Source organism: Tiliqua scincoides, chromosome 2 (assembly GCF_035046505.1).
Source record: "Tiliqua scincoides isolate rTilSci1 chromosome 2, rTilSci1.hap2, whole genome shotgun sequence".
Classification (NCBI taxonomy): Eukaryota; Metazoa; Chordata; class Lepidosauria; order Squamata; family Scincidae; genus Tiliqua; species Tiliqua scincoides.
The window spans coordinates 57,557,834-57,846,191 of NC_089822.1; the positions used below are offsets into that span (position 1 = coordinate 57,557,834).

Below are 288,358 nucleotides of genomic sequence, written 5' to 3' on the forward strand. Positions count from 1 at the left end.
GCACTTGAACTACTGCACCACATTGAATGTCTGTACCACATTGACCCTCCAGCCGGAAGGGTGCTAGTCAGATGGCCTCATTCCCACTTCTGTGCCTCCCACAATTCCTCCATGATATTATTTCCTTTACAGAGCAATCCTAGGCCTGTATACTCAGAAGTCCGATTTTGTTCAATGGGGCTTACCCCCAGAAAAATGTGCAAAAGATTGCAGCCTTACTTTTTTAAAATCCCTCCTCAAAACCTACCTTCTTCATGAACTCTGACCCAAGTCCCTGGTCCCCATTCTGCACTGTGACTAAACTTATATGTAAAGAATTTACATATACCTCTCCAGTCTTTCAGAACATCCACTTTACTCACTTTCTCTTCTGCTTCCTTCGTGTCCCTTTTAGATTGTGAGTCTTCAGGACAGAGACCTGTCCAGGTTTTTACCCCCACTCCATGTAAAGTGCCATGTACATCAACACTGCTCCATAAAGGAATAAGAATAATAATTAAAGTGGAGTCTTGGGAATCATATTCTATGTTAAGCACATGATTAGGGCTAACTTGTTTGTTTTTTATTCAGAAAATAGAGCTAGATTGGGTCTATTCACAGTTTGGGGCTGTGGAGAGGGAAAATGGGTGATTTAACCCTCTGTCCCCTACCATGGTCCCAATCTGGATAATATCTCCCTGATAGCTATTTGCCCTGAGGGGGAAAAAGGCATTGGCACCCAAAACATCTTGGTGTGCACTAGTGTGCTGGTGTTCTGTCTGCTGTATATTTAAAATGTTGAAAAGTTTTTGTTAACTAAAATGCACACTGCTGTTTCTGTGTGACATGGCAATACCCCCTTAACATAAACGAATAGAGTACCAAATGAAACCAGTACCACACGGAATTCATTTTATTCAGACCTCCTATTGTTTTGGAATGGATTAAAAATGAACAGAATGAGCCTAATTTATTTCATTTTTCAGTGCTCAGTATAAATGTCCTCCCCTACTTTATACAATATCTTCACAGGAAAAGTGCTGGATGAGGTATAACAAAACAATAAATTAAAACTTGTTTTAGCAGTCACTGAGTTTTTGGAACAACATATATTTCTTTTTTAAAATTTTAGTTCACTTTGATTTATTTTTTCTGTTGATGTTCATATTTGTTATATGTTAAAAATCAGTAAATGTTTTAAAACAATAATATTCTATATAGGATTGTTTGTGCCACTTTCCATAGTCCCTTCTCAGTTCCACCATTAAGCATCTCATTTTCTGCTTAACTAGAGGCTGCAGATGTTTAAGGCTGAAATCTTATGCATATTTATGTGGGAGTAAGCCCCACTGAGCATAGTAGGACTTACTTCTAAGTAAACATGCATAGGATTGTGCTGTAAGCCTTTCACTAATTCTACTACAGAGCAACATATGTATGTAATAATATTTCACTACCTTACCATATAGACCACTACCCCATGAGCATTATATTACAGCTCTTAATGGAACAAAGTCTTCCTTATTTTAAATTCTTTGCCCTATTTGCTAAAACTTCCTTTGCCATTCACTTGCTTTGAAAGAGGGTGCTATTAATTTCTACCAGGGGAAACACATTATGGTAATTTCTTCCACTAACCCAAAACAGTAATAAAGAATATTGTTTGGAGCTACTGTGCTTGATATAACACACCCTTGTTTTACATTTTAAATGGTTATTGAAATAGAGATCAGAGACTAAGCCTCTAGCAACATTTTGCTGCCTTGGTGTCTAAACATGTTTTTATTTTTTAATTAGGAGCAAGTTTGGGTGGTTGGCTGGCTTATATTTAAAAGCCAGTCCTTTTCTGCCTTTTAGGATCTATATTTGCAACCATTAATTACTAAGGAAACATCCTCTCTTTTTAAAAAATCCAGTGATTTCTGGTTTCCCTTAAAAATACAATAATTTTCTTTACTAGAGAAAATAGTCAAACATAACAAAAAGTGTTTGTTTTAATGACTTTTCAGTGGGTGTACTTATCTCTCTGATGTTAGCAGTTTGACTTAGGCTGCAGTCCAATACACACTTACATGGGAGTAAGTCACACTGAACTCAGTGGGGCTTACTTCTGAGTAGACATGCATAGGATTGTGCTGTTAATTGTCTTACTAGCCACTTAGAGCCCAATCCTATGCCTGTCTACTTAGAAGTAAGGCTCATTATAGTCAATGGAGCTTACTCCCAGGAGAGTGTGGATAGGATTGCAGTCTTAATCATTCCTAGGCTGATGGAGGGTGAGGCATGTAAGGTTTCCATGGAGAAATCTGTAGTGGTGACAAAGAGGGAGCCTGGAATCAAATTACACCCCATAGAGGGAGATGACATGGTATATTTGAAGTGCCTCACATCAGAGTGTGGGGAGAGAAGAAGCTATTGAAATGTATTTTAAGAGAATGTTGGAGGATGTCTTTTTTTGGTATCCAGCATGGGCTTCCAGTTTTGTGTGTCCCTCTAGGCCTATTCACACTGGAGTGCAGATTCAAGATGAATCATGATGTAGGTGCAAATCTTGGGCCTTCCCCACCCCTGCATTGTGCCTATAACTTGTATATTTTTTCATATAACCCTAAATATATTTACTCAAAATGAAATCCCTAGGTGCAGTGATTACCTGATTGGAGGGATGAGGTGGCCACTCCACCCCACCTAGGTAGAGGGTTGGGCCCAACCAGGCTGCATGGGCATGGCCATGGGGCAACTGAGGGGTCAGAGAAAGGCCATGAAGGCAGCCTTCCACCAGAACTGGTCCATCTGCAAGGTCCAGGGGCAGCTGAGCTCCAGCTCTCCTGCCTTGTATGACTGGATGCACCAGATGAGAATCAGAAGCTGGTGCCAGGACCCTTGTGCCAGAGGCAGCTTGCCTGTCCTGATACCACTGAGAGTGTTCCCACATCACCTGGTCAGTGTCACCCCAGGAACTGGTTATGCAGCTCCCCTGGTGCATGGGTGGGTGGTGTGATGGGTTGGGTTAATGCCAATGCCAATCAGAGGCACACCTATGGCCAGTCCATTCTGGCATGTGGTTTCTGGGACTGGTATCAGCATATGCTGTGAGTGTGGTGCTGGAGGTTGCAGGATGGGGGGGGAACGGACCTTGCTCTAACCCGTGAAATCCTTGTGGACACTGTGCAGAGACTGAGGTGTGGGTCAAAGGGCAGGGTGGGTTGGGGCCAGGCTGGGCCATCTCTTTCCAGTGCCTCGCATGCCTCCCTTCTTCTCTCTCAGAGAAACCAAAGCAGATGCTTCTCCTGACTAGTGTGCAGCCTGGTCAAAGGGTTTGCCCTGACTTTTGGCACATTCTGCACCCACATAACTGGTTGGAAACACCCATGGTAGGGATGAAGGAAGAGGGAGAGCAGAGACTGGCTAGAATCCATGCCCACACCCAAAAAAGCAGGGCCCTTCTTGACCACAGCAGATGAAGACTTGAAAGAATGCTCTCTCAGAAGAGGTCAGCCAAATGAAACACACATACAAGTTGCTGAATGGCAAGGGTTTGAATCCATGTGGGGACATTCACTAGCTGGAAGGATACCCTTTGCTAGTGGAGGGACTCGGACACAGGGAGCTGCAACAGCAGTCAGGCATAGCAGGGCATTTGTAGCTTACTGCACAGAGATGCAGGCTGGGAGCCAGGCAAAATGGGTTTGAACCGAGGGAGCTGCTTGCTCTAAGCAGCAAGACACTAATCATTGGGGAGGGGGGCTGCAATGGAACTCAGGGGACTACATTGCAGCTGCACCAGCCCTGGAAAGTTGGGCAGGGCTGGGCCTTAATTCAATATACGGCATTACATTGGCAATGTACAGGGTGCATACTTCAGATGTTGCTGCACTGTGGAAGTGCATCTGCATAGTATGTGTGCGTGTGATGCAAGGATTTGTGTCACAGGACCAAGTCTGATGGGGTGCAAAGGTTCTCCAGAAGGTGCAAGAGCTAAGGCTGCCGTGCCTAATCACATTCTTTGCCCCCTTGCCAGGGGAGGGCCATCAAAGGAGCCTGCCACCGCCCGCTCATTCACCCCCTTGCCTCTCCAAGCAGGGTTCCTACCTACCTGCACCTCCGGCTGCGTGTGCATGTGTGTGAAGGGGGGGGGGAGAAGTATGCAAATAGGGCGTCACGAGCAGCCAATCAGGAGCCGGCGGCGGCAGTTTGGGGAGCCCTCGCCTTCTCTTTTAGTCCTCCTCCGCCTACTTCCCACCCAGGGAGAGCTCCCAGCAACTCGCCGAGCGCGGGGATCGAACGTTGCCCGGGAGAGGCGCGCGCCCGCCGGCCCGCGCGCGTGGTGCCACCACCTCTGCACTGGGACCTCCTGCCGCTTTCCGCCCCTTTGGCTCCTTCCCCCAGGCAGGTCACGCTTCCTCCCCGCGCAGGGGCGAGCCTGGGGCTTCCCCCAGGAGCCCGCCAGCCAGCCAGCCCGTCCTTTTCCATTGACCTCTCTTGGCTGAGCTGAGGAGGTTTCCCTCCAAGGGGCTTCGCCTTTCGCTCTCCTCCCAGCGCGGAGCGAGCGGTTCCTCGGCGGTGCTGCAGCTGCTGCCGCCTGCGCTCCCGGTTCTGAAGCCCGCAGCTCCCCTCTCGCCGCTTCTTCCCTCCCACAAGCTGGGGGAAGAGGCAGCTTCGCAGGCTCCACGTCGGAGCGCGCCTCGCAGGGAGCGCTAAGGAGGCACCAGGCGCGGGAGGGGGGCTGCTGGTTCCCCTCCCCCCCGGAGTGGATGGAGAAGAAAACGGGGATGCGGCTGAGCCAGCTCTGCTGCCTCTTTTATCAGCTGTGCGTCCTGTCAAGTGGGCTCACCTCAGGTAATCTCACCCTCCTCTTCCTCTCCCCCCCTTCCTCACCCCTCTCAGGTTCTCTTCTGCAAACTTCTCTTCTTAAAATAGATATAGATCCCCAGAGGCTCGGGGATTTGGGGACCTTAGGGCAGCTGGGGCCACATGCTAGTGATAGGGAACAACGTGACACCAAAGGACATGTGAAGACTGTGGGTTGGAGAATTCTTGCTTGAGAGCTGCATCCTGAACAAGCACTGGTTTTTTTCTCCAGGGCAGTGGGTTGTGTGTGTGTACATGTGTATGGGTTATATGAATTCTTGCTTGAGAGCTGCATCCTGAACAAGCACTGTTGTTGGTCCCAGAGCAATGGGGGTGTGTATGTGAGTAAGGGCCAAATCCTATTCAATTTTCCAGTGCCAGTGCAGCCATGCGAATGGGGCATGTGCTGCATTCTTTGGTGGGGAAGGGGCAGTCACAGAGGCCTCAAGGTAAGGAAACATTTGTTCCCTTACTTCAGGGCAGCATTGCGGCTGCACCAGTGCTGAAAAGTTGGATAGGATTGAACCCTTAGTCAGTCAGTCTTACTTTATAAAAGAAGTGCTGGGGCTCGAGTCTTTCTGGGGTTATGAGGCAAGGATTCCTGAGATATTCAGAGGGAATTCCAGAGATTGGGGGGAAGAATGTAGTGCGCCTTAAGGCATTCTGTTCATGCTCAGAGACTGTTATTTTCCCCAGCCAGATTGAAGGTAACTATGCAAATGCACTATATACAAAATTGACGTTCTAAGCATTGAGAAATCAAACTTGTGGTTAAATTAAGTGTTGCTTTCAGCAACTGATGTGAAATGTGATGGGATCCCCTTTTCTGGCCCTTGAAAGCCTTTTCCAAGTAATTGTCTTCTTGGCTTCCTTAGCAGTCCCAATAGGGCAATATCTTGGTTTGTCACAGTTTTTAAGAATATGCTCTCATACAGTATATCCATTTCTACTGAATGTGTTTTGTATGACATTCAGAATATGTGTGCCTGTACTCACTGGGAATGGTTCATTTATATGATTCACAAGGAGGTCTGTGAACACATACTCTGTATAAGTGTTCTGGAAGGATAAAAGAGCTCATTAAAAGTGAACTAATGAAGCTGTTTAATATTGAGCATTGGTCAGTCTAACTCTGCAGGCAGCACTGTTGAAGCTGACTGGCAGTAGTTTGGCAGGGTTCCAGACAGGGGTCTTTCTGCAGCCCTACTTCCTCTATGCAAAACATATAATGTGTCACTAAACTATTGCCCCTCCCTTAACATTGGTCAGAACATCTAGCCCAGCACTTTATGCTAACTTGACATAACACTCTAGGGCAGTGGTCCCCAAACTGGAAACTGCTCCAGCTCCTAAAAAACCCTCCTTGTCCCAAGTGGCGCTTATGTTCTGCTAGTTTATTTATTTATTTAAACCTTTAAAAGACATAAATACAAAAGTACACATAAAGCATACAGAAAAAATATATGATACTGTAAGACAGTATCCCAGGCTTCGCGCACTGGAGAGGGCACTCTGTTCCAGAACCACCATTCAGAGTGCGATACCATAGTCTTCCGAGACTGAAGGATGCCAAGGACTGTAAGACAAGTGGACGAAGCAATGCAGTCCTATGCAATGAAACAGCACTACGGTGACCAGGGTCAAAATAGATAGCTCCCCACAAACACCATGAGTGATATCCTGTTCAGGTTCTGCTGTGGTGCTGCATTTCTTTCAAGCTGTCCTGGCCACAGGCTTGCAGAATGGTAAGCACCCCTCACTGGGGGAGAGGGCTTTTTCCAAACCCCAGATCCAGCCCATGAACCGGGGTTTGGAGAGCCCTGCTCCAGAGTTTCAGACAGGATCTCCTAGCCAGGAATTGAATCTGGGATCTTCTTATGCAAAACGCATGGCCAGCCACTCCGCTACATCCTCTCCCTTGTGAACTATGCATGTATTAGTTGGGTAATAGTATACCCTGTCACAGTATACAGTCATATATTGCAACAGTTTTTGATAATATACAGTACTTGCTGGACAAGTTCATGTTTTTCTCTTTGTCTGTCATGTGCTTCCTCACATTCCTGTGTTTGAGATTTAGGACATCCAGTCTCTGGATGCAGGACTCTTTAATTTTTTTTAAAAATGTGGATCAAAACTATACGTAAATTTTCAATGTCAATAATTTCAGTGTTTCAGTAAATTGCATTTACTTGCTTGGTGTTGTTTGCTTCCATGCCCAGCACCAAACAGTAAAATATGAGAGAAACTCTTTTGTATCTTCCATACAGTGCAATTTGTGCATCACTTCGTTGCATGCTTCACCTTGCAACTTGTGTGGTGCTTTACAGCTCCTTGTTTGTAGTGAGGTCATTGTATTGCCATGTGTGGCTTTTATACTGAGTGAAGGAATTTTCAGTACTGTATAGTATTTTCCTCATTTTGTGTGAGATATGTATTATAGAGAAATTCACAATGGGAGGGAGAAGGTAATCTCTCCTAGTACTCATGCTGAACACTGAGTCTTCAGGATCGATGCAATGTGATGAATGCTTTCTTTTGGTTTCATGGCATGTTCATAAGAGGGTTTGCCAAGTAATTGGGGAGACAGCTGTAACTCAGCAGAAGATCACATGCTTGCATATTGAAGGTCAGGCTCTGGCATCTCCAGAGAGGTTGAAAAAGCCTCAGGATCCTGAATTCAGCATATTGTAGTTGACAGTACTGCATGGAATAGATAACCAATGGTCTAACTCAGCATAGATGGCTTTCAATGCACCTGACTCTGTTCTTAATGGTTAGTAATATTTCTTCATAATATCTGAAATCACAGTCTGCATGACAAAAATGAATGTTTTAGAGCAGTGGTTCTCAAACTTCCCGGGAGATTTTCTCCCGGGGTAAGTTTTTGCGGGGCAGGGGCAGCAAAGCGACCCCCAGGATTGCGCCCCTGTGGGGGAAAGGGGGCTATTTTTTAACAAACCATACGTGCTCCCAAGGTCCAGGGGGTGTGGGAAGCCCTGCGGAGCGCTTGCAGGGCTCCCCGCTGCTTCTAAACAGTGAAAGTTCCAAGTGCGATTAAACCGGAAGTGGAATTTCCTGTTTTGTTACGCTTGGAACTTTCACTGTTTAGAAGCCACGGGGAGCCTGCAAGTGCTCTGCAGGGCTTCCCACACCCCCTGGACCCTGGGAGCATGTATGGTTTGTTAAAAAATAGCCCACTCCCTCCGATGGGGTGGGATCCTGGGGATCGCTTTGCTACTTTCCCCCTGTCCCCGCCCCTTAAAGGGGCATTGTTACACAAGCTGATGGGTCACAACCCACCAGTTTGAGAACCACTTTTTTTTAGAGTATTATAAGAGGGATTCATTTTCTTGTAATTCTTAGTGATCACTACAATGTAAAGTAACTTTAAGTTGAACTCTGCCCTTTTCCCTCTCACAAAGAAACATCAGTTGCTCTGTGGGGAAGAGGAGAAGAAGGGCCCAGTCTGATCCAACTTTCTAGTGCCTTTGCAGCTGTAGTGCAGTTCCCTTACCGTGAGGAAGCCTCCATGACTGCCCCTCCACTGCAGGACTTAGTGCATGCCCCGTTGGCATGGCTGCATCAACGCTGGAAAGTTGGATAGATTTGGGCCCAAAGTCACAGAGGTGTATTCCCACCCACCCCCTTTACTTTTGGGTTCTATTAATGCAGGTATGTAGCAAAAATTCTGTGAGCTCCCTTGATGTCTCTTAATAGGGAGGGGTAAGGTAAGATATACATATTTGAAATAAATAAATATTACTATTCTCATATTGCTGGTCTGAGGCTGAGAGACAGTTTACCTGAGGCCATCTAGTGAGGTCCCCAGTCATAACAGACTAGGGACCTGCTGATTTTTTGCTCAATTTCTAAGCTATGTAATTGCTATACTATATTGCAATAAGGAGTTCAGAATGTTAAAAAATATGTATACTGCATACACAGTAGTACTGATATGCTGTGTAGATACTGCTGAGCTGTAGGGATATGAGTGAATGATGCATTTAAGTGAAATGGACATATCCTAAGTCTGGCACCCATATTGATGTATCATTGTGGGAAATATATGACCAGAGTGGGTGGTTCTGACTACAGTTTAAAGAGGCTGGCACAGCCATAAGGTGAGGTGAGCTGTGCCCATTGACCATTTCTGTGGTTATCTCACCCCACTCTCATTTGCCCACTGACCTCCTGTCCCCACTCTGCTGTTGTATGTTTTTAAATCAAATGCTGTAGCAGGGTAGAACAAGGAAGCTGGGAGAATCCCACCTCACTTTGGCTTCTCCCAGCTTCTTTGTTCTGATCCCACTTTGTTGCTTTGTTTAAAAACATACAGCAGCAAAGCAGGGAGAAGGAAGCTGGTATGCGGGATGAGGTGGGGAGAGGCCTGCCACCAGCATGGTGGAGTAGAAGGAGGGGGAAGCCACAGACATGATGATGATGCTGTTTCCTGATTCAGAAGAGTACTGCGATCACCTTCTCTCCTTCTCCAGCAGTGGCAAATGGGTCAAAGAGGGTCACTGCTATTCCCTTTCCTCTTACATGGAAGTAGAGGAGGTGGCAGGGGTGTGTGTTCTGAGGTGCAGCAGCAGTGGGGGGGGGGAGAATTTCCCCAGCATTTCAGGTGCCATTGCCCCTTGGGCCAGGTCTGAGTTTTAAATATAGGTCTACGATTTCTCCTGTAGGTCTGCAACCTCTGGGAGACTCTGAGGAATGGGAAATTGTCTATCCAGCATTATGGAGCAGAGGACAGCAGGAACCCGCAGGAGGCAGTGGTGCAGGAGGCAGCTGCAGCAGCACTGATGGAAACTGTGGAAATAGCAGCAGCAACGTTGGTGCTACCTCTGCATTCATTCAGGGAGTGGGTAGCTCCCGTGAGGTCCGCTCAGTTTCTTCATCATCTCACGGGCAGCTGCAGCCAGTTGGGGACACTTCAGAGGATGAGGTTTCAGAGGATGAATATGAATCTCAGGAGTTGTATCACTGGTCTCCTCTTCCTCAGGGATCTAATACTACTACCCAGCTACTACCTCCTTCACCCCTTTCCTCTTCAGAGGATGGGGATGAGGTGCTGCTGAGGATACCAGCTTTTGCTCAGGAGCTCTATCTGCTACTCAAGAGGGACAGCCGCTTCCTGGCACCTGGCTTTGCAGTGGAAGAACGACTTATGAGTGAGAGGAGGAGTCTCCCAAACTCTTCCCAGACCCAGACAGAGAGATTGTGTTACTATAGTGGATCTGTGCTTCATTTCCCTGGCTCCTTTGCTTCATTCAGCACTTGTGGTGGTTTGGTAAGTTTTACAGTATACAACAGTCTCCCAGTCTGTTTTTCCTATTCTCCTCTGTTTTATCCTTTTTTCCCCCCAGAAATATCTTCCTCCCAAATTTTTTTTACTCTCTCTGTTTCCTCATTTCCTTATAGTACAATCTGATCTATGTTTACTTAGATGTAAGACCGATTGTAATCAGTGGGTTTTGATCCTAGGCAAATGTATATAGGATAGCAGTCCTAATTTATATGTGTTCACTGTAATGTTCTTTAGTCATGTTCTTGCAGCATAACCGTATACAAGTTACTCAGAAGTAAATTCTGTTCTAAGCAGTAGGATTTACTCCTGGGTAAGAGTGCATGTAAGCCATATAGTGCAATCCTATGCATGTTTACTCTTGAGTAAGCTCCAATAAATTTAACAGGACTTACTCTCACAGCCCAATCCTAACCTGCCCTGGAGCAGGTAGACGAACAGGCCTGCTCCGCATTCAAGGCAGGGTGGGAACCAGTTGCAGTTCAGCCCAGGGCAAGGGAATCATTTCCCCTTATCCCAGGTAAAGCAGCAGCAGCCCCAATGGGGCCACTCAAGAACCGAGCTGCCCCGGATTGCCCAGGAACGAGGATAGGATCCAGCACAAGTGCCATATCCTGGCCCTGCCCCCACTTACCCCCTGCCAGCCTATGGGCCCACCCGCCCACCTCCCTCCTGCCTTCTCCATGCCCCCTCAGACCCCTGTGTTGGTCTAGAGCAGCTGGCATGGATTCACTATTTGCCCACCTTGGCCTCCAGAGGTCCCATGTTGGCTTCCGGAGGCCGGCGCACATTTGTGCACCAGCCTCCCTCCTCTCCTGGTGGTGTGAAAGTGCTTTATGGCACTTTTGTCACACTGGTGGCCCAGTGCAAGGCCTTTTTAGGATTGCGTCCTCAGGTAAGTTTGTATAGGACCGCAACCTTGTTTTTTGTCTTCTCTCCCAGCCTACCTCATTCCCTTTTCTATGTTAATTTGAGAGGTCATGTCGCATAGTGGCTAAGAGACTGAGCTCTGAATCAGAATGCCCCCAATTTGATTCTTGCTTCTACCTTGAATTCGCTTGTAGGTGACTAGGAGTCTGAGGTGGCTGGCTGAAGATTATGGGGTTAGCCCCCCAAAATTGTCTTACCTCGTTATTCACTGGGGTTCTGTTCCAAAACCCCTATTGGATTAAAAAAATCAGTGGATACCAAATCAGTGGAAAAATAACTTTAAAGACCTACTTCTAGGTTTCTTGCACCTCCATTGTCACTCCAGAATGCATTGGTATAGATGTTATACCTCATTCAGCCACTAGATGAGGTGAATAATGGAATCTAGTGGAATGAAGTTATAATTGCCTAACAGCACGAAGGTAGGAAATGAGTTTTTTGTGCTTTTTTCCTTGTTACAAGGCATTTAAAGGTGGACCTTGGTGTCAATGGTGAGTCAAATCAGTGGATACCAAAGCAGTGGGTACTGAGGTCCCACCTGTATTCCAAAACTGAAATCTCTAGCACAGTGTTTCTCAACCAGTGGTACTCTTACCATCAGTGGTACTTGAGGTGGTGTCAATTGGTACCCATGGGCACTAGTATTTCTGGAGGTGGGGGCAAAACACTATGTTTCTTCAGACACCTGGCTGCTGGTGTAAAGCTGCCCCTCCTCCTTGCCTTCATAGCCAGTTTCGGGTGCAAAAGTTTTTGCAATCGTGTCCCATGACTCGGTCCCAAGTTGCACTTAAGTCCTGTTAATCAAAGACTTGAACTCCACTGAGGATTTGGAGCCAGGGACTCGAGACTCGACTCGGGACTCGAAGTCATTTTTGGCTCAATGGTCCTATATGTACAAAGTGTGTGTTCTTGCGTATTTTTTACTTTCTTGCTAAACTGAAGAACAGAGCATGCAGGCAATCGGAGTGCACACTAGAGGGCGACTAACTGAACGTGAACAAGAACCAGGAGAATGTTCAGTTTGTTTCCTTTCTACAGTGTGCAGGCTCATTGTGTGTGCTCTCTGTTCTTCAGTTTAGCAAGAAAGTAAATCAAGACATACTTATGCTTGCAACACTACTGCAAAGTCAAAGGTAGGCGCGCAGGGGGTGGGGTGTATGTCACTGTTTATACTGCATTCCCTCGGTTTCCAGTATCCATGCATGGGGGGGGGGAGGAACAACAGCAAAGCAGATTGTGTGAAATGAAGGAAGGAGAGGCATCTGGAAGGATAGTTAGTCAAAAGACTGTAGCCCAGAATTCTGAGTCTGCGTTAAGGTTTTAGTCAGTCTGACTTGAATAAGTACCTGAAGATGGATGAAGGGGGTGAGGAAATTAGGAAAAAAGCCTTCCTTTGTTATTGGTTACTTGCTAGCAATCTGATTCCCAGCTCAGTAAATGTAGTCTGAGATCTGATTAATGAAGGCTTTGATTAGGGTAAATTAATTAAAAACCCAATCCTATCCAACTTTCCAGTTTGCTGAACCAAACTTGCCAACAGGGTGTGTGCTCCATTCTGTGGTGGTGGGACAGTCATGGAGGTCTCCTCAAGGCAAGGGGACATTTGTTCCCTTACCTTGGGGCTGGATTGCAGTTGCATTGGCTCTGGAAAGTTGGATAGGTTCGGGCCCCAAGTTAACTTGGAACTTCATGGTGAGAGGAATAGGATTGCTTTTTTACTATATCTGGCTGTGTGTTGAGACCTGTCATGTCTGAAACAACCTCTGAATCCTTGATTGTAGAAGTAAATTGTTGGTAATGGTTGTTCACTAGTGATATGACTTCTGCAGATTTAATCCTGGATTGCACCATCAGACCCAGTGACGGCAATAGTGGTTTCTGGTACGAACAAATGTCCCAGGATATTTAAGGGTGGGTAGAGACAGTACTAGCAGCTGGAATGATGTAAAATCTTGGAATGATTTAAAACAAAAGCATTTTTTTCTTTGCCTTTTATTAATGTGCATGCCTGAAGAACTATATAGAATAAGACCAGGGGTGTTATTGACAGTGGCTATGTAACCAAGGAGAGCCAGTGGCATCTCAAATGCTTTTTGTGGTTTGCTGGCTGCAATATATGCAACAGTGCTACAGCTATAAAGCTTTCATTCCAAAGTCAGGTTTCAACCCAATAACATTGAAAATAGCTTGCCAGCTTTTTGAGAGAACCTGAGTTAGTATAGTTTATTCCTGTTAAAACATATGGAATTGCCAGACGATAGAAATTTATAAAGTGAAATAGGGTGAAAATACAGTATTTTCAGTCGTTAAACTTGCCTGATGCAATTAATTCAGATTCAAACTGTTGTGGAGGAAGATCTCATGGGTGATACCCAAGAATAAATTTGCTTAAACTTCTGAAAATGGTCAGGTTTTATACACCTATATAGTTGGTGCTCTTTTATATAAAAACATTTCCAGTATGTGAATGAGATTGGTTATGAAAGAATAGCCAAAACCTAGAAATGTGAACATAATTGGAAATCATGTGAATACCTTTCATTTTTACTTTGTTAATATCAGCATACTTATAAAAGTTATGTAGTGCTGATCTAGGGTTTTGTTTTTTTTAATCTGCCTTCATTCTCTCCATATTCTCAGCAAGATTTGTATCAGATTTAGTAAGGGCTAGATAAATTCGTTTAGGACAAAGATAGGTTATAGGAACATTTCCAATTTTTTAGCACTGTGTATGTACAATAGAGATAATTTGCATGCAATTTCTAGTTGCATGCAAATTTGCATGCAATAAGCTAATGTTGTTTCAAGTATTGCTCTGCTTGGTGCAGGTCGGTGAACTTATTCTACACCGTCAATGATCTTTTTCTACTGGTATCATATAATAGATTATATTGATCTATCTGGTGAACTGCTGCACACATAACTTGTGGTGATAGCTGCCAGCTGAAGCCTTTCCTCCTACATCTGAAGTCTGTCAAATCTAAACATTTCTGCAAGGGAAAAATTATGCAGCTCTACCACATGTAAGGATGGGGCTTTCAGAAAGTAAGGTGGAAGTCTCAATTTTCATTCAGACTTTTGAAATTCTTGCTCTTCCTGATGTTAGTGATTGCTGCTTGTTCTTTTTTAGAAGAATTGCTGAATGGTGTTGCCATATAGCCTTCGTGGTACACTTGGGCTTTAGAAAAATTGCAAGAAAATTTTTGTTCGTGCAGGCATGGACCTGAGTGGGAATAATCTCTTACTGAAAGGTCTCAGAGTTCAAAGGGCTTTTCTTTGTTTACTTTAATTTATCACTCATTTGAGTTGTAGATATGTTTAAACAGGTGCTATCAGATTTACCATCAGAAAAAAATTGTCCAAGAGAACATCAATGGAAATGTCAAATGGAAAGACAATGCAGAAAAATTTACTTCATTTTACCACAGAAGTCCAGGACAGTCTGAAGGTTCAGTGTGATAAGAGTCCTAAGCTTTAATGATTGCCTCCTATGAATCTGAAGGTTGGTTGGTTTTAACATGGGTATTTCCAATATTAAATGGAGAGGAAGAGGCCTTTGCTGTGTTCTTTAGGGTTAGATGCAAGGAGATAGTAATATCCTGCTCTCTTCCATGCCTTCTTGTTCCTTTATAGGTGCCCTGGAGCCGAAGGGTAAAGTCTGGATATCAGTGGTGGAGTGCAAGGAGAAAGTGCATAAAGGAGCATTGAATCAGGGTGCAAATACTTTGTAATGGTTCTGTACTTCATTCTGTTCTTGTTTCAGTGACTCTCAGTATTAAGTTGTTAGTACCTTGCCTAGTAATGCTTCAGCAAACCCACTTTGAACGGGGTTGCACTCCCCTTGCATGAATGGGTGGGTGCACAACTTGGGAGTTCTCCTGGACTCTCTGCTTTCTCTGGAGAATGAGGTGGCAGCAGTTGCTAGAAGTGTGCTCACCCAGCTTAGACTGGTGCGCAAACTGAGACCATACTTAAGCCATTTAGACCTGGCTTTATCATTTAGACCTGGCTGATCCATGCTTAAGTACTACTGCAACATGCTATATGTGGGGCTTCCCTCTAAAATTGCTCGGAAACTGCAGTTAGTGCAGAATGTGGTGGCTCGGTTGATTACAGGGGCTAGACAATAGCACTTGATGGACCACTGCTTCAGCAGCAACACTGGCTGCCCATTCGCTTCTGGTTCCAATGCAATGTGTTAGCCCTAACCTTTAAGGCCCTCCATGATCTGGGACCACACTATTTGAAAGATCACCTCCTTACATACATTCCAGCCCGCTCTCTTAGGTCATCTGAGGCATCTCTTCTAGTCCCAAGTGAGAAGGGTGGCAACTCGGGGGCCAAGCCTTCTTTATAGTGGTACCACAACTACAGAATTCCCTTCCAGGGGAACTGAGAGCTACTCTCTCCCTCATAGCTTTTTGTGGAGGGCTCAAAACATACCAGTTTTGTCTAGCATTTGGTTGTTGAGTGGATATTTGCCCTCTGAGCCTTTGAAACACAGCTGTGACTTGACTGCTTTCCTGGACTAATTTTTTTACCTATTGGCCCACTGACAGTTGTTACTCTGTTGTTGCTCTGTTTTGGTTTACATTTCACTATGTAATGTTAAAATTAATGTTTAATTATGTTTTTTTCTTTTTACCTGTTGTGGTATTTTGTTCTTTTTTTATAAAGCTTTGTAAGTCGCCTTGGGCATTTGCTTCGGCATAGGAAAGGCGGGATATAAATTTCTTAAATAAATAAGTAATCTTTTGTTGCTGAATTTTTACCATACAAATTGCTATCTATAATTTCTTCATCACTGTTCAGTTACTATGATCAGGCAGCTAGCTAAGCATGAGTTTCTCACCTGGACTACATAAGTGTCATGGTTCAGTGGTCTTAGAGACCACAGGTACTTGTAAGGACATTCTTCCCATGCTGTATGGTTTCTCTTGCCAAAAAGAGACCTGATCTGAGTGCTCTGACTCTCTTTGAGAAGTTTCCTGAACTTCTAGCAATATGGGGGGGGGGAGGGCATATCTGTGGTTCCTGTATCCCCTGCTTGATTTAACTGTGGATCAGGCCTGCGGGGGTCCCCTGTGCGGCCCCGCATGCGCCCCCCCACTGGAAGCAAGGAGGCCTCTGCTCCCCTTGCATCCGAGGGTCTTCTGAGCCCAGCAGACGCCACATGTATCTGCCTGTGGCCTATGCCAGGCTCAGAATGACTGTCACAGGCTGAAAAACACTATTTCCAGTTTTTATTAGCCGAAAACCAGATGTGACATTTTAATGTCTTTTAAAAGGCATTAGGAAGGCCAGGTCAGTAGGGTGACATATTAATATGACAATATAAGCTATGGGCAGCCTCAGCTATGCTAGCTATACTGCCGTGGCACTGTGTGGTACAGTGGTGCCAAAATGGCCGCCACTTTATCATGGGATTGGGCCTGTGGGATCGGGCTTACCCCATGTAGAACTTCAACAGCACCCATGGGTCTACTCGAATCTGCCCCAGCTACTGAGCTGGTGCAGAACCAAGGATTCCTATGTCTGGCTCTGCAGTTCAGGGGAGGGGGATGGGGACAGTGGCAGAGGCTGCCTCTCAATTCTGTCCCCCCCCCAGGCCCAATCCATCCTCTGGCTACCCATCCTCCTCCAGTTCAATCCCCTTCCCACCTTCCCCTTGCCCTTCCCTGCCCCAAAAGCTTTCCCCCACCCGGTGGGGACACTCAGTGGCTGGCTCTTGTCTTTGGCATGCTGCCAGCACAGAGGCCCAGCAGTGACTGGTGCAGGCTTCTCCGCCAGTGCTTCCGAGGGTCTCCTGCCGGTGGTGAAGTGCCTTGCAGCACTTTTGCAACACCCAGTGCTAGAGCTGTGAGCGTAGCGCCAACACCAGAGACCATAGGATTGGGCTCTAACTATTAGCCTAAATTCATCATCCTGTAAACTTAACAAGAAAGGATAGAATCTTACTTTGCTCAAATTTTATAATTAACATGAGTTCAGATCATCCTACAATTAGAGCAAAACAAACCACTAGTTGCCACAGTTTTGGTAAGAGTCCACTCTCCAAAACTGTGGTAATTTTGTTCAAATTTCATGTCCTGTGCAACATCCATATTTGTATTATTTCTTCTAGTGCTTGAATTATGTGCTAATAATTCTGCTAATAATTCTGCTAATAATATAAGTTAGTTAAATAAATACTGCTTTTGTCTCAAGCATACTGTGATCTGAATTGAGTTTATGGTATTAGTTTGTACATCTCATCTAGGAACATCATGCAGCTTGTTCTTCCCCAGTGTGCAGACTTTTCTCAGGAAATGCAGGAGTAGAGCTGCATGTAAGATTCAAGCTGCTAGATGTTCCTAGGTGGGATGTATGTCTTGATTCCAGAGATTGGTCTTGCCATACTCTCCTGGGTTCAGAGAATAGCCAAGGAGAGCCATACTAACAATATGTATTAGTAAGACTAAGATTTATTGCTTATCAGTTGCTATACAGGTATCCTCAGATATCCCAGACTCCCCACAGATACAGAAGCCCACAGATAATCAAATATGCAAGTCCTGGTCCTTAGGACCTCCGAGGGTGTTCTCTGGTAGCATCCGGAGGTGTTCTGAGGCCCAAAGAGGCCTCTGCAGACCTCAGAAAGGCTCCTAGATGCAACTGGAGAACATCTCCAGTTGCATCTTGGAGCTCAGGTCCAGCTCAATTGCAAGTTTAGAACCCATAGTGAGTTAAAACTGTGGGTCCTGAATCTGCAAATTCAGAGGCATGATCTGTAGGTAGGAAGCATTAGGGAAGAGAAACCTTACATACATGGAAGATGCATTAGGCCAGGCAACCCCACGGCACATGTGCCACTAGTGGCATACAGACACTTACAAAGTGGCACTCACAAAATCACCTGTCATGACCATGCTGGCTCCACAGCCACGAGCGCACAGCACTCCTTGCAGTTTGTAGCCCAGAATGGGAGCGACAAGGGCCAGGGCAGGGCAAAGGTAGCAGAGTGGAGGCTCGGCAGATCATGTGCGCCAGCGAAACAACCCAAGCAGGTCCGGAGAGGGCTGAAATAAGGTGGTGGAACATTCAAGATTATGTACATAAAAAGTGGCACATGGCCTGCTGGGGTTGGCTGTTTTTGCATTAGGCAAAAGAAAGATTATAACAATACCCCTTGAGCTGGTTGGGGGTTCCTGATGATTGTGAATGAATTCCCATGTAGTAGGTTCTGGGGCATGTCTGCATAGTTCCTCATCCACCAGTGAAATCCAAACGCATTGGCATCTCTGAGTCTTATCTACTTACTCTCAGGGAAGCTGCTAGAAGCTCAGCTTCTAATATGAAAGCATAACATCTTTCTTTATGTGCTGATAAATCATGTTGATGTTGGTAAATAGCTGTGAATTGGCATCAGCTCCAGGTCTTGCTGCACATGCAGGAAGACAAGTGAACTGTGAAATTGCAGCAGCTCCAGGCTTTACTGAACTGGCAGACAAGACAAATTATGAAGTTCACCTGAACTCCTTGAAATTACAGTTGTCTTTTGATATCCATCCGCTAGAATGTAGGAGAACCTTTTCTTGGTACAAGTCTGTTGGGATATGTCCACATGCAACCAGTGCAACAGGCAACTTGAGAATAGAGTCCTTTTTAAGGACTATGCATTTTGTTATCTATACACATGGTGTGCACATTTGAATTCATAGTTCCGAGGATTCTGGTTGCCACATCTCAAAAAGGACATAGTGGAAATAGAAAAGGTGCAAAAGAGAGTGACTAAGATGACTGCTGGGCTGGGGCACTTTCCTTATGAGGAAAGACTATGGCGTTTGGGCCTCTTCAGCCTAGAAAAGAGGCGCCTGAGTGGGGACATGATTGAGACATACAAAATTATGCACAGGAAGGATAAAGTGGATAGAGAGATGCTCTATACACTCTCACATAACACCAGAACCAGGGGACATCCACTAAAATTGAGTGTTGGGAGAGTTAGGACAGACAAAAGAAAATATTTCTTTACTCAGCGTGTGGTCGGTCTGTGGAACTCCTTGCCACAGGATGTGATGGCATCTGGTCTAGATGCCTTTAAAAGGGGATTGGACAAGTTTCTGGAGGAAAAATCCATTACGGGGTACATGCCATAATGTGTATGTGTAACCTCCTGATTTTAGAAATGGGCTATGTCAGATGCAAGGGAGGGCACGAGGATGCAGGTCTCTTGTTATCTGGTGTGCTCCCTGGGGCATTTGGTGGGCCGCTGTGAGATACAGGAAGCTGGACTAGATGGGCCTATGGCCTGATCCAGTGGGGCTGTTCTTACGTTCTTATGAGGAGTGAGGATGTGGACTCTGGAAAGGCCTTAGTAATAAAACTTAAAAGGATGTTTAGAATTTGTGTCAGTCCCAGATAATTAATGTATTTCTTAAATATCTGGGATTAGATATGTGCTTGGGTGGTGGTCAAGGTCTCAACCCCTGCTAACTGGGCAAATCCGAAGTGGTGGTCTTATGTTTAGCAGGGGGAGAGCAATTGTTCCTGTTCATCTCAGCATAACATATTTTCCAATGACTGCTTGCTGGTGTTTCTTCTGCATCTTTTTTAGTTCGTGAGCTCCTTTGAGGCAGGAAACTATTTTGCTGAGCAAACCACTTTGTGAATTTGTATGTTGAAAAGTGCTATAGAAGTATTCTTTATTACTATTTATCATTAATATGTTATCCTTAAAGCAGGTAGCTGATTTACGCCTTGATGTAATCTAATCAAACCCAGATAGTGTTTGATTAGAAATGGACTAAACTTAGCTTTGTGAATCATCTGTGAAAATAGCAATTTTCTGTTTTATTCTCCAAAAACTTCTGTAAAATATCATTTTCTAATGAGTCTGTAATGTATGTTATTTCATGAAGAATCCTCTATTGCAGCATTTCTCAAACTGTCAGTTGCAAACCAATTTCAGGTGGGTTGCCTAGCACCTAGTTCAGCTGCTGCTGAAAATAAAGGGTACAGAGCAAGGTGCGCTCTGGTGGGAGAGAGGAAGGGTGTTTTGCCCTGAATAGGTGGGAAAATAGGATGCTGGAAGAGGGTAGAGCTGTGTGGTTGCAGAAGGTTCCAGTCTGTGTTCTGCTTTGACTGGATTTCTGCTTTGAATGACAAGCTATGCAAAATAACTGTGCTATCACACTTGTAATGTGGGACCTTTGGCTGATTGCAGCTTAGGTTTGAAGCCTAAATTGATGATGTCTGGCAATGACTTGACTTCCAGGTTCATGACATCACTACTGGTGGGTTTTAAGACTGTCATTCTAAAAACTGGGTCCCTGTGCTAAAAAGTTTTATAACCACTGCTCTAACATTTAAAATTACTATTGTATATTTGGTGGTGGCGGTGGCAGCATGTGTGTTTTAACAAAATACAGAGCGATTTCCTTCACCTGAGTCTTTTGTTGGCCAGTCAAAAAACTTCAGATAAATAATATGCACACATAATATGAACATGTTTAATGCCTGTATATCATCTCAAGTTCTTAACTATATGTGGTACTGACATACGAAGGAAACTTTTTACAGAGTGAAATGATGTGAAATATTTTTATATGTGTCTTTGCTCTACACATTTCCTTAATTGTTGTAATTAGAAAGTGACTTTCCTTAAGTTTAGAAATGTGCTGGTTGAAAGGATAGAATCTTAAAATCACTTCCCAAAATAGTGATTATGTTGGACTTTTATGGCACTATTTATATTTCATAGCCCTTAAGATGATGATGGCACATGTCTTTGCATGTAGTTGAATAAAAAGTAAATTTTTGGACACACATTGTGTATTACACAATGTTTTTCTTGGATTCACCAATACTTAAGTCAAAATTATTTTCTGAATGAGTTCTATATCCAAAAATGTAGAAATGTGCCCAAAGCCAACTTGTTAAAGTGACTTCATTTTTTAAAATGTGACTACCTTCCAACAATTGCATGTGCTTATTTAATTACCTCAGCTGTGCTACCTTGGACTCTCACCAGATCTTCAAAGCAGAGCTGGGTCAAGTCAGGCCAGCTCTACTTGGATGGGGCACCTCTTGGGAGAAACCAGGTGTTGAAGCTATAGCTAGTCAGCAAATGACACTCTTCTTTGAGAACCATTACACAGCATAAGCTGCAGCAGGATGTTTAAGTGTATACAATGCTAGAGGTACTGTAATATTTAACACTGTAGTCCATAATTTCTTGGATTGAGAATTATTGATTTCTAATTTAAAATACTGTTATGTAAAAAATAGGCACTGCATTTGAAAAAAAAAAAAGGTAAGTGAACAGACTTCTGGAGAGAGTAAGAACATTTGGTGCAGTTACCAAGGAACTTAAGGGGGAAGTCTCTTTAAGCTTTCTCCAGGGCTTGTGAAAGCAACCAGAATGGCCAATCTGACAGGACAGCTCAGAGAGGCTTATAGTGCCTTATGGCATGATGGGCAAATATGCATACCCATTCCTCTGCACAGGGAGGCTGAAGACCATCTGCTAGCTGGTTAGTGAAATGGATTCTTGATGAATGATTCTTTTGTTCCGCCAGAATGCCTCCCATTCATGTGAATGGAGCTGGCTCACTGGGGAGCAATCCTATTCTATTTTAACCTGGACATGTTGAGTTGTATGAAAGGATTTCCTTTCATGCATCTCAGTGAGGCATTTGTCAGTAGAGACATTGCTGTGAATACCAGTGACAAAACGTCTCAGGAATATGTAGCTGCCTTCTCCCTAGTTTTCTGTCCAGTACTGCTTGTAGCAGCTATTAGTGCAGGGACAAGGAGAAGTAATGGAATGGGAAGCATAACAGATGCATCTTCTCCCTCGGAACTTTTAAAGACATAGTTGGCACTTTGGAATTATGCTTTGGCATTGGAAGCTCTTGGTCATAGTTAATGACTATAGCAGCTTTCTCCAATGTGTATTTCTCAAGAGCCTCATTGTTCCCTGAACTAACTTCATTGATAAAAGCTGATTTAATGAATTTAAAAGTTCAGTAAAACATTTGTTTCTTTTCTATATAACTTCTCACAAAAGCTCTTTGGGGCTCCATAATAATTTGTAGTAGTGTAAAGGGCTCTGGAGACCAAAAAGTTTAGGAACTGTTGTACTATAATTAATGTGGAGTGCTTCTTTGTGATAGAACATCATTAATTTTGTCATGTTACAGAAATTAGGCACACATAATGAAATACTGTTGTATTAGTAATGTAGTATGCTATATTAACTTAAATCAATCTGTGACTATTTAAAAAAAGGCTGATTTAAATTTATTTTATAATCATTTATTTATATAGTTTATTTAATATAACTTTTCCAGTTTTCTAGTTACCTTCCTGAAGATGATAAACATAAATACACAATTAAAAGATACCTACCTTAGAGAAAAGTGCACAAAATTCCAAGGACATAAGAATAGCCCCACTGGATCAGGCCATAGGCCCATCTAGTCCAACTTCCTGTATCTCACAACGGCCCACCAAATGCCCCAGGGAGCACACCAGATAACAAGAGACCTGCATCTTGGTGCTCTCCCTTGCATCTGACATAGCTACACAAGGAGTTGCTACACATGAGAAGTTTGGCGGACTGGCTGGAAGTGGAAAGAACAGGCAAAGCAAACTTAATTCCCTAGAGATCATTGTTATTGTAGATCACAGTGTTATTCAAATGTGAGGCGCGGCTCTTTAGGGTGGCACCAGGAACTCAGAGGGGAGATGCGGAATGTCCTCTCGAAGCGATACAGTCACACCCCTGGGCAGAATAGGAGCCCGTCTTCTGCCTGTCCTCTGCGCTTTTTTTAAAGCAGAAGAAACAGGAGTTGCTCAGCTGCGAGAGTGGCTGCTGCTGCCCCGCATTCTTCTCCTGCCGCCTTCTGTGTTTGCTCTTCAACTCCAACTCCCATCTGGCAAGTATAGAGCATGCTCAGCTTGCAGTCCTTAACCCTTGCTGATCCTTGTCTAGTTGCTTCCTAGTTCCCAGCCTGGGATCGCTTCTCATCAAAGTGAAATCTCTCTTTTCAACCCCCTCTGTCTTCCACTCCCCCCTTTCGATCTCCAAACCTTCCTGCTTTCCTCCCCCTCCCCAAATAAAATGCTTCCTATTTTACCAGTCATCAGGACTCTTAAAGTTGCTTCCATGCAGTTGCAAAGGGGGAGGGGAGAGACAAGCACACACTTTACTTAGCCAGGAGCAGAAAAAGGGTACTGTTTTTAAAGTGATTTATTAATCTTGTTGTTTGACTGAAGAGGAAAGGCTGTATTTTTAAAGTGATGGATCTTGCTATTTGAAGGGAATAGTTATCAGCCATTGATGAAGTGATTGCCAGCCCAATCCTATCCACACTTTCCTGGGAGTAAGCCCCATTGACTCTAATGGGACTTACTTCTGAGTAGACATGCATAGGTTTGAGCTGTGCATCTCCTAGTATAGGAGACAAATCAACTTCCTAACTAAACCCTTATCAGCTCTGATATATTTTCATGGTCTATTTTTGTTTTCCCCACCAGCGGCTGGAAAAATTTAATTTCATTAAATTAATAAAGGGTTCAATCCTATCCAAGGAGAATGGGAGAAATGACTAGTTGGATTGGGGTCTACAGGGATGTGTGTGTGTGTAATGTTGGTCAGACTGGTTGTTCACAAAGTTCATTTGATAAAACAATTCTATTGGTATGCTTACAAAGTTTAAAAAAATGAGTCCTCCTGGACCAGACAAAATCTAACTACTCCAGCATCCTGTCTCAACAGTGACCAGCAGCTGATCATTTATAAAGCATGTTATTTTGCTGTGTATTAATAATATATTTTTAAGATCTGCATTTAATTAATATGATTAATATAATTAATATTAATATAGTGAATACATATTTAATATTGTAATAAATATAATATAATATTTAATATATTAATATTTCTGGCCACTTTCTGCTTAATGATGTCACTTCCAGCCCTCAGGAACATGATGGGGAGTCATGGCCAACAGCCACGGGGGTCAAGGGAGCCACTGGCTGGGAAAGTTTGAGTACCACTGCTCTAGATGTACCTAGCTAGAAATATAATTCCTGTTGCTAGCCATTCAGGTTGTGCCGGAATGCTGGCCTTCTGCATTTACTAGGGAGTAAGTGGGTGTGCTTTCCTCAAGCCGGCACTTGGTTCCTACAGCAGAGCTGGCATGATACACCCAAGCATCCTTGTGCTTGATTTTAAGAGATCTGGGGTTGAAAAGGTCATAGGGTTACCCATTTAAACGATGAGAAACCACTTGACTCTCCATCCATTCCTTTTACCCACAGGTAGACTTGGCTGTCCCATTGATGGACACATACCAATCAACAGAAGCTGTTGCCTTCAACTTGTCTCAGACATGAAGGAAGAGCAGTCCATTTCCTCTGCATGTGGCTTTTGGGAAAAGCGTTTCAAACCTTAGAGCAACATCCCTAGGTAATGGCTTCTGTGTCTAGTATGCCAGGCCGTGTCCTTGGGATGATACACATTCCACAGTTCCCTGGGGGCTAGAAATGTCCAAACGTAGGAGGAAATAAGCAAAATATATGGAACACAACAGGGCATTCATTGCCATGGTTGATGGAGAGAAGTGTTAAAAATGGTAGACATCATTTGTTACTGAAACAGTGAGTCACAACGCAGAAAGTGTGAATTGTAGATGAGACGATTGGCTTTCTCATTCTTCAAAAAATATTTTATATTTCCTAAGTACAGGTGGTGCTTCGGCATCCATAGGGTTTCCATTCCCAGAACCCCGTGGATGCCAAACCCCATGAAATCCGTGGGTCAGGGCACCCAGACCTCCAAATGTGACTGGAGCATGTGTGGAGGGTGTTACGGGCCTCAGAAAACCCTTCAAACATGACAGGAACAAGATTCTGGTCACATCTGGAAGACATGGTGGGTCCTCAGTTGAGGATTCAGGAGCCATGGTGGGTCAAACCCGTGGATCTCAAATCTGCAGATAAAGAGAACCCACCTGTACTCATTTGTCTATGGATCCTTTTACTTCAATCATTATATGTATGATAATAACTTAAAATAGTAAAAACTACTAGTAGGGGAGGGTTATGTTAATTTTCTCTGCTTTCTCCTTTTCTGGGACAGCAATTCAAATAGCATTTTCCCACAGTGAAATAGTCAGACTTTGCAAGGGCAACAGTGTCACAAGTGAGTATGTTGGGGGGAAAAAAAATCTACCACCTGCTGAATAATCATAAGCAAAAAACCAGAGTGATACTTACATCCTATGCTCATTCAAATGTTTATTTCCTGAAGAACTAATTTTACTTTTTGCTACTTTATTCTGTTCCGAAAAGTTTATATTAATGCTTCTACTTAAGGTCTGCAGCAATATAATGCGTATTTTGGGAGAATACATTTAGAAGGAGCACCTAAAGGAGGAGCTTTTGGTTCCAGACTTTTAAAAGTTTAGTTTGCAAATCAAGTTATTTTGAGGCAAATTGAAAATAGAATTTTTATAGTCTTTAAGTAATTTGATAATACTTCATGAGATTGGTTTACTACAAGTGATTTCATTAAATTGCCTTAAAATGCCAGTTATAGTGAAAACCCTCTGACATCTCACTTGAAAAAAACCTTTTTCTCACTTGAAAAAAACCCCTAGCAAGAGGAAATCAATACAGTTTTTCTATTGAAATAAAAGTGAAAGACTTTGTTTTGCGGTTTGAACCAATGTATATCTGTACTCAGGAGTCATAAAAGCTCAATCTCTAAAAAAAAAACCACCAAATTTCTTGTGTAAATAGGAAGCCATGTCTATAGATATACCTTTCGAGTTGGGTTTACTTCCTTTTTTAAAAAATTTTTTTTTCGATCACCTCATTTCATCTCAGCTTTACAAAGACAGTGCTTTTGTAAAGACAAAGACAGTGCTTTATGATATTGACAGCCAAACCTCTGTTTGTTGCATCTGTACATAAACATTGCCTTTGAAATTTTACCTGTGAAACCCAATCCTAAACAGGTTTACGCAGAAGATCTACTGTGTTCAATGGTTCTTACTTTGGGAGTATGGCTCTATCTGATTTGATTGAGCTTTAAAAAGGCATACAAAGAGCCCAGTCCTATGGTTTTCCCTGCCATCACATGCAACCATGCCAAAATGAGTTGCACTGCATGCTAGAGTGGGTGTGCCAATTTGGTAAAGGGAAATTATTCTCCTTTACCCCTCTGTGGGTTTCCCAATTGCCATTGGGTCTCCTCAGTCTATACCAGCTGTTAGCTGATACAAGTCTGAGACAACAAAGGCTGCAATCCTATACAGTCGTGCCTTGGCATCTGTGGGGGTTCCATTCTCAGAACTCCTGTGGATGCCGAAACCCTTGGATAATCAAATCTGTGGAACTTGTTGCGTAAAACCCTCTAAAAGCAACCAAAGCGGAACTCAGGCCACATCTTGAGGATGTTCTGAGGGCCGGGAAGGCAGCCTGTTGCCTCCTCAACCCTCACAATGACTTTTAAGGCCTCTGAGAAGTCCTCCCCAGCCCTCTGAAGGCCTTCTAAAGCCTTAAAACGTCACTTCTGGTTTTGCCGAAAAAACTCTTTTTGCCTGCCTGGGCCTCACTCTCTGGATGCAACTGGAACTCTTCTCCAGTTGCACCTAGAGAGTAATGATCAGTCACTGTCTGGCTCAAGGAACGTTTGGGAATCTGCGTTTGGGGAACCACTCAGATCTGTGGTTAAATAATGCACGGATAAGAAGGCTGTACATACTTCCCTGTTGGACTTACGCAGTTGAACTTACTTTTTGAATAGACATGCGAGGGTTTGGGCTGAAAGGCATGTTGGTGGCTTGCTCTGGAGGGGATAGCATCCAGTGGAAGTCACCCATACCAGGTACCGCCCCTTCTTCCTGTGCCATGACTCAGCTGTCCCTCGTTCTGTTCCTTTCCGCCTACCCCCTTGCCCAGTTACACCCCTGCCACCAACTCACTGAGGTGGGCAGACCTTCTGCTGGTCACTGTTGCATGTGTGGTGCGCCCACTATTTCAGCCAGCAGTGTGGAAGTGCACAGGTACACGCGCTATTGCAGCTGCATTCACAATCGTTCTGGCAGTGGACCCAGCTCTTAAGATTGACTTACAGCCCAATGTATTAACGCTCTTCCCCAGTTTACTGTTATGCAGAGCTTAGCAGTAGCAGCAACAACAGCCCAAACAACTAGGACATCTTATCACCACAGAACTTCCTGCCATTAAGAACTTCAGTGAAGAGAAAATTACAAGGAGCTACTTTTAGTTCTGTGGCCTAGTGGAGAAGATGTCCTGTCCTCCTGTAACTGACATCTTGGCCATTTTCCAGCCTTTGCATCCACTTCTGGGGTGGAGGACTATGTGTGTTCTGGGCTTTGAGGAGGGGACTGTATGGGCTGTGGCTGCATCATCAGCATTTTGTGGACTAGAAACCACTTTGTTTCTATGACTAAGAGCCCAATCCTGAGTTCTGTGCACTGGCTTACTGCTGGCATGCACTGTTGCAAACATGCTGTAAGGCACATTTGCGAGCCCTAACACCAGGTGAACACTGGTGCTAGCCCAGCACTGGCTGGCACCGGGCTAGCGCCAGGCAAGCACCTGGCCTCTGCCGCTTAGCAGTCGCACAGACTGCTGAGCAGTGGAGAGGTAGGCAGGGATGTGGGGGGAGGCGGTGTTCTGGGGAGATGGAGGGCAGGGAGGAGGCATGATGGGGAAGTAGGGAGAGGGCAGGGGGGAGGGAGTGGGGAGGGAGGGAGGCGTGACCTCCTATGCCTCTCTACCCAACACAGAGGCTTTTACATTACAGGGCTATTCCCTTTCCCCGGGGGAAGGGGATGAAAGTCCCCTTCTCCTGAGTTGCCACCCACGGCTGCCTTGGGCATGCAGGATGCGGTGGCAGCCATTTTCGGTGCCACCCCATCCGTGCACCCCAGGCAGCTCAGGATTGGACTTTCAGTAAGCTCTTCTTGTGTATAAAAGTTTATCTGATAATAAATCTGTTAGTTTTTACAGTGCTGCAATACTTTTTTCAGGTTTTCTCTGCCTTCCCTGGGGTCACAGCTCTACTGTGGGGGATATACAGTCTATAATAGTAATATATGTAGTCTTGCACAGAGAATGCACACCCAAGTTAACAGGATGAGTTTCTAAAATTTTGAAAATGGCAGTCATAATACTTGCAAATTTTCCTTAAGTGGATCCTGTGTTGCCATTACATTGCATTTAGTTAACTCAGAATAAAACACACCCTGATACATGTCTTGGGGGTAAAATAAAAAAGTAGCATATAAATCTGTCACGCTTTCTGCAGGCTGGAATGCTATATGTGAGGTAATGATGGTTTCTGAATGTTGCAAGGAAAAGCCAAGTTACTAAATTTGGCATTGTCATACTTAATTATTTCCGTGTAGCTTTGTGTTTTCCAGTGTTGTAGAGAACGTAGTAGTAATTAATATCTCAGTTTGAAATGTGCTACAATTTCTTGGTTTTCAACTTATCAGGGACTTCCATGGGTTCAAGATGAGCTTTGGGACTTTGTGCCTTGGGTTTCTTCCAGTCTCTCAACATGATTTTGTTATAGCAAAATGTAAATGGCACCCCTGAGTAATTGTTGGCAAAAAAACATACAGTTGAGCCTACTTAAAAATAAACTGCTTAAGAAATAGTCCTGTGAAAAGAATAACATTTTCTGTAAACCAGCCTTAACATATGTTAAAGTTAAGCTTTTTTTAAAGATTGAAGGCCCAGTCCTATCCTTGAGATATGCCAGCGTATTTCCATGTACACAACAATAATCATATTTCCATGATGGCACAACGATTGTCCTGGCATAGAAGTCTGCTTGCTGGCGGATGCATCATGGATGCCAGTACAATGTTGGAAAAATACCATGCTGTCATACATAGCTATGTAACTTGCATGCCTTTGCAACTCTGCTGGTAGAGAAGCCAAAATAGGGTAGAGATTGGGGCATGATGTGAGAGTAATGCGGAAGGATTGATTTACATCCTATCCTGACATCTCCATAAATGAGCGACATGCCCCCTAAGTCAGAAAAATGCTATGCTAACAACAGAGCTGGCATAAGTAGGAGTAACCCATAATGAATAATGGGGCAGGAAAAAAATACAGAAAATTGCAACCCAGCACCCCACCCCTCTCTTGCCTACTTCATAACAGATTATAGCAGTGGTTTTCAGACTGGGCCATCACGACACCCCAGCCTGAACGCCCTGCCCTCTTTCCCCTTAAGGGACAGGGGAAGGGGGGAGGCAGGGAGGAGGCAGTGACGCGATCCCCAGGATCGCGCAGCTCAGGAGGGCTGCAGGGACTGGGATGCACTCACTAGTCCCTGCAGCAGCTGTCCTGGGGTGTGGGAAGCCCTGCGCGAATGCCTGCAGGGCTCCCCAGCTCATTAGAAGTGGAAGTGGAGTGAACGCACTCCACTTCCGGTTTTGTGGCATTAGAGCGCGATCGCTCCACTTGTAACAAACTGGGGAGCCCTGCAGGTGCTTGTGCAGGGCTCCCTGCGCCTCCCTCCTGACAGGCTGCTGCAGGGACTGGTGAGTGCATCCCAGTCCCTGTAGCCCTCCTGAGCGGCACAATCCTGGGGATTGCGTCGCTGCCTTCCCCCTGCTACCCCCCGCTGCCGCAAGGACTTACAGCAGTGCAAACTCTCCTAGAGAGTTGAAAAACTCTAGAGGGGAGGGGAGCAGAGCATCCCCTTCCCCGCGAAGGGACTGGGCTGCGTCAAACTCTGCTTGATGATGGGGATCACAATCCTGATACCTTTCGTTAAGTGGCACACGACTGAATATGCATAACTACAGTTTTAATGCCCCACTATTCGAAAAACCTGTATCTCTGTTATGTGTCATATTTCTCACATAACTCCTGGTACTATGTGATTGTATACTGAGAGAAGTCTTCCGTTAGCGCTTGTGTAAGAGCTCACAGATCAACCCTGCAACATTTCCCCCTTGTTTGTTGTATCCAAGTCATTGTTTCCATTATGTGTCATTGACTAGCAAGTGAAGATATTGTGTGTGATCCAATGGACCATGTGAATGTGGAAGTTTTTTACTCATCTGTTTTATCTGCAGCAATCTTGTCTCCAGACTCTTCAGAGTGGCATTTCCTTTGTAACAGCAACAGGCTGTTACTGGAAAAGGAAATTTGTGCACCCCCCTGCCATGTGCATATTTATAGTCCATTTTGAACCCTGGACATAAATTAAATTTTTTTTAATTAAGTAGGAAAGATGCAATTATACTTTGATTAGTTTTTATTGTTCTGTTTTATTTGATGTGCTTCAGAGTAGGTTAGTGATTGTAGTGATTTCCTTAGTAGATACACCAAAGCAATTTACATAACCTTGCAGCGGTAGTAAGAGAAGTTGACCTGGTTGAGCACTGATCAAGATCTGTACCTATCAAAGGACCCATTTGGTCCAACCCCTGAATTTTGAGTACTGGTGACATTGGTAATACCCAGTGTACCATCAGATAGAGGGCAGCTCAGGGCTTTTCCCCAGCACCCTTGTGCCATCTCGGCAAGCATGTCTTAAATAAGGAATTGCAGAATAAAAAGTCCATGCTTGTTTTACAATTGGGGAAGAAAACCTAATTATGGAATTCAAACAGGAAAGCCAAAGGACTTCCATCTTTCCATCTTTGGCACTGGTAAAACTGACATAGAAGTTTAAGGAATATAAGGCTCAGAGCTACATCTTTGTTATTTTTTCTATCCATAAGTGAGTTTTGTAGATCAAAATACAAAATGTACATATCAATTCTGTTGTTTACAACATATCTAGTCACTAAGAAAGAAATAAAAATGCATATTTTAATAACTGCATTTGGAATAATGTTTAATATTGGACTGCATACATATTTTAAACAGTTATTCAAGATATAGTTTTTCTGCAAAAACATTACCTTTACTTTCTGTACATTTCAAACTATGGATTAAGACTTCAGGCAGTTTTTCTTTTTGTCATTGCAAATAAAAAAAATACCTAAGAAGAACAATTTAAAAGTGCTTTGCTATGGAAAACAGGCTCTCTGGTCAATTTAAATTTTAAACTCAGTCTGGTCAATATTTCAGCAGTCCAACACACTGTATAATAAAACAAACTCTTAAAATTGCAAATAGTAACATTGAGGTTCAAGAGAAATATGACTAAGGTTACAATTTGGTATTTTAAAACCATTATATATTTGGGGGGGGAGGCATAATAAGAGCTCTGAATTTGAATTGATATCTTATGGTTCCAGGTGATTCTGCAAAATTAGATATAAATCAAAATTTTACTGAAATGAGGCATCCGTGAACTCAGGCTACAATCCTATACACTTCTGAGATTAACCCCTCTTGAGCACAGTGGGGCTTACTTCTGAGTAAATATATATATAGAATCACTGGATTGATTTCCAGTTGCCTCCTCAAATAAGGCATATTTTATTTTAAAAGAGGTTTTGAACTTGAAAATTGTGGTTACATTTGAAAGACTTACTAATTACAGAAATATTACTGTATATTTGGAAGTAACTAGTTTGGATATCCTTTTGCAATTCCTTTGCTGCATGTATATGGCATGCTGTGTGAAAAAAGTCCATTCATTGTGCTCAAAATAAACTAGCATTGATGAGTCTAAGAGGCAAGTTTGAGGTGATGAGATTTCAAACTGACAGTTTCTCTCTTCCTGGTATGTCAGCCTTTTGGATGGGTGAATTAATTGGGAACCACAAGCTGGGTAATTATTCCTGCTGAGAATCCTGTGTTAGAGTTCAGCAAACATTTGTGTTTAGTAATTCTGTACCAGCAGCTTAAGCCACCTCCTCTACCAGCCACTGTCATTATAATCTTGTTAATGTAAATTTGATCAAAAGCAAGATATCACCTGATTCATTCTTTGTACCAAATCACTTGAAATTTTGCTGAAAGGATACTGAACTTGTGCTACAAATAATTTATTCAATTTAGTAAAATCGCTTGTAGTGGTGGATGGGATTGAATGGGTCCAACATTCTGCAATTGCATGATTTCTCTTAAACAGCAGCTGACAGATATTTATACTGTTTCAAATTTGCATATTTAACACACACATGTTCAGTTTGAATATTTGTGGGTTTGAAGAAGCTTGATGCTGCTAAGAACTGGCATATCTGTGTGTGCGTGTGTGTGTACACAAAACAGGGAGCACAAGGGAAAGAAAATTGGAATCAAAAGCTGGAACCCATGTAAAATTCCAACCTGCAGCATAGCATCCACCGTCAAGAATCTTACAGGAGGAGTGGGTGAGTAAGCAGCCATGGTTCCCTTTCCCATTCATTGGTGGCCAATTGGTGTGCTCTGTTACTGTGTCTTTTGTCACTTATTTCCTTCTAGGCCAGCTGGAAAAAGAAGAGAGACAGGGAGTGCCATGACAACATTTTGTGTTTGGTTTTGAAAACCTGTAGGAGTGAGACAGGAGGCAGAGAGCAGAGGTGGCTAGGAGTCTGAGGGGGCCTGTCAAAGATTGTGAGATTAGCCTCCCCCCCAAAAAATAATTCCAAAACTGAAGTCTCTGGCAGGATTTACCTCTTCTAGAAGCTCTAGCTCTGGCTGCAGGCTTAAGCTTCAAAAGAAAATGATGCTGGCAGCAGTGGTCTGACCCATCTAAGGTCAGATCATCACACATGTCTGAGTTCCTATATACACTGAAGACCAGTTGAATGGGGAAGATTCTGGGAATGTGAAGGAAAGGGTGATGTAGGCACATGGGATGCAGAAATGTTGTCTTCAGTATACTAAATTACACAGGCCAACACACATTTTGCTTCCTTAAACGTTACGCCAATTCCTGGGTATATTTGGGGTGCTGATTCCAAAAATGTTATCCGTTTTGCCCTATCATGTCTAATTTTGGAGATATAGCATAGCCTCATTAGTGAATGGTTCAAGCAGATTCCTCATGAGGAAGCCTACACCATGGCTTCCTCATGAAGAAGCTGATTGAACCATTCACTAATGACATAACCATTCACTAATATCTCCAAAACTAGATGTGATAGGGCAAAACGGATGCCATTTTTGGAAACGGCATCCCAAATTCCTATCAAACCACCATAAAGTTTGGGGAAAACTTTTCTGACCCTCAATTTTGTAGGCCTGTGTTATCATGGCAAAAAACGCTTAAAATACAAAATAAAAATAGTTTTCATGAATCTAAATTAAACACAGGACACCAGATTCTGCACTGACTTCTAGAAGATGAATTTTCTTAGCTCGCTAAGAAAGGTATTTCCCATAGTCAACATTAGTGCATATATTTCTCATAGGATTCCCCAACCTGGCCTGCTGAAAATGTTCATTAATCTTGTTAAGTGGTCTGTGTTGCTGAGAGAGTGAAATCTTGTAGATTTCTGACCGACCTTCTACACTGCACCAGAGATCCATGTCAGAATCCACCTCAAACCACCTGCATAAGGGACCAGACACATGAGCCCAGATGATGGTCTAAAGCAGGGGTGTCCAAACATTTTGGCAGGAGGGCCACATCATCTCTCTGACACTGTTTTGGTGGCCGGGGAAAAAAAGAATTAATTTACATTTAAAATGTGAATAAATTTACATAAATAAATTTGTTAGAGATGGAACTTATATGAATGAATCAAGGTCTTGCAATAGCTCATGGCCTATAAAAGGCCTTACACAAAGCAAGGTCAGCCTTTCCTTCGCTGCCATTGCTGCATCATAGACGTGAAACAGCAAGTTGTGAAGGGTGTCCTCGTTGCACAGTTCAGGTGAGAGGTCGAACAGTTGTCCTCATGCTGACAGCAGTTTTGTCAGGCCAGCAGAGGCTCCAGCAAGTCTCTGGAGGGCCAGAGGCTCATTGGAGACTGGGGCCTCCCGGTGGGCTGGATTGAGGACCCCCGAGGGCTACAAGTGGCCCCCGGGCCGGGGTTTGGGCACCCCTGGTCTAAAGGACATAATGCATCTTTGTTGATGGCCCTCAGGTCTGGATCTGGTTAGTACTTGGGATGGAAGACTGCCTGAAAATATGTTCTTCTGAATCATAAAGAAATGATAGCAGTCCTGTATTTCTGACACCACCAACACACTGCAGAGATTTGCTCTGTAGCCTCTTAAGCAGCATTGGCCCAAGTCCTCCTGATGCCTGAGACAACATGCCAATTCCTGCCCTCATAAGAACAGCTCCACTGGATCAGGCCATAGGCTCATCTAGTCCAGCTTCCTGTATCTCACAGCGGCCCCACCAAATGCCCCAGGGACACACCTAATAAAAGAGACCTGCATCCTGGTGCCCTCCCTTGCATCTGACATAGCCCATTTCTAAAATCAGGAGGTTACACATACACATTATGGCATGTACCCCGTAATGGATTTTTCCTCCAGAAACTTGTCCAATCCCCTTTTAAAGGCATCCAGGCCAGATGCCGTCACCACATCCTGTGGCAAGGAGTTCCACAGACTAACTACTTGCTGAGTATAGAAATATTTTCTTTTGCCTGTCCTAACTCTCCTGACACTAAATTTTAGCAATGTCCCCTGGTTCTAGTGTTGTGTGAGAGGAAAAAGAGCATCTCTCTATCCACTCTGTCCATCCCCTGCATAATTTTGTATGTCTCAGTCATGTTCCCCCTCAGGCGTCTCTTTTCTAGGCTGAAGAGGCCCAAGCACCGTAGCCTTTCCTCATAAGGAAGGTGCCCCAGCCCAGCAGTCATCTTAGTTGCCCTCTTTTGCACCTTTTCCATTTCCACTGTATCCTTTTTGAGATGCGGCAACCAGAACAGGACGCAATACTCCAGGTGTGGTCTTACCATAGATTTGTACAATGGCAGTATAATATTAACTGTTTTGTTCTCAATACATTTTCTAATGAACCCAAGCATAGAATTGGCCTTCTTTACTGCCGCCGCACATAGGGTCAACACTTTCATTGACCTGTCCACCACCACCCCATGATCTCTCTCCTGATCTGTCACAGACAGCTCAGAACCCATTAGCCTATATGTGAAGTTTTGATTTTTTTGCCCCAATGTGCATGACTTTACACTTACTTACATTGAAACGCATCTGCCATTTTGCTGCCCATTCTGCCAGTCTGGAGAGATCCTTCTGGAGCTCCTCACAATCACTTCTGGTCTTTACCACTCGGAAAAGTTTGGTGTCATCTGCAAACTTAGCCACCTCATTGCTCACCCCTGTCTCCAGGTCATTTATGAAGAGGTTGAAAAGCACCGGTCCCAGGACAGATCCTTGGGACACACCGCTTTTCACCTCTCTCCATTGTGAAAATTGCCCATTGATACCCACTCTCTATTTCCTGGTCATCAACCAGTTCTCAGTCCATGAGAGGACCTGTCCTCTAATTCCCTGACTGTGGAGTTTTTTCAGTAGCCTTTGGTGGGGGACCGTGTCGAACGCCTCCAGATATATAATGTCTTATGGGTTCTCCTGCATCCACATGCCTGTTGACCTTTTCAAAGAATTCTAAAAGGTTTGTGAGGCAAGACTTACCCTTACAGATGCCATGCTGATTCTCCCTCAGCAAGGCCTGTTCATCTATGTGTTTTGAGATTCTGTCTTTGATGAGGCATTCCACCATCTTACCCGGTATAGATGTTATCCAATGGTGTGCCACCCTCCCTTGTTCTAGCTCAGCATTTTTCCCCTCTATGTTTCCACATGCTCTCTGTCATCTACCTTTTCTAATCAAGGAATGGAATGAGAAGGAGCAGTGGAAGCAAGTAGGTGAACAGAAATAGGTGACCCCCACAAATCTGCTGTCTGAGGGGACCACTTCAGTGGGTTTCATGGATGAGTCAGCACTGCTCCTAAGCATACCATTTGTATATATGCTGAGTATTATTCTGGTTATGTGGTTTTCATGGTAAATTTACATTTGCACCAGTATTGGAGCATATATGGGATACAATGGAGCAGGGGTGGTATCATGGGTAAGCCAGTCTAACACTGACCAAAGGCCATCAGAGCACCAGAGGGCCTGCCCCAAACCTTCAGTACAGTACAGGGAGCCCCTGTATCCATAGATCCCTTATCCGCAGTTTCAGTTATCTGTGAATAGGGGGCCCTCGCAAACCTCCCCCCTGCATATAGCTGAAACCACAGATATGGGGGATGCCCCCACCCTCCAGAGGCATGTCCGCGCCTGTAGCCTCTACTGGGCTCTGAATGGCCATTTAGGCAAAAAAAAAGTCATTTCCAGTTTTTTGGCAAAATGAAAGTGTTGTTATACCTTCCTCAGCCTCATAATGCCTTTTGAAGGCATAAGAACATCCGGTTTTGCCAAAAAACTAAGTCATTTTTAAAAAATCTAAATGACTGTTCTGAGCCCAACAGAGGCCACAGGCAGACATGTGCAGTTTCTGCAGGGCTAAGAAGAGCCTCCAGAGGTGAGAGGAGTGCAGCTCCCCTCGCCTCTGGAGGGCGGGGGTGTGTGTGTGTCCCCCATACCCATAGTTTCAGCAATCCACAGGCAGTTCTGGAACAGAACCCCCATGCATAAAGGGAGACACAGAAGCAGGATTTCATGGAAAGATCATGCAGAACTTTGCACCAGGGCCACCGGCAACCTACAGGAAACTGGCAAATTTTATCAGTTGTGAGATAACTAATAAATAACTTACAATTTTGAAATCATTGTTAAATGTCTGACAGCTTCCAACATTCTCTCCAAAATAGCAGCTGTATGGGCTTGTTGCTATTACAACTTGACTAAAACCTAGTATTGGATGTGGTGTGGATTTTATAAAGTGCTGCTGCTGTCTACAGACTTGAATGGAATGGAGCATAAACCCAGAGAGCTAAATTATATGCTTTGGTCTAAGCAGCTAAATACAGATGGGACCAGGTGTCCATGGATCAGATATCTGCTGTTTCAGGGCACAATTCTAATCAACTTTCCAGCACCAAGGTAAGGGCAATTCAACTCTGAGGTAAGGGAACAAACATTCTCTTACCTTGAAGAGGCTACCGTGACTGTCCTGCAACTGCAGGATGTAGCACATGCCCCGTTGGCATGGCTGCATCAGTACTGGAAAGTTGGATAGAATTTGAGCCCCAGTTATCTTTGGATCTGCCCCCTTCCTTGCCCATTAGCATTGTTAATTTCCTGTTAGCATCAATTTAATTTTTTTCAAGCATTCAGGCTACTGTCAGCCTGCTTATGTGCTACATAGCACTATAGAATGGTTATTGCGACCTGACCTGTTAAAGCAAGAAACACTTCTCCACTAAGCTTTTAAACAATGCTAATGAGCACGTAAGAGGTTGCAGATATGGAGGCTGCTATTAATACAGGCATCCTCCATATCCGTGGTTTCCGTTTCAGCTGGGGGTTCCTCGAACGGATCGATCCCCTGTCGATACTGGGGCATGCCTATATGCAGAAAGGACCTAAATTTTATTGTTAAAATGAATATTGAAGGAAAACTGCTTACAAGGCTTTTTAATATAAAAATATGCACGTTACTACTTTGACTCTTGTGTTTAATAGTTGCAAACTCTTACTATGTAATTGTTTTAAATCTGTACCTCATTTTTGGACACTGAAATAATTGAGTTTTACTTTTTTCCTAATAAAAACTTTTGCTCTCTATAGGCACTAAGAGCCTTGCAATACTTCCTTTCAGCATTCCACATCTAATAAATAAATATATATTTTTAAATGCATCCCCTGTGTACTCTTTCTAATGCCTGTTGAGCTTAGAGACTTTCCTGCAGAGAGGTTTTCTTTGAGTTGTGCCCTGGGGCAAATTCAACTTCCAAATTTATTCTGGAATTCAAAATTGCCTCAATCTGACAGGAAAGAATAACTCACATTTATTTCTGTTAATGTGATTGTTAGTGAAGCAGATGAGGGTGATTCTGTCAGTGTAAGACACACACACACAGCAGGAGATCACATTTCTCCATTAGAAAAGAAATATCACCAGGAACAGTATCATAATGTCTTTATTAATTTAACTGAAATTCTGCAAGGAGTAAGCTGGCATTTGTATTTCATGGAACAATTCTTATAAAAACTTAGTCAAAAAAAGTGTGGGGAGAAAAATATGTTACTTACATAAAGTGTGGTAAAACCCGTTTGTTATATATTAAGGCTGCACTATGTATGAATAGGGCTGAATGGTTTGATTTTTACAACTTAAATAGCAGTGAAGTTGGGGGAGGGGTTAGAAACCTGAATTGGTGGGGCAAAGAGGCACCATTAAAAGTGATGTCCTCTTGTATTTAGCACGGGGAGATCAACGGTGTCTTTTCCAACTTGGGCGCAATCCAGAAGAGGACTTTGCCTAAGTCCCTTGTGCCAGCCCAGTAAGGTCGCAAATGTGCCGTAAAGCACATTTGTGCCTCCTCAGGAGTAAGTTGCGCCGGCACACAGAAGCTGAATCCAGCCTGTGTGGCAGCTTGTGCAGTGAGTCTTGCATCGGCCCAGCTTGGCTGATGCAAGGCTCTGGGGTGGGTGGAGAGGAGGTGGGGAGGAAGCAGGTGTTCTGGGGCAGGGGTGTGGGCATGCAGACGGCCCTGGGGGCGGGTGTGCGGGGAGCGGGAGGCAGGGCTGGGATCCAGCAGTTATGCCAGATCCCAACCCCCGTTCCCCAGGAGTTCAGAGCAACTTCAAGCTACACCGCTTTCTTGGGACTTGTGCCACCTAAGGAGGTGGCGCAAGTTTGAGGAGACCCATAGGGCAAGGGCGCCTTACCCAGAGGTAAGGGAAAAAGTTTTCCCTTACCTCTGGCTGAGCCGCTTTGGGCCCCATCCCGCACTGGATACAGTGCAAGTCTCTTGGCTTGCCTGCTCCAGCGCAGGGTGGGCTTGCGCCCCTGGTGACTTTTCCATGGCTGTTGCTAGTGTCTCTTCTGTATTTTTGTTTAAGACTGTGAACTCTTTAGGGACAGAGTACCATTTATTGTTTTACAATGGACCCTCAGTATCCGCAGGTCTGTTTTTGGACCCCCCTGCCCTGTGGATACCCATTTTGGTGGCTGTGGAAAGCCCACAAAAGATGTCTTGGATGTGAACGGAAGCGCCTGTTTGCAAATCAGATATGAAAGATCTGAGGGGTATATTACAGCAAATGCCATGTGGTGGTAATTTAAAACAGCTGCCACAAGTCAACTGATTTGTGTAGGAATTGTAATATTTAGGCCGAAATCCTAACCAACTTTTCAGCACTGACATAAGGATAATGCAGCTCCGAAATAAGGGAACAAACTTTTTCTTACCTTGAGGAGGCCTCCGTGACTACCCCACAACTGCAGGATGCAGCACATGCCCCACTGGCACAGCTATGCCAGTGCTGGAAAGTTGGTTAGGGCTGCACCCTTTGAGTGGCACACCCTCTGTTGATTGCCTTTGTTGCATAGGGGATTTCTCCAACTGTTACCACGAATGTTTGTTGGTGGCATGGAGAATCTCCATGCAACAGGGTGATCTGCATGGCAAGCTGCTCTTTTCTGTCAGCCATCATATTGCTCAGCTGCTGTGCAGAAACTATTTCATCCAAGTATTCTTTGTAATGCATAGTGAACTTATTTAACACAGACTTGGGATGGATTTGGTTCTCTAGGAAGCTGTGTTGTGCAACCAGCTGGAAAATCCCTCAGTACTTTTAAAGGAGGGAGTTAACATGGATAAGAGACAAGACATTTTCTTTATCCAACAAATTCAGCAAAGTTGTCAGCAGGTGGGTAGGGAACTTTAAGAAAAGATGTTGTGCAGTTTGAGCAAGCAAGTACATCAGGAAGTACAGTTAATCAAAGACAGAGACTATTGGCTACCATCAGTGTATCATTTCTGTAGCCTTCCAAAATGGATAGCTGATGACAGAAGGCTATACTCTGAAAAGCATGATTGACTCTGCTATTTATCTAAAAAAAAGTAGTTGGCTGAATCTTGACTTTTTTTTTATATGTTTGGTTTTTATTCACGGTATTTGTGTTGCGGGTGCTGTTTGTTTGGGATGATATAGTGAAACACAAAGAACTGTTTGATGTTACTGTCAAACATTGTGGGTGCAGACAGAAAGGCACAAGCAGACATGAAATGGGTTGTAAATATGTTGTGAAGCTTTTTTCACTTTCAGAAAGAGATTCTAAGAAATATGGCCGCTTCCTGGTTACCATCCAGGAGTGAGTTATCTGCTTTACAACTCTGGTTGTAATAATTTGTCAGAGAATACTCCTAAGGTTCCCAAGGTGGTTCAGTTTTAGCTCTTATCAAATCTGTTTTAATCTAATACTATGTTTTAATCTAAAATTTCATTCTAATATGGCAGTAAGGCTTTTTTTGAAGTTTGATGATAATAATATATCATGGAAAGAGTGTGTCTGAGAGGATTATGTAGGAGCTGAAAAAAAGCATGTGCAGCTCCTTGCCACTTGAAGCATGTATGGCTCCTTATCGTTTTGGTGAAAGCTAAATACATGGTTGCTTTCTGCAGATTGTGGTATCCCTGTTCTTTCCTACTGCCATTTGGTTTGGTCTGATTTTGTCATTGCAGCAGTTCAATAGCTATTGTTGGTTTAAGTATGACTTTGTAACTCATTTTAAATGAATAACAACCCAATCCTATTCTTCTGCTTCCAGGCTGCATCTTGCAGGGGGAGACCACCATTGCATCCTGCAGGGGAAGTGGTTTCAGAAGTCTCTGAACATTTGTAAGGGAACATTTGTTTCCTTAACTGGGGGTAAGCCTCCATTGAAGTGGACTAGGTTCCAGCCCTGCGCTGGATATGGTGCAGGCTAGTTAGCCTACCTATTTCAGCGCAGGATAGGATTGGGCTGTATGGCTTTTATCAGCGCAGCTCAGCATTGCATTAACTTTTTTTGCAGCTGCATCACACTTCTGGCTCTTGTTCAGCTTGTGATCCACTAGCAGTGCAATCCTATGCATGCCTTCTCAGAGTTATGTCCTGTTGAATTCAATGGTACTTAGGTAAGTGTGCATAGGATTACAGTCTAGGGTATCTAGATTATTTTCACAGAAACTGGTGTCAAAATCCCCATTTTGTACTTATATATCTGATTTTTTTTCTTTGCACCAAGTTGCAGAACTTTACATTTGTCTGCAATGAACTTCTTCGCATAGGCAGTAGCCCAATACTTGAGCTTATCAGGTTCATTTTAAATTCTCCTTCTGTCTTCCAAACTGTTAATTTCCCAAAGCATTGCATAATTTGCAGATCTGATACGCATCACCCCTACCCCCTCATCTAGTTCTTTTTTAAAAATCTGAACAGCACAGGGCCCAAGACAGAGCCATGTCTCATGCCACCTGATTTCTCTGTCCAACTGTTTACTGACATTCATTGGAAATGGTTACTTATTCAACTTCGTGCCACTTGGCAGTACTGGTATCTCACCCTCATTTTACCATTTTATCCACAAGAATATCATGGGGGGCTGTCAAATACTTTGCTGACATTGATATACATTGTTGACATCCTTCAGTCTTGGAAGACTATGGTATCGCGCTCTGAATGGTGGTTCTGGAACAGAGTGTGCTCTCCAGTGTGTGAAACCTGGGTAAAGTAGATATGAAGGATAAGACTGTTTCCCATGCAGTAAATCCCTCCTCTCCATGTCACTGAAATGGTCCAATGGAAAGGCAGAAGCCAATACGGTTGGTTCCAGCGGCATTGCAGGAGTTGCCAGAACGTGACTGCGTTCAGCCATGAACTGCCTCAGGGACTCTGGCTCCGGATTTTGCCTAGAGGTTGACTACTGAAGCCTTTTCCATAACTGGATGTAGCCACAAGGCAGTGGAGGTTTGGGATCAGAGTTTTCCTTCTCTCAGATGAGCTGTCTTCCCAGGCTAATGAGTCCCATCTACCCAGTGGCTGTTTAGTCGCCTCTTACGACAAGTACAGCCAAACTGAGGGTCTATTCTTATCCCCAGCCCCCAGGAGAAGAAGAAAGGCAGCAACTGTTACCCTGCACATGCCTGATCTTGGAAGTTAAACAGGGTCAGGCCTGGTTAGTATTTGGATGGGAGACCACCCGGGAATACTGGGTGCTGTAGTCTTATACCATAGTCTTTCGAGACTGAAGGTTGCCAACCATAGATATACATGTCTTGCCACAGCTCCTCCCCACTGGGCCTCGTGCCTGCTTAAGGCTGATTAGTTTCCCTTGTTAAACTCATAAGTGCAGCAAGCAAAAGTCAGAGTCAAGTCCCAGTCCACAGATTCCAAGTTAGTCAGTCCAATCAGTTAAAGTTGCCAAACCAGAGTCCAGAGCCAATAAACCAAATCACAGTCCTAGGTCAGATTCCAGGTAAGCCAGTCCAATCAATGAGAGTAGCCAAATCAGGGTCCAGAGCCAATAAGCCAAGTCACAGTCCGCGGTCAGGTCTCCTCCTTCTACAACCCACCGTCCTTAGTTCCTCCAGGTGCTGTTTATATACTTCTGGGTTCACTTTAGCCTCTAGTGGCTGCAGCTGTGCAGCACACCTCCAGCTACCACCTGGGCTTTAACCCTGCATTTACTTAGAGCAAGGGGCACTGTGGACACCACACACTATCTCCTCGGTGATATCTTCCGCGATGTCGCTACAATACTACGTGCATGGTATTCCCATGATCTACAAGATTACAGCCCAATCCTGTGCTTTCCAGCGGTCAGGGGCTGCAGTGTCACCAAAATGGCTACTTCTGCATTCCATGGGGCTGGGAAGCAGTGCCAGGCTACTCGGGTAAGGAAGCTTATGCTCCCTTACCCTGTGTAATCATCAGGCATCCCTGATGGGCCTCCTTGGATCTGTACCTGCTGTTGTATTGGTGCAGATTCAAGGAGATCTGTGTTGGGTTTCCTGGGCCAGGAGGGAGGATAGGATAAGGTGGCAGGGCCTGCCACCATCTCCACCCCTTCTCTCGACCCACTTTGGCAGCTGCCCAGCACATTCTGTTGCAGATGTGCCATACATGTTTGTGTAAGGTGTTTGTGACAGTGTGCGCTGACATTGGGCTGGTGTGTGGGCCATTGGATTGGGCCCTTAGTCACTCTATCAGTGAGGGAGATGAGATCAGTCTGGCATAATTTGTTCTTCACAGACCCTTCCTGATTTCAGAAAATCACCCCATTCTTTTCTAAATGCTCACAGACTTTCCATTTAATAATTTTCTCAGGGGTCTTTCCAATTATGTAACATCTGAATATGCCAGGTAGAGTATATTTTGCCTGAAAGCCATTTTAAGATGTAAACAGATTTAAAACTAAAGTTGCAAAAAGGCAAGGCTGTTTTAGTTTATTACAGGAAACAACAGAATCGTTTGGACCCTTGCAACAAATAGGTTATCACATAAGCGTTTTTGGGCCAGAGCTGTGAAATCCAGTTTCATATCCAAGGCCTTTTAAAAGTGGGCGTGCACCCAAATTTCATGCAAAGACATGCAAATGATAACAACCAAAGAATGCCTCAATTTCTTTTCATAGATGGCAATAATTTATGTAAGAAAACCATGGATTGGATCTAAAGGGGTTGTGTAAGTGAAAGGCGTTTCTAAGGAAATATATCACAAGTATTTTTCTGCCAGAAGTACACAAATGGAGGAAGCCAATATGCACTGTGGGTTCTCAACCTGTGTTCTTGCAACAGAAAAAACGAAACACCGCTTATATATCATCTCAAAACAAGTGTTTTCCTATGCAGAGACTATTGCTTTGTAGGAGGAAAAAGAACATTTGAAGTTTCTTTATCTCCTTTTCTGTATGAACTGCGTTGTTAAAAACTTGCTATCTTAAAAAAAAAAAAAGACATAACAATGAGTTGTGTTAGAAAACTAGTGTATAGATTGTACTGTACATATTTAAATGACTTCTTGGGTCTCCCAAAACAAACTTTTAACATTCCAGATACTTCACTGTGCATCTGCTACTGGCATGCTGCCACCCACCCACACAGATTGAGTCAAGGAAAATGAAGTTTATTTTAGAATTTTCAAATAAAGGAGCTAATAAAACTGGATGGGCATGCTTCCTAAAAGACTGTGGCACCTGAGCTTTCTGCATCTCCATTGCTGGATCTGCCTGCAAAGCATCCTGTTTTGCAATGTTGCAGTAGAAGCGGCTCATAAATATTTACTGGGTTTTGCAGCAAGTGTTTGAAACAGTTATTTTAAATTATTCTGTATCCATGGCATAATGGAAACTTTATAAATAATATGCCGTATCTGTTCCTTTTTTTTTCCTCTGCAGATGGGTTTTTTACAGATGAACGAAGACTTCATATTTATTGAGCCGCTCAATCACGCTTTGGCTGTGACAGGTCATGCACATCGGGTGTACAGACGTAAAAGATCCATACATGAGGGAGTCACTGAAAAGCCTGCATCTCATAGTCAGTACTGTGGTGTTCTTTCTGGTAATGTAATCTCTATTAACCTATTTTATTAAAAGAGAAATGCTTTGTAAGAACAAATATAGTTGCTCCTGTCTTATGCGAGGGTTATATTATGAGGTCGGAATGTAAAACCAAAGTCGCATCTTACTCAATGGAGGAGCCAGTCACGTCGGAAGAACCAGTTGCCATGATCCATTTTACACTGATCTCTGTTGCCAACTGCAGTACCTTGTCAGCGTTGTATGCGATAGGCATTTCTACAGCTTCTGCTATCTTTATGGAGATTTGTGAGGCAATCATAGAGACCATCCTGGGGTCAATCATTGGGCTTGGAGATGCCCAATCAGTAATCTAGGAGTTTTGCACAAAAGCATTTATGAATTTTGTTGGTGCCCTGTATGGATGCCACATTCCTGTCCTGTGTCTGAGAGAAGGGCATGACAGTTACCTGAACCACAAGATATCATTCAGTTGTGCTTCAGGCAGTGGTGGATCCAGGGCAATAATCCTGTATGTTTTTGTGGAGGCACCTGGCTGATGCCATGATGTCAAGGCTTCTGCAGACATCCCATCTGTTTAAGAGCATGGAGGAGGGCACTTAGTGTGATTGAGATCAATGGGATCACTATTCTAGCTGTGACAATCAGAAATGCTGCCTACCTTCTGCAACTGTGGTTTATGAAGTCCTCCCTGGAGTGGGAGCATTTCAACCACATTCTCAGCTGGTAGAGAGACTCAGGGGATTGCGGAGGGACTGTGGATTATTCTACTTAAAAGAATGGACTGTGTCAGGGTCCCCTGACTTACCTGGGGAAAACCTGGAGGGAACAAGCTTGCAGGGGAGAGGGAAGCTCAGTGCAAGGAGGAGACAGGCTCCAAGGACAGCAGGAGGTGGAGTACTGGTCTAGAGAGCCAGGAGAGGGAGGAACATCAGGGTCTAGCCTTTTGGCTATCACATGCAGTGAGTGGAGGGGCTGGGAGAAGCCAGTCAGCCTTTTAACCCTCCCCTGGAGGAAAGGGCGGGGCCTGGAGGGGCTGATCATGAGCATAAAGCCCAGCTGGGCCAAGGATGAAGGCAATCTGGGTCAGGCAGCTGGAGGGAGCAGAACCCAGCCTGCCCATGAACCAAAGACTGGCTAGGAGCCAAAAAGCCCTAGCAGCTGGGGGAGAACGGCCTGGGTGATGCAACCCCCTTCCTCCCCACACTCTCTACTGAGGCCCTGGTGTCTGGGCTGTTGCTCTGGGAGACAGAACCTCCAATGCCCCGCCGCTGCCTCTTGCAAATACGAGGGTCCCCCTCAAGCCAGGACCCCACAGACTGTAATGAATGACTGGCTCCCAATGGTGAAGACTTCCTGTAGCATTCTGCCTATGTCAGGGCAAAGTTCTGCTGAACCAGCAGCCATCCACTGTGGAGAGGAATGATAACATACTGCCTCTGCTCAAGCCTGCTTCAGAGATTCAGGGCACAATTCTAACCAGCTCTACTCAGAAGTATGTCCTTTTTTGTTCAATGGGGCTTACTCTCAGGAAAGTGTGGTTAGGATTGCAGCCAAAGTGCATGATCTGCTGAAAAGATCAGAGGCTCTCTCTGCAGCTACTTCAGAGGGTGGTAATTTTTGACATGAGCCACCTGGACATCCTCTTCTTCCCAAATGTCAACTCATCCTTGCTTCATGAAGAATTTCTCAGATGATGAAGAAGCTCCTTGCTGCTGGCTGGAGTAGTTGGAGCAGTCTGAATACCAGTTTCCTAGATCTTTAGTCGATCCTAGATCAATAGTCGATCCAAATTCAAACTTGGTCTGCTTTTGCACCTTTCTGTCCTGTTCACCACAAAGAGCCAGACAGAAACAGCTGCTTTTTTAAAGCTAAAGACAAGGAAAGTATGAGCTTTGGCAAAGGAAGGTTCCTCTGGGAGATAGTTTAGGATGGTGTCTCACCATCTCCTGGAACTCAAAACTCACAGATATTGACAACCACGTGAGTTTTGCAACCATATGTTCAAAACCCATGTGGACCATTTGGAACTCACAGGTTAAAATGTGAAAAGGATACTTGGCTTATTCCATGGGAAAATAACTTATGGATAAGGAACCTCAACTGTACATCCAAATGTGCACTTATTCTGTGGCAAATGCTGATTTTTAAATGGAATTCTGCACCATTTGGTCTGGACCTCTGTTGCTAGGATCCTGACAGGACAAGTCACAAAGCAACCAGCTAACTTCCAGACATTACTTTCTCATCTACTTTAAAAACATATTTCCCTTTCCTTGTTTTCTGTTTTGTTTCTCATTCATTATGGTTTTGAATGTTGTATTTTTTCTGCTAATATACATTGTTCAAGATCTAAGCTGAGCTTGCTATGCGAAGTATGACCATTTGAAACTTACTTCAAGCTTCACAGATTATTTACAAATTCAGAGAACCCAAAAATCTGAACTGCTAGATAGCTCAGATCTAAGGTTTTTGTCTGTAGATTTGGCAAGCTTAAACAGAATGAAAATGGCTATATTAGAATTTTAAACAAAATGTAATAACATTTCAATTTACTGTTCAGCCTCGAAGTAGCAATTTGAAGTGTTAAAGATTTGCTTTGGTTTTCTTGTCTCTTTCATTATCAAAGAAGCAGGCAGAGCTGGGGTCTAATTTTCCTTTTCCCTCTCCTGGATTAAAAAAAAATGGCAGGTATGATTATAAACTACTTATATTTGCCTGTCTGTAAAACATCACTTTAGGCAGTTTTAAAACTTTTGTTCATTCATTCTTTTAGGAATTCATCGTGTTTTTCCATTTTTTCCTCCATGCATTTAACTCATAATAACATGTGGAATGCTGCAGTAAGGTATCTTTAGGAGCTGTCATTGGGTGTTTTTTTTTTTAAATCCTCCCACACACAAATGCTTTCTTGTTTTCTTTCTCATCTGTGTGGTCTGTGTTGCACTCACTCTGTGTGCCATTGTTGCACTTAAAGAGGCTCTTTAGTTTTAAGGATCTGTACTGAGAAACCAAGGGGAAGTAGAGCGATTTTAAACAGAGAATGTTGCTGGAACCAGTAATCTCTTGAAATGGAAGAAGACTATTAAATGTGACAGTTGTATACATAATAGCCTTTTTGTTGTAAATTAAAAAATGTTTAAAAAGCACTGCAAAGTACTCCAGATACATCAACATTATTAACACGGCATATATATGTTTCAGAGTAGCTGGAGTGAAGATATTTTCTCTTTATCAAAAAGAAGTTTTTGTTAGGTTTGACCAGCGCTCTTTCCTTAGAAAGCTCCACTATTGAATCTGTGATGCTTTTACATCTGCAAGAATAAAGAGAAAGAAACATGGAGGGACTTTTTCTTAGCATTCCTCTTCTGAACAACTGTGTAGCAATGCTAATGTATAAAATTATTTTGCAGTGGTTTCCACGAAAGCCAATTTTATCATCTTGAGTTTTATAACTAAAGGAAAAACGAAGGTGATATCCCAATTCTTATTTTTACTGTCCCTAATTTGTGATCCTTTTAGTTAATACCTCTGTTTTATTTTAACTTCATATGTGCTGTGGAAATGCACTTCAGAGATCTGCAATGGCATAAGCTGGATGTAAGCATAGTGGCTAAGAAACTGTTATATGAATCACAACTTCCCTGGTTTGGATCTTGCTAGGTGGACTTATGCCCCATGAGGGACTAGCCCCTCATGCCTGTACCAGACATGCAGTTATTCGTTGGGAAATTCTGCTCATGAGCCCATCTGTGAGTTTCAGCCCACGTGGGACTTGCAACCACACATTTACTTCAGTCTTGATCTTTCTTCATGGCAAAAGCCAAACCTTGCTCACCAGCTAAAGCTGGCAATGGTAATGAGGGCTATCATTCCTGAGGAATGATGAAAAGTTCATTGTGCAGACCAGTGGATAAGTCTGGGCACCCAATATGATGGAGGTCACTAGCCCACCTGTGATTATTAGGAATGCTGTCTATCTGCTGCGGTAGTAGCTTATGAAGCCCTACGCATCATCCCCTTTCCAGTATCTGTTGTTCTGTGTCTCTGCCAGTCCTTAAAGTCCCAGATACTTGTATTTTTGAGCACTGGTAACAAAGAGTCATTTACACTCAATGTCTCCTCTCTCTTATTCATGTTGTTCTGATGTTTATAAATATCTATGGCCTCTCTATAACTCTCAGTGTGAAAATGATTGTCAGTGGACAATGCCTATGTTCGCTTAAAGTCCATTCTGTGCCCAATCAACAACGTGCTCTGCAATGGCCAATATTTCAGATTATTTAACAACAGTTTATTCTTAAAACGGTTAACTGCCATATTACCCATTAATAAATATTCTGAAATGAATTCTTAGTAACATGGTTACTGTGTTCCAGTGGAACAACAGCTATTCACAGAAGTACAAAAAACATGTTAGCAAATGGGCTCTTGGATACGGTCACAAAATGGGGGACATTCAGCCAAAGGCATTTGGGGGGGTGACACCTAGTGCAGCACTAGGGTTGATGTCACCCCATGAGCTGACCCCGCCCCCTCCAGGCCATGCCTTGCACTCCAGTCACTTCCAGGCTGTCCGGATCCAGCATGATCTTGGGTGGCCCAGAGGCCCAACCCAGTTGCACCAGCCCACCAAGAGCCCAGGCTTACCAGTACCTGTATCCCTGTTGGGATCAGGCTTACCTGATGGAACTGTGAGCTGCACTCCAGCTCCTGGACTTCTTGCTGTGGCTGCAGATGCTTGTGGAGGTGGGCAGGCAAATGGGACCTCGGTTGGCAACCTGCATATTTGGATTGCTTAGGTGCTGGGAAGAGCCCCAGAAGGCCCTGTGGTGTGGCAGCTGAGGCTCCATTTTGTCCCTCATTTTTTGGTCACAACTGGCAGGGATAGTGAAAAAGAAAAAAATGGCAAACATAGTCAGGCGTCCAATATTGGGTGAAGAGGTGTTCTTCAGACCACTTCTTAGGGGTTTCTGCCTCAAGACCTGGGACATGAAACTTCTTGGGGCATGCCTGAATTATCTGCCTCTGACTCCTTGGACTTGGGCCTGCTATAGAGCTGTTGGACCCATTGGTGATCGTGAGGCTTGTGAAGGCGTAAGAGAAATGATTTTCCTTTCTCTGTGTGCGGCCTCCAGATTCTCCAACCACCACTGTAGGCTGCAACACAGCCTGTTTTGGCATGGCTGCATGCTGTGGCAGGGAAAGGATAGGATTGGGCTGTAAGTTGTGTTAGTGTATTGCATTTCATCTCTAGTTAAATAGTTAATAAAGCAGTGACCCTTTTCCACTCTGATGCGGTTGCCTCATCTCTTTATTCTGTACTGGGTCCTCAGCAAGCTGACGTGCTAATTGTAATGAAAGATTGCATCAGAAAATATAACATGTATTTGTATTATATAATCATTCTTTTGAAAATCTTTCCAATGGTATGTTGATAATCACTACAAAAACCTGTACAAAATAGTGTGTTTTTGTACAAAAGCCTTCAGAAGTGGTGTATTTTGGTTGCACTCTTATTGGTAAAAATGGCCTTACAGTGATTTCTGTGTAATCCTATTTCTATTGCAGATAAAAAAAGATCCAAGGGTCAGAAAGGAGCAGAAAGTGGACGAGGAAAAAGATATTCCTATAAATTACCTCAGGAATATAATGTGGAGACTGTAGTCGTTGCGGATCCAGCTATGGTTTCATATCATGGAGCAGATGCAGCTAGGAGATTTATACTAACAATTCTCAATATGGTAGGGAACTTTGCAACTTTCCAGCAACAAAACCATAAAAATTAGGTTCAGTAAAGCACAGTGTATTGCCTGATTGTGTGAGGCATTACTATAATGCTGGACTTAGACTTGGAAGATCCAGGTTCAAATCTCCATAATAAAGCTTTCTTGTGACCTTGGACCAGTCACTAACCAGCCTACCTCACAAGGTTGTTGTGAGGACAGAGGGCAGGAAGGACACCACCCTGAGCTTCTTGAAAGAAGGGTGGTATAAAATGCAAAATAAATAAATTATGAATGTATGGTAATATCCCAGTGCTATGTATAGTGTAGTGGCTAAAAGACTGAGCTACAAAATACTGATTTCTTGGTTTGATTCTCATCTGTATCAGGAGTTCACTAAGTAGCTTTAGGTAACCTGCTCACCATCTGTAATATGGGGAAGCAGTACTTACCTTTTATGGTTGTTATATGGCTGGCATCAGGATAATACAGCTTGGAACACTGAAAAAGTGTTATACAAGTGCTAGTTATGATTATTGCTGGAGCAGGATCCAAACTAGAACTCACACAATGGCAGTGGAATAAGACTGAACTCCCACCACCACTTCAACCTTTGGGGCTCAGTGGTGTTGCCTGTTAGATTGGCCCATGAAGTATAATAGTGTCTCATCCCCCCACCTTGTCCCCATTATATGAGTATGATATGGTAGAACAAAGAGTCCAGCAGCATGTTCCATTCACATTAATATAAAGTTCTGTGTTTTCACTGATAGGAACATGAACTTTTAATTTCAGCAAAGGGCCCAAATCCTATCCAATTTTGCAGCATCGATGCAGATGCAGTACAGCCCGAGTTAAGGAAACAAACAATCCCTTACCTTGAGGAGGCCTCTGTGACTGCTCCTTCCAACACAGAATGCAGCACATACACCATTGGCATGACTGCATCAGTACTGGAAGGTTGGAGAGGGTTGGGCCAAAAGAAAGTGTAACTGTGAGTGAAAAGATATATGTGGAACATGGTCTTCTGCCACAAAAGTAAATACGAACGTTGTTCCAGGCATGGATATTCCATTTGTGTGCTAGATTTTCCATGATCAGACTGGGTTGCAGTGTCAGGGCCACTGTGTTATAAATTCAGAACACATCAGACGACAAAAGAAAATTCCTTTCTTTTCATTATGTGATTTCAATATTTTAATTAATATTTTCTAGTAATGTTTTATTTCCTTTGTTCCTTTTTATTTTAGGTGTTCAATCTTTTTCAACACAAGAGCCTTGGAGTTCAAATGAACCTTCGAGTGACTAAGCTTGTTCTGCTTCATGAGACTCCAGTAAGAAAGTACTGCATTTACCTTTTTCCATGTAAAGCTATTTTAGAGCAAATAGCAATACAGATAAGAGTATTAATGCCTCAATAGGACATGCCATCATGAATGATTAGGGTCAAGCTGAAAAAGGTGGACACTTTTTGCTGAAGTGTTCTTGAGCCATGAAATGTACCCTTCCTCCTTTACTGAAAACTCGAAAGAGGACATATGTGTTCATTTCCCACCAACACGCACTCAGTTTGGTGCCCTCATCTTCCTATCTGATATAGCAGCAGCACTCCAGATTGAATCTCTTTACAACACCAATCATTACTGTTTAAGGGATATTTATTTATTTCAGACCAAGCAGTCTTCACTTTCTATTAACTTCATTTGCCTTCAGTGACATGCTCACATCGCTAAATCTGATTGACGAAGATTATATAATTTGTTTCCAGAAGGGGAAAGAAAATTTGAAATTAAGAAATGGTGCCAAAACAACAGTCAATGAAACTGCAGAGAGGGTCCATATGGCACTGGTCAGAGATAGGCATTTGAGGGAGGCATTTTAGGCCCCATGAAACACCTATTCTCACTAAAAATGTTTGGCTGTCCAAGTCTACTTATAATGTATTGATAAAACATTCTCATTGTGCTTTGTGTCTAATTGTGGTTATTATGTTATGAGCTGTGTTTAGAGACTCCCATTCCTTTGTGAATCTATAGTGCACTTGATAGCTCAGCCAATTTCAACCAGTGTGCAATGGCACGTTGGTGTGCCTTGAATGGCTCACAGGTGAGCTGTGGGAATTGGGAGAGAATCATTTATGAGTAGGGCCATTGGGGGATGTGAGCCCCCCACTGGCAGCACAGTGTGCCTTGTCAATTGTAAAAAAACTGATGGTATACCTTGAGCCTTTTCTTGCCTTGTCAGTGTGCCGTGATATGAAAAAGGTTGAAAATCACTGCTATAGCTACTAAAGCAAAACAATATTAAATACGAAACTAAGGCAATGAATAGATTTCCTCAGTTAGTGTCTGAAACAGTTTAGCATTCACAGAGGAAACTAATAAGATAATGTTGGCAAGATAACAATGATTTTTCTTGTTGGGAAAAAAACATAATTTTTGTGTACATATGTAATAAACCCCCAAAACTTGTTTTATAGTTGTTAACTTGACATGCATTTAAATATCTGAAAATATTTGAGAACTTTGTTCTTTGTATAGGGCATACTATATGTATAATTTAAATCATAGTATATGTAATTCTGTTCAAACACTTCTGTAAACATTATGATTCTGTTTATCCAAATCACCTGACAGAACTCAAAATATTTGGACAATCAAAAGTTTAGATGCATACAATTTCTATGTACATACGTTTTTAACAAGTTGGCTGGGATAGCATTATAATGAGCACACAGTAATTTTCATGAAAACATTTTTCAGTACTGCAATTCTGGTATAATTGATACTTTAATGTTCTCTCAGAGCAGAATTCTCTGTTGATATTTATCATTTTTAACATTTTGTTTTTAAAAGCAGGGCAGATATAACCATTGTAATAAACTAAACTTTACAACTTTCAGGTAGACATGTATATTGGGCATCATGGTGAAAAAATGCTGGAGAGTTTTTGCAAATGGCAACATGAAGAATTTGGTAAGAAAAATGACATCCATTTAGAGATGTCAACAAACTGGGGTGAAGAAGTGTCGCCAGTAGATGCAGCCATATTAATCACCCGGTAAGTTGTAAGTTTTCCCCTCTTGCTAAAGACAATGAACTAATGCAAACTTTTGCAGACACTCTGATCTGCACCTGAAATATGGGCATCCCCTTGTACTGTAGTGTTGGTTATCTCTGTATAGCTGTATTTGGTGTTCTAGAGCAGGGGTGCCCAAACCCCGGCCCTGGGGGCCACTTGCTGCCCTCAGGGACTCCCAATCTGGCCCTTGGGGAGACGCCAGTTTCCAATAAGCCTCTGGCCTTCCAGAGACTTGCTGGAGCCCATGCTGGCCCAACACAACTGCTCTCAGTGTGAGGATGACTGTTCGACCTCTTACCTGAGCTGTGGGATGAGGGCTCCCTCCACTATTTGCTGTTTCACATCTGTGATGCAGCAGTGGCAGTGAAGTAAAGGCTGGCCTTGCTTTGTGCGAGGCCTTTTATAGGCCTTGAGCTGCAAGACCTACATTCATTCATATAAGTTCCATCTCTAATAAATTCATTTATGTAAATATATTCAAAATTGAAATGTAAATTAATTCTTTTTTTTCCTGGCCCCCCCCCCCCCCCGACAATGTCAGAGAGATGATATGGTCCTCCTGCCAAAATGTTTGGACACCCCTGTTCTAGAGATTTGAGAAAGGCCTTGTTTGCCTAAGATGATGAGGTCATATGTAAACAAACATAAACATGATAACTGACTACAGTATAAGAAAACTGGAACCTACAAATGTATAGAATTTAACGCATTAAACCAGATGGAATTATAACTATGGTAAGCTAGTATGGCATTTGGAACCCTTGAAATAATGTGTTTCCAGTAGGCTCCCCCTTTGCAGAAGTGGTAGCCACAATTTCATCACTTGCAGTCTTTGAAGAGAATCTGTGGCATTCAGCATAGAAGACATTAACAGTGGTTTGCAAAGGCGTGAAGGACAGTGTCCATTGCTGAAATGGAAACGTTTCCGTCTTTTCACTATATGCATTTGGTGCAAGGCGTCCTGGACTGAAAGCTATGGTTGTGATGCTTCACATGAGTGCTGTATTCTCTTACCATTTCCTTTGCCTGAGGAGAATCACTTTTACCCATTGTCAATTGCCATTGAACTAGTAGACTAACCAATTAACTGTTCCAAATGAGAATGTCATTTCCATTATTGTGCAATATTTTGCTTTATGTTTATTCTAAACAGAGCGGATAAAGAGCTCTTTGGACTTCAGTCTGTTTGCCCTTTCATTATGACATTAGCTTTGTTTCACTTTGAAGCTCTGCACTGTGGCAGTAATTAGTTTCCATATGTATATGCTAGAGAATGAAGACTGGTGCATTTTGGGGAAGGACATTATGCAGTGGTGATTGATTCCTATCCTGTGACAGGCACTTTAGCCTTAGCAAATGCAAATATGCACAGAGGTAGGGCCTCTGAGAGGAATTTTATCAGGGGGTACAAAGTTTCTTTTGGGCCCCTTCCCGAAGGGGAAGGAGGCAATGGGGGCAGGCGGAACAGGGGGCAAAATAAGGCTGAGGGACGGTGCTGACAGCCAGAATAGTCTTTGGAGCTCAGGTGTTACAGGCTTCTTGATGTGGAGCCCAGGTCTACCCAACCATGTGGCATTGGCACTGAAATAAAGTAATATGGAAAACAAAGCACACTCCCAAGTCTCTCTAAAATATTTGAAATGTAGAAAACCCATTGCAGAAAATTAGCATCATTGTATTTAAGATCACACTAAGATGTAAAGTGTCCTGTGTGCACCACAATGAACTTCTGCAGCAGCTGTATCCCTGCAGCTGAGTCCCTGAGCTCCTACCCACTCCTTCATGGTTATTGGATCCACAAGGCGAAGAGCTACTGTATCAGGCCAGTTTCCTCCCATATTTGACACTGTGTTAAGGAAGGTCATGAATGCATTCCTGGACCTGGTGTGTATAACTTGCAGCAGCAGTTGCCACTGCATGCCCTTGGGTGTGCCCCCAGCATCATGCACAGGCAGTGAGTGCAGGTGAGAGAGGAAAAAGTCAGATTCCAGGAACTTTCTGGACCCCCTCCTTTGACTCCTGGGCCCCCTTTCTGACCCTGGTCTGGGTACAAATTACCCCCTTTACCCCCCTCTCCTAGGCCCCGCTTATAGGCATGAAAGATGCTGTCTTGTGTAAAGAAAAGATAATTTGAAATGCATATGAACAACTTGTTTTAACTTAAGCATTTTGGCAATGAATTTTCAGATAATTTGTCTTCAAAAATGGTACAAATATTGTACGCACTGTTATCAAGATTTAAAAGATGCAAATTTATAAGGAATATCCTTTCAAGTGATGCATTGTTGGTCCCCCCTTTATTAGTCCCCCCCTTTGATTTCCTGCTGTATAGCAGGGGTTATATAGCAAAAAAGCCACATATGATAAATTCCAGCCGCAAGAGAGTTGATTGAGAGTCGCAGTATTTAAGAAGCATTTAATTCCTTAAGGGCGCAATCCTAACCGGCACTCATGCCAGTATAGGTGCCCCGAAGGAGTCGCAAACATGCTGTAAAGCACATTTGCACCTCCTTAGGCGGGAGCCGCGTTGGCGCATTCAGATGTGCTGATGCGTGGATGGAGGCAGAAGCCTCCGCCGTGGCTCCCGCGCCACCGCTTGTGTCAGCGTGAGCGCGCCGACACAAGCGGCAAAGGTAGGCGTGGGGGGACATGGGGAGGACGGGAGGGGGCATTTCTGGGCGGGGGAAGGGCGGTTACACTGGGTGGGCTGGCGCGCTGGGAGCCGGGGGTGGGGCTGGGACCCGGCAGTTATGCCGGACTTGCGTTACCTGCAGAGGTGGCGCAGGTCCGAGGAAACCCATTGGGGCTCGCAGCCCTTACCCACGGGTAAGGGAAAGAGCTTCCCCTTGCCCGTGGCTGAGCCGCTGCAGCCAACAAACCTGTGTTGGATGCAGCGCAAGCCTCCTGGCTTGCCTGCTCCAGCACAGGTTAGGATTGTACCCTCAATGTGTTTAACCCCCAGTGAACATTAAAGTTACATTTTAATCCAGAAACTGAGGATTCTCAGTTTATACCTAGTAAATAATTAAAAAGCTTTAACACAAGAAGTGTTAATTTCTTTTAAGAAATTTGCCTTTTATATTAATTGTGATGGAAAAAGGAGCTTATCCAACATATTTCCAAGAGCCATATATGTCAAAGAGCTGCATGTGGCTCACGAGCCATGGTTTGACCACCACTGCCATATAGCGTAGTGTTTTTTAAAATGGCATTAAGATAATTAGATGTATATGTGGTGACATAATGCTTTGAATGCATCATTATGTTATTTAGAACTTTTTTAATTACAAAAAAATTAGGTATGGTTGACCCTCAGTATCTGCAGGGGATTTGATCCTGCAGATACCAGTTTCTGTGGATACTGGAATTCACATAAAGGGCTTCACTGTACCTTCTGGATGCAACTGGAAAAGTCTTCGATTTGCAGCAGAGAGGCCTTCTGAAGGTACTTCCAGTTTTCAGCAAAAACTGGGAGTGCCTTCTGGAGGCCTCCTAGACAACAACCAGAAGACTTTTCTGGTGACGTTCAGGAATTACAGCAAGGCAGATTCCAATATATTTGGAAATCTATATTTGTGTGGGGGGGGGGGGTCTGGATGGATCCCCCACAGCTACCAAGGACCAACTGTATGTCATTTCTTCTCTCAATCATTCTCTTACCCAGAGGTAAGTATCCACAGTGCAGACATTTCTACCTGGATCAGTGACAGCTACTTTGCTGTTGCAAGTCTGTGTTGTCCCATGCGGCAGGATTGGGCCCAGGAAGGGGGTTAGGATATCACCAGTGCTGCCAATCCAATCCCTTTCCGTAACCCAATCCACCCATCCCTGCTACTCCCCCACCCTGATTTTCCCCCTTCCTGCCTCTTCCACTGACTTAACTCCGTCAGCAATCATTGTGAGAAGCGACAGTGGGGGCAGGAAGGCACAGTCCTTCTTAGCAGCATGCTAAGTCGCACACCTTTGGAATAAGTTTTTTGAGAGGTGCTGGCTGCTTTTTGGCAGTCATAAGGCAGAATTTGAGGAGAGGTGGTAGTATAAGGTAAGTAAAAGATTGGACTTTTAGACTGCATTTTTAAGCACACTTACTGGGATTACATCCTATTGAACTTAGTAAACATGCATAGGTTTAGGAAGGTCAGTTAAAATTGTTGCAGATGTAATGTATTGTTTTAATTTTGTATATAAAAATTTTATATAAATTAAAACAAGACATTTATAAATGAAGTGATGGTTTGTGCTTGAAAGGTTATGACCAGAAAGGTATGTTTTTACATCTGATGGAACTGCCCAAAGATTCAAATATTTTGGCAGCATGTACCTGAATTTCTTTCTTTTTCTTTTTTAAAGATGTCCTGAGGTAAAATCCCTTTTCTGCTGCACATAGAAACTAATAAAGGTGTTGCTACTAAATTCACAAAATACTGTTTTGTACTTAGGAAATTTCATTTTCTTTCTACAGTAAAAATACTTATATCTGAGCTGATCCTAGCTGCAGATTAAAAATTAAGCGCATTTCAAGTTAAAATAATTAAATGGGATACTATAATTTTTATTCTGTTGATGTTTCCTATTTAAATTATAATTATGAATTCTTTCATGAATGGAAATTAATAAAACATGATCATAAAATAGCATATAATCCAAATAAGTATTTTTATTTTTTAAAAGACTTTTCCACTTAAATTATCTTGGGAGGTTTTCTGCACAATTCTCCTCTGCTTGATTTCCTTACCATTTTCTGTGGGTACCACTTTCTATATCTGCCTGTTTTTATTTGCTTCTTTAGAGAGATTCCTGTATAATAGCAGGCTTTATCTTGTGTAGCTGAATATTTCGGCTTTTCATTGCCCCATGGACCTCCTCTAGTACTGTATTTAATAGGTTTAAAAGTTTACAAGTAAAGTATAATTTATGGAAATGACAGACTAGTAGTTGTCTGTTCTTGCTTCAGATTCTTTTCTGCCATTAGTCACCTCGCTTAAGCTTTAGAAATCTATCATAAATCTCTTAAAAGTTGTACTGTGTTCCCACTTGAATAAAGGTTTATTATCCCCTCTCTCTGCTTCGTAAATCACTTGTGAACGATGCATGTATGCACTGATAGAAAAAGGAATTTGAGTGCTGTCTTATTGTGATTTTGCAGGCTTCACACATGAGATTACTCTACCTCTGTAGAGTATTAAATGACATGGAAGTTAGAAAAGAATAATGTATTTTTGAATGGAGATATTAGAAGTTTATATTAAAAATATAGGTGTGTTAAAATTCTTCTAAATTGCAGCCTGGAAACAATCTACAAATTGCAAGTCTTTGAATGAAACATGGATGTGTGAGTGTGTGTTTGAGAGAAAGAAATAGATTTAGGAGGCAATAATTTAAGGGTGTGAAGTTGTCTATTCTGTCCATGAAACCAACTGAGGGGCAGCCCAATCCTGAACTGCCGGGTGCACCCAGGTTTGGTGGTGGGAGGCTCCTCTGGAGAAGGGGACATTCGTCCCCTTCCCCCGAGTAAGGTAAGCAGCCCCACAATGGGGCTACTCACTTTACCTAAAGTGAGTAAAGGCGCTCGTGTAGGGTGCGCAGCCCTGCACAAGCGCCCTGGATCCTGCAGAGTTCAGCTCCGCGGATCCTCCTCCTGCCCGCCCCTCGGCACGCCTCCCGCCCACCCCTGCCAGCCTCCCCCCTCCCTGCCTCCCCCATGCCCCCGCCTCCCATTCCGCTGAGCCGCGGAACTTGGGCCACCACCTGGTGCTAGCCCAGTACTGCTTTGGACTGCACAGGATTGGGCTCGTAGTCATCTCAGGAGTGGACTGGCAGCAGGGTGCTTGTTTCTTCCCCTTCACCTTCTCCTCACTTCCTCACTTTGAGGATTAGAAAAGGAAGAAGAGAATTGAAGGAAGAGGAAAGAGCACACCATTCTTCTCTGTTTCCCTCTTTTTCTAATTCAAGGAGTGAGAATAGGCTCACTCACAAGGGAAATGGCATTTGGTGTGCCTTCCCAGGCCGGCCTGGATGTGATTGTAAAATAAGCAAATGTTGATTAGAAAAACTGAAAGAGGTATGTTTTTTTTTTTTTCAGTCAAGTGTTTAGGAAAGGATCTGAATTTCATGTAGTTCAACATCCTCAGCCCTGGAACAAAATCTTCCGCATCCAGCCATATTAAAACTCCTGTGTCCTCTGGTCTGAGGCCTCAGAATGGGAAAGGAAGAGGTTTCACAAAAGCCTTGATTCTCCCTCAGAAGAAGAGCAAATGTGCTGAGCTTAGCTTTCTTCCATCCTCTTACTGTTCTAGGAACAGGGTACAACTCACAGAGCTATGCCCTCTTCCAAGGAGGAGACAAAGGAAGGTAAAACACCTCAGACTGTCTAACAGCCCAATCCTATGCCCTGGCAGTGTCCAGTGGTGCTGAAATGGCTGTTGGGGCAGCCTGTGGGGTTGGGGCAGCTGCCGAAGTCTTCTCAGGGTAAGGGAAGGTTTGTTCCCAAAGAGTCTCAGTCAATGAATAGTTTGAAGTTAAGAACATAACATACATAGCCCATTTCTAAAATCAGGTGGTTGCACATACGCCTCATGGCTTGTAACCTGTAATGGATTTTTCCTCCAGAAACTTGTCCAATCCCCTTTTAAAGGCGTCCAGGCCAGATGCTGTCACCACATCCTGTGGCAAGGAGTTCAACAGGCCATAGACCTCTCAATCGATGAGAGGACCTGCCCTCTAATTACCTTGCTGTGGAGTTTTCTCAGCAGCCTCTGGTGAGGGACCGTGTTGAACACCTTCTGAAAGTCCAGATATATAATGTCCACGGGTTCTCCCACATCCACATGCCTGTTGACCTTTTCAAAGAATTCTATAAGGTTTGTGAGGCAAGACTTACCCTTACAGAAGCCATGCTGATTCTCCCTCAGCAAGGCTTGTTCGTCTGTGTGTTTTAAGATTCTATCTTTGATGAGGCATTCCACTATCTTGCCAGGTATAGATGTCAGGCTGACAGGCCTATTGTTTCCCGGGTCCCCCTTCCTTCCCTTTTTAAAGATTGGTATGACATTTGCTATCCTCCAGTCCTCTGGCACTGTGGCCATTTTGAGGGACAAGTTGCATATTTTAGTCAAGAGCTCAGCAACTTCATTCTTCAATTCCTTAATAACTCTTGGGTGGATGCCATCAGGGCCTAGTGACTTATTGATCTTTAATTTATCAACTAGGTCTGAAACATCTTCTCTTTTAACCTCTATCTGACTTAATTCCTTGGTCAGGAGAGGCCATTCGGGCAGCGGTATCTGCCCGAGGTCTTCTGCCGTGAAGACAGATGCAAAGAACTCATTTAATTTCTCTGCCATCTCTAAGTCTCCTTTTATCTCCCCTTTCCCTCCCTCACCATCCAGAGGGCCAACCACTTCTCTGGCGGGTTTCCTGCTTCTAACATATTTACTTTTATTATTCCCCTTAATGTTGCTGGCCATGTGTTCCTCATAGTCTCTCTTGGCCTTCTGTATCACCGTCTTACATTTTTTTTTGCCACAGTTTATGTTCCTTTTTATTCTCCTCATTAGGGCAAGACTTCCATTTACGGAAGGAAGCTTCCTTGCCCTTTACAGCCTCTCTAACTTGGCTCGTTAGCCACACAGGCACTCTCCTGGACTTAGTCAAGCCCTTCTTCCTTTGTGGTATACACTTCTGCTGGGCCTGTGTTACTGTTGTTTTAAGCAGCCTCCATGCACCCTGGAGAGATTGGACTCTTTTTACCTTCCTTTTCAACCTCTTTCTAACCAGCCTCCTCATCTGAGGAAAGTCTGCCCGTCGGAAGTCAAGGGTTTTTGTGAGAGATTTGCCTAGTGCTCTTCCTCCGACATGCATGTCAAAACGGATCGCAGCATGATCACTGTTCCCCAATGGCTCTGTAACATTGACATCTCTAACCAGGTCCTGAGTACAGCACAATATTAAATCCAGAGTCACCTGTCGTCTGGTGGGCTCCATGACTAGCTGCTCTAAGGCACAGTGATTTAGCATGTCAAGGAATCCGGTCTCCTTTTCATGACCAGAACACAAATTGACCCAGTCAGTATGAGGATAGGTTGTCACGGACTTTTGCTGAGTTGAATTTGCTTGGAGCAGAAGTTATAGAAAGATCTTTGCCATGGGAAAGGGCCTTACTAGTTAATATAATGGCATATTGTTGTTGTTCAGTCATTAAGTCATATCCTACACTTTGTGATCCCATGGACCACAGCATGCCAGGCCCCCTGTCTACCACTAACTTCCAGAGTTTTTCCAAATTCACGTTCATTGCCTCGGTGACACTATCTAACCATCTCATCCTCTGCCATCCCCTTCTCCTTTTGCCATTAATTACTGAAAAGCAAATCTTCAGCAATAAAGAACTCAAGTATGGACTCACTCCAAATTCAAAATAAAATAGAAAGGAAAGGTAGGGTGTGTGTGTGTGTGTGTGTGTGTGTGTAGGGAGGGAGGGAGGGAGGGAGGGAGGGAGGGAGAGGGAAAGACTGATCTTACAGATACGTACATATTGTCAAGCATTTATTAAATACTGAAAAATAAAGGTTCATCTGAACACGTTTGCAGCTTTTTCCAGTGCATTTTGTACAACTGTTCCATCAAGTAGTACTGTAGTGCTAGTAGTTAATTGCAAATAATAGCAAATCCACTCCCTTTAAAATATTTTGGGGGAGGAGTGTTGTTTCAGGAATGATGAAATATGTGCTCAAGATTAAGATGTTGCATGATGATTCTCATACAACTGTCCTGTGTAGAAATGAGGAAACAAATAAATAATAAATCATTTATAGGGGTATCTAGGGCACTGTAAACTTTTACAGGGTAGCCTGTTCTCAAAGGAATACAATCCTCATTCTTGGAAATGGGGAATGTGTTACGTTTGTTTCAGTGCAAAACAGGATGCAGTGCACTTTGCTGCTGCCAAGACTTAGCAGCTCTAGCTCCCCAAACTCTCATAATTAATTTTTGGGAAGTGTGCTTCAATCAGAAAAAAAGTCTTCCAGAACCAAAACATCTCGGCCTGCATACAATACCATCATAATAATTGTGTTGTACAGATAAAATCTATCTTGACAACTTCCATGCTATTTTTGCGTTTTTATGTTGAACGTTTGTTAAGTTCTTATGCTTATAATTCATATTACAGTAATACTAATGACAGCTATGAGGTTTTTAACATCTCTTAGTCCTTCTTCAGACTCAAATTCATTGGAGAAGTACAAAATTACCTGTACCTTAACAACACAATTGTTCTCTTGTTACGTAAATAAAACAAATGCTGGCATGTTGTAATTTAGTATTTTAATGTCATCTATTACAAGTGTTAAAGAATGGAGGATTCTTTTGTCCATATTTATTTTTCTTGCTCCCTTTGCCATCTCTTTTTATTCTGAATCCTCTGACTTACATGGTTCAGATGGAGGGAAATGATGCCACTTAATGGTATTACTCCTGTTGGGATAATTTCTGTGACTGTATCTAAGAAACCATCACCTAAGTAACTGAACTAAATCCAACACAGCCTTCTGAGGATGTGGTCTGTAGTACCAAGAGTGTCTGTGCTGCGTTCTGCATAGAAGCAATGTGTCTTCTCTAATTGCTCTACTTCAGCATGTGGATGGGAGTTCCCAGCACTTCAAGGAAACTGAAGAAAAACATATTCTTCCTCCTCTGTCCACATAGGTGTATTTATATGCTAATTCGTTTTATTTAGAATCTAAAATTGAACAATGAGATGCTATAGAGGATGGGAGGAAGGTGGAGGCAAGGATAAATAGTGGAAGCGCATGCATTTGGTTCATTTACATATACTTAAACTGCCAGTACAATCCTATGCAAGTCTCACTGAGCTGAATGGGACTTACTCCCAGGTAAGTGTGTATCGCAATGTAGCCTTAGTTTTGGTAGGGAATTAAGGGCCCAATCCTGTCCAAATTTCCAGCACTGATGCAGCTGTGCCAATGGGGCACCTGCTGCATCCTGCAGTGGGAGGTCAGTCATAGAGGAATCCTCAAGGTGAGGGAACATTTGTTCCCTTCCCTGGGTGCTGCATTGTGGCTACATTAGCACTAGGAAGTTGGATAGGATTGGGCCCCAAGAATCCATGCAGTGAATTTCAGGTGACCAAAGTAAGGGAAAATAATCAACAATTAATGAAAAACTTTATTTCAAATACTATTTAAACTAAAGGTAAATTGTTATCTGAATAACATCAGTAGGATTCTTATAGCCCATTCGTATGCATATCTATGCAGAAGTAAATCCTGTTGAATTCAGTGGGACTTATTTCTAGGCAAATCTGTGTAAGATTGCAATGTTAAAGTGTTAATTTTACTTCACTATATTTTTCTTGAAACCAAGTCCTATCATTATGAAGTCATTCAATAATGTGTAATTGAGTCACTCAATCATTAGTCCGACAGCAAAATTTTCATGATGCTTATCTTTCTACCCCAATTTTAGGAAGGATTTCTGTGTACATAAAGATGAACCATGTGATACTGTTGGTAAGTAAGTAAATAAAACAGAAAACATTGATTATAAGGCATTTGAAGTATTGCACTATAGAAATCTGTGCAAGATTGAACATAGCATGTTTGTATCAATATAACAAAGTAAAATGCAAAAACTGTGATGAGCTGCCTTGTCACAGAAAAAGAATATATGATCATATTCTGTTGGGAATTTAAGCAAAGGTTAGTCATAGTTTAACTAATGAAATCCTATTCCATTGCTCCAGGTGTTTGAAAATGGTGTTATTTATTTTACTCAGCCCATTGTGCTCAGTAGGTTGGGCAGCCCAATCCTGAGCCTAAACATCTCTATTGTTTAATGCCTAGCTAGTACCAAAGTAGGTTTTATAAGAGACTGAGGCTGCAGTCCTGTGCATGCTTTCCTGGGAGTCCGCCCCATTGAACTCAATGGGACTTACTTCTGAGTAGACATACATAGGATTGGGTTGTGAGTGGCCAATCCTATCCAATTTTCCAGCCCCGGTGAAGCCGTGCTAATGCACCACTGCATCCTGTGGTGGAAGGGCAGTCATGGAGGCCTCCTCAAGGTAGAAGAACATTTGTTCCCTTACCTCAGGGTTACATTGCGCCTGCATTGGTGCTGGAAAGTTGGATAGGATTGGACCCATAGTGGGCCAGACTCTATGTGACTAATGAAGCATTATTAACCCCTACTTCTTGGCATGGTCCCAGTTCATAGAGGCTTCAGATCCGAAAACTATTAGCTAAAAAAAAAAACTAATCTTGTCAGGGATATGAATACTTTAAGCATCTTGTGTAGCTTGGCCCGTAGAACAGCTACTGATCCACATCTCTTTTCATTGGCTGCATTCATATGATCTTCCAAACAATGGTTTGGAAAATTGTGAATGAGTTCCTTGCTTGCATACTTCATCTTCTCCTCTCCCCTTTCTTCCCCCCTCCCCACACGCAGGACTTGTTGTTTGTTAAGTCATTAAAATATGTGTAAATTACTAACCACAGTTTGATTTGTGGCTTGGAGATCATAGTTTGCTGGTGTGAATAAAGTGGCAAACAATTGTTTGATTAAAACAGGAAATAATGAATGAAGCCCCACATGCAAGAGGTAGAGAGGGGAAAAGGAACACATAAACCTACATTAAGCCTACACCATGGCTTCCTCATGAGGAAGCTGCTTGAACCATTCACCAATGAGGTTATACTATATCTCCAAAACTAGACGTGATAGGGCAAAACAGATGCCATTTTTTGAATTGGCACCCCAAATGTACCCAGGAATTGGTGTAACGTTTAAGGAAGCAAAATGTGTGTTGGCCTGTGTAATAAATGCAGTATATCAGAATAAATTTTTGCCCAGGAGGAGAGAAATATTTGCAACTAAAGGTCCACAAGGCAGCTCAACATTGTGGGTGAACAAGGCATCACTGGGACAGCCTCATGTATTCACATATTTTCTTTGGTCACATCTGAACTGTGGGAGTGGTGGTTCAGATTTTGACAAAAAAGGGTGGGTGAATGGAGGGATCTATTCCATTCCTCCGGCCATGTCTTCCCACACTTAGCTGTTGTAATCACGTTTCTTCCAGTCTGGCTCTGATTAGACTGTGACTGAATGCTAGTCAGAAGGGAGCTTTTTGAGGCTGCAATTTCTTTCCAGTTTCTGAATAATTTAGACTGCACATATGACTTTTCAATAGTGCATATTGTCACCATGATTCTGAGAAATGGACCTCCCCACACACACCCCATCACCACCTCTTTTTTTTTACTGTTAAAGTGGGTGCTTGCTGTTCAAAGCAGGGATTAGAATCATGACCAGAATTCCACCACATTTAGTGCAAGTACACAGAGGCAGGATTTCTGTAAGGTTCAGGAAGGAGAGTAACAGTGCAAACCTATGCATATCTACTCAGACGTAAATCTCATTGATGGCACTTAGTCCCAGATAAATGTGTATAGGATTGCAGTCTAAGAACTGTCAGCCCAATCCTATGGGCTCTTTGTGCTGGCTGCAGAAATGCAGCTGTAAAGTGTCAAGTAGCACACTGTGGGAGCGCAGGCAGTTGGGCTACTGGGTTGCCTGCCAGAGCAGATAAGCCAGTGGTGGAAGTGGGAGGGGATGGGGAGAGAGAGCAGAATGGGGGCAAGAAGAGGACAAAATTATGCAAGGAGGGGGAAGGATGGGGAGACTGTGGGGGTGTGTGTGTAGATCCTGCAGCGATGACGCGTGCTGGATCCTGTGCCCTTCAGCAGCAACTTCCCTGCCCCCTTTCTCTCCTTGGACTTGCACCAGTGAGGACTCCCAGCATCTCAAAATTATGATTTCTTTATCAGAATTCATGATTTTTCCTTTTTGCTGATATAGAAAATTAAAATTGAAGATTGAATTTGGAATTTAAATAGTTCAGTAGTAAGGATAAGACAGAAGGCAAGCAATATGAAGTAACAAATCTTCACACAATGTATTTATAGGGCACATGAAATAGGATTTTCCAGGAATGTTTAACAAGCTATAAATTATAGTATTTGCCAAAGGAAGTTAAAAGAAAAATGCTGAAGAAATGTCAACTGAACAATTTATAGTTATCTAGAGTTTACAAAAACTGAAACGCAGTGTACACTTTTATTTATGCTGCAAGAAGGAATGGGCATTAATGTTAACTTGAATGTACTCAAAGATTTTTACTCAGTTTAGCTTGATTCCTATGTCATTTGAAGTCACACAAGTGCACCTTAAAGTGATTCCCAAATCTAAAATACAGGTGTGCACCACTTAACTACAGGGATATGTTTTCCTATTCCAATTGTTATGCGATTAGGTCATTAAGTGAACATTCAGTCCAGTCTATTGCCTTTGTTGTGTAAACAGACACTCCCTGCCAGACACTTGCTGGTTGCACAGGCTACTGGAGATAGATTGCCTCTTCTTTGCACTAAGAGCCTCTCTGTTGTGTAAACAGACACTCTGCTGCAGGCTATGGGAGATGCTATTGCCTCATACAGGGCATCTTTATTGTGCTTTGACCACAAAGCACATATATGTGGTCTGTCGTTAAGCATGTGGTCATATGTGTGTCATTAAGCAAACTGTTGTTAAGCTGTGGATGCCTGTATATGATAGGAAAGGTTTATGCATATTTTTTCAAAGACAATTCAACTGATTTCAGTTGGAGAGAGTTAAGCATGTGCTTAACTTCCCACTGAAATCATTGAACCTTTAAAGTCCTTCAGTTTGGCTGGCATATTGTAACAACTTACCATATGGCAACACTGTTAAGCCTGTAATATCTCATTCCCCCCCCCCCCATTGTATTTTCCTAAACAGACTACATTGCAGTTCTTCACTTGGTTCAACCACTGGAATGAACATGATTCTATTTTAGAATAAACTATAAAAGATTTTTCTGTTTCCTAGAAAGAAATGTAAGTTGAATCAGTGTTTTGCAGGACCTAATCCTATTTTAGTTTTTTATATAAAGATTTACAGCACAATCCTATGCATGTTTATGCAGAAGCAATTTCTACTGAGTTCAATGGGCCTTACTCCTAGGTAAGCATGCATAGGACTGTTCTGTTAATCAAGCACTGGTAGTCTTCAACCAAAAGCATACCATGAAGAACTAGAACCTTTGTCTCTCAGATACTTGAACTGTCCTTCAGAATTTGAAGAAAAGTAATAGCAGTAAACTGCTTGTAATGGCAGTTAGTTTTATTTGTAGACTTTTGTAGACTACATTATATAAATGCATTTTGCTAGTTTGAAATGAAAAATACAGTACATACATTTGCCATTGCTCTCTCAGACACCCCCCTGTGGCCTGCCCGCCTTGGGCCCATCGGTAATGCACCTGAATCTTATTCTCACAAGCTATGCAGTTGTTGAGTTCTTCATCTCCTTTTATTGATTGTGCAGCACAAGTGTGCAGCACATGAACTGTGGCACTTGGAATCTTGAGCTTGCTATTACTGTTTGTTAAACGATTGATCGTAATTTCACATAGAGGTTTGACAAAAATTATAGTTGGGAAAGAAAACTGCGTCAGTACTTCTGATTTCAAATGTCCCCTCACCCAATTTATTTGAAATTATGGTGGTTGTATATTTGTGGTTTTACAGCTATTTCTAATGTGCTTACATTTTGGACTGGAACACATGGATGTCGTTTTGGAGCTTTGCCACTTTTGATTGGTATTCTACTGACAGGGTACCAATTTCATGGGGAAGACCCACTTGATAGGTGCTATCACAAAGAAGGATGGGGTCACATCCATTACTACTGGCTATGTGTGTGAATGGGGTCATTGTGCAGTTCTCATATTTGCTAATACATATTGTATAATGCTAGTAATTACATATAATGTAAACATATAATCAAGCTAGAGAAAAGCAATCATGTGAGATGGCCTGTTTGTGTCAAGTACTGCTTCAGACTGTAGCAGGAAAAAGTTATTGTCCTCCTGAGAATTTTAGATTTAATTAGACACATTCAAGGACCTATTTGGAATAAGAAAAACAAAATTCATGTAAGTCAGCATTTTTCAACCGCTGTGCCGCGGCAGCAGCCTCAGGTGTGCCGTGGGGCCAGAGGAGGCAGGCAGCAGGCAGCAGTTGTGGGTGGACAAGAGGGCTGCTTTGACCCTCACGCAGCAGCGGGCGAAAAAGGAGCAGCCGCAGCTGAGCAAGAGGAAGGCTACAACCCGCATGGAACTGGCATATGCTCGCTAATCTCTGCAGCAGCCTCCCCAGGGGTACAGGGAGCCCTGCATATGCATCTGCAAGGCTCCCCAGCCTTCCAAAGTGAAAGTGCAGTGATCGCACTCCACCTCCACAAAACTGGAAGTGGAGTGCAGTCGCTGCACTTTCACTTTTAGAAAGCTGGGGAGCCCTGCAGATGCTTACGCAGGGCTCCCTGCACCCCAGGGAGGCTGCTGCAGGGACTGGCGAGTACATGCCACTCCCTTAGCTATCCTTAAGAGGGCAGAGGCCAGGGCCCTCAGGCTGGAGCGTCGCGACGCTCTAGTTTGAAAAGCCCTGACATAAGTTCTAGTTTTGCTTTGTTATTTATGTGTACCTAAGCATTAATCACACATTTTTGCAGTGGATATAGAGAAACAGCCGGTCACTATAGATAACTTCATCTGGTCACTCCTCTCTGCATCGAGCTGAACTTGCTAGATCTAAGAGTGATCCTAAATCACTTCTTAAAGTGTAACAATCAGGGATGTGCGGTGGGTGGGGAAGCATGTGAGGCAGAGCCTCCCCACTGGAGTCCTTTGAAAAGCATCACCACCATATGAGGCACTCAAGCAGAGCATGTGGGTTGTGAGTGCTTGAGTGCCTCACACAGCAGTGGTGCTTTTCGATGGACTCTGGTGGGGAGGCTCTGCCTCACTTGCCTTCCCACCCTCCGCACATCTCTGCTAACAATCGTAGTGATTCTGGGCAGCAAACCATGCTGTTAAGAATCTAAAGTTTTCAAAACTACTTGAGTTGAAACAAAGAACCATTACATTTTGGCCTTGTTTCTGCTGTGGCCACATCAAATCCCAAGAAGAGGAATGCCATATGCTTGGATGTCATGATGGCTTGAAAAGGGATGTTTTGCACATGATGCGTTCCTTCACTCAGTCTGACTCCCTGGAAAAAAATATAGTCAAAGGAACTATATTTTTAGTAATGGGAGTAAGCTGTAAAGAACAGACTGAGAGAACACAGCAACATCAGACTGTGAGCCAGTTGTAAAGAACTCTATTCAATGAACAAATCATCATGTTCACAGTTGTGAGTTCTCCCAAATAATTTCCAGCTGGAGTTCTTTTTTTAAAAATGACCACCATTTCTGTCTGCCTTCTTTATTAATGAAATGGCCAGGTTTCTTTCTCTTTTACTCCAACCCCCCCCCCCACGAGTATGTGTGATAAAACATGCTAGGCTCAAATGTATGTTCTTTAATCTTATTAAAATTCTTAGTAATAGAAAAAGGGGAAGGTTGTTACTCTGACAAATGAAGCATATTTTCTCTCTGGCTCTCAAGTATCTCAGTAAGAAAAATGTCAAGGGAATACTTTCTCTCTTCTTATTTCAAGTCAGATATTGATTTGTTGCTCTCTAATAGCTGTTCAACCTCATTGCAAAAAACATTCAAATGCTAGAAGACACAAGGCACAAACATAACTGTGCCCTGGGTCAGCACAAGTTACTTGTACCAGCCCGGAAGGGTTGCAAATGTTCCGTAAAGCATGTTCACGCCTCCGTGGAAGTAAGCCATGAAGGTGCGCCAGCCTGGGGAGGCCAAATCCAGCTTCTGTGGTGGCAGGAAAAAGTACGTCCGTGTCAGCCAAGCTCAGTGGGCATAGGGGTCTGGAGGGGGCAGGTGGAGGGTTGGGGGAAGGCATTTCAGGGCGAGGGGAGGGTGGGTGGCAGGCAAACGGCAGGCGTGCCTGGGGGCGTGCAGGCAGGGAGTGGGAGGCAGGGCCAGGATCCTGCAGTAATACTGGATCCTAGGCCCCGTTCCCGGGCAGTGTGGAGCAGCTCCTGGATGCTTTGTTCGGCTCAGATCTGTGTCACCTCATCAGGTGGTGCAGATCTGAGTAGACCTATTGGGGCTGCTGCGGCTCTCCCTGGGGTAAGGGGAGAAGTTTTTCCTTGCCACAGCCCAAGCCTCAGCCAACCCCAGACTTGTGCTGGATACAGCACAGGCCCACCAGCCTGCCTGTTCCAGTGCAAGTTGGGATTGCACTGACAGTGGCTCTTCTTTAATTTAGTAAAGTACATATACTGTGAAAAATTATTGTAATGCCTAAAATATAGCAGGAATGCACCAGGGGTACTGTTAAGCATGTGGTCAGAAGCCTGGGTTCAAAGGAAAAACTTTCTTTATAATAGCTCCCATTGGTACCCCCAAAACAGGCATCCCATGATTGCCCTGTGCTGTTTCATGCTTTTATTTATCTTTTTTCACATTTTTATACCACCCTTCCTCCAAAGAGCTCAGGGCTGTGTACACAGCTGCTCCCCTCCTTTTGTCCTCACAAGAACCCTGTGAGGTAGGTGAGGCTGAGAGAAAGTGACTGGCCCAAGGTCACCCAGGAAGCTTCATGGCTGAAGGGGGAATTTGAACCTCGATCTTCCAGGTCTAAGTTCACTTCCCAAACCATTACACCACCCTGGCTCTCATGTTTTATTGGGAAGGCTGCCTATGAATGCTTGTCTGAGTCCAAGCACCCAGGCTCATTTCTGATCATTCTATAAAGATTGAAAGGTGCACCTAAGAACTGTTCTTCTTGGAACAGAAGCACACTGAGGATAAGGAATACCAAGTGGCATGTGGAAGAGCAGTCCTCATGATAGCAGACAACATCTAACTGTCTACTGAACAGAAGCTGTGTAACTTTTGTTTTAAAACAGACTCATTAGATGGAATGGCATCTCCACATGTTTTTGAAGTTGCTATCTGAAGAATGTTGCCTGCCAAAAATCACAGCCACGTTCCAACCAGCGGAGGTCTGAGCCTCTTAAAGGCCAAAAAAATAAGAAGTTGCTATGGATATCTTTAGGTAAGAGGTGATGGTGAAGGCAGTGACACAATGGCCATGACTGCACTGCTGCCAGGAACAAAAGCGATGTTTTTAACTTATCTGTGATAGTGATGACCTTATGGAGGGTCTGGGGAGTCTGCAAATCCCTCTGTAGGGCTCCCCAAGCTTCCAAGCTGCTGGAAATAGCCATTGGAAGTGGCCATTTTCCGCTATTTTAAGCAGTTTGGAGGCTTGGGGAGTCCTGCAGAGGGGTCTGCAGGCTCTTTGGACCCTCCAGTGAGCTGGCGCTGCCACAGGTAAGTTAAAAAAAACTATTTTGTCTCCAGCAGTGGTGCGATCACGTTGCTGCCTATGCCCCTTCCTTGCAAGCGCTTACAGCCGTTTCCAAACTCCCAGAGAGTTTGGGAACCGCTGTTTTAGGGTCTGGTCTTTTACTAACTGCTTATGCATCTGTACTAGGATGATTGTTCAACCAAAATGCAATGAGTTGTGGACTAGAAATCCAACATGAAGTATTTGAGTTATATCCCTCTAGAAGTGCTGTGTGCTTGACTTCCTTGCTGAAGTTTAATTCAAACCCCCCCCTCGCCCCCAAACATTCCAGCGTTTGGCTCTTCTCCCTTGAGATGGCTCTGCATGAAATGTTGCTATTTTCTCTCTGTTAAATGGTTGCTGATTCATCATTTGTGACAAATGAGTCATCTTTTTTTTTTTATCATGCAACCCCAGAGTATACAGCTCATTCATAAGTAATGTATATTATTTGTACCTTTTAAGCAAGAACAATATGGAAAGTTTTTTACTTTCCCCTTCTTCCTCTAATGGGAAACACTTGGTATGCTGAAAGAAAATGCATACTAGTTTTTTAGAAACAGAGCTGCAAGTCAAAGTCAATTTCCCCCAAGTCATGCTCTGAAGTATGAGCATCTGAGAAATACCTGTGAATAGTCAAGCAAAACAGAAACACAAGAATATAATATACATCATATTTGCTGTTTCAGTGGCTTAACTTATTATAAATGTCTTTTAGGGAAATTTATGAAAATGGAAGCCCCATTGCTGTTCTGTTGCCTCAATGCATTGAATTCACATTCAGAGAAACTGTAAATATACAAAAGAGTATTATTCCAGCCAAATAAATACTATGAATTCTAGCAGTATTTGCCAGTAACATTTATCAGTATTAGCTTATACATATGCAATTCTATGGAGTGTGAATTTTGTTTTGAACATGGCATATGTTTATAGTTTCATGGTGGAATAAAAGTGTATTTCAGATTGCATGAAATCAGCCCAAGGCAGTCAACCCTGCACTCAGTGTGTAGTTAATCAGGAACAATTTAAAGCCATCTGTGATGTGTGTGGGGCCATGTGGAAGATGGGGTTGAGCTGAACAGTCAGGTCAGGTGGAACCCATCACCTCCCCTGTCTGTTAACCTCCTCATGTGGTTCTTTAAATAACACCATGGGGGAATTCTAAAATCCCGCCTGCTTTAATCACATGTAAGGAAATTTCTTTTTAATTCTAACAGGGGAGGGACTTCTACAAAAATGCTCCTCTTTCTCCCACCCTATGGAATAATTTAAAAATTACCTGCATCATGGTGTACTAAAGACCTTTCCTTGCTAACCTGGTATGGTGTAGGCATGATTTTATAATCCAATATTAAACTGAATCAATAAAACCAAACTTTATTTATAAAACTATAATAAAACAGTTTGCATAATTTGCTTAGACGTTCCATTACTTATAAGATTCCTCTAATACTGGCTCTCAAGAATGACTTGATCCTGTGACTAGTTCATTCCTTAAATAATTTACAGCCTAATCCTGTAGTCAGGCAGTGCCCTCACTGGGCCACAGCACCAACACTGGGTGTTGTAGAAGTTCCAGAAAGTGTTTTTTTAAAACCCATAGCAAGCGGCACTGGTGGGAAGGCCTTTGCCATCCTGTGAGTGCTGTATCCCACCCGATGGCCACTGGGGCAGATATGTGTTGTGCTAGGGCAGGGGAAAATGGTGGGATGACATTCTGGAGGGGTGTTCTGGGGTGGGGAGGGAGTGAGTGAGTGGTTCAGGCCTGGGGTGGGTGGGGATGGTGGAGCAGGCTTCTACTGCATCCTATTCCCCATCCTGAACCTGAAAGCCATACGCAGGGTGCTTGATTCTGCTGCTACTTGACCTGCTAAATAGCTGGTGCAGATCTGAGTATCCCCACTGAGCAGTCTGAGATGCTACATAGGGTCTTTTGTTGGCATCCTTCAGTCTGGGAAGACTATGGTATCGTGCTCTGAATATTGTTCTGGAATAGAGTGTCCTCTCCAGTGTGCGAAGCCTGGGTAAAGTAGATATGGAGGATAGACTGTTACCCATGCAGCAAATCCCCCCTCTCCACGTCGCCGAAATGGTCCAATGAAAGGCAGAAGCCAATATGGTTGGTTCTAGCGGCGTTGCAGGAGTTGCCAGAACATGACTGCGTTCAGCCATGAACTGCCTCAGGGACTCCGGCTCCGGATTTTTCTTCGAGGTTGACTCCTGAAGCCTTTTCCATAACTGGATGTAGCCACAAGGCAGTGGAGGTTTGGGATCAGAGTTTTCCTTCTCTCAGATGAGCTGCCTTCCCAGGCTAATGAGTCCCATCTACCCGGTGGCTGTTTAGTTGCCTCTTACGACAAGTACAGCCAAACTGAGGGCCTATTCTTATCCCCAGCCCCCAGGGGAAGTACATAGTACTACATAGGGTAAGGGAACAAATATTCTCTTACCCTGAGGATACCTCATACCTACTCAGATCCAGTGCTATATACAGTATGGTTCCGCTGTGGCCACATTGGGTAGGATTGGGCTGTAATAATAATAACAACAACAACTGTATTTTTACCCCGCCTTTCTCCCCGAAGGAACCCAAGGCAGCTTACAACAGATTAAAAAACATAATTTAAAACAAATAAAAACATATTAACACATGTCATAAAAACAGCAATCAGATAAAAAATAGGTAAAAAGAGCATAGAGCAGCAGCAAATCATAAAAGAATCAGGTCTGTAAAAAATATTAAAAGATGTTAAAAAAGATGTTAAAAAGGCGGAGAACTCAGAAGGCTTGTTTAAACAGAAGGGTCTTCAGGCCTCGCCGAAAGGTCTCAAGAGAGGGAGCCATTCTCAAGTCAAGGGGAAGGGAGTTCCATAGCGTTGGTGCCACTAATTCTTGCCGCCGCCCCACGTACCTCCCTAGACGGCAGCACTTGTAAAAAGGCCTTCTCTGATGACCTAAGAGGACGAGCCAGATTGTATGGGAGTAGGCGATCTCTAAGATACCCTGGCCCAGAGCAGTATAGGGCTTTAAAGGTCAAAACCAGCACCTTGAATTGGGCCCGGAAACAAATGGGCAACCAATGTAGCTGCTGGAGAAGCGGACTGACAGGGTCGAACTGCCTACCTCCAGTAACCACATGGGCCGCCGCATTCTGCACTAGTTGCAGTTTCCGAACCATCTTCAAGGGCAGCCCCACATAGAGTGCGTTACAGTAATCTAACCTTGATATCACTGAGGCATGGATCACCGTGGCCAGGTCTGCACGATCCAAGTACGGCCGCAGCTGGCGCACCAGCCAAAGCTGAGCGAAGGCCCCCCTAGCCACAGCCGCCACCTGGGAATCCAGGCGCAGCTGCGAGTCCAGCTTGATCCCCAAGCTGCAGACCTGCTCCTTCAGGGGGAGTGCAACCCCATTCAGCGCAAGCCGATAGTTCAGCACCTGCATCGAGGATTTCCGAACCAGGAGAGCCTCTGTCTTTTCCGGATTTAATTTCAGCTTGTTAGCCCCCATCCAGATCCTCACTGCCTCCAGACAGCGCTCCAGGCCCTCAACCGCCACCCTGGAGTCTGGAGAAAAGGAGAGATAGAGCTGGCTGTCATCGGCATATTGATGGCACCCCACTCCAAACCCCCGGATGACCTCTCCTAGTGGTTTCATGTAGATGTTAAATAGCATGGGGGAAAGAATTGAGCCCTGTGGCACTCCGCACCTCAAGGGCCAGGGTGTCGAACAGGCATCCCCCAGCACCACCATCTGGGACCGACCCTCCAAGTAGGAGCGGAACCACTGCAAAACAGTGCTTCCAGCTCCCAACTCGGCCAATCGGCCCAGAAGGATACCATGGTCGATGGTATCGAAAGCCGCTGAGAGGTCCAGCACGACCAACAGGGACGCCCTCCCCCTGTCCAGTCCCTGGCGTAGGTCATCCACCAAGGCGGTTTCCGTTCCAAAGCCCAGCCTGAGTCCAATTACATGTTCCTGTCTCTACCACACTAACACACTGGTAGGGGTATCCCCTGAGAACCAGACTTGGCCCACACTTCTGCCAGATTCAGGACTGTGCAAGCTCCCTCAGGCCCTCACACTAAAGGTCTGTTGATACTTGTGCTCCTGCTGAATCACCACCTATAAGCACCACCTAGTAGTCAGTTCTGGCTCTTGGTTAAGAAGCAACATCTTGGAAGTCTTCCTTAAGGTTTCTTTTCCAAGCTTCTTCAGTGATTATCAGCTGCATTTTTCTCTCCTGGTTTTCATGTCTTCTTCTTCCTGGCAACACTGCCTCTTGAATCTCTGCAACAACCAACCAACGCGCAACCAACAAACATCATCTCTCACTGCCTCTGCTGTCCCTTTTATTTTGTCTTTCTTGGCCTCTGTAACTGATCATAAGATGCACTGCCTGAACTCTACTGACTGTTCATAGATAAAAGCAAATGAGAACTGTTGGGGAGAATTTTGAATAACCAATTGGAAGTGGTCACCAGCTGACCAATCAGAACTGCAGGTTTATAATGCCTTGACTACCAGCTAGATTGACTTAGTGCACGAAAACCTTCACAGTTCTGACATCTTTGAATAGCTGGTATATATTACTGTGACCAGCAAAACTCTTCCTTACTGCTGACAGGAAGTCCCATACAAATGTATCCACTTTTTTCAGAGATTGCACCAGCAGGCTTTAACCTCTGTTTACAAACAAAATTATCTCTGAATCCTGCTTCTTCACACCATCTAAAAGGATTAACCCCTTAAACAACTGTCCTGCTGGCGCTAGGCACTCACTCCACATATTTTTCCTGAAGAACTTTCCATGGCTAATATAGCAACTTCTGCTTCAGCTCACCCCAGTTAATATCTAATCCTCCTACTCAGTTGTCTTCTTTTTCTTCACATCTTCCTCAAAAGGCAAGCTCATATTTTCCTGCCTTCTATCCAACAACCCTTCCCTTATATTCTCTCATACTCATATTCTCTCTGCCCTTAAAAAACAAAAACATTTCCAAAGCATCTTTTTTTAAAACTTCACCTCTGGTCTTTGAGCAGACAGCATTTAGTTTACTACATGATACAAATTTACTACACCTTGTACTCTAGCAACTTTCTAACAATCTGCTTACACCAGAAATTTTCATGAGCATTACACATTCTCCTGAACTTCTCATCCTTTGATTTTTGTATTGTAGTCAGGTTTGCTTCCTGGCTCCTACTAGTGGGCAGCTCTCCAATGTCAATTGAAGAGCCCCCTGCCCCATACTCTGCCAGTGAGGCTACTAATGGGACTAGAGACCCTGAGGTCTCACAGGATGGGAAAGCCAGGCAAGGTCAATCTGTGCATGACTGTCAGTGCATGGATTGGGATAATCATTTTCTGGTTTTCCTCCTAGCTCCTAACTTCTTCCAGTCCCTGTAAAGCCTCCTTCTGATTTCAGTTTTCTTTCAAAGTAACCCTTCTCAGGTCAGCAGCTAATGTAGATTGTTAATTTGATTTTTTTTTTTTTAATTGGAATAGGATGGTATTTTGTGACCATGGCAATTTGGAAAATGCAAATACATAGAACAGGCTTTGGAAAACAATCCTTCTGAACTTTTATCTCTAAATTTCAACTGATAATTTTTAACCAGTAACCATATTTTATCCTCATTTCCTTTCATTGGCTAATGCCCAACCTGTCCAAGCCTTGATTCTACCCCTGAGCATGCTTATCTGGGTTCAGTTCCCACTGAGCTCATTGAGACTTTAATAAGGCTTTTTTCTACACGCATCAAGATTGCAGCCCTGTTCAGCCTTACTTGGATATAATTCCAACTGAGCTCATTGGAAGTGTCTTCTGAATAAATACACATGGTATGAGACTTGTATCTTTAGTGCCATTTCTTGTTCTAGTATACAAAAGGCATAAGTTCATCTTTTCTGTGACCAACTCTCCCTCCCTTTAAGAAAATTATCAGTGGAGTGCTACCATTGATTTGAAGCAGAAATGTTTCAGGGGAAAAGTTGTTAATTTGCAGTTTTGTAGAAAATCCATAGGATTGACTGGAGATAGTTTAACCATTACAGAAGATCAATTGTTCACTTTTTTCTTCTTCAAGGATTTAACGTTGGAACCATTCTGTGTTAATAAGTCACAGGAAGAAACAGAACACACACACACACACACACACACACACACAAAGAAACTCTTTTACCTAATGCTGTGATGGCTAAGCAGGAACAGCTGCTTACTTGAAGCCAGATTCTGTTTCTTAACACACATAAAATTAATAACAAAGGACAAGACTTGAAACTAGTTCACAACTGGAAGTTGGCTGATTTACATTCAGTAGCTAATGTTTAATGTGGCTTTCCAGCACACGATCGACTTTGTATAATAAGTAAGAAAGTAATAAAACTGATTAAATTTTATATTTTTTTTGCATCTAGACTCAGGTAATTTCTTCCACGATGTTGAGAGTGGAAATTTTAAATGTCAGAAACATCCCAAATATTTCACAGCTGCAACATATGGCATAAAATAATTGTGCTCCACCACAGTGTAAATGGAGAGTATAAGCCTCTTTTCCCCTGGCATGTGTCAGTAGCTGGAGTCCATGGGCTTCACCTGCATTCCTGTATGCCTGACCAGTCAATGGGAAGAAGTACCAGGTTGTTTCAAAGCTCACTGGCCTCCTTCTTGCCTGATTTGACTTTTGATAGTTCCCTTCCCTTGTAAAGGTGTGGGCCAGTGTCCTACCTAGAGGTGTGTCGTACCCTTGTAGAGGTGTGGCAGGCTGCTTTCACCACTCCGCCCTTGGCAACTTGAAACCTTGAGTAGACCTGGCTTCTGCCTTCAGATCCCTCTGGGGAGAGGCTTGGTCTTCCTGACATTCAAAGTGACAGGCACACTGGGGCCCTCTTATTGCATGTGCCCAAGATGGACTGCCCCTCCACCCTACCCTTGGCATGCTACTGGCATGGGCTGAGCTGATTGCTCTTTTGGGAACTGAGTGCCTTTTGATAGAACTGTAGGTTATAAATACTTTTCTCAATTTATTGTTATTAGGATCTGACAGCTAACAATGTATCTAAATAGCTTTAAAGCAAGCCTGTTTAGCATAACATAAGCCCCAAATGAGATCATTCGTCACTAAATCTCACCCTAACCTACTTCCACAGGACTCATGTAAATTGAGAAGTGGCGGTTGAGGGAACCATGTATGCTTTCTTGAACTTTCTTGGGGGAAGAGCAGTATAAAAATGTAATTAATGTATTTGTATGACATTTATTTATCAGTGCACCACTGTGGAACTTCCATGCCCATGCACATTTTCCATGGATTGCACATTTTCTGAGAATCACAAATGCCGCATCTCTGATGCAATATGCAGCTGATGAGTTCATGCAGGGTCGTCATGCATGATTCTCAGTCAGATCATTTAGAGTTCTTTAGAGCACAATCCTAAATTGTTCTTAAGCTTGCGCAAGTCCCTTGTGCCAGCTTCTGGGTGTTGCGAATGTGCCGTAAAGCACATTCACGCCATCGCAGGTATCTGGGAGGCCAGAGGAAGGATGTCGGCTGGACTTCCTGCGCTGAATCAAGCCCAGCAGTTGAAAGTTTGCACCGCCGGCAAGCCGCCAGGTTCAGGGAAGATGGGGGAGGGCGTTTTGGGCGCATTCTGGGGCGGGGCAGAGTAGGAAGGATGGCAGGTGGACTGGTGGGCAAGCTGAGCTCAGGAGGGGGTTGGGAATGACCTCTGGTACTTAGGCCCAGATCCAAACCCCCATGCAGTGCAGCGCAGCCTTACACTTGGCGACAAGCAATTTAGCTGGTGCAGATCCGAGTAGCCCAATTGAGGTGGCTGGTGCATTACTAGGAATATTCACAGGTTCCATTATGGGATATCAAGTAGTTTACTAGTCTTGGAATAATCCCTTCTATATTGTATAGTGTGTTTTCAGATTTGCTACTTTCTAGAAAAAGATTATTCTTGTAGCACATTTGAATCTCAAAACATGATGAATGTGAATTACAGTGATTAATTGTGCTGATTATATTTTCTAGGTATAGCATATTTGAACGGGATGTGTAGTGAAAAACGAAAATGTATTATTGCAGAAGACAATGGTCTCAATCTCGCGTTTACTATTGCCCATGAGATGGGTCACAAGTAAGTAAATGAAACAAACATTATCTAATTTATGTAGGCATACAATAATCCTGGGAATAAATTCAAGTTTAACTCCTGATTGTCTGACATAGGAGATTTGATATTCATATGCGTGAATGGTTATTTAGATAAGCAAACTGTTCCTCCTCATTGTTCATTCAGTGTTCAATGAGCAGTGTTGTAATAGTACAACATTTGTTATACAACTATTCATTATCCGATTGCAGGCGATCCCAGTATCAGCCGATCTGATTTTTCCCATGATTTTTAAAAATCTTATTTTGTTCTTTAGGGCCCGTGTTCACAGTAATTTATAGAAACACATCACAAAAACAAGCATACTGTAAAAGGGAGAGTGTAAGTCTCATGCCTCAAAATTTTGGAGATGCACTACCTATCAGGCAGCTCATGTCACATGGAAGATGCTTCTTCCTCAATCATGGTCCAAGGGGTCCTGAAGAATACTTCCTCTAAAGCAGACAGGAGTACCAAGGACACTTCTGGACCTCTATCCTACCAGGAGGAGAAATCCCAAAATTGATCCGACCTCCCAGTATTCCTTCCTAGGCACTTGAGGCAAATTCGTCCTCTGCAGCTGGAGCTCAAACTGTAAAGGAGGTGTACCCATTGGGTAAAATGGAAAATCTATCTTGCCTCCTTTTCCCTCCAACCTTACCAGTCCTTATATCAAAAATCTTGGTATGAATCTTGGTAAAGAGGAATGGCCTTAATCTGTGCAGTATGCATAAATGACAATCTGTATAACAAAAGTATTTATAAATAGAGAAGAGTGTATATTCAAAACAGGTACTTTACCACTGATTTTCAACCCCATCTCCTTAAAGAAGGGGCAGAACCAGCCAATAAGATAAAATGTTTTCCTGGCTACCAATGCAGTTTGGCCATTCATGAACAGTGCTGGATCCAACAGCGCACTCATTCTGAACATGTGGTTCTTCAGGGGATTATGACCGTCTAGAACCAGTAAACCATTCCAGACCAAAAAGCAGAGTGAAAGTACACTGTAAAATATTTAACATAGATAATCATATTCTGGAATTATATAAAAAGGGGGTGTCTCATCACTTGTACAGTTTCTCTATAAATCTTCAGTTAGTCACTCTCCAGCCAGCCACAAATACTCACACATTTGGTTCTGACAAATGACACAGTGAAATACAAGACAACTGGGATTCACTAGTATTTTCCACTTTCATTGACCTTTTGAACAGATGTTTTCAACTCTGGGCCAGTTTCAGTCTTCTGCTTTTAACAGCTAAATTGCTGTGTTTAAAATGAGGTTCTGGATTTTCAGCTTCTGTTTTCTTATCTAACTGCCACTTTGTTTGAGCAATGTTATTTGATTAGCAAGTGAGCAACAAATAGATCTTCTGCAGTTGCAGACTGGAGGTTCAAAAGATTTCTATGTTTTGGTACCAACATGGGCTTAATCTTTGTTATGGTGCTGATTATCTTCATTTGTGAATGGGAAAACCTAGCTTTTGTTTTTCTGTTTCACTGCTTCTCCTAAGATTTCCATCTGTGAAACCTGACTCATGCTGTTCAACTTCTCCTTGTTGTATCTCCAACAATAGCCACAAAACCCCTCTCTTAGGGCCAATTTAAATATTGCAGTTCCCATGTGGTTATTGCTGGGGGGAAAAAAACCTATGACCTACCACTGCATCAGAAAGATAGACAGCAATCTCTGCACAGCAGTCCAAGAATGAATAATACAATCCTGCCCATTTCATGTGCTCAGATGTTGCTGGAGAACACCAATGTATTCCTACACCTGAACCATCAGCCATGCACAGTATAAAGATCACAGTGTAGAGCTTTCTGGCCACTTGGTTCTGTTTTAAAAACAGTACCTTAATAAAATGGCTACAGTCATAACAGTGATCCAAAAAGAGCAGATTTCAAATGCCACTTCAAAACTGACAAAAGAGATGGGTTGCATGTCTGTTAAACGGCTATATTATCTCTATGCTTCTGGAGTCTGGTGTAAGGGGAAATGTATGCATTTCCCTTGTAGAGGAATGCATATGTGCTCCCAGTGAAAGTGCAGTTTCTACATGTCCCCACAGAGGAAATAAATAAGTTGTCTGTTCAGAAGTAGCCTTGGAAATGTGTGGAAAAGAATGCATGTGACTGTGGCCGCAATCCTAACCAACTTTTCAGCACTGACATAAGGGCAATGCAACTCTGAGGTAAGGGCACAAACATTGCCTTACCTTGACGAGACCTTCATGACTGCTCCCCAACTGCAAGATGCAGCATATGTCCCACTGGCACAGCTATGCCTGTGCTGGAAAGTTGGTTATAATATTCTATAATATTCTATAATTCTACATGCCCATCACCACAATTCAGCATCACTAGTAGCAGCAGCACATAACTATTTTGATTAATGGCACTTCACCAAAACATTACAGTTTCTTGTGCACTCTGGTGCCTTCTCCTCACCTTGAGCTGTTCTACTCCTGAAACATAGTGAGGGCTGTTTTGGAATCTGAGATCAGTGCCAGTGAGGATCCCCAAATGTGCCCACTACATACGTATTTACCATGGATATTTTTTTAATGTGCCTCTTACACTACCTGTTGAAAGGGATGATTCGTGCCAAGGACAGGGCATTGACTAAAACATTAATATGCCAGTTCTTTGGTCTGAGCAATGAGTCTAATTGTCTAATCAGCCTAGCAAGGCCTGAGTTTTTTGCAAAACCTAACATTTCTTTGCTTTCTACCTTGTTTTATGAGGGCTATTCTGAAAGTAAGTTCCGTTTGGCTGTTTAAAAAAGACTTAAGGAAAACAATTTTATACAGGGGGGATCCTGTATCTGCAGTTTCAATTATCCGTGGATGTGTGGACCCCTCTCCTCCCTGCATGCACCCCCTCCCCTCCCATACCCATTATATCTTTTTATATCGGCTCGATTTTCAGCTCGGTAAGTGTTTAAAATTATATAATGGGTGTGTGGAGGTCGCCGTGAAAGTGGATGGGGGCGTCTGCAGTATCTGCAGACCCCCGGTATCTGAGGGGAGATCCCACACAGATACTGAGACACACCTGTACTGCTCAAAAGTTACATACCATGACCACATTACTTTTCCATGTAATCACTATCTGAATTGAGGCATTTGATATATCCTGGGACAAGCTTTTGTCTCCCCTCTTCAGGAAAGTTGCTGCTTCTTCATGGAGAAGAATCACGCCTTTTGTTTACACCAGTGGTCTCCAAACCTTTTGGCCAGAGGGCCGTATCAAATATCTGGTGTGCTGTGGGGGGCTGGAAAAAAAATTTAAATATAAAATTTAATTTAAAATTTAAATAAATAAATTAGAGATTGAACTTATGTGAGTGAATAAATGAATGAATGGGCTCATTCATTCAACCTCTCTGGCCCTCAGAACACCCTCCAGACACAATCAGAGCAAAGTTCTGGTCATGTTCAGTTGAGTGGGCCTACATAAATATTTGTAGGCTTTCAGGGGACAAGAGGTTGGCCGTGGGCCAGAAAGAGGCTTGCTGCGGGCCGCATCTGGCCCCCGGGCCGGGGTTTGGAGACCTGTGGTTTACACAAATGCAAGCTGGCTGAACTCCCTGGTGGTAACTTTCTTGATGAGGGGAGATAAAAGCTTGTGTCAGGATAAGATTGCCTCAATTCAGGTGGAGATTACATGGAAGTGGTGCTGGCATGGTATGTAACCTGAGCAGTATTAAATGTTTTCCTTAAGTCTTGTTTTTTTAACAGCCAAACCTAACTTACTCTTAGAAAAGCCCTCGTATAGCATTCTAAAGGGAGTTGAACACTTGTCATCTTGAAACAAGAGTTACAGACTACTTTGTTAACATCAAATGCACTGTTCAAATGTTGTTAAACTTAATGATTATTTGTAATAGTTAGTAAGCTGTCAGAATGTGCAACATTATATCAGTGTTTTACACACACACAAAATTTGTTTATTTTTATCAGTTAACTGAACATCTAATGGCACCAATGTTTTCTGTTTCTAATGATACAATAACTGTATCTGAAAACATGTAACAGCTATGTGATTATGCTTGGCATTAGGACAAGGAACATAAACCTTAAACAAAACTGTTTCCCTTAAAATAGCAAGTTCAGCTTGCTGAACCTGGCGTTAGCATTTTATTTGCTTATTTTGCTTGCCATGTATTAGATACTTAATTTAAAAATCTGGGAAAGGGCCATGTATTTGTCCCAATTTATAACCTAATTACACTGAAGCTTTAAACTATTTATATTGCTTATGTATGCTGAAGTTTAGAGTCCAAATTATATTATCCATTGGAGTTACACATGGTTGGAATTAAAATATCAAAGGTACTCTGCCAGTGGTGTGTGTGTGTAAGTTCTCTTTTTTAATTTTAATTTGAAGACTGTGACAGTTGCAACTTCTTAAGAAAGAAATATAGATCAGCAACATTTGTAATCCGTCTTGCATATTGCTTCTAAAGAGTCTTAAGTGATCAGGCCTTGAGCTCTTCAAGCTTTCCTGGTGAGGCCCTATGTAGGTGCAGAGCTTCTGGATTGTCCTTCCAGATTGTTGCAATGTGCCTGCCACTTCCCACACTTGAGGACTAGTGTGTAAAGAGAAAGTGTTGTGCCTGTGTCCATGTTCCTGCATCCATTCTCTTTTATGGAATCTCCTGTGTGTGCATATTATTATTATTATTAACAGTATTTATATACCACTTTTGAACTAAAAGTTCACAAAGCGGTTTACAGAGAAAAATCAAATTAAATGGCTCCACCATATAGGGGTGGACCAGTCTCCTGTCATATTAATTAACAGTTTTTATTCAACATAACAAATTCTATCGTAGATAACAAACATAACAAATATCTAACATAGCTAGATAGATTGATTGCAAAGTTACCAGCTTTAGACTGCTTTACTGCAGTGAGTGTCTTGGAAAGATTGGGCCCATAGCTCATGAATACCCCTGAATCTTGACAACATGAAATTTGTTTCAGGATCCTTGGCTCAGAGTCAAGAGTTTGTTGGCTGTCAGTTGTGGAAGTTTTAAGGTAAAGATGGATCTAAAGAACCTGGCAAGAAAAACTGTTTAACAGATGGAAGGGAAGCTGGTTTCCAACACAGTACAGAATTCACAAAGTTTGGACTTAGGCCACTGAGCTGTGGTTGAACTACAGAGTGAGTGAGAAAGAGATTGAATTAGATCAGTGCCATAGTAGCTACACTGCACCTACAAAATTAGATTGTTAGATTATGTAATTTGAGCTACCTCTCACATATAATAATTGTACACTACTTGAGGTATATTTTTCATCTAGCCAGTTTTCTAACCCTGCTTCCTTCCAATCTTCTGTTCTTTCCCTTCCTTTCTTTCTCCTCAGCAATCCAGGCTTTGGAAACAGCATTTTTGAATCTTCTGAAATTTTGATCAGGACAACATGTAAAGTTTTCTACCTGATGGTTCAATTTGGGTCAGTCTTCTATTGTTGAGTAACAGCCATGCACAGCTGCAGCTCAGATTGGGACCAAGGGAGAGGCTATTTAACCCTTTATTCCATGCCATTTTCTGATCAAAAATTGTATATCTAAAGTGATCGTTTTAACTCTTAACCTATTTTTACCCAGCCCACAGGTATACACATTTGGTCCCTGTTACATATATGCAACATTGGGCAGAAATGGCTTTAGGTGATGTTGTAGCAAGTTGTAGCAATTAGCTACTTGGGAGGGGTGCAGTTTTTGACAGAAAATGGCACAGAGATATAGAGTTAAATAACTGCTACCACAGTGCCATGTCCCTGATCTGAACCACAGCTTTATACAGCTACTACAAAGAAGAAAAAGTAAGGCCCAAACTCTAGCGTCATGTGGTTAACTGAACATGTAGTCAGAGGCTTTGCAGTGCTGGGGGAGGGTCTCTGTTCCAGGCAATTTACAGCCCAATCCTATCCACACTTTCCTGGGAGTAAGCCCCATTGACTCAAATGGGACTTACTTCTGAGTAGACATGCATAGGATTGGGCTGTTAGCCATTTATTTAATAAACAGGATAAAAATATTTTTTTCTGACCATTTTGGAAGGTAAATAAGAATAAATATATTTCTTTCATCATCTCTTTTTTCTCTCATCATTTGAGTTAGTCTTGATGACTGTGTCAATCTACTTAGGAAGCTGCCTTATATGGAGTCAGAAAAATCGGTTAATATAGCTCAGTACTATCTATACTGACTGGCTTTCCAGGGGTTCCCAGTCCTACTTAGAGATGTTAGGGATTGAGACTGGGAGCTTATGCATGTCACAGATGTGTTCAACAACTGAGAAGTGGAAGCCTGTCTTTCTACTATCAAAATGTCTTTAACATTTTTTTTCCTCTTAAAATAAGTTCTATTTTCAATACTTTCACATTTTTAGCATGGGAATAAATCATGACAATGACCACCCATCTTGTGCAGATGGTCTTCATATCATGTCTGGAGAATGGATCAAAGGGCAAAATCTTGGAGATGTTTCATGGTCTCGGTGCAGCAGAGAAGATCTGGAAAGATTTCTCAGGTAATGCATTCAAGAAGTGGAGTTACTTAATGTCAGCTATTCATCTATTCATTTTTTTTCCTTGATAGCTATAAATTTCCAGTATGCCAAGTTCTCAGCACATTGTAGCAGCTTCTGTGTCAGATTTGAAGGAAACTGTTCTTGAGAATTATCTTGCACTCACCAGAAATCATGTTGTCAGCCATTGCTGACCAAGGCAGGAGGAACAGTTTTTTCTTAAAGTGCATCTTCCCACTTTTCCTTATTCTGCAACACATTACAAGACTTAAGTAAGCCGCTGTGTTCAATAACATTGTAAGAAATATAGAGTTGACTGTGTCTCAGTCATGTGAATAACTTGATGAAAGCTGGGAATTGCAGTTTCACTATAAACCCAACCACAGTAGCATAGCTAGAGGGGCTGCAATTTTTGCACAGAGCTTCTCCCCTCCTTTTCGAAGCCACTCTGGGGTGCTAAAGAAAAAGCTTGGGTTGCAGTGGCGTCTCTAGGGTTTGCGTCACCCCGTGCGGGATGCCACCATGTCACCTCCCGTGCAGTGGGTGGAGCAACACCCCAGGTGGTGGGCGTAGTGATGTACCATCACTCCACCCCCACTGGTTTTTTGGCTGTACCTTTTGATAGACCAAAGATAGAACACATTCTGCATGAAATTACGCATTGATAGATATATAACATGATGGTATTATTCCTCCAGATTGTGATTTTAGTGATTTTGGTCTCTAGTGGTGTCACACACACACACACACACATACATACACGCGCGCGCACACACACACACACACACACACACCCTGGTGTCAACTTACTAACACCTTACTGCAGCAGTTCTCAAACATTTAGCACTGGGACCCACTTTTTAGAATGACAATCTGTCCAAGACCCACCAGAAGTGATGTCATGGTAGAAGTGACATCATCAGGCAAATTAAAATAAATAAGTATAAATAATTAAAGTAAAACAAATAACTAAATAAGCAGAAGCCAGCCCTGTTCCACTAAGTGAATTTCCTCTGTAGTCTGCCTGCAATAACACCCCCCCTCCAAAACCAGTAAGGTTTTCAGCCCAGTGCCCAGTTCAATTTAAGAACTTCTGTTTAAACCAGATCACTGTCAGGACCCACCTGGCGCTGCAAGTTTCAAAAAGGTTCACCTTATCAGCTGAAGCCTCTGTTATTATCCTTTTTAGTGGGGGGGGGGCTGTCTTCTGGAGCACTTGTTTAGCTCCAGGTGCATAGGATCAGGACCATTCTGGTAGCCTTGCACTCTCCTTCACCTGATCTTCCACACCAGCACATGTACTTACTCATGAGTAAATGCGACCATGAGGCTTAGTTTCACTTTCCATAGGGCTCAATACATTCATCTGCTTGGAGGGAGAGACTTCCTTCTCAGGTGTTTTTGGGGGCTGCATTCATTGGTGTCTTTGGATTCCTCACAGCCTGCCCTTTCCAAAGGACTAGGGCAAGTTCGCCTACTCACAAGTAAACGTGCAATACGGCTCACTTTCATTTTCCATAGGGCTCCATGCATTTTTTGTTCTCTGGTTTTTTGGCCATAACTTTTGATAGAAATGGGTTATTTCACTCCGGTTTTTTGCATTGCATTCTGCTTGAAATTCCACATCCAACAGTATATAACATGATAGGGTTACCCCTAACCACCATGATTTTAGTGTGTCACCCCCAGTGCGCATCACCCCCCATGCGCGTCACCTGGTGCAGCCCACACCCCCCACATCCCCCTAGCAATGCCACTGTTGGGTTGTACATCCTTTTGCCAATTCTGCAGTATCCCATGGGAAAAAGAGAGGGCAACATAGTGAAATGGAAATGCAGGGGAGAAAGTAAGGTACAAAGGACTCTCACTGGAAAATCCATTCCGTGTATCAGCTGAAAACCCCATCAGGCCTCCATGGATCATCATAACAAAAATTCATCAGATACAAACTAAGAAATATCTTGCAAGCAAAAGACAATCAATAACAACCCTGTTTATTGCAGACCTAAATTAATGCTGTTCCTGGCTATTAATATGCACACTAAATCAAAAACAAGTCTTTCCTCTTCTGTACAAAACCTTAAACTCAGGAGAATCCTGCTTCTTTAAGCACTGTCTATCAAAGGATTTTGCAGAACATTCTTCACATGGCTGAATAAGGCAGTAGAATACTTGCACTTTGAAGAGAAGGGTAACTGCTACCTGAAAGGAACTAGATCATGTCTAGTTCACATGATGTCAACTAGACATCTGCAGCAGTGCCCAAACCCCAGCCCTGAGTCCATTTGCGGCCCTTGAGGACTCCCAGTTCAGCCCACTGGGAGCCCCCAGTCTCCAATGAGCTGTGGCCCTCCAGAGACTTGGTGGAGCCCATGCTGACCCAGCGCAACTGCTCTCAGTGTGATGGCTAACTATTCAACCTCTCATGTGAGCTGTGGGACGAGGGCTCTCTCCACTGCTTTGCTGTTTCACATCTGTTGATGCAGCAGTATCAGCAAAGGAAAGGCCAGCCTTGCTTTGTGCAAGGCCTTTTATAGGCCATGAGCTGTTGCAAGATCTTCATTCATTCATATAAGATCCATCTCTAATGTATTCATTTATGTAAATTTATTCAAATTTAAAATGTAAATTAACTCTTTTTTCCCCCCAGCCCTGGACACAGTGTCAGAGAGGTGATGTGGCCCCCCTGCCAAAAAGTTCAGACACCCTGCATTAGTAGATGGGGGAAAAGTATAATTTCCACTAAATTTGCCTCATGTACACTCTGTTATAGTGTTAGTTTATGCTGTTTATGTCTCTTGAGTGCCTTGTCTTCTGCTTTAAGGAGCTAGTTCGGACAATACTCTAGCCAGCTCCCTCAATTATATGGGGGAGGTGGGGTGTGCATGTTTCTCCCTCCATCTGTCCTCAATGTATGGATTAAATAGAACTTTTAAGTGGAATTTAATTTGTAGGTGGTGGGGTGATTTTAATCAACTGCCACCCCATGTGATTACATCATGGCATGCCAGATGGGAGGAGGAGAGATCTGTACTCTTGTTTTTTCCCCATGTGTTTGAGTGGACATGTTTTACTGCAGAAACACTTATCTCCCTCATTCAATGTTCTGGAACACTTTCCAGTGACTTCAGGCTCAGAAAGAAAGGGCTGTTGGTCATACTTGGCCCTCTCAGCCACCTCCCCTAATTGGAGCAAGGTTATTGGCTGCTAGTCATCCTCTGCTTCTTGGCCTCAGTTGGCCATTTAGCCTGTGCAACTGAACAAGACTTCACAAGACATCTGGGCTCTCCTCACCCAGAGTGGTTGGCAACCACATACCATCTGTTTTCCAGTCTGCCTCCTGCTCTTGCTTTGTGGGATTGCAAGACCTTAGTAAACATCTCCAACTGTTTTATCTGTCTTTGAATAGAAAATCGGGGCTCACTTCTAAACAATTGCATGCTCCTTTTTTTTTTTATCAGAACACCTGTTTTCAGTGAAAGTGTCATGGCTTCTGATGAACGGATACATTGGGTTTTGTGTGTTTTTAAAAAAATACACAAATACCATCAGGGTTCAGTTTGTTAAAAACATAAATGGTATCATTATGAATTTTTGGAGAAGTATAGTATGTGGCCTTGAATCTGACCATGCTCTCCACAAGGACTTTGGCACATGCACGCACACACACAGTTATATTCTTTTTAAAAAATTATACTTCTTGGTCTTGTATTTATTACATGTTTGCCCATCGCTTCTCTCTGAAGCTGATTTTAGAACATATTTTATGACATTGCTCACAAATCTAACCATTCAGGGCAATGGTCCTTTATTACTTGCACAAAGAGGGTGACTGTAAATTCAGAGTACCCTACTGATCAAAGAAGAACAGAATCCTGAAGCTAGATCTGGATTTAGCTCTAGAATCTGGATCTAGCCATCAGGTCTACCCATGCGTTTTCCAGATTTGGGACTGTGTGCAATACCCAGGAATTGGCTACAGATGTGCATCTGAATAAATTATGTGTACATTTAAAAGGAAAGTTTCTCTTATTAGATGTTTTGTTTCTAATTTTTTTTCCCATTTTTTTCTCCTTTATTTTTAAAAAACTGATAATTTGAAACAACATGTGGAACAGACACATTCATGGTCATAATTTGTTAGTTCAACCTTTTACACCAATTTAAAAGCATACTCTTTGTTTTCCTAATTAAGAAGAAAAAGGCACTTTAAGCATTCTTCTTTAGATATACAATTCCTTCTTTGTGGAAAATGCATGTTTTATGTCAGTGCAATAACCAGCCTTTATTAGTATTCATCATCTTCTAAAAGTCTGTGTATTGCCAGGTCAAAGGCCAGTAACTGTTTGCTACAGACAAATCCCCAGAGCATCAACTCTGTGATTATTCCTTCAAAACTGCCAGGGATGACATACACAGCAGATGAACAGTGTCAGATTCTTTTTGGACCAACTGCCTCTTTCTGCCAAGAAATGCAGGTAACAGTGATTGAAAACTTAAACTTTATCCTATAATAAATTGAGGTTTTGACCTTTTTTAACCTTCTGTGATAGAAACAAAGTGGTAGGTTAAACAATAAGGAAAGATGGGGTGGTTCTGAAATGTTTATTGGCTGCACAAAGCTATTCCAAATTGTTTCTAGCTTGTCTTGAATTTTTCAGTACCTAAGAGCCCAATCTTGAACTCTTCAGCTCCAGCAGTACGAGCGTACTGCCAGTGCTGGGTATCACAAACGTGCCATAAAGCACACTCGTGACACCCTGTGCTGAATAAGCACTGGCCCAGCGCCAGTCAGCACTGAGCTCAGCACTGGACATTTCCCAGAGCTAGGTTAGAGCTCCAGGCAGCAGTCAGGGCCTTAGGGGTGGGAGGAGGCATTCCAGGCTGGAGGGAGGGCAGGGTGGGGAGAAGAACCAGGGTGGGAGGGGGTGGGACCAGCCAGAAGGCCCGATCCAGCAACTTTCAAGTCTGCACCAGCAAAATAGCCTGTGCAGGGTTGAGAAACCCCATTGTTGGGTTTGGGGCTTTCACTGGGGGAAGGGGACAAAAGTCCCCTTCCTCCAAGAAGACCTCCAGTGGCTACTGCAGGGCCGCAGGAAGCAGCTGTGTAGCCACTTTGGTGCCACTGCACCTGGTGGCAGTGCACTTTAGGATTGGGCTGCCCAGCTGTTCCATGGTGACAAGACTGACTGTTTCACACAGCTAGTGTGGACTGGGTTTGACAATTCTTCTACCAATTCTGTAAAGAAATTTTATACTGTGTCTGTTATTTGGGCAAATATTCCCAGCTTTTTTGAATGAGGCCCATGGTAAGATTTTGAGGAAATCTGTTAAAAAAATTTTTCCAATGATATAACTGATCATAAAGGCTATCATGTCAGAAAGACAAGATTAGAGGATCCAAAACACATGGAAAGAATAATTTTAGTTCCTGTATGTCTATATTGCTTTTTTGTATAAAGGCTGTGAGCTGTCCAAATGAAAGTAATGCTGATTTATTACTGTGTGGCTGAATATTACTGAATGAAATCCTAATGTTCCTCACAGAGACATTTCAATTTGCCAGGCTTCATGTGTTTGTCTTGTAACATTTGTGATAAATATTCCTTTGTTTTCCACAGTGGATTTACCTTTGTGTGTTTTCTTGATCAAAATATATTCTACAGGGTCAAAGGATTATTCATTGTGTGTCTTAGGGTGCAATCCTAACCCCTTATGTAAGTGCTTTTCAGCACTGGCGTAGTGGTGCCAATGGGACATGTTTCTTTTCATTTTGATTCTATTGGTTATTTTCTTAAAAGATTTCTACCCTTTCCCAAATGGCATTCTAGGTGGCTAATGTAAGCCGCCCTGGGTCCCTTTGGGAAGAAGGGCAGGATATAAATAAAGTTATTATTATATTATTAATGTATTGGTAATAAATATAAAAATACAACAATAATAAATGTACAAACATTAAAATATAAAGTAAAAACCAAAACACATCTGGTAAAATAAACCCTATGGCAGAATACATAGCACATAAAATAAAACATTTTACAGCAGCAACATAAGACCAATGGAAAGGATATTAAAATCAACCAACCAGCATTTAAGAAAAAAAACAACCCACTAAAAACAACAGTAAGAACAGAATATCCATTACTTGTCCCCCCAACTCATCCACCCCTAGCAACTATTATGCTATTCTAAATAAAAAGATCTCTCACCCCTGTCAGAACAATTCTGAAGAGAGGCACTTCTTAAATCATCAAGGAGGGAGTACCACAGTTACCATGCCACCACAGAGAAGTCTCTGTTTCTTGCTGCCACCCCTTGGGGCACCTATAAGGGGTAGCACTTACATGAGAGCCTTCTCACATGATCTTAAGGGGTCCTCTCACATGATCTTATATTCTATTTCCAAGTCATAAAGTACTTTAAAGGTTAAAACCAGCAGCTTGAATTGTGCCCAGAAACAAATTGGTTGCTACTGCAGCTGCTGGAGCAGTGGCGTGATAGAGTCAAACCACTGAACTCAATGACCAGATAGGCTATTTAACAGCAGCTCATGGTTTGAGTTTTCCAACAGAAAAACTAAGGGCGCAATCCTAACCCCTTATGTCAGTGCTTTCTAGCACTGGCATAGCAATGCCAGTCGGACGTGTGCTGCATCTTGCAGTTGGGGGGCAGTCATGGAGACCTCCTCAAAGTAAAGCAATGTTTGTTCCCTTACCTCGAAGTGGCGTTGCCCTTAATTCAGTGCTGGAAAGCACTGACATAAAGGGTTAGGATTGCACCCTAAGTATCTAAGTATGTGGAACACTGACATAGCTGTGCCAATGTGGTGTGCACTGCATCCTGCAGTGGGGAGGCAGTCAAGGAAGCCTCCTCAAGGTAAGGGCATGTTTGTTACCTTACCTTGAGTCTGCATCTTGGCTAGGTCAATGCTGGAAAATTGGTTAGGATTGCACCCTAAATGAACTAAGGATGGTTAACATAGTGCCTGCATGAGGAGAGGTAGGTTGGCATATAGCACTATGTTAGAGTCATCCTTGGTTCATGTAGTTGTTCTGTTTGAAAACTCAGTGTTTGCATATTTATGAAACCAATTACACAGGAATATGTGTACGTGATCTGTTGCAAACCATCTCCCATCCACAGCATAGTTCCAATTTGGTTATTGAAGTTCCACAGCTGTAACCACAGGAAGGGTGACACCCCTTAATTTGGCATGAGGCTAATTTGAGCAGTTCCATGTGCAACATTGAGACTCCAATTTCAATTGTCATTCCCCAGCTCTCAGTCTCTCCTTTCCAGCCACCAACTCTTCTCCTCAGCAGTTCTGAAGAACCCACTCTGTCTTCACTTTGGCATGATTAACTTAACTCACTGGAATACTAGTCAATTACCTTCATTGCACTTGAATCGTTAATATGAGTGGCATTAGGAGGTAGGAAGAACAGGGAAGTCAATGCCATTCAATTTTTTGTGAGCTATTCAATGGAATCCTTCCTAATATGAAACCCTGATTCTACTTTGTCCATGGCTGGACAGGAGAAAGGAAGTATATTTGGGGCAATAGCGTAATTTTTCTTCACCTTTAAGCTTGAAGAATTTGTTCATGTGATATATTTAACAACATCTAAAACCAATTAATGAAGCATGTTTATATGCTAGCATTTAAATTGTCAATGTTTCTTTCCAGCATGTTATTTGCACTGGGTTGTGGTGTAAGGTGGAAGGGGAGAAAGAATGCAAAACTAAGCTGGATCCACCAATGGATGGGACTGATTGTGACACTGGAAAGGTACAATCTAAAATACCTCTTCTAAATAAGTCAAAGTTGAGTATCAGTTATTTTGTTTAGGTGGTGGTGGTTTTTATTTTGCTCATGCCTTTCAGAGAACATATTATTTGTGTTTTAAATTTTGATTGATTGATTGATTGATTGATTGATTGATTGATTGATTGATTGATTGGAAGATAATGATATTAACAGTACAGTAGAACCTCTTTAAGTTGACCACCCAAGGGACTGGAGGAAATTGGTCAACATAGGGAGGTGGTCAACATATGGAAAAAAAAGGCATTTAAATATTATCATGTTTAGCTCCCAGGACAACAAATGCAAGGCCAAGTTGTTATTTAGATTGGATATTTAAAAAGTTTTATTGCAAATATCAATGAGAATTGATCCTCTTGTGATGCTTACTATTTATATCCTCTATATCTATATCAAGAGACAGAGAATAAACAGCCCACAATGTGTTTAAAAAAAACCCTGAAAATGCATAAGCTTAAAAAAAATTGTAAGTTAAAAAAAAACAAACACTTGATTTCATAGCAGACAGGCAGACCACCTTGCCAGCCCATAGCATGTAGCATGTTACACAGCCCCAACAGCTGAAAAACAAACACTTTTTACTTAGGCTGCCTGGCCTCCTCAGATTCACTAAATGCCAGAAGGTGTTTGATCCGGTCCCTCACTAAAAGCTGTTGAGAAAACTCCACAGTCAGGGAATAAGAGGACAGGTCCTCTCATGGATTGGTAACTGGTTGAGGACCAGGAAACAGAGAGTGGGTGTCAATGGGCAATTGACAAAAAAGGTAGAGAGAGGTGGAAAGTGGAGTGCCTCAAGGATCTGTCCTGGGACTGGTGCTTTTCAACATCTTCATAAATGACCTGGAAACAGGGATAAGCAGGGACGTGGACAAGTTTGTGGATGACACTAAACTTTTCTGAGTGGTGAGGACCAGAAGGGATTGTGAAGTGCTCCAAAAGAATCTCTCCAAACTGGGAGAATAGGCAGCAAAATAGCAGTTGTGTTTAAATATAAGTGTAAAGTAATGCACCGATGATGGGAACCAAAGTGAAAGGACAGTGGCTTCACTATGCACAAGCAACCTCATGTCCCTCACAACTTGGTACATGTCCAGGTGCAATCGGTAGCCGGCGCAGGTCTGTCGGCTATGTGCATTGTGCCCACTTATAAAAACCCTTTTGCACACATGCTAGCAGGCGTAGGGGAGGGATTGTCACGTGGCTTCTTGCTTTTCCAAGATGGGACAAACCAGACAAAACACAGGCCCACAGTATCGTGTTCAATGGGCAACTTACGGAGGGTAAATTAATACTCTGTGCAATGGTCGAAGTGATCAAGATACAACTTACGGAGGTGATCAATATAGAGAGGTTGGTCTCCCATAGTGTATTTGCAGTGTCTGTCCATACTGTGAAAATTAGGTCAACTTAAGGAGGTGGTCAATATAGAGAGGTGGTTAACTTTGGAGGTTCTATTGTATATACCGCTTTTCAACAAAAAGTTCACAAAGCAGTTTACAGAGAAAATCAAATTAATAATAATAACAGCAATCCATTTTTACATACTGGAAAATATATTTTTATGTTTTTGAACTAGCTACTGCTAACACACTTTTTAATAGTATTATTGGGCACTTTGTAATTTTAAAAGCAGCATAAATTGATTTAGATATTCCAGACCACACATTATAAACTTATTTCTGGTAGAAAAGAACCTTCAGTCAAATTTCTGTAATTATCCTTCAAAACCATAGATAGGAAGAGAGACAGAGAGAGATCATTTCCTAGTACGAGTACGATCATTTCGTACTTCACAAAGTTGTAGTACTGTATATCAGTGCTACACTAATGTACTATATAATGCTTATATGTATAAACCTGTCACACACTTAGAAAATTTACTTATTTTCAAACAACATTTGATTTGTATAAAGGATTCTGAAATTAAGTAAGCTTTCATGACATGAACCTACACCTATGACTTTATTTAAAATTGCCCACAGGAATCATTTTACAGCGCAATCCTATCTTATGCTGGAACAGGCAAACCAGGAGGCTTGCACTGTATCCAGAGCAAGATAGGGTGCCAAAGTGGCTCAGCCAGATGTAAGGGGAAACTCTTCCCTTACCTCTGGGTAAGCCAATGCAGCCCCTGTGGGTCTCCTCAGACTTGTACTACCTCAGGAGGTGGCACATATTTGAGGAACAGGGACTCGCTGTTCCTCAGCACTGCTCAGGAACAGGGGTTGGGATCCGGCATAACAGCTGGATCTCAGCCCCACCTCCTGCTCCCCACCTGCTCCCAGGACTGCCCTCCCCTGCCCTAGAACGCCTCCCTCTCGCCTCCTCCCTGCCTCCTCCCTGCCCACCCTAGAACCTTGCATCGACCAAGCTCGGCTGATGCAAGGCTCACCCTACAAGCTGCCACAGAGGCTGAATGCAGTCTCCGTGTGCCAGCACACGTTCGTGAGCTGGTACGGCTTGCTCCCGAGGAGGCGCATGTGTTACGGTGCCAGCCTAACTCATAGTCAGGATTGTACTCTTAATCTATAGCAGTTATTTTAAAAGTTCAGTACTGTCATTTGATAAGGTATGTTTTCCATTCCCCCCTACTGTTTGTTTATTTTGAAATCTACTTACCTAGAAGAGTACAGGTCCAGCCTATTTATACATGGATTTTTTATACACAGATTTGACTCAGCACGAACGGCCCCTACAAATGAGAAGGAATGTGCTGATCCCTGGAGAAGGGGAAAAGTGCATCCCTTTAAAATCAGTTTAAAAAACTGAACAGTCCTTTAACAATAGCCTCCTTAATGAGAGAGAGAGAGGACAGCTGGCTGACAGTCCATCAATCCTCTCTCCAGGCAACCCCTCCCTTCCCCTGAGCATGTGAAAGAAAGGTGATTACTTTGCATTGGTGAAGGGAGGGGCTGAGTGAAGCGCCTTTGTAAGCGCTTGGAGGAAGACAGATTGATGGATTGTCTTCTTAATGATTCTTATCTTACATCACAAAGGTCAGCAAGGTTGTTTATAAATCACCGGAACAAAGAAACTTTGTTTTTTAAATTGATTTGCTATAGTGCGTTTTTTGCCATATAGTGCGTTTTTTGAGTGCTTGGAACGGAACCCACATGAATAATGAGGCTCGACCTGTACTTCCATTTTACATCTTACAATTTGACTAAAGGTTAAATCAAAACCTTTTATTTCTTCGGAAATGGCCCAAATTGCATGAGTCCTCAGCTTCCTTTTCATATTAGTTAAAATACAGAGGGTCAAAGACTCTTGTTCCTCTCTCCAGGAACTTGTATCTTCTGAGAACCAAACTACATGGAATTTTTATCATCTAGTTTAGCCCTGTGTATTTGGTATTTTCATTGAAAATGAACTGCTGGAGGATCCAGTTGGGATCATGAAAGGTGACTTTAACCCTTTTTCTCTAGTGTGCTTCCTGTTTAGATTAGGCCTTCTGTGGCTGCTGTTCCCTAGGAATAGCTCCTGCAGTCATCAGTGGGAGCTTCCCGCAAGGTAAATAGCAGGTGTGTATATGGTGAAAATCTAGATTGTGACCATGGTCCACATGTAACCATGGAAAGGGTTAAACTTCCTTTCACATCTCCACAGTCCTGACTAATTGTCCCCCCGTGACTGATTTTCAACCAATCCCCCCACAAGCACACAGGGGCTCAAACTATACATTTAATGTACATGTGGTTTGATACTTAGGAAGAACGGTTTCTCAATTGGATTGCTATGGGCCTGTGATGAAAGCAGATATAATGAGAATTTCCTAATACTATTGGACTTCAATAAATGGGATTCTTCTTTCTGTGCAATATATTTTCCTTTCTTTACTCTTGACCTAATTTGAAGTGCTTCTGCAGGTGTATTATACATGACAATTTCATATATATTTTTTTTATGATAGAAACTTTTGATTTGTAGTCATTCTGCAGGATGCAGACTGGCACCTCATTTTCTCATTCCATTGTGGAACACATCCAATAGTGGAAACTGATATCCTTATTTTCAGAAGGACAAACCAATTGAGTGAAATCCAAAACTAAAATCCAGAAAAAGGCCATGGGATTTTTGGTTGGTCACATATATCTGATAAGAAAAAGAAATCTTATTTCTGGATTAGTGTAATCAGTTCATTGCTTTCTAGTCCCAGAGCTTCTCACAGAATATTATAAATCCTCATAATATGTTGTCTGATGGATTTTGCATTTGCATGTCTTTTAATACAAAGATGTTTAAGAACTTATGTTACCAAATGTTTCTCAAGTGCCTATTAAGAACATTCAGAGCACCAAATTCATCCTAAATTATTGTCCTAGTTTATAAAAGCTGACTTTAAAACATGAGCATAATATTTGAGGAGAAATATTCATGAGTTGTGTTCAGACTTATGCAAATTTTTTGATTATGTACAATCATAACATAGTTGAGATCAAAGATCCAGGATAGAAAAAAAAAAGATAGGTTTTCAGTGGAAATAAAATGCACAGTGGAATCAGTGCAAGTAAGACATCTATTTTATCTCTTGTGCCTTTTTCAGTTTGCGCAAATGGGATTGCTAAACTTCCGCAATCTAGGCAGTGTACTCCACTTTGTTACATGGGCAATATGGCTGTTGCTAAAATTAAAACCACAAGCCAATGCGCAAGGTTTCAAACCGAAGCCACTATCAGGGATGCCCAAACCCCAGCCCTGGGGCCACTTGCGGCCCTCGAGGCCTCTCAATGCAGCCCTCAGGGATCCCCCAGTCTCCAATGAGTCTCTGGCCCTCCAGAGATTTGTTGGAGCCCACACTGGCCCAGTGCAACTGCTCCCAGTGTGAGGGCGACTGTTTGACCACTCGCATGACCTGTGGGGTGAGGGTTCCATCCACTGCTTATTGTTTCACGTCTATGATGCAGTAGCAGCAGCAAAAGAAAGGCCAGCCTTGCTTTGTGCAAGGCCTTTTATAGGCCTTGAGCTATTGCAAGACCTTCATTCTTTCATATAAGTATATCTTTAATATTGTCATTTATGTAAACATATGTATTCACATTTTAAATGTAAATTAATTATTTTTTCCTCTGGCCCCCGACACAGTGTCAAAGAGATGATGTGGTCCTCCTGCCAAAAGCTTTGGACACCCCTGCACTAGATATTTGAGCAGTCACTCAAGTGAATTGGTCCTGTTGCAGAGAAAATATTGTATCACAAGGAAGGGCCAGTGCTGACATGTACACTTTTAATGGCATAGGGCCAATCATATGAAGAGCAGATTAGTTATAACACTCACAGAAGTTATTAATCTACTGAAAGTAATTTTTGATATCCATCATGCTGATGTACTTGCAGGTCTCAGAAGTTGAGAAGTTGTTAAGCCTAATTCGGTTTGATAATTAAAAAAGTAAAAACAAAAAAACAAAAAAAAACAGAGCTTCAGTAAAAACAGAATGTCCCTTACAGTTTTCAGTGGCCACAGTTCAAGGACAGGGGAGCTTTTAGAATATGCATAGGAGTTCAGAGAGTGGTTTTGAATTAGGAGGAGGGGTAGCGCTATATGCACTTGTATGCGCTTTAATCCTTGCAACTTGTGCTTACAGCCTCAAGGTATGCTTACCCCGCATCTGACCCTGTTTATTTACACCACAGGTGCACATGCAGTTGTGGAACCAGAGTGGTCTGGGCAGTCTCAGCAGCAGGTCATGCTTTGAGACTGACAACAAAGAAGGCAGGATATCTTTTATTGGGGGTGGGAAGTCTTGCTTTGTTCCACTTTCCATGCCTCTGTTTAAGCAGTGAACCTAAAGGTTCACCCCCCAGTGTCAAGCATAGCAGTGTCAAGCAGTGTCTGACTTTAGGGGCAATGCTCATCTCCGTTTCTAAGCTGAAGAGCCTGCATTCGTCCATAGACAGTTTCCATGTCATGTGGCTGGCATGACTAGATGCCTAAGCGCACGGTACACCATTACCTTCCCACCGAGGTGGTACCCATTTATCTACTCACATTTACATGCTTTCAAACTGCTAGGTTGTCAGGAGCTGGAACAAGCAATGGGAGCTCACCTGTTGGGAGCAGTAGGGAGCAGTGAACCTCGAAAGGTGTAAAAACCACTTATCTTAATGTGCCTGTAGGTGCTAGATCAATCTCCTGTCCATTTTGTGATGCAGTTCATTCCAAAGAGGCCTGTTTAAATATGTAGGACAGTGAATTATTAAGTATGTGCCTTAATATATTAACCTGAAAGCTGCCATATCAAGAGGTGTTTCAGTGCATCAAACGCAGATTTCTTGACATTGAAAGGCAGGATCTTTACAGCATAGCAAATACAGCATGTTCCCCAATAAGTATGGAGTTTCCTATATTGCATAGTCAAGTAGCCTCATATCTATACTCATTACTCAGTTATCAAAAAAGGAGAGCTTTTTCCCTTGCCAGACTTAATGTGCTCCTGTCTAGGCGATGCCCTTGTGGGATGGGAAGCGTGGAGACCATTGTCCACTCCATTTTTTATTGTCCCTTCTACAAGATCCTTCAAAGATATCTGGATCCTGTACTAAGAAGAAGGGTTTACTGATGTGGCAAGAATATGCTACCTCCTAAGTGGTTCTTCTGTGGAAATAGCAGATACTGTAGCGACTTTCCTATATCAGCTCATTGAGCTACACAATCAAGAAGTCAATTTGCTTCCTGGGTGATCAATTGTATATAGTTGAAGATTTGTTTGTTTTATATGCCAATAAAGGATTCTGTTCATTAACCTGAAAGCTGACTTTTACAATAGTGGTGTAAGGCTGGAGAATGTACCAGTAGGACTTCTTTAATTGGACACGTGGAAGGCGAATGGAGTACATGGAGCACTTGTAGCAGAACCTGCAACACAGGAATCAGCAGTCGACAACGTAGATGCTCTGGGTAAAATTTTTTTAAAAAATCCACTTAACCCTTTCTTTTACACAGAGATGTGCTACATGTGAACCACTCAGGACTGGAATAGCCTTCTAGTGTGGAGGAAATTTCAGTCTTTTGCAGAAGTTACATCACATTAGGACCACAATAAATGAGAAATGTGTTGGGTTTCTGCCTCTCTGAACTTTTGGTTAAAAAATAAAAAGCATGAGCTCCCCAATCATAATCAGGATTGCATTTGGGGAAGGGTACATGTAACAGGTTACCTTCAAATGGAAGCAAGACACATGAGCAAAAACGTATGTGTTGTAACACTTTTAATATAGAATATGGCTTTGATGGTTCTGTTCTGTGAGCTCATAGTGTTATGAAGAACAGTGTCTAGGTATTTATATTAGGAACCTTTCTCCAAGAGTACTTAGGAGGCTAGATTTTGAAAGAAGAACATGCAGTGTTCATTATCTTCCTAAAAGGGGGGCAGATGGCTTATTTGGTTACTGTTTCTTTAGACTTAACACAATGTTACGGTTTCATATCTTCAGACTGGGCACAGATAACTGTGGCTTAGGAGGATACAACTTGACTGATGAATTTAGTCAGAGAAAGCAAACAAGTCAAAGTGTGTATGTCTGAGCACTTATTTCCTCTCATTACAGAAAGCTTCCTGAGGCTGCAATCCTACCCACACTTTCCTGAGAGTAAGCCCCATTGAACAAAATAGGACTTACTTCTGAGTAGACCTGGTTAGGCTTGTGCCCTGAGATTATTAGAATTGGTTATAAATGATATATTGAGCTGAATGAGAGTATAGATCTGGCAAGACCCAGTCTGTGCCTCACTGTATTGAGGACCAGACTTTGGTCTTATAACAGGATATGATTTTCTTTACCAAAATCATTGCTACTTTCACCTGTACTTATACCAGTGACAGACCAGTCTGGCAAGTCTTCTTGATTGCCATCTCCACACAATCCACTAACCTCTCCCACTCCCATTCCCACTCCCGCTTAATTCCAACAACCAACTCTGAACATCAACCAGTTCTGTCCAATTCCACTTAATTGTCCTTTTCCTCCCTCCTCTCTCCCCCTTCAGTTTTAATTGCACATTTCTGATTGACCACTCTCAAGCCTTGTGTAGTTCATTCCTGGGTGGAAGGCAATTGGATTAAACATTCCAAACAGACAAGACATCACCCTGTCCGTCACAGCAGATTAATCCTTCCACTTGTTCCATTTTCACAGTGAAAAAAGGAATCATCAAGCAAGTGTGGTATTGTGTTTAGTGTGTCTGATTAAGATTTAGGAGACATTGGTTCAAATCCCTGTTGAGCCACAAAGTTCACTGAGTGACGTGGTGAAGTCATCTTCTCGCAGTCTATCACAAGGTTGTTGTTGTAAAGATAAAATGGGGGGTGGGAAGAACTCTGTATGCCACATTGACTTCCAGCTGTATGAGTGATGAGCAGTTCCTGTGTAAGGGGGAGAACAGTTTCCTCAGGAAATCGGTATGACAGGAAGGATAACTGTGAGGACAAAAGGAGAGGAGATACTATGTACGTCACCCTGAGCTCCTTGGAGGAAGGGTAGTAAAAAATGTGAAATAAATAACTAAGGGCACAATCCTAACTGCACCTTATGCCGCCCCAAGTCCCTTGGGCCGGCATAGGAGTGTCACAAACATGCCGTACAGCATGTTTGCGCCTCCATGGGAGGAAGCTGCATTGGTGCATGTAGATGCGCGGAGGCCAGCAGAAGCTTCCACGGCAGCTTCCTTGCCACTGCTTGTGTCGGCGCACCTGCACCGACACAAGCAGCAACAATAGGCGTGGGGGGCGGGGAGGAGGTGGGGTGCCGTTTCTGGGCAGGGGGAGGGTGGGCAATGGGCGGCCCCAGGGGCGGGGCTGGGATCCGGCAGTTATGCCAGATCCCAACCCCTGTCCCTGCGGAGAACGGAGCAGCTTAAAGCTGCTCCGCTCTCGTCGGACTTGCACCACCTCCGGAGGTGGAACAGGTCCGAGGAGACCCATTGGGGCGAGCAGCCCTTACCCAGGGGTAAGGGGAAGAGCTTCCCCTTGCCCCTGGCTGAGCCACTGGAGCCAATGAACCTGCATTGGATGCAGCGCAAGCCTCCTGGCTTGCCTGCTCCAGTGCAGGTTTGGTTTGCACCCTAAATGTATCTGGGAAATACTGGTGCATGAAAACTTGGAAACTGGATGAAAATTTTCAGGCATTTTTTTTCACTCTGCATTACACACTCTCTAAATGTATGTGGTACTGTGAGGTGTCACAGCTGACCTTGGTGTGGCAAGAGCTCTGTGGTGTCAAAGCAATGGCTCGACTGCAACTACAGAGCCAAGTGATGACATCTTCACAGGTGCTGCTGATTCAGGTGAAATGGATAGCTCCTCAGCTGATCATTAGCAGGATCATTAGCAGGAGCTGAAGACTGTTAGGAGCTGTTATCAGCCCTCAGAAGGGGTTGAGATTAGACAGGAAAGGAGGATGGGAGAAGAGGAGAGGGAGGAAGGGGAAATTCAAGGACCCTGGAGGGACAAAAGAGCTTTGAAGGAAGATGGGAGCATAAAGAAGAAGGGAGGAGCATACATCTGGAGGATAGAAGATAAGGGGGCCTCCTTAGGAATCAGGATATAAAGGACCCAGTACTCCCTGCCAGGCTATGTATGCAAGAATTCTCACATATGATCCTCTAGCTTTGTACACAAATGCATTGGTTTTGTATAGTGACCCCAACACAGCACCTGTCCTCCTTCCCATAACCCCCCTGGGCAGCCTGCCCCGCACCATGATCAAGATTCATATCATATTCCCAACTGGCTGCTTTTTTGTTTGTTTGTTGTTGTTTTTTAAAGTTCAAAAAGATGGATAAGGAGTGTCATATTACTCATCTTATTTAATTTGGTTGTATGCATTGATTCATGTTTGATAGTCCAAAGAGAGAGAGAGAGAGAGAAACTCAGTGATTGTCAGTGGTTTCAGACATCTCTACTTTAGGGCAACAGTGTCTATGCAGTGCTATCTTGATACATTTGCCACATACTCCTTTTGTTACATTAGTTACCTCTGACTAGATCAGTGGTTCCCAACCTGGGGTACGTGTACCCCCAGGGGTACTTGCCAGGACCTTTAGCGGTACTTGAAAAGGAATTGAATAATGGCGGAAAAAGGCAGGTCTTGCAGGGCTGGCATTAAAATGCCTTGTGGGGCTAATATGAGGGGTACAATATATGGAAATGGACTGCCAAGGGGTACGCAAGTGAAAAAACGTTGGGAACCACTGAACTAGATTATCCTTTTGCCTTTCATTACTGCTTAAAAGTTGGCATGTATCTGCATACAGACACAGGTCACCACTTGCTACAACCCCAGTACGTGAAACATAATGTGTACAGGCAAAATGGTTCAAAAAAATGTGCTCTGCAAATATGTTACTATTTTTTTGTTTTGTTTTCCCTAGTCCAGTTCAAGAAGGAGGGGGATGTCATGGCTCCAGAATACAATATAAAATATGTGAAAATCCTTCTTGCCCTCCTGGAGTACCTGCATTCAGGGATTGGCAATGTCAGGTCTTCAGTGTCAGGCCATCATATCAGAAACATATACACCAGTGGCAAGCTGTTATAGATGAAGGTAAGCATAATTCACATTCCAGCTACTAACATTATGTTTACCGTTTGTTGTCTCACTGTGGATGATTAGCAATTTAAAAAACAAAACCCTGAGCCTTAATTTTTTTCAAAAAATACATTGTAGCCAAATACTTCAATTTACTTAGTAAGGCTACAATTGTATGCATACTTTCTGGGAGTTAGGCTCCATTGAACACAATAGGGCTTATTTCTGAGTAGACTTGCTTAGGATTGGGCTGTAAGAAGATTAGAGTGGTTCATTGCTCTGTAGTCCAACTGCATACTAATGAAACAGAATATACAAGTGAAACACAAGAAAAGAAACACAATTATAAAACTTCATAACGCATTGGTCACAGAAAGAGCGCAAACTTTTATTTTCAAAGAAGAGAAAGGAAGCGTGGCTTTTAGCTTTTTAATATTTTACATACCCTGCATTGGATTTTGGCAAACACTCAAATGGAGTGTATATTTTGGTTGGCCATGAAACATTTTCTTAAAAATCCAGGCGTTAACAGATTTCCAACTCTTCACATATTGCATATATCGCTACCAGGTATCCACCAACTTGCTAAGGCAAAAGCCCCTGGCAAGTAAAATTCTGAGCAGCACCCTCTCTCCTTTATATATGAATTTATGCTGCATTTTGGGAAAGGTAAGAAAGAGGAGTCTCTTTTGAGCAGAGGGAGAGATGCTACTGTTTCTTACCTCCTCCATATCTGAGCACAAAGAGAATACTCTGCCTCTCTCCAAGCCTCTGCATGTGCCAGAGGACTCAGGGAAGAAAGAAGGGGTTAGTGGTCACCACAAATATTGTCTGGCTAGGCAGCCAACCTTTGTAAACCCCTCATCACTACAGTGTATCAAAGTTGCTTAATTTCTTAAGAATGCCTTTAAGTAGGATCAGAGCATGCTGCCAAATGTTTATTGTATGTGTCACGTTAAAATTAACCTAAGCCAGTGATCCCCAAACATTTTAGCACTGGGACCCATTTTTTAAAACAACACTCTGTTGGGACTAGGGTGACCAGATGCAATAGAGGACAGAGTGCCTGTACTTTTAACCTTTGTATAAATGAGGGAATTTTGGCAAGTGTAGCTTTTTAAACCCTTCCATGTTGAACTGCACCTGCCAAAATTTCCTCTTCTATACAATGGTTAAAGATATAGGCACTCTGTCCTCCATTGTATCTGATCACCTTGGTTGGGACCCACTTAGCTTTACGAGACTAAAAAAAAAGTTTCACTTTACCTGCCACTCAGGCTTCTGTTTTTATCCTTTTTACAATGGGGGTGGGTGGGTGGTAAGGATTGCCTTCTGGAATGTTTGTTGAACCCCAAGTTCATTGAATCAGGACTATTCTGTGGCCTTACATTCCTCTTTGCCTTCAATAAGAGTCGAGGAACAGTCACCTACTTACGAGTAAACAGTTTCACTTTCCACAGGGTTCAATGCATTTTCCTTGTCTGCTTAGAACTTCCCTCTCATGATTTATTTATTTGAGAAATTTATATCCCACCTTTACCATGCTGAAGAAAATGCCCAAGGCAGCTTACAAAGCTCCACATTAGAGCACAAATGTGTTTTTACAATAATTGGTCTACAGGCAGCTACAGAACCCTTCACTTCCAGATGGAATCCTTCACAGCATGGTCATCACATCTGGTATCTGGATATGCTTTGTAAGCTTCCAGCAGAAGCAGTTCAGGTTGCCCAAGCCAATCCTCCTGGCTCTGTTGTTTCACAACAGCATTATCAGCTTTCTGTCTCCCAACCAAAATTTAACCAGGACTGTTTCTGCTTAGCATTCATCGGGTAACCTTTCTGCTCAACCACCAGACCACCCCTGCTTTGAAGGCCTGTATTAATAGGATCAGGACCGTTCTGGTGGTATTGTGTTCCCTTCGGCCTGGCCTTCTAAGTGGACCATGTCATGTTTGCCTATTCATGAGTAAACACACACCTGCTGCTCCATTTCAGTTTCCATAAGGCTCAATACATTTTCTTTGTCAACTATCAGTTTGTCAGCTGTACATCTCAACACCTCCAATTTGTCTAGCTGGGAGTAAAAGGAAGCATTTGCTATATTTTCATTCCTAACAGGACTAATACTGGAGTATTGTGTCCAGTTCTGGTCGCCGCATCTCAAAAAAGACATAATGAAAATGGAAAGGGTGCAAAAGAGAGCGACTAAGGTGATTACTGGGCTGGGGCACCTTCCTTATGAGGAAAGGCTACAGCATTTGTGCCTCTTCAGCCTAGAAAAGAGGTGCCTGAGGGGGGACATGATTGAGACATACAAAATTATGCAGGGGATGGACAGAGTGGATAGAGAGATGCTCTTTACACTCTCACATAACACCAGAACCAGGGGACATCCACTAAAATTGAGTGTTGGGAGAGTTAGAACAGACAAAAGAAAATATTTCTTTTCCTTTCAAGCGTGTGGTTGGTCTGTGGAACTCCTTGCCACAGGATGTGGTGATGGCATCTGGCCTGGATTCCTTTAAAAGGAGATTGGACAAGTTTCTGGAGGAAAAATCCATTATGGGTTTCAAGCCATGAGGTGTATGTGCAACCTCCTGATTTTAGAAATGGGCTATGTCAGATGCAAAGGAGGGCACCAGGATGCAGGTCTCTTGATATCAGGTGTGCTCCCTGGGGCATTTGGTGGGCCGCTGTGAGATACAGGAAGCTGGACTAGATGGGCCTATGGCCTGATCCAGTGGGCTCTTCTTATGTTCTTATGTTCTTATGACTGCTTGAAAGGAGAGGTTCTCTTGTGAACAACGTAATAAAATAATAGGGACCTCATGATGTTGTGCAGTTCTCATTTAATCTCATGGTAATTTGCAATATGTGGAATAGCTCCTATGTGGAATATAGTAAGAATATAGTTAGGTGTTATGATTAATATTGGAGGAATGTTGCTTCTTTGTAAACAAAGATATCAAGCTGAACTTTTTTTTTTAACTTATTCATATATACAGAAAAACCTTGCACATTATTTTGCTCTCCAAATGGAAAAGATCAGCCTGTATTGGTAACTGAGAAAGTGATGGATGGAACACCATGTGGACATCAAGACCTGGATATATGTGCAAATGGCAGATGTCAGGTGAAATCAACCCTTTGAAACCAATTTTCATATGTATTTGTTTTGCAGTGTTTCACAAACATTTCGAAATCTGGGCCCCACTTTTAAATTTATTCTCCTTTATGTGGCGCCCCAGCATAGCACCAACCATGTGTTCTTCTTCATAGTCTCTGGGTGGACTCACTTGAGTTCTGTGCCTGTACAGAGCAATATTCGACACATTCAAGAATGAAAGTCCTGCATATGCTTGGTTTGGGGAGAGCGGGCTACAAATGTGTACCGCTCATAATATCAGAATACATTATGAATCAAGTACTATTTCCTTGAAAGTTCTTCGGTGGATTGGAACATAAAATGAAATTTTCTGTGTATGCCTAAAGAGTACCATTTATTATGACTAGCCTGCTTTCTGGGCGCATGTGCAAAAACATGTTCAAAGAAGGCAGATACCTTCACTGAACAGGAAAACCAATTACACAAAAACAGAAAGTGTTTCTCTGCTTTTAATTTTATGTCTATTTTTTGCTCAAGTTGTGAACATTAATCAGAGTTCAGAAAAAGATGAGCAAAAATGCCCAAGGATTATTTTTAAGGCTCCAGGAAATGGTACTATTTCTGGACTTGAATGTATGTTGCTCACTATATCTCACACAATTTTATTGACAGGTAGAACAATTGCACCTTGTTTAATTTCCATAGATAGGAGAATAAACTGCACCAGCTGTTTTTAGTACATTCAGGCACATTTGTTAAAAACAGCTAGATAACCCTTAAAAGCAAAAGTGAAAGAGAGGCTGTAGCTCAGTGGTAGAGTATGTGCTTTGCATGCAGAAGGTCTCAGATCTAATCCCCAGCGACTCCAGGTAAGTCAGAGAAAAAATTCTCTCCTAAAACTACTCTAGTTAGTTCTGATAGTAGTGAGATAGATCAGTAGTGAGTCAAGGGTCAGACTCAGGATAAGGGCAGCTTCCTATGACCCTGTTCCATTTAGTAGCATTCCTTCCCTCAGTGCATAAAGGAATAGCTATGACAGTCATTTCTGAATAGTTCATTGAGACCGATGGAAGAAACCATGGGTGTCTTGAAAGTCAGTGTTCCTGTGGCTGGCTCTGCATATGTGGAAAAGAAAAGGGGAGCTAATAATTTAATTAAAGTAAATTTAATTTCTGGATCAAGTAAGAGAATTACTGTACTATAGGAGGACACAGTGAGGTTTACTTTTTAGAAAGTTTTGGTAATGTCATAGAATATTTGATTGAAGTTATTGTAATATGAAACCACTTATATTTGAACTTTAATCATGAGTAATGGAAAAGATATACTAATATTATGTTGTTGAAAAGTTATTGTGTAGCTAAACTTGGGGCCGATATGGAAGTTATGTTCCATGACATTGATGTTGACAAAGGGCAATATGTCTCTGTGTCCCTCAAAATATTGGAAGACAAAAAACAGAAAGTGGTTTCCCTGTTCCGTATGTTAAAATGAGCAGAAATGACTATCAAAAAAAAGTTAGGTCAGCACCATAGAGCATTCTTCTTTCCCAGAACTAGTGTTGTTTTTTGCTGATATGACTCAATATAATGTAACATTAAGTTCTGCTTTATTGGGAGATATATTAAAAGACATAGTAGGACCTTAAGTAGAATGTAAAATACTTCATTTTTACCCTAGAAGTTTGGATGTGATGGCATACTGGGATCTTTGGCATGGGAAGATCACTGTGGTGTCTGCAATGGTGATGGAAAATCATGTAGAGTTGTTAAAGGAGATTTTAATCACACTCGAGGAGCAGGTAAACATCTTTTTAAACTAATTAATTGTTACTGTGGAGTTCATGGATATTATTACTGTCCTGCAATGGAGAAGCCATTCGATAGTTTTCTGTCCATTCTGTTGATTAAATTATAGCACAATATTCATTGCAAGCAATGATTGGTGCAAAAAAGCGCTTTACTTTTACCCAGTCTGAAACTTATTATTGCTGAGATGAGGGTGATTAGGAACAGATGGGAACAAGTATTTAGTAAACCCCATTACATGCTTTTTGATACATAATACTTTGTTTTATTTACTATACTTGAACATAAATATTTATTTGGATTAACATCTCACCAACACTGGAACTTTAAATGAAGGGAAAAAAAGAAAATACCCAAAGAGAAATTATTGCACATATATTGATTCAATATTTATACTTATCATGAATTTAATTTCTTTTAAGAAGTTTTGAAAAGCTAAACAATTGTCTCAGTTCTAGAGGATGTTAGTTCTTAACTAGCAGAATAGTTATATGGCTATGGCTAATTCTTCAGGTGGATCCTAAAATTAAAAGGATTAGGCTGCAATCCTAAGAAGACTAAACTAGAATTAAGGCTCATTGAGCTCAGTGGGGCTTGAATAGACTTTTGGGCTGTTACAGCCCGATCCTGAGCAACTCAGCACCCAGAGCTGCAGCGGCATCAAAATGGCTTCCATGGCATCCTGAGCATGCCAGGCACCTGCTGGCATCTCCTCAGGAGAAGGGAAAATTCATCCCCTTTCCCTGGGTAAGGTAAAATGCCCCATAATAGGGCTACTCAACTCTGTACTGGCCATTTATCTGACGCAGAGTAAAGCAGCCCTGTGCCAGGAGGCCCAGCGCGGGGCTATGGATCCAACAGAGCTCAGATCCGCTGGGCCTGCCCCTCTTTCTGCCCTGCTCTCTCCGCTTCCACGCCTTGTCCCTAACCCTCCCCCAACCTGAAACGCCTCCCCCCATGCCCCCACTTACTTCCCTGCCACCCAGTGTTTGCCCCGAGCTCCCGGCTGCAATTGCCCATCCTCCTCCCAGCGCTGTCTCAGCGCAGCCTCACGCTGAGCCAGTGCCCATGCTGCCTGGTGGAATGTGTCACAGGCGGTCCTTATAGCACATTTTCAACACTGTGTGCTGAGCTGGCATGCACAGTTCTGGATCAGACCCTTAATTATTTACAGCACATCTGAAAGAATACTGGTGGAGCTAAAGATTTCTGGGGCTTGAAACTAAATTCTTCCGAACAGTTAAACTTCAGCCTTTAGAGTAGGTAATCGAGTTCAAAATAATTTAATTAGAAGCAGAGAATTTTAAAACCAGTAAACACCCAAATCTAAACTGAAGTAAACAGTGCTTCAAAATTAGAGTCAGACCTTGAATCCTTGGATGCGACTGCGCCATAAATAATTCAGGACATGGGAAGCATAACATAATTGAGTCTAAGGACATAAAGTTAGGGATGCTGAATATTCAAATTATAGACAAAGTTTAAATCTACCTGTTCAAAAACAATAATTATCCATAAGCATCCAAATCTTTTCCAAATCTATAGTTATGTGGCTCAGTTCATACACAACATTATACACGGAAATGTTTTCCTGTTTTGATAGCTAAAATATAATCTTGTCAGAGATGCTTCCTGGTGTATAGACCCGCAATTTTAAATGTCAACCATGATCTAGAAAGCTTATTTATATATACAGAAGGGATTGTGTCTGCGCTAGCACAATAGCCAAACTACTTGTGAACAGGCCCAGTCCAAGCTGACTTGGTGTCAAAAGCAGCACCATATTTCACCTCCTTTTTTTTAAACTGTGTCTCTACCATTACTACTACCATTGCCTTCTCCTCCAGTACCACCACCTTCTCACCTCTTTCTCCGCTGCTACTTCATCAAAACTGCTCAGGCCAGAAGGATCCTGAAAGCAGAACTGCTTCACTCCCTGCCTGGCCAGCTTAGAAGAAGGGACAGGTGGCAGAGGAGAAGGAAAATAAGCAAAGAAGAAAAGGAGTTGATGGCTCTTTTTATGATTATTTTTCCTGGATTGCTTTTCCTGCTGCAGTTCTGCTACTGTGATAATTTGCAATGGCACTGAAAGGGGAGGAAGTAAATCACTCCCCCAATCATCTTCTCATGTGCTTCCCACTCACGAGAAGAGGTTGGGGCAGTGACCGGGTGGAATCAGGCAGGTCATGGGCCAGGAAAGGCTGCAGGGCAGGCACATGATGTGGGGCATTTCCTGCTAGTTTTTTACTTCCACAAGCCTTCCATTGGAGGCAGCTGTTTCATCCAGCCTCATGGGTGGGCTGTCCCTGCTCATGAAGCTTCCCCCCCCCAATTTTAGAAATAGCCTGCTGTACAGATCCATGCAGTGGCGTCACTAGGATTTGCGTCACCCGGTGTGGGAGGCCTGCGCATCACCCCATGTAGTGGATGGGGCAACGCCCAAGGTGGACATGGTGATGTACCATCGCCCTGCCCCCACCGGTTTTTTGGCAGTACCTTTTGTTAGAACACAGATATTTCAATGTGGTTTGTTTCAATGCATTCTGCATGAAATTACACATTGATTGATATATAACATGATGATATTATTCCTCCAAATTCTGATTTTAGTGGTTTTGAAAACTTGTAGAGTCTCTCTCTCTCTCTCTCTCTCTCTCTCTCTCTCACACACACACACACACACACACACACACACACACACACTCCATGTCAACTTACTAACAACTTATTGCAGCAGTTCTCAAACTTTTAGCACTGGGACCCACTTTTTAGAATGACAATCTGTCCAGGACCCATTTGAAGTGACGTCATGACCAGAAGTGACATCATCAAGCAATTAAAATAAGTAATTATAAATAATTAAGTTAAAATAAAATAATTAAATAAGGGGGAGCCAGTCCTGTTCCACCAAGTGAATCTACTCTGAAGTAAATCCTATTGTGGTCAATGGGGCTTGCTCTCAGGAAAGTGTGGGTAGGATTGCAGCCTGTGAGCCCAATCCTATGCATGTCTACTCTGAAGTAAGTCCCATAGTGGTCAATGGGGCTTACTCTGTAGTCTGCCTGCAATATCCGTGTTGGCAACCTTCAGTCTCAAAAGACTATGGTATCGCGCTCTGAATGGTGTTTCTGGAACAGCGTCTAGTGTGGCTGAAAAGGCCGATTCGGGAGTGACAATCCCTTCCACACCGGGAGCAAGTGCAGTCTGTCCCTGGTCTGTCTCCCTGGCTATGGGCCTTCTTTGCCTCTTTGCCTCCTAGTGTGGCTGAAAAGGCCGATTCAGGAGTGACAATCCCTTCCACACCAGGAGCAAGTGCAGTCTGTCCCTGGTCTGTCTCCCTGGCTATGGGCCTTCTTTGCCTCTTTGCCTCCTAGTATGGCTGAAAAGGCCGATTCAGGAGTGACAATCCCTTCCACACCAGGAGCAAGTGCAGTCTGTCCCTGGTCTGTCTCCCTGGCTATGGGCCTTCTTTGCCTCTTTGCCTCCTAGTGTGGCTGAAAAGGCCGATTCAGGAGTGACAATCCCTTCCACACCAGGAGCAAGTGCAGTCTGTCCCTGGCCTGTCTCCCTGGCTATGGGCCTTCTTTGCCTCTTTGCCTCAGACTGTTGGCAAAGTGTCTCTTCAAACTGGGAAAGGCCATGCTGCACAGCCTGCCTCCAAGCAGGCCGCTCAGAGGCCAGGGTTTCCCACCTGTTGAGGTCCACTCCTAAGGCCTTCAGATCCCTCTTGCAGATGTCCTTGTATCGCAGCTGTGGTCTACCTGTAGGGCACTTTCCTTGCACGAGTTCTCCATAGAGATGATCCTTTGGGATCCGGCCATCATCCATTCTCACGACATGACCGAGCCAACGCAGGCGTCTCTGTTTCAGCAGTGCATACATGCTAGGGATTCCAGCTCGTTCCAGGACTGTGTTGTTTGGAACTTTGTCCTGCCAGGTGATGCCGAGGATGCATCGGAAGCAGCGCATGTGGAAAGCGTTCAGTTTCCTCTCCTGTTGTGAGCGAAGAGTCCATGACTCACTGCAGTACAGAAGTGCAATAACAACCCCCCAAAAAGAATCAGTGAGATTTCCAGCCCTCCCAGTGCCCAGTTTAAAGTTCTTCTGTTTCATGCATATCAATACAAAGACCCAACTGGCTTTGCAAGTGCAAAATAGAAAACTTTCCCCTTACCATTCAAGTCTCTTTTTTGTTCTTTTTTTTTTGGGGGGGGGAGACTGCCTTCTGGAGCAGCTCCATAGGATCAGGACCCTTCTGGTGTCCTCACATTCCCCTTTGCCTGGCCTGACCACCAGCCAAGGCACGTCTGCCTAATCACAAGTAAACACGACAGTGAGGCTGCTTTGCTTTCCATAGGGCTCCATAGACTGGGAGGGAGGCAGCTGGGAGGGAGGAATCTCCTTCTCTGGTGTTTTTGGGGGCTGCACTCATTGGATCAGGACTATTCTGACATCCTTGGAGCCTCTCAGCCTGCCTCGACAAAGGCAAGTCCACCTACTCGCGAGTAAACGTAGCCATGTGACTTTGTTTTGGGCTCAGACTTGCAGCTGGGAGGGGGGAGCTTCTCAGGTATTTTGGGGGGCTGCATTTACTGGATTGGGACCATTCTGGTGTCGTTGGATTCCTCTCAGCCTGCCCTTTCCAACGGACTATGGCAATATGCCTACTCATGAGTAAACACGCGATACGGCTCACTTTCACTTTCCATAGGGAAAGGGAAAGTGAGCCGAAAGTTTCACTTTCACTTTCCACATTGCATTTTTTTCCTTCTGGTTTTTTGGCCATAACTTTTGAACGAAAGGAGCTATTTCAATTCTGTTTTTTGCACTGCACTCCGCTGGACATTCTGCATCCAATGGTGTATGGCATGATGCGGTACCTCCTAACCCCACGATATTAGCACATCCTCTCCCAGGGCACATCACCCCCCCACGCGTCACCTGGTGCAGCCTGCACCCCTCGCACCCCCCTAGCGACGCCAGTGGATCCATGTACATCTTACCTAACAGAGCTAGCTTAAAAGTCTGTAAAAACACAGGCTACAATCTCATGCCTAATTACACAGATACAAATCCCATTTATTTCTTCAAAAATTATGCATGCATAACTCTGTGGAAATTACAACCACAATGCTTATCTGAGGTCTTAATGATAAAACGCTGTTTGTTTTTATTGAATCAAAGTCACTGCTGTGGTTTCTGCCTTAAGAAATGTTTGAAGGAATATCTTACTCTGTTATGTTCATTGAACTGTAGATCGTTATATAAGCATATATAAGACGCATGCATATATACATTTATTTATTTTGGATCTGGCTATTCAGTATTTGCCAAGTCATTTCTGATGAGTCTGGAAGGAAACAAGGCAGCCCCATTTCCTTAAAAACCCCCCCCCCCATTCCAGTAGAGAAAGGTAAACATTTGAACTATATATTTGAAATATATAGGAAGGACATAAGAATGTCGATGTGATCCAGTAAGGCTCTTCTAATGCTTATGTATTCTTAATATTCAGAGTACAGTATGTGGGCATTTTGTTTTCTCATTGACACACTGAGTGTGTGACCTGATCTATATAAATAAACCGAAGTGATGATTGTGAAATTTGTGAATGGGAATATTGTTTGTGTCTTTTGAACATTACTCATTTACAGTTAACAGTATTCTCTACTTAGTTTGTCAGAATGGAATATCATAATGTACGGCATGGAATAGGAATCGTTTATGTGTGACTCAAATAAATATACGTATATTAAGTGCAGTTAGGTAGTATGTTGGCAAAAATATTTAGTAGGAATAGAGGATGCCAAAAGAAACATGAAGAATTTTCAGCATGCAACAGCTTTGATGCAAGAGAGGCATAAAATGAAATTGCTTTGTTGACAGGTAGTATGTTGGAGGCATATTATTTCATTAATATGGTGGAAAAAGGCATCAGGGAAAAATTAATTACTAACCTTTCATAAAATAGCAGCCATAGGCAAGTTAAACTGAGAAGACACAAGTCTGGAATGAGTAACTAAGGCTGACCACACTTTCCTGACCACACTTTCCTGAGAGTAAGCCCCATTGAACAAAATAGGACTTACTTCTGAGTTGACCTGGTTAGGATTGTGCCCTAAAATACTGTTTCATACAACCACAGTTAGTTTGTGCCTGAAGTGGAGGGCAGAATGTGAGAAGAGTGATGTGAGAACAACATACTGGTCTGGGTTGGAATAAGCCTCTACTTCAGTGTGCTTCAGCCTTGGGGTTGGGACCCCAATGGGGTCGTGTAACCTCAGTTAATAATAATAATAATAATAATAATAATAATAATAATAATAATACAGGTATTTTTATACCGCCTTTCATCGTCATCAGATTTCTCCTCACACTTTATTTCAAGGCAGTTTACACAGACAGGCTATACTAAATCCCTATAGGGATTTTTACAATTGAAGAAAGTTCTGTCTTTCTACAGAAATACACTACAACATTTCAGATGGATCCTTTTATGATCTGGTATCACATTCTGGCCTCCAGTTTCCTCCCACGCAAGCTGACAATCCTTCATATCTCACTTGAAGGGCGGCCAAAGAGCAGATGGAAAATCTCGGCTTGGCTTGTCAGCTGCTTCAAGGTCTTGCCATTCACAGTGCCGGTGGCCTCGAACTGGCGACCTTCAGCTGTTATCTTCAGGCAAACGGAGGCTCTACCCTCTAGACCAGACCTCCTGCCCAGTTATGGAGTTGTAGCAACTTACAGGAGTGAAAAAGGTTGAAGACCGCTGAACTAGAGCACCACTAGGTAAAGGGGAAGGCATCTAGGGTACCCTTTCAGGTACCAGGAGATTGTGTCCTAGTCCTGCTCAGGTTTTCAGCAATTGTGCTAGAATAGTTTTCACTTATGCCAGGTTTCACTAGTGCCAGGTAACTTTTTGTGCTCTTTCTGACAAGAATATTTGGCTACAGTGAACAGTGCTGGGGGGGATATGTGTAACAGCGGTGGGGAATGGGCAGTGGTGGCACTGTGGGGTGGGCAGATAGGCTCCTGAGAGAGGGGTGGAATTGATGATAGGTCCCCAGTCTCATACTTTATTATTTTATTGGGGTCATGGCACAGAAAAGGTTGAATGCCACTGCTCTACTTCATTAATTTTTGTTGCATAGGGAGAGGTGCTCTGATGTTCCTAATAACCATCCTAGTAATTATGAAACTGCATAGCTTTCAGTGACCTGGGAAGTAAGGTAGCTTAAGGTGGTATACAGCATGACTCAGGCTGCAATCCTAACCACATTTTCCTGGGAGTAAGCACCATTGAACAAAATAGGACTTACTTCTGAGTTGATCTGGTTAGGATTGTGCCCTCAGTCAAGTTGCCACAACAATCTAATCCACCCCTACCAATTCTCGGTTCTATGGAAGAAGCCACATGGAAAAAAATCCTACAGGAAAAAATGCCCTAACCCTAACCAATTGAATCCCCTCACCCTAACCCTAAACCGTGTGGGCAAAATTTGTATGGGCTTTTTTCTGGTTACGCCAATTCTTGGCTGATACTGAAGGAGGTGCAAACATGCTTTAGAGCACATATTATGGATTAAACAAACACTGTAAGCGCAATTCTATAATTGCGCTGGGCAGGCACAAGAGACTTGTGCCTGTCCAGAGCAATATTAGCGCTCACAGTGTGTGTTTAATCCACAATATTTCTGCACACAATGGTCAGTCTCCCCAGTATGCAAAATCTTCCTTTAGGTCCACCTATGCTGTTCTTTCCTTTAGGTCCACCTATCTTCCACATCTGCTTGTGGGGGACCACTTTGAAAACTGAGACCATGATACTTTTATAAATACAGGTTCAGCCTATTTATACATGGATTTTTTATACACGGATTTGACTCAACAGAATGGCTACTGCAAATGAGAAGGAATGTGCTGATCCCTGGAGAAGGAGAAAAATGCAGCCCTTTAAAATCAGTTTTAAAAACTGAACAGTCCTTTAACAAAAGGCTCCTTAATGAGAGAGAGCAAGGGCAGCTGGCTGACAATCCATCAATCTCTCTCCAGGTGACCCCTCCCTTCACCCTGAGCATGTGAAAGAAAGATACTTTGCATTGGTAAAGGGAGAGGTCAGAGTGAAGCATTTCTAAGCATCTTGAGAGACACTGATTGTTGGATTGTCTTAATGTCTTCAATGTCTTAATGACTCTATCTTAACATCACAAAGGTCAGCAAGGCTGTTTTTCAATCACTGGAGCAAAGAAACTTTGTTTTTTAAATTGATTTGCTATAGTGCGTTTTTTGCCATATAGTGTGTTTTTTGAGTGCTTGGAACGAAACCCATGCAAATAATTAGTCTCAACCTGTAGTTATTAATGCAGCTGACATAATTATTAAACCCCAAGGTATTCCTAAGTTTACTGTGTGCCTTTCTGAAGAATTTCATATTGTTATGAGATATTGCTCTGAATCAGGATTAAGAGCCAGGGTTGTGTAGTGTTAGGGAGCTGGGCTTAGACCTGGAAGATCCAGGTTCAAATCTCCCCTCAGCCATGAAGCTTCCTGGGTGACTTTGGCCCAGTCACTTTCTCTCAGCCTCCTCAGGAGGGGAGCAGCTATGTACACCACCCTGAACTCTTCGGAGGAAGGGCAGTATAAAAATGTGAAAAATAAATAAATAAGATTATGGTATTCATATATAGTCTTGCTCAAAATGCTGCTTGCGTGTGAGTGGACAGCAGAAATCAACTGCACATAGAGATGAACAGTAGTCATCAAGCACCAGTTCAGCAGGGACAGAAGTGGTGGCAAAGCTACTAGATGGTAATGAAAAAGTGTATGGTTGGTTCAATCACAAGAGGGCAATTCCAGACACAAAAGTACCCAGATACCGATGTTGGCATCCTTCAGTCTCGGAAGACTATGGTATCACGCTCTGATTGGTGGTTCTGGAACAGAGTGTTCTCTCCAGTGCGCGAAGCCTGGGTAAAGTAGGTATGGAGGATAGGCTGTTACCCATGCAGCAAATCCCCCCTCTCCACGTCGCTGAAATGTTCCAATGGAAAGGCAGAGGCCAATACGGTTGGTTCCAGCGGCGTCGCAGGAGTTGCCAGAACGTGACTGTGTTCAGCCATGAACTGCCTTGGGGACTCCGGCTCCAGATTTTGTCTCGAGGTTGACTCCTGAAGTCTTTTCCATAACTGGATGTAGCCACAAGGCAGTGGAGGTTTGGGATCAGAGTTTTCCTTCTCTCAGATGAGCTGCCTTCCCAGGCTACCGAGTCCCATCTACCCAGTGGCTGTTTAGTCGCCTCTTATGACAAGTACAGCCAAACTGAGCGCCTATTCTTATCCCCAGCCCCCAGGGGAGGTACCCAGATCCCCAGTTCCCAGGGGAGGTACCCAGATACCAGAGTACCCAGATACCAGAGGTTCAGTTCTAAGGTAGATAACAGAATCAAAGGCAAATACAATATTAAGATCTCATGAACAAGCAATGGCTAATCAGGTACGAACGTTGTGTAATTTTTTGAAAAATGTCACAGCATTTCTTGTTTAAGCACTTTACTTGAGATATTTCATCTTTTAATTAGGCTATGTGGAGGCTTTGGTGATACCTGCAGGAGCAAGAAGAATCAAAGTTGTGGAAGAAAAACCAGCCCACAGTTATCTGGGTAAGTTGCATTTTGGCAATAAGTGTAATATGTAGTTGACAGAAAATGGAAAACTAGTATTTGTTTTATTCTGACTAGATTCAAAACAGAAGCAGGGATCCCGGAATACATTTGAATTCAAATATCACCTCAAAGTCATTAGAGGATGTTAACCAAGCCTCTGTTTTGCAGCGTATTAGTCAGATTTTTCCCCCCTGTATTGTGGGTGAGTGTTCATATAGCATAGTGGCTACGGTGGGCTGAACTATAAATCAAAACTTCACCAATTTAAATCTTTCCTCTGACATGAACTTCATAGGAAACCCGAATCAAAGTTTCTCAGCTCCTCAGCTACAATACAGATCTAATAAATATCTACCAGCCTCAACAGCCTCAAGTTAATACATCTCAAGTTCTCTGTATGCTCAGAAAATGCTATACAAATGTTAAGTACTTTAATACTGACATTTTGCAGGTCTTTTGTAAAGATTATTTAAATCATATGTGTGAAATGCAGCCCAATCCTAACTCCCCCTGAGGTGATGCAGTAGTGTCAACCTGGCTTCCACTGTATCCTGCGTGGGGGTTTTGGAATCTTGAGGCCTTCTCAAAGTAAGGGAGCATTTGTTTCCCTCTCCTGGGGTAAGCCCCAGTAGCCACCATGGGTCAACATGGACTTGTGCCAACTCTACAGCTGGTACAATTCTGTGGACTCATGAAGGCGGATCAGGCCTGAGGGGAATTAGGATTCGGCAGGTACCACTGCCACCAAACCTGCTCCCTTCCCAGGACCAGTCTGCCCTCCTCCTCACCTTCATCTCCTCCCCTTTCCACCCACCTGTTCTGACCCCTACATAAGAACATAAGAACAGCCCCACTGGATCAGGCCATAGGCCCATCTAGTCCAGCTTCCTGTATCTCACAGCGGCCCACCAAATGCCCCAGGGAGCACACCAGATAACAAGAGACCTCATCCTGGTGCCCTCCCTTGCATCTGGCATTCTGACATAACCCATTTCTAAAATCAGGAGGTTGCGCATACACATCATGGCTTGTACCCCATAATGGATTTTTCCTCCAGAAACTTGTCCAATCCCCTTTTAAAGGCGTCTAGGCTAGACGCCAGCACCACATCCTGTGGCAAGGAGTTCCACAGACCAACCACACGCTGAGTAAAGAAATATTTTCTTTTGTCTGTCCTAACCCGCCCAACACTCAATTTTAGTGGATGTCCCCTGGTTCTGGTATTATGTGAGAGTGTAAAGAACATCTCCCTATCCACTCTGTCCATCCCCTGCATAATTTTGTATGTCTCAATCATGTCCCCCCTCAGGCGTCTCTTTTCTAGGCTGAAGAGGCCCAAACGCCGTAGCCTTTCCTCATAAGGAAGGTGCCCCAGCCCCGTAATCATCTTAGTCACTCTCTTTTGCACCTTTTCCATTTCCACTATGTCTTTTTTGAGATGCGGCGACCAGAACTGGACACAATACTCCAGGTGTGGCCTTACCATAGATTTGTACAACGGCATTATAATACTAGCCGTTTTGTTCTCAATACCCTTCCTAATGATCCCAAGCATAGAATTGGCCTTCTTCACTGCAGCCGCACATTGGGTCGACACTTTCATCGACCTGTCCACCACCACGCCAAGATCTCTCTCCTGATCTGTCACAGACAGCTCAGAACCCATCAGCCTATATCTAAAGTTTTGATTTTTTGCCCCAATGTGCATGACTTTACACTTACTGACATTGAAGCGCATCTGCCATTTTGCTGCCCATTCTGCCAGTCTGGAGAGATCCTTCTGGAGCTCCTCACAATCACTTCTGGTCTTCACCACTCGGAAAAGTTTGGTGTCGTCTGCAAACTTAGCCACTTCACTGCTCAACCCTGTCTCCAGGTCATTTATGAAGAGGTTGAAAAGCACCGGTCCCAGGACAGATCCTTGGGGCACACCGCTTTTCACCTCTCTCCATTGTGAAAATTGCCCATTGACACCCACTCTCTGCTTCCTGGCCTCCAACCAGTTCTCAATCCACGAGAGGACCTGTCCTCTAATTCCCTGACTGTGGAGTTTTTTCAGTAGCCTTTGGTGAGGGACCGTGTCAAACGCCTTCTGAAAGTCCAGATATATAATGTCCACGGGTTCTCCCACATCCACATGCCTGTTGACCTTTTCAAAGAATTCTATAAGGTTCGTGAGGCAAGACTTACCCTTACAGAAGCCATGCTGACTCTCCCTCAGCAAGGCCTGTTCGTCTATGTGTTTTGAGATCCTACCTTTGATGAGGCATTCCACCATCTTACCCGGTATGGATGTTAGGCTGACCGGCCTATAGTTTCCCGGGTCCCCCCTCTTTCCCTTTTTAAAAATAGGCATGACATTTGCTATCCTCCAATCTTCTGGAACCGTGGCCATTTTGAGGGACAAGTTGCATACATAAGAACATAAGAACATAAGAACAGCCCCACTGGATCAGGCCATAGGCCCATCTAGTCCAGCTTCCTGTATCTCACAGCGGCCCACCAAATGCCCCAGGGAGCACACCAGATAACAAGAGACCTCATCCTGGTGCTCTCCCCTACATCTGGCATTCTGACTTAACCCATTCCTCAAATCAGGAGGTTGCGCATACACATCATGGCTTGTACCCCATAATGGATTTTTCCTCCAGAAACTCGTCCAATCCCCTTTTAAAGGCGTCTAGGCTAGACGCCAGCACCACATCCTGTGGCAAGGAGTTCCACAGACCGACCACGCGCTGAGTAAAGAAATATTTTCTTTTGTCTGTCCTAACCCGCCCAACACTCAATTTTAGTGGATGTCCCCTGGTTCTGGTATTATGTGAGAGTGTAAAGAGCATCTCCCTATCCACTCTGTCCATCCCCTGCATAATTTTGTATGTCTCAATCATGTCCCCCCTCAAGCGTCTCTTTTCTAGGCTGAAGAGGCCCAAACGCCGTAGCCTTTCCTCATAAGGAAGGTGCCCCAGCCCCGTAATCATCTTAGTCGCTCTCTTTTGCACCTTTTCCATTTCCACTATGTCTTTTTTGAGATGCGGCGACCAGAACTGGACACAATACTCCAGGTGTGGCCTTACCATCGATTTGTACAACGGCATTATAATACTAACCGTTTTGTTCTCAATACCCTTCCTAATGATCCCAAGCATAGAATTGGCCTTCTTCACTGCCACCGCACATTGGGTCGACACTTTCATCGACCTGTCCACCACCACCCCAAGATCTCTCTCCTGATCTGTCACAGACAGCTCAGAACCCATCAGCCTATATCTAAAGTTTTGATGTTTTGCCCCAATGTGCATGACTTTACACTTACTGACATTGAAGCGCATCTGCCATTTTGCTGCCCATTCTGCCAGTCTGGAGAGATCCTTCTGGAGCTCCTCACAATCACTTCTGCTCTTTACCACTCTGAAAAGTTTGGTGTCGTCTGCAAACTTAGCCACTTCACTGCTCAACCCTGTCTCCAGGTCATTTATGAAGAGGTTGAAAAGCACCGGTCCCAGGACAGATCCTTGGGGCACACCGCTTTTCACCTCTCTCCATTGTGAAAATTGCCCATTGACACCCACTCTCTGCTTCCTGGCCTCCAACCAGTTCTCAATCCACGAGAGGACCTGTCCTCTAATTCCCTGACTGTGGAGTTTTTTCAGTAGCCTTTGGTGAGGGACCGTGTCAAACGCCTTCTGAAAGTCCAGATATATAATGTCCACGGGTTCTCCCGCATCCACATGCCTGTTGACCTTTTCAAAGAATTCTATAAGGTTCGTGAGGCAAGACTTACCCTTACAGAAGCCATGCTGACTCTCCCTCAGCAAGGCCTGTTCGTCAAGGCCTGTTCGTCAAGGCCTGTTGACTAAGCAATACCTTAGTCAAGAGATCTGCAACTTCATTCTTCAATTCCTTAATAACTCTTGGGTGGATGCCATCAGGGCCTGGTGACTTATTGATCTTTAATTTATCAGTGAGGTCTGAAACATCTTCTCTTTTAACCTCTATCTGACTTAACTCCTCCGTTAGGAGGGGCCGTTCGGGCAGCGGTATCTGCCCAAGGTCTTCTGCCGTGAAGACAGATGCAAAGAACTCATTTAATTTCTCTGCCATCTCTAAGTCTCCTTTTATCTCCCCTTTCCCTCCCTCACCATCCAGAGGGCCAACCGCTTCTCTGGCGGGTTTCCTGCTTCTAACATATTTGAAGAAGCTTTTATTATTCCCCTTAATGTTGCTGGCCATGCGTTCCTCATAGCCTCGCTTGGCCTCCCATATCACCTTCTTACATTTCTTTTGCCACAGATACTTTGCATTGGTGAAGTTTCTTTCTTTCTTTGTGGTATACACCTCTGCTGGGTGTTTTACTGTTGTTTTAAGCAATTACTGTTGTTTTAAGCAGCCTCCATGCACTCTGGAGAGATTAGACTCTTTTTACCCTCCCTTTCAACCTCCTTCTAACCAGCCTCCTCATTTGAGGGAATTCCGCCCGTCGGAAGTCAAGGGTTTTTGTTAGAGATTTGCCTGGTATTCTTCCCCCAACGTGCATGTCAAAACGGATCGCAGCATGATCACTGTTCCCCAATGGCTCAGTAACGTTTACATCTCTAACCAGGTCCTGCGTACTGCACAATATTAAATCCAGAGTCACCTGTCCTCTGGTGGGCTCCGTGACTAGCTGCTCTAAGCCACAGTCATTTAGCACGTCAAGAAATCCAGTTTCCTTATCGTGACCAGAACACAAATTGACCCAGTCAATATGAGGATAATTGAAGTCCCCCATGATTACAACCCTGTCCCTCCTTGTCACCTCCCTGATCTGTTTCCTCATTTCAAGGTCCCCATCAGATTTCTGGTCTGGAGGACGATAGCACGCCCCCAGTATTACATCGCTGCACAAGCCTGGTAATTTAACCCACAGAGATTCTACGGTGGAGTCGGACCCACCTTCTATCTCTACTTTGCTGGATTCTATCCCTTCCTTAACATAAACAGCCACCCCACCTCCATCACGCCCCTGTCTGTCCCTCCTGTAGAGTTTATAGCCCGGGATTGCGGCATCCCACTGATTCTCCGCATTCCACCAGGTTTCCGTTATGCCCACTATGTCAATGTTTTCCCTTGTCACCAGACATTCCAGTTCTCCCACCTTTGCTTGTAGACTTCGGGCATTCACATAAAAGCATTTGTACACGGAATGCCCCAGGATGGGCTGCTTATTCGCTCCTTTGTCCCCGCATCCTCTCATTGTGCCCAGCTGTTTATCACATCCCATCATGCTACCTTTCCCAATTTCTTCTCCTACTCTTCCTTTGTCTTGTTGTTCTCTAACCTCCCCATCCTCGTCCCATAGGGATGAGGAGTCCCGAACCGAATGCCCCTTGGCTCCTGTCAGCCTTCCCCCAGGGATCAGTTTAAAAACTGCTCTGCCACCTTTTTAATGTTATGCGCCAGCAGTCTGGTTCCATTCTGGTTCAAGTGGAGCCCGTCCCTCTTGTACAGGCCCCGCTTGTCCCAAAACGTTCCCCAGTGCCTAACGAATCTAAATCCCTCCTCCCTACACCACCGTCTCATCCACGCATTGAGACCCCTGATCTCCGCCTGCCTAGCTGGCCCTGCGCGTGGAACAGGTAGCACTTCAGAGAACGCTACCTTTGAGGTCCTGGCTTTCAGCTTCCTGCCTAAAAGCCTAAATTTGGCCTCCAGGACCTCCCAGCTACACTTGCCCACGCCGTTGGTGCCAACATGCACCAAAGCCACTACCTCTCCCCCAGCACTGTCTACTAGCCTGTCTAGACGAGAAGTGATGTCCGCAACCTTCGCACCAGGCAGTCAAGTCACCATGTGGTCCTCACATCCGTCGCAAACCCACCTCTCTATGTTTCTAATAATCGAATCCCCCACTACAAGAAGCCCCCGACCCCCCTCCCACCGAGGAGTATCCTGAGTGCGTTCGGATACGGGCCCATCCCCTGGAGAAGGGGTCCCCCCTAGGGGATTGTTTCCCTCCTCTCCAGGATAACGTCCTCCAGCCCCAAGACTTCGCACCCGGGCAGCTGAGGAGCTGCACGCCTGAGGTTGGGACGAAGCCTGATCGTCCCCGGAAGTCTCCCCACGGTCCTCCTCTGCCTGCCTGCGCTTCTCCAGGTCGGTCACCAAGCCTTCAAGGGAGCGGACGCATTCCCTGAGACCCTGGAGCTTCTTGCACCAAGGACACACCCATGACTTATGCCCCAGAGGCATATAATCATACGTGTGGCACTCAATGCAGAACACTGGATAGCCCCCACCCTGCTGCTGGCTGTCTGACTGCATAGCTTTTTTTGTTGTTGTTGTTTTATTTAGGGGTCCTTTTAAAAACCCTACACTGGATAGCAGCCCTCTTCTCAAGGGAAGAGGAAGGGCAGTGTATGGGTCCCTGGCCTCCTCGCCCTGCTGCTGAACTCGCCCAGATGCTAAACTCTTAGTTTACCTGGCACTTGGGGTCCCAGAGGCACTTAGGGTTCCCAGAGGCCTACGTACCTCCCTTAGGTGCTAACTTAGACCTACGTACCTCCCTTAGGTGCTAACTTTCAATTTTGCTTTAAGGTTGATTTAAAGTTAAAGTTAAGGTTAGAAGACAGGGAGTTAGAAAGACAAAGAGTTAGAAAGAGTACACTTACCCTCTCGTCGTCTTCCTCCTCTCCTTCTCCAAAACTCAGAGGTCTACTTGCCTTCTCCTTGCCCAGATGCTAAACTCTCAGTTTACCTGGCACTTGGGGTCCCAGAGGCACTTAGGGTTCCCAGAGGCCACACACGTCTGGAGACGCCCTCTGCTGCCTTACCTGCTCTGGCAGGCATCCAGTGTCCTTCTTCACGCACACCCAGTCCCTGGCAGCAGTGGCCAGGTCACACATACTAATGCTGTGACATTTGCAACAGCTGTAAAGCTGCTTACGCCTGCGGAGCACACATTCTGCTGGCATAAACAACCAATAGGATTGGGCTGCTAAGCACTATATAAATGTTTATTATTATTAGTCTGCCATGTGTATATTTTTAAATAATGCTTCAGCATTTAGCCATACAGAAATAATATTCTTGTAGATAAATTTTAGAAAGAAATTTTTTCATTGAGATGATGATTTCTTCTGTTGAAATCCAATTATCTTAAAATACAGTGCTCTAAAATGGATGGTAAGATTTTCTTCTGAAGAGATTGATAATTATTTCACCCAGTTTTGTTCCCATAGTGTTAAAACTAATTATGTGAAATTTGATTTCACTTGCTTCTTTTTTAATAACTTACAATGCTTTATAAAGTTGCCACACTGCTGTATGGTAGCATGCCTTTGTCCGTAACAGCCCTGAAATGTTTTATTTTTGCTCAAGGTTACATCAGTTCGGTAGAATTTATAGTTAATAGGTTATATAGTTCCCCAGTGAAACTCAAACTTGTGATAATAATATACTGGTGGGCCCTGCATCTGCAGTATCCACCACTTTACTTAACTGAGGATCCAGGAGGGGAGATCCTCGTGCCCATTCTGAGTACCTTTGGTTTACTGTAGTAGCGCTTGCAGCATGAGTGCTTCTTGCTCAACATTCTTCCTGAACTGAAGAACTGAAGCAGGAGTTCCTGCTTCCTGTTAGTCTCTCTGTAGCATGCAGGTTTGTTACCTGCATGTTTAGTTCTTCAGTTCAGCAAGAATATTAAATAAGAAGCACCCATGCTGCAAGCACTACTATGGTAAAACAAAGGTACTTGAAATGGACACACAGGTGGCATGCTATTTGTATAGTGTTCTCCTGTTCTGAGTCTATTCTGAATCATAAAGAATTCATAAAAATGGATATACCTATACAGGTGGGGCCTTGGTATCTGCTGGAGATTTGTTCTCAGAACTCCCCTTACCGGCAGATAGCAAAAATTGTGAATAAGCACATCTGCATTTTTCAGCCCCTTTTGCCCTCTGAAGGGGACCAGAGTTCTGCTCCAGTTTCCTCTGGAGGACTTTCTGAAGTCCGCTGCCTCTGCAGGCTTCAGAATGGCCTGTAGAGGCAAAAAAAAAACGCCACTTCCAGTTTCCGGGGGACCCGTGTTGAGCTAGACCTGCAGATACAGGATCTGCGGATACGGAGGCCCCACCTGTACAACCATTTTACAGTCTAAAAATATATAGGTTTCAGTTTAAGCAGCAGAATGAACAATAGTTAGAGGGGTCAGAGGAAAAAAAAAATCTTTATGTGCATATGTAGCAATCCATGGATTACTTTTAACTTTTCTCTTGTAGTAAGTCTCCTTGCAGGAATGTAATCCTTTTGAAGATGAGAGTATTCAACACTGCATAAATTTGTAGCTTCCAGTTTCATTCTGAAGTCCTAAAAGCATAACTTTCCTTTTCACTATATGGTTTTTTTTTTCTTTCCAAAGAGGCTGTGAGGGTGATAAACAAGATATATTCAGGGAGCCTGCTTTCAGCCTGTCAGATTGCACAAAGTCTGACATCCCATACTAAATTTTAAACATTTTATCAAGAGGAATGACTGGAAATGTATTTTCAAAACAAAACATGTTTATTTTTTGTTTAAAAATTAGTATTATAACAATTAAAAGCATTTTAATACCACTTTAATACAAATGTATTTTTGTTCTTAAGAATTTACCAGCAGTTATTCAGTGTGAGCTGTAAGAAGTTTGGCAGATCCTTGCATTTTATAATGGTTCATTCTAAAGGTGCAAAATTTAAAAAACAATGTGTAATCTATAGGGCAGTGGTTCTCAACCTGGTGGGTCGTGACCCACCAGTTCATGTAACGCTTCCCCGTCCCTTTAAGGGGTGGGGGAAGGGGAGGGAGGCAGTGATGAGATCCCCAGGATCACGCTGCTGAGGGGGGCCAGGGGGTGCTTGTGATTTACTTTGAATGATGCCGGGCTGCAGGAGGTGCGAGGAGCCCTGCACAAACAGAAGCCCAGGAAAATGGAAGTGCTTTGCACCCGCTTGTATTGCAGGTTCCAAGCCTCGGGGAGCCCTGCGCAGGGCTGCACAGGGCTCCCCGCACCTCCTGCAGCCTCCAGCAGCCCTGCATCATTCAAAGTAAGTCACAAGCACCCCCTCTCAGTGGCACAATCCTGCCCTAGCTGTTTCCCCGCAAGAACTTACTGAGGGAGTAAAGCTCCCTCAAGGTTTGAGAAACCCTGCTATAGGGAATTTTTAATGACTAAACACTGTGAATATGTTTTGTTTTTGTAAAACATGGAAACAAAGAAGTCTCTGTGGGGCTTGCTGTCTGTCATAATCTATCACAGAATCAATTAAGTTTTGGAGAAGAACTGGTGGCCTGAACATGAGCTTCCAGCTTAATTCTAAGTCTGCACACTATCGGTGCAACTGAGAGCAACTGAAATGCATATTGGAAAATATCCAGAATTAGGACTATTAAGCCATGTCATGCTCAATTGATATTTGCATATGCCTTGTGGAAATATTTAGAGAAACCTAGACTTTGCCAAAGTGGTAGACTGGAAACTGGAAGGTAATACAGGACAATGATTCCTTTACAGTCACAAAGGCTGCAAACCTGTGGATCAGAGATGTCCATCGAGGTCCAGGCCAGGGGAGTCAACACACACACACTCTCCCCTCTTAAGCTCAGTCCCTGAAACATACTTTCTCCCCACCCCCCCCACCTCTGCGAAAATAAATGAAACTCAGTCTCTTGAGCACTCTGTCTTTTTCTCCCCTCCATACATTTTTTTTAAAGTCACCTTCACCCACTCAGAGCTATGGAAATCTCAGCACAGGGCTCCTGAAGCAACTAGAAAGTGGCCACTCCTGATGTTTTGGAGAACCAGCCCACTGCGCAGTGTGCTAGTCAGTGGATGCGTATGAAGGGAGCCTTTTTGCCTGTGTTGTATGTGTGCAGTTAATCTGTATGAGCATAGATCTAAATTGATAAATGCAAGTTTGTTTTAAGTCCACATGTGGGACATTAGACATTGAAGTTGAATTGTATTTTTTTTTTAATGCCTGCCTTGATCCAATCAAATCCCATTGTGTTTACTTCAGGGGTTAAGGCCAGCTTAGCAGGTGCAAGGAGCAGCTGTGGTTGGATTGGGAAATAGTGCCCCCAATATAGCAGTCAAGAAAGTTGGCTATAAGATTACTTTTCACAGACCATTTAAGTAGAGATTTTCAAAGCTGCCTGCAGGGCTTGGTCACATCCAAGAATTTTTCTGGAGCAGAAGAAAAGAACATTGTTAAACCATGTTAAAAGCGTTCCTTTTACAGCACTGGGGGATGCAGCATACAAGTTATTTTTCCCCCCCAAAAAATAAGAGAATATTTTTAGAATGTTTCATGATGCATTTTAAAAACCTGAGGGTACAGGAAGGTTGTGAGATGTTTTACACATTTCTCTGAAAAGAAACTTTTGCCTATATCACCTAACTCTGCAAATTAAAAAAAAAATGAACATGGACTCTGTCAGTTCACCTCTGCATATATTTATGTCAGTGTAGTTTTTGCTGTGTGAGAATATGTTTGGCAGGTAATAGCATGCCTAATGGGGAGGGGAGTGATGACCCCCTTAGAATTATGAGGGAGAGAGGAAGATATGGCATTGTGCAGGATGTGCTGACAGGGGAAGAGTGATAATTTGGAACTAGCTTACTGCCAGCATGCACTGTTGCGAAGGTGCCGTAAGCCACATTTGCGGGCCCTACTGCCAGGCAAGCACTAATGGTAGTCCAGCACTGGGCTACTGCTGGGCAGCCATCAAACTCTGCTGCTCGCTGGTTGCGCAGACTGCCGACCACAGACCGACCTCCTCTCCTCTAGTTATTCTCCCTGAGCTTTAATATTCTAAGCCAGCCACACATTATGCATGGCTTTAACGAGCAGTGCCATCCAATAATATTTTGTCTTCTCCCATCTGTGTCTGATTACCCCTTCAGTTTTGTTAGTTTACAGCAGGGGTGTCAAACTTGTTTTGTACAGTGGGCCAGATAGTATTCATGATGCCTGCTGAGGGCTGGAAGTGATATTCTTAAGCAGGAAGTGATGTCATTAAACAGGTAATGACCAGAAATTAGCACTTTTTTCTCACTTAGGAACTCGTTGTCTGCAAATGGCAGAAGAGAAAATACACAAATCTTGATCATATTTTCAAGATATGGGACAGCCCAATTATCCTGTGGGCTGCCCTTTTAGCAGTGACACCGCAGCATAGCTCAGCAGCTGAGCTGATGATGGTGCTGAGAGAGCCCAAGGGCTGGATAATGAACTTCTAAGTGCCACATCTGGCCCGCAGGCCTTATGTTTGACAACCCTGGTTTTAGACAGTGATTTCTTTGAGATGAAACTGTAAAGAGCTATCCCACGTTTTGGTTTTTCCAGAACAGCAGTTGCCTAGGTGGGTTTCTCCCTTAGATTGCCCATTAGCAGTGAACGGATCATTCTCTTCTGCTACAATTTCATTTATTTATTTAAAATATTTATATCCTGCCTTTCCTCCAATTACCAGAGCACCCAATTTCATCGCAGAAGTGTCATCTAGATAAGCGGTTCTCGGTGTTAAGTGGGACGCCTTTTCCCATGTATGTGGTGGAGGGTGGCTCAGTTTGATTTTGTCTAATAAGCAACTTGTAAATAAAATTACTTGTATCCTTCTGACCTGGTGCCACTTCAGTAGTAGACTACCAAATGGCAAAAGCATCTAAGGCCTCTTCTGTAATTGCTTGGATTGCTTCCCAGTTGATGAACCAATATAGACAACAACACTTCCCTAAGTCAAGTTCACTCTTGGTTGAAGAGAAGGAAACACTTAACATCCCAATCCTATCCACACTTTACTGGGAGTAAGCCCCCATTGACTACAATGGGACTTACTTCCAAGTAGACATGCATAGGATTGGGCTCTCAGTCATCAGGTGAAGTGTGGTAAAATGGTTCTCTGTGTTAACTGGGACTATGCAGTGGAGTGAGTATGCAGATGCTACTCAGTTCTACTTATCCTCTCCATCATTAACAGGGGAAATTGTAGAACTTCTGAATCATCATTTGGGGGGTGGAGGTGGACATGATGATGACTAATAAGCTGAAATTGGACAAGGCAAAGGTGTTTTTAGTCAGGAAACTTGCTGACCTGGTTATGGAGTGTCAGCCTATTTGAGATGGGACTGCATTCCTCTTGAAGTAACAGGTCCACAGCTTGGGGGTACTTTTATAAACAGCTCTGCTTTTGGATGGGTGGGTGGTAACTATGGTCAGGTGAGCCAGCTATGCCTACATATGCTTTTGTCTGACATGGTGATGGTTGCCTATGTATTGGTAACTTTTAGGTTGAATTTCTATAAAGCCCTCTGTATGAGGCTTCCTTTGAAGTTTGTTCAGAAACTTATTTTGGAACATAATGCAGCTGCCAGGTTGTAACAATAAACAGGTGGCAGAGCAGCTTTTAAACTGACCCCTGGGTGAAAGTCCAGGTGCCAAGGGGCGTCCGATTTGTGACTCCTCATCCCTATGGAATGAGGATGGGGAGGTTAGAGAACAACAAGGTAGTGACAGAGTAGGAATTGGAAGCATGATGGGATGTGATAGCTGGTCCAGCAGAATGAGAAGCTGCAGGGATAAAGTAGCAAATTTTTTAAAAAGCCCATCTCAGGGGACTTCATATACAGATGCTTTTATGCAAATGCCTGAAATCTCTGAGCAAAGAAGGGAGAACTGGAATATTTGGTGGCTAGGGAAAACATTGATCTAGTGGACATAACGGAAACCTGGTAGAATGCGGAGAATCAGTGGGATACCTCAATTCCAGGCTAAGAACTCTATAGGAGGGACAGGCTCAGAGAACGGCCGATGCAGGGAAGAGGGGAGGCCTCTCCACCACCCCTGCTCACCACCATCCCGCCTGGCTGGCTCCCGAACGCCCGCTTCTCCGGCCTCCGAGCGTGCTGCTGAGGGCGGGCACCCTCAGTCTCCTCCTCCCTCACTGCCGTGCTGTGGCCCACCTTCCCCCCTCACCGGGGGCTGGGGCCGGATGCCACTGTGGGCGGGGGCCTGGTGGCCAGCGTGTGCCTCCGTACCCCCCTGCCCACCCCGTGCCGCGCCCGTGTGAGCGGCCGGCAGTAGCAGCAACAGCACAACTACCTGGTTGATCCTGCCAGTAGCATATTCTTGTCTCAAAGATTAAGCCATGCATGTCTAAGTACACACGGGCATTACAGTGAAACTACGAATGGCTCATTAAATCAGATATGGTTCCTTTGGTCGCTCCCATCATTCTTTATGGTTGCCACATCTGAAAAAGATACAAAGGAAATGGAAAGGGTGCAAAAGAGAGTGACCAAAATGATTACTGGGCTGGGGCACCTCCCTTATGAGGAAAGGTTACAGAGTTTGGAGCTCTTCAGTCTAGAAAAGAAGTGCCTGAGTGGGAACATGATTGACAAAAACATAATAAAATTATGCAGGGGATGAATGGAGTGGAGAGAGGGATGTTCTTTTTCCTCTCACACAATACCAGAATCAGGGAATATCTACTAAAATAGAGTGTTGGGAGAATTAGATAAAAGAAAATATTTCTTTACCCAGCGTAGAATTAGTCTGTAAAACTCCTTGCCACAGGATGTGGTGATGGCATCTGGCCTGGATGCTTTTAAAAGGGGATTGGAAAAATTTCTGAGGAAAAATCTGTCACAGGTTACAAGCCATGAACGCTTTTCCATACGATCTCAGTTCTGTTGCCTCTGTGTTGATGTTCTGCTGGATTTTGGATAATTATCTTTTTCAACAAGTTTTTAGTTGTCTATTGGCCCAGTTCTATCCCCCACCAACTCATAGTATTACAGGGCATGCAGTGCATGCTCTGGTGTCAGCTGTGACCAGATGACACAGGAGATGTAAATAAAAATCTTTTTAACTTGCCTCCCTATAAATCGCCTGGTCTCCAATGGGTCTCCTCAGCCTAGGCATAAATCCAAGGAGAGTCAGCATCTTGAGCCAGGAAAAGGGGGATAGAATGTTGGTGTGCCCGCTGCCTCCAAGATCGTCCTCCTCCCACCTACAAACTGACTCCAGCTTGCCTCACTCCCCATCTTGAATCATTCATGAACCTCCCCATTCCATCCCGTTCCACTACCGATGGCAGCGTGGGACAGAGAAGGTTCAGTAGGTTGTTGTCATCCACATATGGCCTCTGGCCATTTGCCCTGGCAGCTGTGGTCTACAGAACAAATTTTACACGTTCCACGACTTAAGCTGATGGATCGTGAGATCTGTCATTATAAGCCCTCTGTATAATTGGTCTGTAAATCTCTGCTTTTAATTTAAAATGCTCAGTTTTACTTAGCTGTGTCCAGCTGCTTAACCATTGTTGTTTATTTTGGTTGCTAGGTTGTGGTTGTTGTGCTTTGTCTCTGTTGTGTTTTAACCAGTGTAACCCACCTTGGACTTTCAATTGGGAAAGAAAAATGGAGTATAAATCTTTTAGAATAAATAAATAAAATAAATATATGCCATAACCCCAGTTTTTGTTATCCTCATTTTCAAAAGCAGTAGACTGAATAGGCACAAAGTGAAACTGAACACAGATAAGACTATGATTAGGGTCCGTGTGTTACCAGGAGTATGATGTCTGTTGTTGAAGGAACCACATCTTCCATTATGAGTCAAGTTCACAACCCACTACTGCAGGATCTGAAGCTTATGGTTGTGCAAGTTACAATTGTAGCAAGGGTTAAAATAGTGCCTCATGTGCAAACTATGCGCCTTCATTGATGATTAGGATCCTGAAATCATTGACTTGATTGCTAAAGTGCTGCTAGACAATTCTTCAGAACCTGAACATGGTGCAGAATACAATGACTTTTAGGCAAGCATGCTGCTGTTTCCTCTGTACTCTAGCAAAAGTTCTCACAGAGGACTGAGGACAGAGAGGTGGAGGACTATCCATTTTTATTCAAGAGTTTACATAGAATACTTTTAAATGTTGAGGTATTATAATGGGGGAAAAGCGCTCTTTGAACTATACCATTATGGAACACTGCAAGACTATTAGAGAGCATTGTGCGCTACTTGCATTCCTTGCACTGGGCCTTAATAGCATGCGTGATTGTTGGATAGTGTTGTTGTACTGCTGCCAGTTGATGGTGCTGTTGCCATTGTTTCCCATAGAAACATAACAAAACAGTACAAATATGGATAGGAGAGGAGTTGATTGCCAGGAATGACTCACATTAACATACAGCTTTATGAAGAGATTTGGGCAAGGACTGTGTAGTTGAGGCTCTTTCACATCAATGATGCCAAGCGTGGAATTTCAATGAGAAAGAATGTTTAGGGCAGTCTTGTTCAGAAGATGCTTTCAAGCCTATTTGACTTTGTATATGTGATTAAGGGATCCAAGGCATTCAAAAATCATATCGCATGGAGTGCAATGAAGACTTTTTGTATCACTAATGGCAATGTCTTGTAGCTTCAGTTCTTCATAGTATATCTAATTTGACCTCATTAAATGCTTGTGGGAACTGATCAGGCCTGGTGGGGAAAGTCAGCCAAAAAGAGTTATTCCTGGCTGGAAAGATCAAATTAATGCCTATTTGCTAAAGCCACAGTTAAAAACTCCTAGAACTGTAACACAAATCATGACTGAGGCAAGAGTAGGCCATGAATTTTCACTGCAGGTATGCTCATCACACAGTTTTAGAAGCAAGTAGATGGGGTGGTCAATTTTTGCAAAAATTCAAATTCCACAAGTTTTTCCACAAGTATGTCATGTTCATTGTTTTGTTTTTAAAAAACTGTGACTGCAATCCTGTACAGAACGTTCCTGGAAGTAAGCCCCATTGCATGCAACGGGAACTACTTTGGAGGAGACATGCATAGGATTGTGCTGCTAGTTATGTGTCTAGGTTGATGATTGGATGTCTAGATGTACTACTCTTAGAACAAAGATCATGGAGAACAGGCCATGTTCACGGGGTCACAGTTGGCAAAGTCTTTTCCACATAAATGACTTGAAAATGGTCAACAGGGTTTTTCTTTTCAGTTCTTATGTTCTAAATCAGCAATCTCCAAACTGGAGACCACTACTTCCTGAAAAAGGCTTTCCCAGCATGAACGTAACACTTGGTTCCTCTGGGAAGCCTCCTTACCACGCCTCTGATGTCCCCCAATCTGCATGTGGGCCAGCCTCTTCTGCCCAGAAATCCCAGCAGGCTTTGCATCCAGGAGACTGACCCTAGAAGTGGTTGGCTGGTACACAGTTTAGGGGAGATCAGCGGTACAGTAAGGAGACTCCCTGGTGAAATGGAGCGTTCCACTCACTCGGGACAGTTTCAACCGTGCACCAGATCCGGCCCATGGGACAAAATACGGAGTGCCCTGTTCTTAGTACTTCCCTGGTGCATCTGACCGAGGGCCCAGTCCTGTGCAACATTCTAGCGCCAATGCAGCCCCGAAGGGAAGGGGCTCTAGATTAACTTGAGGAGGCCTCCATGGCCCCCACCACCACCACAGGATGCCATTGGCACAGCTGCATCAGTGATGGAAAGTTGCATAGAATTAGGCCCTCAGTTCCAGCAGAGTACCATTTTGTTTCCAAAAAAGCAATCTGACAGATGCTTCTGGAAATCTAATAAATTGGGCATGACGGCCCCCAGTCCTATGATGATTATTTCTTGTTTGCTTGTTCCCACAATCAGGTGCTCTTCTCAGCATAAGAATTTCCATTCAGCTAAAATGGATAACAGTTGATGGGTTATTAATTTGTATGATCTATATCTAATAGATTATATCTAATCTAAACTAGTGAGAGTTAGGATGATGTAGTGGTTCTTGTGTTGGACCTAGACATGAACGATTCAGGTACAAATCCCTACTCAGCCACAAAGCTTCCTAGATGATGTTGGGCCAGTCACTAACTCTCAGCCTTAATGTACCTCACAAGGTTGTTGTGAGGACAACTTTCTAATGCTTGCTGTATTGGAATAGAATGTTCTGTTGTATTCCAACCTCTCAAGAAATGCAGCTAGAATATGTGTGGTCCAGGTTCTGTGAAGGGTAGAATAGTTGTCAGTTTGGGATTCATACTGGATTTCATACTGCATGCAGATCCCAGGGGCAGCCGTGGGGTAGAATTAAGATCCCACAGGATGGAAAAGCTGAAGAAGCTTGGAGATGAGGTGACTGAGGAGAGGGAAAGGACAGTCATGGACAAAGAAGCATGAAGTTAGTGGAAGAATCGATAGAGTGGAGGAGGCTGGAGGAAAAGAAGTTTAAGAAAGGGCAGAGAAATGAGCCCAAAAAGATGTAACAGGCAACAAAAGTGGTTGGGACTGTGAGCTGGAGAGAATAATAATTCTGGGTATTGAAAGCCTGAGAGGGCTGTTGAGCCTTAAAAAGTTGCATATAACTAGAGTTCTGTCAGTTGTGGCTCCTGCTGTCACTGAAACTTTGTGACCTGGCAAAGCCGAGTAGTTTATGAGGACTAAGAAGGGATGGTGGATGGGGTGGGAAGCCTATTTTAAGTATTGTTTGGAACTAGCCGGTCAGTTGCTTGGCTCAAGACTTTGAATCTTTATTACGCCAGCCACATCTTGTAGTAGCTTAGAGTTCTAGTAATTCTAGCAATAGATTTGGGTCCAAGAGGATGTCCAGGCTGTATTACCACAGAAAGTTTTGGCAGATTTTTAGAAGTACTTCATTAGATTCACTTGTTTTTTCTTAGATCCTGTTAGAATTTTACAAAAAATGATCGTATGTAAAATGAACAATACATCCATGAGGTACGTCTTGTACAAGCTATACTGTATCATTATGGACTAACACCTGCATTGTTTTGGGCACACCGGAAGTTAGTGGAAGTCAGGGTGGCCTGGCCTGTGGTCCATGGGGTCACAAAGAGTCGGACACGACTTAACGACTGAACAACAACAACAACCTCCATTGTACCACTGCATCATGGAAATTGCATCATTATGGACTAATAAACACCCTCTGAAAGAATTCAGAAAATCATCAAACATATGGCTTTTGTCATCCATCCCCACAGGCAAATAGGCAGAATATTTTCTTGCTGACATTTGTTTACTATGCTTATGAATAGTACATAAATAGCTTTGTAACATCAATCCTGTGGCTCCACCAACATGAAAAAGAATTACTTTAATAGGACAACAGGAAAATTGTAAAAATGAACAATTTCTTCTATACTGTTTCCCAATATATCTGCAGCTCTTCGAGATGCCAGCAAACAATCTATTAATAGTGACTGGAAGATAGAACATTCTGGAACATTCAACATTGCTGGTACCACTGTCCATTATGTTAGGAGAGGTCTGTGGGAGAAAATCTCTGCCAAAGGTCCCACCACATCACCTTTACATTTGTTGGTATGGTAGTATTGAATAATCATTTAAAACTATTTTACACTATAAAGCTTAATAAATTTAAGTTGGTACTTATATATTATATATAGACAAATATTTGTTTGCAATCAGATATGCCATAATTTCTTCAAATGGGTGATATCTTAAATACAGGTATCTCTGGGGGGAAAAAAATCTATAGTAAGTCAGAGAGGTTGGAGATTGCTAAATAACCTGACCAATATCCTGAAGAAAAACTAGTAGTGATAGATCTAAATGAAGCAACCTTTGTTAGCTGCTATCCATTTGCGATTGCTGTAGCGTGCACACAGAACAGCTTCCCACAAAACTCTTCTGCCAGAAATAATTTGCTCCTTCATTTCACTGGAGGAAGCCAATCCATGCAAATAAACTCCACCTTTTGAGTAAATGGGAACCCCAACACAATAATAAACCGTTAGAGATTTGCATGTGCAACTGCCTTGGCAAAGGATGAAGAGTGAAACAGAGTTGAAAAAATAAAAAATGAGGTTTGGTTAAAGTGGTGTTACTAACCTTCAGAAAGCTCATTTCCTTAAAACACGCAATGCTGACCACAGTTTTGATGGCAGTATAGCAAATGTCTGTAGTCATGAAGCAAAATTTCTTGATGATTCAAATTTATTTCTAAAAATGTATTTCTAAAAATATAGACTTACTGGATGTTTTAAGTACTTGGACAAAAAGTAACCACAATATACTTTGATATATTACTGCAGTCTTATAATGACTATTGCAGATAGCATCCCTATGACTAAAGCTCTCCTGACATGTATATGCTCTGTGTAACGGACACACACACATTCTTCTTTTTAATAAAATTCTACTAGACTGCTCTAGGGTGGTCACTTTTGTTTTTCACAGTGAGTGGTGAGTTTGTATAAATCATTCTCTCCATTCCCACCCACCCCCCACATTCTAATGATGAACACATTTATTTTAGAGAAATATTATTTGACATTTCACTTTTTAAACTAACTGTTTATGTGGAATAATATTCAGCCCTCCATCTCAAAATTCTGATAATTCTGATAAATTCTGATTTCTGAATTTAAAATAAGAGAGACACTTCAACCCTTTACCCCCCCCCCAAACAATTTGTTTGTAAAAGTGTTACTGGAGAGGACTTGACCACATGTGCCTGCATGATTATTCTGTGCATACTTTCTGATTGATACCTTGCATACCTTGCTAGATCAGACCAAAATTCCATCTAATCAAGCATCCTGTTTTTTCACATTGGTCAGGCAGATGCACTGGGAAGCCCACAAACAGGACACAATTTATGAATAATATACCTCTTCCACTGCTGCTGTTCAGCAATTGGTATGAGTTAAATTCAGTTCAACTCCTGAACTTAGGGGTAGTACAATGACAACATGACTAGCAGTCACTGATCAGCTAATCTTCCATGAATTTGTCTACTTCTCTTTTAAAGCCATCTAAGCTAGTGCCTGTAAGCTAGTGGACATGGGCAACCTAATCCTATATAGCTCCCTGGCTGTGTCTCATGGTGGAGTTTCAGGTGCCAAAGGTCTCCTTCAGGCAAGGAAACATTTGTTCTTTTGCCTGGAGCTAAGCCCTTGCTGTCTGAATGGGTCTAAGACCCATGCCAGCTATATCTATATATACTGGTGGTGCAGCTGCTGCCAATATTGTTCCCTTCCCGGACTTAATCTGCCCTTCTCTCACCCCAGTCTCTGCCCAGTTCCTCATCCCCCTCCCATGCTGACTTACTGGCACTGGGGGATATAGACAGCCCACTGGCATGCGCACCCAGCCACTTGCTACTTATGATAAGAGTCCAGGCCATGAAGACTGGTGTGTGATGATTTGCGACAGCTGTAAAGGGTCTTACACTGCTGGAATGCTAATTCCAGCAGTGTAAATACCTTATAGAATTGAACTGTAAGCAAGAGATTAGAAGAAGGCAAGCCTGTCTCTCTTCATCAAATGATGTAAAGAGACAACTTCAATTGCAATTGATGAAAAGACTGGACAGAAATACCTGCCCCCAAAGATACCTTAAAGAAGGCATAGATAAAGCTCTGAAACCTACAGAGACACAGTGGGCTGCTTCCCTTATTAGCAGGTATTTGGGGCTTGTCAAAGCTTTGAATAATGCAATAAATTTCTTTTCCTTGAGTACACTAGTGTGCACTGGAAATTAGTTTGGTAGCCTCTGTAACATGGTGATCATGTTTTTCTGTTGGAAAATTAATTTGAAGGGGAATTTGGAGCATGACCACTGTGCATGAAGCAGCCCTTTGGTGTTGCTATTGACTCTCAGCCCCCTGCCTGTGGCCAGCTTGACAAGTACAGTTGTCTCTGCAGGCAAAATTAGGGCCCAATCCTATCCAACTTTCCAGTGCCGGTGGAGCTGCAATGCAGCCTCGAGGAAAGGGAACAAATGCTCCCTTACCTGGAGGAGGCCTCCGTGACAGTTCCCCTACTGCAGGATGCAGCACATGCCTTGTTAGCACAGCTGCACCAGTGCTGGAAAATTGGATAGGATTTGGCCCTTAAATTTTTAGTATCCCAAGTGCAGACTTGTAGTAATGTCCTGTGGTACTGTCTCTCTGATCTTTTATGGATGAGCAACTCTCTGCCTTCAGTCAAAAAGTGAACAGTGCAAGCCATTTCTTCCCTTTGCTCATATGAGCACTTGAAGCTTCCTTATCCTGAATCAGACCATAGCACTATTTGACCTAGTGCCGTTCACTGCGCAATGGCTTTCCAAGATCTCAGGATGACACACTCCTACTTCTGCTACCAGAGATCTTTTAAACTGCAGTGCTGTTGACGGAACCTTGGAACTTTGCAATATGTGTGTGCTTTGTCACAGAGGTAACCTCACCCCCATATATCCACTTTTTCTTTGTGATATTTAGCTACCCAATCTTTAATTTTTTGAATATATTGCAGGTACTTCTTTTTCAAGATCAGAGTTATGGACTACACTACGAATACACTATTCCCTTGGACCCTGTGCCTGAGAATCAGAGTTCAAAAGTGTCTGAACCACTTTTTATGTGGACACACTCAAGCTGGGAGGATTGTGATGTTATATGTGGAGGAGGTAACAGTTTCTAAAATCTCTGGTATAATTCTACATTGCTTTAATGTTAATGAAGATTTATGGTTGTTGTTGATATACTACTGCTGTCTTTATTACCACTTGGCAATATTATTTTCATTGAAAAAGCAAAACATTTTTTTTCAGTTTATTGTTATAAGCTTTCTTTCTTACAATAGTTATATTCAGAGTTATATTACAAAGGGCCTGCAAAAAAATCACTAAAATGGATGATTTGATTTTATTAATTGGACATATAGGACAAAGCTGTGTGCCCTACCTCTACATACAAGGGTACCCCTGTATCTGCAGGGGTTTAGTTCTGGAACCCCCACCACCACCAATACATGAATCTGCAGATACAGAGGACTCCTACCCCCACACCTTTAGAGGGTTTTCTGAGCCCACAGAGGCCGTGCAATTTTTAAAAATGGAAAGAGGGGACCCTGGAAACTACAGGCTGGTCAGCCTAACATCTATAGCAGGTAAGATGGTGGAACGCCTCATCAAAGATAGAATCTCAAAACACATAGATGAACAAGCCTTGCTGAGGGAGAATCAGCATGGCTTCTGTAAGGGTAAGTCTTGCCTACCGAACCTTTTAGAATTCTTTGAAAACCTGGACTAGATGGGCCTATGACCTGATCCAGTGGGGCTGTTCTTATGTTCATCCACCCACAGCCTCTCAGAATGACTATAGGGCTTAGTCATTGAGAGCCCAATCCTGAGGTCTGTGGCACGGCTTCGCACTGCGGGCCACAGTTGCAAAAGTGCCATAAGGCACGTTTGCGGGGCTCACCGCTGGGCTCCCGCCAGAGCTAGCCCAGTACCAGCCAGCAATGGGCCAGCGTGCGGCGGTCACCTGGGTTCCGAAGCTCCGTGGTCTCCCAAACCGCTGGGCTGCGGAGTGGGAGGCAGGGGCGTGGCTGGGGGCGTGGGGGAGACGTTCCAGGGAGGGGGGAGGCGTGGCCAGGGGCGTGGGGGAGGTGGGGAGAGGGAAAGAGGTGGATCCATGGAGCTGAGCTCCGCAGGATCCAAGGCGCTCGTGCAAGGCTGCTCACCCTACACGAGCGCCTTTACTTTAGCACCGACCTATTGGTCGCACTAAAGTGAGTAGCCCCATTGCAGGGCTGCTTCCCTTACTCGGGGAAGGGGACAAAATTCCCCTTCTCCCGAGGAGCCTCCTGTCATAGCACGGGAGGCGCAGGATCCGGCGGGAGCCCTCCATGGAGCCGCCAAGACTGGGCGCTGCGAGCAGCTCAGGATTGGGCTATTATATAAAAAACGTGGCTTCTGGTTTTTTGTGAAAACTAAAAGTGACATTTTTAATGCTTTCTAAGGCATTAAAGATGACAGTTCTGGTGAGCTCCCCTCACCTCTGGAGGGGGCACACTCGGGGCCCCATGGGCCTGATCCACAGTTAACTGAAACAGTGATGTGGGATCTGCGGAACACCCCCTCTATGTTGTTTTGTTCTCAATTTTCAATCTCTTCAATCTGTCTCTTGCTTTTTCCTTTGTTTTTCCTCCCTTTCTCCAGGTTTTTGCTTCATTTTATATACATCTCTCTCATTCTTTTCTGTTTTTTCCTTATTGTTGTCTCTGTCTGATTGCATTCCCCTCTTCCCCTTTCTCTGTGCCTCTCCAGCCTTTCTTTACTGTCTGTTTCAATCTATTCAGAGTAAACATGTCCTGGATCAAAGTAGTAGGCTGGGGTGGGGTTGTTTTTCTCTCCTCCTCCCCTCTCACTGTATCCAGCTTCTTGCTAAATATGAAACACATATTCAGTGTTCTGAATATGAGTTATTAGATTCTATGGGGCTTTCTCAAAATGTTCTCTATATCCAGCTAATAGACTGCAGGGACTTGACTTGAACCTTTTCTTTCTCTTCCCACCCCTTTCTCCTTTCCCATTTTATTGTCAATATCTCCCTAGGAATAAGCCCCATTGGACTCTGGGGGGGCTTTCTTCAGAGTAATCATGCCCTGATCAAACTATGTGCCCACAGCACTCACTGACTGAGTTTCAAATCTTAGCTCTGCTCTACCTTTCTTTCCCTTCCTTCCATGTTCTTCAAATACTTTGTGCTACTCTCAGTAAAAATACAGGTCCTTTCCATGCCTGAGTCTAAGCAACTCTTGGTACAAAATGACTGTACTAAACTCTGTGTAGCCTCTCTAGGAATCCCCTCTCTATCTTTTTAATGTTTACATTCTCCAGACAGCAAATTAAATGATCCAAGTAAGAAAAGAGAGTGATTTATATACAGTTTCTTCATCTTTTTAGATTTTGAGTCTTTTGGGAACCATTCATTTTGCAGTATAAACTATTTGTGAACTTTTTGCTGAAACGTAGAATATAAGCTAAAAAAAAATCCGTGGATAAGAAACAGTGGAAAAATAGATTTGAAGACTCACTGCTCCTAATGGAATAAGGTTGTGCCTTGATATCTGCAGGGATTTGATTCTGGGACTCCCTGCTGATATCATAAAACAGTGTTTCTCAAACTGTCGGTTGACCCACCAGATGGGTCACAAGCCATTTTCAGGTGGGTCCCCATTCATTTCAATATTTTATTTTTAATATATTAGACTTGATGCTGCAGTGATGTGTGACTGCATTTGGGGAATTGTTACAGATCTGTACTTCAAACAGGCTTCAATGTACAGGTGCAGCCGATTTATCCACGGATTTTTTATCTGCGGATTTGTCTCAACTCAAATGGGGTGGGGGAACCGAAAGTCACACACACCTTTGCCTCCTTTGCCCTACACTGGCCTCTCGCTCCATTTCCAGGTAGCCCAAAACACTGCAAAAAGGCTCTGCCTCGCCCAGGCAGGGAAATAGCCCTGGAGCCCTGGAAGGGTTTCCCCTTGCAAAGGAACACTCCTGGAGCCCCTGGCCAGCAAAGAGGCTGAAGAGGGAAAGGGGGGGGGGTGCGAAAATCTCTGTAGCCAGAACACGTGGAGCAAGGTGGAGCTCTTTCTTTCTCACTCACTCTCACTCACACAGGGGCAGGTATGGTAGCAACAGAGGGGTTTGCTTTTAAAAAACCCAGGGAGTGTTTGCCAAATTCCCCCCCTTGAGATGGTGCAGGCAATCACAAGCAACCCCCCCCATGGTGCAGGCTATCACAGACACAAGCAAGCCTTCCCACCAAGCAAAGCATGATATATAGCCTACAATCCTCTCCACACTTTCCTAAGCCCCATTGACTGGAATGGGGCTTACTTCTGAGTAGAAATGCATAGGGCTAGACTCTTAAAAGATCAGCATCCCATGTGAAAGAAGAAGCTGGGCAGCTGGCAACGGGGAGGGCTGAATACAGAGCAGAAGGGAGGGGATTGATAACAGCTGCCTTAGTTTCCTTCCATCTGGAAGTGTCAGTCTGCAGTGTATTTGCATAACTCTATGGAATTTAGCACAATGCATTTTTTGTTAATCGTGCCGAGTCACGGAATGGAACTAATGTAGATAAATAGGCTCCACCTGTATATGCTTTTAACAATGATAATAAATGCAGCTTACTCCTAGATAAGTGTGGATGGCACTGCAGCCTAGGATTGTTAAAAATTTTCCTGCATGATGATATCATTTCTGACCATGATATCACTTCTGGTGGATCCTGACAGATTCTCATTCTAAAAAGTGGGTCCTGGTGCTAAATATTTGAAAACCACTGCCATAAAATATGTTAAATAAAAGCAGTTTAAAAAAATTAAAGTGCATCCCTTTACAACTGTGGTTTAAAACAGCTTTTTTTTTACTGTTGTAGAGAGGCAGTCAGCAATTAGAATCCCTGGTTTTGCCTGGCTCAGCTGAAAAATGGCATGATTACTTGCATGACTATCTCTCTGCAATAGTAAGAAAAGCAGTTTTTTTAAACTGTGATTTTAAAGGGATGCTTTTTTCCTCTTCTCCAGGGATCAGCACGTTCCTTCTCATTTGCAGTGGCCATTCGTGTTGAGTCAAATCTGTGTATAAAAAATCCACGAATAACAAGGTTGGATCTGTATTATAAAATGTGGTATTGTCAGGTTTATCAGGTTGGACTGAGCAAAGCAGTAGTCATATCTACTTAAAGTAGATACATGATTTTTTTTTTCTTAAAGAATCTCAGAACTACTAGATGTCTTTCAACCCAAGTCCTAGCTGTGATTCAGCATCATTAAAGCTAACACTTTAATGTGTTCTATTCTAATGTTCATAGAATCAGGGCCCAATCCCAACTTTCCAGCACTGATGCAGTCTTACCTGCACTGTATCCTACAGTGGGGGGGGGGGGAGGCAGTCACAGAGGACTCCTCAAGGACTCCTCAAGGTAAGGGAATGTTCATTCTGCATTCTGGTTATATAGGGTGCTGGAAAGTTGGCTAGGACGGGGCACTCAGGATCTTTTATATTCTCTACCATGATCAAAGAATACTTGTGCAAAATGGGGAAGGTGCAAATTATCCTCTTTCACAGAAAACAGTAGGAAACTTTTGTACATATGGTTATGGTTGGCAACCTTCAGTCTCGAAAGACTATGGTATAAGCCTATAGCACCCAGTATTCCCAGGCGGTCTCCCATCCAGGTACTAACCAGGCCTGACCCTGCTTAGCTTCATATGGTCTTTAGAATAAATTCCATAACTCACTCTCTAGCCCACTGTCTTTCAGAGATATATATACAACCCGGGCATAGAGACAATGCTGAGTTGTTATAACATCCAAATGTCATACAATTAAAGACCACATGAGATATGACATTAATCATGCTGCTAGCCCTTGCATGTCTGGAAATAAGTACCAACGGCAGTTTTCCTACCAAGCCAAACAGCAAGCACAGGAGAAGGGGTGACATTTCATCAGGGTAGTGGCATAGAAACATCATGCAACTGGCATAAAGAGTTTAAAAACTACCCTTCCCTCCACATAGTATCAGTTAGGGACCTCGCACCCCATGCTGCTATTTCCATTTAAGGAAAGAAAAAAATGCAACTGCAAATGACCTGATTAATATCATTTTTAGTTTGCTCCTTAAGCAAGATTATTCAGGCCACCCATTTGCTTATCCACATTCCTAATATGAACATGTATAGACTTTAAGTTTGCCATGGACAATTTGAACTGGCAATCCCAAGAGGCAACAAGGGAGAAAAAATCAAAAGTATGGGTTGCTGAATTTCACAGTTGATTTGTGAACCAGCCAAATCAACTGCCAGCCAGTTCGTTGCCCGCAAGTCTCTACTATTTATTCATGTATAAAATGTATTTATCACCTCTGTGGATACACAAAGCAATCAGTCAATATTTCATATACTGTGTCTTGCCGAAAGATTCCAATTGATCAGGTAGCTTAGTCCTGAGTAGCACCTCCAACGCTGATGCAGCCATGCCAGTGTGGTGTGTGCTGTATCCTGTGGGGAAATTTTGAGCTGTGAAGACTTCCTTGAGGTAAAGGAGCATTTGTTCTCTTGCCCCAGGGTAAGCGTCTTCTGCCCTTCTTGGTCTACTTGGACTTGTGCCAGTGATTTCACTGGTAGAAGTCCGAATGGGCCCAGGTTGAGGGATCGAGGCCAGGAAGGGGTTCTGGATACTGGTGGGACTACTGCCACCAATCCCACCCCCTTCCCAGCCTTGACTCACCACATCCCTGCCATAGGCTCCACCCCATTCCTTCCTTACTCATTCTGTCCATCTACCCGATCTCCACACCAACTTAAAAGTACCAGGTGCTGCTGGTGGCTGCTCATCACTTGCAATGACAGTCTGGCTGTGCAGAATGGAAGGTCACGTTTTGCAGCTGATGTAAAGCACTTCACCATGAAATTCATACTCCGGCAGTGCAGTAGGATTGGGCCCTCAATAATTCTGACCCTAAGTTTTGGAGTTGTCCCACTTATGCCATCAACCTGCTCTTTTGAAACAATGCAATTTAGTGATGTTCATTTTAGCATATTTGGAACAGCTTCTTGTGAGAGAGAGAAATTTACTATGATACATCAGAATTGTCTCAGGTTACATAAAAAATAAACAAACGTTTATTCTAGGAACACTGTTTTTACATGATTGCATAGATAAATATTTAGAAAGGATTTGTTTGTCATGACAAATTATTATCTTTGCCTATGATAATAGGATAAGGCATGCTGCTGATCCATGGATTTAGGAAAACTGATATTTTCTTCAAATATTTTAGCTTAAATAGTCTAAACTTCATCTGGGTTTATTTGAACAACAACAACAACAACTTTTGATTCAGTTTAGCAGCTCCTAGAAGGCATTCAAAAGACTATACTTATATATTGAGTTTATTTCCATCTTAAATATTTTGTTTTGAAAACATTAATTGCATGAAAATAACTTTTCTAAGTGTGTTATGGAATTCATTTTTTAATTCCCCTTCTTGTACGTTGTTTGTGAATGGATACATGAAAATATAATTTTTTAATTAGACTATTTATGTATGCCTTATTTTGGCTGTAATCCCTAAAAAGCAGTGACCTGCTCCAAAGAACTGCACAATAATTTCCTTATGTCCAAGGGGGCATTGCCCCGCTCCCCCAGTTTTGCATGGCAAACTACTTTGGAAACGAAGGGAATTTCATAAACAGTTTGTGATCACACAAGGGGATTTTTTATTTGTGGTGCAGTTCTTAACATGCTTAACTAGGAGTAAGCAATATTGAATAAAATGGAATTTATTTCTGAGTAGACATGTATAGGATTGTGCTGTTAGTGGATGAACCTTTGGGCAAGTTTGGACTAGTCCTTTGAATCCTGGCTAACATTTAAGTGAAAAGAGTTGCTTGAAAAATCAAAGTTTTCTTCTGTTCCACAAGCTTCTGTTTTGTGTTTTACCAGGAGAAAGAAAGACAACAGTATCCTGCACAAAGATCATGAACAGGAATATCACTTTTGTGGATAGCAAGAAGTGCAAATATTTAACAAAACCTGAACCACAAATTCGAAAGTGCAATGAACAGCCATGCCAGACAAGGTGAGAGTGAGGCAAATAATTATGATTTTATTGCATGCTTGGACTCAGATGAAACACTGTATAAAGTGCTTTTTCTAACTCAAAGGGCACCTCACATCAAATGACAGAAGGCCCCAGAGGCATCTGCAGTAGCACAGAGAACTCTGATGTATCCTTTGCTTTCTGTTTGCTTCCTTTTTCTCTCCTTTTCTAATATTATAAAAAATTCATTTCTCTCTTTTGCTTGCCACTTATGAAGTTCTCTTTGATGTTTTCTATTTTTTCCCCTACTCCTAGGTTAATTGTTGTATTAGTTGACTGATTTTCATTCTTTTACTTCCTCTCTTATCTAGCACCAAGATTTTCCCTTCCCTTCATCCCCCCTCTCCTTTTGTCTCATGTTGTTGTTACAGTGAGCCCGCAGTGCTGTTGTTTAAAGATAATGAACCTTACATTTGTTCTGTTTTTGTTCAGCCCTTGATAAAAAATACATGATGATGGCACTGGTGGAAGATGGCTAGGTGCTCCAACCTACAGCCCAATCTTATATATACATATATATACAGTGCAGGGCTGCAGGTGCAGCGTCCTCTGTATCCTGCCTGCGAGGATAGGATCAGGCTGGCTGGGGGAGGTAAATAAAGAAAAACTTGACTTACCTCCCTGGCTGTTGCCTGGTTCCTTATGAGGTCTACACCAGCTCTTTTACTGGCATAAATTTGAGGAGCCTGTAGGGGGCTTTCAGGCCCAGAATAGGGGTTTGGATGCAGTGGACGCTGGTGCTGTCACGATCCACCCCGTGCTGCCATGATCTGACCTGATCCTCATCTCTTTTTGGCCTTTCCACTGGCAGAACCCCGCTGGTGGCAAATCTGTGCCATGCTGCTGGAGATGAAAATTAGGCTGTAAGTATAGTATTTATGTATTAGAGTATATAGAATAGTGTTTTAATGGGCTTTTCAATTCACTATCAGAGGTGACACTTGCATGTTTATGACTGACAGTTATATAAATTTTGTGTTTTTCATAAAAAAACACCGATAAAAAATAATCTAATCAATGCTATGTACAGTGGGCCTGCTGTATCTGTGGATTGATGACCCATGGATTTCACTATCCACGGGTCCCCGAACCTGCAGCATCAGACCCACATGGATCCTTCACAGGTGACTGGAGCTGCACTCCCATAATTTTCAAAGGGTATTTGGGGGGGGGGGCTGCTTTGGAAAACCTGAAGTAACATTTTAAGGCCTCCTGAAGACCTTAGAAGGCATTCTGAGGGCTGGGAAAGTTGTGCATTGCCTTCTTGGCCCTCAGAATGTCCTCCAAAGGTAAAGGGATGTTCCCATCACCTCCCATCGCAACTGGAGGATTACAGGGCCCCTGAAACCCACAGATTTCATCATCTGCCAGTTTCCTTATCTGCGAAGGGTCCTGGTATGGAGCCCCTGTGGATAATATGGGACACCCTGTACTTATATTAACAAGTACAGGAAAAACTCCAACCTACTATTTGCCTCTCTCCTCCACAGTTCCTCTTTGGTGTTCTCTTCTTTTTTGAATCCAGATACAGGAGGAAGAGTGGTGGTGGTGGTGGACAAAGACAAGTGTTGAATATCCTCACCAGTTGTCCCAAGCTTGTCAGAGCAGTGATGTGCTACATTTTTCTATTCACAGAAGAAAATAGGGCAGCTTTTTTAGATGCTGAGAGCTGGGCATATGTTAGAGACCTTATTTTCTCACACACTAGACCTGCTGTGTCACTCCAATTAAGAACAGTGTTAACTGAAACATATACACCTAATTCTCATTATTATAGTTTTTAAAAAAAACAAACTCAGTTTTGGTTTTTTTAAAAAAGCACACCTTTCAATTCCAACACTTCCAAAATTTGCAGCCCAAGCCAGCTGTGCTGCTGCAAAACATTCTGGAGCACTACTGGCTGCGGCAAGGCATTCTGGGGCAGTCCCAGTATTTGACTGGCTGCAGAATGGCTTCTGCAGGGCAGGGTTAGCTTCCAAATGGCCACAACAGATACAGAATGGTCCTGTGGATGGCTTGAAAATGGCTGTGAATACCTTCAGCATGGCTGCAAATGCAGGGAATGTCTGCGGATAGCTGAGAACAGGCAAGAGATGTCACGGTAGTAACAATTGTATTCCCGCGGATAAATGAATTCGCAGGAACTGAGTGCAGCGTTACTGAGTGTTGACCATATGTATTTTGCCAATGAGTAAAAGCATTTACAAAAGAGTTAAGAACATAAGAACAGTCCCACTGGATCAGGCCATAGGCCCATCTAGTCCAGCTTCCTGTGTCTCACAGCGGCCCACCAAATGCCCCAGTAGCACACCAGATAACAAGAGACCTCATCCTGGTGCCCTCCCTTGCATTGGCATTCTGACATAGCCCATTTCTAAAATCAAGAGGTTGCACATACACATCATGGCTTGTAACCCGTAATGGATTTTTCCTCCAGAAACTTGTCCAATCCCCTTTTAAAGGCGTCCAGGCCAGACACCATCATAGCGTTAATACTTAATGTTTTCAATGTGGAAGACTTATGGCTATAATGATTATCATTATTTAGAACTTTTAATGTGGAAATTGCCTTACAATTTTTATCATGTTCAGTCTCATGATAATTCTGAGAGGGCATATTATTCCCATTTTAGAAGTTGGGAGCTGAAGCTGCACATGTAATGGCTTTCTTAATGGTGCCAAGTGAAGCCAGAGTGAGCTGGGATTTCAGTCTGGGTCCAACGCATTCCCCAGTGGACCATATCACTTTCAAACAACACTACCTTGCTTGCTCATTTAGAAGGAGAAAAAAGGAGAAATACAACTGCAAAGAAACTTATGATGCTAAGTGATGATATGAAGTGCCAAATCGTACATCATGTGAAATGTGTAGCAACAATGTTGGTGGTGACTTGTGTAACTATACTAAATGGCAGCAGTTGGGGCTCTCATTGGGCTATCAGGGTAGTAGTGGAGGGTGAGGTGCTTATATCCTTTTGGTGCAACACAGTATGTTTCTCCTAATGTTCCTGTATATACTGGTGATCTGTAAATGAAATGCTTTCTTGTAACTTCAGAAGTGAGAATACTTTAAAGCTCTACAAAACATTAGAATCCTTCTATTTCTAGTTGACATAAATAGTATGCAAACTGTCAGTATCAATGAAGTCTGAAAGATTTAATTTCATTGCTTCAAAGTAAAGCCTGCTGTATCGATGATCTTCCAGAGTGGAAGTCAACATGCATCACTGAGCTACATAAAAAATGGTTTTCTTATTGTTTTAAATCAAACTGTAATAGAAAATGTTTTTAGAAATAAAATTATATTGGCAAGAAAATGCAGTTAGTAATTTGTCAATATTTATAATCAGATGGATGATGACAGAATGGACTCCATGCTCAAGAACTTGTGGGAAGGGAACCCAGAACAGGCAGGTAGCCTGTACACAGCAACTCAGAAATGGGACCTTGATCAGAGCCCGTGAGAGAGACTGTCTTGGACCAAAGCCTACTTCAGCACAGCGTTGTGAAGGGCAGGATTGTATGACTGTGTGGGAGGCTGGAGTGTGGTCTGAGGTAAAGAATATGCACTGTTTGGCTTTCTTCCCTATTTATCTGACTAATATATGTTAACTGATTTTATTGACTGTGTCAAAGCACCAACTTATGGTTTGTCTATCACTGTTGTTGGTTAAGTTTAGATTTTTGTTTATATAAGATGAAAATTTATTTATTAAAAGAAATAGCTCAATTCAGCAAAACAAACATGAGTAAATATTATACATCAATAAAACATCAAAAATGCAATAATAAAATTCATCTTTAAAAAATTCATAAGAACACACCCAGAAAGCCAACTAAAGGTTTTTTGTTTTTAGTGGATATATCATATCTAGGGAGGTTCACAGTATTACCCCTCAAGGCAGCTGACCTCATTTCAACTTTGCACATTCGAGATGCTGGAAATGTATGGTTCTGCTTCCTAGCCTACCTACATGGGTTTAGACTAGAGAGAAAACAGGAACACTGCTTTCTCACTGCAATTCTGGGCTCTGCGCACCGGCTCACTGCCAGCACGCACTGTCACAAACGTCCTATAAGACACGTTTGCAGGCCCTACTGCCGGGTGAGCGCCAGTGGTAGCCCAGCGCTGGCCGGCACCGGGCTACCGCCGGGCAGGTGCCGGGCAGCGGAGAGGTAAGCAGGAACATGGGGGGAGGAGGCATTCCAGGGAGGGGGAGGCAGGCGGAGGGCAGGGAGAGGGCTGGGAGGAGAAGTTACAGTGAGGTGGGGAGAGGGTGGAAGGGAGGCGTGCTGGCGGGAGGGAGTAGGGAGTGAGGGAGGCAGGACTGATGGATCAACACTCCACCAAATCCATAGCCTCAGTGTTGGGTTCACCGCCCTAGACGGAGGCTCTTGATTCACCACCGACCTTTTGGTTGGCAGTGAATCGAGTAGCCCCATTGTGGGGCTACTCCGTTTACCTGGGGGAAGGGGACAAATGTCCCCTCTTCCTGAGGAGCTGGCAGCGGCTGCCTGAAGTGTGCAGGATGCAGCGGCAGCCATTTTCAGCACCGCTGCAGCCATACACCCTGGGCAGCTCAGGATTGGGCTGTATATAACTGCATTTATTATTTTGAATAAGCTGCTACCTGCTGCAGTATTCCTCTTTATCTATATTTTGCCCATTTGACTGCCCCTTTCAGAGATTTTGAAATTCTCTCTCTCTCTCTCTCTCTCTCTCTGTGTGTGTGTGTGTGTGTGTGTGTGTGTGTGTGTGTGTTCTCATTTCTACAATTATCTTCCAACAGTGCTCTGTAAAATGTGGCAAAGGAGTACGGCATCGGACTGTCAGGTGTACCAACCCTCGGAAGAAATGTGTGTTGTCTACAAGGCCTAGAGAAGCAGAAGACTGTGAAGACTATTCCAAATGCTACGTCTGGAGAATGGGAGACTGGTCTAAGGTGCAAAATGTTATATACAAATACTATGCAATTTTTACTCATCGCCATTGTCAAATATAATGCACTATGTCTCCAATGAAGGATAAGTGCAAGGCAGACAAAAAGACAGCTATGTGATGATGTTGAGACAAGACAGAGAATAAACCTTATATTAGAAAATAAGGCATCCCAGGAAAACTAAAACACAGTCTTATATACATAATCCTGGGACAGGGGGACATGATGAAGCTGTGATATTACCTCCACATTATCGTGTCACACACATACCCCCTTGCACCCCTGGCTTCAGGAATGACTCTGATTTGGAACCAGTCAGAGCCTGGGGTGGGTAAGAAGGCCATTCTTTGCTGTGCTCACCACTCCCAGCACTCGGGCAGTGAGTGCAACACAGTCCCTCTGCAGAGAGCCCAGAACATGCCCCCCACAACACCGTGGGGTGAAATGGGCTGCACCAGCGACCCCCGGCATGCTATGCCACTCATCATATATATGATTGAATGAAGATGCAATTTATGCAGATTTTTTAAATTCATCATCATCTTGGTGCCATTATAACTACATTGTACATTCACATGTCTTGCTGTGTTCTACTTCAGTTTATGATTTGCTTTTTATTGTTGTTTTTTTAATGTTGGGATATCCAAGACAAAAAGTGGCCTAAAAGTTTTTAAAATAAACATCAAGCAGTGAGCTATCAATGGACATAACCACATTGGCTGTGGGGGTGGGAGGGCACAAATGAACTGAAGGAACTGAAAACTCTTTACAAAATTTGAAATTTAAAATACTAAACGAACAAGAATTCTTAATGCATCAGTTCTGCTTTGGAAATAAGATTCAAAAATTCAGAACTCCAAAGGCAGAACAAAACTTCAGGCAGAAACAGGATAATTTTAGAACTACCTCCAACACTCAGGTTCAACATCTGAGATTTTACCAGGCCCATTAAACTCACTACTTCCAAGGGGACATTCATAGAATTCCGCTGTTACTTGTATAAAAGAACTGTACCCTGAACTTCTATTGATGCTGAAATTTGCATTGCATATCAAATTACATGCTTGCACAGAATATGCACATCCAAATCCACCATTCTATAGAATCTATATATGCTTCACTGGTCACAACTTAGCAGGCAGTGCTGCATGAAACAAAATATTCTGTACCAGGGAGCCAGCTCAGATTTTTGTCTCCATATTTTATGTGAAGAAATATTATCCTTCCTAAAGATTCTTGGCAGAAATAACCGCATTTAAAGTAAATGAGAATTTGTCATTCACAGTTTTTAAAAGAATTCAACAAAGGTGTTTTATAACATTGTGTCTCATCTGTATAGTTGCCCTGCTATCATTTATGAACTGGATACAAACAAGCTTTTACAAGCTTTAAAAGGGAAGTGAGTGAAGCTTTGTGGATATTCAGCTTATAGTTGGATATTTGTGGATATTCAGCTTATTGGGCTTAATTATATCTTGTAATTCCAAACTATTCCAATAGTTACATCAGAGCACTATCTATTTTAATTTTATTATCAGTTTAATTTTAATTTCTCTACAGAAACTTGATTTAGTTTATACTGTACCTGGATTTTCTTTCTTGTTCTCTGCATGACTGTTTCCACACTGTTTCACTTTCGGTTTAGTGCATAGCATCATGAAGCCATGGTTTACCTAGTAATGTATCTGCAATTAGGCAAAGATATGGAGAACTGAGATGTTTGCTCATTGCTGATCGTATGTGCTACAGAGTAATTAGTGCAGCCTTCCATCACACTGGTGTCCACTGTTTATTCTCTTTAGGACCTTTCTTGACATAACTAGGAGTCTGTTCATTCAAGGAAAGCCAAATTATTTTTAGACTGGGTGCCAAAATGTAACTTGAGAATTGTAATTGTTACTTCTCACTCATTGAAACCAGAAACTTAATATGTTCTTTCTTGGCTTTCTCTTCAGTCGGAATGTCTATAACATTTCAGTCTGAACCAGGGAATTACTGAAACACAAGGCAATATAAATAATCATAGCAAAGTTAAGATAAACTGGGGGGGGGGGGTTGAAATTTTTTTTTTTTTTACTGAAATAAACGTAAAGGAATCTATATTATTTTCCATTGCTTGTAATTGCAGCAACAATGCAGCAGGCAAGAGGAATGCTACCCCAAATCATCAGTTCCTCAAACTCAGTTTGAAACCTGACAGTTTCACTAAAACCTTTAAACGTTTTATTTGCGAATGCTAGTAGTGAACAAAGTGGGTTCACGCATCAAATGCTAGGAATTAATCTCATGCTGTGGTCTGTGCCTGTCATGACAATTTTAGTGAATGGTTTCAGAGAAAACAAAGCAGGAAAATGTTTAAAAATTGTCCCAGTTCAGCATTCATTGAAAGCAAGTGGCCCACTATGAGGTATACTTTGCACACAACTCAGTTTGCGAATCAGATTTTTGTAAGCTTAAGAAGTTTAATGATGAAAAGACGTGGAAAGAGCTCAGCATTGGAATGCTTGTTTTGATATACATGAGCATCAGCATGTGAAGCTTGTTTAAAATGAGCATACAAACATGAGCTGAGTGGAAGGGATAAGCACCATCATGAAGCTTATTAATATTCAAGAAGGAAACTTTGTACAAGGGCCAAAGGCTGGGAGCAACTGTGTGTCCTCTCTCTGCACTTGTTCTTCCTGGACATTGTGCTGTACCCCTCCGTTGTCACTTCCCATAAAGGATGCTGCCATGTCAATTTACAAACAGTGGCTATTTTAACATATCTACACTTGGATCCATGTGCATGAAATTAGAAATGGCAGTAGCAGTGATGACAAGAAGGAGAGTAGGTAAAAAATATGGGGGCAATGGCAAGGGTCACAGTGAGCAGATGAAATTCTGCTTTGTAAACAGGACTGGAGATTCACATCGAAACTTAAGTGATTACTGTTTGATCCTTATCCAAAGCTGCCTGTGTGGCCTATAGGTAAGAAAGAGCAGAGGGGATATAGTTTCAACAGGCTGAAAGCTGATGTATCAGGAGAAAGGCCACATGAACTGTTTACCTGCTATGCCATACATTTTTCTTTTCTGCACAAACAGCTGATATTGCATAGTTATAACTCATGTCGCTTGATCCTAACCAGGCTTCCACAGAAACAGGTTTTAATGATGTCAGTTACTTAGCATGTTTAAGAATACCAGCTTAGAAAAACAATTTAGGAGGGCTCAATGTGTGAACAGGACCATGGTGAATTGCCTACCAGTTGATGAAAGAGTCGGCGTATTGTTAGGCAACTTACTTGCAATTCCTTGCCCTTGTGGGTTTTGTGAAGTGCTCTCTTTTGGAATTCTTTCACAGTACTGTACTTTTCTGTGCATGCCAGATGCCTGAGGCTAATGTCAACGGAGCAAGCTGAGCATATGAGACTAAATGCATCCTGACAATTGACCGATACCTGGGGAGCCACTGAACAAGCAGTGTGGTCTAGAGAGAGCCATTAGAGTGAAAACTCTGAAAACAAAGCTGTCACTACCAGAGGATTGCAGAGGCTTAAATTGCTTCTTTGTTTCCTCACCTCAGTAAGAGAGAAAAGGAGCCACCAAGAGACCTTTCCTGAAGGAAGAAAAAGAAATTTAGGAAACAGATGCATTCCTTTCTGACTCTATTCCAAATACCCTTAAAGGCTGTAGTGCTATAATGACCTGTCCTACACAAATAAGAGCCATGCAGGAAAAAAATTAGACCAAAACATGAATGAGTCTTCTTTCATAATTATTAGTCAGATATTCAGTGAAGGTTACAGAATCTCTAGTGAGTTGAAAAGCATACTGCTGTGTTTTCATTGCTGAAATTCTCATTTGTCCTGTATTAAGCTGCCACAGATCTTGGACCCAAAGAAAGGTATGAAATGAAACAGCACCCTGTTCAAAATAATGAAGAATTTGACTTTAGGTGAAACAGGCACAAATGATTTGTCACATCCATCTGAAATGTAAAAGGAAAACACAAGGCTTGGAAATGAAATATGAGATTAGCAGTACTGACAAGGTAATTAGTCTTGGTCTAGTTATTTGGTTCCTAATCTGAAATTACTAGCTGTTTTAAATTCTGGAAACAGAACATCACAGACTGCATATCTAAGTGTCATTATGAATAGATTTATGGTCAAAATGATTATGTGAAGTTCACAAGTTAGCTGGAGTCAAAATACCCATGGCATCATTTCAATAATGTTTATGTTAATAGTATGGCCTTGTTCCAGCAGATGAGGTATGTCATTGTTTCCAGAAAAAGATGAATGAGAAAATTATCTGTGAGCTGTCAGTGTAATCAGATGAATACAAGTTGTTTATTCATGTTGTAAAATTAACATAATTTAGTTCAGACAAGGATTTCCTAGAGATCAGTTCAAAAGAGACTTGTTACTCTCTGCCTTAAATATATGTCATGGTGGGTTAAATGGAAAGAGCTTTAATTAAAAATGAAAGAAAGACAAACATGCAGATTGACTGAACAGGGCTAAATTCATACAACTGTTGCATCACACAGATCAGAGGAACTGCAAGTTGTGGAATAGTCATGTTATAGCCACAATGGTTGTAATTAATTGTCAATTCTAAAAGTTGTTAATATGAAATGAAGACTTTCAGGAACCAGAAGGTGAAAGCAATTTTGTCATCTGTTCCACATAGTATACTGTATCCCTGATAACAAAAGGGGGAGGCAGGAGGGGAAGGAGAGGGGATTGCTTTAAAAAACTCAGGGAGTGTTTGCCGAATTCCTCCCCCCCCCCCAGATGATGCAGGCTCTCCTGCTCCAGCAAGCCTTGGAGAGACAGGTGAGGGTGAGCAGAGAGCTGGACTACAAGTCCCAGAATGCTCCGGGGCAGAGGAGCTTCCATGATGGTGGCCAGGGAGGGCTGCAGGAGTAGCAGCAGTGAAGAGGAGGAGGAGAACCTGCAGTGCTGTTGGGAGGCCGCCTGGGACACAGAGGACGAGGCTTCCCAAACAAGCTCACCATTCCAACTGTGAAAGAAGCAGGACAGCTGGCAACAGGAGGGCTGAGTACGGAGCGAAGGGGAGGAGAAGGGATTGAGAACAGCTGCCTTAGTTTCCTTCCATCCAGAAGTGTCAGGCTGCAGTGAATTTGTGTAACTCTATGGCATTTAGCACAACGCGTTTTTTGTTAATTGCGCCGAGTCACGGAACGGAACTAACACAGATCAATAGGCTCCACCTGTATTTTATTCTTTGCATTTTTTGACTTGCTTCTTCTTGAAAACTGCAGCTACAATATGAGTACCTTTTACATGTTTTATAACTTTTTTTGCTCATCTGTAGATCATTTGAAGTGTGTCCAGTCTCATCATATCATTAAGAAGCAAGTTTAGCCCATGAGATGCACATCCTATTGCAGTAATATGTGGATACTTATCCATTATGATCTCCCATGCTGCTTTCATATTGCTGGCATTGTCAGTCAGCAGAGCAAATACTTTACCACTCCCAATTTTCTGTAGGACTTCACATATTTTACAGCTGATATACTACAGAGTATATCTGTATGTATATTTGTTCTCTCCTGTTTCAATGCTTTTGAAAAAAACAGGTTGAGGTGTTGTTATAACAAAATTTATAATTTCTTCTCCTCTCACATTTGTCCATCCATCTGTAAGTAGTGCAAGACACAGTGCTTCATTAATTTTTCCTTGCCCAGATTCCATTACACGTTCATATTCCGACTCCAAATGAGGCTTGCTCAGAGAATGTCTGCTGGGCAAATGGTATGATGGTCTTAGTAATTTCAAAGCTTCCTGCCAGTATGTTTTTTCAGCTATTGAAAATGGTGTTCCAGAAGAATATATTGCTCTTGCAAGAGCTTGATCAATTTTTTTCCTGATCTTCAGGTGTCATCTTGTCTACAAATGAAGTTATTGAATAATTTTTGGATGCAGCTGTCTTCAGTATCTGTTTACTTGAAGATGCTGCTGATGGGACAACAACACTTTGTGTTGCTGCTGATGTTACAGATGGAGTAGAAAGAGGACTTCTTGAACGAGAACGTTGAGAAAAACTGTGCATTTTCATCATTGTGGTCTTCTTCACTTAGATCCATGAAGGATTTTTTAATATCTACAGGGCACTTGTTACATATACAAGAATGTGTTTTGTCATCCTGGTAGCATTTGGAAATGCATATTTCATCTGACAATATTTGCAAATCACATTTTTCTTCTCAGAAGAACTTGTAATGCGAAAATGCCTCCATATGTTGGATGTTGGTCTCACCATTTTCCTGAGGGGAGTAGGAAAGAAAAATAATTTAATGGCTAGTTTGCAAGAAGACACTAATCTATGGTTGTGGGTGGGGGAAGTAAAGAACCAGATTAGTAGTAATTGAATATTATTTATACAAAGGTTATAAAGATAAACTAATGTAGCTAAATGATTCAGTTTTCTGGAATCAGATAAATGTAAACTCTTACGTTTTTAAATTAAGTATATAGTTTCAGGTCCTTTTTGTTGCTCTGTATTTTCTTCCAATGCTTTGAGGCCTAGTGAAGAGGACAGAACAGAACCAAACATACCCACCCACATGCAAAAACAAAACTGAAACCTTTTTCTTTTCTTGTGACAATAGCAGCACCTCCTAAAGGCAGAAATGCATCTTGTTCTTGCATTGGAGAGTTCCATTTGTAACCTAGGACTTGCTTGTCCTCAGTGCACAGAAATTAGAATAATCTGATACCATACATATTTTTTAGAAATGATTTGGGAAATATTTGAACACCTTGTCTTAAAATATTTTATTCATCATGTTAAAACAAAACATTCCATAATCAATTTTTTCTTTTTTTCCAATTTTTCAGAAAAAAACAAAAAAGGCTTCAGGGAAAAAATGGGAAAAAACTGGGTTTTTTTCTGAACTTTTCTGGGTTTTTTCCATGCCTTCACATCTCTAGCCTTGTGTAGGGCTTCCAGGCCTGGGAGGGAGAACAGGCTATGGCAGAAGCCTCCTTCGCTGATCCCACCGCTTCCCAGGCCTGTCCCACTCCTGTTCCACCCACCCTGTGTCCAGAAATGCCCCTCCCTGCCGCTCTCCCCCAGCCCCTGTTCTGCTTGGCACATTACTTCCTCTGGAGGTTGTGATACAGAATCAGTGGAATGGCACAGGCCTACTCCTCACTCATCACTTGATTCCAATGTTTCCATGTTTCCAATGGCTGCTGCACCAGTACTAGAAGTTATTAGGATTGTGCTGTCAGTTTGTTCTGTGCAATATAAGGTGTGAAATGCATTCAAAGGAGATTGGGTCTGGGAACCTAGGTTTCTGCTGAGCAGCTGCAAAGTGGGACTTGCCACTTCTGCACTTCAAATCACATGCTCTCCCCCTACCACTTTACAGCTGTTTGGTAGAGGTTCAGGTAGGCAGTTCTTTTGCAACATTACATGTTGCATAAGATAAGATGAGATGTAAAGATGTGAGATGAGATGAGATGAAAGATGAGAATGGCTGTAAACTAGACTGGATACAAGAACATGCATCCATTTGTATATTAAAAATATATAAATCCTTCTAGATTATTTTAACAGTGTGTACACCAATATAATGTGGAAATTCAACGTTCAGTACTTGCTATCTGTAGTTGTGATAGCTCTAAAAATATTTTAAAATCTAGGTCTGTAACACTTGAAATCTAAGTACACGCCTGGGCTATTCTTCCAGGCTCTTTAGACTAGCCAATGTAATATGTCTTTCATTTTCCAAATAAGACTGTCATTCCTTAAAACTGACACTGACGCTAGTAATTGAACTCTGGAGTACTGATCTAAGTGGAAATGATTGTGTAATCAGCATAGACTTGTTTCTTGTGAGGCAGAAAACTCTTTTATTAGTGGGGTGCTGTTCATGTCAATTTGAAGATTTGTATGATGATGGAAGTGAAACAAGTTTATTCGAAATTGGATAGTTTGCACTTAAAAATCAGGTGCTTTCTATTTTGTAATTTCCTATCCTTTGAGATGTAATTGTCTCCCTCTGCATATAAGATACTAGATTTTTTTACCTATCTCATTTTTTTAATTAAAGTAATGGAAATATTTTGTGCATGCAGCTCAGAGATGTTCTTTATCTTAGAACATCACATTATGTATTCCACTTAAGCTGCCAATATAAATATTTGGGGGAGGCAAGCTTGCTGTTTTGTTTTACATCAGAAATAACTGAATTGGCTGGTATCTCTTTAGTTTTGGCTCTTCTTAGACAAGTTCAAAACCAGAAAGATTCATATGGATTGTAAGGCATATATTTATACTACTATCTGGTTCCACACACTGAGGAAGGAGGGTGGATAAGGAAACCACATTGTGTGAGAGATAACAGAATAAAGAAGGCAGAGAGGCTGCCATTTAAGTCAGCAGATGGTATATGTGATCATTCCTATTGCTGAAGAGGGAACAGAGGTATGGAAATATCCTATCTTACAGCTCTACATGAATGCCATAGTTGCATGTGCACATGCATACACTTATCCCCATGCTAGCATGCACAAAGGAAGAAGAGAGAGTTGCCACTACCACAGTGGCCTTGGTCAGTGAGTGGTGGGCTGGAGGTCCATGGCAGGCAGATGAGAGGTCAGTTCACCACTACTCCAACTTGCCACTCAGTGCAATATTTCAGGTGTCGTGAGAAAGCCACAGGCCTGTTCTAGCACAAGTTAGGATTGAGCTGTAAAAGTCACTTGTCAAGTACAATGTCATTCACAGAGGCAAAGAAGAAATTGGAATATGATACAATCATTAAAACATTTGAAAATTAAGTTAATATCTGAAGGTTGAAAAATAATCATAAAACCTCATGGAAGGGAAAATAAATCCCCTTACTCCAAATTGTGCAGGATCCATCTCCTACCCAGCTCTGGATACAGGACAGGCTGGCCAGCCAGCCTGCTTGTTCCAGCACAGGATAGGATTGGGCTGTTAGTCATTTTTCTTCTGTTTTCTCTGAAATGTGAACAACCTATAGTTCTCAGTAGAAAGATCCTCGATACAAACAGAATAAGAAACAGAATTGTGGTTTTAACAGACAATGCCACATGTGTTCACTATGATGCTGTTTCCATAGCACTGTAATTTTAGGCTGTTGCATGGGAGAAATGAAAAGCATGGCCTTTTAAAATTTAGCCGACACACTTTCAGATGGATTAATAGCTTCCTGCTTATGGAAGGGATAGGAGTCAAAATTTAGCTGCTGCAGCTGCTCCTTTTCCCATTACATGGGTTTTAAAAAGGAAGAGGACATGCACAGGAGACAAGATTGATGGGCCCAGCGCAGAGATATTGGGTCTGTCTTTTCTATTCCAGTTGTGGGGCATTCCAAGATCCCTATTGGAAGAAAAACTTTATTTTTAATAGTAAAAAACTATGCACATACTAGCATTGAAATAAAAGGCTAGCAACTATTTGATTAATATTATAACCAGTGCTTTTTTTGTAAAAAAAAAAAAAAAGAAAAGAAAAAGAAAAAGGTGCAGGAACTCACAACTTGTTAATCTTTTATTTATTTATTTATTTATTTATTTATTATTAAGCATTTTTTATTGGAGAAATAAAATATTTTTTATGTGCTTCCCCCCTAAAGATGAACTTATTTCTGAGTAGACATGCATAGGATTGGGCTGTCAATCACCACATCCCCTTCCCCCTAGCTAATTTTTCTACACATGGGGGAAAATACTGTACAGGTGCACTTGTAGCTTGCAGTATGTAGTGTGGCGCTACTTCGAGGAGAGGAAGCAGTGAATGGTTTCCGAAAAATGGCTTACATGAGTTCCATGTAGTAAAATTACTCTAAGCAACTGTGGGAGTAAGAACAAAAAAGGAATTCTTACAGGAGAGGGGTCCTTAGGTTCACATAGAAACAGCTACGTTTGCAAACAAGCGATTAAATATGGTTTAATTCAGGTATCAAATACTCTGTGTCTTTGGGAAGGCGCTTGGCATGCAATTGTATGTTCTCTGCTGCCCTGAGCAGCTGCTGTGCATTGCTGGAGAGGAACTGCAAACGCTGGCTGGCGGAGGGCATGCTTGTGGGGGAAGGATGAGGAGGATCTCTGGCAAGGCTGGACAGCATGTTGTACACACGTAGAATCCCTTTTCACGTGCCCTTAGCATGTGAAAACGGGTGCAGATATATATCTCTGCCAGGATTAAGAGCCCAATCCTAGGTATGTCTACTCTGAAGTAAGTCTCGTTCTAGTCAATGGAGCTTACTCCCAGGAAAGTGCCTAGGTTTGCAGCCTAAGAGCCCAATCCTATGCATGTCTACTCAGAAGTCCACTTTAGTGAATGGGGCTTACTGTGGATAGGATGGCAGCCTCAGGGCCCAATCCTGTGCCTGTCTCCTCAGAAGTCAGTCCCAGTAGAGGCAGTGGGGCTTCCTCCCAGGAAAGTGTGGAGAGGACTGCAGCCTCAGAGCCCTTCCTCTGCCTGTCTACTCAGGCTGCAAGGCTATGCACCCTTTCCCAGGAGCAAGCCCCATTGAGCACAATGAGACTTACTTCTGAGTAGACACGCCTAGGCTCGTGCTGCAGATTGGCACGGGGGCTGCACCAGCCAGCTTCCTTCCCCTCCTCCTCCACCAACCCAGTACCTGGGCGTTCCGTGGGTGCCGCAGCTTGTCTCCCTGGCTGGCTGGCTGTACGTCCTCCTCCTCGGCGTCAGCGCGTGTCCCCCGCGCCCTCCACCGGCTTGGAAGCTGCACGGGGAAGCAGAGTACGGGGGGAGGGGAGGTGGACTGGGCTCAGGCAAGAGCTTGGGGATGGTGGCAGGAGGGCGTCGTTGTGTGGTCAAGCAGGGGCCAGGTGCCCACCCACCCTGCACCCCCCAGCACCCACCCAGCGAATGCCTCTGTTTTGCTCCCCCCCGGAATGCCTCCAAAGGGGAGGGGCCCCTGCAAAAAGGTGCCGGAACTCCGTCCCCCCGCATTCCATTAGAAAAAAAGCCCTGATTATAACTATTAATTTGTAACTAATAATACGTTACTATTATACATAACTATTAACTTGAGCAGCAACTCCAGAGACTAGAGGTGGGGGGAGGCTTTGCAACACACAACCATTTTTTCTTTCCTTCCGTTATCACAGTTTACGCTAAAATGAAGTAGAATCTTGTAGCTGTATGCCCCATCCTGCCTATGGCTGTCCCACTCTTGAACATGGCCAGGTACAGAAGCCTGGACAAACTCAAAAAGTAGTTTTCAAATTCTTTTAAATTTCATCTAAAAGAATTTTATATGCTTCTAATGTACTTTTATATGCTTCTATATATATGCTTCTATATATGCCTTATCTAGTTTTATATACTTCTAATGTACTCTAGTTAAGCCCAATGAGCTTCTCATCCATCCACATCCTCCCCCCTCCCCCGCCTTTTTAATTCAGCCCAATAACCTGCAGATGGGTCCCCCCCCCTTTTTGTCTTTTGGTTTGTACTCAAGTGGCCTTTGGTGAGATCCAGCAGGGCAATTCTTATGTCCTTATGGTCCTTGAGTAATAGTTCTGGAACAAGTGATTTGTGTGTTGCAATTGGAGTGATCATTTGTTCTTGGAAGAAGTTGTCCAAGTCTACATTGTTAACGCTGTTACAGATTGGCACTTCAAACTGTAGATTTTTATCAAGCCCGGCAGTGGTTGCCTGTTGTCTTGGCTGAAGTACACAGTTTAAACGTTGCTGTCTGCCAGTGACAATGTTTCCCTTAATTTAGGAGTTCCTACTTCTTACTAAGGCCAGCTGGAAGTGGCTGTGGCATTACAGCACCTTCCTCAGCTGTGGGTCTAAGAACTTTGGGTCTTTGCTTCAAAATACATGTCTCTAGCAGTCAGAGGACAGATAGATCCTCGGGTAAAAGTTATATGTATGCTAGGTTCAAAAATTATTTGATATAATGTGTAGATTTTAGTGACTTGAATTAGGGAGAAGAAAGGTTCAAAACAGATCATCATATACTATAATTATATACAGTACTACACATGTAGAAAAATACCACCAGGATACTAACAGTACAGCTTTTAGGTATCTTTACCACCCAGATACTACAACTACAGCTTTCAAGTATCTTTATCCAGGATTCCTTTTTTGAGACCCTTTTGAGAAGCATGTTCTGCTTGACTTGGTGCTTGAACAGTTTTACCATACCTTGTAGATCTGCAGCCAAAAATGCTGAGAATATCAGTAATGTTTTTTTCTTTAAAAAAAAAACACAAAACAAAACTCTAGCTACACATGAGAACAATTTGTGTATATGTAAAATAGTTTTAAATAGACTTGGTAATCAGCTGCAGTCAGAAGCAAGACACATAATGAAGTTGAGTGTATTCATAAGTGATCCATGTTTGGTCCATGTGAATATCATTTTGAAAATGATTTGCTGAAATTCATACCCATCCCTGGAAAGAAGAGTAGTAAGCTTCTAGCAAAGTGTTAGCTTTAAATAAAGTACTATCAAAATTTTACTTCAAAAAAAATTGTTCTAGGTCACCTGAATATTTTTTAAGTAGGAAAATTTCATATACATATCCTAATTTAATTGCATATATCATAAGTTACCATTACTAGATACTCAAAAATACATCTGATGCATGTTCATTGTAGGCTTGTTGTGCAATAATTCAGGTTTGAATTCAAGGTAGTTTTCACATTATATGAAATTGCCAGCATATACCCACATTTGAATCAGCATTAGATTTGCAGTAGCTACATTAGATACAGATATCTGTATAGATAGATAGATATTTTATATTATATATAAAATGTACGAATTGTGCATATATACAACTACCATTGAAGTTGTTGCTCATGAGGCAGCTGTATCCCAATAGCTCCAGGTGGAAAGTCATTTGTATTTTAGTTGGTTCAGTTACTAGCGGTCACCCATACAATGGAAGACAGCATGCTGGAAGAACAAAGGTTATCTTTTTTTTTTTTAGCTTCCGTAGCCTTTCTGAGAGTTTCCGTAGCCTTTCTAGTGAGTCTCACACCATGCTTACAGAAGCCTTGAAATGATATGGTGATGGGCAGCCCAATCCTTTCCTTCCTTAGTGCCCATGGTTACGGTGGCACCGGAACTGTATCCTATGGGGTCAGGGAAGCAGCACCAGTTCTCCTCAAATGTTCCCTTATCCTGTGTAACACCCAGGTGCCCCCAGTGGGTCCCCTTGGATCTGCGTCTGCTATTAAGCGGGTGCAGAACTTTGGAGACCCATGTCAGGTTTCTCAGCCCAGGAGGGGGTTAGGATATGGCAGCAGAGTCTGCCGCCATTTCCGCCCCCCTTCTGGGCCTACTCCTCCCCTTCCCCTGCTCTCCCCTTTTTCATGCTCTCCCCTCACCCCAAAAAGCCCTGCCGCTAGCCAGAGCAAAGGCCATAGATATTACTTATGGCACTTTTGTGACAGCCCAGGTCGGCAGCACTGGTGCAGTGCCAGCACCACAGTCCAAAGGCTTGGGCCCTGAGGAGAGTGCACTTGGTTGAGTCTTTCCAAAGGGAAGTGACAAGAAGGGCACGAAGGTTTTGTTTGGTTTTAGTCCATAGAGGCCAGGTGGAAACCCCTTTTTACTTATTGGCAGGGACACACCAGGAATGGGATGTGGTATGAACCACAGCAGGATACGAGTGTCCTACATATTAACAATCTTTGTATTTTATGATGTGTTTTAAAACCAGGTGTAATTGTGTGTTTTATTTGGTTTTGTCAAGAAGGAAGAATTGTAACCTGTGTTTCTCTCTATTTCTGTGCAGTGTTCCATCACTTGTGGCAAAGGAATGCAGTCACGGGTAATCCAATGCATGCACAAGATCACAGGAAGACATGGTAATGAGTGTTTCTCCTCTGAAAAACCTGCAGCCTACAGACCCTGCCACCTGCAGCCCTGCAATGAAAAAATTAATGTGAACACAATTACATCTCCTAGGTTAGGTAAGTGACTGCAGAGTGGTATTCTTCCCTATATATCCCAAGCCACATTCCATTTTCCCAAGACCCAAACCTTGCAGCCAATAAGTCTTCTTCTTGACTTATTCCATGGGTAAAGTTCCTTAGACCTGTGTTCCAAATTCATCTGACTTCATGCAATACCCCATGGATCTTATGATCTTAAGTGGATTGTTTTAACTTATTTGGGGGGTACAATGGGACATAGACAGCAACTGTCTTGCACAAGACTGAACTTAACAGTTTTTCGGGCTAGGTGCCGCAGTCTAGCTTTTTTTGTCTAATAAGCCTAAACCAATCCTAAAGGGTGGAGCTAACTATCACCAATACTAAAACTAAGTTAAAAACTGAAAACTAAAAACAACTAAAACTGAACCTAAAAAGCTAAAACTAAAACCAAGCTAAAAATTCTGAAAGCTAAAAACCAAAGGCACTTGAAGCTAAAATAACTAAGGATTAAAACTAAACATCAAATAAAACTAGAGACTAAAAACTAAAAAGACTGGAATAAGAAGCTAAAAACTCAACCCTGAAAACTGAAACCTGATGTTTCGTCCACAGCTTTGGTGAGCTTCCTCAGAGGCCACAGTTTTTTCTTGCACAAGACTGCATGTCATGGACCTTCTATCGGAGGTCATTATGTTCTGCTTTTACAGACAGGATTCTGACTCTCAGACATGCATTTTGTCTAAAATTCACAGAGCCTCTTACCTATGAAAGCTTATGTTACAATAAATCAGTCTCTGGAGTCGCCCGCAAAATTATCTCTAGTCAAGCTCAGAGATGAGCTGGCAAAAAGGCCTGTCTTAACTGAGTGAGCTTTAAAAGCTCCAAAATTCTTCTTTGGCTTAGAATAGATCTAATCTAGGCAGGAGAAAGTCTCTCAGCTCTTGCTTCTCATCCCCTCTAGCCCTTAGTATCTCCAAATGCCCTTCCTGCCAGCTACCCTAACACTGTTCCACTACTTATTTACCTGTCAAGCTGCAGCAGTGGAAGCGCCAGCGATGGAAAAAGGACAGGAGGTTGTCCCCTGGAGGCTCCATTGCCTTTCCTCTGTCACAATTACAGGAGCCCTTAGGAGAACTCTCTCTCCTTTGGCCCCAGGGCTTTGGCCTTGGTGCAGTGCTACCCAGCATGTCAGGCTAATGGTGAAATAGAGAGGGGACAGACCTCTCCTCACCTTTCCAGGTGTCACTGAAGTTTTCACTACAGCCCCTGCTTGATAAGTAAAAGAAAGGAAGGGGACCATATTGGAGAACTGGGGGGAAGGCTTTGTGGATAGATGAGGGTGGTCGGGTGAGGGCAGGAGATTTATCCAAGCCCCAAACTGGCTCAGGAAAATTATCCAGGTTCTTTTATTGTTTTCTGGAAGATCTCTGATCAGTGGCCAATTCTGAATTAATCAGAGGTGAACTTGGGTGAGTTTGTCCTTCTTTGTTTAGTTTCTAAATACAGAGGCTTTTTTTGATGACTTGCTGCTACAGACTGCAGCAGATTCCCATCTACAGGTGTGCCTCCATAGCCATGGGGGTTCCGTTCCAGAACTCCCTGTAGATTTCTGAATGCAGATACAGAGGGATATCCCACCCACCCTCCAGAGTCGAGGGGAACTGTGCTCCCTTTACCTCCCGAGGGTCTTCTGAGCTGGTCTGCCTGCGGCCTCTGGCAGGCTAACAAAAAACAGCACAAAAAAAAAGCTACTTCCGGTTTCTCTGTGAAAACCAGAAGTTCTGTTTTTAATGCCTTATAAGGCATAGAGGGGCCCAGGGAACTCCTCTGGGGCTTGGGGAGATCCTCCTGCATTCTTTGATACATGAATCCACAGATTCGGGATCCACAGATACAGGGGGCCCCCTGTACATGTCATTTCTGAACTATGTTTTTTCATTGTGTATTTGATGGACACTTCCCCATATACATTTGGCCTGCATCTTATGCAAGGGTTAGGTTCTGAGGTCAACACATAAAGTCAAAATCAAGGATACTCCTTTAAAGCAACAAATATGTGCTGACTCTTAAAAACAAAAAGCATAGTATGGAAGACGTGCGACAACTGAGGGAACAGCAGCTTTACTCTCCTGTTTCAGGCTTGTTCATATTAAAGCCATTTCTGCCCAATGTTGCTTATATGCAATGGGGACCAAATGTGTACACCTGTGGGCCGGGCAAAAATGGGTTAAAGGGGATACTTAAGTTCGTGCAAGTCTAGCGTGCATAAGATGTGGGTTGACCGTACCATATAGCAGCATGCACCTCCATCATATGTATGCACATAAATCTGTCTCTCTGGAATTGCAATGCATGCACGCACACAGAGAGATGTTTATGTATGGTTTTGTGTCATTTCACAGCTGCTTTAACCTTCAAGTGTCTGGGAGACCAATGGCCGGTATACTGCCGAGTGATACGAGAGAAGAACCTCTGTCAGGACATGAGGTGGTATCAGCGTTGCTGTGAGACATGCAGGGACTTTTATGCTCAGAAAATGCAGCAGAAGAGTTGACCTTTGGCAGGCAGGCTGCCTAGCATTCCGCTTGTTACAATCACATTATTTATAAACACACCCACAAGCACGCTTTTTCAGACCAAATATTATCAGATTACATATAATTTAATCAAATTAATTTATTGCTGCCTGCCAAGACATTTTTTAAAAAATTTTGGTTAAATAGCTTTTCTTTGTTTTATCCTCAGAGTTTCCACGATCAATTTTTATATGAATTATTTTGGATACATTTATCAGAATGTTCTTTTACAAATTACTATTTTAAATGTTTATGTTCAATAAGGTTAATTGCCTTCTCCCTTCTCACCGCCCAGTCCCACCAAAAATAAAATCATCAGTGCAATACTGTGCATTGTTAAATGTGCAAGTCCTCATAGCTTGACATTAATGGGACTTAAAGCACAGACCTCTGCACATCTACTCAGAAGTAAGGCTGGAATCCTATGCACACTTTCTTGAGAATAAGCTCCACTGAAGACAATGGGACTTATTTCTGAGTAGACAAGCATAGGATTGAGCTCTAAGTCCCATTGTGCTCAGTAGGGCTTACTCCTGGGATACTGTGTATAGGACTGCAGCCTTAAGCACACTTCACTGCCCACTACATTGGGCCAAATAATAAAACTTCATGTTACCCCAAGTTTATATTTTGTTTAGGTGAATAGCTTTGCTGTATATGTAAGTGAAGTCCACTTTATTTTATTGAAATTTCTTGGTGCTCAGAGAAAGACTGACTTCAGATATTTTTGCAACAGATTTTGGGGTGAGTAAAGCTAAAAACATTGAACAGGTTATATTATGGAATGTATTGGGAAATCAATCCTTGTTTTCCTATGGGTTGGTTCAGTCATTCAGAAGTGTCCCTGGGGATGTATTGGCATGGCTAATGTTTGACCTTAAACATGTCAAGCCGCATATGTCAAGCTGCAACTTCCCAGCATGAATTTTCACAATCCAAAGAGGGCATTTTTTCAGCCAACAAAGTCATGGAAATCACTTCTAGGAGATTGTGGGCTGTGTTGATGAGCAGTCTGTGTCACACAAGACATTTTTGAGATGAAGTATGCCCTAGAGACACCTCATATCCATATGAGAATTTCTACCCGCCCTTAGAAACATACTGTAGGAAATGATCTACTGTAACTTAGAAACTTTTATGTTCAAAATAGACAAAATGGCAAAGTAGGGATTTTAATCATGTTCATGAGCATATACTTGAACACAAGTATTGAATCAATTAAACACTGTAAAGATTTACACTGAATCTCTGTTGCACTGTTTAATGTAGTTTAGAGAAACACCATTCAAGAGCTTGTAACATCCTATGAAAGAAGTCTGTAGTATTTTAACATGTCATTTACTTCTAAGTATTGTAAACAAGAGATCCACAATGCCTGGTGCTCTGTGCTCATGCCTGCCCTCTTGGAGTTTTTACAAATGAGGAAAAAAAATCTAACATTTAACATGAATTGGATTAAATTTTCAGGTTTTTAAAAAAAAAAAGTTGTAGAAGTATAATTTTGTGATAAAGTTCTTTGTTTTTTTAAAGATCGTTATGAAGATACAGTTTTACAGTTTTGTGAAACGTGAACAAGATGTTTTCCTTATGAGAAAATATTGTACATTCCACGGGATTTTTACATCAATAAATATATATAGATATGGATATATATAAGCTTCAAAGTACATGTATTTTTTTGTCTTTGTTTTCTAATGTAAGAGGTTTTCTGTTGACAACAAAAATGGAAAGGACAAAATTGGGCACTGAAACTGCCATTAGTCCATCTAACACACAGTACAGTTATCATTTACTCTGACTGGAAATAGCTATCAAGTTCTCAAGCAGAGATCCTTTTTTCCTGGAGAGCTTGGGGATTAAAGGGGCAATTGGCTACATCCAAAGCATATACTCCACACTTATGTTTTGGGCTCCAACTATAATATGCACACAAAAACATCTGATTGATTAATACAGTTTGATAACTAAGATTCCTGAATTGTGTGTAATTACACAGGCCATGTTTCCTGCAAAACATCAGAGGTATGGTTTACTATTTATAGCCAGATCAATTGTTCATTAATCACTTCATTTTCTTCCTAAATGCTAAATTTCACAATTCAGTTTTGCATGTTACAGAAAATTCCTCCTTCCCTGTCTTTGCTAAATGAACAGCTTTCTAATTGTTGTTAAATAGCCTCCTTTAAAACACAAAAAGCCACTTTAGAAACTGCTGCAGCACATTGGGAAACACAGGCAGCCAATCATTGGAATTCCCATTTAGGAAGCGCATTTGCTACTTTCCTTGCACTACAAACTTGGCTTTTGAAAACATCAGCTAGTTTTTTGAAGGGAGCAGCAGAGTTTGTTGTGTGCAGACAATAGAAAATGAGCTTGCCTGGCATCAGACATGGTCAGCTACAGTTTCAGGTAAGGAAATGCAGTAGACTTGTTCACCTGATTAATTAGAGAAGAGGAGAGTCGGTGCTGGGGGGGGGAGTAGCCTTCCTTCACCAATAAAGAAGAGGGAAGCATGGATATTTCTGCCTTGCCAAACAACAACCACCCTGATAAATTCCTTCAGTTAGATGTAAAGTCCTTAGCAAAAACCTCTGCCTTTTTGCATACCTGGCTGGCAACCTTTCCAGATGCAAGTTTTCCTGGGGAGCAGCAATGGCACAACCGAATCTATTCACAGGTAAATAGCTTGAGCTCCCACCTTTCCTCTTTACTAATTAGAGAGAATTTGACAAAGACAGCAGCCCTAAAGGCTCTCGCTTTCTCCTTGCTTAGTATTACACTTTTGCTTTTCACAAACTGCTTCAATAATTTTTTACTGCCTTTCTGTAGCCTGAGAACTGGGGCAGGAGGGAGTGGGTGTACATATATTTGGATGGCATTTATAATGGAAGTGTTTCACAGTCAAATCTAGCAGCAATAAGTTTAAATGAAGCAAATCTAAGGACAAAGAGAAATATAGCTTAAAAATGAAAGCTGCCTCCTATTCATCAGTTGCTGCCATTTCACAATAATCACCCGCACAGTCTACCTATGAGCTTTGTTATTGACATGGAGACTGGTGTGGAGAGAGAACGAGGCATGAAACCAGTAGAGGAAAGAGGATGGAAATTAGGGAATGTATGAAAAGAAAATCATTGAGAGATTCTTTGAATGGCTCTGTTAATTCACCACACTGGAACTGTAGGGACATTTATGATCCTCAGTTCACAGTGCTTGAGGCATTTTTCACGTAGCCATTAGCACAGAAAAAACCAGTTTGGTGCTGACTGTTAGCCCATCACTTCAGCTGAACCCATCCACAACCCTCAGCTTACATTTACAAGTGTTTTTTTTTCCAACAGTTGCCAAAAGTGTGCAGATTCGAATTTATTTCCTTTTCATCCTGTGTTCAACTAACTCAGAGCAGCATACATGGCTTTTCCCTTCCCCACTACTTTTGTCTTCTGCAGCCAGCCTGTGAGACTGAGAAATGGCAAGTGGCCAACGGTCACCCTGGGAACATCAGTGCCAAGATAGGACTGGAACTGTGGCTATCCAGGTGCAAGTTCAACAATATAACTGCCACGCCAGTTTTCCTTACACATGATGCCCAACACCGATCTACTAGGGGCCACTCAGGGCAGATTCTGCAAGTGCTTCTCTCACAGTGGCTACACACCTTCACTATGCAGATTATGACAAACCTATATGTCCACTGCTGTCAGTTATTTGCTTCCCCCCCAAATGGCAGTGCTTTGATACAGTTGGCAATTATCTTTCTCTCAGCCCAAGCACAGATGCTGCATAACACTATTAAGACCCCAATCCTATTAGGGCCTTGCACTGCCAGAACTAGTGTTCAGGCAGTACAGTGTCTTTTACAGTGGCATGAAAACTGGGCCACTGTCATATATGGATAGGCTGCGGCAGCAAGTGGCACAGGAGGCTTCTTGGGTGCCAGTAACATGGCAGTAGGGGAGTGGAGGAGAAAGTTTATGTGCGATCTAAGGCAGGGATGGTGGAGCGTAAGGGATGGGCTAGTGGGGCAGGGTATCTATGGCAAACATGCACACCAGATCTTATCCCCCAATTTTTCAGTCTATCCTGCCCCCTTCTTCTCCTCATATAGCTGGCATGGGTCTGAGGAGACCTGTAGGCCACCAGGAGGTCTATGCAGAGGTAAGTAAAACTATTTTGACTTAACTCTGATAGGCCCTTCCCAATCATTGGTGGCAGAGTGCACTCCACCAGTACAGCTGCATCAATGCCAATGGTGGAGGATAAGATTGAGCAGTGTCTAGTTGTTTTTATTCTTGTCCCAAGAAGTACTGTTGCTTTGATCAATAACATCTCCATAAAACTTCCCTCTGAAAAGGAAAATGTGTTATGGCAGAAGAAGTGTGGAGATTTTCAAGCTTGAACTTGTATTTGTATACTTTTTAACACCCTCTAATGCTGACTGGTAGATCAAAAGGAACTCTACACATCAGTCCATTTCCCCTTCTCTCTCCACACTGCTGACTTCCATATTTTGGCCAAGAGATATGGAAGCTCTGCATATTTGCATAAATGTAACTGGATGCAACACAGACATGATACATAGTTTGCAGTGTTGGCTTCTCAGATGTCAGAACGCAGTATTTCTTCATTGTCATCGCAAGTCCAAGAAGAAGATGTCACCAATTTAGATCGCAGCAATAGGTATGAACTAGTAGGTAAAAGCAATTCCCCCCTGCTTTCATTGATTGTGTGGGGCTTATTATTATTATTAACAGTATTTATATACTGCTTTTCAACGAAAAGTTCACAAAGCCATTTTACAGAGAAAACTCATTTTAACTGTTATCCGCCAATACTTGGAAAATCAAGTGTGCAGAAATAGACTTTTTCCCCTAACCTTGAATTTTCCCAGTTCTTGTCCTCACTATACCCTTCCGAAAGAAAGTAAAGACTTGAAGAGTAGAGTCGATATTACAAAGGTGAATCTGGTGAAACTGATTGCAGTCTACCAAAGCTGAAATGAAATGTCCTTAAGATGCTACAAGTTCTTTGTTGTTTTTGCTGTAGCAGACTACCACCACTTTTCTTTGGGAAACAGAGTAGATATTGTAATACCTGTGTTCACTTAGGCTGTAGATCGAAGGGAGCAATCCTAACCAACTTTCCAACACTGACATATGTGGTGTGCACTGCATCCTGTAGTGGGGAGGCAGTCAAGGGGGCCTTCTCAAGGTAAGGGCATGCTTGTTACCTTACCTTGGGGGCTGCATTGCAGCTAAGTCAGTGCTGGAAAGTTGGTTAGGATTGCTCCCTAAGTTTGTGCTGAGAGCAAAACCATTTAAGGTGATTCATACAGCCCAACTTGCAAGCTAAACATTTATTTTATGGAACACGACAACACCCTTCAACATTGTTTCCATTGAGAGAATAAAAAGGTCCTGTTATCACCAGAAAGACTGCAAGATGTCTTCTGAAAATGCCACTAAGAGGGGACCACAAGCAAGAAGTTGCCACCCAGGTGGGGACATGTATGCAGAGGTACCTAAAGGAGAACTTTCAAAGATGATACTGGTACATGATTGCAACAATAGTCTACCTTAATAATGAATTTTAGGGGGCAATCCTAACCAACTTTCCAGCACCGAGGTAAGTGCAATGCAGCTTTGGGGAGCTGCAGGTAGGGGAACAAACATTATCTTACCTTGAGGTGATCTCCATGACTGCCATCCAACTACGGGATGCAGCATAAGTCCCATTGGCACAGCTATGTCAGTGCTGGACAGCTGGTTAGGATTTGGGCTTTAATCTTGACACATCCTGCTTATTTGGTGCCAAAAGAGGCAAGCCAGCAGTAATTAGTAGTCCAGTCTATCACCCACCATGCAGTGCAGCTGATGGAGTGTGTACTTCATGCTATGTTGAGGGGGGATGTGACCAGATTGCTCTTGAAAGATAAGTAAAAATATTTTTTACTTACCTCTTGGTGGGCTGCCTAATCACCAATTGGATCTGTTATTTTGTAGCTATTTTGCTAGAGTAAGTCTGAGGATTGGCAGAGGATGTGCGGCCAGGAAAATGAGCATAGAATCCTGGCGTGCACCACCACAGCTGGCATCCACCCCTTCCCACCCTCAAAATGCCCCACCACCAACTAACCTGCACTAGTGCAGCATCTAGCAGCCATTGTCAAGTGTATGGGGCCTTCAGCCATTTGCACCAGTAGTCCCAAAATACGGTGTGCCTTTTACGATGCTGCAGTGACACTTCAAGTTGGAGGACCAGCAGTTTCACCATTGTAACTGGTCCATAGGATTGGGCCATAAGAAATTTTACTATAAACATCAGTGGTAACTCATAGCAAACGTCTTAAAAGATTTGGTTGCAAAACTTAGTGCAGAGCTGTTTAAATTTAGGGATGTCAATTAATATGCCAGTGAACTGGCATATTAACTGCAGAGCTTGCAAGGGAGCCAAGCTATATTTTGCTCTGAACTTAAAAGCTCAAGTTAGCTGTTGGGCAATTTATCAAGCAGGAAGAAACATGTTTGTCATACTTGACAACATAGCAGCTTTAAGGCTGGGGAATACAACAGGAAGAGAGAAATCAGTAGTTAGAACACTGCTTTTTATATGGAAGAGACTCCAAGTTGCCTCACACCAAATCTTACTTCAGTTCAAACTCTCCCTGAGAGTTTGAAAACTGCTGCCCTAACTACTCACCCAGTCCTTTTCAATAAAACTAGTGGGTGGGGCATGCTGGGAGTTCCCAGTTTGTCCTGCACTTCCTGTTTTGTTAAAAGGGACCATGCAAAGTACATGAATAGGGAAGCGTATCACTGCCTCCCATGCTGTTTTTTTAAGTGTGCAGCAATATTGGTGGCAGCAATATTCATTTCCACTCCCCCTACTTTGTTCCTTCCTCACATGCACTTCCTAATTTATTTAAAGGGACCATACCAGGAAAGAGCAGCCTAATGGGGTAGGGAAGCAGATCACCACCTTCTGCACCACTTCCTGTTTGCTTTTAGCAAGAAGCAGATTGGAGCAGTCTATGGCAGGCTGGAAGGAGGTGGCAGTAGACTTGGGATGAAGGGAACCCTGTCTTTTTGTTGCTCCCTGTAACCCACTGCTGTAAGTAAGCAGCAATGTCTGGCTGGCCATGATGTTTCCAGTAGTTCATAGCATTTAACCTTAGAGGAATATTGTCAATACTGTATATGTTCACCATACAGTATTGCTGACATTGCCAGCTGTAGTTTCAGCTTGAGCAACAATGACGCCTTGTATCTCTCAAATTATACCTGTGAGAATTCTGGGTGAATGTTTTATCAAAATAAAAGGAAAGTGAAACCAGAAACACATTCCTTGATGGGCCCAATAAATTATGATACAACCCTTGCAGTTTACAGCCTAATTCTTACCATGTATATTCAGGTAAAGAAGCATCTCTGAAACCAGTGGCCTATTTAGCAGGACGAAAGCAACTGCCCTTTTTCCCAGCACAGCATCTTTTTCAGTGTCTTGTTGCTGATGCCTTCCTTGCCTTTTTGAAGGCTGTGAGCCCTTTTTGGACAGGGACCCACTTCCTTGGTCATTATGAAAACTGCTTGGAAAACTGTTCAAAAGCAAAATATAATTTTAAAAAATACTAATAGTATATTTAGAAGTATGATGTCAAGAAGATTTACTTCCAAAGAAGTAAGCTTAGGATTGTGGTCTTGATGTGTGTCTGTGTGTGTTTCTTAAATGTCCCCTGTTGTTCTCTTTGTTTAATAATATTAACATGCAAAGAAAATAAGGAGAAACAGAATCAATGATAAGTTCCAGACATTAAAATACCTGTGATGTATACACACTGTGTAGTGATGAATGGCATGTTTTGTTTTAGGACGAGAGGGCTAATGAGGTGAAGGGTTAGCTAATACCGGAACAGGAGGGGGTGTGTGTGTTCCTTTTCAGAAGAGATGTGAGTGACCTCCAGGTTCCTGAAGTCATTAAACCCTGAAAGCACCCTAAATTCACAGCCCTGGAATTCATGGTCTTGTAACAAGCAGTTACCGTACTTCTTAAGATGGGCTGCTGCATCAGTGCTGTATTTGTGAGTTTTTCAGGACCTTCACAGAGTAATCATTCACATTAATGTGCTGCCTGTGCTTACTTTCAGTGGTTCCTCCACCTAGAAGTGATCTCATTTATTGTGTTAAGTTCAGAGGCCCAATGTGACAACCTGCAATTCAGACTAAAAGTTTTTCTTTGGACTTGATGTTGAAGTTGCTGCTGGACAGTTTATTTTCCTCCCACCTCATTCCTCCAGATATCAGAAAGTAGCAAAATCCACAAAGCAACCCAAGCCCTACTGGCCTTTGCACTGAAGAAAAAAGGCTGCCCCCTTGCAGAGAGGTTTCATTTTTTGCAAAAACTCACACTTACAGCACAATCCTATGCACATCTATTCAGAAGTGAGGCCTATTACTCTCTGCTATGTTTATACAGGATTGCAGTCTACAAATTCAACTGTGCATAAGTGCACATGCTATTTGGGCTGTGCAAGGTTAGAAATATGACAATCCTGCCCTTGAACAGGATGTAGGTGGCAAGCCTATATCCATGCAAAATGGCCAGGAGCTTGATGGAGGTGATGATTATCTGTAGCACTTTCTCCCTCATTACAAAAAATATTTACAGTGACTATGCATTCACAACTGATATTCTCCCACATCCAGCTAGCAAGCCTCAAAATTCATTAGCATCACTGAAAGACTTTAGAGACATCATAAAAGGAAAGAAAGGTGACAAGAAAGGACAGTTTAAAATGATGATGCAGTTTCAGTCAGGCTTGCAAAAGCCAAAGTGGACTAAATACTAGGTACAGGTTGAGTCTTCGGGAGGGTTCCGTTCCCAGAACTCACTTGGATGGCAAAAATCTGAACTATAGCAAATCAATTTAAAATCAAAGTCCCTTTTATCAGGTGATTTAAAAACTTGCTGTCCTTTGTGGTGTTAAGACAGAGTCATTAAGACGACAGTCCAACAATCAGTCTCTCTCCAGGCACTCAGAAAGGATTATCTTTCTTTCATGTGTTCGGGGGGGGGAGGGGGTCACTTGGAGAGAGAATGATCTATGGCTTGTCAGCTGGCTGCCATTTCTCTGTTGTAAAGGACTGTTTTCCTTTAATTTAAAGGGTCCTTCTTATCATGTTGAGATAAAAATCTCTACAACAGTAAGAAAAGCATTTTAAAGGGCTGCATTTTTCCCTTCTCATTTGCAGTTGCCATTTGTGTTGAGTCAAATCCATGTATAAAAAATCAGTGTATAACAAGGTTGGACCTGTATTTGCAAATATGACTTGTGAGATAATACAATCACCAGACCTGTGAGGGCTGTGGAATGACAGATGGAAACTGACAGGAGCTAGAATTGGAGCTGATTGGCACTGGAGACCAATTCATTCTCCAGCACTACTTGAGGATCATTACAGAATTCTGAAACCCACTTGATCCCTTGTGTATGAGAGAGGTGGGAATACCAGAACCTTTCTGCATATGTTTTTGCCTACACTCTCTCTTGTTTCTTTGATCATCAGTCTAAAACAAGTGATATTGCAAATTTTCCCTTGCTAGCTAATGCTTCATATTCTGTGAAATCTTCTTTCTGCTTTACAACGATTGGAGGGAAGGGGCCTTCTGAGTCAATGTGTCTACCCACTTCTGTTCCTGGCTCATCTTTCATCATCACCATCCTCTCAAGAGGTGATTTTAATTGGGTGATCTATCCTTTTTCTTCCTCACGATGGAAGTGTTGCTTTTTGATCCACAATTCAAGCATGGGGCCAGCCCAAGAACTCCTGGTGCCTGAGATAGCATGTCAAATGCTGTCTCCCTTGCCTGGTGCCATGCTTGACAGTGCCCTCTTCCTGCTCCCTGGATTCAGAAATGTAGAGAGGACTAAAGTAGAAGAGGAAGTGAAGACAAGTGATGGACTACAGCTTCAAAGAAACAATTCGCAAATCAGTTTAGTTCTAGATGTCAATTAGAGCACCCAAGAATATGTGGCTTTGAAATCTGCAGTCTTTGTGTTGAATTGCTTCTCAAGCATGTATTCATGGGTAGCATTCCTACAATGCTTGCTGGAGAAATAATAAACAAACATTCAATGAGGTCATGAACCTTCACTGAGGTGAATGCTGACAATGATATTCTATTTTTTTAATGTTGTATTTCTTATAGAGAGAGAAGAGACATGTATATGAGCAGCCTGCTGTACAACTGAGCGATCTCTGTCCAGCAGTCATTGACAAAGCCCTTGGAAAGCACATTACACCTCTAACCTTGAAAACGACCATCAAGAGTAATCCTCTGTACAATGATGTTGTTACTGATGATCACTGGGAGGAAAGAAGACGTTTCCCATCTTGGACAGTTCAAGACTATGACAGGCATTCCTTAAACTCTAGCCTGGCTCTCTTTCTAAAGGTACAATGCTTCAACATCACACCTGTTTAAATGATACAACAATATTGCATTTGTGCCTGAGTTCCAGTGAAATTAATTATTTGCAGCAAAGACAAGAAGCCCTCTGAGGCCCTCCAGCACGGGCTCAGGATCCGCATTAAGTCAAATCCACAGATGCCTAGGCCAAGCCCATGGATAAGGGCGGCTCACTGCATGTATATATGTTGCTGTTCATCAAAAAGTAGTTCATAGTGATTTACATTGCAAAATAAATGGTTCCCTGTCCCCAACCAGCTCACAAATTTTAAAAGAGACACCAGCAACCAGTCACTAGAAAAAATGCTCTTCCAGGCTGGAGAGGGATAGTTGCTCATTCCTCTTTCTTCCCAACGAACAGGACCACTACTTTAAAAGGTACCTTGCTGCCCAGTTAGCAGGGGTAAATATTGATAGATTTGTGAGAGGTCAAGAGATTTTGGACCTGTTATGGACAGCTAGTTGGAGCACTGTCTGGGGTTTGAATGTTCCCATAGGACTCTAGGCTTTTTTGCCCATTCGCCAATGTCAGCATGTGTATAAAACAGCTTCAAGGTGTTTGTGCCCCCTTGTTTCTCTCAGTATTGGTCAGACTTTATCTGCCCTCTTTGGAGAGGGGCAGTGGTACCCCCATCAGTGGCAGAGCACATGCTTTGCATGCAAACAATCCCAGATTCAGTTAATGGCTGAGAAAGATCCTTGCCCAACACCCTGGAGAGCTACAGCAGGGTAGCTCAACTGTCTGGTTCAATACATGGCAGCTTCATTTGTTCATACTGCTAAACAGAGGCAGGGGAGAGAACCCTTGGCCACAGCCATGCCTGCATCTGGCTGCAGTCAGAATATTCTTTCACATACTAGTTTTAAGTTAAAACATGTCTGCCTTACCTTTCTTGTCAATTACATAATCAATTGTCTGTGTTTTGTCGCCTATCCATATGAAAGGCTCAAACGTGTTTTCTTGTAGGAAAATCCAAACGACTTACACTACTGGATGGAAGATCTTTATACTCCAGGATATGACACCTTGTTGAAAAAGAAGGAGAGAGAACACAAGCGCTCCCGCTGTCGTGCCGGGCTGCTCCTGCTGCTCCTCCTTTGCATCTTGATAGCGACAGTGACGGCCTGCATTCTCTTCATCTGAAACAGCCAAATTCAGCCAATAAATACTTTTGGACAATACCTTCCTATTTTTTTTGTTTTTGCTTTAAATATTTGAAATATTATTACTAGAGTTTGCTTTTCAGGTAAGGCTAGACACCTCCCACAGGCCATCCAGTCACAACTTGAAAGATATAAACACTCCCATCTTGCAATCCAGACCCTAAGTTGACAGCAAGGCACCTATTAAATGTGAAGGCTTTAAAATTATACCCTAAGGAGAAATCATGGCAACTTCCTGATTGAATCTGTCTAGCTCAAATTTCATGGGTATTACTCAACAATTGACTTATTCTCCTCAGTGGTACCTTAGACTGGAGCCTAAATGGCAGTTCTAAATGCCAATCTGTGCATCTGGAGACAGTCTAAAATATAGCATCCACAAAGCTTCTAAAAAGAGTGAACATTCACACATTGAGCCCTGCTGAATCAGACCTGGGAGTCTAGTATCCTGACCCTTACAGTGGTCTAGCAGATGCCTCTGGGTACCCCACAAGCAAGGCATTATGCAAGAGGCCTCTCAGGCTGCTGTCCTCCAACAACTGTTATTCTATGGCATGCTAACTCAGAAGACGGTGGTCCCATCCAGTGTGAGAGAGCCAGTGTGAGATCTCTTCTCCCTGAATTTCCTACTCCCATTTGAAGGCATTTCAGCCAGTGGGACTGCTACGCTCTGTGGTAGTGAATTGTGCATGATGTGAAAGTATGTTCTTATCTGTTCAGAGCCTGCTGCCACTCAAGTTCGTTAGATGACTTCAAGTTCTGATATTATGAGCAAGGAAGTAGAACTTCTCTACTGTTATAGAGTAGTAGAGATAAATACTAAGTAGAGATTATAGATAAATGTTATAAAATTTATCATGTCTCCCTTCCCCCTCCCCACAACTCTCTCTATTTTTTTCTAAACTAAAAAGCCCCAAATGTTGTGGTGCCCCAGAACACCATAATTCTGGTTGCTCTTTTCTGTGATATTCTTGTTGAGATGTAGTTACTAGATAGTGTTCTTGCTTTGCTTCAGCTCTTCCTCTTTCCTCTATATTTATCTTTTAAACAGCTTTATTTACCTGACCCAGGTAAGTCAGCAGGGAAGACAGCATGGGGCAGGGGAGGGAGGGAAAGAGAAACAACAAGAGAAACAACGATGAAGGCAGGCAGGAGGGTGGATTAGGTTCGGGAAGGGGGTAGCTTTGGCGGCAGCAGTAGCTGCCTGATCCCTGACCTGATCCCGCAGCCTGCATCCATGCAGCAATTTTGCTGGTGTAGGTCTAAGGAGACTCCTCTATGCTGCAGAGGAGCGTACCCAGAGGAGACCTCTGTGCCTGCTCCCAACACAGGATGCAGCACAAGCTGTTTTGGCATGGCTGTATCAGTGGGGGGGGGGGGAAGCATAGGACTGGGTTGTTAATGTACTATGAATTACATACTGTCACTCAGGTAGCCTTTTGGAAAGACAATGACCTAGCTGTAGACATTAATCAAGGCCCCAGGCAAATTTTTGCATTTGCCTCCTGCTCAGCCTGATACTTCTTCTTAGCTAAGGTCCTTTGAAAATAGTTTCAGAGCCAGCCCCAGAATATTCCTGCTATAGGACAGATCTCAAAGCTCAGCTCCTCCCCCTCCCCGTTTCCCCTTGACTAGACTGGTTGACAGAAGGTCTTTGTTTAATAGAATGAGCTAATTTCCCTGGAAATACCTTTCTTAGATATGGTCCCCACAATCTAAAAACAAGATGCAAAAGAGACCAGCAACAGCTGCTGGGAAAGATGCCATGCCGAAGAAGGACAGTTGCGCCCCCTCCACTAAATATTTGATTTTGTTTACACAAAAGGGCATTCTTTAAGGAGAATGTTGACCAAGTCTCTGTTTGTCAGATCACTCTCCCAATCCATTATTTCTGGTTATATCACCAGGGTCTCCTGGGTCATCGATCAGTGAAGGGTAGGAATTTTATTTGCCACTAAATTGTGCCAAATTAAAAGAAGTGGGGGGGGGAGTGGAATAGAGTTAGAATAGAGCCAGCAGAAACTGGAGCAGATCCATACTGAAGAGTTCAAGAATAATTGGTGGCTTAAGTAATACACTTAGTGCTAAGCAACTAATGAGTCCTCTGTCTTGTATAGCCACACAGAAATCAGATCACAATCCACAACAGATTTTCTAAAAGTATGTAGAATATCTTGTAGAGGTTTAGGAGGTAAATATCTCAAGCCATGGCGCATTAATGCACCCTAACAATAACTGCATAACGAGCTTTCCCTCTCAGCCATAGTACATTTGTTTCAAAGTGGACAGTGAGCAGCATAAAACTAAATGTATTTGTATACATTATTGAGGTTGGTGGGTGGAGACCTGAAAGCAAACGGTCTGTAGTTTCCAGGAAAGCAGCCAATAATGAGCATTTCTTAACAGTGCTTCTTTCTGTGTGTTTGACAGCAGGGATAAAATTGTTTTTGCCTTTAAGGCCATTATTGGCAATTTCAAAGCGATTTACACTGCTGCCATCTCATGGAGATTTGGAAAAGATGGGAATAAGACTCTGAACTGCATCTTCTTCCTCCATTCTGATTGCACTCCTGCCACCTAGTGGCAAGACCCAACAGAGCCTGTGGCTTAAGGTAATACAGGTAGTACTCCCTTCAAGTTGTTTTATTCTGATTATGATTAATCCAATGAATTTCTAATGCTCTACCATTTGCCTTGCATTCCCTTATTAGGTGTGGAGCAGACTCATATGGGACTTTTTGTGTGTGTTGCTGTGTTGCAGCATTAGAAGTAAACTGAAGAGAGACCCTGTGTAAATGTGTGTGAGAGATCTTTTTTCCTTCAAAATATCACAAGCACGAAAGGAGTGGTAGGACTCATGCTTGCAGAGGGAACTGGTGGGCTGGTATTTGTGCCCCATTATACTCCTGAAAATGTCATCAGGACCAAAATGGGGCCTAACTGATGAAATTTTGAAGCTAGATTAAAAAAAAAAAAGTGTGATGCTTTTTAAATGGTTTTCAATTGCTTTTATTGCTGCAGAAGGAGCGACTTTGAATGTTTTAATTTGTTTTCTTGATGGATTGTTTTATGCCAATAAAGGTGGAATAATAAAGGATCTGTTTTTATCTCCTGGACTTCTCAGAGCCATCTGCTTGGCCACAGTGGGATACAGGATGCTGGACTAGATGGGCCTTTAGCTGATTCAGCTGAGTTCTTTCTTACATTCCTATATTATACACTGTTGTGGAAGCCATCTGGGCAAAAAAGTGGGTCATAAATGTTATAACAAATAAAGAAAACAATTGGGTTCAGAATAAAACAGCATATCCCACAGTTACTTTTGTTTCTGTTTTTGTTATTAAAATAGTTCTATTTGCAATGAATTTGCAATGAAATCGGAAACATCAGCTCTTTTGCCTTGGCGCACATTCTGAATGAGAGCAAATGATTCTCTTTGTTTGCCCAAGTAAGAAGATGTTTCAGACCTCATTGATAAATTAAAGATCAATAAGTCACCGGGCCCTGATGGCATCCACCCAAGAGTTATTAAGGAATTGAAGAATGAAGTTGCAGATCTCTTGACTAAAATATGCAACTTGTCCCTCAAAACGGCCACAGTGCCAGAGGATTGGAGGATAGCAAATGTCACGCCTATTTTTAAAAAGGGAAAGAGGGGGGACCCGGGAAACTATAGGCCGGTCAGCCTAACATCCATACCGGGTAAGATGGTAGAATGCCTCATCAAAGATAGGATCTCAAAACACATAGACGAACAGGCCTTGCTGAGGGAGAGTCAGCATGGCTTCTGTAAGGGTAAGTCTTGCCTCACAAACCTTACAGAATTCTTTGAAAAGGTCAACAGGCATGTAGATGTGGGAGAACCCATGGACATTATATATCTGGACTTTCAGAAGGCATTCGACATGGTCCCTCACCAAAGGCTACTGAAAAAACTCCACAGTCAGGGAATTAGAGGACAGGTCCTCTTGTGGATTGAGAACTGGTTGGAGGCCAGGAAGCAGAGAGTGGGTGTCAATGGGCAATTTTCACAATGGACAGAAGTGAAAAGCAGTGTGCCCCAAGGATCTGTCCTGGGACCGGTGCTTTTCAACCTCTTCATAAATGACCTGGAGACAGGGTTGAGCAGTGAAGTGGCTAAGTTTGCAGACGACACCAAACTTTTCCGAGTGGTGAAGACCAGAAGTGATTGTGAGGAGCTCCAGAAGGATCTCTCCAGACTGGCAGAATGGGCAGCAAAATGGCAGATGCGCTTCAATGTCAGTAAGCGTAAAGTCATGCACATTGGGGCAAAAAATCAAAACTTTAGATATAGGCTGATGGGTTCTGAGCTGTCTGTGACAGATCAGGAGAGATCTTGGGGTGGTGGTGGACAGGTCGATGAAAGTGTCGACCCAATGTGCGGCGGCAGTGAAGAAGGCCAATTCTATGCTTGGGATCATTAGGAAGGGTATTGAGAACAAAACGGCTAGTATTATAATGCCGTTGTACAAATCTATGGTAAGGCCACACCTGGAGTATTGTGTCCAGTTCTGGTTGCCGCATCTCAAAAAAGACATAGTGGAAATGGAAAAGGTGCAAAGAGAGCGACTAAGATGATTACGGGGCTGGGACACCTTCCTTATGAGGAAAGGCTACGGCGTTTGGGCCTCATCAGCCTAGAAAAGAGACGCCTGAGGGGGGACATGATTGAGACATACAAAATTATGCAGGGGATGGACAGAGTGGATAGGGAGATGCTATTTACACTCTCACATAATACCAGAACCAGGGGACATCCACTAAAATTGAGTGTTGGGCGGGTTAGGACAGAAAAAAGAAAATATTTCTTTACTCAGCGTGTGGTCGGTCTGTGGAACTCCTTGCCACAGGATGTGGTGCTGGCGTCCAGCCTGGACGCCTTTAAAAGGGGATTGGACAAGTTTCTGGATGAAAAATCCATTATGGGGTACAAGCCATGATGTGTATGCGCAACCTCCTGATTTTAGAAATGGGTTATGTCAGAATGCCAGATGCAAGAGAGGGCACCAGGATGAGGTCTCTTGTTATCTAGTGTGCTCCCTGGGGCATTTGGTGGGCCGCTGTGAGATACAGGAAGCTGGACTAGATGGGCCTATGGCCTGATCCAGTGGGGCTGTTCTTATGTTCTTAAGTAACATTATCATGTAGCAAGATCCAATTGACTGTGTGGCACTGTGATGTCACTATGCTGACCACAGGTTCTGTGAACAACTGGGATCCTACAGTCAGGGAGCAAAGGAGTAAAAATAGATTAATAAAGCAGGATCAATTAGAGCTGTAGACAGCAGAAACATGTTGAAGGGGTAGGGGAGTGTCAGAAAACATTCTGACATTCCTCAAAGCCTGACTTGTACTAGCAAAAGTTTCATGAGGCACTAGTTCCACCTGGGATGTATGCATACATACTACAAGTGTGCGTCCATCCCAATATGAATTAATAAATGATGGGTGATTATGCCACTCAGTACAAGAAGGTACCTCTCCAGAAATTCCAAATCACTCAGATGACTACTTACAGTAAGTAAAAAGTTACTATTTATAGATTTTTCATGGCAGCAAATCTGTAAATATTGTTAATCTTATCACCTGGAATTTTGAAAGAGGATTTCCCCTGTATTTAGCACATTTTATTCTATTTAAGTGTGTATCTATTTAACACATTTTATTCAGGTCATTTGTTAATATTTATTACTGGGGCCTATTTTTCCTGGCATATCAATTCCACAACTGAAAGTGAAAAGAGAGTGAAGTTGCTCCACAGTCTTACTCTCATCATGTGGGATGAGAGTATTGGGGGCATATGATGAGAGTAAGACTATGGAGCAACTTCAATCTCTTCACACATCCTTGCACACAGTGAGAAATGCAGAGCACACAAAAAGAGCTTGATTGGATCAAATCATGAACAGGTGCCTGGGGGTTAGAAGAACAGCTTCTCTTTCCTCCTTGCATCTTATTCTTGCTTTTCTTTCTCCCTCAGTATTGTGCTTTACTAGGGTGCTCCATTTTGGAGAATCCTATATTATCCCAACCCCACTCTGCCTGGAAAGAAAAGAGAAGTGTTCATCTCATGTTTGCTGAGTTTAGAATTGTGCGGCAATGTTTCTCACACTTTCCTAGTATGATCCGAAGAGGAATTTGTATGTTCCTAGGGGTCAAGGAGTCAAAAGTAAAAGGTTTCCTCACCCAAGCTCTTCTGAATGAACAGAAAGTGAAGTCTGCAAGGAAACATTAGATTCCTTTTAAACAGACAGCATGGTGGCAAAAAGAGCCCTCTTCATATTTGCATAGTTAGAGTCTCCCTCCCCCTATAAAACGAGTGGGGCCTGGAAGTCTGCCTTGGACATTCTTCCCTTTAACTTGTGAAGGAGAAACTTTGCACACGTTTATTGAAATTATTCCAGGTTGAGCCCCTAAGATATAGCACAAGTCTTGTAGAAACTTGCCTGTTTTTTCTTGAAAATTCTCACAAATTCTGTTTTGGAAGGACCCTGAAATTTGCTTTGAATTTCATAGTGTGTGACATTTGGATGCCTACCCTAGGAAAGCACAGAAACCTTGTAGAAACTTGCTTAGTTTCGCTTGAAAGTTATCAGATGTTCTTTGGAGAAACTCAGAAATTTGCTTTAACGTTCACTTTTTCTTTTTTGACATTTCTGTGTCCAATCTAGTAATAAGCACACACTGATAAGCTGGACTGAGAGAAAGCAGTTAAGTGTGGAGAGAGGAAAGAAGAATAGTGGAAGCAGAAACATCTCATCTGTAGAGCTGTAACAGTCATAGGGCCCAATCCTATTCAACTTTTCAGCACCAGTGCAGCCACAATGCAGCCCCGAGGTAAGGGAATAATTGTTTCTGTACCTTGAGGAGGTCTCTGTGACTGCCATCCCACCACAGGAGGCAGTGCATGCCCCACTGGTACGGCTGCACTGGCACTGGAAAATTGGATAGGATTGGGTCCATGGTCTTGTTTTACAACCTTTCAAGGATAAACAATTTCAATCTATGTTTGCTTATGACAATGGAGGACAAACAAGCAACTTAAGGTAAGAATCCAAATTCCAAGCATGGGATAAAAAAATAACTCTCAACATATAACAACAGATGCATTAATTTTGGAACACATTAAGAATCGATCAGTCAAGTTCCTTACTGTTCCTTTTTCTCCAGAAATATTCTTGTTGCTGTGGAGTAGTTGATTCATTTTCAGAATTCAAAAGGAAGGCAAGGAACCTTAAAGCGGGGGGGGGGGGGGGAAGAGAGAGAGAGAATTCTGCTGGAAGAAATCCCCACTCCTAAGAGCTTTTTAACGTCTTTACTCAATTTGCTCTGACTAAATTGCGCAGGAAGGCAACAAATAAAAGTTAATGCTTTCAAGGACTCTAATGGAATTTCCGATAACTAACCTCATAAAATATAGTGATACAGCTGAAAATACCCTTTTCTATTAAATTGGTTTTCTACCTTTATAAAAAAAAATGTGTCAGATGAGAAAGAGAACAAGTGTGATGGATCTGGACACAACTACCCCCAATCACAATCTTGCTTCACAAGATGGTGCACTCACTCTTCAATTTGTAGCTATTGCTCGTCTGAAACCTGTAAAGCATGCAGAAAGCCTATTTGGTGTATCTGTTTAAAGTCTCACCACATAACTTTGCCTGTTGGGTTATTAATGATGGTATAGGCAACTTGCCTCTTGTGCTGGAAATATAATCAGAATAGTTGATTCATTTAGCATTACTTATTTCAATTGATTTAGTACTAATCAAGGTGGATGGTACTTTAGGAAATGACACATTTGGAGGTTGTAGCCTGAATACCACCAACATGAGAGCCATCAATGAGCCACTTGTGTTTAGGGAGTTCTTGAATACTGAATATTTAGCACGGCTGAAATCCAAATTCTGTTGACAGTGTCCTAGGCCTGTTGCTAAAAGGGATCATAAATAAGCACTATCACCTTGTAGTTTTCCACTCGCCCTCTGAAAAAAGGAAGGTGATTGGAAGTCTGAAAAGTACTGTGTAGTCAACATGTTGCCGAATCACAGAAGTGGTACTTGCCATGTTCCGGTTGGGGTTGCACTGTCCCGTAAAGACTAGGTTTGCAGTTTAAAAGTGTGACTGACTTCATCCAGCAGTGGTGATGGACACAGAAGTGGCAGCCATAATTTGTAGTGCATTTCATTGACTATAGCTGGCACACCAGTGATGATGTGAGAGATGATCTGGCTACAGATATTCACACTCTACTAGCCAGTGCAGGCACCAGGTTGCTGGGCATCCTGGGACAAAAGCTAATTCGTCTCCTGATGGCAAATTGGGTGCTACCATTCTCACCAGGGTGTAGGGATTAGCCAAGTGAACCCTGTGATTGGGGTGGGTTCTTGGCCAGTAACCAACTTGATTGATCTCTAGCATCATTCCTACTAGCAGCATCTTGACTAAATTATTGTAATACGTTCTGCATGGGACTGCAGTTTGAAGCCCGCACCCACAGACCACAGGATAATTTAAAACATGCTTAAATTTGTGTATCTGTTCTCTTGTATCCCTAAAGTTGAGCTTTGGTTAGTATCTTTTTCCATGATCTAGTAGCCTGCAATTTGGCATAGGCATAGTCCAAATACCCTGATTTGATATTCTGAAAATATTCTGAAAATTGGACATTTGTAATCTCTCCTACAATTTCCCCCCACCAAAGAGTTTCTTCAATATGATTAAGGGTGCAATCCTGAGGTGCCCTTGGGCCTGTGCAAGTTCCTTGCAAGTCCCTTAAAGCATGTTTGCACCTCCTCGGGAGTAAGCCGCATCGGCACACGGAGGAGTGCCAGCACACAAAGGCTGAATCCAGCCTCTGTGGCGACTTACTCCATGAGCCTTGGGTTGGCCTGGCTGAGCCGACTCAAGGCTCTGGGGTGGGCAGGAGGGAGGCAGGAGGGAGGCATTCCTGGGTGGGGAGAGGGTGCGCAGTGGGCAGCCCCAGGGGCGGGTGGGTGGGGAGCGGATTCCAAGCCCCGTTTCCGGGGAGATCGGAGTGCCTTCAAGCTGCTCCACTCTCCTTGGACTCCTTAGACTCGTGCCACCTCAGGAGGTAGTGCAAGTCCAAGGAAACTCATAGGGGCCAGCGTGCTTTACCTGGAGGTAAGGCGAAAAGTTTCCCCTTGCCTCTGGCTGAGCCGCTTTGGGCCCCTATCTTGTGCTGGATACAGCGCAAGCCACTTGGCTTGTCTGTTCCATCGCAGGGTAGAATTGTGCCCTAAGGTATTAGCAAGAGGTAGTATGGTTAAGGTATAGTTTATGTCCAAGCAAGAGAGATGACATTTGGCTCACATAGAGACCAAGTATATTGATGGGTATTTAATTATTTGTATATGTATACTTATAAATAATAATGTCTTGCATATACTTCACCCATCCTATTAAAAATATTCAAGACAACTTACAAACTACTACAAACAGCCAAGATAACAATCAAAACAGTAACAGTAACACTTTTGCCTGGCCAACAGGTGTATACATTTGGTCCCTATTGCCTATATGCAATGCTGGGCAGAAATGGCTTAAGCATTAAAATACATGTCTCTCTCCAAATAGGGAACATGAAGAATGCAAAATGTTGAAGATACATCCAGGCATTCCAGAAAGCTCAAATTTGTAACATGTAGAGCCTAACAGCCCAATCATAACAGCGGTGCAACCACTGGGTGTTGCAGTGCCAAAATGGTGACCAAAGTATCTAGCAGTTCAGCCAGGGCTTCTGGAGGCCTCCTTGGGAGAAGGGGCGTCCCCTTCTCCCAAGAAAGGGCACAGGAGCCACAATGGATGTCCTACAGTCTGTGCCTACTATTTTGCTGACTATTTTGCTTTTCAGCCCAACATGGGGCATACAATTTGGCAGAGTAGGAGTTCATTAGTTCCATTCCCCTACTGCCCAGGTCCACCCCATTCCACCCACTCCCCATCTCCCCCCACCCTGAATCTACTCACTGCCACCCAGCCCTCCACATGGTGCTGGCCCAGTACTGGTGAGCCCTCCTCTCTGGGTACCATGATGTGCTTTGTGACACATTTGTGACACCCAGCCCCGGCACTGAAACTCAGTGCTGACACTGAGGAAGTTTAGGATTGGGCCCTAAACATGCTGATTTTCCATTTATTTTATGGCAGGTTCTGGAAAATTCAAAGTAACTGGAGTACCTTTTGATGACTGTTATTCTATAAAAATACATGGCATGATCAGGTCTTTGTAAAGTGCTTATAACTCCCAGTGATTACTGTGCAAGTGTTTGCACTCCCACTGAAAGCAGTGGCACTTAAAAGTGCTTAATGATGAGTTAGTCACATCTTTCTTTCTTTCTTGAAGTAATGTCGGTTTCCATAGCCTGTGGTATTTTCATCGTTAGGGAAATGTCAGATTGTAAATGAATACTAAATTCAGTATTTCCAGTTTTTAAAAATATCTGAAACAAACATTTAGAATGGCCTAAAATAGCTATCTGAACTTTTAAATTTTTTTACAGTGGAATAAGGAAAGTGGTTTTGCTCAAAATGTCATGAATAGAACATTACAGCATCAGACAAATGCAACTTCCTTCTGGTACAGCAGACAGATTAATCTTAATGTTAGTTTCTAATTATCCTAGGCAGCAATTCTATCCATATTTACATGGAAGTCCCATTCATTTTAATAGGGCTTACTTCTAAGTAGGCATATATAGGATTGGGCCGTTGGGGTACAGTGACAGAAATCTAGGGTAGGATGGCAAACAGTTAAAGACAGACAGGGTCCTCTCTTTCTATCAGGATACTATTTCCTTTTATCGATTCCTTCTTCAACAAATGAAAGGCTGGGCTGGAGACTTAGCATCTACTAGTTGCTTCTTAGAATGAATAACCAGTGAGTTACCTTGAACTTGAGTTACCTATCATTGCATGTTACTTATTTTTTGAACAATTTTGTAAAGGGATATAGTTTAGTTATGGGGAGCTGTTTGCCATCCCATATCTGCAGTATTGCATCTAGAATTTTCTGTGACCTGCTACATTAACACAGGGTATGACGCTGTGTCTCCTTCAACGTCAACCTGTCTGCAGTTTGAGTTCATCACCAGAAGCCTGTTTTATGTTCCACTGAGGTGTGGTTGATGGGGACATGAGCAGTACCTTCTCAGTGGTGGCTCCCAATACTAGAATTCCCTCCCTATGGAGATTTAGGGCCACATCCTATCCAATTTTCCAATGCCAGTGCAGCTGTACCAATGGGGCATGCACTGCATTCTGTGGTGCGGAAGTAATCACAGGCCTCAAGGTATGGGAACATTTGTTCCCTTACCTCGGGGCTGTATTGCAGTTGCACCAGTGCTGGAAAGTTGGATAGGATTGGGCCCTCAGTTGGCCCCAATGTAGCCCGCTTAACCAATTTTTGCTCAGCTCACAGGTGCACATATTTGATCCCTGTTGCGAATTTGCAAAGTTGGGCAGAAATAGCTTAAAGCAGGCAGTGAAAGATCTTGTGTTTTGGTTGACTTCCCCAAGTTTCCTTATTTTCGTAATCATATCTTAGTTCGGCTGTTATGCATTTTGTTTACTCACCATTCTGTTTTGAATATTGCTATTTTTATTGTGGCTATAAATTTAAAAAAATCAATGTACTGCTTTTACTGATTATTGCCTTGATGGTTCTATCCATGGTGGACTAAAAACATTTTAAAGAAATCAAAAAGCTCTCACACTGCTCTTGCTGTGCTCCTTCCTGATTGTTTCAGTGCCACCTAATGTGTGCATAGACCTGAGCCTTAGAACTATGAGTCTCTAAGCACACGCATTTTTGAGGTATGTTTCATAATGCTTCCAAGTTAATGTGTTTTAGTTGGAGGTTTCCTTTTCCTTACATTTTGATTCCTTATCACATTTATTAAAACCAATTTGGAACTAAACCATGGTTTTGGAGTATTGTAGTACAATGCAATGTGAATAATTTGCATTGTATTGCCAATGTATCCAACCATTTAGTGTCTCTTGCAGAAAAAATATTGCACAGCAGATAATGCATTAATGGGGCTCTCTACAGTGCCTTGAGTATGTTGTTCCAGTCAGCTGATAAGTGCACTAAGAGATTATTAATGCACATCCTGGCATAACATGTATTTAGGAATATCGCACAACGATTCTGAGTTATTCAATCTATATCTTTTTTTTAATTCAGGTATCTCTGAGCAGATAACAATATGTCTCACAGCACAATCCTATGCATGTCTACTCAGAAGTAAACTCCATTGGGTTCAATTGTGCTGACTTCCAGGAAAGTGTGTATAGCAGTGGTTCTCGGATGTTTAGCACTGGGACCCAGTTTTTTAGAAGGAGAATCTATCAGGACCCACTGGAAGTGATGTCATGACTGGCAGTGACATCATCAAGTAGGAAAATTTTTAACAATCCTAGGCTGCAATCCTACCCACACTTACCCAGGAGTAAGTCCCATTGACTATCGCTGTTAAAAGCATATACATATTATTATTATTGGCATCCTTCAGTCTCGGAAGACCATGGTGTCACGCTCTGAATGGTGGCTCTGGAACAGAGTGTCCTCTCCAGTGCGCGAAGCCTGGGTAAAGTAGGTATGGAGGATAGGCTGTTATCCATGCAGCAAATCCCCCCTCTCCACGTCGCTGAAATGGTCCAGTGGAAAGGCAGAGGCCAATACGGTTGGTTCCAGCGGCATCGCAGGAGTTGCCAGAACGTGACTGTGTTCAGCCATGAACTGCCTCAGGGACTCCGGCTCCGGATTTTGCCTCCAGGTTGACTCCTGAAGCCTTTTCCATAACTGGATGTAGCCACAAGGCAGTGGAGGTTTGGGATCAGAGTTTTCCTTCTCTCAGATGAGCTGCCTTCCCAGGCTGACGAGCCCCATCTACCGGTGGCTGTTTAGTCGCCTCTTACGACAAGTACAGCCAAACTGAGGGCCTATTCTTATCCCCAGCCCTCAGGGGAAACTGTTTGCATATACATAGTAGCCTGTTAAAAGTACAGAGCTGTAACATTTCCCCAGATGCAGTTACATACATGATAGTATCAAGTCTAATATATTAAAAATAAAATATTGAAATCAATATGACCCACTAGGTGACCCACCTAATGGGTCCCGACCCACAGTTTGAGAAACAATGGTGTATAGGATTGCAGCCATAAATATACTGCTGTAATCAGCTCCAAAGGTATTATTTCCTCATAGCCCAATCCTATTGAACAGAAAGTGATCCTCACCAGCCCAGAGAAAAGGGCTTGCTAACAAGAGGATGTAAGAATATGCAGCAATGCATTATTGTTGCACCTGTGTCAGCAGGGGGCAGTAAGGCTAGTTAATAGGCAGACAAGGCATTCTTTTTGCATTATCCAGTAATGCATGCTCTTTGGTTTCCTAGTGTTATTCTTAGGCTTGAATCCCCTATGCAGCTTTCAGAATGGGCAACACTGATTGTAGCTGTGGCTAAGACAGACCAGACCATCCACATTTGTGGGGAATACAAAATCTCAATAAAACAAGTTGCCAAGTTAGACAATCACTCTTTTCCACATACAGAAAGCTTAAAGGGGATCAGCCCTCAAGCAAATTAGACATGTCCCAGATTTACCAGCAGATGGAACTGAAGGAGAACGGTAGGAAATTCTTCACAATCAACACCTATGGGGTTTATAGATGATTGTATTGTGGAGTTTCTGTGGAGTTTCTTCAGCACCAGGGATATTATGAGGAAGTTATGGAAAATCTGATGAAGGAAATTCCTGGCATAGTGGTGAAGTTCAATGATGTATTTAGCTCTTGCAAAACAGATTAGGAATACCTGTCCACATTGGCAGAATGTCATTCAAGACTAAAGGAACCAAGTCTGAGCTTAAAAAAGAATTTTTTTTCCCCATAAGGCCAGAAGTACAGTACAGGCATGCCCCGATTCTGTTCCAGAACCCCTGTGCATACCTGAATCAGTGGATACTGCAGACGCCCCCACCCTCCAGAGGCTCTTCTAAGCCCCGCAGAGGCCGCACATGTCCACCCACGGCCTCTGTAGGCCTCAAAATAGCTCTTTAGGTTAAAAAAAAATTCCTTGTTTTTTCATAAAACTGGAAGTGATGTTTTTATGCCTTTAAAAGGCATTATGAGGGCTGAGGAGTATGCAGGGGGGCATGGGGGCCATATCTGAGGTAAAGTGGAACAGGGGATATGGGGGGAGTCCCCTATACTTGGGTTACAAGACTGACAAGGAGAGACTCCAACCCCACGCTGTGCCAAGATGTACATAGAAGCATCAGGCTTTTTCCTTCCTCATGCTGTGTTATGGAGGGGGGAGGAGAAAGGGCATATCTTTTGATACATGGCATACCTGCACTTCAGAGCAAGACTAATTCTTAGCTGGCACTTGAGGAGCAGGTCATCCTCTCAACCAATACACTACTGTAGGTGCCCATGGGATCCATGACACACTTCTACTCTTGGTAATTCTTGGTGATATTTCTAGCCTCCTTGATGGTCAGTTGCTGGTTGCTTAGATCTTCCTCAATGTTAGCAACGTTTTCTTTAGTGCTGCCTGTTGAACCCTCTAGTAGGTAGGGTGCAGTCCAGAGAAGCTTGTGTGGCAGCTGACTGGTGTAAATTCTGCAAATGTGGCCAAACCACTGCAGGCTGTGTTTTTGGATTTTTTTCTTCAACTGATAGTCACACCTTATCTGAATTATCTCGTTACAATGGCGATCATGAAGAGCAACAACTAAGATCTGTCTCAAGCATTACATTTGGAAGACCTTGAGCTCATTCATATCTGATTTTATCAGAGCAAGTCAGGCATAAACACAACTCTGTCTTTACCTGGATAGCTCAGTAAGCAGACAATCACAACCTGATGTGATTACACAGGTAAAAGTCGGGCTGCTTGGGAGGGGGTTAGGATCCGGCCTAAGTGTCGGAGGTTGGTCCCATCCCTTCCCAGGCCCCGCCTGCCCACCCTCCCTGCTCCCAAGCACTCCTCTTCCACCTTCCACAACCCCCCATCCACATCAGCTGCTCTTGGCCAGCATGACCTTATCTTCATCCAGTGGCATTGGCTCAGTAAACTCCTAAAGAGGCGCAAATGTGCCTTATGGCACGCTTGCAATACTCCCAAGTTGGTGCAAGGGACTCGCTCTGGCCCATCATCAGATCTGGACTGCACCTTGTATCTGATGTTGCTGGGTTCAAATCATTGCTTAGGTATATGTGATAAGTCATTGTTAGAGATCATTCTCTATGCACTGCAAAAATACACAACTTGGAGAAATTTATCACTGTCTGTGCTAGAAAGGGTCCCCCAAGCAACATTTAGCAAAACCTGGATAGCTCAATCAGTGAAGCATCAGACATATAATCTGAGGGCCCAGGTTCAGGTCTAGAACTGTATCACAGAATTTTCTGAATTTACCTGATTGATCATGTGGAGTATGATCTTGGTCTTGGACATCAATACAGTTGCATATCCTCCCACTGTTGCACAGGTAGAAGTTACAAAGGCTCTAAGGTGGATGAACTGGGAGGGTAGATGATTAGAGAATAGAAAGCAGTCAGACCACACTCCAAACAACAGATTGTGGCATACATTTTTAAATATTTAGATTTTATGTGGTTGCAGTAATTTTTTTAAAAAAAGGTTGTTTTCTGCTGCCATTGAGTTACAAATTGTCATTTGAAGCAGCTGTTCCAAATAGAGACCTGTCTGTTGCATTCTGGTTGCCTTTGCCTTGGAGAGTGAGTCATCCTCTGAATTTGCCACCTACTCTGTAATCAAAAATTGCTTCAATTCTGCATGACTTGGGGGCTATCAACTGAAATATACAACCAGGATTTGAACTTTGAAATGTTCTGCTTATTTGGAAATCAGGCTCAGCACTGCCGTATTAGTTGTGCTTGAAGATCAGTTAGGGTTTGGTCCCATAGGCTGAAAGCTAACCAGAAGAAGCTTCATCCTTTGATGGCTACATTAGGGTGCACCAGAAAGAGAAGGCTGATGATAAGGAATGACTGTTGGACAGAACCAAACTTGCTGACCTTTTTCCTAATCTCTGCATTTGAATATCATTGATCTAATAGCCCATGCATGGCACTTACACCACAATCATATAAACATATACTCAGAAATAAATTATGTTGAGCTACTCCCAGGTAAAACGTGCTTAGGACTGCAATCTTAGACTGTGTGACACAGAAACACAGAGGAAAAATTTCATTCCACTGATCTGATTCATATCTCTACTGACTTTTACACTCTAGCAACCATCAGATACTGCTTACTTCTGATGAATGAAGTCCAGAGGCTGAAGCTGATGTAGCTGATGTAACAAAAGGCGCAATCCAAAGGAGGAGTTGGGCCAGTGCAAGCCATAAAGCAGTTTTGCGCCACTCTGAAGGGAGTTAGGCCAGGGCACTAATGTGCCCCCACACTGTTGCAGGCCCCAGAGGATGGGTTAGTTATGGACCCTGCAGACCCAGCAGTTATGCCAGATCCTGACCTTTGTTCCCAGGCGGTGTAGAGCAGCCTCTGGCTGCTCCATTCTGCTTGGATCTGTGCCAATTCCTATGGTGGCTCAGATCCGAGTAGACCCATTGGGGCCGCTGTAGTGCAACATGGGGAAAGGGGAAGTGATTCCCCTTACCTCAAGCTGCACTGCTTTTGGCCCCAAACTTGCACTGGATACAGAGCAGGCATGCTAGCCTGCCTGTTTCCAGTGCACATTAGGATTGGGCTGTAAAAGTCTAAACTGAGAATCAAAACACCTGCAGTTCTAATGTTGCCTCTGCCATTAACTCACTAGGTGGCCTTAGGAAAGACCCCCCTCTCAGCTTCCACTCCCCAGCTGCAATATGGGGATAATAATACAATCTACGTACCTTATAGATTGTTGGAAGGACTATGTCTATGTGAAGCTCTTTGCATATTCAGCAAATGCTGCCCAAACATTAAGCAGTATAATAATTTCTGTAGGTGCTATAGGGTTCCATCCTATCCTCTACTTGTTAGCATGTGCCTGAAGCTATTGGTAGAGATCAGACAGAAATTAATATAAGCTTTGATTGACTTTGGATGTTACATGTCATCACGTCACCACCAATTACTTCTGGGTCAGTACAGTGTGTGTGTGTGGGGGGTAATGCAAGGATCATGTCCCCCTGGCTGACCAAAGTTGGATCACCCTGGTCCAATTAATCTCTTTCCCTGAAGAGAGGTTGCTAGCAGGCAGCTGCAGAACAGGTATACAGGAACCATTTTCCTCAATTCCCCCCCAAAAACAGATGCTTGTACATGCAAAGCTGCTAATTCAAGATCCAGCTTTGTCTTCCCTAAGGAAAAGATTAATAAAACTTGTATTTTCACTTTGCCAATAAAGAAATTAGTAAACACCAGTATACTGCACATACTTGCACTGTACCCCAGAAGAGTCATACATGTCATTCCTTGATGGTGTGTATGTGCTATATAAGGAAGGACTCAACCAATGATGTCCTGCAGTGTGTACCCTTGCAAGTACTTACCTTCTCTCTGTATGTTTCTCAAGGCTATGATTGGTTTCTAACAGTATTGGTGTAAAGATTCAAGCCTGATTGGTTGCCAAAGAAGCCCTTCACTCACATTTTCTGATGTGTGGGCTGGTTGGTGTCCCCCTCTCATCCACATCCAAGGCCAACCCCAGCAATGAGGCAAAGTAAGACAGGCTGTCTCAGGTGGTGGATGGACACAGGTGGCACCCTGCATTTATTGGCCACCTCACCTAGCCACCATTTGCCCCTTCCTTTACTCTTCTATTCTACATTTTGAAGTAGAGGGACAGGGTGGGGCAGAACAAGGAAGCTGAGTGAAAAATCACCTGCTTCTCTCTTCTGACCCTACTTTGCCATTTTTTCTGTGTGTAGGGGGGAGGGACTGCTTGTAGCACTGTTGCTGAAGATCATGGCAGCTGGGGGGGGGGAGGAAGAGGAGGAGGAGATAGCGGCAATCCTGTTCCTGGACCAGATAAAGCCTGTTGCCATCATTTCCTCTAAACTGAGGAGGAGGAGGTGCATAGGTAGCATGGCGAGTAGCAGGGCACATGCAGTAGTGGCAGCAAAAATGGGGAGGGGAGCAGAATTTCAGGAGTGCTTCAGGCACCGTTTTTTTTGGGGCCTGGTCCTCTCACCTCCCCATGTTGTGGTTATTCTCTAGTTAGGGGAAGGAAAAGGAACTTACACATGTAAATGTTCTTGCTATTTCAGATCTCACAAAACTGACCCCTGACATTTAAGACAGGTTCTGGGACTGACCCTTTCAGTCAAGAGGACATATCCATGTTGAAGTGTTTAAACTGATTCAAAAGTCATTCAATTCTCCCAGACAGAACTTGGGAATTCTGTAAGAAGAATGGGAAACAAGTGCTCTTTATTTCATGAAATATTTCATCTCATAAACAGAGGCCAGGATTGTGGCAATGTAAAACCAATTTAAGAGTGTAGTGTAGATATGCTCAGAGAATAGCATATCCTATCACAATTATACTAATTACATATCCTCTCTCATTTTACTAATGTGTCCCTAAGTGGATAATTAAGAATCTTTCCTTTCAAGGCAGACATCCCTTTGTTTGTAGTAAGAGGGGCAAGGATCCTGGTTCCCTTTCCTCTACCCTACATCTTATCTTAGCTGGGTGGGGAGCTGGAAAAGAGAATGCTGTGCTTTCTAAGGCTGCAATCCTATCCAGTTTCCTGGGAGTAATCCCCACAGACAAGGTGACCAGATGTCCTCTTTTTTAGTCTCAAGTCCTGGAAAAGAACTTAAATGCCCTCCTTTTCTCTGTGAGTGGGCCCCTGCAGGCAGCACATGGCCTTCTTTTAATAGTAATATAGTGTTTACATTAATCCTATGAAATCAATATACGATTTTATTTTGCCATGTCCTACATTTTTCTTGGATATCCTACATTTTGGGGTGTCTTGCTCTCTTTGGCAGTTATGACATCTGGTCACCCTGCCCATATAAACTATAATGGGACTTAAGGCTTTCCAGCACCATCTTTCCAGCACTGGTGCAGCCCCAGGATAAGGGAACAAATGTTCCTAAAGCTTGAAAAGGCATCTGTGACTGCCTCACCACCACAGGAAACAGTGCATGCTCCATTGGGATGGCTGCTCCGGCACTGGAAAATTGAATAGGATTGGGCCCTTACTTCTGAACAGACATGCATGGGAGGATTGGGCTCTAAGGCTGCAATCCTAGCCACACTTACCTGAGAGTAAGCCCTATTGACAGTAATGGAACTTAGTTCTGAGTAGACATGCATAGGATTGGGCTCTAAGCCTGCAATGCTATGCACACTTTCCTGGAAGCAAGCCCAACTTAACACAATGGGGCTTACTTCTGAGTAGACCTGCATAGGCTTAGTACATAAGTGTACTATAGGACTGTTACTCTCAGGACCTCGCCCCGTCCTTACAAAAATGGGGAATCCGAATTTGTGTGCCTCCCACCCCCAGCAACACCACACGGAAGCTGAAGGAAGGGGCGAGGCGACATACACGTGGAACGTGTCACGTCGGAATGGGCAAGCGAGGAGCTCTACAAGGCGGACTGCGAGAGAGTTCTTGGGGGGAAAGGGGCGGCCCGTGGAAAAAGGGTTTCCTTCCGGAGGGCGCCCAGGCGGAGTTTCTCGCTCCTCAGCGGCCCCTGTGGGGGATGCCGCCGCCTCCTCCTGAGGGAGGCGCTCGGGAGCCGCCGCGGCCCTGAGGGATTGGGGCGAGCAGCGCGCTGAGGCGGCTGCCTGAGCCTCCCGGGCGGCGGCAGCGACGCGCCGCTTCTTTCCTCAGCCGCCCTTGTGTGGAGGAGGCTGAGCGGTGGGAGGGGCGGGGAGGGGCCAGCCGCGCTGACAAGGTGCAGCCAGCCGAGCCCGGCGACGGCACAGGGGCCGCCGGAGAAGTTTCAGTCGGAGCAACAGCCCGCAGCGGCCACGCCTCGTGCGCTCGCCGGGGTGGTCTGGAAGTGCGGGGCGGCGGCGTCCCTGCCGCCCGTGCCGGCGCCACCATGGCCGCGCGGTCCCGCCGCCCCTGGCTCAGCGTGGTGCTGGGGCTGGTGCTGGGCTTCGCCGTCGCCTCCTGGCTCATCGCCCCCAGGGTGGCCGAGCTCAGCGAGAGGAAGAGGCGCGGCGGCGGCTCGTCCAGCGCCGGCGGCGCCAGCCTCTGCTCCTTCTACGGCCGCGCCGCCGGGCTGCCCGCGGGCAGGAGGCAGCCTGAGGCGGCGGCGGCCGGAGGGCTCGCGGGCGCCGGCGCGCAGGGCAGCCTGTGGGAGCGGGAGCAGCCGCCGCCCGCTGCGGAGGACGAGCCGGTGCTGCCCAGCCTCCCGGCTGCTGCCGTTGGAGGAGAGGGCGAGGAGGAGGAGGAGGGCGCCGGCCGCCACGGCAGCAGCAGCAGCCACAACGGCAGCGGGGACTACGCGGGCGCCCGGGGCTGCGCCAGGACCCGCCACTTCCTCTACGTGGGGGTGATGACCGCCCAGAAGTACCTGGGCAGCCGGGCGCTGGCGGCGCACCGCACCTGGGCGCGCTCCATCTCCGGCCGGGTGGAGTTCTTCTCCAGCCAGGGCTCCGTCCCCCCGCCTGTCCTGCCCGCGGAGCAACCTCTGCCGGTCGTCGCCCTGCCCGGCGTGGACGACTCGTACCCGCCGCAGAAGAAGTCCTTCATGATGCTCAAGTACATGCACGACCACTACCTGGACGCCTACGAGTGGTTCATGCGGGCCGACGACGACGTCTACATCAAAGGTGAGGATACACACGCCGCACGACCGTTCTCTCTCTCTCTCTCACACACACACACACCACTCCCTCCCTCCTACCTACCTGTCTCTCACTCACACACCGCTACCTCTCTCTCACACAAACACACACCCCACTACCTCCCTCTCTCTCACTCACTCCCTCACCCCTACCTCCCTGACTCACACACACACACACCCCTACCTCCCACTCACTCACTTACCCCTACCTCCCTGTCTCTCTCTCTCTCACACACACACACACACCCACCTCTACCTCCCTGTCTCTCTCACTCACTCACACAGACACCTATCTCTCTCTCACTCACACTCACACCCATCTCGACCCTGGAGCTGTCTGTGTTGGGGCTTAGAGCCCAATCCTATGCCTGTCTACTCAGAAGTAAGTCCAATTATAGTCATTGGAACTTACTCCCAGGAAAGTGTGGATTGAATTGTAGTTTTACAGCATAATCCTGCTATGCATGTATATTCAGAAAGTCCCATTATAGTCAGTGGAACTTATTCAGAGGAAAGTGTGGATAGGATTGCAGCCTTAGCCTAAAGGAGGACATGTGCAGAGCACATTGGCATCAATGTAGCCAGCCCTGGTGCATCTGGGATTCCAGGCATGTTTGAATTGATTCATGTTGAGAGCTAAACAGCCTTTTGAGGGGCATCTTCCACCTACCCAAAGGACTGCTGTCCTTTGAAGCTGCAATCCTGTGCATGCTCACCAGGGAGCAAATCCCACTGAAGTCCAGTGAGTGTACATAGGATCCTGTTGCAATGTGTCCAAATCGTGCCCTCTGTCCTCGCTTTTGGCACATTTGCATTTCGTAAAGCTGTGTGTGTGCTGCATCAGTTTCAGCTAGCTTTTTGAAATCTTGCACACAGACAACCTTCTGCCCCTGCCCACTTATATACATTATAGCCCAATCCTATCCATGCCTACTCAGAAGGAACTCCTATTGTATTCCATGGGGCTTACTCCCAGGAAAGTGTGCATAGGATTGGAAAGTTATGCCTGTAAATGATCAATTTTGGTTGCAGTGTGGCTGGCTCTCTACTGCATCTGCAGTGATGAACATGCATCTCTCCTGATGAACACACACCTCCTGCCTTTCTCAGCCCTTCGTCTGTTGAAGTTTAAACTATGCTTTCTTTGACTGAGAACCTGTTTCATAAAAGAAGTTTGAGTCTTTTGGAGAGTGGGCTGAAAACTCCAGTCTTCTCTCTGGTCTTGCTGATAGAAATGCTTGATGTAGGCCATTTATATTCATTTATTCCACTAGTTTATACTTTTTCTGCCTTGTTCTAAAGACTCAGAACTTGTTACAAGGACAGTGATCCTCCTGCCAATTACTCTGGAATAGACAGTAGCAAAACAACAACAAAAACTAATAGACTACACTAAACTGAGTGATAATGGGACTGTAGTGGCAAGAAAGCTACATTAGTAAAGTTTAGCACAAGGGATGGTATCTGTAAAATACCACCTGGGGCCATGAGGTAATTCCAGTTGATGTTGAATTTGATATTTTTTTGCACTTCTGAAACAGCCCAACCTATTATTGTGTTATAGGATTGGTGATTTGTGGCATGTTACTAACATTGTAGATTTCTTTATATGAGTTATAATGCATAGAATCCTGTGGCTCTTTTGAGACTAACTAGCTTGTTTCAGGAGCTTTTGTTAATAAGGACCCACTTTGAAAATTGAAAACTAAAGTTGATGCAGAACATGGTGGGTATTTGCATGGGTTGAAGCGAAGTGTAGGAAAAACAAGTCATCAAGACAAGATAATGAAAATGCAATCCAATTAATAACTGGATGTAAAACATAAATATAATACAGAGTATTATAGTCTTTTGGGAGGTGATGGATGAGAAAAGGGAAGCTAAAAGATATTGTGCTTTTTTCCCCCCAGCCATTTCTGCAAATACTCAACAGGGACCAAATGTGTACACCTGTGGGTTGGGCAAAAATGGGTTAAAGGAATGTTCTATATGATAAGCATTATGCAAATGTAATTACCAAATAATAGGCTTATCCATATATGTTGATTGCATACCAAATGAAATATGTGAGATCCTGCTGGCTATTGCTCTATGGGCATTGCACAAAAGAGGATGTGCTTCAAAAGTAGCATTCTCCTTTGCATAAATCAATCTCCTTAAGTAGCAGGAAACCTTGGTAGGATTTTTTAAAATAGAAATAATGAATCCTGATTATAGAGTATTGCTTCAGTTCCAGATGTGGTTGTGAAGTGTTTGGTTTGCTTGAAACACCTGAAGGTACCTGAGGCTGTAATCCTGTCCACACTTTCCTGAGAGTAACTCTCATTGAACACAATAAGACTTACTTCTGAGTAGACATGCATAGGATTGGGCTGTTAAACAGTAAAATGTCATTGGGTCTCTATTCTCCCAAATGTTATAGGTTTTGTGTTCTGTGTATTTTACTGATTAGAAAAGTTGCTCTAGCTGGGGCCATCTTCAAATTTTATGACAAAAGGAATTTGGCTCGTCTCAAGGCTTTTGGGAATATTGGTATGAAGCAACCAAGCATTTTTTAAGTGCACCTTTATGATGTCTAAAACCAATTGGGGATGTACCCTTTCAAGTATTTCAGCTTAGTTTGGATAATCAGGGCATGTAAGAAAGCAACCTCACTAGTTCTCTGAGTTTATTCTTTCTTGAAGTTTGCCAAACCTTGACCATGTTCTAGGAGTGATGTGTTTTAAAAAAGACACACAAATAGGGATGTAAATAAGGAATGAACATTCCTCTGTGTACAGTGGAGCTTTCTCTCAGTTAATTGTGTATAGGATCTGCATCCTTAATTATATTTTATTTTGTAAAGACGGATAATATCTATGAACCTTGCAAGACATTTTGGTACCCATGCTTAGCAGTTCTTGGCCCTGGAAACAGATCCAGTACATTGGCTTAGCACAGAGAGGTAGGTACAGTGAAATTCTTTCACCATTTAAGAAAAGTTACAAGAACATGTAAACGTGTTCTAGAGACATCACCTCCTCACTTTAATACAGGTGCATAGGGCAACAGTCATAGTTACAATTGGAGTGCCTAGAGAGGGGAAGGTTAATTCTAACCCCCCCCCCCCGTACTCTCTCTTTTTTGGGGAGAATGAACTTCTCCACCCCACACAGTCTGGGTCTAACTGGCATTGGTGCCCTGTGTGGCTGTTCTAAAAGAAAAAAGTGTGTGTGTTTATGGGCTCCAGTAGTTTGGCCCTTAGTAACCATGACTAGCTCCTCATGATATTAGTTTTTTTGTAAAGAATGCTTGATTTCCTGGTTCTTCTGTGTTCTAACTCATCTAACTTGTGCTAGAATGTGGTCTCAGGAAAAATGTAGATTAAATTCAGAATTTTGATTGTGTTGAATACTGCAGTTATAGCAGTAGGACTGTTTCTGAAGATCAATAAAAGCCACCACTAAACAAATACAATGAAATGATACTGTAAACCTGGAGGCTTATGATTTTGCTCAACTGCCTTGTTGTCCATCTGGCTTCTCCAGCAAAATAAATGATCCTGCCACATTCTGCCAGTTTGCATAGTTTCAGCATGCTACAATTGAGGTTCTTGCATCACTCAGCTCTGCAGCCTAAGGGTGGCAGTCCTTACCCTTTGTATGTATCCAGGTAGCATTACACTGGATTGCGATCTCCCATCAGTTCAGAACTGAATTGTGAACTAAATTGTAAAGCACTGAGTTGTTTCATAACTTTAAAAATGTATTTCTCAGTGTTTACTCTTGCCTTCCTTTGAGTTGAGTCTAGGAATAGTGTAGCTTTATTCACAAGCTCTTCCTATGCCCATTGTTACACTCTCACCATGAATGTACAGGCAACTTCGGAAAACATTCATCCCAATTCACTGAGTGATCCATGTGCATAAATAACCTTCCACAAATTACTGAATCACATCTGAATGCTTATCTTGATTTGTGTTTTGATGCACATCTGAGCCCGGTTATATTGTCTGGATGTGTCTTTTGAGGCTTCTTCATCCAAGGAACCAGCTATTGTTGCCCTTGGTGTTTAGCTGGATTGTCATCTTTGGTGAGAAGTTATGTTATATGATGTGTTAAAATGTTTGTAAATTGTTTCAAGGAAGTACTGTATTCTTGGCTGGGGAATGGGATATAAATGCACACAATAAAATATTGCTTATGGTTTTATAGTATTGCTGCTGAAACATTTCTGTAAACAGTTTTCAAAATCTTCAGACATATTTTTGCTATTGTGTAGCAAGCAATAATCAATATTCCTTAGACTGTGTAAATTGCTAACATAGTGGATCAATTTGTGTTATCCAGAACATTTAATGTTCACTTTTAACACTTTTTCAATATATTAAATCTTACCTTTAAACACCAGTAGTCAAATGCATATAACACTGAAAGTGCAGGCATAAGAAGCAATCCATTTTGGGATTAAGTGCCCAATCCTATCCAGTTTTACAGCAGTGATGCAGCAGTGCCAACAGGGTGTGCGTTGCATCCTGTGCTGCAGGGGCAAGTCATGGACGCCTCCCCAAGGTAAGGAAATGTTTGTTCCCTTACCACAGGGCTGCATTGTGGCTGCACCGCACGGGAAAGTTAGATAGGATTAAACCCTAAATTACTGTCTAATTTTGTATATCAAGTTCAGATTCCTCCAATTGTTAAGTATACTGAATTTGATATCTGATGATTTGTTCTGAAGTGCTCAGTTTGGCAGACAACTTCAACAGTGTCAAGAGGAATCTATAAAGTTAATTGACCTACACAACCTTTCCATTTCTCCTAATTTAACACACTCTTCTAAAAAGTTCACTTGGATTTAAATTCCACTGATTTCAGTGGAATTGACTTTAAGGAAAATGTAGCTATAGTCCTGCATTCCATGTGTTTTTCATTGTTCTAAGCAACAGTCTTGCAAAAATACATGTTTGTAATTTTAACTCAACATGGAGCAACTAGTGAAACCACAGTAGAGGCAGGGGAGTGGAAACGGTGGCAGCAGTAGGCCAGGTGGTAGAGGTAAGTAGGCATTGACAGTGGTGCAGCCTGCCTCTTGGCTGTTTTCCCATTGAGTCTAAACTGTTGCTGCTTGAGTAGGCAGCAACTGCTGATTTGTTGCTTTGGTATAGGATTTGTATTCATGGTGTGACAAACTGATTTGTATCCAGAGAGCCGTGATTAGTGTTGATTTATATAGTGGGGCTTTCCTGATTCACCCTTGTATCTGCTGCAAAACTGTTGCTGAAGGTCCATAATGGCAGGTGATGCAACATGGGATGCTTCAGCCAGGACATGAGAATTGCTGGAAAATGGAATGTGTTTTCCCTAGTGAGTGCCTTCCACTGGTGGTAAGGACTATTTGGTTCCCAGCCACTGCCCAGAGTTCTTCATAAGGATGTTAATAGTCAAGTTTTGAAACATTTTCTATGTTCAACTATTACAGGGGCTAGAACTACCTATAAAATAAGTGTATTAATTAACTAACTAACTAATTAATTAATTAATTAATACACTTATTTTATAGGTAGTTCTAGCCCCTGTAATAGTTGAACATAGAAAATGTTTCAAAACTTGACTATTAACATCCTTATTTCCCTTTGCTTTTATAGTATATGTTTTTCTATTTGTTGAAGCAGAAGAAAGGTATTTGCTATGTTAGGGAAAGTGATTGTAGAGTTATAGCTTGAAGCACAGTTGTGATGTGGTAAAATAAAATGTCTTAAAACAGATGTTTTGACATAAATTTCCCTTTTTTTCTTATAGGGGAAAAATTGGAGAATTTCCTGAGGTCACTGAACAGCAGTAAACCTCTCTATTTGGGGCAGACTGGACTGGGAAACATTGAAGAACTTGGAAAATTGGGTCTTGAGCCAGGAGAGAACTTCTGCATGGGAGGGCCTGGGATGATCTTCAGTCGTGAAGTTCTCAGGAGAATGGTGCCACACATAGGTGAATGTCTTCAAGAAATGTACACCACTCATGAGGATGTGGAAGTGGGCCGATGTGTTCGACGGTTTGGTGGAACTCAGTGTGTCTGGTCTTATGAGGTAAGAAATAATAGATTAATGAAATTACTTTCATATGTTGAAAGAATTACATTACTTAATACGGGTTTTGATCACATGATCTGTTCCACACAGGCTGTTGCAAAAAAATAAAAAATCAACCTCTTTTGAGTTCCAGCCATGACAGCTAAGGAGGCTGATGTGAATGTTGCTGGTTCATGCTAGGAAAATGGTTGACTTTTAGCATATCTGGGCAGCCAACGTGACTGGGCCTTTGTGGTGGCATGCTAAAAGCTCATCCATGTTTGGCACTTGCAACCTCAGTGTGCACTTCTAGAACTGAACCCTGTGGAGGCCACCAGAAACACTGCTTGCACTAAAAGTGGGCTGTGTGACTGAATATTAAGTGTATGTGCATATTTACTTATCATGCAAGAAAAAAAACTTAAGGAACTTTCTCCCTGAGTAACACTGCCCTTCCTGTGCTTAAAGTACGCATTTTAGAAGTCAGAGCTTACTGTTGTGTGCAATAAAGTACTTGCATTGTAAACAGTCTGCTACGTGCTTCTACTTGCAGAGATAATTAAATTGCGTATTAATAATTTAGGCATATTTATTCAAGTTATAATTGTAGCCAACTGACATTTAATTAGGAACTTAAACCATTGTCTTTCTGATGCTAATTTAATAGTTCCTGACTAATTTAATAGTTAGCATCCTGGCTCTGATTGCCAGCTTGTATTTTGCTGTTAAAGTGGATAGAACCAAGAATTTGCACTTCACCTTCGCTACCTAGTCTTGTGGAAGGGTTAAGTTACAGTTGTGCGCCACTTAATGACAGGGATGCGGACCAGCATCCCTGTCGTCAAGCGGGGCTTGACGCTGTGCAAAGCTTCTGAAGGCGAGGGGAAGCTCCATTTCCCTCACCTTTGGAGGGTTTTCTGAGCCTCTCAGAGGCAGTGTGTGTCTGCGTGCTGCCTCTGTGAGGCTCAGAATGCTGGAATCGCGTGAGAGATGCAACTTCCAGTTTCCTCTGGGAAACTGGAAATCATGGCTCTCAGGCACTTGGGGCATTTTGAGCCTTCAGAGGCAGTGTGCAGATGTGTGCTATCTCTGGAAGGTTCAGAAAAGCCTCCAGAGGTGAGGGGAGCAGAGCTTTGGAGGATGGGGGGTGCAACCTCCTGATCAGCGGCGGCCATTGCATATGTTACCTGTTGCTGGCTGGAAGGTCAGTAAGGGGTGTGCACCTGTATTTAAATGTCTTGTGGCCCAGTTAACCCATAGTAGTAATTGAGCTTGATTCAGAGCAGAAGTGTTTCTGATGAGCTGTACAAGCTGTTGCTCGAGTGTGACATTTTAGAACATGGTATGACAGCATTGCAGGGATATTGGAAAAGTTTTGGAATTAGATACTCTGCAGATGCGTTTAGAATTTCTATCAACTGGCATGTCAAAAATAAGTTATTTGGAATTATGTTCAGTGAAATTACCATCAATGTGCTTGATCGTTCTGCCACTCTGTTTACATTCAGTGCTTTGACTTAAGAATGAAGACAGATGTAACATTCTGGCGAGATTCGCAGTTGGTTCTTCAATGTCTCTGTCCACGAGTGAGCCCGGTTTTGCAAATTAAATTGTCATACATGATAGTGAATCGAATGCTGGTTCAATCAAGGCCTCACAAATGCTGTGAAACTACATTGACATAGTGGGCTTCTGGCAATATGCAGTGATAAATCCATTCTTCAAAATTCCCGTGTCCTGGGCTATGATCAGTTGGGAATTGGAATTGGAAGTGACACTGCCGCTTCATTGAGTTATTTATAGCTTCATCCTTGGTAGCAGACTAGTATATTCGCTTGACTGTTTTCCAGTAAGTAGATGTCTTAGACTGAGATTCCCCAGGAATTATTTTTTTGTTTGTTGCTTTTATTTTAAATTGTTGAGTTTCTTTTTCTCTCTGTTCTGTGATCATTTTGGTAATTTTGTTTTTCATTCATTGTATGAGTTTTGGTTTTATTATTTTGATTGTTAGGTGCTTTTATTAGAAAGATGACTTTAGTATAAATCAGTGGTTCTCAAACTGGTGGGTCACAAGCCACCAGTTCGTGTAACGCTTCCCTCGTCCCTTTAAGAGGTGGGGGAAGGGGAGGGAGGTGCTAAGGGGGGCGAGGTGGGTGCATTGCACTTACTTAGGGCTGCAGCAGGCTACAGGAGGTGCGGGGAGCCCTGCGCAGCCCTCTGCAGGGCTCCCCGACTCTTGGAATCTATAATAAAAGCTAAACGGAAGTGCTTTGCACCCGCTTTCATTGCAGATTCCAAGAGTCGGGGAGCGCTGCAGAGGGCTGTGCCAGGCTCCCAGCACTTCCTGTACCCTGCTGCAGCCCTACAGCGTTTGAAGTGGAAAGCACCCCCTCTCACCCCCCCTTAGTGAGCGATCCTGGGGATTGTGTTGCTGCCCTAGCCTCTCCCCTGCAAGAACTTACTGAGGGAGTAAAGCTCCCTGAAAGTTTGAGAAATGCTGGTTATAAATTAATATCCTCAACACTTCCATTAATTGATGGAATGTCTATGAAATCAGTAGGATGTGGGATATGTTGGGAGTGTTTGTGTCCCTTTTTAAGATTAAGATCCTAAAGTGTTCTGTGTGGGCACATGCATAAAGTGTGGCACGACCTTTACTTTCATTCTTACTTTTGGACCGTAATCCAAATAACCCAATGTCTAGTTCTTCATATCCAAAGAGACTTCGTTTGTATTATTTTCTATGGAAATATTCTCCCCCCTTCTCAGTTGTGTTAACCACTAGCTGCATGGGCAAATAGCTGTCTGCAGTCTTTGAAAACTTATTGAGAGTAGGTGAGGTGTGTGAAGACTAGATATCAACAAATGTTGTTCCGATCTTTAAAAAAAGGAAGATCTCTCAGAGATACTATAGTTGCCTGTGTTGAGCGAGCATTTTGTCTGAATGGCCTCCAAGATCTCTTCCAACTCTAGTAGTCTATGATTCTATTCTGTAAGTGTCCCAAAGGGAATTTATGGTTGAGCATAATGATTGGTATATCAAGAAAAAATATGTTGAAAAAATCTCTTTGAGCCCGTTGTATGTGATTCTTTAGACTTCTGGTCATGGCATTTGTTAAAAAATATATGGAAATGTGATTGAATTGCAGTATATTTTAAATTCTCAACTGCATTATCTTGGAATTAATTTAATTGGCACACAAAAGCTAATGAATTTGCTATCGTAAAGTAAGATTGAACTAAGTAGGCCACCTGTCAGTTTGACTGCAATGTATTTATGAGTGTTTTGTTTTTTTTTGAGATTAGCTGGGGTGAATGCCACTTGAGGAGCTTCACCTCCAGATGTTTGGCAAAATAGTTGCCTGATTGCTTCACCCCAAGCTTAATTCTGGACTCTTCGCTGTATGGCTACTTTCTACACAACCAGTGATCAACCCACTTTCTCTTTTACAGTGGTAAGTTAAGCTGGATATGCAAGTGTGGTGATGTAATCACATGTCCACTTCATACTCCCAGAACAGGAATAACCGAAAACAGACTTCTGTCTGCATTTTACTACTTAAAAATAATTACAAAAGTCATTCCCAAGGCTGCAGTCCTAAATATGCATGCTAAATATACTTTTTGTTGGTACCGAGTGGCAACATCTTAATACTGTCTTGACCCTGTACTCATTTAATCTTCATAGCTTTTCAGCTACATGACATTCCTAGATTTTTGCAAAGGTGTTTACTGATATAATAAAAGATTAGAATTATTGCATATTAGAATTATATGCATATTAGAATTATATGCATAACAACTGAGTTGTTGTGAATGGTAGTTGAGTATTAAAATATACTCACCCTTGTGTCACTATCTCATTAAGCAGGAAAGAATCAATTTAAATAGGCTAATGAAAGAGGTTATGTGCCATTAAAGACAAAATGCAAAAGAGTGATTGGATTTGTGTGCTGTATAGCAAGCTTCAGCCAAGAGTTCTGTGTTCGTTTGAAAAATGCTTTGTCTAAATTTTGACAGTGTCTTTTTCTAAATAACTCAATTCTGTAAATTGTTAAAGTACAGAATAATGCATGAAAATGTAATACAGAAAAGAAAATCTCACTTATGACTTCTGTGAAGCTTCTTAATTTAGGATTTTGCCATTGAGAAGGGAGGTACTAATTTTAGGTTTTTAACTACATTCTCTTATACTATGGCTAACTGACAGTACTATGCAGTCTCTAACCAAGGATATGAAAAACTTATCTGTAAGTAAATCTGATTTTTTCAGTCACACTACTAAGTGCTTTGGATTGGGTGTTTGTCTTAAGGGTAGCAAAATGATTTTATTTAGTTTGGGTTGTATATTTAAATCTGCTGTATATGTACTTTGAAGTTGTTCTGTCATCCTCAGTAGGTCTTCACTGACATTAATTTTCAAGTGATTGCAGATTTGCCAGTAGTCTTGAAAATAAATCCATTGAGATGAGATCATAAAATACTATGATTTTAAATGTATTCTATTTTTTTCATTAGCGTTAAAAACAAATTTCCTGCTTGATGATGTAACTTCTGGCCATGATATCATTTCCAGTGAATCCCAGCAGATTGTCATTCTAAAAAGTGTGTCCCAGTGCTGAAACCACTTGTTTCCAGTGCTGTAACCAGTGTTTGAGAACCACTGATATATAGGATATGTGAATTGTCTTGTAGTTTGTGACTTTGCTCTCTTCCTGTGCAATGTAAGTTGATTATTTCCTGCTTTCAGATTGCAGCATGTTTGTGTGAAATACGATCTTTAGTAGTTTGATATTTCTGGATAGAATTGCTTGGTGGCAGGTGACTTGTAAATATATGCAATAACTGTAAACTTTAGATGGTGAGTTTCTGGGAGCTCTTCTTCCTGATATACCTCTAGTGAATGGATTGACAGGGTCAATAGACTTGGAGCATCCCCACTTTCTGGAGGCACCAGCTTCCCCTGTGTAAACATGTTTGTTTTGATAATAAGTGAACTATTACAATATATTATTTATGTCCTTAAGATCTGAGCACTCCATCGTGCATTCCTTGTCTCAATGATACTGAGCTGATCGAGAGATAGCATTGTTGTCTGTTTCGCCTCATCCTGTTTAAAGGAGGCATGTGTGAGTGTACCTGCAGTGAACAGGAGCAGTGGCTCATGCTTGTTTCTCTCTCTCTAAGTAGTGAGAAGGAAGGGAAGAGGCAACTGTGGAGGAAGACTAAAAAGACTTGACCATGTCTGAATTCAAAAACAATGATTTGTGATCAATCTTTAAATTGGAAATCATGGCTTCAATTCTTAATTTTCTTTTCTATATTAAAGAATCTAGTTAGGGGAAAGGGATGCTCAGTGAATGCTAGGTTAACAAAAATGCATCAATTTGGTCATTTCACTGATGAGTTGCTGTTACCCCTCTTTTGGATCTTTTCCCAGACATCCAGCATGACCACACAAGTTTCATAATGTACTAGTATTTTGGATTCTCAGAGTAAAGAATACATAACTATCACTTGAGGATTAAAAAAAATCAATATGGGGAAAAAATAGCAAATGTGTTAATTTGACTGCAAGGTATTGTTTGGTATAAGAGTTATGATAAATTAGTTCCAGGCTCTAATAGCTTAATATCTTGCACTATTAAGTAAGCTGATGCTTATTTGCGAAATGTGTGAGCCAGTGGAGCTACTAAAATTGTTAATGTATGTGGAGCCAAATGTTTTGCTGGTGCCTATATACATTTCTAGTGCATATTAATGTTACCTTATATGTGCTATCTGAAAAAAGCTGAGTTAACCATCTCTGTCCAGGTGTCATACTGCTGTTTTGTATGGACTAAAGAGACTACCAGTTGTATGGTAAACGAAACTAATTTGTTCTCCCAACACATACAAAAGGCTGCATTTAGAGTTCGCACCTACTTATTTGCACATAAAACCACCTTCTTTTTCTTCTGGAGCACCGCTGTACCCTTTTATTTCTCAAAATGTGGGATAGGGGTTTGGCATGTGAGAAAGTTAAAGTTCTGTTTTTAACAAAAACATTTAAGACCTCATGAAACTCATAAGGTCAATTCAGACATTCTGCCAAATCATGATTTGCTAGGAATCAAATTGTCACGTGTTAAGAAGCAACAGTGAGTAAGGGCTTTCCTGGACATCCCAGAGGCATCTGGTTGGCCATATGGGCAACAAGATACTGGATTAAATGGATGATTAGTCTGATCCAGCAGGTCTCCTTTTATGTTCTTATAATTTGGTGCTTAGGAGTGTTCCTGTACTCGCATAATTTGAAATTCTAGTTTAAACTGGGTTTGCAAATTGTGGTTTGGAGACAAGACACTAACTGTAGCCTGCCAATTTGGATGTAATGGCAAACTATGGTTTGTGGACATGGAAAACGGAAACCTGAATAAGAAAGGGGTGATACAAATATGCGACTCAGCCATGATCTTCGACTATTGGGGAACTGTATTAATTCCTGTAATGATTCATTCCTTTTTAAGAAGGAAATCCTAGTCACACATCTTTAGTTTATAACTTTTATTTTTATAAATATGCCAATAAGCTTTATATTCTATTGGGCATTATAATTTGAATGTAATGGTTGCAAATGCTTCTACAAACCTTAAAGTTGAGAATGTTTAAATTAAGAAGTTTTCAAGTTCACTTCTGTCTAAGCCATTATAACATCAGATTTATAAAACAGACAAAAGCTTCATAAATAACACAGTAACTTATTGGAAGAGCACTTTTTGCAACATGCTAACAGTGATTGTGATTTTAGAATCTGTTTTTCTCTGCGTTGTCCTCTCTAAAGTAGTAATGACTGCTCTGTAGGTAGTAAGTGCTCTTCTGATGGAGTAATGATTTTGTTTCTAATGGATCTTCTAAATTTATTTAATGTTTTACCTTGAGAGAGCATTTTATAGCAAATAGTCTTAACAAGTCCTAAAGCTTTCTGCTCCAATAACCAGCAGTATTATGGTGATCATAATAAATTTCTTCAATTGTACATGTGAGAGCACATGGAATGTGCCTTACAAGTGTTATCTCTAGACAGAAGAGTGTTAATATGAAGCCTGTGTTGTGTTAGGAGTCTCTGAGGAGTTAGTGCTAGAAGCATCAGCATGAACATCTTAAGACTTTTGGAACTGTCTTTCTGGATCTCACCAAGGTGTACCTACTCTCACATCCCATTTCAAATGGCAACTAGCCTTCATTCCCAAGTAGGGCATGAAGCAGATGGCCTTCTTTTTTGTTTGTTCTCTGCAGCTGTTAGAATGTGTCAAGGGCAGCCCAATCCACATGGCAATGAGGCAACGGCAATATGGCAAAATTACCACTGCCTAGTTGTGGATTTAATGTGAGATCAGAAAGTAATTTGTTAGAGTTTCAATGTCCAGTTGTCAGCATCTTTACACACAATGCTATCATTGTTGTTTAATTACATTAACTTCATACCTTGGCTGTGTCTGGTTGCACTTCTTTTAACAATTGGGGAGCAGGAAAAAGAGACAGTATGTTCAGAATCAATTTGGTGGAGCAGCTGCTCTGGAAATTGTACAGATTATTTGTTTTACTTATTTTACTTTTTAACCTACCCTTCTAAGGAGATCAGAGGTACATGAAGTTCTCAGGCAGTCTCCCCTCTGGGAAATTGCCAGGCTGAGAAGTGCTCAAATTTCATGTAGGAGTGTAGTAAAAGCTGTAATTTAATTTTTACAAAACCTTGGATTATCTTTTGATGGAGGCATGAGATCCCTGTATAAACTCATATTTGCATGGTTAACATCTTTACTCAGGTGTAAGGTCAACTGAGTTCAGTGGGTTTTTTCCATGGGTGAAAGTACTTAAGATTGTAACTTTGGTCTTATTCCCTACTTCTGATGAGGTGAATGTGATATGTAGAAAAAAATGTCTGTTGCTCTGAGCTCGTGGAACAGAGCCTAAATTAAAATAATTGTTGCCCTGATGGGTTGGAGGGTGGGATAAAAATTTTGTTTAAATAGGATAATGCAGTGTTTCTCAAACGTTTTAGCACCAGGACCCACTTTTTAGAATGACAATCTGTTGCAACCCACTGGAAGTGATGTCATTAACCTGGAAGTGATGTCATGGCCAGAAGTGACATCAAGAAGGAAAACTTTCAACACACCCATATGACGAAATCAAATAAAATTAGAAGTTTGCAAGTATATGTTTTAAAATTTGTTTTAAATAAAGAAGAAACCTCCTAACCTTCCTAAGCAGTTGCTGGTCTGTTTAGGAAGCATTCCCCAAACATCCCAAAGGTTGCATTTTTATCCACACTTACCCAGGAGTAAGCCCAATTGACTACCATTGTTAAAAGCATATACATAGTAACCTGTTAAAAGGTTACAAATCTATAGTATTTCCTCAAATGTAGTCACATACCATACCATCAAGTCTAATATATTAAAAATTAAATATACATTGAAATGAATGGGGGCCCATCTGAAATTGTGTTGTGACCTACCTAGTGGGTCCTGACCAACAGTTTGAGAAACTATAATAGATTCTCTCTCTCTCTCTCTCTCTCTCTCTCTCTCTCTCTCTGTGTGTGTGTGTGTGTGTGTGTGTGTGTGTGTGTGTGTGTGTGTGTGTGTGTGTGTGTGTTTAAAGAAGTCTTAAGGGTCCAATTCTATCCAACTTTACTGCATCGATGCAGCCATGCCAACAGTGTGTGCAGTGCACCCTACAGTCATGGAGGCCTCCTAAAGGTAAGGGAATGTTTGTTCCTTTACCTTGGGTCTGCATTATGACTGTATTAGCACTGGAAAGTTGCGTAGGATTGGGCCCTAAGTAATCTCATCAATATAGCCTTTTAATAGAGGCATAGGGCCAATACATATGATTGTTTTGTTCAAATTAGACTACCTAATATTGTGGACAAGCTAACATTATGACTGTGGGAAGTAGCTCTGTGAAACCTTACTACAAATCCTGACTATCACTAGACATGCCGTGTTTCAACCTACTTGAAGTCTCAAATGTCAAAGTTTTTGATGGGGCAGTAATTATACCATGGATTCACTGGTCACTTTCCAGGATCTCAGAGTGAAAACAAACATGCTATCATGCTAGTGAATCAAAGTGTTCTGACTGTTTTTATGGTGGAGTTAGAATACTTCAGGGTGCATTTTTGAGCCTCTGTTCTGTTTTTAATGAACGTGGTTTCTATAGCACCAAATTTTATATAACTTGCTTAGTTATGCTAAGTGCAATGGTGTAGCTAAGGGGTTGCAGGGGGTAGCAGTTGCATTGGGCAACAAGCTTTAGGAGGGCAACAAGCTGAGCTTGACACTAGTGGCCAAAATTGTAAAAAAATAGGTATGTACGAATAATATCATGTTATATATCATTGGAAAGGTAATTTAATGCAGAATGCAATGAAATAAACCTCACTGGAATATCTGTATTCTATCCAAGGTTATAGCCAATAAACCAGAAAATGAAAACACAATGCTTTATCGAACAAAAAGTGAATTTGCTTAACTCAAAACTGACCTATGAGACTGATTGTTCTGAGAGCCAATGAGATGTTATGACATAGCATGGAACCAATAAGGTGTTTGTTATGTTAATATGTGTCAGCTCTCATTTCCGTAATACAGTTACCCCTGTTAACTGGGTAAAGAGGCACTTTCAAGTGGTGCTCCTCTTATATTTAGCAGGGGGAGAATAACTGTCCCTCTCCACCCTAGCACAATCCCTCTAACAAATAAGGGGCACATATTTTATTCATTTGCTTCACTAATTAAATATGATTTTGTTGTAGTGGGGATACAAAATTTTCTTTGACCCCAGGTACAGATAAGCTATGCCACTGGCTGGGGGGAGGTGGCAGAACAAGTGGGTGGTGAGCTTTTGATGGGAGGAGGCAGGGCTGTTCACTGAACAGTTTTGCTCTTTAGCTTTTAGCCTGGAATGCCTACTTTTAGCCTGGATAAGCCTACTGTTCAGAAATTTTAAAAAATGCAATTAAAGTTGTGACAGCTGTCATTGACAACCGCTTCTGTTCCTGTTTGGAGAATGGCTGCAGCTGAAGAAGGCAACCTATATTAGAAGCTTTGATGTGCTGCTCGGTTTGGCCCTCATTGCTGTTAGGGTTAGGAAGCAAGCAGCCCACAGTCCTGCCTTTGCTAACTAATTTCATCATCAAATAAATTTAAAGGGTAAGCTGTAACCTATTTAGTAGTGTTCTTTGCATCATGGAATATTAATCAACAGTGAATACTAAATTATAGATGGTTGTTGACAATATTTGGTGGATCAATTGACTGGCACACCAACCTTAAATGTTTTCCCTCTGCTTATTCTGCTTTTTTTTACCATGGCAACATCTTTGTGTGCTGTACTCTGTTTATGTTCCTTTCATGTTCCAAGTACAGTTCACACTATGGGCTTTGTACTGTCTGGAACTTCTAGCCATCCAAGAAAACCTTGGTTCAGAAGTGTTCCTTTCTGCTTTAATTATCTGTCTCCTCAGCACTCCCAATTAGGTACAGTGTCAGGGCAATGGCTGTAATTAGTTAGTTGAAACATCACACTAAACCAGCGGTTCCCAAATTTACCATGTTCATGGCGCCCTTGTTTTGGTCAGCCTATTCTTCCCAGCTCTCCTGGGCACCACATCTTGGATTGCATGAAATCTTGTGCGATCCAAAATGGCAGTGCCTGGGAGTGTTGGGAAAATGGTGGTGCCCGGGAGAGCTGGGAAGGCTGCTGAAGACATCTTTAGTACCCCTGTGAATTCACTTCAGCACCTGAGGGAACCACTGCACTTGGTTCCCAAATTCAGTGTGCAATTTGGGAACCACTGCACTTAACCATACTTAAACATCCTTAACACTGGTTTTGCCAAATGTTTGAATTTGGCCACTAAGTGAGTTTCCTATTTTGATTGAAGCAATTCTATTGGACTTTGAGGAATGTTGAATAAGACTTGGCTTGAACTAAAAGCCTTTTAACTTTTTTCCTTGTTCAGCTCCAGAAGCATATGCGTTCTCAGACACCGTGTGTCTGAGTTCATAATTGTTCTGTGAGTTTGATGCTTAGTGTTAGGAAAACACAGTCTATATTTCTGACCCAGCAATATACATGCTTGGTTCAGTATGGCAGAGATTATGGCTCTGCAGATATGTAATGCTCAAAATAAATGACGATGCCAAGTGTTTATGGTTACTGTTCCTGAGACCACTATTTATTATGCTGACCAAGATGTTGGCAGTGTTTCCATGGTTGTATTAACATAGCCCTAACACTAAAGCATTTGTAAATAATTATTTGAACTAAACGGGACATGACTATCTCTGGCCAGACCCACCTTGCAATACAATCATTTGGAATACAAGAAAATAAATAAGTGCTGAGGTGTAATGAAATATGTATGTAATATCAAACTGTTTTACTGACTCAGTCTAGGACAGGGGTCTCCAAACCCTGGCCCAGTGGCCAGATGTGGCCCGCAGTGAGCCTCTATCCAGCCCGTGGCCAGCCTCTTGTCCCCTGATAGCCTCTGGCCCACTTGACTGAACTTCACCAGAGCTGTGCTCTGATTGCATCTGGAGGGTGTTCTGAGGGCCGGAGAGGCTGAGTGAATGAGCCCACTCATTCATTTATTCATTCATCTAAGTTGCATATCCAATTTATTTAAATTTTATATTTAAATTTTTTCCCAGCCCTCAGCACTGCGCCAGATATTTCATGCAACCCTCTGGCCAAAAAGTTTGGAGACCCCGGTCTAGAAGGTAGAAATGTGCTGAAGCTTTGTCAGAAATGGAACCTTTTAAATAATGTAAGAGGAATTGATGGAATCTGGTTTGTCTTCCTTTCTGCCAGTCTTTCGCTTTGAGAAACTCTATGTCTAAATAACCACTGTAGTAGCTTCTTTTAATATGAATTTATATAATTTCTGAAATCTTTTAAAGGTTGTCATAAACTAATAAGGTGTTTAAAAGAAATGTTGGAAAAGAGGAATAAACAGAAGCAGTTGTTCAAAAATAACTGTTAAAATAGATCATTGAAGTTGAATTTCCAGCCTGAGAAGCTGTACTTCTAAAATTATTTAGAGATTTTAGGGCTCTATCCTAACCAACTTTCCAGAGCTGATGCAGTCCTGAGGTAAGGGAACATATGTTCCCTTTCCTTGATGAGGCCTCCATAGGGTGCAGTATACAACCCATTGGGTCCCTTCAGCTATACTACGTATAAATAAATGCCACAGAAAGTAGTGATGGCATCTTGCCTGGATACCTTTAAGAGGGGATTGGACAAATTTCTGGAGGAAAAGTTCATTATGGGTTACTAGTAGGCAGTACTTTTTTTTGTGAAAAAAAAAGGTGCAGGAACTCACAACTTGTTAATCTTTATTTATTTATTTATTATTTATTTATTTTTAAACCATTTTTTTATTGGAGAAATAAAATATTTTTAATGTGCTTCCCCCTAAAGATGAACTTACTTCTGAGTAGACATGCTTAGGATTGGGCTGTCAATCTCCACATCTCCTTCCCCCTAGCTACTTTTTCTACACATGGGGAAAAATACTGTACAGGTGCACTTGTAGCATGTAGTGTGGCACTACTTTGAGGAGAGGAAGCAGTGAATGGATTCCAAAAAATGGCTTACATGAGTTCCATGTAGTAAAATTACTCTAAGCAACTGTGGGAGTAAGAACAAAAAAGGAATTCTTACAGGAGAGGGGTCCTTAGGTTCACATAGAAACAGCTACGTTTGCAAACAAGCGATTAAATATGGTTTAATTCAGGTATCAAATACTCTGTGTCTTTGGGAAGGCGCTTGGCATGCAATTGTATGTTCTCTGCTGCCCTGAGCAGCTGCTGTGCATTGCTGGAGAGGAACTGCAAACACTGGCTGGCGGAGGGCATGCTTGTGGGGGAAGGATGAGGAGGATCTCTGGCAAGGCTGGACAGCATGTTGTACACACGTAGAATCCCTTTTCACGTGCCCTTAGCATGTGAAAACGGGTGCAGATATATATCTCTGCCAGGATTAAGAGCCCAATCCTAGGTATGTCTACTCTGAAGTAAGTCTCGTTCTAGTCAATGGAGCTTACTCCCAGGAAAGTGCCTAGGTTTGCAGCCTAAGAGCCCAATCCTATGCATGTCTACTCAGAAGTCCACTTTAGTGAATGGGGCTTACTGTGGATAGGATGGCAGCCTTAGAGTCCAATCCTGTGCCTGTCTGCCTCTATTTTGCTCCCCCCCTCCTGGTATGCCTCCGAAGGGGAGGGGTCCCTGCAAAAAGGTGCCGGAACTCCGTCCCCCCACGTTCCATTAGAAAAAAAGCCCTGCTAGTAGGTATGTGCAAGCTCTTGGTTTTAGAGGCAAACTGCCACTGATTGCCAGATGCAGGGGAGGGCACCGGGACGCAAATTGTGTCTGTTGTCTTGTGTGCTTCCTGGGGCATTTGGTGGGCCACTGTGGGATACAGGAAGCTGGACAAGATGGGCCTTTGGTCTGATCCAGCAGGGCTCTTCTTATGTTCTTAAATAAATAAAATTGGCATGGCTGCATCAGTACTGGAATGCTGGATAGAATTGGGCCCAGAGGTAGATACAGATTGCTAGTCCTGGAGCATAGCTAATATTTTATAAACTCCTGCTGTAATCTTTCTTTCTCTCCCGTTAGAGGCAAGGAGAGTTTTGTTAGGAGTCTATTTGCATGGTTATTAGGAGCATAGGATTCCTGGCTTATTTTATTTGTTTTTCTTTTTATATAGAAATAAATAAATATATTTTATATAGAAACAAATAAATATATTTGTTTTTCTTTTTATATAGAAATACAATTGAATTCCTTTAAAGATTTTCTTTTGACCAGGATGAGTGGCTAACATCATTGGCTGTTGTTGCTTTGAAATGGTTGTATTAGACCTTCCTCTGTTCAGTAGGTCTTATGCTGTTTTGATTTAGGGAAAATATATAGATATATATGTATACATTGCAATACAGACACAATTGTGGATCTGGTATCTGCAGATTTAGTGATCTGCGAATCTACCCCCTTGCATCCCCCACCCTTTACAGTACCTTAGTTTTTGTTTAATAGTGCAGGAAGCATGACTGTTTCTTTCTTTAACAAAACAACATTCTTGGTGAACTGAAGAATGTGACATGCAAGCAACCAGCCTGCACAAAGGTTTACAGGAAGCAGAAGTTTCCTGTTAACGTTTAGTTAGTCTCCCTCTAGCATGCAGGCTGGCTGCTTGCGTGTTGCGTTCTTCAGTACAGCAAGAGTGTTGCTTTGTTTAAAGCAAGAAACAGCCATGCTTCCTGCTCTATTAAACAAAAGCTAAGTTATTGGGTGTGGGAGGCTCCGGGCCTGCTATTTACTTAGGGTTCCCCCATATACATCGTTTTCATATCTGACAGCCCCTGAACTGAACCCCTGTGGTTACAGGGCTACGCCTGTATCTTTTATGCTCTAGTTTTGATTTTTCATAACACGAATAACATGAATTTAACAAATTCCATGTTTTATTACAATTTTAGTAGCATCTGGTTAATTTAAATCTATGCAATATGTAGAGTAGTAGACCTCTGCTTAAATTACGGGGAGAAGGGAATATAGGGGGCACTGAGCAGAATCCACAAACCCCTTCTTCTTGGTCCCTTAAGGTTTAGCCACATCATGGCACTCCTGTAGCTTTCTAAAATGGTATCTTTGGAGACTATGGTCTCTTTTGTAGTTTAGACACTGTAGTAGACCCAAGTATGTCTCTTTAGGCTTCTCTAACTGCTTCAGAAATAAAAGGGCTTTTGTTGCTGAATGCAGCTGTCTTTGACCTGGTTTCCACATATAGAATCTTGTAGTGATAGAGTGAACAGAACCACTTCAGATTACAGTGTGCATGCTATATTTTTAAATGCTCTCTCAAAATGTAAACTTTTCATACCCAGGCCAGTAGTTGACAAATACCTATTTTATCTGAAATATATAGATCCTTCCTTGGATTGCTGGAAGAAATGTACAAGATGGTTTGCATGACAGTCATTGCCCAATCTGTATGTTTGCTGTGATGGACTAGTTTCCCAAAGGGTAGTATCTACATTTGGGATGTTTGGAGGAGATTTTGGTGGAGCTGCTTACAGCAGGCTTTTCTTTCCCTTCGGTACTTCTAGTACTTAGCCAATGCTCTGATTTGCATTTGTTTTCAGAGTTGGGAGAAAGAGCAAGGGATTATGGTCTTATTTTAACCCCCAAAATATTCAACGTTCTCTTTTGTTCATATTTTATTGTGGCTTATATACATATATGAAGGCAGTTCTAGTATGAAGGATTATACATTTGGTTCTTCATCTCTTTTGAACAATAAAAACTTAAAGTGCACAACTGTTTAAAATGCAGATTCCTTTCTTTCTAAAAAATAAAAAACTGAAATAGTATAGTATCCCACTTTTAATTTCAGCTTTTTATTTTTTAGAAAGAAAGGAATCTGCATTTTAAACAGTTGTGTGCTTTAAGTTTTTATTGTTCAAAAGAGATGAAGAACCAAATGTATAATCTGGTCTTTGGGGGAATGCTTCTTTTGCATTAATGAAACTTCCCAGCTTTGCAGATTTCCAGATTGGAAAGGCAAAAAAATAAGATGCTCCCTTTGCTGGATCAGACCAAAGGTCCAGCAAGTTCAGCAACCTGTTTCCAACAGTGTCCAACAGGATACCTCTAGGAAACCCACAAGTATACCCCTCTTTCACTATTGCTTTCCTGCAGTTAATATTTAGAGACATATTGTTTCTGAACTTGGAGGTAGCATAGTAGCAGTTAGCAGGGATAGGAACTCTGGGATAGTCAGTGACTCTGACTCAAGTCATGAAAATGCACATATTTCGGTGCCTCTTTGACTCATGAGTTGCATGCATGGAAGACTCTGAAAAACACTCGAGTCAGGGACCCCCTGACTCAGCACTCGCCTCCATGCATGCTGACCTGAGTCTCCCTGTACCTTTGTGTGCTTGCTTACTGTTTTCCTAGCGTGAAAGACCTCATGGGGCCAACATTCAGATTGGGTGAGAAGCAGGGAGGTTCCAGCAGGGAAGAGGTCGTGCATCCAGGCAGGAAAGGGAAGGCAGGACTGAACTGTTTTGCCCATGATAAGAAGGAAGGAACCTATGATCATTGGATGCCGGAGGCCAAGGGGGTTCTGCCTTAGGATTGGCAAGAACCCCCTTGACCGCCGCCTCCTCCTGCATGGCTGGGGCTGGAGGGGGAAAAAGGAGATGGGGAAGTAGGTGGTTTGTAGCAATCATGCTTTCCATCCTCATGGCTTCTATGGGCTTTGTTGTTACGTGGGGGGAGGGAGCCCATTGAATTACTGGCTGCAGTGGGACTACTTCTGAGTACAGCTACAAAGGATTGGGTCGTCTTGGTAAACCTTGCAGATGCTGTGCATGACCCTCCTCCCTCTTGCCGCTTCTTTCCCCACTCTTTTGCAGTCCATCCCACCCATCCTGCCCTGTTTACTGATGGGAGGTTACAATCAGGAAGTATTAAAGGAGAGCTCACACACACACGCACCCGGCAGCAGCCTCTTTTTTCCCACGGTGGGCTTTTCAAAGGGGCAGGGTGACTCAAGTCCTATTGAGTTGCGAAGGGGTGACTTGGCAACTCCGAAAGTGCGCCCATTATGACTTTTTTTTGAGTCAAGTCTTGGAGGGTGGAGATTCTTGACTCTAGTCAAGCCCCGCTAGATTTTCTCATCCGTGGCAGTTAGCCATGATTGGTTACTGGGGGTAGTTTTGTCTCCCATTAATTTGTTTAATCCCCTTTTAAAACCACCCAAGGTAGTCATCCAACCTTGTAATAACAGACCAATTATGCACTGTATGAAAAACTACTTCCTTCTGTCAGTCTGGAATGTCCCACCAATCAGTTTCGCTACATCAGTTTTGTTGGTTCTAGTATTATGGAAGAGGGAGAACTATCTTTCAACTCAAAATGAAAATCCTGATTCCAGTGTTATGCTGAACTGAAGATAAGGTTATTTTCTGGACTCCTGTACCTCATGTGAACTAGTTTCCTATGTGAGAATTCTCCCCCCCCCAAATGTCTGTGGCAGCTAGAAATTTCGACATTAGAATGGTCAGTATGAAAGAGGAGACAAATTATTCTGTACCTTGCACACTAATTGTGGCATCTCAAAAAACTTTCATCCTGGTCTTGTAAACCAAACAACCCTGTGGTGGACTGGTGTACCACAAATGTAGGTTGGCTGGCATTAATATTTGCTGTCGTGGGAGAATTATAACACTCTGGGTTCCTGTATAATTTTAAATTTACCTGTATCATCTGTGTGAATGTTGGTGGTATTTTCCCCTTGCTCTTCTCCTTTCCACTTGCTCCTGAGCAGAGAGTAACTTACCCTGTAAGTTCAACCGTTTGTGCAAGGGCCCAATTATGTTACGGATGTGTGTAACTTTTACCTTTTTCTGAAAGAAATGAAAAGTAGCTCTGCATGTGGCAAATTTTAATTGAAGGAGTGACTGAATGGTTAGGGAATACTGAACTCTTTCTCTGCTGATCATTTTCCCTCTTACCCCATCATCATTCATGGCTCAAGATACAAAACTTTTGAAATTTTTTTCATTAAGACGAACCAAAATAAACACCTGGGGAGAAAGTTGACATGCTTCTGTGTGTAATGTCTAATTTGGCTACAGTTCTGTGTTAAATTAATATTCAAATTTGGGACTACTTTGCACTTTATTCAAGACTGTGGACACAGAGGTGCTTGATTGCTGCAGTAAACATACAACACGAAAACAGAATCACATGATTCTTAATTTATGGAGACGTTCAGCAGATACATATGCAGGAGTCATGATTACCTGTAGCTGTCTGGGCGCATGTCCTCAGTGGAAACATGTACCTTTTGTGTTACTACAGGAAACACAAATATAAATGTGGTACTGTGTGCAAAGTATGAATTGGTGTTCAGTTTTCATCTAGTTCTATATTTTGAGCATGAAGCATTAGCCCACTTTGACTAAAAAACAGTTTTCTTGTTGCGTACCATCTGTTAACATGTTGACCAGCACAAAGTGCTAAAATGTTCATCATTGCCAGTAATATTTGGAAGGTGTCAGAATTAAGAAGTGACAATGCACTCTTTGTGAATCAGGGATAACTCAGTGTTCCTGTTTCACAGCGCTGAATAATGTGATCTTGTCTCTTCATCTTTACTTATTTATATACAGCTTTCAGCAAATGCTGGTCTCCTTTGCCAGAAACAACATATTTAGTTTCTGAGGGATTGGGGAGAATCAAATCTTTTAAAATGGAAAGTTTTATAGTTATAAATAGAACTGTTGACAGTAGTACATGGTGTTTTATTGCATGCACGAATTTTAATAAGTGCAATAAATAATCTTCCAAACAGTGATGGAAGTAACTGCTAGAACTGTTAAAGAAAGTAGGGGTGAGAAAATGAAAATATTTCCTTTCACTAAGAGCTCAATCCTAACCCACTTTTCAGCACCAACATAAAGGTAATGCAACTTCAAGGTAAAGGAACAAACATTGTCATACCTTGAGGAGGCCTCCGTGACTGCCCCCCCAACTGCAGGATGCAGCACATGCCCCACTGGCACAGCTATGCGAGTGCTGGAAAGTTGGTTAGGATTGAGCCCTAATACTGTTATCTTACACTAACATTGTATAAAGCCATTTTAAGTTGATTATAAAAGGAAAGTAATGGGGAAAGTACTATTGCTTCAACTTTTAGTAACTTAACCAAGAAAAATCCTGATATGTAACAATTCAAGCCTCTTATCTCCTTAGAGATCATTAGTTGTATTCCAGATATGCAGTTTGTAGGATCACCTGTCTTGCTTCATAGCATGGCTGTTTTTGTAATCTTGGGTGACATCAGTAAAGAAGTCTTGTTGTCCTGTATAGAGGAAAGCTGAAATACTTGTTTGGTTTATTAATCGTCATGTATTAGTCAAGATGTGAAGCTTGATGCTTGCTACGTATCTCAAATAGTTTAGTGATGCTTAAAATCACTTGGCTTTAAGAAAATTCAGAATATTAATTGGGTCTAGTAATGTTTCCAACGGAACATGGTTGGTTTATGGTTGATAGCCAGTGTCTTAAAACATCAGCTACAATTCAGTGGTAGTTTAAAAAATACACAGAACCAAATCATGAAACTTATTTATTTACTTATTTGCTTGCTCGGAGCCCAATCCTGAGCTCAGTGTGCTGACTGACTGCCAGTGTGCACTGTCATAAACGTACCATAAGGCATGTTTTTGGGCCCTAGTGCCGGAGCTCCACTGGTGCTAGCCCAGCGCTGTCCGGTGCTGGGCTAGTGCTGGGCGAGCGTTGGAGCTTCTCTGCTCAGCGGTTGTGTGGGGAAAGGCAGGGAGGAGGAGAGAGGGTGGGGAGGAGGCGAGAGGGAGGTGGGGCCAGTAGAGCAAAGCTTCACCAAATCCAGAGCCTCTGTGTTGGGCTTGCCGCCTGACACGGAAGCTCTTGACTCATGCCGATCTTTGGGTTGACGTAGAATCGAGTAGCCCCATTGTGGGGCTATTTGCTTGACCCGGGGGAAGGGGACAAAAGTTCCCTTCTCCTGAGGAGATGTTGGCGGCTGCCTGGAGCACGCAGGATGCGGTAGCAGCCATTTCTGGCGCCGCTGCAGTCTCATGCTCAGGGTTGGGCTGTTACTTATTTACTTACTGCATTTCTACCCCATCTTTCTCTCTGAAGGGACCTAATGTGACTCACAAAAGTACAGGGAAATACAATAAATCTGAGTGCAAGGTCAGCAGCTCATACCTGTTTTTAACTTTTGGTATTTGTGTTATTTATCCTGTAAACAACCATTTTTAAGAACAAATGGGCATACAATAGCCCGCCCACAGATGTGCTACCCCCGCACCCATTATGTTCACTTTTTTGTTAGGCATTCTGGGAGCACAGCTGTTTTCTTGCTTTAAGAGAGCAATGTTCTTGCTTCACTGAAGAATGTGATGTGCAACCAACCAGTCTGTATGCTAGAAGGAGACTAATTTAACATTAACAGGAAGCAGCAGCAGCTGTCCTGCTTCCTGTTAATGTTCAGTTGGTCTCCTTCCCATAGTGTGCAGGCTGCATGTCTGCATGTTGCATTCATAAGTGAAGCAAGACTGTTGCTTTGTTAAAGTAAGAACACTCGTGCTTCCAGCACTCCTAACTAAAAACAAAGGTAATGTGGGTGGGGACTGCTGTTTACATAAGATTCCCCCATATTCGTGGTTTCTGTTTCTGCGGGAATATTCCCCCATATTCTGTTCTGTATCCCCAGAACAGAAACCTTGTGGATACAGGGCATGCCTGTATTATTCAATTATTTAAACAGGAAGTAGGTTTTTTTGTGTAGTAGTGGTTGGCAACCTTCAGTCTCGAGAGACTATGGTATCGCGCTCTGAATGGTGGTTCTAGAACAGCATCTAGTGTGGCTGAAAAGGCCGATTTGGGAGTGACAATCCCTTCCACACTGGGAGCAAGTGCAGTCTGTCCCTGGTCTGTCTCCCTGGCTATGGGCCTTCCTTCTTTGCCTCTTTGCCTCAGTCTGTTGGCCAAGTGTCTCTTCAAACTGCGAAAGGCCATGCTGCACAACCTGCTTCCAAGTGGGCTGCTCAGAGGCCAGGGTTTCCCACTTGTTGAGGTCCACTCCTAAGGCCTTCAGATCCCTCTTGCAGATGTCCTTGTATCGCAGCTGTGGTCTACCTGTAGGGCGCTTTCCTTGCACGAGTTCTCCATAGAGATGATCCTTTGGGATCCGGCCATCATCCATTCTCACGACATGACTGAGCCAACGCAGGCATCTCTGTTTCAGCAGTGCATACATGCTAGGGATTCCAGCTCATTCCAGGACTGTGTTGTTAGGAACTTTGTCCTGCCAGGTGATGCCGAGGATGCATCAGAGGCAGCGCATGTGAAAAGCGTTCAGTTTCCTCTCCTGTTGTGAGTGAAGAGTCCATGACTCGCTGTAGTACAGAAGTACTCAGGACACAAGCTCTGTAGACCTGGATCTTGGTTTGTTCCGTCAGCTTCTTGTTGGACCAGACTCTCTTTGTGAGTCTGGAAAATGTGGTAGCTGCTTTACCGATGTGTTTGTTTAGCTCAGTATCGAGAGAAAGAGTGTCGGAGATAGTTGAGCCAAGGTACACAAAGTCATGGACAACCTCCAGTTCATGCTCAGAGATTGTAATGCAGGGAGGTGAGTCCACATCCTGAATTATGACCTGTGTTTCCTGTGTTGTGACGATCAGCCTTTTTTGTGTATGGCTGAAATAATTGTATTGTTGCCATTGTGAAAAGAATTCTAGCAAAGAAAGCAGAACAGGATTAAATAGCAAGTAATCCTTTCATGATGGCGTCACTGAAATCTTTTTAGCTATAAATACCTTTTTATGTTTATATAATTTATTACTATAGCTATATTTTGAGTTTTTACATGTTTTCAACAGGAATGATATGAATAAAAAAGCATTGACATGTATTACTAATCTGGGTTCTTTACTACACATTTCCAGACAGCTGATTATGATATTAAAAATCTTATTTTAATAACAATATATTCCCACAATCACCTCCTTAATCTTTTTCAGAGATCTGTGTGAGTATTTACAAATTGTCCTTTTATTTGTTTTTGTCTTTGATCTTATATACTTTATCACTTTTTACAATGTCAATTTGATGAGCATTTCCAAATTATTATATCAAATTATTTTGTGTGTTTACAAATGTTTCTTTTTCAATGGCTAGGTTTCTAAAGATTTGATCAACTGATCCAGTAGTAGAAAGAAGTAGTCGTGAGGAGAGAGGTTTCTAGCTGTTTCAGGAAGAAATTTGGGTTTCTTGATTACCTGAAAGATAGACATGATCCTCTCTAGGAAGCATCAAACAATTTCCTTTCTTTGAACTTGTGAACTGTGGATCTGAGACTCCCCCCTGCGCCGCTTCTCTTAAAGCCTTCAGTTGACCTCATTTTTGACATACTTGGTGGATTCAGGAAAATTGATGACATGGCAAAGCTATCGAAGGATAATATTGGGGGTGGAATGTCATGATGTGACTCACTTTGTTTGAATGATCTGACAGTAGATGGTGAGCTATGTTCTTTCCATCTGTGTTTTTGTCTGAGCATGCTAATGAAAAATTCCCCATGCAAGATCATAATCCTTGGATTGCTCCACCCCTTCAGTGACATCCATTTTCTTAAAAGCTCATCAGTGTTTAGATCTTCCCAGAATAAATAGTAAAGGTTGTTGTTGTTGTTGTATTATTATTTTATTATTATTATTATTATTATTAACAGTACTTATATACTGCTTTTCAACTAAAAGTTCACAAAGAGGTTAAATAAATAAATAAATAAATAAATAAATAAATATTAAATAAATCTTATTGAGAAGCTATAACAGTTAGTCACAAGTATAATGTTGGTGTGATGAATGTATTATCCATGCAGATTTGCAATACATATTATTAACAGTGCATTAAAAAATTTGAATAAAATGCAGTTTTAAATGTAAATATAGATATAAAATATTCATATTTTATAAATATATACATATAATTTATATTTTATATTTAAATACAAATAAATATATATTTAAAAATATAAAATATAAATAATTAAATATAATCTGGCACTCAGGTTGGTGTGTGCTTTTACTTATTAGCATTAATAATAAAACCCAAGGTGCAATGTGCTTATAAAACTGAAAATGTACATTTACTCTGTAAAACGCAGACGTGAGTTTACTACAATTATGGAAGATGAGAAAGGGTAATGGAATTTTGAAATGCTAACAAGAGACGCTTTGTGTGAGTCTCCTTGTAGGTTGTGCATCAGAAACCTCAAAATGGCAGAAGCCAACTACTGTACCTTATATATTTGGATTCATTCAGCTGTTGAAATCCTATGTGTGTTTGGAGGGGTTGGATTGGGCTCACATCAATATACCCTATCCTCATTGTTCCTCCCCCTGACATTTGCATATGAGATTATGTTTACATAGGGGCCTGCATATGTTGAAATATTATCTATGTAGTCTGTGCAGCCCAAACATGTAAAGAGCATGGATAGCATGGGTGTGTAGATAGTGCGGTTAATACTTATACACTCTGCACAATTAGGGCCCAATCCTATCCAATTTTCTGTTGCCGGTGCTGCAATGCCAGTAGATTATGCATGCTTCCTGCGTTGGGGAGGCAGTTACAGAAGCCTCCTCCAGGTATGGGAACATTTGTTTCTTTACATTGGGGCTGCATTATGGCTGCACCAGTGCTGAAAATTTGGATAGAATTGGGCCCTTAGGCTCCTATGCCAATGTGAAGTTCAGCACACTGAGAATTTTAAGATTATGCAAAAATTAATTTAAATTAGTTACTAGTCAAGTATTGAAGTATGAATACTGAACATTCAGTACTAAGTATTTTATGCATATAATTTTAACACTTTGAAGATGGTGTTATCTCTGTAAATTTCAGGACTCAATTGAACAGACAATTTTGTTGTTGTTACAAAATAATTCAGATTTTATACAATTATCATTTTTCACATTTTTAAAGATACTTGCATCGAAGTTCAATTCACTTCTTCCCTGTCAAATATATTCAAAGAGAGAAGTACACTGAAGACTATAGGTTACCAAGATGGGCAGTCTGATCCTCTTGAGCTGCCCTGCTGCTGGAACAAACATTCTGACAGCGCTGACTGTCCTGTGGTAATTGTAAATGGCAGTCTGACAGCACATGGAGGTGTGTGCTGCCAGAGGTGGCGGATACACCTGGACCCACCGAAGCAGGCAAGATGGTGGGAGAAGTGAAGGAGGGTGGAATGGGGAGGGACGGGACGGGACAGGGCTGGGTGGATTGGGTCCAGGAAGAGGGTGATTTAGCTGGTAAAGGCAACTGCTGAATATTAACTCCTTTCCCTAACTCAATTCTGTGACATGGGTCCAAGTGGACCTACCCCAGTGATTTCACTAGCATGGGTCAAAATAGTCTCCCTGCGCTGTGGTGGCTTTCCCTCAGGTAAGAAACATTCTGAGATCTCCACAATTGTCCCTCTAGAGCAGTGGTTCTCAAACTCTTAGGGAGAGATTGAGAGCCATTAAGTCTTTTCCTTAGAGGGCAGGGGGAAGGCAGAGACACAATGCCCAGCATTGCGCCTCTGATCTGTGCACAGGGGTAAGCTGCCACTCACTGCTGCCTGTAGCAGCCTTCTGGGGGTCAGGGGAACCTGGCGCAAGCCTTAGCAGGGCTTCGCACTTAGCGCAGGGCTCTTAGGCTAGGACATCATGACGCTGCAGTTTGAAAACCACTGCCCTAGAGCAAGGGTGTCCAAACTTTTTGACAGGAGGGCCATATCATCTCTCTGACACTGTGTTGGGGGCCAGGAAAAAAAATGAATTAATTTATATTTCAAATTTGACTATATTTGCATAAATTTACATAAATGAATATGTTAAAGATGGAACATATGAATGAATGAATTCTACTGAGCTTATTTATAATACAAATATTTCTAGGCAGGGACATGTCTTAGCAAGGCAGGGACATAGGAGGAAAAATATTTCTAGGCAGAAACTCATCCCACCAAGGCAGAAACCCATGATGAAAATTTTTTCACTAACCCCCCCCCCCAGCACTTTACAAAAATGCACAGAACCAAGTATTTCAGAAGCAACAGAGTTCTACCATTTGTGGATTGCAGGAGGAGTCTTGTTCCTGGTGGAGACAGGGGACATTCCGCCCACCACACTTCAGGGGATCACTCCCTCTACTGCATAAACATAGATACAAGGTGGTATTTAGGGTTTCCTATGACCTATTTTCCTTGTAAAAACCCTTCTGTTTCTGGGGTATTAAACCTATTTATGTGCAAAGCAGTTTTCCAAACAGAGTACAATTGTGATGCAAGTTTACAAACGGTCATAGTAGTGTGTATGAGGATCCTTTCACAGCTCAGCAAGTGGTGTCTGGGGACTGGATCCCTGTGCTTGTGGAGCTGCGCCCGCCTTTTTGTTGGCCCTGCCTCCAGCAGCAGCGAGGGACAATCCCATTGGTGAGGACTGCCCCCTGCCTCCACCAGGAACAAGACTTAACCAGGTAAGGCAAATTCCTATTTTTTTAATGTTGGAAAGTGGAGAAAAAAGGTACTGATCTTAGCAGTGGAAATGTAAGTATTTTATTTTGTATTACAGGTAGTCCCTCGTTATTCACTGGGGTTCCTTTCCGGAACCCCTGTGGATAAAAAACAGTGGAAAAACAAATTTAAAGACCCAGTTCTGGGTTTTTTGCCCCTTCATTGTTCCTAATGGAATAAGGTCTTTTCTTGACATCCACAGGGGCTTGATTCTGGGACTCCCTGCTGATACCATAATATGTGTTAAATAAAAGCAGTTAAAAAAATAGAAAAGTGCATCTCTTTACAATTGATTTAAAACAGCTTTTCTGACTGTTGTAGAGAGGCAGTCAGCAATTAGAAATGCAAAGGACTCTACCTTTGCCTGGCTCAGCTGAAGTATGGAATGATTGCTTGCATGACTGTCTCTCTACAACAGTAAGAAAAGCAGTTTTATAAACTGATTTTAAAGTGATGCATTCTCCAGGGATCAGCACATTCCTTCTCATTTGCAGTGGCCATTCGTGTTGAGTCAAATCTGTGTATAAAAAATCCATGTATAACAAGGTTGGACTTGTATAATAAAATACATTATATTGATGATGATGATGTAACTGATTAAAATAGTGATGTAATGTGTATATATGGTTGGACTATCTTTTCTTCCTGGTTTTAATTGTATTCTAGTTGGAAAACCTACTTTTTAAAACTTTCCAGAGGTGTGGATTTCTAGAGGTGTGGATTTTTGTAGTGAATCAATGTCTTTATGTGGCTTTGGGTTTGTTTGTTGAAAGTTGTACACTCTGTGATGAAAATTAAAGCCTTATTCATATGTATTGGCTGACTTTTTCATCTCTTGGCAAGAGAGATACCTTTGACAAACTATGTGGTTGTTGCAGTCACTTTTCCAGAAAAATACTCTAGTCTAGGCATTTTGAGTACTTTGGGGTGATAGTAGTTTGCTCCTTTGATCGTCCTATGTATTCAGTGATCCTAAATACCCCAACAAAATAACTTACTAAATAATTTATTTTAAAAGTTGTCTGAATTATAGTTCTGTAGCATAAATGACAGCTTGGTTGTTTTGAGAGAAACACAGAAGAGCTTAAATATTTTTTTGCCTTTTATAATAAAGATATAAATACAGTGTTTCATAATTGAATGCAACATGCTAAGAATTTGAAGATGTGTAATTTATATAGATTCTTATAGTCCATGTTACTCAATGATAATATAAGTTTAATTTAAAAGAGATGAAACTGTAGGTTTTGAACTTGATGCTTATCAGGGAATAATTATTTGCTTAAAGTTTTTTGTAATTCTGATTGTAGTCTGAAATTTTGCTTAGGGCCCAATCCTTTCCAACTTTTCAGTGCCAGGGCAGCTGCAATGCAGCACTGAGGTAAGGGAACAAACATTCTCTTATCTTGAGGAGGCCTAAATGACTGTTGCCCCACCACAGGATGCAGCACACCTCCCATTGGCATAGCTGTATCAGCGCTGGAAAGTTGGATAGGATTGGGCCCTCAGATTCAGTTGATGAGATGGTGCTTTGAAGTAGAACTGCTTTGTATAGGTTGTTTTTATCTAAATTTGCAAGTGTGTGTGTGTGTGTGTGTGTGTGTGTGTGTGTTAATTGGTGTTCTCCAGTTGGAGGAGGGGATTATGGGGTTTCTTTAATTTTGGATGAGGTAATAATACAAGGGGCTTTCATAGTGATGTTTTATTCCATTCTAAGGCTTGACTTTGGACAAGCTTATAGCAGAAGGATGGTGCACTGAGATTCTTGAACATCCATTTCAGCTCTTCCTGGTTTGCTGAGGTGAGGGGTGCAGGGATCATCAAGCAGATTGCTCAGGTAGTATTTGAAGTTCTGAAACTATCACAGAGTGCATGCCTTAAAGGCTGGATATAAGTGAAATATATAGATGAGATGAAGACTGTGGCTTCTCCCATGCAGCACTTCAGTTTCTACAGACCACCCAGCACTATATGAAAATTATACGGCATCTTCTATGACTTGAATAATTTGGAGAGCATGTGTGATGGTTATAAAAAAACCAGTGAATGTCGTCTTTCCCTCCCAAGAATTCCAGCAACTGCAGAGAGATGCTGATGAGCAACTGGACATGGTGCCTGGGTCAGCTATGGTTGTTCTGCAAAAAATCAGACTATGAACCTACAATTTAGGATCTAGGTATGAAGAAGATAGTGTACTAATCAAATTGAGACTTTTCAGATGGTACGTACATTGGGATGTTCTCACTGCCAAGTTCTTTTTTTTTTTTGGTAGTGATTTATTAGATCTTCACATAATTTCAACATGTGATATGCTAGAAGGTGCCTGCTTCAATCTAAGCATTTTGAGAGGAGGGGTGGAATTGGACATCCGCTCTTTATTTAGCTCTCATCTTTTAAATTCTGCATCAAAAAACTTTTCTGAACTTGCCAAACGAGCATCTTCATCTAAATCAGGGGTGTCCAAAGTTTTTGGCAAGAGGGCCACATCAGCTCTCTGACACTCTGTCGGGGGCCAGGAAAAAAAGAATTAATTTACATTTTAAATTTGAATAAATTTACATAAGTTTACATAAATGAATATATTAAAGATGAACTTGAATGAATGAATGAAGGTCTTGCGATAGCTCAAGGCCTATAAAAGGCCTGGCACAAAGCAAGGCTAGCCTTTCCTTTGCTGTCACTGCTGAATCACAGACGTGAAACAGCAAACAGTAGAGGGAGCCCTCATCCCACAGCTCACATGAGAGGTCAAACAGTCGCCCTCACACCGAGATCAGTTGTGTCAGGCCAGAGTGGGCACCAACAAATCTCAGGAGGGCCAGAGGCTCATTGGAGACTGGGGGCTCCCTGAGGGCCGCATTGAGTGGCCTCAAGGCCTGATCTAAATCGAAGATGTACACTGGGGCCTTTGTTTTTGTTTCTGTATAGCAAGGATTGGCATAAAAATAACATGGCATACGAGTTCTTGTGTTCTGTCTTTGGACAAGAATATCCTAATCCCATTCCTGAGACACATTGGTGAATGATGGCCCTGCCAGCACAGAAGTCTGCCTGCCAACAGGCAAGACATGGAAGCCAGTGCAACACCATGTCAATGGTGCAATTCCTGGTACAACTTCACAGGCCAGAGGGGTGAGGAAATTAGTGTGTGATGTCAGAGGGACAAGGAAGGGTAGATGTACACAGTATCCTGACTGTCTTTTTGACTGACATTCCCCGCCAAGCCTTTGTCAGAAACTAACTGCTTTACAAACCGTTTTGCTTATCGGATCTCAGCCTTTCTGCTTGGAATTCTGTTTCCTTGTGCTTTAGCAAGCAGTCCCCAACTCAAGTGTACTTCTGGACAATGGCCCTTGGTGATCTGATGTGCTAATGTTATTGAGTTGTCAAAAAAGAGCCTGCACACCTAATATTATTGATTAGAAAGACATCTTGCATATTCTGTCACTTTTTGAGGTGTAGCTATGGTGGGGACACCCATAAGATAGTCCTTCTATTGTGACATCCAGAATGTGGAACTTGCTGCTACCCCAAGATATGCAGCAGCTGAATTCCCACTCTACTTGTTTTTCCCTGTCATTTAAAGACCTGTTGAAGTCAGCAAGTTTTTTCTTGCCTGAGCCATTTACTGAATTTATCTTATTTGCTGGTTCTCCTTTTACTCCAGATTTTTAATTGTCTTGATGGTATACCAACTTGATGCTGCTGTTTTTTTTTTATTGTTTTATGAATGTTTTTAGACTGTGGTTTTGACAGTTTATGAATTGCCTTGAGAGTTTTCTTTGAAAACAAAGGTGGGAAAAATGTCTCCTTTTAAGTAAAATAATAATACTCAATATTATAACTATCAAGTAATGTCCAAATCAAAAATCAAAGTTTATTTGATTTGGCTGTTTTCTTTAGAATGAAAAACAAAAATATCTAATGTTTGGGCATGTTGAATGTTTCCTGCTTTATTGAACAGATATAGATTTTTTAAAAAATCAGAACGTATTTTGTATCCAAGGATTATACATGCTTTAAGGCACTTGTGAATGGTACATGCACATCTTAAATACCTGCTTTACTTGGATTCATCCTCCTCTCCACTCTAAGCACTATCCATATGAAACTCAAATTGATAGACCGTTAGCTCATGAATGAATAATGGAACAGGACAAAGAAGTAGTTAATCAGGGAGTCAGACCATTAAAAATTTGGATTCCATTCTGGTTCAGACACTGACTTTAAAAAGTAGATTGCTAACTAATGGCAGGGATACTTACTTCCTGGCGCTCCAGCAACATGTCCTTCCAGTGCTGAGGCTCAGCACTGACTTGTGCTTGCCTCTCCACCGGCACTGCAATCTCTGTGCTGGCACCAGAGTGCTTTATGGCCCTTTACAAAGCCCAGTGGTGACTGTGGGGCTGGAGTACTAGCAGTAAGTCCAATAGGATCGGGCCCCAAATACATTTAATGCAGAATAATATCAAATTCATTTGCCTCTTCTGTAACTTTATACAGGCGTGCGTCACTTAACCAGAAACCGCATATATGATGGTGGTTAAAGCACAAAAAAAGGCCATTAATGAGGTAGTCAGGTCTCCATAGCTTGCAGCAGCGTGTCTGTTTGCACAGCGAAGAGGCTCTTAATGCAAAGAAGAGACAGTCTAACTCCAGTAACCTGTGCAGCCAGCTAGTATCTGGCAGGGAGTATCTATTTACACAACAAAGGCACTAGATTGGGCTGAGTGTTCTCTTAACAACCTAATTGCATAACAGGAATAAGAGAACATGTCCCTATTAAGTGTATACACCTGTATATTGAAAATAAGCATTCAGCATAAAAAATATTGTTCCTATGTTCATTTTAGAATTTTTAAAGGTTTTTATAAACAAAATATATGCAGAACAATTAAAAAGAATCAGGAAAAGAGAACTTTATTCCTACAGTTGAAGACCAAATGCTGGGTATTTAAATCACTTCTTCTGAACTTATTTATGAGTTGTGGTTCTGGTTCAGGACCAGGCAGCCAAGAGATTGTCTTGTTCAGGTTCTGTTCTAGCTGCTGAAAAATCTCAAATTTGTATTTTGGCTTTAGTATGATCTTTAATGACATTCAAATCCTATTGTCAAAATGTAATACAGTATTAAATTTCAAAAAACGTAATTATTCCATAAATAATAATAAAGTTGCTGGCTGCATCAAAAGGTTGCATTGCATAGATTTGGAAAGTTTTAGCACTATCGGCAATAAAATGGTGAGTCTCCAAAGATTATGATGTAGCCATCATGGACAGCCTTACAGTACAGGTTGAAATAGCCATGGCCTATGCAAAGAGAACAATTAAACATTTGAGCACTTAGCTGTGTAGAAATTTTTGTAAAGCTGCTATTTGCGATGAATGTAATGGAGTATATGGCTTCATTTAAAATTACAGTTTTTTAATGGATGCCTTCCCCTTCCCCCATGTGATTGTATTAAACAGATGTTATTTTCAACCTTTATCTACTGTAATTAAGCCTTTTCTACAGATTTTAGCGCATTAAATCTATCTTGAATTCTTAGTTACAAGACTATTGATTGTTAAGGCATAACCTTGCTTTTATCTACATCTTATTAATGGCCTAAAAGTTTGTAGAATGGCTATTAAACAGTGACTTGAGAGGACAATTTCAGAACAAACTGTATTTAAATTTGGTTATATCCTTAAGTACTGTACTTCCTATTCAACAAGCTATAGTTAATATCAGTAGGTGTTTCAATTGCCATGGCTGAAAGCAAAGTAATTAGCATTTGACCTGCTATCCATTATGTTGAAATAATTCTTGGTTTTGTTTTTCCCCTCTAAAGCTTCATTAGTAAGGTTACCGCTTCTTATGTTTGTTTCTTTCTTAAAGCTTAGCCAAATGTTGGCTAAGAATTTTGTCTGCCTATGTGTGTTTGGAAGGCCGAAAGGTAATGTGTTTGGTTGCTAACAGTGCAGAGGGCATATCTTATCACTCTGGGAGATGAATGAGAGTTTATGAAGAGGAAAAAAGCTCTGGGATGATGGTCCCAGCTAGCTGTACAGATGAATCCGCTGTGCATAGATCATGGCTACCACATATGTTTGCCTGTTGTTTATGTCCTGGATGGCAACATGGACCTTGAATGGTGCTAAACAATGTAAGGAAGAACAAAGATGCCTTGGAGAGTAGCCTTGTGAAAATTTGATAATGAGTAGCCTCATTAAAATTTGATAAAGGGTCTGAGATGACAGATCTGGCCACATTACTGAATGAATGCTTATGAGTTCTTATAAATACTAAAAGCACACTTAAGTATTAACTGTAAAATAAAACAAAATGATTTTGTGAATTGTAGGAGTAATAAGCTTTTGTGAAATATGTAGTAATTCTCCTTAGGCTTAAATTTATTAAGGGGGGATTTTAAGAGAGCAAATGAGGAATGACAGTAAAAATCTTGCTTACAGTTATACAGACAGGATATTGAGGACTTGGATAGGAGGAACTGCTTATAAACCGCTCAGCTGATCTTGATAGTAGCCAGCCTCTAAGGAATTAAAGAAATTATCCCATGTACTTACTGAAAGTTGTGGAACAGCAGATGGTATTTGAAGATTGGGAAGAACAGTTCCAAATGTACTGCTGTTCAGAAAAGAAATCTGGGTGAACCAGATGATGTTTGATTATTAAGTCCTTATCTTGATTCCATAGTAAACAAATAGCAAATGCTGAGACCAAGAACATGCAGTCAAACCATTTTAAGCAATGAATAAAAATGAAACATAGCTTGTTCTTAAATGTGCATTGATTCGTAATACAGGTTGAGTCTCATTATTCGCGAGGGTTCCCTTCCAAGAACTCAGTGGATGCCAAAAAATGCACTAAAGCAAATCAATTTAAAAAGCAAAGTCTCTTTGCTCTGATGATTTAAAAACAGCCTTGCTGACCTTTTGAAATGCACACAGAGGCAGTCTCTCTCTCTCCAGGAGCTTAGGCTTCACTAGGAGACAGCAATACTGTTTTCCTTTAATTTAAAGGGCCCTTCTCAACAGCTTTGAGATAGAAAAATCTGTGGGTAATTAGGTTATACCTGTAATCACTTGCATGACTGCAACAGTAAAAAGCAGTTTTTAAACTGATTTTAAAGGGGTACATTTTTTCTCTTCTCCAGGGATCAGCATATTCCTTCTCATTTGCAGGTGCCAATTGTGTTGAGTCAAATCCGTGTATAAAAAATCTGTATATAACAAGGTTGGAGCTGTAGTAGGTATCCAGCCAGGGCTGATTTGCTCTCTCACTGGTATCTTTCTACCACTTGATGAAGACTTTTTTTGCTTATGCAAGATTTTTTGTTGAACTCTCCTTCCTGTGTTGATAAAAATTTGTCTTTTTATTGTGTATTATTTCCTTCTGTTTATTGTTTATATTTTATTTATTAAGAGATCCCCACGTTCCATAAACCTCAGCTTGTGTAAAGTCAAGGTTTACAGAACCTTGAGTTTCCATGTTACAAAACATGTTTCCAAATGCTAATGTGTCCAATTATGTGCGCAAATGTGTCCAAATGCTAATGGGTCCAAATGCTAATGTTTCCAAAGGCAGAGAACTGGGTAGCAGGTAGGACCCTAGCTGAAGACATAATTGGGGCTATGTTTCAAATTGACTAAAGTCTGAAGGGCCAGCCACAGTGGTTGTACCCGTCTAGTCATATTCCAGTATGTAAGCCAACTCACAAGTAGTGTTTAATCCTCTGCATTTGAGCAGTAAAAGGAACTTGTCTCAAAGTTTTCCGTTGTGGTACTTGGTTGTTAGAGTGGCTGAGCCAGGAAGCTGACCAGGTGGTTGCTACAAGCAATGGGCCAGGAGAAAATAATGAATTGACAGGGGACTCTGCATCCTGCACCTGCCTGCAACTTCCCCCAATCCATTGTGTACTCGGATGCTTCACTGTGTGTTCTGATTATCTTTGTGTTCTCTGTCAGGGAGTGAGTGGAGGATTGGGGGTGGTGGTGTTGGGTGCCATCGCAAGTGGGGCACCATTTAATCTTTTGCCAGGCATATTGGCTGCTTATTTGTCACTTGTGTTCTACACATGTTTGGGTGCAGCACGGAGAGAACCCAGTCAAGGAATACAGTGCAAGAATGACAGGAAGATTGAAACTAGATTTGGCCTCGATATGGCAAATCACCATTCCCCATTCTCTTGTTCAGGGACTTTCAAGGAGCGTCTCAATGGCCACCTGCCAGGAATGTTGTAGGAGATGCCTGCACCAAGCAGGAGCTTGGACTAGATGATCTGCAAGGTATCTTCTAGCTCTAATTTTTTACAGTTCTACCATTTGTCTTGACTTTAATGTAGAATGTTGACAATGAATCCAGGAGGGACACACAATGTGGAACTGGACAGAAATAGAAAGGTCAGGCATAGAGATGCTGATTTAGGAAACTCTAACATAAAGCTGACTGTGATTACTAAGAGCAAATGAGGTTATCCAGGGAAGTATGACAGAAGAGTAGCTTGCCAAGCGCTGGGACCTGAGGAATCAAGATAGGCAGAACAGCAAGGAATTGGGGATAGCAGATTTAAAAAATAATAATAATGTTTAATGAAAAAATAAAACAAAATCAATAGACTGGAACAAGGGTTGAATTGTGTAGAAATTTCTAATAGAAATATGTTTGTTTCATCTGAAAACTATAGTCTGCCCTCAGGGTCTTCCTTGTTTTTATTGTGCATGGGTTGCAAAGAACAAGGGAAACGGTTGTATTTTTTTAATCACCTAGAGGGTTATATTGGAAATTCAGTATTTTGTTTTGGCAATCTTCACAGTTCAATTTGTAAATGAAACAGCGATTGCCTAAAGGGAAAAAAGAGAGACACTTTCTCAGTAAGGTTCTTGGCCTTTCTGATGCATAAAATAAATGTAATTGTATCAGATAGAATGCTGGATACATTGAACTACTCGGTAGATCTTTTATGGAAGTTTTTTATATTCAGATCTATCCACCCAAACAAACATGGCATAATACAGTGGAGAATAATTTATATTGAGGGCAGATGTCTATCTTTTTTGCTAGTAGAATATCCAGTACTGGGTAAAACTACAGATCTGCAGTTAAAAACTAGTGAATATTGCATAGAGAATATAACTTCACTTTCATGTGAAGTTTGTGTTAACTATGAAAATATAGCAGAAACAAGAGACTGATTACAAATAACAGTTTTTTTATCTTCTCAGTTTACAAACGAATTTTGGGTGGCAATGCTTAAATATAGCCTTGGAAGCAAAAGTAAGCAATCATTCATAACCTGTCAGTGGTGTAGCTAGCGAGGGGCGGAGGAGGCGGTCCGCACTAGGTGCCAGCCTTGGGGAGGGGTGTCACCACAAGTGACCAAAATTGCAAAAATTGCAGTGATTAGGAATAATACCATAATGCTATATACTGTTGGGTACAGAATTTACAGCAGAATGCAATGAAAAAAACTGAAGTGAAATATCTCCATTCTATCAAAAGCTATGGCCAAAAGCCAGAAAACAAAAATATATGGAGCTCTATGGAAAGTGAAACTGAGCCATATCGCGTGAGTTAAACTTGCTTTAGTCCATCAGAAAGGGCAAGCTGAGAGGAATCCAACAACACCAGAATGGTTCTGATCTGATGAACGCAGCACCCAAAAACACCTGAGAAGGAAGTCCATCCCTCCAAGCTGACAAATGTATTGAGCCCTATGGAAAGCAAAACTAAGCACTGACCTTACTGACGCGTGGTCAGGTCAGGCAAAGGGGAATGCGAGGCCACCAGAATGGTCCTGTTCTGATGAACCCGCCCATATAAAGAATAAACAGAGGCTTGAACTGATAATGTGAATTTTTTCTATTTTAGACTTGTAAAGCTAGGTGGGCTCTGATTGTGATATGCTTGAAATATAAGAACAAATTGAACTGGGCACTAAGTTGGACTGACAAGCTCTCTGATTTTTGTTGTGGGGGCGTGTTATTGTAGGCAGGCTACAGGGAAAATTCACTTGGTGGAACAGCGCTGGCTTCCCCTTATTTGTTTTTCTTTAAATGAATTATTTATAATTTATTTTAATTTGCTTGATGATTTATTTTATTTGGCTTAATTTTGTTTGGGATGACAAAAATTTATGGACCCTGGTTGTCAAATGACCTTGCTACGCTACTGTCTCCTATTTATATAGAAGAAAAAGTTGCTCTTCCAATAAATAAGTGCAGATTGATCCTATGATGTTTTACTTCTGAGTGAGTGACCTAGTTGATGATATTTGTCAAAGGGTTATTGCAAGATAACAAAGTTGCTACACTGTTAGAATGCTTGTTAGTGTCTGTGTTTACCTGCCTTGTCAAATGTGCTACATTTCTCAAGTAGAGAGAGCTTCAGTAGTCTAATGTTTTACTCAATATATATTACAAAAACTAGATGCAGTGTTGAAATTTCCTAAGTTGTTTTAGGCCAAGAGCAATTGGGTGATCTTCAGCGAAAGAGAAGGCAACTCATATATGTGTTCATACAAGTTGTACCTTGTGTAACACGTGTATGTTTGCTGGTTTATAATGCTAGTGGCTAAGGGAGTGTAAGTCAGTTATCAACAAATCATGTAATTTTTATTCCATAAGTAATGCAATGATCAACTTAAATATTTATATCTGTATTTAAGTCATCATAATTAATAAAGCCTTCACATACATGCGTAGTATGGAATTAAATACTTTCTAATAACTGAGCAGAAGTTATATTTGTTGCAGGAGGGCTTAATCAAAACATAACTAAGAGCCAAATCCTATCCAATTTTTCAGCACGAGTGCAGCCATGCCAATGGGACATGCGCTGCATCCTGCAGTGAGGGTGCAATCATGGAGGACTCCTCCAGGTAAGGAACACTTGTTCCCTTTCTTCAAGGCTGCATTGTAGCTGCACCGGCACTGGAAAGTTGGATAGGATTGGGCCCTAAGGCTGCAATGATAACCACACTTCCCTGAGAGTAAGCCCCACTGAACAAATGGGACTTACTTCTGAGTACACCTGTTTAGGATTCTGCCCTAAGATATTTTATTTAAAAAATTTATATCTCACCTTTCCCACTCTGAAGCTCATGCTCAAGGTGGCTCACAAAGCTCCCTAAAACAAATTTATAATATAAGATATACAGTAATATGCTTGCATTCTATTAATTTTTTAAAAGAAGAAATTTAAATAGACATAAAATCAAAGATGTCCTGTTAATGAATTAAAATTATAATTACAGTTAAAAAGATGAATGAGTGATTTTACTCGTCAAGCAGAAAAAATTGTACTTTTCTGGTGATGTTTATATGACCACCTACAATGTCTAGAAAGAGTCATTTCACAGCCAAAAACAAATTAGCAAGACTAGATATTTATATTAGTTTTGCCTTTGTAAATCATGTAATTTTTCTCAAGTGCACCACGAGTAATAGCATATAAAGACTTTATGCAATAAACACAATGCCTAATTTTCTTACTGAAGATCGATTTAGAGCAGGGGTGCCCAAACCCTGGCCCTGGGGCCACTTGCCGCCCTCAGGGGCTCCCAGTCCACCCCACAGGACTCCCAGTCCGCCCCAAATGAGCCTTTGGCCCTCTGGAGACTTGCTGGAGCCCATGCTGGCCTGACACAGCTGCTCTCAGTGTGAGGGCGACTGTTTGACGCTTCCATGAGCTGTGGAACAAGGGTTCCCTCCACTGCTTGCTGTTTCATATCTGTGATGTAGCAGTGGCAGTAAAAGAAAGGTCAGCCTTGCTTTGTGCAAGGCTTTTTATAGACCTTGAGCTATTGCAAGACCGTCATTCATTCATACAAGTTCCATCTATAATAAATTCATTTATGTAAATTTATTCAACTTTTAAATGTAAATTAATTCTTTTTTTTTTCTGGCCCCTGACACAGTGTTAGAGAGATGATGTGGCCCACCTGCCAAAATGTTTGGACACCCCTGGTTTAGAGTTTGCGAATCTTTATTTTGTCATCATTGATTAAACAGTTGTAATTTTTGGACAGTTTCACCTGAAATTAACAAATGGGCCTCAGACTAGTATTGGTTTTCTTAGAAATGTATTTGTCCCCTGAGTATTACCAGCAATTTCAGGGATAAGGTACCTCCTACTACAAATTATAATAGCAGTTCATCTGGTGTTGACACTTACATTTGTGTCCTCCTCTTCACATGCTGCTGTTGAAGCTTCTGGTGGGAGTGCTGGAGGAGGAGGTAGCTGCTGCTGTAATCCTGTTACTTATTTCTCTCCAGGACAGCAATTGGGAAAAGGGACATAACTTCCTTTTCTCCACCATTTTATTTTTTCCTTCTGATCTGCTGCTTCTTAACAGGTCAAGAAAGGTATTTTCTGGGAGTAGGCATTTCACTCCTCAAATCCTTCCTGCCCATCCAGTTAAGAAGTGGCAATAGTGAAGGAATTGGTTGTGGTGTTGGAGGAGAGGGTGAGGGTGGCAAATGAGGGACAGAGTGCCTGTGGTTTTAAAAAGTGGGGAAAGAATTTGACACCATTTGGGCCAGACTGGTCCATAGGATTATTATGCACATCAGCTAAAAATATTTGCAAATTACTCTCATCTTAGGCACTCAGATGTTTCAAGTTGGTGCCTTATTTTTTTCTCCTGACAGGCTACAAATTATTCAGAGGGATAAAGATGATCATTTTTGACTTGAAAATGTGGTTAACTAAAAATTCATCTGTACTGAAGTCCACAGACAAATTCACAAGGTAATGTAGTATAGATGATTGTCCCCTTGAGAGATGTCAGACACTGTTTCTACTATGAATGCAGCTCAAAAGTGTTTAAAGGTGGATTGTTCCTTTATATCCTTTTTCAGTTCAAGGGGGTGGTTTTTCTGCTGAAGAGAAATTTATGGAATAGCACCCTTATTATTATTATTACTATTATTATTATTATTATTATTAATTTGTACCCCGCCTTTTTGCCCAACGGGCACACAAGGCGGCTAACAAACAATTTAAAAATACAACATGAAAAACAGTTAAAAACAATTTACAATGATTAAAAAGCTAAAAACAAAACAAACCCCGTGGATTTTCATATAAAAAGCAAGAAAGCCAGCCAGCCTGTCAACAATTAAAAGCTTTTTGAAATAAAAAGGTCTTCAGTCCACGCCGAAACATTAGCAACGAGGGAGCAGTTCTCAGTTCTAAGGGGAGGGTATTCCACAGTTTGGGGGCCACCACCGAGAAGGCCCTCTTCCTGGCCGCCACCCCTCTCACATCTCTTAGTGGCGGCACAGTCAAAAACACCCCCCCCAGAAGATCTAAGAGCACGGGCCGGATTGTAGGGAAGGAGGCGGTCCCTCAAATACCCCGGACCCAAGCTGTAAAGGGCTTTAAAAGTCAAAACTAGCATCTTGAATTGGGCCCGGAACAGAACCGGCAACCATTGTAGCCGCCGGAGCAACGGCTCGACAGAGTCAAACCGACATGCCCCGGCAACCACACGAGCAGCCGCGTTCTATACTAGTTGTAATTTCCGGACCATCTTCAAAGGCAGCCCCACGTAGAGCGCATTGCAATAATCTAATCTAGATGTCACTAGGGCATGGGTTACTGTGGCCAGGTCCATGCAGCTCAGGTACGGTCGCAGCTGGCGAATCAGCCGAAGCTGAGCAAAGGCTCCCCTGGCCACCGCCGCCACCTGGGACTCCAGGAGCAGCTGTGGATCCAGGAGAACTCCCAAGCTGCGGACCTGCTCCTTCAGAGGGAGTGCAACCCCATTCAGAGCAGGACGATAGTCCAGCACCAGAGCTGTGGATTTCCAAACCAAGAGCACCTCTGTCTTATCCGGATTTAATTTCAGCTTGTTCGCCCACATCCAGTCCCTAACCGCCTCCAGACAGCGATCCAGGACCCCAACCGCCTCCTCAGAATCAGGGGGAAAGGAGAGATAAAGCTGGGTGTCATCAGCGTACTGGTGGCAACCCACTCCAAACCACTGGAAGACCCCTCCCAGTGGCTTCATGTAGATGTTAAAAAGCATGGGGGATAAGATGGAACCCTGCGGCACCCCAAACCTCAGAGGTCGGGGTGCCGAACAGGCATCCCCCAGCACCACCTTCTGGGATCTGTCAGCCAGGAAGGAGTGGAACCACTTCAAAACAGTGCCTCCAAGCCCCAACCCGGCCAGCCGGCCCAGAAGGACACCATGGTCGATGGTGTCGAATGCCGCCGAGAGGTCCAGCAGGACTAACAGGGTTGCACTCCCCCTGTCCATCCCCCGGTGAAGGTCATCCACCAAGGCGACCAAGGCAATCTCTGTCCCGAACCCTGGCCTGAAGCCAGATTGGAATGGGTCCAGATAATCAGTTTCCTCCAGTACCCTCTGAAGCTGGGACGCCACCACCCGCTCAATCACCTTGCCCAGGAATGGGATATTCGTGACCGGCCGAAAGTTATTTAAATTAGTGGGATCCAGGGAGGGTTTCTTCAGGAGGGGGCGAACCATCGCCTGCTTCAAGGCAGGCGGGAGCACCCCCTCCCTCAGAGATGAGTTCACCACCCTCCCCGTCCACTCGGCCAGCCCTTCCCGGGCAGCCCTAATTAACCATGTTGGGCACGGGTCGAGCGGGCAAGCAGCAGGTCTCACACTCCAGAGAATCCTGTCCACATCCTCAGGCTCTACAAGCTGAAAAGAATCCCAAATAGCAGGATAGACAGGTGCCCCGGGGACATCAGTAGACATGCCCACAGCGGCGTCCAAGTCATGCCGAATCTGATCGACCTTCTCTGCAAAGTGTCTTGCAAACTCGTCACAGTGAGCTTCCTTGTGCTCCTCCCCACCAGTAGGGGGGGCCAGATGTAAAAGGCTTCCGACCACATGAAAGAGCTCAGCTGGACGGTTCTCTGCAGATGCAATGGTGGCAGAGAGGTGTGTCCTCTTAGCTGCCACCACCGCTTTAGAATATGCTCTCAACTGGGCCCTAGCCCGTGTACGGTCAGATTTGGTACGAGTCTTTCGCCACTGACGCTCTAGACGTCTGCCCTGCCACTTCATCATCCGCAGCTCCTCAGAAAACCAAGGAGCTGCTCTGACTCTGTGACTGGGCAGAGGACACTCGGGAGCGATCTCATCCAGGGCCCTGGCCATCTCCGTATTCCAGAGATCGACCAGAGCGTCGGGTGGGTCTCCAGCTCTGGCAGCAGGAAAATCTCCCAGAGCCCTCAGGAATCCATTTGGATCCATCAGCCTCCAAGGGCAGATCATAAAATGTTATCCCCCACCATTGCGGAGGTGAGAGGCCGCACCAAGCCTAAATCCCACCAGAAAGTGATCTGTCCATGACAAAGGAGTGATCTTAATATCCTCCACCTCCAGATCACCATCAGCCTGCCCAGCAGTAAACACCAGGTCCAGCGTATGTCCTGCATCACGCGTTGGGGCAAATATTCTTTGAGACAGACCCATGGTTGCCATGGAGGCCATGAAATCCTGAGCCGCAGCTGTTCCCGGGGCCTCGGCATGGACATTAAAGTCCCCCAACACCAATAGGCGGGGGGACTCCAGCACCACGCTCAAGACCAACTCCGTCAGCTCAGGCAGGGAGTCTGTTCGGCAGCAAGGCGGGCGGTACACCAACAGAATCGCTGTTCTGTCTCGCCCCTCCAACACAACACGAAGACACTCAAACCCGGCGGACCGCTGAACGGGGTTTCTGGTAAGACGGATGGAATCCCGATAGACCATTGCAACCCCGCTTCCCCGCCCCTGTAACCTTGGCTGCTGCAGTACCCGGAAACCCGGTGGACAAATCTGGGAAAGACCAACCCCCCCCCCCCAGCTCACCCGACCAGGTCTCTGTGATACATACCAGGTCAGCCTTTTCCTCCAGGATTAAATCCTGGATTAAATAGATCTTATTATTTACTGACCTAGCATTCAGAAGCAGCAGTTTCAGACTCAGGGGGCTGTTGCCGGGCGTGCCGAGGGTCAGAGGGATAAGAGGAGGGCCAGAAAGAGGGACAGTCTGTCTACGAGTGATCCTCCTTCTCCTGTAACGACCAGGCCAACCCCCACCGCCATATCTTCCGTGGCCCGTAACTCTAGTGATGGTGTCCTCCCTCCCCTCCCCTAAGCTCCCCCGTGGTGTCAGGCACATAGTTCTGGCGGGACTGACCTACACACCAACACAGCCACACAAATATAAAATTAACACACACACACACAACCAACCAATGCAGCAATCCTCACCCCCCTCACAATGAGGCTTGGGCTGCTGCACCTCTCTGCCTCTCTCTCACTGAGGCAGAGGTCTCTCTAACCCATCCCTCCCTGCCCCCCTCTCACAGAGGCAGGTACCCCCTTCAACCCTCCTGGCCTGACTCTCACATTCACACGAACACTCACTCAGTTAAAAAGGCTGGTGCTGGTATGTTGACAGGCTCAAGGCTCCAAAAATAAGGAGCAAGCGAGGCTGGCGCCTGTCAATCCACGGGGGAATTGGCGGGGTGGCTGGTGACAGCAGCAAAAGATCTTCCGGGCTCAACTCCACAGGCGAAGAGCCACGGGCAAAGAGCCCTTCGGCTCGCGCCAGAGGCTCGCGCCAGAGGCTCGCGCCTCTGGCAAGCCAGAGGGCTGAGATGATGGTAGACCAACCTGATCTGGCAAGGGCTAGGTCCATCGGTGGTGGGCACACAGAGCTGCCAGCTGCGAAAGTTCTTCCATTGTAAAGAGCCTCTAGGAGTGGGCTGCAAAGTCTTACATCAAGAAATCTCAGTCGGCCCTGATACATCAGAGACCATCCAGCTTGGAATAGAATGGTCAAAGCTCAGGCCCCACAGGCTAGAGAAGAACTAGGGCCTGTTGTTAGTGCTTCAGCCATCATGAGCTCTCTCTACAAACAGAAGCTTCTTCTGTGAACAGAACATCCTCTTTCCTTGATGGAGGGAGCTTCAGATTATGGAAGTACTAGTCAGGATTCCACCCATAATATGTAGTTATTTGAGTGAAGACATTTTACACTATTCTAAGAAACTGATCTTCAACTTTTCTTTTTTTCCTTTTGTTCAATATGTGGCAGTTAAAGCGTTAAAATGTTGAAGCATGTATCATTATCGCCTTGTTCTTTGAGAATGGAAATGTGGCAGGGAGAAAGAAGGTTTTAAGAGAATGCCACCATTTTTTTTTTCAAAGCAGACAAATATGCTGGATGAATTTTTCACTGTTGAATCATTGATTTTCTAGTCAGCATATTCCTGATGTATTAATGCCAAGATCAACAACCTGGCAGACTTGTGCAATAAACAGCTGTCTTTTAGAGCCCATGCAATGAATAAACTTGTTAGTTTAATATGCAGGTTGCTAAAGTAAGCAGAGCTTGGTTTGATGTACTGTGCTCCTGAATTAATAAGTGCATCCTATAAATATATTAAGCCTAGTTCATACTGAGGCATTAAACTTCTATCTGGATTGTCTTGCTTCAAGATGCATTCAGGGATCACATGAATTGTTTTTTTTCTAGCAGAGGTTCTTAACCTTTTGCACCTCATGTACCCCTAGGAAGAAGAAGCTGGAGAAGAAGCTAAAATGGCTGCCTCTGAATACCGTAATTGCTAGTAAAGATTCTCATTTTTTTCCACCCCTGTATTCTGCTTCTCAGCCCAGTTCCACTTTGCAGTTCACCAGACATCTGCTATGCTTCCCAGAAGCTCTAGAGCCTTCTGCTTTAATTACTGACGCACGTATTATTTATTGACTCATGTATAAGTCGATGCAGGTTTTTCAGACTCAATTTTTAGGCATAAATTTTTCAACTTACAGTTGAGTATAATGTATATTTCATTTTTTCAGTTATTGTTCTTTGCCATTTTTCTGAAATTGCTTTGAATATATATAGCAAAATATGAAAAATATCAAATTTCAATAATAGAAACAAGTGTTCACATTATAGAATTTGAAGATTTAAAAAACCATAATAAGACAAATCAAAGGAAAGAATGAAAACAATAAGTAGTATAGCCAGTAAGAATATTGATTTTGTTGTTGGTAGTCAGGGCTAAACTAAATTTTTAAAAATGCCCTTGCCTAGTTTAAAAAAAGAAAAACTATCATAGCTTCACATTTTCTTAATTCTGGGAGCACCTCACCCCCACCCCAACTGTTTCATGTGAAAGGTTTGTCTAAGCACAGATTTGCTATCTCAGTGAGAATTAGACCTTGACAAATTGTGTGTGATTATACAGAAAAATGGCATACATTGCGGGGATACTAGCTGAACACTAGGGAAGCCATGTTCAAATGTAGAACAAACTCACCTTTGCCGCCCTTTCTTGTAACTTGGAAGAATATCTGATTTGCATGTAGAAGGTTCATTCCAAGGAGGTTTGAAATTGAATCTAAAATATTGGTGAACCCCTGCCAATCGGTACCAACAAGAGTGAGCTAGGTTGACCAATTGTCTGTGCAATTATTTTGAGCCAGATGTGACATTTTAAAAGTCTTATATTCAGTTGGCCTCAACAGTCTAAATCAGGGGTGCTCACACTTTTTTGGCTTGAGAGCTACTTTGAAACCCAGCAAGGCCCGGAGATCTACCGGGGGAAAGGAAGCGTCTGACAGACACCCCCTTTAATGTATGGAGCCCCTGCTGGAGTCTAGTCAGTTTTGTCAGTTTTGTTGCTGCATGCCTGAAGAGCAGCCAAAGTGTCAGTTTCAGTGTCAGTTTAGTGTCAGCTAAATATGTCAGTTTCGTCTAGTCATAAGAACATAAGAACAGCCCCACTGGATCAGGCCATAGGCCCATCTAGTCAGCTTCCTGTATCTCACAGCGGCCCACCAAATGCCCCAGGGAGCACACCAGATAACAAGAGATCTCATCCTGGTGCCCTCCCTTGCATCTGGCATTCTGACATAACCCATTTCTAAAATCAGGAGGTTGCGCATACACATCATGGCTTGTACCACTAGTCACTAGACGAAACTGACATATTAACAGTTTGGAGAGACAGGGCTCTGCAATCTACTCATTTTGCCTCGCGATCTACCGGTAGATCACGATCCACCTATTGAGCACCCCTGGTCTAAATATTTCCTTTTATTTAAAATTGGTCAGATTTAAAGATTGTTTGCTGTTATGAGACTGATATTTAATAGTTCTGACGAAAAAGTGCTCAAAACTAGCCTGATTGTCTTCAAGTGAGTGGAAATAGGATTGGAGAGCCTTGGCTTGGTGAGCAGTGAGCCTGAAGGGGTGGCGGGCAGATGCAGGGTGCAGGACACTCCTCATCAGTTTGCCATTCTCCCCCCCTCCATTCGCCACTTGATGTAAGTGTTGCAGCCTACTTCATGGACAGACCTGCCCCTGCTTGGCTTTTAGAAATGCCCCAGGAAAAGAATGCTGTCACATTGGCTTTGGGTGGCCTGCTTTTTCTTTACCCGTGCAGTGTATCTTAGTTCATCGGTTGGTTTCTACTTTAAACATAATGGAACTCCTTCTGCTTGTAGAAGAAGTCTTGCAATCACAGAAGAGGTCCTTCAGTGAATGCGGGTCTCCCAGGAATGGAAGGAACTTCTGTTTACAAAGTTAGGACTCAGTATGCTATTCTGGTTTTCAGATAGTAATGGCCATTCTCACTACAGAAGCTGTGGCAATTCCAGTCCAACGCCACTTTGCATTTATAAATATTTTTGTACTGCAATTAACTTACCTGCAGTCATGCATATTTAATTCTTTCTTCTCCTCTGAGTCCATATGTTCATATCTTTTATCTCAATGCAGGCTTGCTTGTCTTAGAAAGTTTAAAATGGAAATAAAAAAGCCCTTCATTCAACTAAAGCAGTGGTTCCCAAACTGGTGGGCAAACACACCAGGCAACTGGAAGCAGGTCATTCCCCTTAAGGGGAGTGGCCTGCTCCAATGGCAGCACCAGCACAGCAGGGATCACAGTACTACTGCTTCCAAGGGGCCTTTTTACTTACCTGGGGACAGTGCTGACCTCCTGCAGGGTCCTGGAGGCTCACAACCTTGTCTGATTTCCTCTTCGGCCACTGTAAAAAGACCTTATCTCCAATCTAAAGCGACTTCCTTTTTTCCTGTGAAAATTGGGAGTTGCTTTAGACCAGAGATAAGGGCTGTTTACAGCAGCAACAAAGGAGATCAGAGGGCTCTGAGCCTCTAGGATCCTGCAGGGGCCCAGGACCCCCCCCCAGCTAAGTAAAAAAGCCCCTTGGTAGTGGCAGCCTCATGATCCCTGTGGCGCTGTCCCCCTCTACACCCATGGAAACACCTGGTTTCCAACTCCCCTGTAGAAGTTTGGGAACCACTGAACTAAAGTACAATTTCTATATATATTATATAGCACATATACTATGATATACATTTATTTTATTTACATATACATATTGCTTTGCTGCCCCCGCCCCTTAAAGGGAACAGGGCATCGATACATGAGCTGGTGGGTTGCAACTCACCAGTTTGAGAACCACTGGTCGATAGAGTTTGGGGTGAATGTGTTCATTTCTCAGAATTTGAAGAATCATTTTGATGTGCTTGTGTTCTGTTTGGTTTTTGTCAAAATAAGAAATGCCAATAGCTCTGAGGTTTTTGTCAAACCATGTAAGCACCCAAACTGTGCGTCAGGGAGATTGGATATTGGGTAAAGTACCTCTCTCATTTTAACCTGGTGCATCCACATTCTACCTGCAAATCAGAGTGCGGAAGATATTTTTTCAGCTGCAAGGTATTCTGTAGTGTTACCCAGCTGCCTCAAGGCATTCTGGGCGCTAGCCAATTGCCACTCTACATTGTTTGGGCAATGACAAATGTACCCAATGATGGATTTTGCAGAATGTATTCCTATCAAGTGATGCATAACTGTATTTAGCATTTGTACAGCACCCTCTGAGTGTGCAAAGTGCTTCACAAGCATTATCTCAATGTTGTCCTTACAGCAACCTGAGAGAGAGAGGCATATTTGCTATAAAGATTTACCCAACTATATTTGGTTACAAAGATCAGAATCTGATCAAGAACTGTACAGCCGGTTCTGTGGTGCAAAGAATTTGGGCTGTGTTTCTTGAACAACAGCACCCTATGTGATGGGGCAGACCACTTTTAATCTATGAGAAGTCTTAAGCAATTTGTGACACACTCTGTCAGGGCTGTCTCTGCTGTGAAAGCAGGGACTGCTTCAGAGTAGCAAGTTGTGGGCCAGTTTTCAGGAGGAGCATGGTAGCCTGTCCATCATTCCCATCATAGTTGATCTTCAGAGCTAGGAAAGCAAAATGATACCATTCTGCTTTCCACATTCTCTTCCTCCCTTTTTTATTATGAATGGGAAAGCTTAAAAAAAAAATTGGCAGTTTTAGTAGTAAAAAGAAAAGCGTGCAAGAGAAGTATGATGCTCTGGTTCAGACAGCAGAATGGCATGGATTGGCACTGCACGGGGTCTGCTATTCAAAGGGTGAAAAAAAAGACCTGTAAACATGTAAGCCTTTGGGATTTCCCTAATTAAGCATTAAGAATTTTGATTCTGAGAGCAAAATCCAAAGTCCAGCTGAAATGTCTGCGTGACTTCCTCTTTGCCGACGATGCAGCTGTCACTACCCACTCTGCCAAAGATCTCCAGCAGCTCATGGATCGTTTTAGCAAGGCCTGCCAAGATTTTGGACTGACAATCAGCCTGAAGAAAACACAGGTCATGGTTCAGGATGTGGACTCACCTCCCTGCATTACAATCTCTGAGCATGAACTGGAGGTTGTCCATGACTTTGTGTACCTTGGCTCAACGATCTCCGACACTCATTCTCTCGATACCGAGCTAAACAAGCGCATCGGTAAAGCAGCTACCACGTTTTCCAGACTCACAAAGAGAGTCTGGTCCAACAAGAAGCTGACGGAACAAACCAAGATCCAGGTCTACAGAGCTTGCGTCCTGAGTACACTTCTGTACTGCAGCGAGTCATGGACTCTTCGCCCACAACAGGAGAGGAAACTGAGCGCTTTCCACATGCGCTGCCTCCGACGCATCCTCGGCATCACCTGGCAGGACAAAGTTCCAAACAACACAGTCCTGGAACGTGCTGGAATCCCTAGCATGTATTCACTGCTGAAACAGAGACGCCTGCGTTGGCTTGGTCATGTCGTGAGAATGGATGATGGCCGGATCCCAAAGGATCTCCTCTATGGAGAACTCGTGCAAGGAAAGCGCCCTACAGGTAGACCACAGCTGCGATACAAGGACATCTGCAAGAGGGATCTGAAGGCCTTAGGGATGGACCTCAACAAGTGGGAAACCCTGGCCTCTGAGCGGCCCGCTTGGAGGCAGGCTGTGCAGCATGGCCTTTCCCAGTTTGAAGAGACACTTTGCCAACAGTCTGAGGCTAAGAGGCAAAGAAGGAAGGCCCATAGCCAGGGAGACAGACCAGGGACAGACTGCACTTGCTCCCGGTGTGGAAGGGATTGTCACTCCCGGATTGGCCTTTTCAGCCACACTAGACGCTGTGCCAGAACCACCTTTCAGAGCGCGATACCATAGTCTTTCGAGACTGAAGGTTGCCAATACAATATAATTAAGCATTAAGAATTTTGATTCTTTACAAAGGAAATGGGTCCCTTGTGCAAATAAGTAGCTATTTCAGACTTTCTCTGTGATGTCCAGTGATAACTGCCTAATTGAGTGCTGATTCAGGCCCCTGGGATAAACCAAAGGCACTGTAAGAATAACTGTCTCTGAGGAGGCATATGGGGAAGGGGGAAAGGAGTGTCGCATCTGTACTTTCACATCTGCTCAGTGTCTCAGATGAGGCTTTTCACATTAGTTTTCTTGTCATTTATACCTGCCATTTTTATTTCGCTTCAGTATATAAATATATCGTGCGCTTCAGTGATATATTTAACAGAAAAAAAAATGTTGACACAGTATACATCCAGTGCTGTCTGGTGGATTTTATTTTATAATGGGAAACTCTTTATTTATAGAGAGTTATATAGAGCAAATTATTATAGTGTTCATGTAGGACATACGTTATTTATGGCAAAAAGCACAGACTAGCCTATACTAAGGGCTAGTAATCCTTTTTTGTTTTTTGTTTTTAAAAGTGCACTTAATGTGAAATGCTTTTTGATAATAGATATTTTATATAAAAATCCAGCTTTTTTTCAGCTAGTAATCCACAATGTCTATAGCAGTGGTTCTCAAACTTCCTGGGAAATTTACTCCTGGGTTAAGTCTTTGCGGGGGCAGGGGCAGCAAAGTGATCCCCAGGATCACGCCCCTGCGGGGGAGGGGTTGCATTTTTTAAACAAAACATACATGCTCCCAGGGTCCAGGGAGTGTGGGGAGCCCCGCGAAGCGCTTGCAGGGCTCCCCGCGGCTTCTAAACAGTGAAAGTTGCAAGCGTGATTAAACTGGAAGTGGAATTTCTGGTGGAATTTCTGGAATTTTTGGTGAAATTTCCGATTTCGTTGTGCTTGCGACTTTCACTGTTTAGTAGCCGCGGGGAGCCCTGCAAGCACTCTGTGGGGCTCTCCACACCTCCTGGACCCTGGGAGCATGTATGTTTTGTTAAAAAATAACACCCCCTCCCCCAGCAGGGGCGCAATCCTGGGGATTGCTTTGCTGCCCCCGCCCCTTAAGGGGAACGGGGTATCATTACACAAGCTGGTGGGTCGCAACTCACCAGTTTGAGAACCACTGGTTTATAGAGTTTGGGGTGAATGTGTTCTCAAAATTTGAAGAATCGTTTTGATGTGCTTGTGTTCTGTTCGGTTTTTGTCAAAATAAGAAATGGAAAGCATTTGTAGTACAGTATTCCCAAAATTCCAACATAACAAAGGTATATTGGGGGAAAGGCATGTTTCTTCTGTGTCATAACATACTGAGTCAAAATTTATTGTGCATTCAAAAGTTCAGTGTTCAAAAACACCTGTATTTGTGACAAGCTTGGCCAATGTTGTGGTTGCTATAAATGTTTAAGTTTCTATATTCTGTGGGTAGAATATAATACTCTGTGTTACTCACTTTGCTGCCATGCATTGATTATTTTTGCAACTTGTATCTGTTATAATAAATTTATAAGGAATCTGGTGCTGATGGCTCACAGAGTGCACCAATGGCAGCCATTTCTGAGCCACCACTGCAAAGCAGTGGCAGCATCAGAGGCCCACCACTACAGATTGCACTGGAGCAGGTAAGCCATTGTGAGGGATAGTTTGTTCGCAGGGAAGGGCATGTTCAGGGAGGTAGGGGATGGATATGGTGGCAGGAACGAAGGAAGGATCAGGCCTGAGAGGGGGGCAGGAACAGCAGCAGTCTCATATCCTGTGTCCCTTCCCAGGTCAAAAAGCACTACACAGGCCTCCGTTTTGTGCCAGCATAATACCTGGTGCAGCTCTGAAGGGCCTCCTTGGGGTCACAGCAATTTTACTTGGGGTAAAAGAATAAACATTCTCTTACCCCAAACAGACTCCGGTGCCTTACCCAGCCCCATACAAGGCAGTGGTGGCCATTTCAGCACTACTGCTCATTTGGGCAGTTTAGGATTGGGCTGCTAGTGAGCTTATGGCAGAACTGAGATTTTAAATTGGTGAAGTCCTGATAGTTCAGGAACTGGGTAGCATAATGGCTATGGTGCTAGGTTGTAACTGCATTAAAGAAGCATATTGAAGCTGTGCTCCTATACCCAGTGAGGGGGTGTGTCCTATTGAAATGGGACATATATAGGGTTCTGAGTATGTATGCTTCAGATTGTGCAGTAAATTGAATTGTGGTTTTGAAAATGATCTCTGTTTGGCTTTTGTTCTTTGCTTCTTAACTACTGTCCCTCATATACATCAAAATACCCTTACCATTGCACTTTAGTGACTATCCTATTTGACCTCCCAAAGTTCAGAACTGAAGTAGTTGCAACAAATCAATTCTTTATCAACATGGGTTTCATTGGAAATGCTGTTATGACATTTATATCATGAAGGTTAGAATGTTGAACTAGAACTGGAGAAATTTAGGTTTGATTCTGGTCCTGTTCAGGCATAGTGGGAAACCATGAGAATGTGCAGATGCAATCTTCCTTCCCATGAAGTGTGAATTGAGAGAGTGAAAGCTTACATCTGCAGTTTGCAGAAAATTGCAGTTTATTATTTTTAGAATTCGGAAATTCATTCCTAATGTAAGATGTGAAATCATGGCTTGATCCTAGTTTATTTTAGCTAACTGTGGTTTGAAGAAACCACTCTTGCTGACAGCAGGAAACTGTTGTTCCTCAAACTGTGAATGGAAAACTTCCATTTTCTCACTCATGAAAGAGAAGGGTAAGAGAGGGGAGAAGTGCATAAGCCTGAGAATTATGCCTGCTTGTTCTCTGAGAACAGTTTAGTTTTGTCTGAACTGGACCACTGTTTCTTTCAAACCTATCTCACAAGGTTGCTGGAAGAGTAAAACAAATGTAAGGACCATGTATACAACCCTGAATTGTTGGAGGGAGTAGAATATAAATGAGAACTGTATGTAAAACAAAAGGTACAGTTGTATCCTCAAAAGGTACAGAAGTGCATCCTCTTCTGACTGGTTTGTTTGTTTGTCGTTAAGATGCCTTCACACTAGTCTCCTCAAATTTTGAATCATCTAATTGATTAACAAAAATATAAATAGTAATTTCTTCCACATTTAATGAAGCTTGAAAAGCTGCATTACGTTCTGTAAAAGTGGAAGAATATTTGATAACGGCTCAGAGCTACAAAACCAGAATCTAGTTAAATTAGTATAACTTCAAAAAGGATGAACGTTTTAAACTACATTTATTTCCTTGATAAAGCACTATTTGCAGGCTTCAATAGTCAGTATTTTATTTCTTCAGTGGCAAAATAGTTAGCAGTACTTGTAGCTGGATGTCATTTTACCATTTGCATTGCATTTTTACGTCTTGGAAAAGTACTACTTGTTTCTAAACTAATTCAAAAATAACTGTGGAATATGAAGCATGTGGTGTGGGGACAGACTGTGCAGTTCTGATGAAAATATATGTACAGGTGGAGCCTATTTTTCCGCATTAGTTCCTTTACGTGACTCAGTGTGATTAACAAAAAATGCGTTGTGCTAAATTCCATAGAGTTACACAAATACAGTGCAGCCTGACACTTCCGGATGGAAGGAAATTAAGGCAGCTGTTATCAATCCCCTTCCCTCCGTACTCAGCCCTCCCTGTTGCCAGCTGTCCTGCTGAGCTTTTAAGAGTCCAGCTCTATGTGTTTCTACTCAGAAGTAAGCCCCATTGTAGTCAATGGGGCTTACTCCCAGGAAAGTGTGGAGAGGATTGTAGGCTATATCTCATGCTTTGCTTGGTGGGAAGGCTGATAGCCTGCACCATGGGGGGGGGGGGGTTGCTTGTGTCGGTGATTGCCTGCACCATCTCAGTGGGGGGGGGAATTTGGCAGATACTTCCTGGGTTTTTTAAAGCAATCCCCTCTCCTCCCCCTCCTGCCTTCCCCTTCGTACTCAGCCCCTCCCCGTTGCCAGCTGCCTGGCTTCTTCTTTCACATGGGATGCTGATCTTTTAAGAGTCCAGCCCTATACGTTTCTACTCAGAAGTAAGCCCCATTCCAGTCAATGGGGCTTACTCCCAGGAAAGTGTGGAGAGGATTGTAGGCTATATCTCATGCTTTGCTTGGTGGGAAGGCTTGCTTGTGTCTGTGATTGCCTGCACCATCTCATTGGGGGGGGGGGAATTTGGCAGACACTTCCTGGGTTTTTTAAAGCAATCTCCTCTGTTGCTACCACACTTGCCCCTGTGAGAGTGAGGGAGTGCGCGTTCCACCTTGCTGCACGTGTTCTGGCTACAGAGATTCCCCTCTTCAGCCTCTTTGCTGGCTCAGGGGCTCCAGGAGTGTTACTGTTCCTTTGCAAGGGGAACCTCTTCCAGGGCTTCAGGGCTATTTCCCTGCCTGGGCAAGGCAGAGCCTTTTTGCAGTGTTTTGGGCTGCCTGGAAATGGATAGAGATGCCAGAGCAGGGCAAAGGAGGCAAAGGTGTGTGTGATTTTCGGTTCTCCCACCCCATTCTCGTTGAGACAAATCTGTTGAGACAGATCAGACAAAAATCTGTGGATAAATAGGCTTCACCTGTATTAGAAAATTATGTTTCATTAAAGAGGAGACATAGATTCATAACATGTGCATAGGTTTTCTACTCTTAATCCCAGACCACTTCCATAGTGTGTGTAGATTTAGATCTTTTAAAGTAAAATATGAATACTTCTGGGAAAGAGGAAGAAGCTCAAGCCATTACCTGATAATTAAAAATAATTGTTGGTAATGGAAATTGATTGCCTTTTGCTAAACAGTTTCTCTTGCCTAATTTAGAAATGAGGTACATTAAGAAGCTTGCTAAACAGAACCATTCATAGCCTTTTGGGTGAAATCCCAATTAATTATTTGATGCAGCCCATGTTCATTTCAGCTGGCTTTTGTGATTATGGAGAGCACTTTCTCTTTGTCTTCATGGGTATTTTTTTAATAAACTGAAGATAATACTGTATTCCAAAATCTTCCTTTTTTTTTTACTGAATTACACTGTTTAAATTTGATGGCTTGGATCCAAACATTAGTAAATGGAAGGAGTAAATGATCAGTTTTTGTGAATGAGGTTCAGTGTCCATGAGTGTAAAGTCATGCACTTTTGGACAGGAATCTGTCTCACTTATGTGGGATCTGAGTTGCCATTGATAAAACAAGAAAAAGATCTTGGGACTGTGGTAAACAGCTCAGTGGTAAATAATGACCCAATGTAAGGCAGCTGGTAAAGGAGGCAAATTCCATGCTTAGGGTCATGAGGCAATGGACTGAGAATAAAACTACTACATTAATGTTATATTCCCCCATATGAGCCAATGGTGCAGCCATGTTTGGAATACTGTACAGCTGTGTTCATCACACCTCAGGAAGAATATTGTAGAGCTGAGAAATGATTGCAAAAGAAAGCAATTGCAGGGCTGGAGCTCCTTTCTTGCTAGGGTTACAGAATTTGGAGCGTTTTAGCTTAGAAATAAAAAAATCACCATAGATACTCAGCTATAAGTTGATCTCACAGATAAGGCAAGCGCAGGTTTTGAGGTCTATCAGGTTCTTGGCTTGAGGTTCATGTGGCATTGTGCGCTTGCTAAGTGTGCTGTGGGGTAGTGGGTGGTGCATCACCCTCCCCAGCAGTGCTGCTGCCACCACGCAGTGTGCCTGAAACAGCCCTGACCCCAAGTGATCGCACAGATAAGACAAGGAGGAGATTTATATGTGATTTATTGGAAAAATTTCTTGCCTTATAGGTGAGCATCTACAGTAAGGAATTAAAAGAAATTAAATAAAAATGTGTGCAGAGTCACGTAGGCTATGGAGGAGTGGTGCAATGCACGACTGGACAGCCAATCAGAATGGGTCGTAAGACTGTCTTGTGACGATGAGGTCACCTGATATATATGGGGGCAAGAACAGACACCAAATGTGTGTTGCTGTGGTGGGGTTTCTGCGTGTCGTGCTGCTGGTTTGTGTTCTGACTTGGACTACCTTATCGTGACTGTGCCTCACTGTATCCTGGACTACTCTTCTGCCTGCTCCTTTGCCAATACATGCTTCAGCAACAAACAAGCCTGTATCTGCTTCTTTGGCTCTGTTTGGGATCACCTGCTTCTTGTGCTAACTCCCTATGCTCCCATGCCACTCTGCTATCGGGAAGGCAAGAGCTATCCTCCCCTGCTGCCCTGACAATACTTATAAAACTATGCATGGTGTGCAGAGTGCATAATTGTGCATAATTGTCTGTGAAATTTGTTGTCAGAAGACGTGGTGATGGCCACTAACTTAGATGGAGAACATGGAGAACAGGTTTAATCTATAGCTACTATAGATTAAACCTGTTATAAACCTAGTATACCTAGTTATACTAAACCTAGTATAGTATAAACTATAGATTATACTATACTATAGCTATAGCTACTAGTCATAATAATTATGCACTACCTTAGAGTTCAGCAACAGTATGCCTCTGAATACCAGTCACATGGAAGCATGGCAGGAGAGAAATATGCCTTTCTCACAGGCTTGCGTGCTCCCCAGAAGCAGCTGGTGTGCCACTGTGGGAAATGGCATACTGGACTTTTGGGGCCTTTGGCCTGATCCAGCAGAGCTTTTCTTATTTATTGGATTTATATTCTGCCTTTCTCCCTGAAGGGCACCTTTTCTTATGTACTTATGAAGTCTTGTGCAGTGCTGGGGGAAGGCTTATCATAGTGTAGAGCCACAACTGCTAAGCCACTTTTGCTAAGACCGAAATGGCCCTTGCATAAGTGGAAGAGACTTTCCATTAGCAGAAGGGCATCTTTGTATCCAGCTAATGAATTTCAGATCAAACTTTGTTATAGAATTGCTAAGAGAATCATTTTAAGAATGTTGAATAACTGTTCTGCCCCCATCTTTAACGAATGCTACATTGACTGTTTGTAGTTGCCAGTTCATATCACTACAACTAATTCCCCCCCATGGCTGATGTTTGAGGGGTTTTGCTTTGTTTTAATGTTTGTTTGTTTTTAAAGTCTAATTGTTTAAAACTAATGTTTTAATGCTTTGTTTTGATGTTTCTTTTTCTCTTATTGTTGTGATACATTGTACATTTATTATAGATCTTTGTAAGCCACCTTGGACATTTGCTTCAGCATGGGAAAGGTGAGATATAAATGATCAGCTTTGGGGTTTATTATCATTTTTTCTTTTTTGACTTGGAATGCAGGCTAGTTTTTGTTTCTAGATTAAGTGATGGGGAGACAATGCATACACCATGAGTCATGCTTTTCATTAACACTCTGGTTGCTCAAGGAAAGATTTAGAAAGGAAAGGTACCCTGTCCTGGGTGTCATTGCTGTGTCCCAGCCTGACCTCTGAGTGGTAGGTTTGCTGCCACCAGAGATGGGATTTTCAGGCTCCATTTCATGCTTTTTCTTCAATCCATTAATCTAGTCTTCCATCAGCAAAATTGGTTCTAACTGCAAAGCCCGTGCAGTGAAACATGCCTTCACAGAGATGGAAGATGCAGTCTCTCTCCTTCATCCTGAGGCATCCTTCATCACTCTTTCCCAAAGACAAGTCCAGAGTCACATCTGTTACCAGAGGGTCAGTTTGCCATAAGCAATTGACCTAAGTTTTTTCAAGACAAATGCATAAATTTCCAATGAGCCATCCCATTTTGTAGGGTGGGAGATTGTCTTTCTGTTTTTCTCATTGCCTAGTCCAGAGGTGGGGAAACCTAACCCATTTCATGGGCCTTGGATAAGTGGATGGACTCTATTATTAGGCAGGTGTGACAAACACTCATTGGGTACCACATGTGTCATTTTCATGCACTGTTCTGAAGGATAAGGTGCCAGACTATTGGTCTGCTCTTTTCTCTGTTGAGTAATCTAAAGGTGTCAGTAAGGCTTTCTGGCCATAGGATAAGAACGTGGGGTGTAAGACTTTCACATGGTAAAGTGGTTTGAGAGTTGGACTTGGACCTGGACCTGGAAGATCCAGGATTGAACCCCTGGTCAGCCACGAAGCTTCCAGGGATGGGCAAGTCCAGCATAGCTTGAGTCACAAGTCTCTGCCTCCGTGACTTGACTCAAACAAGTCAACGGGCAGACTTTCCAAGTCATCCAGAGCTTCACGACTTTCCAAGTCACCCAGAGCTTCACGACTCAAAAAGACTTGAGTTGCAGGTAGTTGCTTTTAAAAAGCCAACCATGGGAAAAAAGGAGCTGCTGCCGTGGTGCGTCAAGAGTTCTCTTTAACCACTCCCCTTATGTCTCCATTCCATCTGTAAACAAGGCAGGAGTGGGTGAGACTGCTTGAGAGCGGGGACAGAAGAGGCAATAGAGAGGAGGGTCACAGGCAGCAGTGAGGTATACCAGAACAACCCAATCTTTGCAGCTGTACTCAGAAGTAGTTCCATTTACACCACTCATTCAGTGAGGCTTCCCTCTCCCAAGTAACAACAGAGCCCACCAGTAGTGTAGCTAGAGGGATTGCAAAGCACCAAGTTTTGCAGGGAATCTCACCTCAGCTTGCAAAGCACTATGCGTTGCATGAAGCCTCACCACAGGAATGCAAGTGGACCTCTCCCCTTCAGAGTGGGGGTGGCAAGTGAGGCAGAACTGCCCCATTGTTGTCAGTGGATAAGCACCACAGCTCCCCCACCTACTTACATCTGAGAAGACTCTCCTTACATCCGCTTTCTCGGGTGTAAGGATAGCCTCCTTGGGTGTGAGCAGGTGGGGCAGTTAGGGTGCTTATCCATGGACAATGATGGGGCAGTTCTGCCTCACCTGCTGCCCCACACTGCATGTCCCTGCTTCAGAGACATTCTGGTCTGCTAGCGGTGCAACACATAGTGCTTGTAAGCTGAGGTGAGGCTTCCTGTAAAACTTAGTGCTTTGCACCCCCTCCAGCTACGCTACTGGAGCCCACAGGAGCCAAAACGTGATTGCTAAAAACAGCCTCCCTCCAGGCTTCTCCAACCAATTTTAAGGCAAGAGCCCCCTTGGGCTCCTCCTTCTGCCCTGTCTCATCCAAAGAAAATATCAGACCACCCATCCTTCATCCAATATTCATCCGTTCCTATCGGAGACAGGCAAGAGAGCTGCTCCCACCTCCCCCCATGCAAAAGCAAAACATTAACCCTTCTCTGCTTCCTGGCTGGAACGTCTCTGCTACTAGCCCAGTCTGAATGATGGCTCCACCACGACTTTCATGCATCAGAGAAAAGTAAGCACACACACCCAGACACAGACAGATTCCAGTGTGCATGCCTGAGGAATCAGTGCTGAGTCAGGTGGCCTCAGACTCAACTCAGTGCCGAAGTCATTGGCATAGATGTCTTGAGTATACATGAGTCTGCAAAAAATGCTGATTTTCAGACTCAGAGTCCCCTGACTTGAGTTCCCAGCCCTGGAAGCTTCCTAGGTAACTTGGGCCAGTGACCATCTCTCAACCTAACTTACCTCTCACTGTTGCTATGAGGGCAAAAGGCAAGAAGGAAAAATGAACTCCCTGGAGTAGTGTTTCTCAAACTTTTAGGGAGATTTATTCCCCAAGTATGTTTTTGCAGGGGAGGGACGAAGGCAATGATGTGATCCTAGGATCGCATTGCTGGGGGGGGGGCAAGGGGGTGCTTTTATTCACACGGGGTTGCCAGTTGTTGCAGGAGGTGTGGGGAGCCCCACGCAACTCTCTGCAGGGTTCCCTGAGATTTGGAATGTTCAAAACAAGTGATCTCAAAGGACCTCCTGGAAACAGGAAGTGCTTTGCACTTGCTTTTTTGGAACATTTCAAGCCTTGGGGAGCCCTGCAGAGGGCTGCGCATGTCTCTTTGCACCTCTTGCAACGTCCTGCAGCCCTGTGTGAATAAAAGCACCCCCCCTTAGCAACGCGGTCCTGGGGATCGCGTCACTGCCTCCCCCCTTCCCCGTCCCTTAAAGGGACGGGGGAACCTTTACACAAAATGGTGGGTCACGACCCACCAGTTCAAGAACCACTGCCCTGGAGAAAGGGCGATATAAAAATGTGAAAAATATAAGTAAATAAAACTAATTGCAGCTGAATCCTGGCAAATCAGAGGAAGGTCAGCCCCATTTTGGACACAGTGTGAAAAGTTTTCTTATCACTGAAAGGTAAAGTTTTAGATATTATTGAAGTTGAAGCAAGCTAATTTTTGGCAAGTAGTGCTTTTGGTTAGTTGAGTGTTTAAAATATTTTGACACTCAGATGGTCCTGTGCAAATTCCAGTTTTCCTTCTTAAAATAAAAAACTGCCACAGAAATGCATGCTTGTTCATGTCTTTGTTGCAGAAGCCTGCAAACTCTCCATTATCCCTGCCCTCCAGTCAGCATCTGCATAAAAGCCAGAAGATAGCAAGGATGATCTAGGCAGTGGCATTCAATATGCTAGTTTTTTAATTGGCAAAGAAGGCACCACTCGCCCTACTCATATTCAAATCTGCATTACTTTAGCATATTTAAAAGTAGTCCCCATTGGTGGGGAATTATAGTTAAAAATAAACACATGGCACTAGGCTTTTGACATGGCCTCTATATTTATGCATCAGTACAATTATTAACTAAAATATTTATTATGGCGTTAGCTGAAATGTACCTTGTTCAGATTTCACACTCTGTCCCTTCAGCTGTGAAACTGTGATCATTGTGCTTTGGATTACTACGTACGTTTTAAATCTTCTTGTCACATTTTGGTATATAGGAGGATCCCCATATCCATGGATTAACTTATCCACACCCCCTGAGGGCTTCCCTGGGCCTCCTAATACCTCATAAGGCATTAAAAACATCACTTCTGGTTTTTTGGAAAAACTGGAAGTTGCATGTTTTTGCCTCTAAAGCTCAGTCTGAGTGTGGCAGAGGCCGTGGACAGATGTCCATGGCCTCCGCTGGGCTCAGATGTTCCTGCAGAAGCGAGAGGTGCAGAGCTCCCCTTGCCTCCAGAGGGTGGGGTGGCTTTCCCCTGTATCTGTGATTTCACTTAACCATTGGGGGTTCTGGAATGGAAACTTTGCAGATACAGGGGCATGCCTGTAGTTGTATGTGTACAAATGCCATTTTAGTAACACCTAGAAACTTAAAAGCAGTGGAAAGACTGCAATTTTGGTTTGTTAAAACAAAGTTTTAATTTGTGTTGTGCGTGCTTACAATACTGGATTCCCTTTTCATATGCTGGACATATATATGAGGTGGGGTCAGTCATTATAGACTCACAAGATTATATGCACTAGGGCACAGAATATTTTAAAGTGTAGCATAGGAAGAAAAGAGGGAATCAAACCATTTCTCCCTCCCATCTGTGCTCTTGGTGACAACCACAGATTGGTTCTAGTCAGCATTTCAAGATCTTATATAATCAGTGTTGAGTGCTTACATCTGCTCATTAGTTTTCTATTTAGATTGTTCCTTGATTCAGCTTAGATCCAATCCAGATGATGATCCTCTTCTCTGCAGAGTTAATAGCAATTAACTTGCTAATAATGTTAATTGCATTTGTGAATTGATCATGGTGTATTTTTATATTTTATTCTTTGTTTTTCAAATGCTGCACAATGTTTTAAGTGCTACATTGTAGGAAGGCATTTTATATTTTAATAACAACATATGTAGGTAATTGAAGTGGACCCCCTTGTTCCAACTCCTCTCTGGAGGTGTGTTCAATGTCACTATTTTTATTATTACTAATAGTATTAATATACTGCTTTTCAACAGAAAGTTCACAAAGTGGTTTACAGAGAAAATTGAATAACTAATGAACTATGCTTGCCACAAAGGGTGCTGCTCAATAATTGGGTTTATTCTCCTGTTTAACACAGTTCTCTGAAAAAGGGAGATGGGCCCAAATGCCATTTTGGAGCCTCAGTCTTGTTATCCCCTACCACTGCCCTCCTGAGTGCAGCTCTACAGTCTGAGGTTCCCTATGTGTGGGGGTGGGGGAGGTTTGGGTGGCATCTGGGCCCAGCCTGGTCAGTCTGATTGGAGAACTGAGTGGTGCACCTGGAGTTAGGGAATGGGTAGTGTCTCTGTAGCCCCAACCCAGATACCAGTAGTAGCTGAGCTGGAATGGTCTCATCCCTGCACCCAAGCCTAGTTGTCCTGGCCCCACCTCCATTTGCAGCTAGTCCTCTGCTGCTGTCATGACTTCCTTCATCTGACTTCGTCCTGCTTCCGTGGCCTCATCACCCGCAGCCCTTTCTCATCTCATCTCTCCTAATTGTCTGCTCATTCTACACATCCGGCTTATTTGTGTCCCTTCTCTCCATCTCCTGGCCTCTTGTGTGGGGGCAGGAGGTCTGGTCTAGAGGGTAGAGCCTCCATTTGCCTGAAGATTAACATCCACAAGGTCGCCAGTTCGAGGCCACCGGCACCGTGCGACCTTGAAGCAGCTGGCAAGCTGCAGCTGAGCTGTTCCATCTGCTCGGAGCGTGGGAGGATGGAGGCCAGAATGTTAAACCAGATCGGAGTGTAACATCTTGAATGTGGTGGTTCTTGAAAGAGAGAACCTTCTTTCAATTTGTAAAAATCCCTGCGTGGATTTAATAAGCCTGCCTGTGTAAACCGCCTTGAATAAAGTCTTGAATAAAGACCAAGAAAGGCGGTATATAAATACTGTATATTATATTATTATTATTATTGTGTTCTTCCTTGCCATCTCTGTCCTGTGCCACCTCTTTTACCTTTCCACCTCTCTTGCCCTCATTGTCTCTTGACTCCTACCACTTTCTATTGCGCTCTCACTGTTTCCCATGTCCTCATTCCCCTCCTTCTCTATGTCTTTCCCTCTCACTCTTATATATTTCCCCCCCACCTGACTCTACTCCTCTCCCTAGTGGTGGCTTGTCAGGCCTGTCTTCCACAACTTCCAGACATTCATGTTCTGTGCTGAAGTCACTGCTGCATCAGCTTGGCACAGAGCTGAGCAGCAGCCCAGTATCTCAAGCTGCAACAGGCCATGGTAGTGGTGGAGGGTGGAAGTCATAATACTATATTTAATAATTTAAAGTGATCAAATAAATATTCGAGAGAATTAAAAAGAGTAACTAATCTGGACTCTTCCACTGGAGAAAGGAAACTGGATGCTTCCCTTGATCAATATCATAAACAAATTGCAGGATTGGGTCCCTAAAGAGCACAAGTCTATCTATTTAAGTCTAAATACCTTTGACAGTTCTGGTGTGCACTGATGATATAATTTATGCTTTGAGATGGGAAGTTAAACTATATTCGTACTTTCCTGGTAAATAATTTATTTGTTGATGCTCTAGATCAATTACACTGCTGTTTTAAATTCAGAGGAATCCAGTTTGCTTAGCTATTCAGTTGAACTAAGTGACTCCTGCACTATCTTGCATTCCCATGATTCTATTAATCATAAAAGCATAGTGATAATATTGAAGACGCTGAAAAATTGCTCTCTAGTATTTCGACTGGCAGTTGATAGTGTTTTTTTAAATTGCACACTTAAAAAGATTTTGAGTCTTTGGCAAGAGCTCGTAAAAATAAGTTCCTGACTTGAATTGCTAGGTCAAAGCAGAGCATTTCAATTCCTTTTATCAGTATTCAGTAGCAAATTGTCAACCTTGCAACATAACTTGTCCTTTTGTAAAAGTGTTAAGTGTCAAATCTCAATTGCATGGCTTGTAATATTGGGGCTTATTGGTCTGATGTACGCATCAAATGTACCAAAATCATTTGTTTGAATATGATCTGACATCAGATTTTCCCCATACCTGTATATTGAAAGCTTACGTCAGGACCAACCCAAAACATAGTTGGCTCAATGGAACAACAAATTGCTCCAACTATTTGCAGGACATTCTTCATACCCTTTAACCTCAGAGTCAAAGGTATGTTTTTGCAACTAGAATTCTTCCCTTTCTATCTCTTTCTTTTGTTGTAGCCTAGTGCATTGCCATTATCCAAATCAGTGTTACTTCCATGGAGTATTCTATGGATATAAACTTTGGCTTCTGTGAACTTATGTATATGCCTTTTCTCAGACCAGTTAACCCTTTAATATATTTGACTGATTTCTTTATTGACTAAGGATGGAATCCTAACCCCATACGTCATTGCTTTCCAGCACTGGCATAGCGGTGCCAATGGGACATTTGCTGCATCCTGCAGTTGGGTGTCACTCACGGAGGCGTCCTCAAAGTAAGGGAATGTTTGTTCCCTTACCTCAGAGCTGCATTGCCCTTATGTCAGTGCTGGAAAGCACTGACATAAGGGGTTAAGATTGCGCTTTTAAATGATTAATAACATAGTACAGTCTATCTATAGTTTAATACTATAGTATTATTGAAATGAGTGTATAAAATATTTTCCTATAAAACAGCAATTAAAACATTGTCTAATTTTTAGATTACTATACAATCAAAAACATAAAAATTCACAAAGGTGGCTAATTTAAAATTGCAGTTTACATTATTAGCTATTAAGTTCCTCTTTGCTCTGCAGGTGTGTGTGGGGAGGGGTGGAAGAGTGGAGCATCATCTGGATTGAATCTGAGCTGCGTCTAGAAAAATTTAAATGCTTTATTAAGGAGCAGACTAATTATGTAAGACTGTGGTGCTCAGAATTACGCTTTCTGTCTTTTAACATTTATCACCATCCTTCATAACCCAGTGGTTCCCAAATCTTTTAATACCAGGACACATTTTTAAAAAATGACAGAACCCATTTAGCTTTATGAGACTTTAAAAAGGTGATCTAGAAAGAAATATTTTTATTATTTATAAGTAATAAGAAATTGCATACTATTGCATACCTGAAGAAATTGCATACTATTGCCACATATTGTCTGAGTTATAAATAAATGTAGATAATCTCAATTAGCAATTCCATTTTCTAAATAATTGAAATTATAGAATAGGAAAGCATTGTTTGTATGACTGTATATTTTTGTCTTTAGCAAGTTGCATGAGATCAAAGAAGTGGAAATGAGGGATGATTTCTGTGATTGAAACAGGGAAAAAATATACTTATGCAGTACATAATTATCCAAATTGCAGGTTGGCTGAGACAGTAAGTCAACTCCTCACCCTGGAGAATAAAGAACATTTTATTATGGCTAGCCACACACAAAGATTTAACAAGCTGTATATAAACAAGCTCTTATAATATTGAAAATAAATGCAACAAGATTTACGTACATAACCATAAGTGATGCTTACTGACAGTGCAATTTAGCACTTTATTACTATGCAGTGTTTTGTATTTCCTGATTGCATTAGCTCTTTAACAGCAGGTATATCATTTCAGTAACTAATCTGTTCTTACCTATCTGTGAGCTCAATCCTATCCAAATTTCCAGCATTGATGCAGCTGTGCCAGGCATCTTGCGATTGGGTGCAGTGTCAGAGGCCTCCTCAAGGGCAGGAGTACATAGAAACTGCATCAGCACTGGAAAGGTAGATAGAATTGGGCCCTGTGTTATATAAGAGAATTAGCTGAAGAACAAAAAAAATTGCTTGATATGCATATTTACATCTTCATTCTTAAAACAAAACTCCTTTTCACTTTCCATTGGCAAGGTAATATTGGCTAGGTAAATGTACTTTCAGCAATAACATTTGAGTTTCTTGTGATATACCTATGTATAGTGAGCAGAAGCAATATAAAATTTTTAAAGCCTTCGCATGCATCTTACCAAACTCATGTATGGATACATGATTTGGTAGTGAGAAGTCATGGTGTGTAGAACTGTGAAGAGAATTGACATGTATAGCATCTTAATGACACTTAGCTCAGTCTGGAGTTGGTGACCTTAGCCAAACCTAATTTGTCCAATATTCTGATAGATGCCTTATGTCAGGGGTGTCCAAAGTTTTTGGCAGGAGGGCCACATCATCTCTCTGACACTGTATCGGGGGCCGGAGAAATAAAGAATTAATTTACATTTCAAATTTGAATAAATTTACATAATTTTACATAAATGAATATATTAAAGATGAACTTATATGGATGAATCAAGGTCTTGCAATAGCTCAAGGCTTATAAGAGGCCTTGCAAAAAGCAAGGCTGACCTTTCCTTAGCTGCCGCTGCTGCATCACAGATGTGAAAGAGCAAGCAGTGAAGGGAGCTCTCATCCCACAGCTCACATGAGAGGTCAAACAGTCGCCCTCACACTGAGAGAAGTTGCATTGGGCCAGTGTGGGCTTCAACAAATCTCCGGAGGGCCAGAGGCTCATTGGAGAATGGGGGCTCTCTGAGGGCCGCATTGAGAGGCCTTGAGGGCCGCAAGTGGCCCCTGGGCCGGGGTTTGGGCACCCCTGCCTTATGTGATTATGTTGCATCTCGCAGATAAAATAGCAATTTTATTGCCCCTCTTCAACAAATAATAATATCTTGAACATAATACACAGGATATAACTATAATAGAAAATCTGAACATCTGGCTAATTGGTATCGCAATTCTTGGAGATTCCAGAGTTGATGAAAAAACTAGGAAAAAATAACAGAATACTGAGACCTGGTCATTGAAATCACATGACTATGAACAAAACATACCAAAGTGGTCCCCATTGTCATTGGGGCACTTGGAACAATCTCGAAAAGTTTTACGAATTACTTTAAACAACTGCAGCTTACTGAAATAACCTCATGAGATCTACAAAAACTGGTGCTTTTAGGAACATCACACATACTGTACCAATATCTAGTTGATACTTAGATCTCTGGCTGAGACTTGTATCAGTTGCTCAACACCAGTTTATAACTGTGTTTCATGTAATTTGGGTAATACCAGTATTTATATACTGCCTTTCTTGTCATTGGATTTCTCCTCTTTAATCCAAGGCGTTTTAAATAGGCAGTCTTTCTAAATTCCCATGTAAGGATTTTTACAATTACAAGTTATAATCTTTCATAGAATGCCTTCATTCCCAGTGAAATCTTTCACAGTCTGGTATCTTTCTGCCTGCATTTGCCTCCACGCTTTATCTGATGGCACTCCTTCACTTTCTTTGAAGGCTGGAATCATCCTCCGCTCCTCTCACCAGCTAGGATGACCCATCTCAGCAGCAGCTCTTAAATGTTTCCAGCAGTCTCGAACTGTGTTCCCAGATTTTTTTTGGAAATCATAGGCAGCAGCTCTACCACTAAACCAGACCTCCTGCCCTAGAATAGGATTATATTATGATATGTTCGTAAAAACTGTATCATAGTGTTAGAGCTAGGCATACATACCAGACTGGGATAATGGGGTTTTCATTTGCATATGCAAATTTCTTTGTCAGATTTATTTATTTATATCCTGCTTTATCAAGTGGGCATCTTTTTAAGAAGGTGAGTGTGAAAGAGAACATACCATGGGCCCTCTATCTGCCAGCTCAACATCTGCAGATTTGAATATACATAGATCTCAAACCTGTGGCTGGAGTCCCCAGAGACCTCCAGAACTTGACTAGAAGTGCCTTTCAGAAGTCTCAAGGAGGCCTCCTGAGGTTCTGAAAGATTGTGCCAATCTCCCTGCATCTCAGAAAGCTCCTGGAGGCTTCTGAAAGGCACTTCTGGTTTTTCCGCACACTGCCTCTGGAATTCAGTATCTGCAAGGGGTCCAGTAATGAAGGTGGGATAAATATACAGTAAAATAAAACAATAAGTACCACAGACAGTCGCCTATAAATTGATCCCACAGATAAGTTGAGGGCAGGTTTTGAGCCAACAATCATGGAATTTTCTATGACCCTTGGATAAGTCGGGGTTAAACTTAGGAGGGTGTCTGACTATAGTTTTGTCTGATTTCACCCGAGGCCAGAACCTGAAAAATAACACACCACTAATTGTTACCTAAGAACTGAAGTTGCTAATTTATTAAAAACATAATAAAAGATCATAAGATACATTTTTATTCTTTTTAAATTCTGGTCTTCATCACCTTTTTGTAAGCACTATCAGAGTAAGTGCACTGTAAACATACCAGTAAAACAGTGGTTCCCAATCTGGTAGTCATGTACTCCCAGGGACACTCAACAGGACCTTTAGGGGTACTTGAAAAAGAATGGAATAATGGTAGAAAAAGGCAGGTCATGCTCCAGAATGTTCTTCATCTCAAAATCCATCTTATAATGCATATGTTAATTTTGTTCTCCATCTTTCTTTAACATAAATAGCAACACTTTTTTTTTATCTGAAGCCACAAAAGCTTCTAATTTTTTATTCACCAACAATGCCCTATTCATTTAGTCATCACATTTCTTTTTACTGGTCTTCCTCTCTTTATGTCTTTTTCTTGTTGCTATTGGTGAGCGCCTCTTACTCGCTCCTCTAGGTTCTTCCCTCTCTGATTCATCTGTTGTTCCTAAATCATCTGATTTCTTTTCATCCAACTCCATTTCTGTTCTATATTCTTCTAATTCTTTTCTTCTCGATTTCTCTTCCTCCTTTTCTTCTTTTCTTATCTCATCTTTCATCACTGTACTCAAGAAGTTTTCTGCTTTCATTGTTGAATTTATATTATATCTCTGTGTCTGATACTGAAAAAACATACTTTCCGGAGAAAGCCATCTGTATGGTATTTGCTTTTCTCTTAAAAATTTTGTCAGGTTTTCATATTCTTTTCTTCCTCATTCTCCATGGAACATGTCTCAAAATGTTGACTTTATTATCATCCACTGTCCATTCCTTTTCCTGTGAGGCCTTCAATAATTTATCTCTGTAAAAGGTTCTGATGAATTTCACATGGATTTCTCTTGGTAATTTGTGTTTTCTCAGATAAGAAGTTCTCACTCTTCTCACTGAGTCCAATTCTTTAGATATCTCCTCCATTGGTGTATCAATCCATTCTGATATTAATCTGACAATCCGTCACGATGTATCTTCTCCTTTCTCCTCTGGTATATTTTGTATCCTCACCACTCAAGCTGCGCTATCCATCTGAATTTCCATTAACATTGTCTCCGCATCATGATGACTTTCTTCTATCTCCAATATTTTAGCTCGATCTTTTCTTATCTTTTGTCCCAATCTCTCAATCTTTTGTTTATTTTCTTCTGAAGTAATTTTCAGCTCCATCAGTTGTCCAGTAAAATCATCTAATCGTTTAGTTAAAGCATCCACACTAGCTTGAGTTTCTACAGATTGGTTTGTTAGTTGCTGTACCATTACCAACAGTTTTTCTATGATGTCTTGCACAGTTTGTTTCCAGTCTTTCCCTTTTGGTTCCTCTTGTACTAATTTTCCAAGTCCCATCTCCAACGCTGGCGAGCCTCGAACTTTCACTGTTTTTGCCCACCATCTTCGTTCTTCCTTCCTTCTGCTCACAATGTTCTTTAAGGCCACTAGATGTCCTCAGTGTATTATCTTTCTTGCTTCAATTATAAACACAAATCCAGTTCTTGCAATGTCTTTTAAAATCCACTAGATGTCACTGGTGCTCTGTTTTATTTATATTTCTCTTATCTTGTTTAGACTTGTAACCTTGGCAACGCAGGAATGTCGGACGGCAGGAATGTCCAAAACATGCAGCCACTCCTTCAGGCACTCCCAAACAATAGTAACAAACCAAGGCAATAAATGCTCCAATACACAAACTTTTCAAGGACAGTTAATTTGTAATCCACCGAAATTCAAAGTTGTAAAGTTGTAATTATATTTTCATATGTCCATAGCAAACTTGGTAAATCTCTACGATTTCTCCTCACATCGATAAAAAGCTGGGGGGGGAACCTTCCCCCCCTTCTCATGGCAAAAAAACAAATCAGGCAATCAAATTATTCAGTCCACGCCAGGCGTACACAAACGGAATAACACTTACTTAAGTCTTTCAACATCTTTCCCTGCAGGGACCTTCAGCTTGATTCAAAATGAATTCTTCACCATTGCTGCCAAGACGGCAGAATCTCCTGGGAAAGCCCCCTAGCTGGGCTTTATCTTCTCAGGAATCATGCCATCACATGGAGGAGTTTCTCTCCTAACAAACAGTCCTCAGATCTCCTCGGATCCACAGTTTTTGGGAAAACACAGAGTGCCTTTCAAGAGCCCGAGAGAGGCACGTCTCTTCAGCTGCTGGCTGGCCCCTCTCCCCCAGGGAGGGAGGATCTTGAGAATTCTACACCCAAGAACCTTCCCACATGTCCTTTGGAGGTGGTGGAAGAAGCTGCAATCCTCTTCCTGATTGTTGAAGAGCAATCAAGATCAGGATCACAGCCACATCCTTCTCAAATTCCACCACCAGATTCTTTAGCAACAAAACTAGAGGGAACCCATCCTCTTTTTTGTGCTTCCTGTACAAGGAGAATGAACAGAATGAAAGAAGAAGAGGTAATGGCAGAGTGGAGCAGAGGTGCCCCCTGCCAGTTCACTTTTTGAAGCAGGCAGTTCGGTCAACTTATAGGTGGACTTACTTATTACTTTGCCTGAATGGAGGCATAGACTCTTTCAAATGAGCTCCTTGTTTGAAATAGCCATAATAAGATTATATTACACAAGGGTTACATAGAACCTTTCTTTGGTAATTTAAAATGCAGTTATATGTTCTTTTCTGTTTAGATTTTAAAAGGAAGGTTTAGACTGCTGAGGTGAAAAATATATTTTGGTTTAGATGTTGCATTTGACATGCAGTGGTAGAGATAGAGTTAAGGCAGAGAGAAGATATGTTATTACTATTAATTAATGGATACACCACCTTTCCCCTGTGTGTGTGTGTGTGTGTGTGTGTGTGTGTTGCAGGGAGTGCTGCCTGAACAGGCACTATTTTTAGTTAGTATAGTTGCACAGTTAATTATGTTAGTTCTATCCCATTCATGAATGGAAACGAAGCACCAAAAATGGTGACAGTGCAGTACTTTAGTTTTATTGTTTTTCATATAATAAATGAAAGATTAAATCTTATATATGCATTCAGATAGTCCAAATGTTTTCTTATCCAGAGGAAACCTCTATGACTGTCGTTGTCCCCTTGCAGGATTCAGGAAAAGCTGTTGGCATGGCTGCTTGAGAGGGAAGCTTAGAATTGGGCTGTTTGTTGGTTAATATGAATAAGAGAAAGGGCTGTAATTTAATGGTAGAGTACATTTTTTTTAATACAAAATATTTCAGGTCTATTCCTTAGCATTCCTAAATAGAACTGGGGAAGATTCCTACCTAAAACAGTGGTTCCCAAACTTTTTAGCACCAGGATCCGCTTTTTAAAATGGCATTCTTTCAGGACCCACCTAGCTTTACCAGCCTAAAAAAGGTTTCACTTTACCAACCAGCGGGGGGAGGGCAGGGAGGAGGCGTGTCAGGAGAGGGAGCAGGACCAGTGGGAGGGAGGTGGCTCTGCTCCACCAGAATCCAAGGGTTGCCGTAGAATCGAGGGCCCCATTGCTACTCTTCATACCCGGGGGAAGGGGACCCTGCCCAGTTAGTGCTCAGGATACCGCAGCAGCCATTTTCAGCTTCACGGCAGCCCCATGCTCTAGGCAGCATAGGATTGGGCTGTTAGACCAATTAGGGAAAGGTTGATAAATATAAAGAGTGAAAAGAAAGCAGCCTCCTGAGAAGTTGTGCGGAGTTATGGTTGAATACTTTCATCTGTTCATTTCTTATTTGACTTTTTCCTGATTCCTCCCTAGCTTCCTCCCTTGTCCTGCTGGTGGGAGGGTGTGCATTGTTGTTCTAGCTGAGGCAAAATGTCTTTGGTCCATAGATTTAAACCAAAAATCCCATGATTAGCTGCTGCTGTGAGTAATCAAGGTTATGCTTTCCCTTTCTCACAACAAAAATAATTGGTTAAGTAGGCTGTTTCTTCTCATGATTCCTTATTTATTTAATACAAATTTGTGAGAACAGATAATTTGTTTTATAACTCATTAGTTTGGCAAATGCCCATTTTTCATCTACTGTTGAAGCAACAGATGAGTATTGCTCAGAACAAATATGCTTGGGAATGTGTTTAAAAACATGATTTGAAGCTCAACCAATCTTTATTAACCTTTGTAGGAAATTTTGATACAACTTCTGAAGAAAGCTACAGAGGACAAGGTACAGAGAGAGTCTGACATACACAACCATTTAGCAACATTTTTCAACTGATGACTTAATAGCACTAGAACGGTTTTGTAATTTTAAGTGTACATTTATAAGGCTTTTCAAGAGGGTATCACCTAAAGTGTAAAAATGTATTTCCTGTACAAGTAATATGCCAAACATTGATGAAGCCATAAACTACTAAAAGGTTGTGCACATATGCTTAAGTGCAAAATGACAGGTGCTAAATTCTAGCTAGCTCATTGCATTTATTGTTTTAATAAACTCCCAAGATCTGTAGAGCTTTTATTGGGAACAGTAAAATTATCTACTTTCTGGACCCAGCTTATTTTCCAGAAGGGTAGTTCAGAGACCAGCAAGAGTTACTTTATAATATGTTGACCAGCATTTTTTGTGTGTGTCTGTGTGTGTGTGTGTGTGTGTGTGTGTGTGTGTTTTTCATCATTTCTCCTGCACCCTACCCTACAGCAGCTGCTTGACAAGAATACTTGGAGCTACTTTTCTGGAAAAAACAAAGCTCTTGCATGGAGATTGAGGACCAAATCCTATCCAAGTTTCCAGTGCTGGTACAGCCGTGCCCATGGGGCATATGCTATATCCTCTAGTAGGGGGGCAGTCATGGAGGTCTCCTTCAGGTAAGGGAAGGCTTGTTCCCTTTTCTTAGGGTTGCATTGTGGCTGCATCAGCATTAGAAAGTTAGATAGGATTGGGCCCTAAATGTCTGGTGGAGACACTGGCTTCTCTTCAGCACTCTTCAGTCTTTTTAACTGGGAATGCAGATGATAAAGTGTGTGTCTGTGTGTTTAAAAATCAACATTTTCTGTGATCATTAATTAGTTGCTGATATGCTAATTAAATCAGGGTTAAGTGACCCTATTTTCCTCAAATAGCCCAATCCTAACCAACTTTCCTGTGCAGATGAGCCATTGGAGCGTGCACTGCATTCTGTGGTGGTGAGGCAGTCACAGAATCCTCCTTAAGGTAAAGGAATATTTATTCTCTTCCATCAGGGTTTCATCGTGGTTGTATTGGCATTGGAAAGTTGGTTAGGATTGGGCTAAAAAGAAAAATCACCAGAATTAATAGTTGCTGAATTACTCACCCTTGGTATAATGGTATTAAAAAGACTAGCAATTGAATAAAAAAGATAGCTTTGAATGATTGATTTGATAAATACAGTATCTGTTAGCTGCAGGTACTGTCTGCCTCTGTAGCTTTGAGTTTCTGGTTGTATGAAACTTGAAGCAATTTTGAATATCCAAAATCTTTCCATGTTGAACAAATATCTCTGTGCTTTTTTCAGTTTCATATGCCACAATAGAAGTCTGGAAAATATGTTCACTCTGGTTTTTTTCTTAATTTTATAGCATTAAAAATATCAGACCCTGCCAGATTTTTCTTTGAATTTTCAGATGAAAGATTTGTGTGTAATGAAATTCAATCATTATCAATGATTGGACACAAATCATGAAGCAGTTTTTTTATTTTAGACTTTTGTGAAATAACTTTTGAATGAAAAGATGCATTTAATCATTAATCCAAGTTGAAACACATTTGATTTTTCTGTTTAAACATCTTATGTGTGTGTGCTATAAAGAAGACTATGGAATACACAAGTCAGAACCTAGAGTTGAGTCCCTTCTCCTTATTAGGGGAAGATTCAATTAAATTGCAAAAAAAAAAAAAGGATGGATTTGCCATATACACAGTGACTACAAAAAATGACTTCCAGAAGAGTGGTAATGATCATAAGCTGTGTCTTATGCATTCTTTCAGATAAACATTCCTATTCAGCAAAAACATGTATTGGAGCATAAACTTTCATGTACTATTCTTTTTATCCACAAAGGTAATAGTCGGAAATCATTTCTACATGCAGAAAGTTTTGAAATAACTGGACCTGTAGGGGAACTGAAAGCTGTAGTATTCATAAGAACAGCCCCACTGGATCAGGCCATAGGCCCACCTAGCCCAGCTTCCTGTATCTCACAGCAGCCCACCAAATGCCCCAAGGAGCACATCTGATAACAAGAGACCTGCATCCTGGTGCCCTCTCTTGCATCTGGCATTCTGACATAACCCATTTCTAAAATCAGGAGGTTGCGCATACACATCATGGCTTGTACCCCGTAATGGCTTTTTCCTCCAGAAACTTGTCCAATCCCCTTTTAAAGGCATCCAGGCCAGTCGCCATCACCACATCCTGTGGCAAAGAGTTCCACAGACCAACCACACGCTGAGTAAAGAAATATTTTCTTTTGTCTGTTCTAACTCTCCCAACACTCAATTTTAGTGGATGTCCCCTGGTTCTGGTGTTATGTGAGAGTGTAAAGAGTATCTCCCTATCCACTCTGTCCATCCCCTGCATAATTTTGTATGTCTCAATCATGTCCCCCCTCAGGCGTCTCTTTTCTAGGCTGAAGAGGCCAAACGCCATAGCCTTTCCTCATAAGGAAGGTGCCGCAGCCCCGTAATCATCTTAGTCGCTCTCTTTTGCACCCTTTCCATTTCCACTATGTCTTTTTTGAGATGCGGCAACCAGAACTGGACACAGTACTCCAGGTGTGGCCTTACCATAGATTTGAACAATGGCATTATAATATTAGTAGTTTTGTTCTCAATACCTTTCCTAATGATCCCAAGCATAGAATTGGCCTTCTTTACCACCGCCACACATTGGGTCGACACTTTCATCGACCTGTCCACCACCACCCCAAGATCTCTCTCCTGATCTGTCACAGACAGCTCAGAACCCATTAGCCTATATGTGAAGTTTTGATTTTTTGCCCCAATGTGCATGACCTTACACTTACTGACATTGAAGCGCATCTGCCATTTTGCTGCCCATTCTGCCAGTTTGGAGAGATCCTTCTGGAGCTCCTCACAATCACTTCTGGTCTTCACCACTTGGAAAAGTTTGGTGTCGTCTGCAAACTTGGCCAGCTCACTGCTCAACCCTGTCTCCAGGTCATTTATGAAGAGGTTGAAGAGCACCGGTCCCAGGACAGATCCTTTGGGCACACCGCTTTTCACTTCTCTCCATTGTGAAAATTGCCCATTGACACCCACTCTCTGTTTCCTGGCCTTCAACCAGTTCTCAATCCATGAGAGGACCTGTCCTCTAATTCCCTGACTGTGGAGTTTTTTCAGTAGCCTTTGGTGAGGGACCATGTCAAACGCCTTCTGAAAGTCCAGATATATAATGTCTGTGGGTTCTCCCGCATCCACATGCCTGTTGACCTTTTCAAAGAATTCTATAAGGTTTGTGAGGCAAGACTTAACCTTACAGAAGCCATGCTGATTCTCCCTCAGCAAGGCCGGTTTGTCTATGTGTTTTGAGATCCTATCTTTGATGAGGCATTCCACCATCTTACCTGGTATAGATGTTAGGCTGACCGGCCTATAGTTTCCCGTGTCCCCCCTCTTTCCCTTTTTAAAGATCGGCGTGACATTTGCTATCCTCCAATCTTCTGGCACCGTGGCCGTTTTGAGGGACAAGTTGCATATCTTAGTCAAGAGATCAGCAACTTCATTCTTCCATTCCTTAATAACTCTTGGGTGGATGCCATCAGGGCCCGGTGACTTATTGATCTTTAATTTATCAATGAGGTCTGAAACATCTTCTCTTTTTACCTCTATCTGACTTAACTCCTCAGTCAGCAGGGGCCGTTCGGGCAGTGGTATCTGCCCGAGGTCTTCTGCCGTGAAGACAGATGCAAAGAACTCATTTAATTTCTCTGCCATCTCTAAGTCTCCTTTTATCTCCCCTTTCCCTCCCTCACCATCCAGAGGACCAACCGCTTCTCTGGCGGGTTTCCTGCTTCTAACATATTTGAAGAAGCTTTTATTATTCCCCTTAATGTTGCTGGCCATGCGTTCCTCATAGTCTCGCTTGGCCTCCCATATCACCTTTTTACATTTCTTTTGCCACAGTTTATGTTCCTTTTTATTCTCCTCATTAGGGCAAGAATTCCATTTACGGAAGGAAGCTTCCTTGCCCTTCACAGCCTCTCTAACTTGGCTGGTTAGCCATGCGGGCACCCTCCTGGATTTAGTGGAACCCTTCTTTCTTTGCGGTATACACCTGTGCTGGGCTTCTATTACTGTTGTTTTAAGCAGCCTCCATGCACTCTGGAGAGATTGGACTCTTTTTACCCTCCCTTTCAACCTCCTTCTAACCAGCCTCCTCATTTGAGGAAAGTCCGCCCGTCGGAAGTCAAAGGTTTTTCTTAAAGATTTGCCTGGTATTCTTCCCCCAACGTGCATGTCAAAACGGATCGCAGCATGATCACTGTTCCCCAATGGCTCAGTAACATTGACATCTCTAACCAGGTCCTGTGTACCGCACAATATTAAATCCAGAGTCACCTGCCCTCTGGTGGGCTCCATGACTAGCTGCTCTAAGCCACAGTCATTTAGCACGTCAAGAAATCTGGTTTCCTTACCGTGACCAGAACGCAAATTGACCCAGTCTATATGAGGATAATTGAAGTCCCCCATGATTACGACCCTGTCCCTCCTTGTCACCTCCCTGATCTGCTTCCTCATTTCAAGGTCCCCATCCGACTTCTGGTCTGGAGGACGATAGCACGCCCCCAGTATTACATCGCTGCACAAGCCTGGTAATTTAACCCACAGAGATCCTACGGTGGAGTTGGACCCACCTTCAATCTCTACTTTGCTGGATTCTATCCCTTCCTTAACATAAACGGCCACCCCACCTCCAACACGCCCCTGCCTGTCTGTCCTGTAGAGTTTATAGCCCGGGATTGCGGTATCCCACTGATTCTCCGCATTCCACCAGGTTTCCGTTATGCCCACTATGTCAGTGTTTTCCCTTGTCACTAGACATTCCAGTTCTCCCACCTTTGCTTGGATACTTCGGGCATTCACATAAACGCATTTGTACATGCAATGCCCCAGGATGGGCTGCTTATTTGCTCCTTTGTCCCCACATCCTCTCACTGTGCCAAACTGTCTGTCACATCCTATCATGCTACCTTTCCCAATTTCTTCTCCTACTCTGCCTTTGTCTTGTTGTTCTCTAACCTCCCCATCCTCGTCCCATAGGAATGAGGAGTCCCGAACCGGATGCCTCTCGGCTCCTGTCGGCCTTCCCCCAGGGATCAGTTTAAAAGCTGCTCTGCCACCTTTTTACTGTTATGCACCAGCAGTCTGGTTTCCATTCTGGTTCAAGTGGAGCCCGTCCCTCTTGTGCAGGCCCCGCTTGTCCCAAAACGTTCCCCAGTGCCTAACGAATCTAAACCCCTCCTCCCTACACCACCGTCTCATCCACGCATTGAGACCCCTGATCCCCGCCTGCCTAGCTGGCCCTGCTGAACCTGAACCTGTCTTCTCCATTGGAGGGGGGGGGGGGGAATGAAGCAGCTTGTGTTTGATAATTGCATTGTTTCCTATTACATCATAATTACTGTTTCAGTCCAGAGATCTTTTTCATAAAATGAGTCCTGTGAGAGCAGAGCAAAAGTACAATATTTCATTTTTACAGTGGCCAAGCTGTGGAAAGTCCATGAAGGCAAGAGCCCTCTCTAGCAACTGGTATTCAGAGAATATATATTCAGAGAATATAGAAGTTCCAGATAGTTATCATAATGGAAGTTATGGTGAAAGTAGCAAGTATTTTTTCTATGTGTTACAGTGTCTATTTTTTAAAATAACTATGTACAGCTAAAGTTTGTGGAACCCCTTGCCATTAGTTTGTGGAACTCCTTGCCACAAGATGTAGTGATGACATCTTGCCTGGATGCCTTTAAAAGGAGATTGGACAAATTTCTGGAGGAAAAGTTCATTACGGGTTACAAGTCCTAGTAGGTATGTGTTAGCTCTTGGTTTTAGAGACAAGTTGCCTCTGATTACCAGATGCAGGGGAGGCCACCAGGATGCAGGTTGTGTCTGTTGTCTTGTGTGCTCCCTGGGGCATTTGGTGGGCCACTGTGAGATACAGGAAGCTGGACTAGATGGGCCCTTGGCCTGATCCAGGGGGGCTCTTGTGCTCTTAGAGATGGTCTCTTATTTCTAAAATGTACCAGTTAATTAGAAATATGATATTGTTTCCATGGCAGTTTTTCTATTATAAAAAATACTTTGTAACTGGTTTCTGTCAAAATTTATCATTTAAAAGCTTCAAAGGACTTTTAATTATTGCTTACACAAATTCTTTACATTTTCCTTGTAATCTGGCATGGATGTTAATTTTTATTCTTTCACGCAAGCAGTTGTCTAGAAGTAAATGTGATTGTTGATCTTTTGAAGAAGTCCCGATTAGTTACAACTGTAATTAATTTTATTATTGATTACATGAATATATTATATAATGTTGTGAGGAGCAGAGTAGCTGGGCTCACTCTAAATAGCACAAAGTAAGCTGTACTAGATAATTCATATCTTTCATTTCCATGCAAATGTCTTTCAGAATTAATTAGGTTTGAATTTTGCATCTTTCTCCTAATTGCACTAAGAGAGATGTAGGAGACAGTGTGTGCTTTTTGAGCACCCTTAGGGGTACATATGTTTGAAGAATGTCTTGTATAAACTGGGCTCTCTGCAATCACAGCTCCTATCACAAGGGGCATTTTTTCTCCTTCTGTAATCACTGGAACTATCCTAAGGAACTAAGGGTCCAATCCTATCCAATTTTCCAGTGCCACTGCTGCTGTGCCAATGGGACATGCATTGCATCTTGTCATGGGGCAGCAGTCACAGAGGTCCCCTTAAAGTATGGGAACATTTGTTCCCTTATCTTGGGGCTGCATTGCAGCTACACCAGTGCTGGAAAATTGGATAGGATTGGATAGGGCCCTAAGTGGCTGGCTGTAGCTGTGGAGAACCTAATTCATAGGAGGCATTCTCCAATGTCATGATCACTGGGTGAATACTAGCACTTAGTTGTGCACACCATGTTCAATTTTGTCTCCATGTGAACTCTCCTTCTGACAGAGTGGGGGCAGCCAGTAATTTTTTTCTATACTGCAGTTCTCTTTTTATGTCAAGAAACATGTATTTAGCATGTAGCAACTCTGTATTTAGAATGTTAGACATTTTTCCCCTATGACACAGATCATTCTCTCTCAAGTGAATATCTTAAACCTGTGGAGGGGTGTTCTCTTGAATAAACATTCGGTACTAACTGGCTCCACAACATAACCCTCCTGGCCAATCTGGTGATCTGAGCCACTTCTAATCAAAGCTGAGTACTGAAACTGCTGAAGCTTGCAGGCCCAAAAAATGGAGTGTCCTCAGACAAGCACACTGACTGGCATCAAACGTCTGCGACAGTCCAAGGAAAAATAACATTACTGAACAGTCCAGCATCCAGCTCAGTGGCAAGCCTGCAAGGCATACATAGGACAGAATTGGAGCACTTGTTCCTCCAAAGGCAGGCCCATAAGCCCATTGATCCATCTTTGAGTTCCACAACTGATGTTCCATCCCACCCAGTACTCAGATGAAGTTGTCAAGGTACAAGGCCACATGAGAGATCTGTCTTGCTCCTGCAGAGCAGCTCACTGAACTGAAAAGCCCCAAACAACACCACTAGGGCAGCTGCCCTGAACAGTTCAGTCCTGTGGCTGGACAAAAATAGGGTTCAAAACACATCAAGCAAACTAACCAATATGTGAGGCATGTTGGGGCAACATCTGTTGGGTATTTGAGGGGAACTCCCCTCTACAGGCCCATCCTTCTAGCATCTTCTTAAACCTAAAATCATTGGCTGAATTAGGAAAATAAGAAGCCTTATAAAAGACAAGGGAAGCCAGATACCCTTCTAGTGTGCTTAAAGCCTTCCTCACACTCAATCCTATCCAAATTTACAGCACTTATTGTCAGGTTTTTGGCATTCCAGGCTTGAGATTGTTATTAGCCAGGATGTGGCAGGAGGTCCTGATATCTGGGTCTGGTGTGAAGCAATCAGCAAGGCAGCACTGCTGATGCAATCAGCTGTACCTGTTGCAGGTTGGAGTCACATGACTCTGGGAAGATGTGTGCAGAGAGAGATTGTCACTCCCGAATTGGCCTTTTCAGCCACACTAGATGCTGTTCCAGAACCACCTTTCAGAGCATGATACCATAGTCTCTCGAAACTGAAGGTTGCCAACAACAACAAACCAGTGGGGAGAAGGATAGGATCACAAGATTTTTGTATAATGTAGAAATAAAATAATAAAAATAAAATATTTTAGTCTTCACAGAAGGGAAAGTTTTTAGAAGAGGTAGGATAACAATAGAAGATGATTTGCAGATACACTGAACCCTCATTTAACAGACTAATGTGGGGGAAAGATTTCTGTTAATGCTGAAAGTCCATTGAATCCAGACATCCCTTGTCCCTGATTAGTTCATTAAACCCGTACCTTAGAAAGGCTGTATTTCCTAGGTTGAGGTATTTTCAAAAGTTTTCTAATACTTTGGTTAGTGAAAAAGTTGAGCTTAACTGCAGCATTTAATAGAATGACAGGGACTATCTACATTTGATTTTATTAAAGTGTGTTCATAATGTGTAACATATTTACATGTTGGCTGAATTTAGAATACTTATGTTCTTATTACCAGTAGTGTAAAAAAAAATCAATTTTAGTGTTCCCTCTATCTGTGTGTTGGAGCTGCTGATGGATTCAAGATGGCCACCTGGTAGGATCCCTGCTACTGTGCTCCTGCTTTATGCCCTGATATTTCTCTTTAGTTGGATCCTTTGATTCTTTTTCCTCCTCTGGATGCTTCCTGAGTCCTGGTAGAGCAAAGCAACACTACCAGTTGTTTCCAGTCTGCACCCTTGTCTTTGGATTACAGTGGATTTTAAAAAGCTGCTTCGATGGGGAAGAGGAGAAGGCATAAACACTCCCCTGGACAGGGCAACTCTCCTATCAAGTCAGCCAAGCAGCTACGTCTGGAGGATCTCCCAGCATGGTCAGACACAGTAGGTGAGCTCATGAATCTCGCTTCTCCCAACAGATATGAAGCTCTTCATGTTTCCAAATCAGAGGCAGAGAGGAATTATCAGTCTCCCCTCAGTCATACTGGCACAGCGTCAGCCTGCCCTCCCTCACCCACCCTTTCAGCTCCCTCTCCACAGGATAAGCAGTCATTATCTCAGCAGAACGATCCCAGTAACTGCTTCTTGACCTTGTTGGGCGATTACAATATTATCATTGGAAACACGCTCCTTTTTGTATGTAAACAGCTTAATACTATTCTTGCGCAGCTGGACTCACTTCACAAGGCCATTCAACCGCCTTTACCTTCCCTCTCTGCTCAAGCTTTGGGTCTGAACTTTAACAAGCCAGGGGAAGCTGAACTGCTGGGGCTGCGTGAGAATCTGGATTGTGGAGAAGCTGCCTATTGTTTGTTGAAAAATCAGATACTGCTGGAATTCCAGGATTCTCCCATTCATAAGGGGCGCTGGGCCAATAAACTGAGGGCAAAAGACTCTCTATGCAGATTATTATACCTTGATCCATCTCAGGCTGACTGTGTTGATCTGCAGGAAATCATAAAACTCCCTTGGATTCCCCAGTCTCCAAATTGGACCCGGCTTCTTTTGAAGTTTGGCACCTCTCAGATCCCAGGCCAGCTGCATGGGAAGAGTTTGTTTCTTCGGTCCTTTGGCATTTTCTTGCGGAGGGTGTTTACCGACTTGATTATTAAACCTCTGCTCCCAAGGTACAAAATGCAGCCTCCCCCTCCTCTCCTTCCATCCAGCCTTGCGCAGGCTGGCTCTGTGCCCAGTCACTGGAGGAGAGATCATCGTACCCAGAGCGTGGGAGTTGCCAATTGCTTTTCTCCTGATTCAAGCCCCTTGGTGCTGCCTTGTGCTAATGAGTTAAGGTCTGCAGCTGACTCTCTTGGAAATGCTTTGCTTCACTTGAAGTCTTCACTGCACAAGCCACAGGCTTTTGCTTTCTCCCAGCCAGTTAATTCAACAATTGGCTGTTCAACTGGTGCAGCTTCTAATAGCAAATGGCAGGTCCAGCCTTCTGGCACTGGCACCGAACCTCAAGCACCAGACCAGGCACATTCTTCGTTGATTTCTGAGATGATGGGAGCTCAGTCACCCTCTGTCTGCATACCCCCCCTAACTGGAGCAGATGAGTCTATGGATAGCTCTCCTTCTGAAGCCTTTAAGCCTGTGCTGATGAATGAATCAGCCAGTGAGGTGGACTATCTCAATGGAGTGGGTTTGCAGTGTCATTCAACTAACACGGAGGAGGTCCTGCATCATGTTGTGGCTATCCAACAATTGCCTAGAGACTCAGCCCAGGTCTTGTCATCTTCCCCAAGTTCATCACAGCCTAATATGAACTCCTTATCTAAAGCCCTGGATGGGGTACCATCAGGGGCAACATCTGCTGCTCCCTGCGATGAGGAATTGGAATCAGCTCTTGTGTCCTGTAAAGCTTTGCCAAAGATTCCTGGCTCCCACCTACCCTCCAGGTTCCTTGGGGACATAGAAGTGAATGACCAAAATTCAGGTTCAGCTAACGCAATTACTACTGCCCTCCCAATGCATTTACCTACTGACGACCATTCACTCATTGCAAGGGCGCTCCCAGCCCCCAAAGGCCCCTTGTCAACGGAACAAGGCCCTAGGGCAGATCCTCCTGCATTGTTGGCTAAAGATCTGATAATGGAATTACAGCTGGAGGGGGATGACATTGTGGAGGGTGCCATCAGCGCCTTTAAGGAACTCACAAGACCAGAACAAATAAATATTATCAGATCCCTGGACAGGGTTAAAGCAGAACTTCTCAATTATAATACGGAAACTTCGACCTATGAAATCCATTCTCTGACCCTTCCAGTGCCAGCATCTGCTCATCAATCTGCTTTAGAAGTAGCCACTGAGGCAATTCCCGTCCCTTATTCCAGGGATTCTACACCTTCTCCGGTGACCAACTTAGCCCTGAGTAGCTGCATGTCTCATCAT

General features: G+C 42.7%; 3 protein-coding genes across 4 annotated transcripts in view; all 3 read left to right on the forward strand.

The window, feature by feature from the left end:
* Positions 1–4,232: 4,232 nt before the first annotated feature.
* On the forward strand, positions 4,233–170,809 carry ADAMTS19 (ADAM metallopeptidase with thrombospondin type 1 motif 19). 2 transcript variants are annotated; one of them, XM_066615010.1, is made up of 23 exons: positions 4,233–4,818; positions 9,519–10,123; positions 44,315–44,480; positions 50,030–50,202; positions 51,435–51,518; positions 53,087–53,244; positions 63,751–63,794; positions 79,677–79,782; positions 86,207–86,347; positions 90,672–90,822; positions 94,032–94,133; positions 100,934–101,064; positions 104,536–104,708; positions 107,699–107,826; positions 109,480–109,600; positions 119,185–119,265; positions 137,475–137,632; positions 140,573–140,726; positions 147,573–147,708; positions 151,080–151,284; positions 152,520–152,672; positions 166,454–166,631; positions 168,998–170,809. In XM_066615010.1, the coding sequence occupies exons 1-23, from the start codon at positions 4,734–4,736 to the stop codon at positions 169,147–169,149; spliced, it is 3,585 nt and encodes a 1,194-aa protein (XP_066471107.1). In that variant the 5' UTR covers positions 4,233–4,733; the 3' UTR covers positions 169,150–170,809. The 2 variants fall into 2 exon arrangements, with proteins under 2 accessions (XP_066471107.1, XP_066471108.1); XM_066615011.1 differs by having other exon boundaries at positions 44,315–44,456.
* An 874-nt stretch (positions 170,810–171,683) lies between these two features.
* MINAR2 (membrane integral NOTCH2 associated receptor 2) lies at positions 171,684–180,782 on the forward strand. Its single transcript, XM_066612566.1, has 3 exons — positions 171,684–171,848; positions 179,378–179,623; positions 180,606–180,782. The coding sequence occupies exons 1-3, from the start codon at positions 171,684–171,686 to the stop codon at positions 180,780–180,782; spliced, it is 588 nt and encodes a 195-aa protein (XP_066468663.1).
* A 20,113-nt stretch (positions 180,783–200,895) lies between these two features.
* Positions 200,896–288,358, forward strand: part of CHSY3 (chondroitin sulfate synthase 3) — a 143,695-nt gene continuing 56,232 nt past the window's right edge. Inside the window, exons 1-2 of the mRNA XM_066612567.1 lie at positions 200,896–201,631; positions 207,423–207,706. Of these exons, the coding sequence (XP_066468664.1) occupies positions 200,896–201,631; positions 207,423–207,706 (1,020 nt within the window). The remainder of the gene's footprint in view (positions 201,632–207,422; positions 207,707–288,358) is intronic.

Coding starts and splice junctions, on each gene's coding strand:
- ADAMTS19 (XM_066615010.1), top strand. CDS start 4,734: ATGGAGAAGAAAACGGGGATGCGGCTGAGCCAGCTCTGCTGCCTCTTT. Junction 101,065..104,535: donor CGACAACGTAGATGCTCTGG/GTAAAATTTTTT, acceptor TGTTTTCCCTAG/TCCAGTTCAAGAAGGAGGGG. Junction 104,709..107,698: donor GCAAGCTGTTATAGATGAAG/GTAAGCATAATT, acceptor TCATATATACAG/AAAAACCTTGCACATTATTT.
- MINAR2 (XM_066612566.1), top strand. CDS start 171,684: ATGGATATTTCTGCCTTGCCAAACAACAACCACCCTGATAAATTCCTT. Junction 171,849..179,377: donor ACAACCGAATCTATTCACAG/GTAAATAGCTTG, acceptor TATTTCTTATAG/AGAGAGAAGAGACATGTATA. Junction 179,624..180,605: donor GCCTGGCTCTCTTTCTAAAG/GTACAATGCTTC, acceptor GTTTTCTTGTAG/GAAAATCCAAACGACTTACA.